This window comes from Cyrtonyx montezumae, unplaced genomic scaffold, assembly GCF_038088225.1.
Source record: "Cyrtonyx montezumae isolate F1298 unplaced genomic scaffold, pur_monq_1.0 scaffold_8, whole genome shotgun sequence".
In the NCBI taxonomy this organism is placed as follows: domain Eukaryota; kingdom Metazoa; phylum Chordata; class Aves; order Galliformes; family Odontophoridae; genus Cyrtonyx; species Cyrtonyx montezumae.
Genome location: NW_027072089.1, coordinates 7,843,910 through 8,108,015, shown reverse-complemented (window position 1 = coordinate 8,108,015; position 264,106 = coordinate 7,843,910). Strand labels below are relative to the sequence as shown.

The 264,106-nt window shown below is 37.5% G+C and overlaps 1 protein-coding gene across 1 annotated transcript; it reads right to left on the bottom strand.

Annotated features, from left to right (window-relative positions):
- Nucleotides 1–20,723: 20,723 nt before the first annotated feature.
- ADCY8 (adenylate cyclase 8) lies at nucleotides 20,724–143,613 on the bottom strand. Its single transcript, XM_065752391.1, has 18 exons — nucleotides 142,690–143,613; nucleotides 113,541–113,690; nucleotides 92,599–92,729; nucleotides 90,815–90,926; nucleotides 80,710–80,837; nucleotides 71,238–71,396; nucleotides 67,016–67,286; nucleotides 60,802–60,999; nucleotides 54,833–54,933; nucleotides 47,866–48,067; nucleotides 44,620–44,709; nucleotides 42,826–42,998; nucleotides 40,881–40,962; nucleotides 34,709–34,867; nucleotides 31,163–31,309; nucleotides 24,900–24,992; nucleotides 22,367–22,481; nucleotides 20,724–21,293 (listed from the first exon to the last, which is right to left on the bottom strand). The coding sequence occupies exons 1-18, from the start codon at nucleotides 143,611–143,613 to the stop codon at nucleotides 20,806–20,808; spliced, it is 3,723 nt and encodes a 1,240-aa protein (XP_065608463.1). The 3' UTR covers nucleotides 20,724–20,805.
- Between the last annotated feature and the right edge of the window lie 120,493 nt (nucleotides 143,614–264,106).

Sequence of the window (264,106 nt, the reverse complement as noted above, 5' to 3'; positions counted from 1 at the left end):
AACCCAACTGCACCATCAAGTATTGTGAAAGAATCTTTTGCTTCTTCTCACATCTCCTTGAAGCTGAAACCTGATCTGAGCCAGAATCAATGAAACATTCATTCTGATGAACAGTGTTGACTGAAAAACTTTGGATGATTGGGCAACTATGATAGCTCTGAAAATCTAAAGAAGAGTGCACAAAGGATGAAGGGAAACTGATGATGGTAATTGCTGTTCCTGTGAATAAAATGGTGGGAAAGTTTTCAAGTGGTGAAAATACTGTAATTGTGTGCAAAATTATGGGATGCATTTTGAGAAGTTGACATAAAAAAGAATAACACCATGAAGCCCTCTGCAGCTCTTCATAAGCACCAGGAGCAAAATGAAGGAAAGAAACACTCTGGGTTTTGAGGAGATACTTTGAAAAGAATCTGAAGTAATCTTACATAAGCATTAATTCAAAATGTTTTTTGCAGGCAAGTTGGCTAAATCTACTGAAACAGCAGCGTTTTTGAGGAAGTGGGTAATGGGTTACCATTAGAGCCAGTCTTGTTCAACTCCTGTGTTAATGGTTCAAGAAGGCTACTTGTTGATGGGATTCCCAAAGACTATTAAGTTGAAAGGAAATGTGAACACTATGGTGGTGGGATAAATAACAATAAAAGAACACAGAGCTCCTAGCAAGTTCAAAATGAGGTTCAATTTAGAGAAAAAGAAACAAAATAATTCAGAGAAAATTATTTTTAGCAGTGTTTATTAAAAGCTAAAAAAATAGTGGTATCGAATAAGATGTAGAGAGAGAAATATAATCCTATAGGTTGAGTTGATGGTGTTAGTGTCAGAAGAATGGCTCAGATATCCTTTTCTTCTAGGATTCTGAAACTTTTCCACAATCTGCTTCTGAATCTTTTGTTTGCAAAAACAAACTAAGCAAAGCAAAGTAATCCTTCAACTGAGGGATTTCAGACTCATATATGTATCTAGAGCATCACTGCATGTAGGGCAGTACTTTCAAACCAGTAAAATCTTAAGGAATAATAATTAAAGCATTTGGGAAACCGAGGGAGATAAATCAAAAGAAAAGAGTAGATGCCAAATGGCAATTCTGTCATCACAGGCTACTGTAACCCCATCCAACCACCAGCTGAGCAAAAGCAAGTCAGTTGATTAGAAACTTCCCAAACCTCCCAGGTCAATCTGAACTGGATAGATGAGGTACTTCTTGGGGTTTAATTGCTCTGCTGTGCTTTGAGCACTTCCAGCTCTCACTAGATCTTATTAATGATACACCAGCAGGATGTACATTAAGTAGTAGCTGATGGAGATTAGGATTCTTTCTTCTTCTGGGTCTTACAGTATCCCTTTCTAACCACCACAGGGCCTTTGAAAGACTTCCTTGGAGAATTCAGCTCTAAGACATGATCTGGACTCATGCTATGATGCAGAACATGAATCTCCTTGGAAAACTGCTGGACAGTGATGATGCTAGCTTAAAATACCAATAAAAGAATTCAGGAGCAAGGGGGAAACTGAGGTACTTGCAGCAGGGTGCATTAGGATATCCCACACTGAGGAGAGTTAGTTTACTGACATATTGTTCTTGAAACCTAGACACAATATGTCGTATATTGGGTCCCATTTGGAGATCTGGCATAGCCATGGAGAAGATATGGAGGGGATAAATGCCATGAATGGATTATTGTGAGACCTATGAAAGCAGATGCTATTGTGTTTGCCATTTGTTTTTCAGTCTGTGAGTCTGGGGACTAGGGTTATCCTACGTGCTGTGGAGAGCACATAGAGGCAGTAATTTACGAAGTTTTAAAGGTAAAAGGACCTTGCTCTCTCTCAGTGCTAAAGCAAAACAATAATAAACATGTTTTGAAAAACCCAAAATATATGGTTCCCTGTTCCCATGAGGAAAAAAATGAGAAGTTTTTGAAATATGAAATTGACAAGGAGAAAATCATAGTGATTTTTCCAGATGCAGCACAGTGGAATGTGATTATGCAGTTCATTAGATTTTGACAGATTTTGCTACCAGGGGAATTAAAAAGAAAGGGAGGAGTAAAGCAAAGAAAAGGCCTGGAAGTGAGGTACATTATTTTCCTCAGTGAATAAATGTACTATGAGTGTTCCAAGACAAAATAATGTGATGAATTCACAAAGTTTGAACAGGCAAGGCTGTCAGCACAGTTTGGCAAACAGGTCTCTTCTGTGTGTCCCTGAATTGCTGCAGAACTGAATTTGTTGTTCATTACTGAAATCCAGCAGGTCAGATAATAATTGGCATCACTTCCTTGTGATTTTAACTGTGCTTTGTGGGTGTTAAATGTTACTGCAGAGTCAATGAGTGGAAATTTGTGATGTAAAAAACTTCACCCACTTCGCCACATTCTGAATGAGGACACAAGAAAAATGTTTGCAAAAAATTGGACCTCAAGTTGTTGGTTTCTTTTCCATGCTCAGAGCATTTGTTTGGTCAGATTGTTTGTTCCTTAAATAAGACATGAGGAAAATTATGATTTATGAGCTAGAGTGTTTGCTGGTGTTAATTAATGTAGCATCACCGGTTGCAACAGAGCTATATCAGTTTGCATCAACAGATGTTTTACAGAATTTTCCATTGGCCTTGAACAGCATCCTAATTTCCTTTGCACAACTTCCCTGTATGTCAGCGTAATAGATATTTTTACTCTTCATGTTTGGACTGTTTGTTAATGAGATATATGACAGGCGATGTATGTGTTTATTGAAGTGACACTGATTTAAACAAAACAGTAATTACTGTAGTAGATTATTGATGGTAATTGCCTGGCCCTATTTTGAAACATAAGTTAGTTTAACTGCGTGCTTTTGCACAGAAAAAGAGAGGATAAAGAGAGCTCAGAGTTTACACGGAAAGCATTGCTGAATGGCCAGACTATTTAGCACACTGAATGGCATCCATCAATGTCAGAAAGGCACTCACAGCCAGTTATGCTAGGTATTACATGAACAAATAGAGTGTTTTCTGTTCTCAGAGAAAGCAAACATTATGCAGTGTGGTCAAGTAGGCAGAGTACTGGTCTGTAAGTCAAAGAATGGCATTGTTCATGCTTGCTCTGTGACCTTTGCCTCTCTGTGCCTTCTTTGTATCATCTGTAGAGTTGTGGCAGCAGTACTGATCCTTGTTGGAAAATATTTTGGGAGAAATTAACAAAAAGAATAGCCCAACAATGCCCACTTTATTTTCTCTAGTACTACCTAGCTAGAGTGTTTTGAATGTTATCACCAGTCTCATAGTAGATGAATCCATTCTATCTCAGCCCTCTGGAACTGAAGTCCCAGCACACAGTACTTACCACTTCTGACCACTTTTGCTTTTTGTTTCCTTCAAAACTAACAGAGAAAGTAGCTGCTCTATATTGTTCCAGCATCATAAATTAATTGCTTGATGATTAACTTTCTGACTTTATCTGACTCCCTTAGGATATGTGATCTCCTCTTTAAAACTTTTTAAAGAAATACAATGAATATGCACAAAGGATGCACTTTGTTTCTCTAAAGAACTGAAGAATCACAGATGCAAAACGTGTAGTTGCAGTGAACTTTGGAATCCAAATACATTAAAAGCTGAGATGCAGCATGGTCCAACAGAAACACCTCCAGGGTACTGATGTGGATTCTTGAAATCTTCCCCTCAGGTGAACTCACTATGTTTCTAAATGTCAAATTTTTATATAGAATCCTGAAGTTTCAGCTTACTTCTGCAATGACTTTGAAGTATTCCAAAGAATGTACTGGCTTCATGAGCATATCTTCTTGGAGATAAAAGTGATGACTAACCACAACAAATCTATCTCTGAGGATTGATATTTACTTTCCCCAAAGAGCCAACCTGCCATACCTGTATGTGCCATCACTGCTCAAAGAAGAGATGTATGAAAGGGGTCTGTGATGGACTTAATGAGAAGGGCTGCATTCCCTGCTTGTGCTAATGACCACTCCGACTCTGCTTTTGTTGTCAAGATAATGACAGATTATGCTCAGGGAAAGAGAGTCCTGGTGCATTATGAGGAAAACTCAGTGGAAGAGGTTACAACAAGAACTACCTAAGCATTAGAAAAATCAGCCCCTTCTAAAAGGCGTGCATGTATGCCTGCTTGCCATGGTATACCAACAAAGTCTGTCTTTCTAAAGAGATGCATTTTAACTAGAGGAAACAAGAGGCATTCAAAAGCTAAAATAACGTATTTAAAGTGCCCCAGTTGATGCTGTTTTGAGGCCAGGTCTCCCTGTGAGACTGTAGACACAGAACCCTGCAGCCCTACTGGCTTTTACAGCACTGTTTTACTGGGATAACATCAAGGCTTTCAGGCCTCACAGGTTTATGTCATGCAGTCTGTGGATATTTTCCTTGACAGTGAAGCAGGCTGGAGGCAGGTTTGGCTGCAGTGCATCCAGAGATGATTGCATTATCTGCTCTGGGCCACCCTGTATTGGATAATAACATTTGGTTAATCATAAACATTATTCAGTGGGAAATGTAGATGTTAATAAACTAGCACCATGAAAGAAATTTACAATGGCTATAAAATGCAAAATTCATGTCAGTTCTTATGATTTACCACCATGAAGTTATACTGTATGTTTATGATGTCACTGGCTGAAGGCATTCTTAAATTGCCTGTGGCCTTTTTCAGTCCTACAGACTTAACCTGTCTTTCTTAGACCTAGCTTATGTCTAATTCTGCTTTATTTGTTGGTGATTTTTTTGTTCTTTCTCTGTTTTGAAAAAGAAGACTGTCTGCATAGATAAACATACAATATCTTACTTGGAATATCTTGTGCAGCAGTGTGCTCACGGGGATGAAAGCCTTCTGTAACGTGAGATGCACGTGCACGTTTGTGCCACTGGGATCCTCAGAACTGCGGTGATACAAACATGCTTTCTTCAGCAGTTCTTTATTTAATGGAAGGCAAAAGGCAGCTGTTAATTTTGTTAGGATTTTTCTTCAAAGCCCATTTCAGAACCAGCCTCCTAAGAAGAGGATTTGCTTCATAGCTAATTGGATGGTTCTAAATGTCGTGGCAGTGAGAATGAGAATTTAGCTTGGGCTGCAGTAAATAAACTCATATGCATATTGCTCTTTATCTATGTATACATATGTGCAGAGGTATGTATATATTTGCATAATTCCTCCTTATATATTGGCATGTACATACAAGCATATATGTATATTTCTCCATTCAAGAAAAAATTCCTTCATGCTGTTTCATTTAACCTGAGTGATAATGTCTTACAACATGGCTATTTTATATTCTAGATGCTTTACTGTACAGACACTGGCAATTAAAGCAGGAAAAAAAAAGCAACAGATCTCATGAGGGAACGATATGAAATAAAACAAGCTAGTTTCACAAAGATCTACCCTCTAGGTGAATTCAGGTCAGCGCATATTTTGGTGAATGAAGCCTCTTATTTTTGTTCTGAATGGACGTTTTATCTCTTATCCCGCAAGAGGGCAGCAAAGGAAAATGGTTGCCAAACACGAGACAAAAACATTCAAGGACATTTAAGCATTTAGGCTTCCTGCTGTGCTTAATAAGACACTGAAAATACCATTGTGTGGGAACTAAGAGAGCTTGCTGAAAACCACCTGGTGAGAGAAAGAGAGATTTTTTTTTTCAATGCTCTCCAAGCTTCCCAATCCGTTGAGAGCTTAATTAAGTTACTTGCTATTACCTTCAGATATGCTCCCTGGTCATGTGATGCTGGCACAGCAGCTCCGCAAGGTTTCCTGGGCTTCAGCATCCTCATCTCTAGTGCTAAATTGTTTGATTCTTGCCAAATTTAAGTGCTTTCTCCCAGATCCCTTCCTCTCTTTCTAAGCCATTCTTTGCATCATGAAGCGCTGACACTAATAGCAAGGTCTGCGCTTCAAGTACTCTGGTGACAGCACAGCCATCCCACTTTTTGTTGTTTTATCTAAAGATAACACCTAAGTAATAAAGGAATTCTGATATAAAAAGGGATTTTGTCAACAGACAACCTTACCAGGAGCTGTTCAAGCAGGAGCCAGGGCATTTTAGCTGCTTCAAATTGGTGAGGGAGTGTCTGTGTGCAGCGGTGTCTGTGCTGAATGCAAATGGAGATTTAGTCAAAGAAGAGGTACTGTGCTGCATCCTGCGCTTTCATTTGTGCATTCTTCAGTCCTGCATCAGCATGTTAATTACCTTTAAAATATACAAGAGACTTTTTCTCATTTTGAATGTCTCAGCCTCTAAATAAATGAGAGACAGAAGGCAGAGACAAAAAGCTTGCACAGGAAAGTGGAGGCATTTTTCCAAGGACTGTTAGAGCTTGGATTTGAAGCCAGATCTCACTCATTCTGTAGCTTTGGGGTGGCTGTGTTTCCTGCTACCTCCACTGCCATATCTTACCTAACGTAAAAATGTGCTCTGAGTGACACAAGAGCACAAGAGGGACCACAATGTGTCAGCTTCATTTGTTTAAAGCTGGACCACACTCCATGCCAGGTGCTTCCAGTGAATATAGTAGGATAATGTGTGAAATGCAGCAAGAAAGAAGTGTATCCAGAAGTACTGCTATTTCAGTTTCATCTGAGGTAGAGGATAAACTATTGTTTCAAGGGATATCCATAAACTGTTGGGTTTATGTGCAGGACACAGGCATACCCATGCTTGGAGGCCTTCAAGGTCAGGCTGGAGCAGGATCTGAGTGACCTGCTCTAGCTGTAGTTGTCCCTGTTCATTGAAGGGGGAGGTTGGACTAGATGACGATTAATGATGCCTTCCAACTCAAGCTATTCTGATCCCTCCATCATGTACCTGATTGACAGAAAACAAACATGATAATCTGCCCCAGGGGAAGCATCACCATACTCCCACTTGTGGGTTTGATGGAGAAGTGGGCTGTGATCCTGTTGTTATCTGTGAGGTATATGCTGAAGCATGGAGCCAATAGCTTAAATCTTCCCTCCCTCCCTCCCTCCCTCCCTCCCTCCCTCCCTCCCTCCCTCCCTCCCTCCCTCCCTCCCTCCTTTCCTTTCCATAGAAGTGACAACCACTGGGCCTTGCTTGCCATCATGGAGTGATGTGGTCTCCTTCAGCCACTGGAGATTTACTCTTAATTTGACGCAGGGAGCAAAATCATGGGTCCTTTTGAGGATCCACTGGCTACTATGCAAGTTTCTTCAGTGCATATCCTTGCCACCAGCATTACTTTCTACATTGTCTCAAGCTAATTCTGTGACTTGTTTGGCATATGGCTGCCTTCCGTTCAGAGTTGGAAGAATCCTTGCAGAAAGGGCTCTGATCAAGATCTGGTTAAAACCAAAAGAGAAAGCAAGAATATAATGAGATACTCAGTGTTACGCTTTCAGACATGAGAAAAAGAAACATTTTCAGGGTTAGACTGAACATCTGAAACAGTAAGTGCTGTTCGACTCTCCAGAGCTCTCACAGGTACTTGAGGATGAACTGGGAGTGGTTTTTAAGCCCAGTGTGCATCTCTCCAAACAAAATGTCACTCTCTATTATTCTTAGCTGCAAAAATAATGAAAGAATCAATCAAATCCTCCAGTACTGACAGAAAACAGACAAAAATCCCTGTGAGTCTCTTCTGAGGCTCTAAGAGGATTAGACTTCTCAGGCAGGAATGCCTCTATAAAAGTTTATTTATGAGGGGAAAAAAAACCTTTGATAGATGTGTATGGTCAGTTCAAGAAAACAGCTCGTAAAAGCCTTGTAAGTTTTCTTAAGTGACACAGCACAGTTCTTTAGGTCTGTGTTAGGATCAAGAACCTGAAATGAAATTTTAATTCTGCCATGAACAGACCAAGCAGCATCAAGCAAATCCCTCTGGTGTTAGTTCTTCCTCTTTTCTTTCCCTCTTCATCAATTTTGTCTGCTTTGGTCACAGAATCCTCAAGGACTGTCACTAAGAGACATTCATTTGGATGTAGGTAGTAAAGTGATTTGTGCTAAGAACCTCTAAGTGCATACTGCTGAGACCCACCACACTGGATCCTGTCTGCAATGATGGATATGAGGAGCACCAAAGAAGCCCACCTCCCTTAAGCAGTGCCCTCCGTGGTACTGGCATCCCACAAGGGACTGTAGTCATGCAAAACTACTTCTGAACACATCCCTTCATCCACTGTGTCTGTTCTTAGCCATGTCTGATATTATTTCCTGAGGCACTGATAAAAATGGAGTGGAGTAAATAGGGGTTCTAACTTCAGATATACTGTTTAACATAACAACAAGTATCTGCAGTAGTGTAAAGGAAATGTAAGACGAGTTAGTCAGATGACTTGAATGTTGCTTTAGACTTCTGGAAGATAACGTTTTGGAGAATATAATGCATAGGGTGATGTTTTCAGGATTTTCTAGTGCAATAACTCCAGTGGAAATGTTTTAATATTAGCCTACTTTAGTGTCAGAAAGTGCTGGATTATGTGTTCTACGAAGTGAAACTGCTATGCAAGTTGTATTTCTCCCACAGTGCTGAGACAGCTTCCAAATGGCTGATGCCAATCCCAGACTTGCACTGTGTTCTCCTGATCAGAGACAGTGAAGATTCCAGGACCTCACAAGCTGCAAAATATCATGAAGGTTGTTTTAATCTGCAGTTGCCAGGGGCTAGCACCAGGTACCTTGTCAATGGAAATTGGTACCTCTACGAACAACAACAATTTGGCATTGCAGCAGAACTACTGTGATGGCTACCAAAGTGTTGTGTACAGAGATGTACATGCTTTTGACTGCAATCCTATGAAGTTCATGGCTTACTGAGGTTCAAAAGGAGATGTCCTGAGTATTCCTGTCATTATTTCTTTCCTTTAGGTTTTCCTGGCACATCTGGATGCTGTATAAGATGAAGATAGTGAAACAATCTGCACAGACTCAAGTGAAACACAGGAAATGCTGGAGCTTGCCAAGAGGCAATCAGGGTAGAAAAATCAATCTGTTTTCCCTGTCTCATTTTAATTCCTATCTCACTCAAGGCTTGATCATTTTGGATTAAAACCATATATGTCCAAATTGATACAGCCAAACTCTGTAGGTCAGTTTGGGCTCCACAGCTGACCTGAAAAATTCAGAAATGCTGTGTATCCTTCTGGAAAACTTATGTGATCACTGAGCAAAGTCGGATGATTTCCATGTGCTTTAATTTGCATTCAAAACTTTCTGCTCAGCTATAAATACATGAGCATTATATTTTTGGATATATCTGCCTTCCTTGTTCCAGGCAGAGTGTGTTGAGCTTGAGAAAAGCATCTGATGCTTATTTGTTGGAGGTCCACGTGAGTCAAGAGAGTCTTTTTAAAAATGATGTACTGTAGAGGACAAAAGCAGCTGACCTTTTTGCACATTAGCATTCTCTGCTGGTGAAAGAGTGAATGCTATTTAAGGGTACCACAGGAAAGAAAGGAAGAGGGAAAGTTGTTCCAAGCTACCTAAACAGTGATTACTGAGTGAATGGATCTCTCAGAAAATACTGGAAATGTTTCTAATGCTGGTTGCTTTTCTCTGCAAAGAATATGACAGATTTTCTGATGAATTTGACTGTGATCATGAGCAGATGCAATAGATTTCCAATCTTTTTTTCAAATATTGATTTTTTATTATTTTTTTTTTCATGCACCCTACCTCCAACAAGAGCTTGCATAATTTTCTTTCTCCCTCCCTCTCTTTCTTCCCCTTAAACATCCAGGGTCCTTCGATCTTTGTTTTCTAGGTTTCAGGACCTCATGTATCAAGATATTTATCTGGATACATATAAGCCTATGAGACTCAATGGGGTTCATTCGAGAGTATCAAAGAGATGGTAGATGTCAGAATGAGAATTCTTTCAGTTATTTTTCAATGATCTTGGGAAATCTGGAGAAGCCTCAGTCATCTGAAAGCTGGCAAATGTTGTCCCAGTTTTCAAGGAGGGTAAGAAAGAAGATCCTGATAATTACAGGCCTGTCAGTCTCACAGTGTCTGGTAAAATTATTGAGAGGATCATTCTGGGAGTTGTAGAAGAACACCTGAATGACAATGCATTCAATGGTCACAGCCAACATATGTTCTAGTCAGGAAAGCCTCATTTAACCAACTTAATCTCCTCTTATGACAAGGATACCCACCTAGCTGACCCTAGAGGGGTGCTAGCTGATGTAATCTTTTTGGATTTCAGCAAAGCTTTATGTTCCACTTGTCAGAGTATCCTTTTGGACAAAATGTCCCTTATACAGGTAGGCAAAATAGAATGTGATGGGTGAATAATTGGCTAATGAGTAGGGTTCAAAGGAATATAGTAAACAAGGTTACATCAGGCTGGTGAACAGTCAACACAGGAAGTCCTCAGGCCTCCATTTTAGGAGCCAGTTCTCTTCAATTTTATTATACATGGTATGGAAACAGTACTTGAATGTGGACTACGTAAGTTTGAGAACAACACTAAATTGAGAGAAACTGTTGACTTCCTCTAGGGTAGAGAAGCCCTGTGGTAGGATTTGCAAGGGTCTGGGCAATCACTAGTATCAATCAGTATGAGGTTTAACAAGAGCAAATGCCAGATTCTTCACCTGAGATAGGGCAACCCTGGCTATACATACAGACTAGGGGGGGTGAGAGGCTGGAGAGCAGCCCTCTGGAAAGGGATCTGGGAGTTCTTTTTGATGGCAAGTTGAATCTGAGTCAGCAGTGTGCCCTGCATCAACCATACCCTGTGGTGCAGCAGGTCCAGTACTGGTCACAGCCTGAAACACCTGAATTTTAAGAAATGTTTGGACAACACTCTCAGAAATGTGGTTTTCTTGTGGTCCTGTGAGGAGACAGGAGTCGGACTTGTTGATACTTGTGGGTTCCTTCCAATTCAGGGTATTTTTTAATTCTGTATTGAGGCCTGGGACTGTGTTTGTACATGAAAAAAATTTGTATGCAATCTTGAATCCTTTTTGTTTCTCTACCTGTGGATCTTTATAGCTTTCATTAATATGTTCCTGGAACCATATGTCTTACTGAAAAAAAAAGAAATGACTTGCACTGAATTCTGGGTTCAGGTGATGTCAAATTTGGTATGTTTCATCTGCTGTATTTGTTTTATGAGTGTATACACAAGTGTTTCAGTTCCAAACAACTAGATGAAATGAATCCAAGTGCTATCACAAGGGTCTGGAAAGGTATCTGTTACAAGCTGATTGCTTTGGAAAAGGATCTTCAAGTCTCTCGTGTCTTTTGGCAGCCATGGTAATGAGCACCATGCTATTGAGGTTTTGATTCCAGGAGGAATACAAGATTCAATGTAAAGAGTGCCAAGACTATTCCCTAGGCTGGCCTTTCAGTAGTGGTAGGAACATGATCATGAGGAAAAGTCAAGAGCAAATGTCAATATTTAGGAGGAAAATTCCCATGGGTGTGTGAGATGTGAAAGCTCAGTAGCCATTTTGTGCTGTTTGGCTTTGGAGGAAAATTCTCATTTGAGCTGTTTGGTGCTGCTGTAAAACTTCTGGATCATTTATTTGAATGGAGCCTGAATCCATCTCTCCAACACTGAGGTCTGCATCAACACAATGGAGTCTGAACTGAACAAGGAACTTTCAGACAGTAAGTTTCCATGAATGCTGAAAGAAATGCAATGCAGATAACATTGAGAAAATAATTTGCTGTCCCCCTTGTTAGGATGGAAATTGCAGGACTTAGCATGACAAGATCCTTGTCACAGACTAAAAGCAGCGGAGACCAGGATTAAATTTTAATTTTTTGCTGAACTGAAAAACTCATCTACTTAGATTATCCATACCTAAGTGCTATCAGCACAGGGGATTTAAAAACCTGGTTCATTCACATAACTTGCAGAATAGCACCAACAAGCAGTGTCCATGGCTTGATATACATAATTCCTGCATCTCCTTGTGGTGGCACTGTGAAAAGAACACTTACACAAAAGTAGGTTTTGGCAAGCTTGCAATAGGCAAGCAGGATTTATCCTGAAAAAAGCTTCTCCTATCTATAGGAGTCAAAATTAGTAACTCAATCAGCTGTGCATGCTTCATCTTTTTCATCTCTTGGGCCAAGAATTTGATCCTCCCTGCAGGTGCAAAAATATATTGCTGGGTTATTTATACTTGTTTCAAATTTAAAATACTTTTCTCTTTTTTTCAAATAGTAAAAAATGAGCTTCTGTTACAGAAAGAAATTCCTAAGTTTTCAGGTAATTCAATAGGACAGATTCACAATTCCTCTGTAAGCTCTCATACCCGAAACTTTAGGAGATTAGAGAGGTTACTTTTCAGGAAATATATTTACCTAGTTCAGGAGCAACCATAGAGATGGCTACTTTGGAGGGCACTGTGTAAATAATTTACTCTAGTCAGCTGCAGATCTCAAACTTATTAGGAAGCACCATCATTTTTCATAAGTTTTAGGAGGAAGTTATTCATTCAGAGGGTGGTGACACACTGGAACAAGTTGCCCAGAGAGGCTGTGGATGCCCCATCCCTGCAGACATTCAAGGCAAGGCTGGATGTGGCTCTGGGTAGCCTGGTCTAGTGGTTGGTGACACTGCCCACAGCAAGGGGTTTGAAACTAGGTGATCTTTGAGGTCTTTTCAACCCAGGCCATTCTATTATTCTGTGAAGTTACTTGGATACAGAAAAGACACCACAGACCATCCTCTGAGCTGTGGCTATTGGTGTTTCCCAGAGTCACAATGACTCCAGGACACCATTAATGATGTCCAACTTAGTATTTGCTGGTTGTCTTGGAGAAGCTGTCCTCCCTCAAAAACCATTAGGAAAGGCTTATATGTCTTATCTATGGGATAACTTACATGAAGACACCCAGCAAAAGGGAATTGGTGCATGACAATTCAGAAAAAAATTTACACACTTTTTTAATGGAACTTGAGAGGGTTAGGAGCGATAAACTATTCTTCCTCCATTTAACCTCATTTGAAAATGTATTCCCAAAATAAGCCACATTAAAGCCTTCTGTCATGCCACTAAGCAGGATGCTAAGTCTTTAAGAAGTCTGCCCTGCCCTTACATTATCACTGGTATCAAATACCTAGGTGGACTCAAAGCACTTTGAAAAGACTTGAAAAGCTCTGGAAAACTATATCCCTTTCTCCTGAGGCATGAGAACAGAGAATAATGTGGTTGATTTGTGTGCTAAGGTGACACTCTATTAATAAAAGAGCCTTTTATTCTACCTCGCTATTGTTTCTTTCCAGTACATTTTTTCTACCTCTGTCACTCGGTGGGAACTGCTAATCCAAGTGAAATGCTAGGACTCAATTGCTTCTAATAACAGTGACAGAATTAGTTAATGGTGCAGGTCAGGGAGGGAAGGGCAAAAATCTTGTCAGTCTTCCTGAAAAGTGTAGTAATTGCTTCATGCATTACAGGTTGCCAATACGTAATCTGGTTATTTGGAAGATCCTTCCTGAGCATTTTAAGTCTCCCTTCTTTCCCTCCGTACAACTTGAGTGTGAGCCTTTATTTCCTTTATTCTTTTGCTGCATCACATATTTTCTATTCAGAAGACTGTGGAACAAAAACCTCCAGACACCTTGTCAGGCTTGGTATCTTACTTATATAGCATCATACATGCATGTAAAAATGACAGGTATACATCATAACAAAGAAAACCAAATGCACCTGTATCAGACTATTCATCTGTTTATGTCAAGGCCACATTTTTAGTTATATGGGAATGTATTAGCACCTTCATTGAAGCCAGCTGAACTGACACAAAGATTTCTTGAGATGTCATCAATCAGAGAGACTCTTTCATTTAAGGAACAAATACTTTTCCTCAGCCCATCCTTAGAACAAATGCAGTGGGCAGCTACTGAGCACCAGGGCAAATAAGGAGAAAGAGCAGTATGAGAGGTGGCAAGGTGGGAATGGTGGAATGCATCTGGACAGCAGTTCAATTTCCTTTCTGACGCCTGACTATCAAGTTTTTGCTAAAATCAATGAAGCAGTTATATAAGTGATGGGGAAGCTGAGTGGTTTGTTACAGTGCCTGCCTGTGAGCTAAGCCCCTGATTTGCAACACGTCCAGTGCTTTCCACAAAAGGAGATGTGTTAAAAATGATTTTCTGTGTTCTGAATCAGTGCATGAAATGGAAAACTCAGTACCAGCAAGAGCTGTGAAACATTCCAAGTACAAGAGATTTTGCTTCTTTCTCTCTTGGTTGTTTAGCTCAGTGGTGATGAGACAAGATCTATGGTATTAAAAAGAATCTCGGAGTATCCACTCTGCCTTGTGGAGTTTCACACATTGTAGAAAGCCTCATTGTTCCCTTATCGTTAGACCCAGGCATTTGTATTTGGAAAGGAAAGCATAATTTACAGAAAGATCTCCATCATTTTGATTTGAATTCTTCAGGAGATAATAGATTCACTGTTCTTTGTGGTAGTTTGTTTCAGTGGCTCATCATGTTCGCTGTCAAAAGCATGTGCATTATTTCTAATTTGACCTTTTTTTTAACTTTTTGTTGTCATTTTTTGTTTTGCTTTTCTTTGCCAGCTTGGAGAGCTCTGCAGATACCACTGTTTTGGGCCCACTAAAGTATTCATATTTTGGGTATTAAGTCAATTAACTTCAGCAGAGGCCGAATAAGCCATACTGCTTGACTCAGTACTGCCCCTGAGCTCCAGCAGGATTCATTTTTCATCTATAACTGTTTCAGTATCACAAGATGGAACAATTAAAACTGTTACAAAACTGTGAATGAGGGCTGAAAGTGCATGACATCCAAAATGGATTTACAAAGTGATTAGGTTCTCAAACTTGAAAGTATGACCTTGAGCAAAAATAATCATGCTGATTGTATGTGAGGGCTCCCACCTTCCAGTGAGGAGGTGGGATATTATTGTCTGATCCAAAGATAGATTTTCTTTATCTTTTCCTTTTTCTCTTTCTTTCCTTCTCCTTAAACTGTAAATTACCCTTGGAAGATGAAACAAAACCAACTAATTTCTTACTGTGCAGATGCAGGTGCTGAGTGGCAATATTCCCCAACATTCACACAAAATATGCCAGCATGGTTATAAAAAAAGAGGGTGAATAGGTTGGAGCTGTAAGGATGCTTCTTGGATTCAAATCAAAGCATATGGATCTGGGTCTATCTAAATGTCTGAAAGAGAAGATAATAGTGCAGATGTCACCGTGAAATTTACTGACAAAAAACCAAAACATTACATGTTTGTTAGATGGTGTTCCAAAAGTGAGACTACAAAGGTGTGTGTTGCCATGTCCAGTCGAGTCTAGTAATAGTTAGACAATTTGCATGGTTGTAGAGATGAAATATGAAGGCAATGAAAAATGTGAGCATAAAGCCTGTGAAACTGTGTTCTAGGAATAATTGGTGATAGTGGTGTTCTTCATGTTCACTATGAGTTTAAAACTGAAAAATGACATCTTTGCTTTGAGCTATAAAGCTCAAAATAGTTTGGAACTGGTCTTATGGAGAATTTTTCTCCTTTCATATCACTCTCAGGCCTACGAAAGCTATTCTGTGCCAGCCTGATGGCTCTAAAAGTGATGGGATCAGAGGTGCAGTGAATTAGTGGTGGAGTTAGCATCCCTGGAGGTGTTCAAGAAACATGCAGATGTGGCACGTGGGGACATGGTTAGTGGGCATGGTGGTGATGGATTTTTCTGGCTGGAACAGATGATCTTAGTGGACTTTTACAACCTTAATGATTTTATGCTTCTATGACTTTTTTCCACTCTCATTCAGATGAGAAAAGTGTTAAGCTACAGCTCTTTGAATGCCCAGTTCCTTACCCTTGCCTTTCTTAGGAACAGGGACAAGGGAGAGGCCAATGAGGCTTAATCTTACACAGAAGTGCACTGATCCCAGAGATGAAGGTGGAGCTCCTGACTGCTGAACAGGGCTTTATATGGGCCTGCCAATCTAGGCCCATCCAGAAGAGGTCATCATGTGAATCAAAAATTACTCATGAGAAACGATATGAGTGATTTGTGAAAACAGAAATACTGTCACAATAGTCAATATGAGGAAGAGGTTGTTTTACTTTTATTACTTTAAATAACTGATGAGTTAAATAGAATGATGCTTAATATCCTGTTGTGGAAGTATCCCATAGCGTAACCCATGTGACTCCTGTTGGGAGTGGGTTTTGCAATCAGAAGTCATTTCACACATACATCATTTGTCTTAAAACCTTAGATTTTCAGCAAATCAGCTGACATTTCTTCTTTTACCTTTTAGTTTCCTTTCTGTTTTTATGTTGCAGTGGTGATGCTTATTTTATTTTAATATTGCAAAACTGAAGGATGCACTGATTTTGAGAAATTCAGAAAGTACATGCACTATGAAACAGAGGTCTTCAGCACATCAGTAACAACATATTTATCACAAAACAAAACAAAGCCAAATGAAACAAAACCACTTTGTGCTAAGGGAGATCCGGGTCAGGAGAACAGTGAGTGGCATTTCACAGGAGATGATGTCTAATCAGCTCTGCAAATTGCTGTCATTTCTACATGAAAGAGACGAATGAATCAGTTTTGGGATGGCTCTGTAACTCTGACAGCCACCATCTAAACAAAAGCTTAATGGAAAACAGACAGGAAAAAAAGAATTTTGGGGTTGAAAATTGAGCCTTGTCTATTAAACTTACCAATACCAAAAAAAATACTAGGGGAGCTAATGAGTCCATTCCTTAAATACTAATTCAGCTGCAGTTTCAAGCAGCTAGATATGTGGATATTAAATATTTACTCCTTCCCTCCCGTCTGCTGGCTGCCCACTCATATCTTCCCCTCCTCCAGACAAGTTCAGAGCTGGGGAAACTGCAAACACTTCGTCAAGTCATTGTTTTTGAGCTACAGAAAAGGGATTCATGAACAGGTTAATAAGTTGACTGTGCAATTATATCACTTAACACCGTGTACCATTGATAATGGCTATTGTGTTTATTTCCTGCCTCTCTGATCATTTCCCTGCATGTCATCAAGTCAGTGTGGAGCAGAGCTCTCTGCTGCCTGTGTAGCAGCAATGGCCACTTGGCCCTTAGCTACCATTGCTATGCTCTGTGTTTGCATAAACTCTTTGACTCCTGCAGCATTTAGGGAAAGGCAGATGAAGCTCTACTAATGAAGGAAGGATCAGGTAGGATTTATTTTTTTTCTGCTGTGCTTTTCAAAATGCATAAACTACTGTGAAGTCACCAGGAATGAGTCGAAGCTGAGGTCAGTGCACCAGGGCTTTTTCTTTGAACTGTTTTATTTTTTTTTTGTCAGCATACACTTATCAATGCTACCACAGCTAGGCTTTGTTCTCAGGAGAAATTAGCTCTTTTTTCTCTTGAGTCTTGTGAGCTAAGACTAGGTATAAGTAGTTAACTGACATTCTGAATAGATATTACAATTGACTAATGATACAAATTAATCAGTCTGTTTACTGTCCTGTGAATGCGTAATCTTGCAACATATATGATCCTTATTAGAACATCAGATTAACGATTGCAAATACACACCTAGAGCATTAAGTAAAGATTATTTCTGGGACAGAGCTATTCTCCAGGCAGTCAAAATTCTGCCTGCTTTAGTTAAAATACGAATACTTCAAAACTGGCATAAACTTCCCTTGGTGCAGTCGATTGTATGATTGCCCTTGCAGCCCAGAAAGCCAACCATATCCAGGGCTGCATCAAAAGAAGTGTGGCTATTAGGTTGATGGAGGTGATCCTGTCCCTCTGCTTTGTGCTGGTGAGACCTCACCTGGAGTTCTACATCCAGATGAGGAGTCCTCAGTACAGGAAATACATAGATCAGTTCGAGTGCATCCAGAGGAAGGACACAAAAATGATCCAAGAGATCGAATATCTCTCCTATGAGGGTAGGCTGAGAGAGCTGGGGCTGTTAAGCATGGAGAACAGAAGGCTCTGGGGAGACTTGAGAGCAGCCTTTCAGTATCTACAGGAGGATAAAGAATGGGATGGATTCTTCAGCAGGGTCTGTTGTCATAGCATAAGGCGAAATGGCTTCAAACTAAAAGAGGGGACATTTAGACTATGAACAGTTCTATCCTGTATGAACAAGAATCCCTGAAGATAGACTTGTGAGAGAAAGCTGAATACTGTACTGATGCCATGAAGAAATGGAGTAAAGCTAGAAGACAAGATGCGTAAATAATGGTTGCTGTTCCTCTGAAAACAAATGCTGCAATGAGAATTAACATGGCTAGGCCTTCAAGGCCATCAAACTAGCAGAAGGAACAAGATGTGTAATTGCTGGGATGACAAATATCAGCCTAATATAGACAAATAGTACTAAGCAGGCATTTACCTGTGGCAGACATGAGCAAAATTCCTCACTGAAGAATTACTCATGGCAGCGAGCTGATTTGGCACATTCTTTATCTGGTCAACACAGACTCAGGCTATTTTAGCAGACTATTTTTCTTGGGAACATAGTTATGCTAATAGGGATGTTGAGAAGGATAGCACAGAAAGTCATCAGAGTCTGTGATGAGAAGCAAGAGGTTTAAGCCTATGCAGAAACACAGTGAAGGTGTCCTAAAATATCCAGTCTCCCATCATATGTAGGTAACAACTTCCACTCTCTGCTAATTGTCATTACAGGGGTTGGCAGCAGTGGTGAGAATTAGAAAACTGGTTCAGCTGGGATAGGCATTTAGCGAATATTAAATGTTTAGAGATACCTAAGCACTGAGCCCATATCCAACAGAGAAAGAAGCTGAGGAGAGGACAGGTGCTTAATGAGCTGTTTAAATCAGCCAAACTTCCTTCTTTATGGCTTCCAATATCACTTTTAACATGAAATTTGTTTAGCTCCTTCAAATACTAAGTAGTCATTTTCTTCTTCTCCTACAGCATCAACACTGTTCTGGATGGTGTGAGGAGCTCTGCTTCCAGGATTCCTACACTGTGGAAAGACATGACATTTCTGGGATTTGAAATCAGTAACTGACCTGGAACGAGAGCTCAGTTACTGGCAGCTTCATTACTGGATATAATATTTCAGGCTGTTTCTTCTTTCTGTGCACAGACCTCATCCTTCAGTGATATAATTTACTCTGGAATCTATTTGGTCATTTTTATTATTTTCTATTTCTGAAAGCAGCATTCAACTGATTAAATTTTGTCCAACATAGCCATTCATCAGATTGTTTTACAGCGAAAAGCATTATTTTTGTCATACTACAATTAAACAGCTTTGTGTTTTGATGACTCTTGTTTTTAAACAATAGCGTCTCATAAAATGTGAGAATCAAGATTTCCTAGACATAATGGCCATTTTTATAAAAATGAGCCCAGTCCAGTGGTAAGGTTCTGAATCCATCCCACTTTTCATTAAGGACTGAGTAACAGCCTGCAGAAAAGCATGGCCTGTTTCCACAGAATACATATTTGGTGCTGATTGTGGAGGGTCTCGTCTGGGGATTGCTGTGTGATTGCAGGTTCTGCTGCTTCCATCTGTGATTTATACGAAAGATAATATTTACTGAGACAAGCACAGCTCCTTTGAGCACACAGACTTGATGAGAGGTTCTTTTGTGCACTTTACAGCTTGGTATGAATCATTGCACCAGTGCATATAGGAACCTGTGTTACATATTTACTATTTCCAGGGAAAATCTGATTGGCCATCCTAAAATGATATCCTTCACTTCTTTTGATGCAGCATTTGTAGCAGGTGGGTGTGCCAGTGTAGCATCCCAACAGGACTCTCTCTGTTCTGTAGCACAAATCATTTGGGGGTAACCTTAGACATGGTTAACCTCTAGAGTTACTGCAGTGGGGTAACCTCTCTCTTCCTCCTGAGGTACTTGAGTGGGAGTTGAACAGTGAGCTTTGTCTCCTGTGGTACTTCAGCATACACTCATTTTACAGCCTGAAAGAGCCCTTCTTCAGGCAAAAGTGTAACTGGAGATGGGGTTAAGAGCTCAGGTCTGGAAAGTGGCCCCAAAGAATTTGGTTAATTCTTCATCAGGACAATAGAATCAGTTATAGACTTCAGACAAGTCATCTAAGGTGGAGTTCTGTCATTCCTTCATAAGTTCCTTGAACCATTCAAGATATCTTAGGATATTTAAGCCCTCCAAACATAATTGACAGACAGGCATAGTGCCTAGAGGAGAGCCTTGACCTCCTGGAGCAGGTGCTAGATAGAGCTCAGGTGGTTAATGAATAAGATGTAAGACATGTCTACAAGTGCTCCTGTGTTTAGGCAAAACACTCCAGGCTCTTTTAACAGCCAATAGCCAGTCACTCAGTGGAATCTGTGGGCTTAGGTAAAATTGCTCTCACCTCTTTCCCACATCCTCACATTTGGGCAGATAACACACATTAAAATCCATTGGCTGTATTGACTGGCATTTCCGTGAATGTTATGGAGACCAGACAGCTAGATTAGGTGTGTGTCACCCTCCTTGAATACAATCAAAAGTGAGAAGAGTCTACCAGTATCTTTTTTGACACAGTATCTTTGTCTGCCTTTGCCTTCTATTCCGTGTGATTAACTGCCTACACAATTTATGTTCCTCCTTTTAGGGAGTTTATTCTTGACCCTTTTTGCGAGTAACTGGCACAGCAGAATGCTTATGGCTCCTTTGGTTAGATCTTCAGATGCGAATTATAGTGAGTGATTTTAATGAATGCTGTCATCATTTGTTAAAATAGAGTAAGTGGGATATCATAGAAGTAATCACACCAGAAAAGAATCACACTTATTCTAAAAAAAATTAAACCCTTTTTATTTGTATATTTATTTTTATATATAAAAGAAATACAAAAAAAAAGAACACAAACCAAATGTTGATTATGGCAATTCAGTTTTGTCAGCCCCCTCAGCCTGGGCTGCTGCCTCAGATCCACCGGGAGTGAGCAAAGTCCTGCGGTTATAATGTCCCTTTATGATTCCAGAGTTATTGTTCTCATTAAGGATTTGCTTCTGTTTTTGCCTGTTAAGAGACTGTACAAGTCCTAGTACAACAGCTGCTAATGAATACTGTCCAGTCAGTTTTCTTGGTTGTAAGATTAAAGGATTTGGTTGAACTCTTCCTAGAAGAAAATACGTTTTGATTTTTCCTTCCTGTTCACTGATGCCTTTAACGTAAATCTCTCCTCGGTAGTCAAAGGCAAATCCTCGGTCCTTCAGGATCAGATATGTTTCTTCAGGCACTTGTATTCTGTCACTAACTCCTGTGCTGTCCATTCGGCTTGCTAAATTAACTGTTTTGCCCCAGATATCATACTGTGGTTTCTTGGCACCGATAACTCCTGCTACAACAGAGCCATGACTGATCCCTATTAAAAATAAATAAATAAATAAAATAAAGAAGAGAAGAAGTAGCCAGCTAAGCAAGGATTACTGAAAACTGTATTTGCAGTTCAGAATCAGCTGAAACCTCAGTCGGATACACTTACCGTTAAGCTTAAGGAAAGGTTATATATAAAAAGAAAGAAAAAAGTCCAGGAAAGGTAAAAACATGAAACATTATATCCTCAGAGTTATTTTACAGGTTGTCCATCACAGTGGAATTTCAGTACTTACACAACACCTGAATTCTATTTGCTATTGCCAAAGTTTCTTCAAGCTATTTCTTAGCAGTAGGAAAAATCTTTCTGACTCTGCATTTCTTGAAGGCAACCCTATCAGTGCTGTGCAGTTAAGAAATGGCATTTGTATGTTCTATGAAGTGAAAATATTCATGTATTTCTGTGAAGTTATTGCAATAATGTATTTTGTGAAATTGTAACAATCAAATAGAAGGGTATTTTTTTATATATGATGGAATTTAAAAAATAAATCTAGTGATAGTGAAAAGCAACTCTGTAATAGGATCTTGCCATTTTTTAATTCTTTATTATTATTACTACTATTATTTATAGATTGGTTATAGAACTAATCTTTGAATATATCTGCATTCATGCCTGATAAATTCTTTGCAAGTGATAAGCACTTATCGGGCATAGGTGCATGTTCCCTGAAAGTTTTCCATGGTGCTAACCTGTTAAAATGCATTCTGAGATAGCACAGCTATCTATGCTGTGACTGATGAACATAATTCTGTTTCTTTAATGCTAAGCCTGTTTTATTTTTCTGAGCTCTTCTGCTTTTTGGTTTTGCCTATTGTTCTAGACAACATAAGAAGTCATCAGTTTTTGTTCCTGCCATGTGCCATACATTCAGGTAATATTTTCATGACCCATCCTATGGATTTCATCAACTTTCAGCAGTTCAGAGGTGCTGCCACTGGGATAGATCAGGTATGAACTGGAATTCAGCTTTTCTGTACAGCCGTAAGTACTGCACACAGAATTTAGAGTCAGCCACTATTTGAAACACATTTTAATTCTCATGCTTGAACAATGCTTACCAATGCGGAGCTCAAAGTTGTTAAATGAATGCTTGTTGATCTCCTGTATGCTTTCATTCAGTGCTATGGAGAAGTCAGCTAGAGCACACAAATGCCCCCATTTGTCTTCGCATTGCTGAGGAGTCATTAAAAACAACATGTGAGAAATGTTTGCATTTCCCTACCAAGGAACAAGTATCTAACAGAGTTGGAATCCAAAATGAGCAGTTTTACTGTGCTAGATCAAAGGGAGGTTGGATATTATTAATGGTAAAGTAATGCTTCCCATTTATATAACAACACTTGTATACTTAGATACAGAGATACTCTGAAGCACCAAATAAATTCATTTCCTACAACAAAATCCAAATATAATCACAGGGATTAACAACGTATATGAAATCTAAGGCTGATGTAGGAGGTATGGAGAGTGGGACTTGCCTAATGTTGTGATGTCACCTTATCTATTCTGAAGCCAAGTAATTATTTCATTAAAAAAATTTCCAATCCTTAGGCATGAAACATTGCAAGCACCATGAAGTGCAGCTCTTTGCCATTTCAATCATCCTTGGTATTTAAGCCTGATCATAAGAATCTCCCTTGTATCAAACTTTTCTGTTTACAATGTGCTCATTTGTTGTCCTCAGCCTCTTTCAGTTCAGAGTATGCCATCTTCCTTCAGCAACCCTCACCTCTTAGATGCTGATGTAGTGACATTTGTGTGAAATAAGTGTATGTTAAATATATGTTTAAATTTCATTAGACTATTACAGTTTTTAAAAAAGATTTATTAATCATTGTTGAAAATGCTGTACCGATTTTATCCCTTTGAATTTTTACCCATATCAAAAGTGAAAAGAATTGGTTAGGAGATGTGTAGCAGCAACCTGCTGTGTTTCTGATGTTTACTTCTTTGCTCATCTCTGCAGAGAAGCTATTTATGATGGAACAAACTGAAAAAATATCATGCATGTCTGGTTTGGTGAATTTCTGTCTATCAGCCTCACTTGTTACTCTGCATGTTGGAGATGCTCAACTAGTTACACTCCACATGCTTTATAATATACTGTAAACAATCCCTTTTCTTTTTTCTTTTTTTTCTTTTTCATTTAGTATTCTCTGGCTCCTGCTTTCCTGGTAGTTGTGTTCAATGTGGCAGATCTGATTCCCACAGTCCTCTTGATCTGGGGCAGCACACTCATGTGGTGTTGCTCTTCCCTGTGGTCTGGCACTGGTTGCCAAGCAAGATAGGTCTCAGCAACAAATTCTCACTGTAAGTATTCTAGAACCTCATCTCATTCTTCTGGAGATCCTGTTTTCAGGTATGCTCTTGAGTGTAATTATCAATAGATTTACATCATCTGGTTTATTTTAGGTTTGTGATCGGGACTGTGCATGTGTACTCTGTGGCTGATTTTGAGCTGAGGGTCCTGTTGGACAAAAAGCTGGATGCGATGCAGCAGTTTGCACTTGCAGCCTGGAAGGCCAGCAGTACCCTGGGCTGCATCAGAAGTGGGGTGGTCAGCAGGGAGAGAGAGGTGACTGTCCCTCTCTGCTCTGCCCTCATGAGGCCTGAGCTGGATTACTGTGTCCAGGCCTGCAACCCCCAACCCAGGAGGGATAAGGAGCTGTTGGAGCAGGTCCAGAGTAGGGTCATGAAGATGATCAGGGGGTTGGAGAACCTCTCTTATGAAGAAATATTGAAGGAGCTGAGCTTGTTTAACTTGGAGAAGGTTTTGGCAAATGTCTTTACTGCCTTCCAGTCCTTGAAGGGAGCTTATAAGTGGGAAGGAGACTGACTTTTTACACAGGCAAATAGCGACAGGACAAGAGGGGAAAGGTTTTGATTTGAAACAGGGGAGATTTGTGTTAGATATTAGGAAGAAATTCTTTACTCAGAGTGTGGTGAGGCACTGGCACAGGCTGCCAGGAGGTGCTGTGGATGCCCAGTCCCTGGAGGCATTCAAGTCCAGGTTGGATGGGGCCCTGGGCAGCCTGAGCCAGTTCGTGGCAATCAGCCCATGGAAGAGGGATGAAAGAGATGGTCTTTGAGGTTCCTTCCAATCTGAGACATTCTATGATTTTATGACTTTTTCCCTTACTTTGGTTTGCAATTCTGAAAGTGAGAGCCATGTGCAGATTTCTGTTTTTGTGAAGTTTTTCAGTTGAACTGACATGTCTGCTTTTGTTCTGATGTACAGTCTATCATCCTGTTTAAAAACAAACAGCTACATCATTGCAATAAATGTTTAAATGTGACCTTGCACTTGCATAAGTATACTGCTCTACATTTACATCAATGTGATTGAAAGGAGATATTTTTTTCTCTCTATCAAACTTGAATTTGAAGAAATAATCCATACGGTTCTTGTTCAGAGAACAAATGGCATTTCAATTCATCAAGAAGTGCAACTGTTTCTGCCAGAAGCCCCAAATGTCTGTTTTCTTTTAGACATTATAGCTTTATGAGCATTGAGAAATAAGACTAATATTCTCTAATATGTGTAATACAATCAAATCAAAATCTTTATGTTTTGGAGTAGACTCCTCTTACCTGTTTTTCAGGTGATAATCCTGACACAGCCATGTATGTGCTACCGATCGTTTTAATTTTTTCAATATCCTGGAATCTCTCTTCACCTAGTAACTAATAAGCATGTAAAAAATTTGTTATTACTTCTGTAATGTTTAATGAAAAATACTTGTATGGACATAGAAATTAGACTTTGTGTTTGTAATTTCTAGTCATCATACAAAATTTGTTTTAGGTTCTGGGAGACACTGAGCAGTGGCTCTTTGTAACATTGTCTACTAACAGAATGCATACATGATATATCTTTCCGTGCTCTGTAAAGACATTGGCATATTTTAGAATAGATAATATAAAACATGCATATTCCAGTCTAACTTAAATGAAGATGATCCCTGAAATTGCTGAAATATAATCATGGAAAATTAACTAAGACAAACTCTTGGTGTGTGTGTATATGAATACAAGAACACTTGATGACTACAAAATATTCCAAAATCTCTTTGAGAGGAATTAAGTTTGCTTAAATTAAGTTTGCTCTTATGGCAACATTTCTGGTGATTAGGCCAGTACTGGAGGCAATTCAATCTACTTAATAATTCAGCCATCTTACATATTCAGGGGATAGAGGCAAATGCTTCCAAAGAACTTTTGAAAGAGATCAAGTCCTCCTCCATGACATGCTTTTTTTACTACCATTCTTGACACTGGTACACTCATTGATCAGTCAGTCTGTGCTTTTGTTGTATATTTATCCCTTCTACAAGAAATGCAGGTGACCAGTAGGTATTAGTGCAGGTGATCAGTAAGTATTAGTAAGCACCACTATCTATGCTAAGTAGGTGTAAGAAAATAGATTGGGAATCTGCAAGAGGAAGAATAAATTTAGTCTACTGACTAGAGCAGTGAGTGGAGAAGGAATGACAATTTGGCCCCTACTCCAAGTCCATTTTCACAGTTTAGCATAGAACTTTGCATTAAATTTTGGCTAGAGCCTTACATTCCTTGAGAAACCTAATGAGACCTTGTGTTATGAACTCTACCACTGACAGCAGAGCTTTATGTGGGACCTGGGCACATATCATGGAATGACAGGGTTTAAAGTTATTAAAGGTAATACCTTAGGACACTTCAAGATAGGCAGTGTGCTATCGAATAAATTCAGGAATCACTATGGCTAACCAGTCCTAAACAACCATCCCTTTTTCCCCCTCAAAAATAACCCCACCTAGAACCTGTTCACAGGCAACATATTTCAAACTTCTAGTACTCAAGGTTCTGTATAGTTGAGATTTAAATGAAAAAATGTGTGCTGTGGTCAGTCAAAAAAATTTAATGAAGCTTTCCCTACTTCTTTTATATACTATCACATATTCTTTTTCCACCCTATGGGTTTGAGTTTCCTGTCAATTAAAAACTAAGATTATTATTTTGTCCAAAGGGAGAAACGTATCAAAAGAATAACATGAAATATCCCTGTCCATTGAACTAACCACAATGTAAGTCAGTCAGAGTGTCAGGGTCCTGGAAGCTTTGCTGTTGATGTGCAGATATGGCACCATCTGTCTCTAATGGGAGGCTGCACAGCATTGCACAGGGGACACAAAGCCATATGGTTAATGGCTCTCTTCCAAGTCAGGAAAGTCCAAAAATTTGACACATTTCTCATTTTCTTCAAACTGTCAGAAAAGCCCATTATCTGTATTTCTCTCCTGCATGGACAGTTCTTCTATCTGCTCCTTTAAAGAAAGAGAATGTTTCTCATTGCTCTGATTCTGTGAGCAGCAGGTGTGTAGGGGAAAAAAGGTCTTGGTTAAGAACATACTGTTTTCATTTCATATTCAAATGGATGCAAGAAACAATACCAAAGAGCACAATAACATGAAATGTATGATAAATATTTAAGAATTATTATTTTTAAGAATTAAAAACACCTATGGGCTATCAGGTAATTTTGAAGAAATAATCTCCAGTTATCTCCTTCTCATTCATTATTGTTTCCAAATCTCTATTTTTTCCTGCTTTATTCTGCTTTATTCTGCTTATTTCCTTTTTCAGATAGTGGTTTATTTACCCACTACTTTAGTCAAAGTATGACAGGATGATGAATATTGATTTTGAGGAAAGATATTCCCACTGTATTCATTGCAACACTTTAAATAGGGTCATGAATTTACCAAGAAAGTTCAGGAAGCATTTTCAATCACTATACTGTGGCTGATATCTGAAAAGAAATGATAGTTTGATGCTGCAATTCGTGTACAGCCAAATTATATAGAGGTCAGACCCTGTGGCATATGCACTTATGAGGTAGTAGAGAAGATAACATTTCAGGACATCCTGTGTAACTGCAATTCAATGTGTGAATTCTGAAAGCAGAATCTTGCATGGTACTGAAGCCTATATTTGTGACACCATAGTGTTTCAGAATCCATTGTAAAAAACACCATGTAAACCACTTCAGGATAAAGGAAAAAGAGGAGAAAAGAGCCCATGAACTAGAAAACTCTTATTAAAGCACAAATCCCAATTGTACTGTAGCTAAGATACATAAATGTTAGATTAAAATGGCTAGAAAGCATATTAAATTTCAGATAAAAACAATCCATCAGTACTCATAATCTTCAGGAAAAAACATTCCATTATATTTCCTTGGTACAGCATGCCTAAGAACAGGAGCTTTACTCTGTTATGTGTCATTTTAAAAGTGGTAATTATAAAAACAGATTTGCAATGTTCATGTCTGTTTGTTCATGTATAAAGTGTTCCTATTAGTAGCTCTGGAGTGAAAAAATAGGAAATTATATATAACTGTATTGTGTAGTTATGCTATACACCAAATAAAAGATCTTTTTTTTCAGTATAGAGTCCAGCACCTCCCATCCTGCCTCCGCCTATAACCCCATCACATTTTCCAAATCAAATCAGTTTGGAATTTTACTGCTGCTTTCATTCAGAACCATATTAGAATCACATAATCATGGAACAGCTTAAGTTGGAAGGCACCTCCAAGGTAATCAAGTTCCAACTAGATGAACACAACATCCCTAGTACTATTACCTGTATAAGGAAAGATGAGGTTTCATGGTATAGAAGCTGACTTGAAATTAGGAACTTAATTCAGGGGTCTAAACATTGAAGTCTAGTGTCATTTAGAGCATGCTTTCTGCTAAAACCTTGAACTGCTTGCTTCAGGACTGTATAACGTTTCTGATGGTGTACTGTGAGAGCAGCCAATCCCATGTGTTTGTCTCAAACCATGTCAGATATATCAAATAGCACTAAGCATCATTGTCCCAGACTCCTATCCTAAGACTTTTACATTTGTCTACCCCAGCGGAATTGTTCATGTGATGGTGAGAATCATTGTATTTCCATAACAAATATATCTGCTCTGCTTTGAAGGTGCACATCTGTGTTTTGCTTCCAGGTCTTCTTAAGATAATAGACAATCTCTGCAAGAAGTATAATGAAATGCAGGGCATAGTGGCATCTTTTAGTGTTAGTCAATGGTTGCATGGGAACATTACTGTCCCAGGTACAGTGGTTGCAAAAATGCCTTTGGATTCTTTTTCCATGCCTAGGATTACTCCCTTCTCAGCGGTTCTGTCCTGCATATCACCTTTCAGATTGCTTAGACAGAGAAAATTAATGGCATGACTATGCTGGAGGTAGGTTAGCAGTCATCAAGGGAGCACATAATTTAATGTATTACCCATACCAAGAACATATTTATTATGCAACTAAACCTGTCTGGGACATAATACAGTCCCTAATTAGGTCCTTTATTAGTTACAGAACAGGTGTCAGGGACCTGAATGCATTATCATGTTAGAGCTTTTGATGAAAACCTTGTCTTCAATAATCACCTCAGCAGCAATGAAATTCTGCTGTGAAGATTATATGAAAGCGCATGACAAGATATCTTAAATTAATTCATAGCAATAGACTTTGCATTAAGTTTGAGCCATAATCATTTTAATCAGATCTGGAAAGAAAAACAAAATTATTAATCAGAGCATGCTGACAGCTGTGCAAGATCTCAGAAATAAGAATGAAGTATTTATACCTATAGGGAAAGCAGATCAGAATTTTAGGAGGAGACAAGTTCTTCCTGTAGAATAGGAGTTGAGTTTCCTATTGAAGTGCACAAGGATGCATCCCATCTGTGAATTCTTCTATTTATTTCCTACTGGCAATTTTAGTAACTGTTCAATTGTAAAAATAAACCCTCTATTTCACTGAGTCCCACAGTTTGGTACACTTCATCCTCATCCAGTTTTCATGAGCTACCACTCTATGAACTCTTCTCATGAGGAGTTCCAGGATAAGGTTGAACGAAGGTGTAGTTAAGCCTCTAACCTGGGTTCATAATTAATTTCTATCTTCTGGCTTGATACAGATATCTTTATTTTTTGAAAAAATGCAGGAAAAACAATTATTCCTTTGTACCTTTGTCTTCCACTCATGAAATGAAGACAAAGAAGTAAGGTGAAATAAGTTCTTCAAAACTTCTGAGAGGCCTTAGATAGGAGCTTCTCAGAACTGAACAGTAATAAGAAAAAGTATTGATTTTTTTTCTCAGCATTATGCCTTCCACTTCCATCTCGTTCTTCAGCAGCTTTCTCTGAACCCCTTGGAGATACTATTCTTCAAAGCAAAATGAAACAGACCACTAACAAAAACATAAACGTTAGACTGGATCCTCAAGGAGAGATTGGTGATTAAGGTAGAACTGATGTACAACTAAAAAAAAAAAGAAGAAAAATAAAACAAGAAAAAGGACACCAATTCTCAAATTTTCATTGAACTGTTGATTTGTTGATGCTCAGAAAAAAGTCTGCATACTTAATCTATGGACAAAATCCTGATCCAGAATTCATATTCCAAAACTAAGCATCCTGTTTTCTCTCAAAAGCTCAGTCTCAATCAATTGCACTCTGATAGTGTCTTTTGAGTTGAGAACCAAAAAAATAAAATGAAACAAAGAAGGATGAAAGTATTCTCATTTTTCCAAAGCTAACCTAAGTAGATTTTTTCCCTGTTCTGTTTTTGAAAATTACTCCGTAGTTACATAGCTCATGTGAAATATGAAATCAAGATCAAAGCTCTTCCTAGGGAACAAATTCATTCCATCTGCTTTCTTGAAGTGTGTCTTAATATTAACCCTACAAAACACCTTTCATTTCTTCATTTCATACTCTATCAACATGAAGAAATCATCCTTGTGATAGAGATAAAACAGAACATCCTAGGATAGGATTTTTACTGTTTCTCAAATTCTGCTATCCAGGTGCTTGCTCCTTTTCAGTCCAGTTTAGTGACATTGGAACAGGTTGCCCAAAGAGGTTGTGAGTTCCTCCCTCCATGGAGGCATTCAAGTCTAGGCTGAGTGGGGCTTTGAGCAACCTGGTCTAGTAGGAAGTCCTTGCCTATAGCAGGGGGATTGGAACCAGATGATGTTAAATGTCCCTTCCAACACAAACCATTCTATGATCTTCAAGGCCTCTTCCATTCTTCACTTGGTGTAGGGAACCTGCTTTGGCTGGGGGGTGGGACTTCATGATCTCTTGAGGTCCCTTCCAACGCCTATGATTCTATGATTCTATGATTCTAACCCATGCTATGATTTTATGATTCTACACTTCCTCTGCTCTCTTTCTGATACTAACATTGGTTAGCTTTACAATGGTCAGGATACATATATAAACACACCTTTTTTTTTTTGTCATTTCTCATTTTTCCCCTCCAAAACTGAATTCCTTAGCAAAGCAAGCAGCTTAACCTCTGTATTACTTACCTGACTAGAGAAATGACATTTATAAAAATGCCATCACCTTTTGTTTTTTACTCAGTGTTTGATTCTGTCCTGATTTGACTCACCCATTGTCTTCAACATAATACCTTTAACAGTTTTGGATCATTACTTTTCAGATATCTTTATCCTTCCTTCTTCAGAATATAGATGTTCTACCACTAGATACACTGTTGTGGTTCTAATTATATGCGCACATATTCAAGTAACTATTGTTTTCAGTCTCTCTCTCACTAGGTTATTCAGACCAAAGTTTGGTAAGTCTACATCAAAAAGCAAAGTAGACAGTTGTAATAGTAAGGAGTAAAAACCAAGTAACCAAACAACAACAACAAAAAAAAAAAAACCACAAAAACCTGACCTAGAAAATTATTGAAAACAATTGGAAATTTGATAGTTTATGTTGACTGATTTGGTGTTAGGGGACTTATCTTTTAAACACTGTCAGATTATCTCCAATAGCTGGTCTTACCTCATCAAAGTCTGCAATGATTTCATTCAGCAAGCGTAGGCATTCTACTCCTTGGTTATTCATCTCTGTCTGGGAATAGAAGTCAGCAAATCCAGGAATAGAAGCAAACATCACACCAACAGCATCATAAGACTGTGAATATAATTCCTAAAAGAACAATGAAGAAAATCAAGTTGGAGTGGAGAGACAGATGAGAAAATCATTGTTGGTGCTTAACATCCGCATCTTACTTTTTCCATGCATGGTACCTTAATAACTGAATTTAGCATTAAGATATTGAGTAAGAGATTAGGTAGGTTCAACTGGAGGAGGCTGATGGGTCTCATATATTTATCTTGGATTTAATGAGGTTTTTCTCTTTCCTCTAAATCCTACTTTTCCTGTTTCTGAAGTCAGGTGTCATGAAATGTCTTAGAATGGAGGGGACCTTAGAGATCATCTAGTTTCAATTCAACACAGGCAAGGTTGGCAGCCACTAGATCAGGATTCCCAGGGCCCTATCCAAACTGGCCTTGAATGTTTCCAGAGATGGGACATCCTCTACCTCTCTGGGTAACAGAGAACACCTCACCACCTTCTGTGTAAAAAGTTTCCTCCTAACATCTCACCTAAATCTCCCCTTTTGATAAACACGTTCAACTCTTTCAGCATTTCTTCATAGGAGAGAAGTTCCAGCTCTTTGATCAGCTTTGTTGCCCTCCTCTGGACTTGTTCCAACAACTTCGCATCCCTCCTGTACTGGGGACACAGTACTCCAGAAGGGGCCTTACAAGCGCATAGTAGTTCATAACAATCACCTCTCTCTCCTTGCTAACCACTTCTCTTTTGATGCAGCCCAGGATTCTGCTGGTCTTCTGGACTGCAAGCACACACTGCTGGCTCATGTCTAGCTTTTTGGCCAATAGGACCTCCAAGTCCTCCTCTGAAGGGCTTCTCTCAATGAGTTCTTCTCCCAGTCTGTACTGAAATCTGGGGTTGCCTCAACTCAAGTGCAACACCTTGAATTTGTCCTTGTTTAACCTCAATAGATTCTCATGTGCCCACTTTTTGAGCTTGTTCAGGTCCCTGTGGTGCAGGACCATGTCAAAGACCACACACAAGTCCAGGTAGATGACACCAGTTCTCTTTCCTTGTCCATTGATGCCATCATTCCATCACAGAAAGCAACCAGGCTGGTCAGGCATAATCAGCCCTTGGTGAAGCTATGCTGGTTGTCTTGCATCTCTTCTACATCTTTCGTGTGTCTTAATGTCTCCTCCAGGAGGATCTGCTCCACAATCTTCCGAGGCAGACATGAGGCTCACTGGACTGAAGATACCCTGTTCACTGATAGATTTTAATTCTGAAAAAAATGCTTGGTTCCCATTCTGCCCTTATTCTTTCCTCCACTGATGTGCATCTACAGGGCCATGGTAACCATACAGTAAGGACATTTCTGTTTCCTTTCATAGAAATTAATACACAGGCTAGTCTGTTGAAGCTTACAAAAAAAAAAAAAAAGAAAATATGAACTTGAAGAACACATGCACTCAGACTTACACTATCCACAGATTTTGAAAATACAAAACGTCTAAGTCTTTGGTTTCCCAGTTTCTCTATTTTTTATAAGAAACATCAGTACTGAAAGACTGTATATATGAGAAAATGCTTACAGTACTGATTTGGGAATACATTTTTGTGAGTAGCATTAACTTAATGGTCAGAATTGAACTGCAGGACTGATTGTACTGAGCTCTGGTAGATCTTACAGCCTATAGACTCAAATCTGGGAAGCTGCCTTACAAAAATAAAAAATAAAAAAATGTGGTGACCAAATTTGGTAGCAAACTGTTGAAACATCAGCAGTGATCTGCAGGGCATGTTTGCTTCTGAAGATTATCAGACATATGAGCTTATGTGAAAAGGAATAATAATAAAAATGGACACATTCACTGAGAATCCATAATGCAGACATGAAACAACAACTTCATGTTTGGTATGGGCTTTGGCTCCACTTGAAACGAACTACTCTACCATGGTTGTTTTCACACATATATTTTCTCATGTGCAAAGCAGTGTTTTATGGGCGTTTGATATCTACAGGGTGCAAAATTCCTCAGTAGGCTGATTTCTAAAGTGCCTTTCCTTGTAGCTCCTAACTATGTCATCTTCCCCTAGGTGTTGTTGTTGGAAATCACATCTTCAGAACACGATTCCTCATTGTGTAGTCTAATTTGGCTGCTTATATCCATTTTCATTCTGAAGAATCAGAAAAGGGGAGCCTTGAATCTGTTTTACTGCACAATGAATTGATACATTACTATTGGCAACCTGAATCTTGAAGTGTTTGTCAGGTCTTCATTATGAAATGCAATTCTAAACTTTTATCATACAACAGCTTTTATTCACAGATGTTATAATATTGCATTTGCCTTATTTCAGATAAGGACTAAGTGTCTGAATGCTGCTTTCGAAAACAAATGCTTGGTTTTATCATATCCCATCAGCATACCCTCTCCAAACACTGCCTTAAGAATACCCACAGACTCCATCATCAGCAGAGTATTTTACTAAGTTTTCCTCCATCTGACTGACCTTCAGCACAGCTTAAACTAAGAATTTTTCTACATATACTGCAAACATTCTATAGAAACACAGCAACAGGTTATGATTCCAAAATGGATGTTCTATTAATTGTACAGAAGAGATGCAATACTAAATGGCAAAAGTACTCTCCTGTGTTTGGAGACGCAGAGAGGCTTGGGTCTGTTGCTGCCTGTTGCAGATGTTGGATCTGCAGATGCAGATATTGCTACCCCATAATGGCTGGCAGTGCTGCAATAATATTTCTGCAACACTAGACTACATTAAAGCTGCAGAGTTATTTTGTTAGATTTTTACAACTTTGTTAAAGGAATATTTTATTTTCACAGACACATACGTTGAGAGGGATTTTTGAAGAATCCCATTAGAAGCAAATACAACTGGGACAAGTCTGTCATGGCCTTTGCATAACTCCAAAGATGGAAATTTCCAATCCTCTGTGATCTCCTGATGCAGTATTAGACCAATTCCTGGAGGAAAATTTTTCCTTCAGCTGAATGGAATTTTTCTTGCTGCAACCTGTGTCTGTTGCCACTTGTTCCTCATCTGAGGAGATACTGTCTCTGTTTTCTCTATAACTACACTGCAAGTAGTTGGAAGCAACAATAAGATCCTCCATCCTCTTACTGTTAAGGTTGAATAAACCCAAATCTTTCAGCCTCTTCTCATACTCTGTGATGTCCTAATTACAGAGATCTTATGCTGGATTGCTTTAGTAGATACAGGTGTCTCATTCTGGGAAGCCAAAACTGGAAACACCACTAGAAATGCAGAAAACAGAGAATAATAATTTCCCTTGACTGTAAAAATTGATGTTTTTTTTTTTTTTAATATGGATTAGATAAAAATGGGCAATATTTGTGTAGTGAGTCCTACTGAGAATTGAGTACAAATAATTCTCAAATGTATCCGCTTTTGTTCTGCTAATTAGACAAAATAATCAGAAATAAAACTGGTACATACCTCGTTATCCCGATCTTTCTCCAAGAAGTGACGTGCAACATGACTGGGTAAAATATTCCGTAACATATTTTCATTGTGCTCCCTTAACTCCTTCATTTCATTGATTTCTTCTTTTGCTTGAACACGCCACAGAAAATCCAGCCTTGCTGTGTATTCAAGCTGTAGATTCAAAAAGGAAAGAAAGGAAAAAAATAAAGCCCAACAATATGAGTAGACATCCTGTTGTCACCCTGGAAAGCTGCTCTTCCCATGTAAGTGCTTTAATAATGCTGAAAAGGTTTTTGTCTCAGAAAGAATTTGATTTCATTGAGAGAATTTTTGTGCCTTGTGTTTGTTAAGTGAGAGAAATACTGGGAAAATTAACATTTGTCACGTTGCTTCTATAGTCAGTGCTAGAAAATTTCACAGTAGTTTTCCTTATGAATACCTCCCTGATATTTAAGTAAAAAATAACAACAGCAACAACAAAACCAACCAACCAAACAAACAAACAAAAAAAAAACAATCAGACAGGATATTAGGTATTGAAAGATATTAATATGATTTAATATATTCTGCTTTCCATATATGTTTTCAGATGAAATGGATTTCATGAGAAAATAACACAAGTGTGATTCCAAATTCTGATAGAGCTATGTAACTTACTTCTCAAGGATTAGCATCCTTCAGCTAAACTAAATATTAATAGTTCAACTCACTTTCAAGGAGGATTTTCAAGTCTTCAGCAACAAAATGAGATATTTCTACTGTTGAAAAATGCATTTCTTTTTAAGTCCTAAAATACAGTGAAAGATACACAGTCTGGTACTACTTTGAGTACTCTATCCCTGTTCCATGTACATGAACAAGACCAATGCTACCAGAACTTTTGTTTTGTGCATTGCACTAGAAGAAAGATTTCAGATTTTAAGGCAGATGCTATTTTAGCTTGTAAAAGGCCTGCACAGGGCCAACAAGGTACAACCTTATTGGAAGTGATGGAAATATATCTTTCCACACTGTAAACTGAAAGAGAAGATGTATCTGTGAGGCTTGAGATGTCCTGAATGGAGATAATAATTGTACACTCAGCAGAGGATCATACCGCATCAACAAATAAATGCACTGGGGCTTATATCAAATTGTTTGTCAAAAGCTGCCAGACTAAGGATGTTGTTGGGACATAACTCAAGTACCAAGCTGAAGTAAAGAGCTAGTCTGCAGTGGTGGGAATGACTAAGAGCAGTTTCAGGCATTCCCTAGTGGCAATTGGATCCACATTTTTTTGCATCAGCAGTGACTAATAGAAAAGCTCGCACCTCTTGAGAGCAACCCTGAGGAGAAGGATTTGGAGGTGTCAGTTGATGAAAGACTCAACATGAGCCAGCAATGTGCACTTGCAGCCCAGAATACCAACCGTATCTTGGGTTGCATTAAGAGAAGCATGACCAGCAGGTCCAGGGAGTTGATTCTGCTTTTCTACTTTGCTCTTGTGAGATCCCACCTGGAGTACTATGGAAAAAGACATAGTGTTTTTGCATGAGTAATAGAATGTTATACCAAAGGGACAAACCTCAGAATCCATAATACAATATAAGTTTCTGTATGTGGTTAAAGAATAGAGTATTCACATTCTTGAGAGATGTAAGGAGAGTCTGGCTGCCGTGTTTATTTGTATACTCTCTTCCCTTGGGAAGATTGCAGGGTGGGACTTGAGGAGTGACGAAAGGGAATTGTAAGACATATATCTGCACCCAGAACTATGCAAGAATAAACAAACTTATCTGGCAAGACATATAGCAGAAGATACTGACCTGGCAACTATTTTGTGGATTCTGCTTACTTTGAGAAACAAAGAGAGATAGATTTTGTCAACTACCTAGAGGATATATGCGTGAAGAATGTGAACCTGGCAGCAGGACTCAGCATGGAGATCTAAAGATATAACAGCTTGTTTTTCTCACAGCAGGCACTCCTGCTTGCAGAGCTCCCACCACTGCAATCACAGAATCACAGAATTGTAGGGGCCAGAAGGAACCTCTAGAAATCACCTAGTCCAGTTCCCCAGGTTGCACAAGTAGATGTCAAGGTGGGTACTGAACATCTATCTCCAGAGAAGGAGACTTCACAACCTCTCTGAGCAGCTTGTTCTAGTGCTCCGTCACCCTTACTATGAAGAAGTTCTTATGCACATTTTTGCTGAACTTCCTGTGCTTCAGTTTGTGACCATTTCCCCTTGTCCTATCAACGTGCTCTGCTGTAAAGAGTCTGGCCTCATCTCTTTGTCTCCCGTGACTTAGATATTTATATACATGAATCAGATCCCCCTGAGTCTTTTTTTTTTTCAAGGCTGAACAGACACAGGTCTCTCAGCCTTTCCTCACAGGGGAAATGCTCCAGGCTCTTTATCATCTTTGTGGACCTCTACTGGACACTTTCAAGGAGATCTCAGTGTTATTTGTAGAGAGGGAGGATCACATCCTTTGACCTGTTGGCGAAGTTTTTTTTAGTGCACCCCAAGATGCCATTGGTGTTCTTGGACATCAGGGCACACGGCTTGAATCACAAACTAAAACTTTTTCACGAGCGATCCAGTATCTGAAAAATCTTTTGAGGTATTTCTCACAATACTATGTCAATTTCTGGAGGAAAGACATGAAGCTATTGGAATGGTCCAGAGGAGGGCCAGGAAGGCTGAGGAGGAACTTCTCATAACAGCATGTAGCAACGGAATGAGGGAAAATGGATTTAATCTGGAAGAAGGTAGATTTAGACTAGATATTAGGAAGGAATTCTTTACTGTAAGGGTGGTGAGAAACTAGAACAAGCAGTCCACAGAGGCTGTGGATGTCCCTGCCTTGTAAGTATTCAAGGCCAGGCTAGATGGGGCTTTGAGCAACCTGGTCTAGAGGGAGGTGTCCTTGCCTATAGCAGGGGGTTGGAACTAGATGACAAAGGTTCCTTCTAACCCAAACCTTTCTATGATGCTTTGATAAACCTAGTTCAGAATATCAGCAGCTAACCTTTGTATTTTATATAAATTAATTGTTTTTTTTTTATAATCTCATTGCTAACAGGAATTTTTTTTTCATAGATCTTCACTGGATAACTGTGATTACATTGATAGTTTGTGCATATATGATTTGAAAATAGACAGCTTCTTAAGGCTGTCTATTTTCAAATCTACTTGCTAAAACTAAAAAAAATTGTAGGGTTAAATTTTTACTTTAGAAACAGAATGTTTGATTACAACATGAATCTTGAAATGTTCACCTTTACTCGCACTGCAGTATAACCCTTAATTAAGCACCTTTAATTTCAGTAGTGACTGAACAGACAAGAACAAATGTATTACAAAAATGGCCTATGGCCTCTATACAGCATACAACCCAATCTCTCTCCAGACAATTGCCGCATTAAAAGAAAGACAGAGTATTTTTCATCTAAGAAGGAAAAAGGAGAGGATTTACATCTCAAAGGTACATATTCAACCACTGAAAAGTGTCTAAGTAAGAAAATATCCTTTCCTCATTGAACTAAAATCTGTATATAGAAAGATTAATGAAGAGGCCTTTGGCATATCAGAATTAGATTTGTACCTTCATCACTTTTTCAACTGCAAAAATCTCCTCCCGTTTCCTCATGCCCCCTCGTTTTCCCAAGCATGAAGGTTAAGTGTGTCATGGTTTTAGCTAAATTGCAGAGTAGGGATGTTAGTCTTTCCTCCCTTCCTATAGGTCTTCGTAGAGCTAAACTACAGCCCTGACACCACTGTGATACAAAGCAGTCTGTGCCTGCCCTGCCAAAGTTTTAGCTGCCCCTTCTACTGAAGAGCCCCAGAAGAAGCTGAACAGTACTTTCCTGCAGCAGAGTACACATCTACAACCTAAAAGAAACCAGAGAGTATATTTGGCTTCTTTTTCATAAGGTCTCTTTTTATTTCTAATTGGGATGGAGGGAGAGGAGGAACTGAATCTACTGTAGGCAGTTTTGTTTTGTTAAATGGTTAAATTTGATTGTTAAGTTGTTAAAGCCTTTTTCTTAAAGCCATGGCAGTGGCATTCACATGATAGGTTATTTATGTTGTGTGTTCTCACTAGAAATGTGTTTACAGCAGGGAGGACTATGTGTGATATTGCATTTTGATAAGATTTCAAGGGTTTTTTATGTTCTACTTAAATCTTTAAAATACAAAACAGTAAATAAACACATTTTAGTATAGAATGACTCCAGCCTCAAAATTGTTCACGATACTTCTTTCATGTACTGTTTCTCAGGTTTATCTTACAGAACCACTGTTGAAAATGTTTTACTTGATAAAAATATGTCTCTAGATGAAATTGAATTTCTAATAGAGAATTAACCTATCTAGCTTAATGACATGTATCAGTTACAAAACTAACGCAATTACAGTTTTAGCACAAGAGTATATATTTATTTCATGACAGGAATACAAGTATGATTACAAGAAAAATCTGACTTTGATTAGACAGTCTCACATAACTTTCTTGATAAGAATTTGGCTTAAAATTCCATGGCGGGCATTAACTTTAATTTACATTGGCTGAAGAACAGTAGAGAATTATCTGCTCAGAAATGAAATGTCCACAAACTCTATCTTATAAAATATATATATATATTTTTTTTTTGTAAAACCACCTAGAATGAGAAATTTCTTAAGCTATTCCAGTTCAGAATACTTCCGCAGTTTTTGAGAAGTAAAGCTGTGATGGAGGGCAGCTTTTCAGAGTTAATGAACTCTCCATCAATTCAGATGACTGAAGACTTTTTTTTAAGGTGCTTTTAATTTTTTTTACTTCTTTGTATTTAAACAGACTGTTTTAGATCAACTCGGTAATAGGAAATAAAACAGGTTCAAGAAAATGTTTCTGAGTTCTACTGTTGAATATTCTTAAATTGATAGATTTGTCCTATGAATCATTTGGGAGAACATGCAGAAGTTAGCACATAACGGAGACCATTTCCAAGTACAGTGTGGGTGTAGCTATCTTATTTTATGGGGCAAGGAGGTTTAATAGATTGTATAAAGGAAGTGCTGAGCCCACAGGCCTCTGGGCTGGGGAGTAGTCTCAAATATCTTCCACCAAGTTTTGTAAAATACAGACATTTACACTTATTTGTGATCTTGACAAGCATTGCTTCAATTCTGTCTAATGTTTTCTGTAATGTTATCTCAGTGTTTTCTTTCTAAATCCTTACTCTAACTTTAGAGCAAGTACACTTACTCTCTAACCCTTAGAATTGTATCTTTACTTATGCTAAGAATTTCTTACCCTTCTAGTAACTGCCTCACTAAAAATAGGATCTACAAATGCTGGTATTAATCAGCCTAATCTTCTTCAAGAGAAAATATTTAAGCATATATTTAAGTTGAACATGCAGAAGTATGTCTAAAGGGAACTGTCACTGCTTCTTCCTTTAATGCAATGGTTCTTTTTGCCTTTATGTGAATAGAAAATGCCTAAAGTCAAAATGCTTGACACACAGCACTGTAGTGGCTGCCAGCCAGAAGTATTGCAGGGGAAGCATCCTGCTTTCAATGCCTTGTTCAATTTATTGGTTAGTTTTTATATTATTTTGAAATAGCAGTTCCTCATTTCCTTCTCAATATCAGTCCTAAAGCACTGAGACTCCTAAGTCCTTGTTATGATGTAGGACCTGGTGAGAGACTTCCTGAAAGTGGTCCATTACCCAAAGAAGTCAGTGCTGATGCTCATGCTTTGTAACTTCAAGTTTTCCTCTATTCCACAGATACGATGTTTTTCCCTTATGATCATACTGAGTCATTACATAGAAGTTTTATTATTCAGTGACTTGTTCCCATTCTTCATTTTGTTTTTATGTTGGCTCAAGTGCATTGAAGCAGTCAGATGCCCTTGGAATTGTACAAGTGCCTAAGATAAATGAGGTCTCATTTAGTCCTTAAACTTATATTAACAACTGCAGTATAACTTGTCTGTTGTTGAATACAATACTGCACATGTTCTTTAAGAATGCCAGACAGTGTAAGAACGTAGCTTTCTTTATTCAGATTCTGCATATGACTTATTGAATTGTTAAAGGTCATATTTTCAAGTGGATAAAAAGGCAGTTGGTATTCTGGAAGTAATTATTGTCACATCCTGCAATTGCAAAGGATATAGGGAATGGTTAAGGCAAATGTTTGCATTACCTGTTGACCATGATAAAATACAGCTAAAAGGAACATCGCCATCAGTAGTAAAGATGCCTCCTTTGTACCCAGGAAGTCTGTTCTGGATAAATAAGGAAAAATAAAATAAAACACAGTTATTGATTTGTCAGTGTTTGTTGTAATTATGCAGAAAGCTCATTCTGTAATGTACCCAGAACTTTTCCTTTTCTTTAAAAAATGCTCTTTATTTGGGACTTTAACTTTGAAATGCATTATTTCAAGAGCACAGGGGTGCTATTAGAGAAGCAGTCAGTAACCTCTCCCCATTAAGTGTCCATAAAATTACTTTGTATACCTTCAAGTCTTGCATAAAAGACATTCACTAAAATGTTAAAGAGAGCCAGTCCTAAAATGGAGTCCTGCATAACCCACTAGTGACAGGCCTCAAGCCTGTTTTAAGCCTATTTACTTCAGTGTTTTGGGCCTGACTCATCAGCTAATCATTCAGCCATTGCATGCTATTTTTACCTTGTTGTATGCTGGACATTTTGTTCATGAGGATATTGTGAGAACAGAATCAAAAGTTTTGCTCAAATTCAAGCGTGCCCATTTTGAAGTTGTGACAGATGACCTCTCAAAGATTTCATCCTGGAAGGACTCTAAGGGCAGTAGTCTCAAACATAGAAGTTATATATATCTATTATCGGATATCATAGCAATGTATTAATTGCAGAGACAGATGACTTTTGCATTGGGTTGGAATAATTTTTATTAAACTAATTAACATAGCTAAGAAAACAGAGAAATTCTGGAAACAGAACCTTCAAGCTTGTGTTCCCTTATATAAAAGGTGAAGCTCAAGTACTTGCTCTGAGTATGGAGCATCTCAGCTGCGTTCCCTTCCTCCTAAATTGCTGGCTGCTCTGAAGAATATTTCTGGTTCTTTCTTCCTCCCCTACACTAAAGTCATTAGAGACTTTAATTGCCATGGGGAATGCAAAATTTCGTAATTCTCTGAAATTTTCACAAAAGGGGAAACTTTGCCACATTTGACTAGAGAGAAGAAATTAAAGACAATGCTCATGATTTCTACATCTAGTCTAAGCTGTTGGCCAAAATATTGTTTTCGTACAGCAATCTGTCATATTTGTGGAGTTCTGTCATGAATATGCTATGCATATAGAGAAAATAATTACAACTCAAGTCATTAGCATCTTGGTACTGTAGGAAGCTGGCAAGAAAAGATATGCATGCAGAGCCTCACAGCATTAAAGATATATCCATTCTGAGAACCACTTTCACTGAAAATCCTTGTTTTTTCTTCTGCAAATTTTCAGATATTCAATTTTCTGGCATGCACTTAAGTACACAAAATATCAAATAATAAACACATGTTTTTCTGAACTAGAAAAATCACCATTGCTCTAAGTTTGGAGTTATTTAACAATTGGTACAGCCTTGTTCTGTCACTGGTTCAACTCCTCCTTCTGGGAAGGATGCCTGGGAGGAGGACCCTGACCTTCAAATTCCCTCCTGCAAAATGGGATCATTCCTATTTTCCTTATTTCTCTGGGAGCCATGTCTTAATTTTTGAGATTTATACAGGTAAAATCCTGATTCTTAAAAATCAAATGTTCACTCCTATTTTCCTATTAGGAGGTATAAATTTCAGTTAGTACTGCTGGAGTTTCTAGGACTAGAAACAAGTGATCTGTATGAAACATGAATGGACTATGAAAGACAGAAAACATAATCTCTGCTCACTATGTAATTATTCTTGTGAAATAAGCATGTAAATAAAAAGGCCTGAGAAAAAAAGTCATAAGTCTTGTTGGATTAGTCATTGTCTCTTGCAACCAATGGTATTCTTAACTATGATGCTACCTATTATGTGTGTACTTGCCCCTTTTTTTATTATTTTATTTTACATACATTTAATTTTAATAACAATAACCAGTTCATAAAGAAAGCTGTGAACACTTACTCTCCATTGTGATTGAAGTGGTCATATTGTAGGAAAAGCGAAGCGTAAATGGTCTCAGTCAGCAGAGCATAGATTGCAATCATGATTAGAAGTACTGCCAGCTTCAGGACAGAGTTGAGACGAAGAAAGACTGCACAGGTCACCATTGCCAGCACACCAGTGAAGACAAAATACTGAACACAAAAGAACAGTCATTACTTTTGATTATTAGTGATCATTGTTCGCTCCATAAGTGATCATTGTTCGCTCCATAAGTATATACATAAAGGATCAAATGATTTATAGTATCAAAAAAAGATTTGTCTCCAATTTGGTGCTCAGGTAGATCTTAAAGTGTTTGCTATAATTGAATGTTCAATTAAAAATTCTCTTATTTTGCATGGAGTCTTCATGTTAGCAAAACTCCTCATCTGTATTGCAGTTTCTCGTTATTAGAAAAGAATGGGCATCCTGTATCATGAAAAGAGGAAAGTGAGAGATGCTGTATGTAGTAACACGCTAGTTAATAGTCAACTGAGTGAGAATCATTTTTATTTCTTTAGATTCTGAATTTTCACAAGGGGTACATTAATCAGGATAGGACAACCATATTTCTGTTCAATCCTTCTTCTATTCTATCAAAACATAGGATAAAAACACAGGTATTTATCTATTTTTATTTTTAATATTGCAAGCCAAACTTAAAATGAATTGCCTGGAACTTTTATTCATATTTCATTTTCTAATCTCATCATTGTCTCATTTTTCTCAATGATTAGTCATTATCTCATTTTTCTCAATGATTAGTCATCTGCCATACACAATCCATACACCTGATACTGGATATGGAGAAACAATCATGTTCAGATTTGAAATAGAAATATAAACACCCACAGTTTAAATTAATTTGCATTGTAAAGCTTTAGGAGAGATTAAAGCATTCATTTTTCTTAGAACACATTTTTTTAGTACAATTCCTCTGTAGAAAAGTGTGTAGCTCTGCTACTTGCAGCATACAGGTGGCAATATCATGACATCGCCTTATGACTTTCTAAGTGACATATGCATGACCAACCCATTGATTTTGCTATCTGCTTTTTCATCACAGAGAAGGGGTTTTTTGCTTCAAATGGAAATTTATAATCACTACATTAGAATGACTTCCATTCTTGCAGGAAATATTAGTCTCTTCCACTAGCTTCATACAAATTAAATAGTGTATTTTATTGGTGGCGTATTCAACCATTGCTGGATGTTTTTATAATTATTTTAAAATATACAAGACAAGCAGCAAAAGCATAAATCCAGGTTAATCTGCTGCTCACAAAGACGTAAGCTGGATGAATTAGTTTGGTCAACCATTTGCTAATGGTCTTTCATGTCCTTGATTTCAGGGATGAATGAAAATATTACTAGCAAGTCAGGGCTTCTGTTTTCTGTAATGATTTTTAACGAGGAAACAAAATTTATCTAAACTTTTAATGAAATGTGGGTCTTGTCACATCTTAGCATTTCATGTCTACTCACATTTCAGCTGCATACTGAACATTGTCTATGTATTTCCATAGTTCCTGCCTAGAACGATAAAAAATACTGGGGTACATAACGGTTCTATTTGTAATGCTCTGTTAAATCATAAAATTGATTCCTTCTGTAACTCATATCTGTTTTTTTTCTACCCATGTTATGCTTCAGCTTCACAGAGCTACTAAGGCACCTGACTTCACCACCAGTACACAGGTCATTGATTCTAGGTAGTAGTTATATAAATTTTGTGCATCTGTGCCTCAGATTCAAAAGTACCCTCAGAAGTACCTCAGGACAGGAACAGATGTCTGAAAATGATGCAGATGAATTGAACGTCTGGTTCTTCAGAGGTACTGGTTTGTCAAAATCACACCATAGCTGTGAATAAAGAAGGAAAACAAACTCAGGGCTATATTGTGCACTGGCAACTACGAAGTTGGTGGCTGACCTCCAGAGATGGAACTGGCTGACCTACTGCTCTCTCTCCCAGCTTCCTAACTTCCACAAAAGACTAAACGGACAGCAAGAAGAAAAGTAGGGATGAAAGGGAAAAGGAAAAGCTATGCACACTACAATCAATCTTAGATAACCTTCCTTTGCTATCCTGTTCCCAAAGTGGAAAAATGAGTTCCTCCAGGACTTTTAGAGAACTGACATTGGACTCTCAAGAATTACTCCCTGAAAATGTATATACAGTGCTGTACTATAGAGAAAAAATATTAAAATGTGAACATAAAATCAGACTGCATGTGTACTATTTCTTCTAGTTAGAGTTTCCTGCTTATTTGCTATAGATGATATCCTTCCAGAGATGGGACAAAATCTCATGACACTGTGCAGAACTGGCGTGGGTCAAACTGTAATTGGGTCCCAGAACTGTAAGTGTAACATCTAGAATGTAAGTAAATGAAAAAATGGTTCATTATACAATGATTTTGAGAATTGTACTGGGGAAAATGTCAGAAAATATTGCTTTTTAGTTTTATGGCCTGCATTTATTTTTATGGTTTTTCAAACTAGCTATATTAAATATAAACAAAATTACTGTTTGAGTCATAATACATCGAGGACTAAGAGCATAGGAAAAAAAGTCATCAGTGGTTTCATACTTTGACAGTTAAAGCAGATGGAGTTTCCTGTCACATATATTAGTCCAATCTGGATGTTTATACTAGGTCATTTCATCAAGCTGTTAGGTGCAAACTAGTTCCCCTGGCCCTCCTACTAACACATTTTTATTTTTTTTAATGAAGTCCAACTACTTATAATTAAATTCTAATGAATTTTGAACTTGGATTTCTCTTGTTTGATCTTTCAGTAACTTCTTCATCTCTGCAGTGCAACAACATTTTCTAGATCATTGGTCCATCGGTCCTTGTGTGACAAATGGTAATGATACCTTACACAAGTTCTTAGGATTACAAGAATGTATTTGATGTAGTGAACTACAGAACCCATTTGCCCATCTGGTGAAACCAAAGACTTAAGACTTTTATTAGAAAGCATCCAAGTCTTACTCCCCTACAGTTGGATGAATTTTCAGTAGATACATATAGCTGCATAACTGAGCTACAGTACCAGCTCTTAAGTACATGTAGGTCCCAACAGAGTGTTGCAGTCCACCATATGGAAAACAGTGACTCTGTAATAGTCACTTTTTTAGTGATGTACAGAAAGTAGTTAAAAACAGATAAAAACAATTTCATAAAAGATAAAATTTCATAAAGATAAAAATAATTCCATTATTATAATAGAATTTTGTCATATGCAATAATGAAATTAGATAAATGCTTTGGTTTCATGTAGAGGTGAGAACTTTAAGATATTAAGCGTTACTGTTTCTTGTCTTGTAGATGCCCACTGGAATAAGAGTTAAAACAGTTACATTTCTTTGGCTATTTTTGAATTAGCCATCCCACAGATGACAGCAGAATCAGTCTGCAAAAATAATCAATGACAAGCCATGGAGAAAATCTTGTTATCAAAATATTTGTAACAAATTGAGTTTAGTCACCTTGTTCCAAGAGCAAAATTCATTATAACAATCTCTTGCCTGACAGATATTTGTCAAATATAATTTAAAATCCTCTAAATTGTACAGCACTCCTTAGAGATCTATACTATAATGTACCAGTGTCCTTATTGTTAGGAAGCTTTCAGACTTGTCATTTACTGTATTTATATTTATATTTTCTCAGTGGAGACATTCTTTCTCCAACTGTCTCTCTTATCAGTTACTATTACAAAGGAATGCAGATAAGTGCCAAGTCCTAGCATATTGGCAATCCGAATTCAATCAAGGAAGAATGACTGCAATATAAATAATACAACCTGATACTTGTTAGCAAAAGGTGATACAAATCAGTAAAGTGTAAGATTTCAATATAATTACTGCAGTTATATAATAATTATTACAGAATATTTATTGTTGCTCTTGTGTTATAGTTGCTACCGTTTTTATTGTTACTAAATGCTTTTTTAGTCTCATCTATGAGGAACAAAGTTCAAATGAAAAAGCATGGCTAAATCATAACCAAAATGTGGCATAGGAGATGCAATTGTGATGAAAATGTTATTTTTTATGTATTAGTGTGATATTTACTTCCTTCTTTGCTCAGGCTTCAACACCTGATGAATTGTGTGGTATGATTACTTGTCTAATTCATGCAAAGCTATCTCATATTTCTAAAGATATTCAGATAATCAGGGTATTTCATTGGCAATAAATCTAATCACAATTCCTAAGCAAAGATTCAATACATACCTTTCCTCAGTTACACTGACAAAATTTACTCTAGGTTTTCAATATCTGTGTCTTAGTGGAAACATGTACATTGGGACTCCAGTCAGACCAAAACCCCAGTAAGGATAGCAGAGAAAGGAAAATCTCTTTAATGGGAACAGTATGATCAAAAGATATCTTTGGAGATACCTTTTCTTCTGCACTGATTACAACAAGATCTGCAAGTGACCATGTCCATAGTTTGATGCTTTGGTGAATGTGAATCTGGGCTGAAAGAGTCTGTTAAAACCACTAAATGAGCAAATGGAAAGTTATTTTTAGAATTCAGGATTTTTAACTTCTCTCCTGCAATGATGTTACTGGCCTAACATCACCTGGTGTGTAGGTATGTTTTAGTTTTGTTGACCCTTCTCATTTTTAGCAGGATAAAGGATAGGAGAATGGTGAGTTGAGGAATTTAATATTTACAAACATTACTTGGGCTAATAGACCGTAAGAAAGCATAGGAGAGTGACAGAAAATGAATTATTCTTAAACTGTGGATATGCTGAACAGAAATTAGCAGAAGGGCTTTAAAAATAGATGATTCTCACGAGGAAAGATAATTAGGTATTTCAGAAATACATGGTTTAAGCAACAAACTGAATTTCCTGAAGCTGTCATACTTTGCCTTTTGTATTTAAATCATAGCTAGCTTATAAACACGTTAGTTAGCGAGTCCCTTAGCCAGCTTAATAATTCATAAATCATTTTTTCCGCTGTAATAATCCCTAGTTCCCTATGAAGCTTACAATATTTATGATGGCTCCAAGAAAATTAATCAGAATAGATGCAAATATAATGACATTCCTGGCCAAGTAGGTCTCATTAATCCAGCAGCAAGTTTTCCGGAGCATTAAGGGTAAACATTTGTAATCCTCTGCTGTGGTGATTAGCACGAGAGCGGAGTGCAACATAATCAGAATAGAAAATTGAATGACCATTGGTATCACCCTGGGAAGAAAAAAAAAGAGAATCCAGCATTAAAATTCATCACTATGCCACTGCTAACAAAAATTAATGTGCCAGCAGTTAACTCTAGGAAAAATCAGTTGTAATAAATTTGGGACAATTAGTTCAGGGAAATAAAGACAGAGAAAGAAGAGATTTATTCTTGTTCCAGTGTCTGCCATTGCTTCACACTGTTTCTTGCTGAGAAACTGCTTTTGAAGAAATAAGCCAAGGAAATCACTGCCAGTGCTTCAATCTGTCTAACCAGTGTCTGAGCAATCGGAATCTCCATTCTTTCAGGACACAGTTATCTCTTAAGTTACTTTTAGAGCAAACCTATTCACACTGTTGTTTTTTGTCTCCACTTGCATATAAACTGGTTCCCTCTCCACTAGGTTAGTAGGTTTGGAAAACTGACATTTTGTATACAGCTCACCACAAGTGTCTTAAAATTATTCTGTATTGCTGGTTGTAGATTGTAAACTCAGAAGTGACTAGTACAGTGATGCAGCCTTATTTCTGACATGTCAGGATATGGTAACTACAGAAATGCAAGATTTCCATAATTTTAATTAATATTGAGTCAAATTCAGCTAAAAGTAGAATATAATCAATATTCAAAAACAAAATAAAACTCTCAAGGTCTACTGTTTTCACAGAAGCCCTTCAAAATATAATCAGTCTATCTTTCCTTAATTTTTTCTAAATCTGATCTATTTTTTCTTTGCTTAGATCTGGGACATGAAGTCAATGAAGTAAATGACATGCTTGAAAAATGTGGAAAATTATTTTACTTCACTCAGAAAAAAAAAACTCAGCACTTCATAAACTAACTTTCTGTGTTCCCATTTGGACCAGTTATTCTCTTTTTGCTTCTTTCAAAATTTTTATTTGAATTAAACTCATGCAAATTAAAAGTAACTTTACTGCTCCTGAAAAATTTTCCTTTCTTAATTCTTCTTACATTTTTGGAGTGTGGAATAATTAAGTAATTAATATTTTCAGTATTGTAGTTCTATAAATGCAAGAACACTGTAACAATTTAATTGCAATGTGTCATTGAATAAAATCTTTGAAAGAGGACTACCAGGGCATCCCAGACAGATTTCTGCACTTCTAATTGGCTGAGTGTATGTATGATGTACTCTACTAATTATGCTTTTGGTAGGAATATGTTTTAACTTATAAAAGATATGAAGTTGGCTACATCTGCTGTCCCTCATCTTGTTGAGTAAGGCATAATGTTATTTGTATGCTTGGGCCCTATTGCAAGAAAAGGGTGTAAGGTGGAAACAGAAGTGAAAATGTCATCATAGTTTTCTTTATTAACTTTTCAGGAGGTTAAGGACTGTCATTTTCATTCCCTGTGTTTGAGTGGACTATATCTGAAATAATCTGAAGTTCTCAATTTCAGTATATCCAGATCTGCCATTAACAGAGCAAATTCTGAACTAACAAAGTTGTAAATTTAAAACTGTGTTTTGAGCCTATTAAGTAAGAAGTTTTCATTCTAGAAAGTTTCATTGTAAGCTAATAGGCATGGAACCAATGGAAAAAGGATACTAGCACAGAGGCATGACCAAAATATAAGATTTTTAAAAATGGCATGCATGAACATTTTACAGCAATGCAGCTATGACTTACAGGTGCAGTTCCTACTCTAAAAACCTCATAATCAATGAGACTTGGAATGTGGGTGTTCAGTACACTGAAAATGAGGCAGTAGTTACCAGAGCATTTTTCATAAGGAACGTCTTAACTAGTTTATGTAAGATATACGTGTGTGATGACAGTTTTCTTTGTAGCACTATTATGTTACAAAACATTTTTAAATGATATTTGAAAATTACAAAAATGGAAGTTCTGTGCTCTAATGAGCTGAAATAAGGTGAATTACGCATCTGTGTCCCTTGAAAGCTTCCATGTAGTAATAATATATTTGAAACTCTTCTGATGATGGTATTGGTACACAGCGTTATCTCATAGTTGATTCAGCGTTTCATTCCCATGAGATTTTCTGGAGGTATGTGTGTGACAAGTAGGAAAAACAGTAGAGCTTCCTCAAAAAGACCCAGCGAGGTCATCCAGAATTAAGTCTTGCTTTTGAAAGAAAAAAGAATGCAGCTAGTAAAAACACATTGCATTATGAAGGGAAGAATGAATAATGAAGAAACAAAGACTGGAGCAAGACCACAGATTTTGTGACATGCAATTAAAACGTCTGTAACAAGAGTCACAGAATTCACTGAAAGTTCCAAGGACACCAAATAGACTGCTGATAATGCCATGAGAGCAGCTTCTCTCTTTGAAAATACACAGGAAACCACTGATCCCTTCTATAAAATAGAATATGTTCATAGATACACTGAGGATACACTCATGAATAGAATCTCAGAAAAAGGATGTGAGTTTCAACTCAATCATCTGGGACATAGAAATCTTTTTTTGATGGAACTGGTAGGCACAGACACTGATATTCTATTTTCTCCTTCACTACCACGTATACAGAGCTCAGAAGTAATACACTGTCCATGACAGCAGACTATCCTGTGAAAAATGTACAAAAATTTAAGATAGTTGAGAGTAATATTGTCAAGGGAAATAAAATAAAGGAAGGGAAAAGTTGGACAATATGGTCATGGAGAATTAGTCAAGAGAGCTGTGTAGTTTAGGATAAGATTCAACTTACTACCAAGAAGTCTCATATTAATTCAACTGTACGGCACCTTCTGATCCACCGATTGACTAGTTTTTTGGCGGCTATGTTTTGAACCCAGAGTATAGACACTGGGATACAAAAATTATGTGAGATGAATTCCTTCAGTTTAATACGCTAGAATATTCTTCAATAACCTTCCTACTTTCCAAAGCCATATGACTGAAATCCTCTTTGTAACTGATAGTTTCTATCTATATCTTAGATATACATAGACAGTCTATTTATGCATATGTAGTCCACTGCTGCTACTGACCTAGCCTGACCCAGCTTTAAATGAAACCAGAGTAAAGGTTTAAAAAAGATTAGGGTCAAGTCTCAAGATGTCAGACCAGAGGAGAAAAAATGTGAGTCCTTATTTCAGTTTTCCACACTCTAAATTTAGGACAAAATGTTATTGCATTATAGTACTATACAGAGAGCATCTGTGAGCCTAAACATGGAATATAAATGCAAAAATGCAACACAACCTGCTTAGGTGCCTGGGAAACCAATGGCCTTTTTTTTGTTCATATTAAATATGTAAGGAATGACAGCTCTTCTGTAGTGCCTATACAGTTGAATGTTGATGTGTTCCTCTCTTGTTTAATTCTTCTTAAGACAAAAACAAAATTAAACTCTTCACATCTAAGACCTCCAAAAGATCAGTCCAGTATCTGTGTTAAAACTATGCTGACAGCATATTGATAGGATCAAGTTCAGCAGAAAACTCTGGGAGGTTAGAGGAATATAGTAATAACAGCAACATATGCTGCTGCTAAAGGAGTTCTCTCTGAAGTGCAACACCAGGATTAGACACCCTCTTTGCTGAAGAAGCAACTCAGGGCCAAATGTTTTTCAACCCAGAGGTTCCTTTAATGTCAAGATCAAATGAGGTTTGAAATTGAGCTTTTGCCTTCCCACTTTCTGATGCACAGTTGGAAATCAAGAGTTGTGAAGCCAGAAGGAAAATTTATGTGAAACAAAGCATGCAGATGTCTAAATGAACAATTTGACATCTGTTTTTCTCCCCTCACAAGAATAACCCTGGGAAAAACTGTCAGAAATAACTGAAGCACAGAAGTTTGCCCTAGCATAATCTATTGTCCATGTAGGCATATAGGAAGTTCATTGCAGGAAATTAATCAAACTCCCAGGACTTTCAGATGGAGAAGATGGATCACTGTAAGATGGGCAATATAACAATGGCTTCACAGAGGATAATTACAGCAGATATATGGCATTAATTTATGTCACATAATATCCTTGACTCAATATTTCAAAGCATGAAAACTACTGCTAATATTCTTAAATTCTGTGAGGCTCTTGTCAGGGAAAAATATGAATGGATCCAATATTTATCCTGTAGGAGACAGATAAAATACAGAAACACAGACAATGTAAATGTAGATGTAGTGATAAAAAGTAGATGTAGTAATAGAAAGATGATTCCCTTATTGAACAGACAGATCACAGCAAACTATCTGGAAAAGTCCCTGCAGAAGACTTATGATGGTTTAAATAATGTTTTCTTTCACTGTTTCAAAAAATTCCCATAAGACTCAGTTCAGAAAATATTCAAATTTTTTAAAGCAAATACATAATTCCATCCCTATTCAACAGAGCATTGAAACATTCATTGAAAGGCACTTAATTGTGTTCTTAGGAAATGGGTAAATTACCATGAGGAGTGCAAATTATACAGCTTGTAAACTATTCCTTATAAATTATGTCCATGTTCCTCCCATAGGGTAGTTTACTTCTCTGATATCTACTAAAGGAATAAATGTAAGTATATAGGGTTTTCAGTCTGAAGAGTAGGATAAGGGGAGACCTTATTGCTCTCTTTAAGTACCTAAAGGGAGATTGTAGTGAGCGGGGGGTTGGCTTCTTTTCTTGTCTAAGTAGTGACACGACTAGAGGGAACAGTTGCAAACTGTGTCAGGGAGATTCAGACTGTATGTTTAGGAAATGCTACTTCTCCAAAAGAGTGGTCAAGTGCTGGAATGGGCTGACCAGGGAGGTGGTGGAATCAACAACCCTGGAGGTGTTCAAGGAATGTTTAGATGTGTTGAGGGACATAGTTTAGTGAGAACTATTGGTGGTAGTTGGACAGTTGGACTGGATGATCTTATTGGTTTTTTCCAACCTCAGTGATTCTATAATTCTGAAAAATATCCTGCCTAACTTAGTGAAGTGATATTATCTTCTTGTTCTCATTCCTGGAATTTATTTTTGAACAGAAACTTCAGAAATCTGAACTTCCAGATTATTTTCTCATTCAGTAAATTTACTCAAAACCTATTTTAGTATTGCTCAGCTACTGACTACTCTTCGTTTAAAAGTGATGTTTTGTTAATACTGAAACAGATTTTGAAGCAGAATATAAAAAAATTGAAATCTGAAGACAAAAATATGTCTTCATAAATCTTTACAGCGGTATTAAGCTCCTGAAAGAACATAAGAACAGCCATGAAGTACCTGTACACGTATGCAAATCTTTCTTCAAAGAGATAATGGTAAATACTCTTTCCATGGATGTCTTCCCAGTTTCTAACAATCAACATTTAGGGGCATTCCATAGGCCAACATTCCAAAATTTTATTAAAAAACTCTGCTGTTCTTATAGGAAATATCTAAACTTCATTTGCACTTGCTTATAATTTAAAGCCCATTTAATTTTCAGTTAGAAAGGTCTGCAAAGGATCTGTGATATGCTACAGGAAACGTAACAGTACAGTGCAATATGGGAAACCAAAATGTGAGACAGCTGCAGGCATGGTGGCTGTATGACTCCTTCTCCATTAACTCCAGTAGCACCAGATACCCTCCTGTGAATTGAGGGAGATAAATCTATGCAGATAGAAGAAATAAGATGTGTTTTTGCTATTATTGCAGTGATTGATATAGCAGCAGAAATAATTTTGGAAAACAGGTGCCGTTAATAAGATCCATAAATCTTCCTGAATATACTGAAAAAATATAGACTAACAGCTACAAGGAGTGAAGAATTTTTAATGTACCTAGTGAGAAGGATTTCAGACAAGCAAACTTACTAGTATTAAAGCACTTTAGCACATAAAGATCAATGTAAGGTTGGATACTACTTTGTGTATGTTCTCTTCTAAGAACAGCTATGAAACATATTGTGTACAGGCGCTTGCATTTAACCACTATTTTGTTATTCTGAGACATAAACGTGGTGATCTTCCAGAGATAATCCAAGAGATACTGCTACATTAATGTAACATAAGCTTCTTATTTTATGTATAAGTACTGTATTTCAAAGTTATTCTCCAGGAACATGTAAACTAAGCTTCATCTGAATGGTAGAAATTACCTGAGAATTATGTTCCATTTTAGTACTATCTCTGCTAAAACCCAAATGGGATTAATGGGATATTTTGTTGAATAGTAGATAAAAGTGACAATTAGTGAGTATGACTATGTTACACACATTAGCATAGAAGTTACATCTATATCAGTTTCTTCACTTTGATACGAACATGTTGTTTGGTCAAACCCTGGTAGTGGCAGACATGGAAGAAGATCTATCAGATCACCCATTGCTGTTGCTTTATAAAGGCAGATAATTGCTTTCCTCATCTCGGTAGTTATGTATCATAATACAGTATAGCTGTACCATTTTATTAAGAAGCATGTAAGAAACAAAAACAGAACAATCACTGATTGACGAGATGATTATCAGTCAGTTAGCAAAGAAGCAAGATTTTAATTATGGATTATTAACACTGAACTGAAAGCAGCAAGCAATACTTTGCCAACCACTGTATACCAAAGTTCAAACTTATCTCAGTGGGAGTTCTTAAAAACTTAACAATACAATCCAAACATTACAATACTATCAGTAGATTCACATGAAAATGAGAAGCTTCAGATAATATGATATTAAAGTAGATAATAAGGGTAGGAGGGAAAGGTCAAAAATATTTTCAAAGAGTTTCAGGAACCAACAAGATTTATTTGCTCATTTCACATATAGAAATGTTATTCCTCAGTTTGATTTTCCCGAGTGTGCTTTCAGATATATAGCAATGTATCTCTGTATTTACCTGGAAGAAGGAAGTAAGCTTTGGATAGCAGTGATGAATACTAGAACAATAAATGCGCATACCAAGTTTGATTTGAATACTTCATCCCGCATTTGAGAATACTAGAATAATAATAATAAAAAAGGTAGATTAGTTGTTAATTCATATGGTGATTTTATAAAGATAATCAAGAGAAATCTCTAATTTTGATTTTCGCTATGAGGTTGCTTTACTGACTGCCTCTTTTTCCAATATATTTATGTGAAACCAAAAACAAAAACAAAAAAACACAGACATATATTAGAAGCTTGCATTCCTGTATAGAATATTAAATACCTAGTTGCTTCACCAACGGAACTATGTTTTCTTAAAAAACTTAAAAATAGAACAAAACAAAAACAAAAACAAAACCCAAAACCAACAAACCCAGTTTGGGACATTCTGTGGCTTGGATGTCATAATCTCTACATTTTAACATATCCAGAAGCTATACAGAAACATATCAATGTTACCATTCTCCGTGGAGAGAATGAGAGTATTTTTATGTAGAAGATCATTTGAAGCACTTTATTATTATCATTTATTTCAAAAGTATATGTATGACATATCAGACCATTGAATATCCTAGCAGGATTCATTTTTTGGGAGTTGCCATGAAATGGAGTAACAGATGCATCAGTGAAACACAGTGGGTCAGTTTAAGTGGAAATGTTGCCTGTATCCTCAGCTGGTATTAAACACTGCTAATTCAATGAAACTCTAATAATTTATAGTAGATGAAGGTTAGTCCTAAGATGTATTTATCCCAGAGTAATGATGCTAAATTTTCTCCAGTTAATAAAATCTCCTTCCACAGGGGCTTGCTCCATTCATTTTATTTTCTCTGAACAATAACTCTGTTCTATTTAATCTCCCTGTTTTGCAAGAGCTGACAGTTACATGTGCGAAAGAAAAGTCAAAGAAATACTGCCTGTGAGCACTTTTATTTGGGAATCAGGAAATAAGGCAAACTGTGGTTATAAATGCCCAGAAAAAGAGCTGTGTCAGGAATATGACATTTAAAGAGTTCAGCTATAGACATTTTACTACTAACAGCTCTTGTAAGATCCTGCCTAGATTTAGGCTATAAACATTATATCATAGAATCATGGAATCGTAGAATCATTTGAGTTGGAAGGGATATTTAAAGTTCATCTAGTCCACCTCCTCTGAAGTGAACAGGAGCATCTACATCTATATGGAGAGACTCAAGATTCTGAAATTAGGAAAAAGGCTTCTTTGTACCCTGCTCTCATTTGCTCTGAGTAAGAGATGTGTTTATTTGTCAGTGACTTTCATTCTGGATCTTCTGCTGCCATGATTATAGCCTGTGTACACTGTTGTCAGAAGCAGCAACACTTTGACATGATTTTTGATTGTGCTCACAGGCAACTCCATTGTACTGCACTGCTGGGAGTACAGAGGTACTGACCACTAATTAATTTGCAAGGAAGGAGAACTCCATCAGTCTGAGTGGCTTTTTTTGTTTGTTTTTTTCTTTCTTCATTTGTTTTTTTCTGGCATAAGAAAAATCAAAGGGAAAAAGAAAGACTTGTTTCTTAAAATGTATAAGGAAATTCCAGTTATTCCTTAGGGAAACAGAGACAATGAATTGAATGAAATACAAACATGGAATTGCCTACTGTGTGGAGCATTATGTCAAAAGAATAAATGCTGTGGTCTAATCAGTAAGAGTGCTGTGATGAGACAACAGTCAGTGTCTCTAAAGTAGTACAAACGTCAGCAGTAAGCTGCACTTTTCTAGCAGCCAATTGCTTAATGACTTGTAGAAGTCATTAAGGATAGATTAAATCTAAAGACTCTCCCAGAAGTATGGGGAGGGATGCAGTCAGATAGAGCCGGGTGAAGTGGCAGAAAGATCATAATAAGACCTGAAAAAATTACAGCTACATTGCCTCACAGACCTAACACAAAATGGCATGTCTGACCTTGTGGTCCAGACGAGACTCATCATGATTCTTTTGCGACCTAAGCTCTGAACTGTTGGGTAGCACTGTTAGCTATGCCCATCCAGATAGCTAAAATTTAGCTCAAATAAGGAAGGCCAAGGTTCCTCCACAGAGTAATGCTGCATATTCAAGACTTTTCAGTTTTTTCTAGGACTCCTTGGAAGGAGGTGGTGCTGGACATGCAATGCTCTTCATATGTTCACCTAGAGCTTTTGTGTACTGGAGAGAAAGATGGCTGGCATTAAGTCCACTGCTGATCTTCAAGATGAAAGGGAAGACAGTGGTTTTATTTTTATTTTTATCTCCAGAGCAATGGAAAATCTTCTGCAGCTTCTGCTGAATAGGGACAGAAGAAGATGGAAACTCAAGGCAGGAGAAGGGATAGATGAACTTCTGAGGAGACCAAAGAGTAGTACAGACCCCACTGATGATCAACAACAGAAAAGAAGATGAAAGAGGACCAGAATTTGCTAAGTGTTTCTTCCACAGACCCCTGGGAAGCAACTGTATGTATCTGGGTTGAAGGAAAAGGGTGTTGTAAATCTCTACAAGGATACAAAATATGATAAAGGAGAATTTTGTTTCCTAGTCATTGAACTTCTCAGCCACCTGAATTTCTCATAATGAGAAATTCAGATATTTAGGTACTCAGATATTTAAGTCTAATTTTTACATTTGAAAAACTGTACTGAGAAAGACTTTTTGGTGTTCTCTATGTGCTCATGTCACATAAAATACAGACTCTTCACCTGTAATCCCAGTCTGGTTTATGATAGTAATACAAATACACAGAAAGGCCTAGAATATGTTCATACAAATCTTTATGCTGGAAACTTGCCTTAACAAAAGCCCTGCCAGAATGCAAATCACCTTGTTCCATTAATATTACTTATCCTCTCTGAAAGTACATATTACTGATGTTTCCAAGTAGTTGCTATTAAGGTAGAACATCATAATGATATCTTTTAATTTTTGGAAATCATGTAAAGTGTTATCAGATTTTCCTTATGAGCCATTATGTGTTTCATGCTACCATTAGAAGTAGTCTCCAGTGATGTCTTTTTCACTTTGTCTGACTACATCCTATTTGTGAAAACAACCTCTAGCAAAACAGACTAAATTAGTCTCTAAACGAGACATCAAATGCTAATTAGTAAAATGCAGGCAGGTAATGACTAGTTCATTTAAGGAAAGGATCTGTGGAGTGTATCAGATGAAGATCTTGCACAAAACCTCTGAAAAACATATTCTTACAAAATTAATGTGGAAATACTCATACTGAAACAGGAAGTTAACCCAGTCAGTAATGTAACCATTGCTGCTTGCTCTGGAATCTATGTTTATGCCGTCACCAAAAATGACTTAAATGCAATGAGATAAGAGAGGAGTGAGAAGATGTACCACTGACTTAAACTGTTGTGCAAATGAAGCTGTTCTAGTTCCCATGCTAGTTTGGGCGTGCTGTTGGTGATATTTTTTACCCTATGAAACCTCAAAAATAGTAACTCAGCACTTTCAGTAATACTGTAAATCTTTTGACTGCCATCTCTTTACAATGAATTATTATAAAAACAACCAAACAAAAACCAAAACTTCAATACTACAGACAGTTGAAACAGCTAAAAGTCCAGCATTAATTATGGAATGTATTCATGCTACTCAAAAAGATTTATGACCACATTGCATGGTAGTCCTGTTACTAATGCAGATGGAATAAATACAGATTATTGTTCATATGGTCACTCACTTCTTTGTGGCTTCAGGTACAGAGCATTAACACAATTCTGATTGAACACTGTTCCTGTAACAATGCTTAGTAGTGAGATCAGATATGGGTACTGGTTGTTCTATGTACTGAAAAGCTGTGAAGTCTGTGGTGAGAGGCATTTGTAAGTAAAAGAAGTAAGTATCAGGCAAGTAACAGTACTGTGTGGAATTGTAGTGGCTGAATGTGATGATGCAATATTATACATAAGAGAAGTTCCTTAATTTCAAAGTTACCTCTGAATTATAGCTGCTACTGTGCCGAACTGAAAGTAATTGGCAGCAAATGGAAACAGAAGAGTGAAATGGGAACCAACAGACTTAATTCTGTCTATTTGCTCAGCAGCACTGCAGGGAACAGCTCAGGATGCTGATGTAGAAGGTCATGGTAAGCAGTTACAAAATGTCAGTGACTAGCAGAAGCATAATTCCAGACTGAAAGGTCAGATGTGGGGAGAAGAGGGGGAGAGTTAATAATCTGAGTTCTCTGTTTTGTTTCTTGAATGGGCAGGAGGAGAAAAGTGATAATAATATGACGCAACATGCAGTAAATAGCTACCTTCTGCAAGATAACATTTCTTCCAGTATTTTTTTTCATGATTACCAGCACATTATATTTTAATACTAAAACTAGGACTAAATGGTGAACTAAGTTTCACTGCTAAAGCATCTGTAATTAATGCCTGGACTAACTAGGAGGAAAGAGAAGGATGTTTTCCACATTGTTCCACGAGACAGTGTACCTGCCTATAATGAAGTGTATGTTGTAATTCATCATTCCTTAATCCACATAATCCCTTTTCTTTCTGCTGCTTTCCACATCCTTCTTTGAGCATGCCCATAGTGTCTTTGCACACACAGTACAAACAAGAAGGTTCCTGGCTGGCAACTCTCCAGCTCTTGGAGGTGGATAAATGAGAACAAATAGAAGTGTTGACATTTAAAAATAATATTCCCACACTGTGCTAAAAAACAATCAACTTTAGAGTGTTCTATCCACTTTACAGAAAGGAACTGTGTTTGTTTTCCTGGACTTCCTTTAGGTTTCAGGCATCTAAAGAAATACTGAATGAAAGCACCTTTTTTCAAACCTAGCAACATATGTTGGTGTCAGAAATGTTACACTGAGAAGAAAACTATCAAAACTGATAAAAAGGTTTATAGACTTTTCGTCATCCAGAAGTAAGTGTGAAGTTTGTCATTATTGACTTTTTTGTCCTGCTAAGAGGAGTGGGATTTCTGCTGCAACCTTTTATTTCACTTTGCATGAGATCTGGACTCCTGTCATCTTTGCATGATAACTCCACTAAAGGAAATATCTTCACAACCTGAGGACTAGTTTCATATATGTCAAGTAAAACAGTCTGTTTTCCAGTGGAAAATGATGATAATGAAGCAGGTCTCCAAATGTGCAATTAAATATTTTTCTTTTCTTTTTAGTCTTTAAGCACATCTTAACACAGACCTGACACTGCTGCATTTCAAAAACATCAAAATCAACAAAATCATCTGAGATATACATAACAACTTTCCCATACCAGTCTGTGTTAGCATTCTGCATTGAAAGTTCTCCCATTGCTTTGCCCTTTTTAACTTAATACTTATATAAGTGGATGGACTGAAAGAGAAATTAGTGTGATCACACTGCTGCTGAGAAGCAGCAAAACCTAGAACAATATTTACCTCTTTAAAGGAGATTTTAAAGAAGTGATGCTTGCCACAAGGAACTGACAGACTAATTTTGTCTTGAAATAAATGTAGCAGCTAACTAGTGAAGATCAGATGAATTCTACCAGTATTTGAAAGGTATATATCGATATAAATATATATACATAATGAATAGAATTGTAAATTTATTAATAAACTCAATCACTGTTTGTGCCAAAGAAGTTTGACATTTGATAGGAAAGTGCTTGTACTAGGCAGCAGTGAAACTCAGCAATGAAACTCTTTTTGTTATTTTCAAAAGAAGAGTTTGCTCAGTGGAGGCATTTCTCAATAACTAAATGTGTTCATTGTAGTGCTGTAACACCTGCATCATGACATTGCCCATTATGGCCTCTAGCTCAGCCCAACCTTCTGAAAACTGAAACAAAATAAAAAAAAGAACAAAACCAGGACAGAAACAATGCAAGCTAGAACCTAGATCTTCTCTACTTCAGTGTACATTTATTTCAATTTGAGTAGCAAATAATGCAGCTACCAAGACTCAGCTACCTTATGCTCCAGGCTGGAGTCTTTAAACATCAGTGAAAAAGGCTTGATATGCTCTCTTCTCAATTTATCGCCACTCCGTAAGTCGATGGTGTGCTCTATTCGCTTGTTAATTTCCTCAGGCCCAGACTGGACATGCAAAGCTTGTGCAAGATGGTTTGGAAGCAGATTTATTGAATTTCTTGTTAGGGCAGCCAGAGTCTAGGGGAAAGCACATGCAAACAGAATAAACCTGCTGGTCCCCTTGAGTTAAAAATGCAATGTTTTAGATCATGTCGCATTGCAAACCATTACAGCATTCCATGCAATTTATTCAATGAAATCTATAGAATTATAAAATAATAAGTCTGTTCCACTAAACACATGCAGTACATTATAGGGAGTGCTTTAATGTCCTGTTCCATACAGTCTAGCAGGTTTGCTGCTGTACTGAATGTTAGGAATACAATCTCCTTTCTACATTCTAATACATAATTATTAGAGCCTGAATGAGGGGAGTACACACCAAAATCACAACACAGTATCTATGCCAGTGGTGTGTTTTCACAGCTCAGAAACACAAGTCACAAATAAAATAATTACATTTTTCTTGTCTTAATCTTAGAGTTACTGGATGTGTACAGTTAAGGAACAGATCAACAAGGCAGGAGTAAAAAAGGTGGCATTTCTGAATACTTCAGCTTGGGTTTTCAGATGCTGTGCTCTTATTCACTACTGATATATTTCAGCCAGTCAAGGTTACAGTTAAGCTATATGTTTTGATGTAAATTTAATTAACTTTATTTTAAAAATATGATTCTGATTGCTTTATCACTTTGATATTTCATTGACAAATCAAAATCAAAATAAAAAATAATAATAAAAAGAGAAGTATCTTGCACAGCTTTGCAAACAAAAGCAGGTCAAGATAGTACAAAGGATATTTCACCTTCTGGGAAGAGCTAGAGTTTGCTTTCATAAGAATAATTCTATTTTTATGTTACAATTTCATGACACGAACCACATGCAAGAGCAGGCTAATGGGAAAACAAAGTCTATTACCTGTGATACTCCCAAGCGTTAAGAAATGTTAATGAATGTAAAGGGTATAAACCTTCATACATCACAGCATAAGACAGGAACTATGAACAAGAAATATACTTCTGCATTTTAGGGAAAGCAAGGAAAATTTTTAGGGAAAAGCAAGGAGAAATTTCTTTTACTAAACTTTGTCTTTTCATACTAATGTTTCAGATATATTAATCTTGGAGTTAAGCACTAAGGTTATAGCAAAATCTTGGGGAACAATCCATTGACTCAATACTATATTATTAAACATTAAGGAACTGTTTTAATTAAGGTATTTCTATCTCTTTCAAACTGGGCATTACAAGAAAGTTATTATCAGTTTGTGCAGATGAAATCTCAACTGAATTCAATGTTAAAGGACAAGATCACTTTAGATCCTGTCATATGCATTAATGCCTCAGAATTAACTGTTATCTCCATGGAAAGTGTGGTTGGAGAAGGTCCTTAATGTTTTAGTTGAGTGTTATGTTTTATTCAAACAAAGGGAGTGATCTCAATTCATTTTAGAAAGTGACTATGTTTTCTTCAAATTACATTTTAGAATTTGACTAATGTGAAGAACCATCTTTCTGCTGAATGTATGAACTGGTTTAAAATTTGCAATGGATAGACATGCCATAATGTCAAGAGTATTGCAACAGTCATTAGTATTGGTGTAAAAATGGTCTCTGAAATTGTATTTATTTTCAGAGAAAAACAAAATTTATATCTGAGTTTAGCAAGGTCTCTTCTATACACAAGAACACACATGCAAGACAGTTGATTCAGGACAAATTATTGGCCAAGTATATGTTCTAACCATATTTTTTCTTCATCACTTTGCATTAAGATTCTGATTTTCCTACATAAAGAAAGGTTGATTCAATGGTCTTTTGAGCCTTCCTGATACTATCAATAGCTATTAAATTCAATATGGGAACATATACAAGGATCTTTTAGGCAAAGGATCTTTTAGGCCTTGCTAAACTTGAAGCTAAGTATAAAAAATAGATAGAATTAAAAGCAAGCAAACAAACAGAAAAATCCACCCAACATTAGAAATATTTTACTGACATTTAAAAAAAGGTAGAAGGGAATTAGTTGCTTCCTTTGAATAAAGTTTTCATGTAACAAGTCCAATCACCTGATTTGAGCAAGAAGGGACATTTGTAATCAGTGATATTTATAAACCTCTTGGAAAGCTTTACATTTGTTTTTCTTCACATATCAAACACCAGATCTTCCAAGGAATTAGGGAAATACAAACTTAGATGTTTAAAAAGACAGGATACTAGTAGGATTTTGTTCAGGAAGGAGATGTGTAAAAGAAACATTTGTAGAATCACAAAAGAATCCTTGGAATTGGAAGGGACTTTTAAAGGTCATGTAGTCCAAATCCCCTGCAATGAACAGGGACATGCACAGCTAGATCAGGTTGGCCAGGGCCTGGTTCAGCCTCACTTTGAAAGTCTCCAGGTTTGGAGCATCTAACACATCACTGGGCAACCTATTCCAGTGTCTCACTACTCGTACTGTAAAATACTTTTTTATTATATCTAACCTAAATCGACCCTCTTTAAGCTTCAAATATTTTTTTCCTTGTTCTATTATCACAGACTTTGCTAAAGAGTCTGTCCCCTTCTTTGCTATAGCTCCTCATTAGATATTGAAAGATTGCTCTCAGGTCACTTCTGAGCTTTCTCTGCTCCAAGCAGCCCATGGCTTTCTGGGTTGTGAGGGCAAATTGCTGGCTTATGTCTAGCTTCCTACCTACCAGTATGCCCAGGTATTTTTTGGCAAGGCTGCACTTAATCCTTACATTCCCCAGCTTGTATGGGTGGTGAGGGTTGCCTCAGTCTTGGTGCACGGCTTTGCTTGCACTTGGATTTATTGAACCTCATGAGTTTCACCTGAGCCCACTGCTCAAGCCTGTCTAAGACTGGATAGCAACTCTGGTGTGTCAACTGCATCTCACAGGTGATAAGTGTTTCTGCCTCTATAACTATATACACAATACACTCTCTGGATACTTTCTGTTTGTCAATTATGTGCCACTAAGATGCTTTTGGGCATCCTGGAAAAGTATCTAGAGCCAAGAGATGTGATATAGGACTTACAGTAGCTCCATGCACTGTTGGACCAGTTGGAGCCCAACTGAGCTTTGCTAAGATTTCTCAAACTGAAGTAGATAGCTGCAGTTAAGAAACAGTATGAAGCTCCTTTTAATATGGTAAGGCCTAGAGAGCTATTGATATAGTCCACTAGTTGGATCATTCAGCTGTTTCAGCGTGAGTGATTCATAGTATATAAGACATCTTGGTTTTTGCAGATAGTCCAGATGACCACAAGTCTTTCATAGGTTTTAACAGGGCATATGGGCTTCTCAGGCATCCTGGAACATCACAAATAACATTAGACCTTTATATTTAGGAACTGAGATCTATGGGAGGTTAACACCTGAGAAAGTTAGTAGACACAAGCATAGGTGCCTTGGGTTTAAACCAAATTCCATCCTGCTGTTTATACCTGTTTGCTGTCTGGACACTTTGAAGTATAGTTTTTTTGATAACTGCTAAGTCATCACTATAATATGCTAAACAAAACACAGATACTTAAATTTCCTTTTGTCTAATTTGTATCATCGTATATCAGTCTCATTTTGGTCTCCAGAATGACATCTGGTCACCATATTTTGCTATTAGCTACTTCCTCTGTAAGGTGCAGAAGATCCAAATTCACACTCCTAAAATAGAACATCTCTCTGACTTGCTTTGCTTTAGAATAGAAACCCAGACACCTGTCTCAATAACAGAAAGCTCCATCCATGTTAAACATAAGTTGAATTTCAGAGATAGGATACACTCATTTCCCTACCTTATCTCAAAACCAGAGCTAAGGTGTATGGTTATAACTGTTTCTTAGACTCTTACCGTTTTTATTAATATGTATAATTCTGTTCATAAAAAGTGGTTATTCTGTTCCTCACTCACACCTTCAATTCACTGACTTAGCCTGCCCATGCAAATTAGATTTGAGGTAAAGAGTACCATTACAATGAATTTGAGTTTGGGCAAGAGTACTCCAAAGAGAGTCTGCTATAGCATATTCTTCCATGATAACTACAACTAAAGCTGCAAGTGAGTAGGGTTACTCAGATTTTGTTGTAACTGATAGCAGGTTAAGAATTCTTCTAGGTTCTGTCAGTAAGTATTCAGACAAATGGAGTGATACTATGATGTTGCTATTACTTAGATTCTCAACATCTGCTTCTACCAGTGACTTTTATTAAAGACTTATTTCTGTCTATTTAAAGCTGACCTGACATATCTCTGGAAAAGTAGTTATTTTATCCCAGTATAATTTAAACATATTTGATTTGAAATACATTATTTGTGATCAATAATGCCTATCCTCTCAACTTTAAAATTGTAAATTACAAAACAATTGAAATACACGTGACATAGAAGATTATTTCTAGTTCTTTGTGTCCACTCAACAGCTAATGGGATACTGTGAAATACAAAATAATAGCTACTTCAAGTACAAACTAAATTCAATTCCATTCTATTCTTTAAAAATAAAAATAAAAAATTGAGAAATAATTCTAAAAATAGATCATTTGCTGCCAGAAGACAAGTATTTGGTGTAAGACAACAGTTTTGCCAATTTCAATAATTTTCATGAGCTTATGAATAGTTCATTAACTGAGAGTTGCTCTACAATACAATAAAAACAGTAGTCCTGTATTTTATTCCTCTTTCTTGTTAGTAGCAAGGTCAGATCTAGCTGAAAAAATGAGCAATGAAATGATAGCCTACTCTCCATAGTACAGAAATTAAAATGTCTTAAAGGAAAAGAAGAACAACGAGAGAGACATCAAAAGTTAGGCACAGCAGCACACTCATATATCCATTCCTAATGAAATGGGAATATATAGAAAGAGATACAGATAATACTAAAAGGTAGTGTACATACAGATAGACAGATGTAACGTATTAAAAAAAACAAGTGTTTTATATCACAGCAAACTATACCATGCTCCTGTACAATTTGAAGAGATGAATACAATATTACAATGATGGACTGACTGATTGTGAAAAAGTTTTCATTTCAGAGCAGATTTGCAAGTAGAAAATAGTTGAGAAAGAAAGACCTCCACACAACAGCACTTGAATTTTAACAGACAATGAAGACAGGTAGGACTAAGGATGTGCAGCAGAAGAAAGAATGTATCATGTCATTACAGATCACTCAGAAAAATGGAATATAGCTGCAGCTGACCTTGTTTCATAAAGACTCATTAGTCTTTCAAGTGCGGTGTAAAGAGAGGTGTCTGAGGGCATTTTAACCTTTCCATTTCCTCTAAGTAAGCAGACTTCACAAATAAATTCTCTGACTGTATAGGTATTGCTGTTTCCCAATGTTCTAGTAGTGCAGTGCTTTTGGGAAAGATCTGATGAGGAAGAGTTTTAAATGTTTCATATTTATGAAGCTATTACTGACTTTAGGGTCTAATAAATTTGCTACTGAACCTTTGTTATGCCTTAAAATCAGCATTTTAAGTTGTTTTTTTTTTTTTTTCAATAAGCGGAGAGGAGAAGAGGGGAGTGGAATGGAGAGGAATGGAGAAGAGAGGAGAGAAGAGGAAGAAAGAACAGACAAATTATTTTGGCAAGGATTTTTTCTTTTTTTAAATCATTACTATTATTATTATTATTATTATTTGTACTCTTTTCTTTCCCTTATATATGAAAAACTTAAACTGTGTTGTTTCCTCTGGCAGAATGTCCATTCACATCTTTTGCTTTGGTGGTAGTGCACTGAAACTGTGCAATGAGATATACACTTCAACTGGAATGATCCAGCTAGTTTACTTACATTAAAATTGCATTTAACTTATTTCTTTAAAGACTATTTCAATTAAAACTAAACTGTGTAGTACTCAATTTGATTGGGAAATAATGAGAAGAAAATGCTTGGGTCCTTGGCATTTTCCCAGTTTGGACTCATGATTTATTTCTGCCCTGAAAAGACTTGTTTAATCATTTGCTTTTACAGTATGTATTAGAGAAAAGGTTAAAGATGAATTTGTTTTCTCTGAGTATTCCATTATTGAAATGCACTCAAGCATGCATTCATACCACATGACATTAAAGGAAGTTTGACTTACGTTCTGTTTTCCCACTATGTTATCGAATGGAAGTTCAGGGCTCCATGATCCTTCAGTAAATGTTGCCCCACTGTTTCTCCTGTCGGCAGAACTGACAGCCTCTTTCACAATATCTTCAGGCAAAGTCAACAGACTCTCCTCAGGTTGTTTAATTAAATAAGTCTCAATGTTATGTTTCCTCAAGAATTCATTGCGTTCTTTGCCATGTCCTTCTTCAACTTTATAATCCCCATTGAGGCAGTCCAGTGTGGCTTTGGAGATGTGGATTCTCCTGCATAAGTGAAATAAGTAGTAGCAAATACTGATTGTGCTTTAGTATAAATTGGTAGCAAGGAGTTTTATGAACTCTGTACCATGTTAACATGATAGATGAATAGAAGTATTTCTGTTGTATATAATGATTTATATAATGAAAATGATACTGTGTATTCAACAAACATGATTTGGGGGCAAGTGCTGCCTTGTTTTCACCAACAGGATCTCAGGAATGCATGAAGTCCTGTCACAGGAAAAACTCTTGCATGTTTATATCTGATGCCTTTGTTCACAGTAATATTTTAATGAGAGATCTTTCTGATAAAAGTGAATCCGGACTGACACTTGAGGTAGATATGGTCAAGAAACAATATGGTGTGTATTAGAGCAGTTTGTGTGAAGGTTCTTTAATTTAATTCAGTTACCTGAGATAGCTTAGACTATTTAAATTAGTAATCTGATTATATCAGACATGAATTAGGGAATAGTTACTCAAACTAGCCCAGTGCCAGACAACTAGGATGATAATTTCTAACAAGAGTTAGTGATGTTAAAAAGCTTTTACAAAATTACATGTAACAAATCAAAGAGATGACATAAGAAGAACTCAAATTTTGCCAATGTATGAATGTAGATTTTAAGATGTTTTCCAACCAAACTTGGAGATGCTTGCTATTTGGAATTTTTTTTGGCCATAGTTATGATGACTTGAGGACAGAAATTCAGTTAAAAAAAATGGAAAGGAGAAGATTTCTTTTTTAAGAAATCTTCAAACATCCTACATGTAAGATAAACTGCACATACCTCTGAAACACATCCAAGTGTTTAGCCATGCAACAACTTACAAAACAAAATTATAAATGAGATATGAATGTTCATTAGACATCTATCTATGCCAAAAAATAAATGCACTATGTCTTTAAAATTGGCTTATATAAAAAATAAATAAATAAAAATGGACACATGGCACTTTCAGAAAGTCAGGAATACAGATTCCTAAAATTCAGACTTTGCTAAAATTCATCATTTATTTTTGACACAAACTTAGGAGTTCTTCTTAAGCACTAGAAATTTTTTTTGTGTCAACTGAAAGAAATAATCCTAGCACAATACTGGGGAACTTTCTTCTGGAACTTGAAAACTGCATTTAAAAATCAGTTTGCACAAAATATTTATGGAGTGTAAAGGCTATAAGCACCTGTATGATGTGAAGGTATTGCTACAAGAATCAATTGCTGATTATCTTTAATCATTGTGAAATGCCCAAGATAATCAGTCAGGGTCCTTGTGAAGTACTAAGTATCAGTCTGCAATTAAAAGATAAAAATTTGGGGATCAATCTTCTTTTTTTTTTTTTTTTAACCTATCTCAGCTTCTCACTGAAGATTCTGTACAACTGTCACTGGCTAAAGTCATGCTGTTATGATGTTCAAAGAGATAAGCACTCTATTGTAAACGAATCTCAGTAAAATAAAAGTTGAAAAAAAGAAGAGTAAAATGATTTCCCAAATATAAGCAAGATTAACCTGTAATTTAAAAACAGATCATATGATATATTAGACAATGCATTTCCTAGTCCTTAGAAAATTGAATTGGTTGAATTTGTTGAAGTAAAGTACCCATTAAAAAAAAAGGAAGAAAAATGTGGGAGAGAAAAGAAAGGAAGAATGAAAAAGAGAATGATACATTAGTTGCTAGGGTGACTATCTTTGTACTGAAATTCAACCTAATGTAATTTCAGAAGATTGTATTACTAAACCTGAAAATACGGATTCTATAATGGGAATGATAACTGGACTGTGGAGCTTGTTATTGCTGTAATACCCTATAGTGGATCAAATATTAATAAATTATTGGTAGATTAAAATATATATTTTGGATTTCACCTTTTGCACTGATTAAAATAAAATGAATTAAAACATATAGAGTCCCTTAACTTCCTTAATTTCATACAAATATGTCAGTAATATGAGCATTGAAGACAAAAAGTATAACCTACTCTACTTCCGAAGAAAAGCCAAAACCTTTGAGTAAAACCTGTCAATGATGCATCCCAGAAAATTTATTATTAGCTAAGTTTTCTGCCAGTTCAATAGAGTAGATTAACACCTAGATGAATCAACAGAAAATTACATGATGGGAAGCTGGCAGAAGAGTGTTTCTTAAATAATAATCCATGATTTTAGATGGGGAGAAGTGAGGAGAGGCTGAAAAGACCTTAAGTGCTCTAGGAAATCTGCTTTGAGCACCAGGAAAGTCTGATGTAAATCATTATTTTGAAAGACTTAGTGAACTGCTGTCACATGCAGGCTTTGCTCTGTTAGCAAATGGATATATGAGAGTGGAAATTACTCTGCTCCAATAGAATACAGCTTAGTCAGGTGTTTTATTGATACCAGGAAGGTGGTACCTTCTCTAGGTTATTCATTAATAGCTGTATTACTTTCATGAATTAACAGCAATAAACTGCACTTTTTTCTGGTTCAGATAATTGTTTTCCCCGTGCTAAGTAAGCAGCATATGACATTTCTTAGTTATCTGAGGCTATCACGGGATAAGCAGCAGTGAAAGTCATTTTCTTTTTCTGAAGTTTTATACACAGATGACATATGCACAGTATAGAATTTATTTTCAGAGCATGTAATGTTTCATTTTCTGCTCATCCTAAGAATATGGATTACCTTAAGGGCCCACTATAGAGAGGAGTGGAGAGAGTCCACATTTACAAACGCAGCATAAACCAAATAATTTTATAACTTCCTCGGAACATGACAGTTCAGACATATCCTGATGTAGGTTTAGAGAGCATTGCACATGACTCAGATTTGATGACTTAAATCCTCTGTCACTCAGAACCTCTCAAGATGACAGCATCACTTAAACTTTTTCTGTTTAACAGTGGCCATTGCTCTTGCTTCTATGTTCCATTGCCAAAAGTTGCATCATTGTATTGTGATCTCTTTTACTTCTTTCAGCAATGGGAAAGGGAAATGAAAGTGTATAGAAGACTCCTGCAATCAGTATTGTTACTTCAAACTTAGGGCAAGCAACTTCTGAACTGCAGAGAGGTGCATGTTGTGTCAGGTAGAAATAACATCTTATCCCCCAGGTGCATTTGCCACCACAGATAAAGAGGAACCAAACAGGTAAATGGAAAGTGATATATTTTCATATATTGACTGGCTGGCAAAAAAAAAAAGTCTCAAAACATCTGAAAAAACATTAAATATCTAGAAGAGTTCCTTGGGACTCAAGGGAATGACATAGAGTTATGTCTGGGGAAAGTCAGGTTGGTTATTAGGAAAAAGTTCTTCATTAAAGGATGGTGGGCACAGAGTAGGCTCACCAGGGCATTGAATCAAGCTGCAAGAATTCAAGAAGTTTTTTGGAAAGCACTCTAATTAAAATGGTTTGATGTTAGAGTGGTCCTGTGTGGAGCCAGGAATCGGACTCGCTAATCTTTGTGGGTCCCTTAAAAATTGGGATATTCTACGATTATATATAAGCCTACTATTCATAGCTCCTTGCTATTAGCATAGTGCCCTATGAAGATATATCACTTCACATACATTATGAAATAAAATAAATAACACTGCCAGATCTCATGGCAGCAGAATGAAGCATGGAGAAACTCAGGAACTGTCAACAGCTAGCTGGGAAATTTGGGCTATCTCTGTGTACCATAAAGTCTGAATACAACCACTGACCATCTTCATGAAATTTTAGATGGCAAATAAATATTTTTGTCATTTCCAATGCCTCTGCACGTAGACCATTTTTACAGTGTTTCTGGTTGTAACCTCACATATTCTTGCCAATCATAAAACAGAAGAAAAAGCAAACAAAGCCGACTAAACAACAAACCCCCCAAAATTATAGTTTGTGAAATAATGGAAAGAACTGGAAAGATTAACAGTGTGTTGAGCTGACAGTGTTATCTGACTGTGGGAAATACACGTTGCCTTACCCAGGAATTCCACCAGACTCGAGTTTGTTTGCAATATCCACATCCCATGACCAGACATCAAACTGCCACTTTCGCAGGCCCAGAACTCCACACAGAACTGATCCTGAATGTATGCCTATTCTCATGTCAATGTCATGCTTTGTTCTTGACCTAACATATCTGTTTAACAAAGCAAAAACAAAACAAAAAAGACCAGGCTCATGAAATTATATATCACATTTTTTCATATATTTAGGAAATAATAGAATGCAAAATACAATGTCAGTTTTGTGTAAGTAACTACTTGATCTCCAAAATGAAGAGATGCCTTTCTAGGTAGTAAAGTCCAGGTAGTAATTAAAGAACTATAAAAAACAGATTATCTTTAAGCACTTAGCTGCATGCATGGTTCAGTGGCACAGATATTAATCCTACCAGGCAGAAAGAAAAAGAGATAGGAAGAGAAACACATGTATGAATGAAAAGATTAATTGAAGTCACTGAGTTCATCAGCTTAGAATTTTTAAAGAACAACCAAAAACATGATTGAAATTACTACCATCAAACCTGCATATACTTTTTATTGCTTTTTTTAACTAACTTCAAAACTTCAAAAATGCTTTTTTTTTTTTTTTTTGAAAGAGATTTAACAGTTAATTTTTGTCCAAAGGTGAATTATTTACAGGAGGTTTGGTCAGATTAAATTGTTCCAATTCAGTGTAACAGCAAAGACCATTACACAGTACAGAAGTAAACACACAGAAAGGCTTTTATTAACAGTCTCAGAAAAGGGACTTTACTCCAACACTGTTTTCAGTTAATATATTTGTGGAACATAAATGGTATTTCATTATGTTAAAACAGTATCTCCTTTTTATGATATGAGAAAATGTATCATTTGCAGCTACAGTCACTTAAACCCAGCAATACTTTTTCCAAGTTAGGGTTGAGAATGTCAGACATATCATCATAGGAAACTCACAGTTGTGATAATTGGTCTATATCCATTGAGATGACAAAGAGAGAACTTTTCATGCCTTTCCTTATGACAACACAACAATTATTTGCACCAAGAATACTGTTAGAGCTAGTGTTCATTCATATTTGAATAGCTTGCTCAAGATAGGAAAAGTGTGTTACTACTGTTGGTCTAGGAACAAGATTGCTATATCTCTGTCAAGAGTTCAATTTCTGTGATCACCGAAGTGAACAGTAGGGCAAGATCACAGAGTAGGAAAGGTATAACAGCCCTATTTCACAATTTTGAAGCAAAATCATTGTTTCTGATGCCTCAGTTGTCACCTTGACTGACCCTCCCTAGAGGAAAAAAATACTTACTGCATTCATTGCGTGGCCTTTTGTTATTGCCTCAGGGGCACTGATTCATTGTGTGAAAAAATAATATAAAGAAATAGTTTCAAAATTGAGATAAATTAATCATAAAAATTAGTGAGGAATTGAAAATAAGCAATTAGTCTTTATATTCCCAAATCCTGGAGAAAAGTGTGTACATGATGTCACAGTGCAGTTGCTTCTCTATTAGGAAAGACCTTTACATCATATAATGAAGCTAACAAATTTCAGGTTTTCAAAACAGAAATGTTTATGATTAACACAGAGTTAATCATAACCTAATAAAAAAAAAAGAATGAACTTTAAGAGGAGATTTATTTCTGTTTAAATAATTCATAGTTTTCATCTTCAAATTTCTTTATTGTTTCATATTGAAATATGAAAATTTAATAAACATATAATCACCTGACTCTGGAAAGATGGGACTTGAAAACAAATCTTCGACACTTAAGACATTCTTTATGTATTGTGAGAGATTAAGAGAAGAACACTACAGTTTGTAATTTATTATGAAGAGTCTTTATAGGTATGCTACAAAAATATCAAAACACTCGTAATTCTCAGAGGAATTGTCAGACAACTCCCTGCAAAATTCTTTCTCCAGTCTGTCTTTTTCTTTTTCTCAGACCCAGGCAATTATTTCTCATTTTATGCCTAAGTTCTTTATCTTGAAATAGAATGCTAATTAGATTCAGATGAATAATTGAGCAAAAAGATTTTAACTGAAATATGCACACAATAAGAAGAACTTACATTTATTAAAATAGATTAATTGTGTGTGTCTCTATACATACATATATACTCTCTATTAGATCATGTTGAATTGTAAATGCTAGTAAATACTATCACTTAAGTATTGTAAATTATAACCCTGTATTTGTACATGGATCTCATTGTAGAGAACACGTACAAATGATGTTGCAACTAAGTTAAATTTCCTTCTATTTCCATAACCTTCTCTAGGAGTTGCTGGATTTCAACAATATTGTCCTAAAATACAGTCATGTGCTGAGAAAACTTTGATCATAGCACTTTTACATTTATTCAGAAGAGCACGCAGCTCTGATACCACACCACCGTCTACATGACACTAGAGACTCTATACAAGACCATACTCCTTCTTGCCTCATCTTTCACAACCTCCCATAAACTTTTCCACGTGTGCTGCTGAAGTGATACTTGATCTCAGCTCTTCATCTGTGGTCATCTGGGATTTGGACACCTGCCTGCATCTTTTCAATTAGAGCTGTTCTGTTTTTCTGTCAGATTTGGTGCTGGTACACCTGCAGGGCCCTATCATCACACTCTTCTTTTACTTGCCCTTCACAGCAATATGTTCTTACGTTGATAGATAGGAGATTAGTTATATTGAAGGACCTGATTGAATTGAGCACAGGCACTCTGGGATATATTTAAACAGAATCTGTCCAGAATATGAATCAAAAGCATGATGGTGATCTGGTCCTTCCTCCATTGCTTTGTTATTTGCAATGCAAAACTGAGCACAGAACTGTTAAGAATGTGTTTGTCAAAACTTTGGATTTTGCCAAACTTTTGTTACAAGTTTTTAAATTGAATAATAAATAGTTGTCACTGATAAATGAAATGATTGATTGGTGTATAAAAAGTCACAGAATTATTTAAAAGCTGAATTGTGCAGTAAGGCATCTCAGAATTATACAGAGAAAGTGACTTCACCATAGAAGTCTACATGGTCATATTCAATTCATTAACAGACATGGTGCTGGTTACTTCACAAGGTCTTGCTTTTATACTGTTGTAAGATAGAAACTATTAAAAACTCTGAAACTACAAAACCTGAGTCACTGTAGTCTTAGGAAGAGATAGTTCTCATTCATTCAGAAAAAAAAAAAAGATACTTTCAAAATCATGTAGTGTACTAGATACTGGAAAAAACAAATACTTCTCTTTCCATATGTTCATGTTCTGCATTCTCTAGTTCTTCTATCTCTTAAATTTATTCAACTAGGAATTAATTTTCTTCAACTATGAATGAATTTTCTTCAACTGTTTTAGGCTTTCTGGAAATTCTTTGGACAACCACATAAATTAAGTTGAATTATTGATGATCTATAATGCAACCCAGTTTACCTCAAAAACTCCCTCATGAAATGAAATTGTGACTGTTCCTATTCTTGCCATATCTCATTTCAATCAAGTCAGTAATGAACATTTCATAGGTTTTAATTGTGTCTTGGCACTTCCATCTGGCCAGCATCCTTTGATGGCTATTTGATTTTTTTATGCTACTAGCTTGAGGCATTTTATTTGCATGTTGAATGTGAACCAAAAGTCTGAAATCTGCTTTTCAACATTTTCTGTAGCTGCCAGAAAATGGAATGCCCTGGAACTCATATGCTGTATGTTCAGGCAGTGACAGATCAGCTCTATCTGTTCTAATCAATGTCACTTTGCAATACTTTGTCTACCAACTGAGATAATTAAAATATCTCCAGCATGTTTTTGTTGTGTTTCTTTGTTTTTTTCCCTAGGTTATATCTCCTAAAGTTTCAGGAGTTTGTTCTGTGAGACTTGTTGAGACATATCCATTGATGTTTTCATGCACTTGTAACAAGAATGGGAATCCTGTGTTCTCTAAACTACATAAGAGCTACAGCTGGTCCTTTGAGCAGGATGTGCAACTAGTGACCAGCCTCCTGAGATCCCAGCTGATCTGTCCTATGATTCTAAGACATTTACACAGAAAACTTTTCAGTAGAGCCTAACAGATTTGTAGAGCCTTAAAAGAACTCAAACACATTTTTGCACTGACGTAAGGAGGTACTGGATGAACTGAGGTGCCTGTTCTCTTTTGTATGATTCTGGGAGCTGTGTCATCCTTGCACAAGAAAGCCAGGTAACAGAGTGCACTAAACTACTGAAAGCTTCAAGGAGTACAGCTACATGACTCACAGGATATAAAATTTTTGAGACAGACTTCACAAAGCCCTGAATTTACAATGTAAGGCAAATAATATTCCAAGAAGCCACTTAAAAATAGCTTCAGAGTGGGTCTCCCTTGGAATGATCCCAGAGTCAACAGCAATTGTTACTTCTAGAGAAGTTTCATCTCATCATTTATCATTAATATAACCAACTTGCTCTGTGCTCAGCCTGACGCTAGAGCAATATGGACAATCAAATTACTTCTGCATTCCTATTTTTTAATTTTTGTCTGGCCTAACAGGCAGAAAAGAACCACAGAGCATTACACAACATATTGTCAGACATTTGATTTTTTCATTTGAAAACAATCTATTTTCACGTTCCTATGCTATCTTGACAATGTAACTTTGATAGCATTTGGAGGCACTTTCAAAGAAAAGAAATCTTAGAGGTGCACAAGCTGATTAATCATTACATAGTTAAATTTATTTAGGCGCTCAGCAGAAAAACAGGGAAGCAAAAGCAGACTGTCCTGTTGCTCTGTTCCTTCACTGTCAATGGCTGTAATGGAAATGTGAATGTGATGATACAGCTCATTTCTGAACAGCTCTGAAGTTGTGAACTAAGAAATTTTGAAATGAAGGAAAGTAATAATTTTTTGGTTTTGTGAAGCATTGTTCTGTCTCTCAGGAGTCAAAGCTCACTCCGGCATAGCCTGAGCCATGCATATTGTGCAAGAAAAAATCTGTTGAAGGAATCCAGAAATGCATCAGTTATAATAAATAATGGAATATGAAAGCAGTTCCTGGCTTCTTCAGTGTGTAAGTAACTTATTTAATGGTCATTGATCACAAACATGATTTTATTTTAATACTCAATTACGTTACAAGATTTTTTATTTTCATGTGAAAAGCAGAAAACCTAACACATCAGTCACTGAGATAATCTAAAATATGTTTTATTCATGAATTGCTGTTAATATTAGCAACTTACTATAGATAGTTTCTGGAGTTTCTGGCACTGATTTTTCTGTCAAAATAGTTACCCTTTCATCTGGTATTTTAGTGGGAAATAATCCAACAAACCATTTGCAAATCCATGATTTACCAAATAAATATACCAGCACAAACATTTGTTTCAACTTTCATCATTTATGCGAACTATCGTTGGATTTCCATCACTATGTTATTCAAGTGAGTCCTTGAGTATCCAAGCCTTATGCAGTCTCTGAGTTTTAGGATTAATGCCATTTGAAAAGGTGGTGATGAAGGAAGCAATCTTTAACCCTTGGAATCATGTCCTATCACCTACACTGCCACCATGTCCAAAACTAAAGAGCAGAAGTGACAGTTACATTGTTTGACTTGACATCCTGTGAAACATAGTCTGGTACATTTTAGCCACTTGAATTTATTTTTCAGTAACTTGCATTTGATGGGAATCTTTCTTCCAGGAAGAAGCTGCCACTTCTCATGGTAATATTGTTACCTATTTTTAAATCCAGTATTGTCTGTCTGTATTAATAAGCTCCTACAAAACAACTTCTCAGTTATGTTATATAGATATTTTTAAATATAATCTAAACAGATAAGCCTAAATAATTCTCTTATTTTAAAGGTACTATTGCTTCACAGATTATTTTTATGGCTTTTCCCTGCACCCTTATAAAAATATCTAACAAGCTCTTTAAAAGGATGACAAATCAAGATTCATTATTTTCATCTCAGTCTTGATATTGACATATCATTGTCTAAAATTTCCATTTCAAAAGTACAAATTCCTTTATGGTTATTTCCTTTACTTCTCTTAACAGTTCTTCCTTCACTCCCTCTTCCTTTCAGGATTCCCCTCCTTTTTCCTTTACCTCACTTATTCCCTGAATTTTCCTTGGTGCTCTCACTCTGCTTTATGTAGCAATTCCTCTTCCAGCAGCTCCATATGGAGAATTGAAAAGTTCAGTGAACAATCACACTAATCTCTATCTGGAGCATAATGCAATTTAGAAATTTAGTTCAGAATTACTTTTGTGTTCTGCATCTTCCTCTTACCTATTTTACATCCATTTTAATATATTTTTAATATATTTGAAGAACAGATCATATCACCAAATCCAACCTCATTTTACTATTGAGTTTTGAGTTCATGTTCTACACTTGACTGTCAGCAAGTAGGCTTTCCTGCACTGAATTTTATCACACAACTCATTAATAATCCCATCCATCTGACAATCCAACACAGCCCTGGAATTTCACTAACATACAATGCAAATGCTGATGACTGCTTTTCTTCACGCAGATTTTCTTCTCCCCATGTATCACTGAAGATAAAATTGAGGCTTTTTTTTTTTTTAATAGATAAATGTAATTACAGGTTTAGTTTCCCTCGGAGTTATCTCTGACATTGCTTTAACTTAGCTCAATGGTATTAAAATGAAATATAATCATCTAATGACTAAACATTCCTCTACTATCTTATTTTTATCATCTGTCAGAAGAGATAGGTGTCAATACAATATATTTAAGGCAGGAGGATTTGTACAGCTTAAAAAAATGGTGAGAACCATCTGAATAAATGGACCCATTATAAAGAACGTATTATTTTTATTTAGCTTGCACTTCCAATTTAATCTAAAGGCAGTTTAAAGAAGGTTAGGGCGAGATAGTCATAGTTAGAAATTTTTCTCATATGATAGGGCAGATCTCCCTTTCTTCACAGTAATAATAAGATTTTGTGGAACTTTCCCATGGATCAAAGTCACATTTTTATTGTGCTCAATGATTAAGGAAGCAAAGTACAAGGTAGACTGAAATAAATACAAGCTTTTCTTGTATAAACTTTGTAATAAGAACAGCAATGCATAAAATATTACAGAGAAAACTACAGTCCTGGATTGTTTGAGCCCTGAACAACTCTTTACAACTTCAAAAATAGAAATGGAAAAGCAAATCTCAAGCTTAGAGCCCTTAAGTGTGAAGTTTAGAACCTTTTAGATCACGATGCAGAACTTCAATTAATAATAAATTAACACTTTAACTGCATGGTATATGAGGCATTTTAAAACACTGAAATCTGTTGAGAGTCTATCTGTCCGAGACAACTTGTTTCACAAATGGATTTTGCATTCTTGATATGTTCCTACTGACAAAACAATTATCAAGAAGACTAGGTACTGATCCTTGCACGAACTACATACTGTCAGTAGGGGAATGAGATATTAAAGGACATAAAGTTGAAAATCTGGTCTAAATGAATTAAACATTCCTTCTGTCCTAATTACAGAAAGATCTTAAACTGCTATAAGAATACAAATTTCCCAGAAGTGTACAGATTTCTCTCTGTGATTTAAGTGCCTAAATCCTAATTTATCTGGGATGCTGTCAGGTAAATCTTGTTTTGAGGATTATTTTTGTATGTTTTCTTCTGTTTTTCTTTTATTTCTGTTTTGATGTCTATATCTTAAGCTAGGCTGAGTGCTTCAGATAAATCATAAATGAGATTTAAGAGCTAAGATAGAGCTTTGCATGTCACGTTCATCAATTTCCTATCACCATTATCATAATCTTTAAATGTTTGGATGTTTCTTGTAATCGTTATCTGTTTCACAAGAAGCTTTGAATTCCTGTATAATAATTTGAATATAATTGTGAGGGCAATTCATCTCTTGAGTCATCCTTCTTTTGTTTTGAACCTATCAAATTTTTGTTTCATGAGAACTTTAGAGGCAGGTAAAATATAATATTCTAAATCATTTTTAGCAGGTTTTAGATAAAATCTCCAATCCTTAGTAGAAATTTAGATTTTCAAAAAGTGGAGTTTTTTTCATTTTAACTGTGAGAGTTCTATCAATTTCAGTTCCGTTTAAGAGACAGTAGAAATTTCCAAGTACTCTCAGGCACATGAACTGAGTAATTTGTAATATCCAGTAGGAAGATGGATCCTCTTTGGAAAGTATATAGGTGCACATTAAGATGAGTAAAATAATACTCCAATAACAGGAACAGAAAAGCTTGGTAAAAATCTCATCAGATGGCCAAAAATTCAAATGTTGTATTTATTGAACAAGTGGGAGGCAATATGAACTGAACTGGCCTGAGATGAACAAAATCCTAATGGACTTTGATTTCACAACTCCTTCAGGACTCGCCTATTACTTAAAATATTAAAATTAGACTACCACTTCTTCTAGAGTACCGTCTTTGAAACTTTGTTCATAAGAGGACAGTTGAGTTTTGTAGACTTACACATAAGTAATGAAGATCAGAGAAACTTAGAAAAAAAAAAAAGACTTACAATAAGTTCATTGCATATGCTATTACCAAACAAATGCAAACAATATCATGCCTGTCTCCAAGTACTTTTAACTATGTTTTTCCATCAGTGTATTTTCTCTAATTCTACTTCTAATTTAGTTCACTTTCACTAGGTGGATTCCAGAAGCAAAATATTGATTACTCCGTGCAACATTTATTCCGTGATAACTAAACCAATGTTCTTAAAGATCCTTTTTGCACGATCATTTTCCAGTTACATTTTCCATTAGTTTATTTTTGTTAAATTATCTATAATGTAGTTGCAGTACACCATAACACTTTAATGTACATAATGAAACATAGTCAGATTAAAGGAAGAGAGTAGTCTGGAAATAAGCAGGAAGATAAACTGCATGGCAAAACAGCCAAGGAAGAGGAGAGCACTGTGTAAAGGAAGACAGCAACTGAAGAAGGACTCCAAAAAGAGTCAGAAGAACTGATGAACAAAAAGACGGAAAATATCTTGTGGAGGTTTTCTATGTGTTGTCCATTGTCATGGAAATATTTGAATCAGCTGCTGCAGAGCATGTAACAACTAGCTCTGTGTGCATTGAAGTGCTATGCTTCATGGATCTTAGCAGTTCTCACTTAAGACTGCTGTTATTTTTAAGAGGAGGTTGAGGAAGAGGAATCTGAATTGTTTTGTGTAATACCTTTAATAAAATAAACAATAATAACACCACTAAATATATAACAATGACAATACTTTAATTTGGAAACTTGCAGATAGGCAAACTAGCATTTAGTATCTCATCCCATATATACAGTTATTTACATGGATTGGAGAAAATGTGGTTCACATAGTGATGATCCTGAGGTCACTGAACCACCCTAAGAATTACTTGGCTGGTAATAACAGTCATAATAGGCAGTACAGGGCATTGTCAGAAGCAATAAAACAAGAAGAAAGAAAATAATATTACCTGATAGTCTTAATCATACTGAGCCCCATTTCAACACAGCAGTGTGCATGGTCCTGACGAGGTTCTGGGAGCCCAGACACGCAGTAGTAACAATCTCCCAGGATCTTTATTCTAAGACAATGATGTTCCTAAAGGAAAGTATTAATGGAGAAAGAAAAGTTCTCATAAATTCAAAATGAATATGAAACTGTTTAGAAAAAGTACTGAAAAAAAAGGTAATGGAGTTTTCCTCCCTGTAATTATTATGAAGGCTGTTCTGAATGTAGTGCCTCCTACCCTATTATATTGGCCTGCAACATCATAGGTGGATGCTGGTGGTATGGCAGTAGAGGTGGAACCTTCCCACCAATATTCTGTTACATTTTGTTGCTATGTGACAGATGGCAGCAGAGGGGTGGTCTGTCAAAATATATGGTGTGTCTGACATGGAAGTGCAGATGAAAAAGTGTCACTGAATTCCTCTATGAGGAAAAAAAGGCCCTCACTGACACTCATCAACACTTGCTGAGGGAGAGCAAATAATGGATGTAAGCACAATAAGGCTAGGGGTGGTGTATTTCAACAGTGGCAATGGTGAAAGTGGATCACCTTTGCTGGTGCAGATTTTTATGAAAGGCACGCAGGCTCTTGTCCATCACTGGTAAAAATGTGTACGTGATGATGGTGGTTATGTTGAAAAATAGTGTTTTGTAGCTGAGAATTTACTCAGTCAAATAATGCTATTGTGCCAATTTTATCTGATGTAGTTTCAATGGAAATGTATAACACGCATTACTTTTGGAGTGACCTAATGTGATCTTGATTTATTTCCATTTAGAAATAAGGTATCTTTACATCTGTAGTAAAAAAAGATTGATAGCAATTTTTGTGATATGTTACAAAGAGGTGTCCTTGCTGATGTTGAGAAAGGTTTCATCTGAGTTAGGCTGGAATATAGGCCAAGGATTCAGAAATGCCAGCTTAGATAGTGAATAATGCAGCTTAGGCTATATTCTTACAGGTCATTCTTTCTGCTGCTTTTTATACTGGACATACATGAAAAAAAAAAAAAAAAACAACACCTTTTTTTTCCCAATGATAATTTTTTCCCACCTAAGGTCTCCACTGCCACTTTCAGACATTTCCAACAGCTATAGGAGCTGACCAAGTATCTGAACTCTGAGAACATCAAAGTTATACTGTGTTAGGCTTTTTCTATGGAGAAACTATTATTACTTGGCATCCAGGTAGAATCACCTTTTACCCTAAGAACAAGTACTGAATTTCACTTATTAACAGTATCCTTATAGATTGAAAAAACACACTACAGAATGGTTGGGAAATTATTTTAAAAGATCTTTTTGGTGAACAAAAATACCTGGATCGCCAAAACTTTTGCACTTCCCAGACAAGCAGAGCAAGTAAGCCTACCATCAGATGTAAACATGCCTGAAGTATTCTGCTGGCTTGGCACCCACGGGTAACAATCAGTGCAAAAGAACATAACAATTTGAAACATAACTGCTAGTGCAGCAGGTACTATAAGTTAAGTCAAGGAACCATTTCCATGATTGGCAAATCTTTGAATGCAAGATTAGCTCTAAGGTTCCAATCAGAGGACATTAAAATGAAGACCAGTCATTATCAGGAAGAAGGATAACAATTTCTAAAACGACTTCATTAGATGACAGTAAAATACAGTCTGTGGTATTTAGTACAATTTTTATTTCCATTTCTCTCTGACAACCTGTGGTGAAGGCTGCATTAATCCAGAGAGAGTGGAGGTGTGCTAGTCCCACTGGGGATGAAACAACTTTAAGATGGACACAGGAGCAAATGTGAATGCCAACAATGCCTCAGGGACTGAGGCAGTGAAAGGGAGTCCGGGTTCTAATTCAAGATTTTGCCTAGGAAGCATGAAGCTTTGTACTGAATATCAGATAAGGCTTTAAAAACCTCAAAATTGTGAAAGAAATCTGAACACTTTGAATTATAGAGTCAGAATATTTCAAGTTGGAAGGGATCCACAAGAATCATCAAGTCCAACTCCTGGCTCCATGCAGGACTGCCAAATACTAAAAGCATATTTGTGAGAGTGTTGTACAAACACCCCTTAAACTCCAGCAGCTTGGAGCTGCACCCACTGCCCTGGGCAGCCCATTCGATGCCCATCACCCTCTATTTCAGACCCTGTTCCTAACCCTCAGCTGCCCGTCGCCATTGCCTCGGGCCCTGTCACTGTCACAGAGAGCACAATTCAGTGCTGCACCTCCACTCCCTGTGAGGAGCTGCAGCCTCTTCTCAGCTCCTCTGCTCTGAGCTGCACAAACCCAGGGACCTCAGCTGCTCTTCACACGTCTTGCCCTCCAGACCCTCCACCATCTTTGTAGTCCTCCTATGAACACTCTAATAGTTTTATATCCTTCACATATTGTAGCCCCAAAATTTCATGCAGATCTTGAGCTGAGACTGTACCAATGCAGAGCACAATTTTACTCAAAGCTTTTGTACTTAAAAGCTTTTGGACAGAAGGCACTGAGTGCAACCTCAGTAAGTTCGCAGATGACACTGTGTTGGCTGGAAGTGTTGATCTGCCTGGGGGATCTGGACAGGATGGCCCACTGTGCTGAAGCCAATAGGATGAGGTTCAACAAGACCAAGTGCTGGGTCCTGTACGTTGGCCACAACAACCCTAGGCAATGGTACAGGCTTGGGGCATTGTGGCTGGAAGACCGTATAGAGCAAATGGACATGGATGTTTTGTTGACACTCAGCTGACCATGAGCCAGCAGTGTGCCCAGGTGGCCAAGAAAGTCAATGGCATCCTGGATTCTATCAGAAATAGTGTTGCCAGTAGGAGCAGCAAAGTAATTGTCCTCCTGTACTCAGTACTGGTGAGACTGCACCTCGAGTGCTGTGTTCACTTTTGGTCCTCTCACTGCAAGAAGGACATCGAGGCCCTGGAGCATGTTCAGAGAAGGGCAATGAAGCTGGTGAGGGGTGTGGAGCACAGGTACTATGAGGAACGGTTGAGGGAGCTGGGATTGTTCGGTCTGGAGAAGAGGAGACTCAGCAGAGATCTTATTTCTCTCAATAATTACCTGAAGGGAGGTTGTAGTAAACTGGGGTTCAGCCTCTTGTGTAGTTCGCGATAGGACTAAAGGGAATGGCTTTAAGTTACACCAGAGAAGATTCATACTAAGTTTTTTGAAATACTGCTTCTCTTCAACCCATCTACAGGCTCACTTTAATGAACATCAGATTATGTTTCATAAGGTTTCAACTGAAATCTCACATGGTAAAATCTGTTCCTCACTTAGAAAATAGCAAAGAGATAAAAATATTATAAAGCATGGATTTTATTATTGTCTTTGCTAATAGTGTTATTCAATGGACTCATATCAAATTACCATTGGCTTTTACATCTACAAAATATAAGGAGCATTTATCAATTTGATTGAAGTGCAGTAAAGTAAAAAGGCATTACTGCAAAGCTATTCAAATACACCACACTTAGACTGCAAGTGATAATTCTACACTATGAATAGAAATAAAAGGGAAATAATTATAAACTATTAGAAGTATATAATTTCTAGGAAAGTAATATGTGTCTGAACATATTTTGGTATAATAATTACATTTCCACAAACAACATTGACCAGGCAATCTCTCCTGTGGTATGTGACCAATGAGATGTGGGAAACCCCTATTAAGTGAGTATCTAATTCAATACAGCTAGAAAACTTCATCTGCAGCAGGGAAAAAATAACAATTTAAAAACAAAAACAAAAACGAACCCTTGGTCTTAGGGCTTTATTTAAAATTACTGAACCCCTGATTTCACTAAAGTCATAGAGACCTCTGTCATGGCTGCATGTCTCCTCATTTACTAAAATCCAGAATAAGGCTGACCACCTCAAAAAGATGTGATTTTGATAAAAAATAAGAAAAAAGCACTCATAATGACCATCAGGATCTGCTAAAGAGGCAGACGTGTAATGTAGGCAAATGTGTCTGCATGTGACAGGAAATCATTTCTGCTGCACACAAATGCATATTTTTTCTTGTCCTGATGTATCATCTCTATGCTTATTTGCCAAAGCTCAGGAAGATAGCAACTACAGAAAGAAATATTCAAAAAGAGATGACTATATATAGGTGTCCATATGTCATCCAGCAGCCAAGGCTGCCATCATAGTCAAAGAGAGCCAGGCATTGCAGTCAGTGAAGCCTGGAGTGATTCAGCTCGCAGCTAAAGCAACTATCTGGGTTTCAATTCACTTGTTTAGTGAATAACATAAGCTTAAAGCACGTTGGAAAGACCACTGGGCATGTGAGGCACCTATGCACTGCTAACAGACATGACACAAGCCATATGACCCTCTGAGGTGGTGCAAGAACCGTGTAGAGTGGCTCTATTGGCAATGAACATGTAAATTACTCTTTGTCTTCTTGATTTTTCTAGTTGAATTGCTTTGACTGATAAATGTTTTCGTGCATTTATATCTTCTTTACCACTATTAAAAATTCCTTATTATTCTCATTATCAATTTTGCATGTCAGCTGTGGATTTTGTATCACTGGAAACATTTCTGTTAGCAAAAGATACTTCAGAAAAATCTGCCTGGAAGGACAGAGAGCTGATGTTATCTGCTTTGTCAAAAGAGGAGTGCATGGTCTCTTGAGATCCCATCTGCTCACTCTGTAGTTGAATTGCATCTACAGCTTAAACTAGATGCTTTACCAGGGTGATGTGTAGATGATAGGCTAATGTGTGTCTGAGAAGCCATACTGCATTTGTAAACTGGAGACAGTTTTGTGTCAACCTACCTTTCAGTGGTATAAAAACACTAACAACAACATTCAGAACCAACCATCTACGCACTTTAAAGCTCTAACTCAACTCTTAGCAACATCTCAATGCAACACTATCAAAGAGTTGCCCACTGCTATTAAAAAAATGAAAGGAAAATAGAATAAATGTATGAAGTAACTGTAAAATAAATAGATGACTTAAAAGAAAATGTCTGTACAGGAATTTTGATGTGATAGATACTATACTACAATGTTAAATCCTTACACTACTCTGAAGTTGTTATGAACTTCATTTATATTTTATCCTTCATTTATATTTTATTTATTTATTTACATAATTATATATATTTTTATTTATTTCACTTTATTTATATTTTATTCTACTTCCCTTCACCTTCCCACAAGTATTTTTGGAAGTTCTACTTTGACATATACAAAACAGATGACATTGTACAGACATTCACATCAGTATCCAGTCTTACACTCTTCCCCATTCCCGGCCAGTAGTGACATTTGCTGATGTTAAAAGTTAATTTATAAACATGTCACAAATAGAGACTCGTTTTTCTAAGTATCTGGAGATTCTCATTTGATACATGTGAAATATTAAAGGGCCTGATTCTGACAAGATCAATTGAAATCAGTAGAAATTTTGCCTGGGGATGTTGAGCAGGCTCAAACACTCAGACATTAATAGTAGTAATTCTAGATGAATTCAGAGGCAATTGATAAAAAAATCTTTTTCCAAATCACCTTAATCCAGAGAAAAGAAAATACGCAGTTCTTTCACAGACAATTGCCTCATGCACTTGAATGAATTATATTTAAGCTTATTAAAAACACCCTCAAAGACTGGAAAGTGAGCAAAGTAAATTGGCATAAAATGGAGCTGAAGAAACGAGTTGCTCAAATATCAAGCTACTGAAAGATGCATTCAGAAAGTTCATTAATATTTCTTGCTTCCTTGGGCTAAATTTCTGATGAGAGGGAGCAGTGATTTACACTGCATTTTCAGTTCTGCCTGTGGTGATCTAATCACTTCACCTACTTTTCAATAGAATCCCATAGGCTAGTGAGCAGCCCATACGGAAGTTCTCATTAGCAATTTTTCTAATTTTAAGCTAAAATTTAGAGCACTGCAGATAAGAAAGTACTGAGTCTGAACTGAAGTATGAAGAGATTATACTTGTAAATCTTTTCAAAAGTGGACAGAGATTAGCCCTAATATGCAGTAGCTCAGCTTCTGAAACATTTACTGAAGGTAAAGGATACCTAGATATAAGGCCTTTCTCAGCATGAATGGGATCTATGCCAAGGCTCTTAATCAGTAGCGGGCTAGTTTGGATGGGCTGGAGAAAAAGGTCCATCCAAATTCTTTCAATTGCAGGTCAACTGCTTTTTGAAACAGCTGAGACCTTGACAAAGTCAGCTGGTAGGAAATTGTCTAGTCCTCCAGAAAAGAGGATAATAATGTGGTTAATGGTTGCCAGCATTTGTTATTGTTATATAAGTGAAGGATAATATGTGGCAAGGCACGATCTTGCATCTTCTGGACCAAGGAATACCTAAATATTTTTATACTAGATATCAGCTTAACAGATCATGTAAGGAATAGCTTCTTTGGGGGAAGAAATTATAGCTACATGATTAGGACTTCTGTTGTCTGAGAGGAAGTATGGGTTTGGGGTTTCTCATGCTGTGGAAGTAAATGAAGCACACTGCTGCTTGAGTTGTCTGAACATCTGGAAGCACATCTGTGCTGTGCTGTGAAGGAGCACTGGCAGAGGTTGCTCTGAAAGACTGTGGGGTCTTCTCCTTGTTGACCTCAAAAAGCCACCTGGACATGATCCTGAGCCCTCTGCTTTGAATGCCCCTTCTTGAGCAGGGGTTGGATCACAAGGACTCAGAGGTCCTTGCCAACCTCACCTGGTCTTGGATTTTATGCATTTCTGCATCAAAATGGGCATGGCTCCTAGGAATTTCAAAGATTGCAGATACATAAAGTGTGAGGTGGATATTTCTCAAGAATATACTGACGAATCCTGAATTTCATACAAATCTCAATCTAGTCAACAAAGTAAATTGTCATTGTTTAGATTTGGAATGTAGTAAATTAGTTTCTAAAGTTTCAAGCATATCTGCAGTGATTCATTTATATAATCAGTCACTGCCACTTGAATTTTCTATATTATTTCTAATATAGACTAATTACAGTGAAAATCATTTCTAAAGCTATTTTGCAAACTGCTGTTTCATTTGACAGTGTAGGTCTTTTGAGTAATTCACTTTGGTCTTAAGTATCTGAAATACTAGAACTTCAGTAAGAAATTTGTTTATCAATGTTGTTTATTCACAAGTATTAGGCAATTAATTATAGTCACTATTGAGGTGGAAAAAAACTTAAACACTGAAAAAGAACAGACACTTCCTTTGTTACTATGAATTTGTACAATGTTATTATAATTAATTAAATGTCATATTTATATGCTCTTAATCCAGTTAACTCTGTTTATTAAAACAGTATCCCAAACACATAAGAATGGAAGGAATCATGTTTATTAGCCTATACATTTAAACACAGCTTTGTTTAGGAATTCTGGAGTTCTGTGGGTTGTATGCTTTAAGATCATTCCACAAAAGAACAAACCACTGCCACTTCAGAACTCAGTGTGGCTGGGAACAGTAAAAGACTGCAACATGAGTGTTCTTTATGGAGAAGACAAAGAAGCCTTTGATGTCCTCCACTCTTCCCTGTTTGCAATGAGTTCATACACCTGACATACTGGGGTACATCAGAGCAGATCATCCAGTCCAACCATCAATTCATTATTACCATGCCCACTAAACCATGTCCCTCAGTGTCACATCTACACATTTCTTGAACACAAGTGATGGTGAATCTACCCCTTCTCTGAGAAGCATGTTTCAGTGCCTGACCACACTTTCAGAGAAGAAGTTTTTCCTAATATCTTACCTGAAACTCCCTTGATGTAACTTGAGGCTATTCTCTTTTGTTCTATCACTAGTTATACTGGGAGAAGAGGCTAACTCCTCACCTTGCCCCAGCCTCATTTCAAGGAGTTGTAGAGAGTGGTAAGGGCTCCACTGAGCCTCCTCTTCTCCAGACTAATCAATCTTAGTTCCCTCAGCCATTCCTCAGAAGACTTGCACCCCAGTCCCTTCTCCTGTTTTGTTGCCCTTCTCTGGTCATGCTCCAAGGTTTTGATGCCTTTCTTGTAGTGAGGGGTCCAAAACTACTCTCATTACTCAAGGTGTGGCCTCAGCAGAGCTGAGTACAGGAGGATGATCACCTTTCTGCTCCTACTGGCTGCACTATTACAAAAAATTCTGCCTAAGGAAAGCATTAATATTAATTGAATTAAGCCTAATCAATGTTAATTAAGCTTGAGCTTTACAGTAGATTATAGATAAACAGATAAATCTTTACTTCATCTCTGTTTTACGTCAGAAATGCCATAGAGAAATTAAAGGGGGAATTAGCTGTATATAAGACAACAATACATTTATTTTTTATGAGAAATCATTAGCTGAGTTCTAATTTTTATTTGAAGTGTTCTTTCATAATGAAGCAAATATTGATATTAATTATATGTATAAACCTATGCCATAGCACGTGATGTAGCTGGCAAATGATTTCAAAAATATCAGAGATTTCATTGCTTAATGCAATGCTAAATTACATTGATCAGTACGGTAAGCTGAGAAATATTGTCTTCTTTAATATTATATAATTTATATAAGAAGATATATCAGAACAAACATTCTAAATACAGAATTATAGAATAATATATTTAATTAAGAGTAAATAAGTATTTATAAGGATTTCCCTTAAATTACAAAAAAATTACCTCAAGCTTTCTACAAACTTTGTAGTTTGTAGTCAAAAAAAGACCTCTGCTTTGATTGTAATTCTTAGCAAAACAGAATGGTTTTGAGTAACAGTACCTATTTTAAAGAGTTATGTTGACTCTGCCTAGGCCGATAAAGAACTAATCAAGAGTTAGATCTGCAGTCTAGGTATGAATGTGTAATCCTCCTTAGGGGAAGATCTGTCTAGGGTGGTTTTGAAAGGATCACTTTACAAAAGGGCTGTGAAGTATTTGTAGACAAGTATGAAAACATTGCTAATAATAATAATTTGGGGGAGGAAAAAGACTGATGGGACAATGAAACACCATACAGTCATGACTGTCACAAGACATCAAGACCATAAAAAATGCAAGAGTGAGTTTCAGTATAATAGTGTGGTTGCTATATCCAGAAACTTGTGTTCTTTAAACAGTGATCAAGAAAAGAGACGAGAGGGAATAGCAAGGATCTGCTTTGAAGTTAGTCTAGAAACAATGCATTCAGTGCTGGTACTTTAAGGAGATTCTGAAAAGAAAAAAATTGTGGCAGAGCAGAAAAGTTATTTGAGGAATAAATCCTTCAGAGGAAAAAAGCCTCACAATGAGCTTGGTCTGTTTCTTTTATCAAAATATAACCTGACATGTGACTTGATCAAAGAATACAAATGTATACCTGAGACCTTCTGAAAGAAATGTTTTTGCCAGGTTTGAAAAGTTCAAGGACTGATCCACCATTGGCCACAGTAGCAGCCTAGTTAGCTGACCTATTGTTGATACCTAAAGATATTTGCAATGAAACTAATCTTTGACTAAAATTATAAAGGAAGAAAAGAAAAAGCAAGCCTAGATAAACTGAGCATAGGTTATAGTCTGCTGTATGTCTGTGCTTAGCTCTTTGCTCTTTTTAAGTAGTATAAATTAAGTAGCGAACGATTTGCTTAATGCAATAAATTCCACTACTGTGTTTAATTTAATTTCACTGTGGAGTCAGATAGAAGTCAACTGAAAAAAATGTAAAATCTCCTACTAGCCTTTTCAAAGACTGATTGATGATTACATATCACTTTAATGGATTAGTATTTTACGCTCTTTGGTTCTTAGAAGAATAAATAAAGCTATGATCTTAAAAAAACATCATTTTCCAGCAAGGACCACAAAAAGAAAACTTTCCTTGAAACAGTTGCATATGATCTGCACTCATGTCATTCTTGGTCCAGTATTACAAGAGTCCAAAATTCTAATGACTATCTGAGCTCTCACTTGCCATCAGAATATATATCTTCTGTAAAAACTTAGGTCTGTCTTCCAGCCTCAGTGACTGTATAAAGTACCAGTGTGGAAAATACAAATTAATGCTGTTAAATGTGGTCACGGGTTCTTCCCTAACCTTCCAAATACAGTTGGCTTCATGTCCCTCTGCAAATAAGCTCTGCTTAACTCACATGTGCAAGTCGGTCAAATCTGGCAAAGAGTTCATTCAGCATTCGGACCAGTTCCTGTGCTGACAGAGTTGTAGATAGGTTTGTGAATCCTTTAACATCTGCAAAAAGAATGCTGGAAAAAAAAAAAGAAAAAAAAAAAAGAGAGAGAGAAAAAAAAGACATATTATTAATGCAGTACTTCTGTAACTGCATGCGATTAATTCCGGCCTAATACACTGTATGTGATTTGCATGCTGTATGTTTAAGAGATGACTGGCAGAGGTGTGTTCTGAGAACAGGGAGTCATTTACAAGTGAGGGACTATTTTAAATTCATGGTATCTTTGCCCTAGACTTCTGGAGATTCTGGAGTATCAAATAAAAATACTGAAGGGATTAAGGTGCAGTCACCGAGCATGAGAGAGGGTTATAAAATTTTGGAATTTCAGATCATTCAGGAAGGTACTTTTAAGTCCCAATAAGCACTGTTGTCTCCATTTATTGATGAGAACATTGTGGCACAGTGAAGTGATAGACTTGACACCCAGCTGCCTGTTAATAGACATCTGTTCATATGGGTGAGTTTATGTACAACTGTTTGATTGTTTGTCTGTTTGTTTATTTTACAGTGTGTTTGACTTCAAATATTTCCATTCTCCTAGTGTGATCTTCAGGTTTTGCTCAGGTATATGCCATAAAGGATTCAAATCCTAAGACAACAGATTCATGACAGACTTCACACACTTCATACTAAAGTTATCTTTATTGTATCTAACTGTAGGGAGATGATTTAAGTATCTGAGTTAGAAGTACAGTATACTCTTTTTAAGATATAAACTGTAATTTGGGTAGTGATTCCGTGTTCTTTCAATTGATTTTATAGGAAGTTCAGTGTGACCATACTTCGAATATAGGTACAACAAAATTGGTTATTAATGTTAAGACAGGATCTTAGTCAACAAATTTGTTCTGAACAAAGTTCAGCAGTCTTTGAATTTTCTAGAAGTGCAGCTTTGGCTGTTAACTTTCTACAATGACATCTCATAAATAAAAATATTTTATATATATTTGCAAAATGTCTATTGTGTGTGAGGCATCATCCAGACCAAGACATGTAATAGCATAGTACTTAACTGACGAAAAGAATAAACAAAATATAGGCTACTTTAAAAATTAAGAATTAAAATAACAACAACAAAAACATTTATCATGCTGATATAAACTGGAACCCAGGTAAGTATCATTAGCACTCGAAAGTCAATTAATAACTGATGTTACAATCAGAGCAACTGAAGCTCTTTCATCTGTTTTGAACGAGATTGTAATTTGGCAGTGTCCAGGAACCACTACTGTAACCAATAATAAGCATATGAATTATCAGGTGCACAATAAAGCATGCAAAATGGTAATTCAACTCATCTTCAGATGTATGGGCTGGTAAGAGTTTGTGTGTAGATTAAATAAAAAGTGAATTTAATGAAAGACTATGTCTGAGCTACTGCAAAATCACAGAAGAAGCAGATACTATTCCATAGTAGTTCAATGTTGAGATTATTGAATTGTTCCAGATAAAGTTATATTCAGATTTCAACAAAAGACAAAGTTCATGATTTTCTGTCAAATCACATTCAAAGTTTCTTATGTTCCACCTGTTTCAGTGGTAGCTATATATGCTCAGGCTCTAAACAAACATGCAGCAATTTTCTGATTAATGAATGGATAAAACAACAGAATGGAAACTCTCAAACAAGACATACATAGCAGCAGTCAAGTAGTTAAATATTAAAAATAGGCTCCTTCACCCACCTGACATTCTCATAGCGATGAATGTAGATCTTATGAAACTGGTGTTGTAAATGTTCATCTTCTACATTGGTCATATCATTTATCATTTCCAGAACTACAAACCGTGGCAAGACAGAGAGCACCAGCCGTTCCTAAAGCAAAGAGGAAACTTAAGTGTTAGACTCATTAGTATCAACTGAATTAATACTTCAGAGGAAATGACTGAGCTGTGTTATTAGAGCAGCTGGGTAACTGGAAATTTAAAATGCATTTCTCCCCTCTAAGCATCTGTGATAATTCACATTACCAAATTGAGTCTAGAACAAGGACTCTTCTATCTCTTCTCTTTTCCCAAAAATTCTTCTCTTGAATGTTTTAATCTTATCCACTGGCTATTTAAATATTTATTCTAATTATTACAATTATTACAAGCTTCTCAAATTAAAAAAAAAACATATCTGTTACAAATACATCAATCACTTTATTTTAGGCAGTGGTAGCTTGATTAACAGATACTGTCTAAAGGAATCTGTTGTCTTCAACAGCAAGTAAGATCAGATTATCACGTAGTTTATGTACCAAAGCATCCAAACAGAGTGTTTAGCAATTACAAACAGTGTAAAAAAGCTGGAGAACAAGCTGTAGCAAGATATATGTAGTGGGACCTGACAACTGTTCACCTAATGAAAAGAACTGTATTAACACAAAGCTTTATTCTATTGTTAGAGGTGAAAGATAGGGATACTATAAACTAACACACACATTAAAAATATTCTATGGGATAGATTCAGTAGACCTATGTTGCCTGGGTTGCAATAATAAAAAGGGAACTAAACAGCCACAACAGTCACCTTCAACAATGTAGCACTGAGCACATGTCAAACTAAGATATGCTCAGTGGCTAGAGCATCTGCAGAAGCATTGAGTGCTCTCAGCAGAATCTGGTTTATATTAAGGACCCATCCGTTTCATCAGAGAAATCTTCATTCAATATAGAGGGATCACAGACACTAGCTCTTATGTGGGACTTCATTCTGATATTTGCTCACAAAGCAACACTGCCAGGCACACACAGTCTTGGAGGTTCGTGCAATGTGTTGAAGATAATCATAGAATCATTAAGGATGGAAAAGATCTCCTAAGATCATGTAGTCCAACTATCTACTTACCACCAATGCTGCCCACTAATTCATGTTCCTTAGTATCACATCTACATGTTTCTTGAATACCACCACTTTCCTGGGCAGCATGTTTCAGTACCTGACCACTTTTTCAAAGAAGATTTTACTAATATCTAACCTGAATCTCCTCTGTCTGGTGCAACTTGAGGCCATTCCCTCTTGTTCTATCACTAGTTATATGGGAGAAGAGACTGACTGCCCTCCGCACTGTAGCCTTCTTTCATGATGTTGTAAAGATTGATAAGAGCTTCTCTGAGCCTCCTGTTCTCCAGACTGAACAATCCTAGTTCCTTCAGCCATTCTTTATAAGACTTGTGCCTTGATAATCTTTCCAGCTTCGTTGCCTTCTCTGGACATGCTCCAAGGCCTTGATGACTTTCTTGTAGTGAGGGGTATAAAACTGAACACCATACTCAAGATGTGGCCTCAATGCTGATAGAATCCAGGATGCCATTGGCCTTCTTGTCTACCTGGGCACACTATTAGCTCATGTTTAGCAAAGCATCAACAAATATCTCGAGGTCCTTTTCCCCAGCATAGTCTTCCAGTCTCTCTGCCCTTAGCCAGCTGTGTTGCCAGGGGCTGTTGTGGCCAAAGTAGACAACAGAGCATGTGGTCTTGTTGAACTTCATCCCAATGGCCTCAGTACAGCAATCCAGCCTGTCCAGATCAAATGTACTGATGCAGGAGGCAGAGGAGTCAATGAGTTCTTACAAATAAGGAAGGACTAGTTGGGATGTGAAGGTAGGGGGTAACCTTGGATGTAGAATCATATGATAGCAGAGTTCAAGATCTTACATGGAAAAAAAAAGTAAGTAGGATTGCAACACTAGCCTTCAGAATATCCAACTTTTATCTGTTCAAGGAGGTATCTCATGGATTACAGCATTAGTAAGTAAGGGGGCACAAGAGTATTGGTTGGCATTCAAGCATAATTTCTTCCAAACTCATTATCAGTGCATTCTGAAGAGTAAGAAATCAGGAAATGTGGCAGAAGATTTGCATGGATGAGCAGGAGCTCATGGAAAAACTCAAATGGAAAAAGAAATTCTACAGAATATGGAAAAGGGATCTGACCACCTGGGAAGAACATAAAAACAGTCAGGCTTGTAGCTAGTGGTGTTACAAGGGGCTGATACAGACTCCAGTCTTGTTCAACATTTTCACCAGTGACCTGGATGAAGGGATCGAATGCATTACAGCAAGTTTACTGATGGCATGAAGCTGAGAGGAGTGGCTGGCACACTAGGTGTCTGTGCTGACGTTCACTGAAACCTGGACAGGCTGGAGAGTAGGGTGGAGAGGAACCTGATGAGGTTCAATAAGGGCAAATGTAGAGTCCTCACCAGGGGAGGAATAACCACATGTATCAGCACAGGTTAGGGGATGATCTACAGGAGAGGAGCTCTGCAGAGGAGGATGCAGGACCACGAGAAGAGGCCACAAGCCAGCCAATTTTATCCTGGGGTATGTTAAAAGCAGAGCAGTCAGAAGATCGAGGGAGGTGATCTTCCTCTCTACTTTGCCCTGATGAGGCCACATTTGGAGTACTTTGTCCAGTTCTGGGCTCCTCAGTTTATGAAAGACAGGAACCTTCTAGAAAGAGACAAGTGGAAGGCCACAAAAATGATCAGATGCATGGAGCATCTCCTGTATGAAGAAAGGCTGAGAGACCTGACACTGTTCAGCCTGAAGAAGACAGAGGGAATCTTATTAAAAATTATAAACATCAGATGGGTGGGAGCCAAGTGAATAGGGTCAGACTCTTTTCAGTGGTGTCCAGTGTCAAAAAAGTGTTACTTCTTTGAAATTCCCACTTCCTGTGACAGTCTATCCATCAGTATTCAATTGTGCAGATTCAGTTGTTCACCTGATTTCAGATTGTTTTAAAGCTAGTCCATTAGCTCCAAACAGTTAATTGTCTTATCCAAACAGATGATGTATGAAGGGAGCTGGTAGACCACTCAGTGGATTATTCTTTTAAGTCTAAATGGTTATCAAATGTCTCTGGTACTAGACCACAGTTATGAAAATCATGTTTTTTAATTATACTAGTAACTGGAGTTCCTTAACTTTTTCCACGTTAACATAAATAGTCTATTAGTGTATATCAGTTTATTATTAATATTTGTATACAGTATATCAGTGTGTATTAATGCACATATACATTTATTTTTAGTGTTTATACATACAAAAATGCTGCACACCCACCACAACCATAATGTAAATATTAACCATAGCTAGGCAGGAGCAGAAAAGCCTTCAAAAGACTATTGAGTTATTTCATTAAAGCATTAAATCATCCCCAGAGAGATTTCTCAATGTTCTTGTTTCAGTGGCTCACCAGTTTGAAAGTTCTGGAAAATTTTTCAAGTATTTTACCCAAATCTGCTTCTCTGCAAATGAAGCTGATCCCTTTTTATCCTTTTAATGTGGGCGTGGATAACCACTGATTGCCTTCTTCCCTGCAACAACTTTTCTGTGATAAAATACTATTATTGCATCCCTTGCCCTCAGTCTTTATTTTCTAGATTAACTAGATTTGTCCAGTACTGGAATATATCACTCTAAATCACTCTGGGGCAAAGCTAGCTGCTTATCACTGTACTGGCTCCAGATTATTAACCATATTTTTCTTTACAAGACTGCAATGAGTGGAATCTTACTGAATGAAATCACAGTTTTGTAAGCTTCTTATCACCAAATTTCGGATGACATTTTGGGCAATAGGGTAGAAAAAAAAACAACAGAAAATTTAATGTGAATTTTCAAATCAGGCACATACAGAAACAGTAAAGAGGTGGAAGACACTAGTGAATTAACATCTCCCAGTGAATGCCCTTGAGAAAAATACAGTGCTTTGTGAATCTCTTCTTGCCTTGCAGTATAGTGATATTACTGTAGAGAAAGTATTTGTACGGTGCCATATGGGGGACAGATGTGGTTTCCAGAACAACTCTTCCTTTTCATAAGTAATAATGAGAAGAGTGCTACTTCTATTAACCCTTTCTCCATCCCACTCAACTCATTCACCACGTTTTTTAAGTTTGGGAATTGAGATCAGCAATTTTAGAACATCTTTACTGAAAGTACGAATGTGAAATAAACTAAATAAAATAATGCCATATAAATATTTAATGAGAAAAGTTTGATTCTTAGCAATCATAAGTTCTAAGGTATTGAGAATTCTAATAGATTGCAGCACTGTTGGGCTAATCTTAAACTCTTAAACTGTGTTGAAATAAACATTTCATTACCACAATTATCAAAAAATTCTTAACTGGGAAGGAGCTATACATTAGGACATAATCTCAATTACATAGGAGTCCTGATACAGGAAATCTGATCACTGCTTTAAAGCCGAAGTATCACAACCATGATAAGTAAATGTGTTTTGTTTATAGAATCATAGAATCACAAGTTTGGAAAGGACCTACAAGATCATCTAGTCCAACTGTCCACCCATTACCATTGCTACAACAAGCTACTAAACCATATCTCATAGCTCCTCATCCAGATGCCAGGGACTGCCAGGGACAGTGACTCCACCACCTCCCTGGGCAGGCCATTCCAGCGTCTGACCACTTCCTGAGAGAAAAAGTTTTTCCTTATGTCAGACCTGGTACAACTTGTAGCCATTTCCTTGGGTCCTGTTTGCTGCCTGGGAGAAAAGACCAAACCCCTCCTCATCACAACCTCCCTTCAGGAAGTTGTAGAGCGCAATGAGATCTCCCCTGAGCCTCCTCTTCTCCAGACTGAACAATCCCAGCTCCCTCAGCTGCTCCTCATAATACCTGTGCTCCAAACCCCTCACCAGTTTCATTGCCCTTCTTTGGACATGTTCCAGGGCCTCAATCTTTCTTGTAGTGAGGTGCCTAAAAGTGAACATAGTACTCGAGGTGCAGCCTCATCAGTACTGAGTACAGGGGAATGATCACCTCCCTGCTCCTGCTGGCTACTCTATTTCTAGTACAGGCCAGGATGCTGTTGGCCCTCTTGGTCACCTGGGCACACTGTCGGTACATGTTCAGCCAAGCATCAACCAACACCCCCAGGTCCCTTTCCTCTCCACAGTCATCCAGCCACTCATCCCCAAGTCTATAGCTTTGCATGGGATTACTGTGGCCCGGCACTTGGCCATGCTGAACTTCACCTAATTCGCCTCAGCATGATGATCCGGCTTAGATCTAGATCCATCTGACGGGCCTCCCTATCCTCAGGAGATTGACATCACCTCCCAACCTGATGTCATCTGCAAACTTACTGAGGGTACACTCAATCCCCTCATCCAGGTCATCAATAAAGATATTAAACAAGGTGAGCCCCAGTACCTACCCCTGGTGGACACCACTTGTAATGGGTCACCAGCTGGACTAAACTCCATTAACCATAAAATTTTCTGTGCTTTTTATTACATTAATTTGGGCCAAAGGGCTTAAATTATACAGCATTCAATAAAAAATCCGTAAATATTGATTTATTGACATTGAAATTACTATTTTTCTAGTATTTTCTATGCATATATTTTACTTACTCTTTGTGTTAGGAGCAATCTTTTGTTCTGTTTGTAACTCATCTCTTGGAATTCAGATTAATTTTGGTCTCCTAGAGGTCTGCTTTGGTCAGTCTCTGGAGAAATTTGAGGGTAAATGGAAATTTTGAATTGGTTCGGAATTAAGTAGTTAATTCTCCAAACAGCTCTGAGCAGAAAGCCATCTTTATTGAGTACTGTAGGTTACAAGTGAAAATACACTTCACAGACAGCGCAATGCTTTTTGATTTTTGACATCCTAAATCTTACAGAAAACATATTTCTTCTCAGTCTGAGCTTTCAGTCTCTCCTATTACAAAGATAGCATCTTGGCATTTAGCTGGGCAGATTTTAGCTAAACTGACTGCATTTTCTTGTCCCCATGATTGTCTTAGCAGACTCCAGTGAGATCAAGTGGAAACTGGGCCGCTTTGCAAACACCAGGCCAGCACACAGGAGTCTGGGCTTCAGTTCCTCACAGCATTACCATTTCTCTTGTGGAAGTTCAAATGCTTTATGCCAGAGAAACCAGTGTTATGAAACACTGTGAGGCAAATTGATATTAGGAAGATATAACCCAAACTCTGTGAGGGTGTGAGGCACATCTCTTTTTGCAGGACAAGAATCTTTGGAGAGAATAAAATAGAACTTAGAAGGACTGTAGGTGGAATGAGGGTGAAAGACAAAATACTCATGAAGAGGTTCTTTTTGGTACCAGCAGGAATAGATGCCATAAATGGAATATTTTATCATTAGACCAAACATGTTAAAAAAATTGAGCATTTTTAGGAGGCTGTATAGCTTCTTGACCTTTATCTTCTGCATTGAAAATCATGAAGAATTTCCGCTCTGTGTAGTTGTAGTAGTTAGTAAAGAAGTCCTTAGCCAAAACGAAAGCACAGTGCACATAAACACCTTCATTTGCCTGGATCACAGCCCCAGCTGAAAGGAATTGTATGTTTACTTAAGAAGGCAAAGTACACACTACTAATAGCTTATGCTGCAGCAGAAATGCATCATGTGCCACTCAGAGGCAGCAGCTTTCTCCTGGGCACCTGTGTGCATAGTGTACTAATACACAAGATGAGAGAATGAGAACTCTGCAAGCCTTAAGCTTCCTGTTCCAAAAAAACTTTACTGAATCAGGGCTGCTTTCAGGAAGGAGGAAAAAAAAAAAGGTGATGAGCTAACATGCACTGAGCTCACCTTTTATTGTGGCAAACACCTTTTTTTCTGGTAAAAAGCACAACTCTGACCCTCCATTTCTCCATATGCCTGTACAGATTGTGCTAATTTTAGCACAACTACATTGTTTTGACTCTTTCTGCCCTTCACAACTGGGAATTCTGCTATCTTCCCCTCTACTTCTGATGTGTAAGAACTGTATGTGTTCCTTGTGACAGCAAAAGTAAACCAATCCCCCTTGAGGTCCTTCCCATTCCTGTAAGGCTAGGTTTTAACAGAAATGTCTGGCCCCCCTCCAATCCCAGCAAATATCCCATCCTTATACTCTTAAGATGGTATGTTGGGAACAGCTGCTGATTGATCTAAGAAGCAGAAATATTTCGGATGTTTTTTAGCTGTCCTATAACAGAAAGTACTTATGCTATATATTCTCCTGTTCCTTCACTATTATGATACATTGCTCGATATGGCCATCTAATAAATCTACAGTTTGAATAAATCTAATCAGTCTTCCAGGGAGCCACATGATTAAGGTATTCAATGAGTTCCTCTGTAGATACTTTCATAATAGCACAAAATATTGCCAATGTAAAAAGAAATATGTTATTTTCTACCTTATTCTTGTAGGGAGACAAATAGGAATACAAATTCAAAATGAAAAGAAGATTAAAGTAAGAAAGCAAAAGAAAATCTTGTTATTATTGAACTGTTCATGAAATTTATACTAACAGAACATTAAAAAAAGACAATTTCTTCACAGATATAGGGCTGAAAATGAGGAACAAGTTTCCTTTCACATCAAGAAAAGATTATATTCCTTGTTTGCATTCACATAAGAGTGTTATCGATCTATAGCTCTATAAAATTTATTTAAATGAGTATTCACTTGACACACATTCTCTAAGCCAAGAAAAATACATCTAGCACATTTGATACCTTAACCTTCACACAACTCATTAAGGTAAGTTAAATGGTTTTGGCTGCACATAAGATTTGGCAGTGACCCATAAAAACAGAGGTTAATTAGTGTGCCTCTGTTTCTGTCCTTCTCTATTAATACTGAAACATATGAAGAGCTCTTGTCAGGATGTCAATTGAAGGCATACATACACCTCATGTCACTGTTTTATGTTACCTGTGTCACACTGGAAAAATTCTGATAACACAGAAGTGGTTCTGTGCACATGTATTATTTATACATAAAACTTTATGAATCAGTCCAACCATAAGTCAAGTCTTGGGTATTGAAAGTGAATAATGAAAAGAAAGTGAATTCTTTCCTCTTCAGGCATCAAGCATCCTTTGCTGTTCTAAGGCGTTACTGTTATACAATACCAGACTGGTATACTGATGGGGATACTGAATCAGCTGCCTTCCAAAAACCAGGCAGAAATAAAGAGAAATTCTACAGTAGATCTTGTCTATCCTTCCTTATCATACAGCTAGTGCTAATGTTCTAAGGAGTACACTGTGTCCTTGACTGGCTTCTCACATCCCTTTTCTTCAATCTAGCAGTTAAAAAGATCTTAAGTTATCCTTGAATATGTCTGTCAAGTCACAATCCCCTTCATATATTGATCTTTGTGATATAATTCCTGTTCAAAATAGTTAATTTTGCACATACTCTGAGGGAGAATAATTCAAATGTGTGGAAGCTATATGCAAAATAACAAAAGAAAAGGTTGCAGATCAGAGAGAAGAAAACTGCAACAAATTTAATAGTTTTCTGTACCATACTACTTGTATGATTTAAAAGTCTAGTCTAGTCCAGTATCTCCTAGGAGACATGTTCAAAGAGGGAAACAAACAAACAAACAAACAAACAAAAATTCTCTTCTCTGATTCAGATAAAGTCCTAATAAGGAATTAGGACGAAGAGAACCGCATTATTCACCACTGCTGAAAGCTGCCTAGTTGAGCAATTGGTTAAGTGGAGACAACTGAGAGATGAGCAGCAGTAGTGGTAAGTGGTTTGAAAAAGAACAGACATTTATTTGTTCAAGGGAAAAGACATCATAAAATAAGATAGTGAAAAAGTATGTTATAAAAAGACTGGTGATCTATTACCCTATTAACCATTCATGGCAATAATCAACTCTAGTACCTAAAATGAAGCAGCTAGATTTTAGTGAATAAATGAAACTAAGAAACAAAACAAAACAAACAAAAAAACCCTTAACCCAAAGAGTAACAAAGCAAAAAAGGCATGTTGACAGAAGCCATTAAATATAACAAATGCTAGAATTCACATCTGCATTCAAACACCTGAATATGGGTGACTACAATGTAGGCATGTCTAAACTTCCACTGTAATAGTCATTCACTGTTGAAAAACATCCATGTGGTCTGTGTAGAGTGATACCTGTGTCCTTTTTCAGAAAGTATGCCTTCATTCTTTCAACCACATAAGTGTAGCTGGGCACATAAACAGCTAAGTGGAACAGGTTCCTGATCAGTAAATAACCACTGTAGGATTTTTTAAAATTTTTTTTAAATTTTTTTATAAAAGTCCATTAGCCATTACAGGTCTTATGTCTTGTCAATAAAAACTGAAATGGAGAACTTGCAACTGAAGCTGATCAAATGGAACAAAATACCAGCAAGCACTAAACAACAACAGACCAGTAAGAGGTTGCCAAGAGGAGGATCAAACTCCTTAATGTTTGTGTATGTCAGCCCTGCAGTCTGTTATCTGAATAATCTCCCTGTACCTGCTACACCTAAACAGTACAAGGCAAAGGTCAAAATTGCACCTATGCTGTGATTTTCCTTCGTTTTTAACATTTTTATCAGTGTTGTCTTCACTCAGGGATGAAAAGTACTCCTTGACTGTTAGTTATGTTACATCTTGTTCTTCCTCCTCTACTCATACTATCAGATGAGTGAACCCACAAATAACTTGTGGGCAGATGTGCTTGACTTGTGTATGGCTATTCCCAAGAGAGTTCAGTAAGAACTGAGTGGATATACACACAAAATGTTAAATACGACAGTGATTCTAGAGAAGTTCCACACTTCACATATTAAGGAAACATTTTGCTTGATCTTTCAAACTGGGCTTTAACAGTATTTGCTATTAATAATGTGGAATCATTATTGTTTTAAGCACTGAGTATAACAGCATGAGGAAAGGGCTGTTCAGAGCAATATTTGTAGCCTTTCTGGAATACAAGCCATTGTTGCATTTAAGGAAAGCAGATAAACATGGTATTGTTTTCTATTGAAAAGTGACACTGTTCAGAATATATGTAATTATTGTAAATGCCACTCTAGAAAATAGGAATTAGCACCTTTCCTTATGATGAAAAATTCTAAAGAGAAATTTGTTCATTCTTAGTACACAGCAGACAGTTCTATTTGCAGTCATTCTTGAGTGTTATCAAGACAATAGCAAGTAATTAAAAATGTGGAAGGAACTGCAGTATCTAATATATTCAGACTCGTGTGGTTATGAGGTTGCCTATTATCCTTTGCTATTTACTGAGCACTATAACTTTCTTTTATCTAAATTCAGGCAGTTCCCATTGCCACTTTTCCCATTCTCAGCTGAAGGGAAATATACCAAGATATTGTTGTTTCTTTTCTCTGTTCCGATTACAAATGGTTGAAAGACACAAGTACCTGAAGCCACATTACAAAATCCTGGCAGGGCTTGATGATTGAGTCTGTTGCCAAGTTATCAGAGAATGCAACTTCTCTCATCAGCCAGTTTGCCATGTAAGAAAACTGCAGTCTTTATGCTTGCTTGCCCTGTGCAACCTGAGCCACATAAGATTGATTCTAGTACTGACAATTTGCATTTTTATGCCTTCCCTGTGTCATTATGGCCTCCTAAAATCTTAGCGCATCCTGTACCATGTAGGGAAGTGGTGGAACAGCCTTTCCCATTAAGGATACATTTTGGCATGGTACCTGTTACTTATGCTGTATCTCTTAGCTGAAAAATTGTATTCCTTCACAGAGCATTTAGAAAAATACTTATGAAATTATTTAAAATGTTAAATTATTATTTTATTTTAAATATTCATTACATTCATTATATTTTAATAATAGTTTAAAATATTTATTATTTTAAATTATTATTTTATATTATTTTAAAAGCTTGAATATTTAAATTAAGTGCAGCCAATGTTTACTCTGTGAGGCAATGGCACAATCAATTCACCGTAATGTCACACACGCAGCAATGTCTTTCATGGGAGCGGATGGAAGCATGGAGTTATTTCATAGGTTCATAGGTTCATAGGTACATTAGGTTGGAAAGGACCTACAAGATCATCTAGTCCAACCATCTTCCTAACACCATTCCTACCCACTAAACCACTAAATCAAATCCCTTAGCACCTCATCTAAACACTTGAACAGCGCTAGGGATGGTGCCTCAACCACCTCCCTAGGCAGGCCATTCCAGTGCCTGACCACTCTTCCAGAGAAAAAATGTTTCCTCAAATCTAGTCTAAATCTTCCCCGGCGCAATTTGCAGAAGGCAAATCTGCACTCTTTAAAACCAGCAGCCACTTATTGGAGCCACTTGGATACATCACAGAACAGTCTCCTGGCACTGCTTTGTCATACACTGTCTATAAAATTATGCCATAGAATGTATTCAAATGCAGTACACCTACATGCAGTGTTTAACAAAACCAAATCCTCTGGATTCTAGCACACATATCTAGACAAAGAGCCTGTTAGAGTTATATTCCAGAGTGAAGATCAACCATGTAATGAAGATACTGTGAAAATCAAGAGTTACAAATCAGTACGTCTTACTGATCTATCTTGTTGAAATAAACATTTCTACTTATTAGATTACTGCTCAGCCCTACAGTAATCCTGTGACATTTTACTTTTCCCTCATTTAACTGGAGATTTGACAAATACCTCAACAAAAAAGTATTGTACTGTCTTCTAGCATATTGGCTTCCATAAATTTATATTATTTTATACATCAAGGACTGTCATATCTGGTCATACCTGGACTGTCATACCTTTACCTGGTGTAGGGAACCTGCTTTGGCAGGGAGTTGGACTCGATGATCTCTTGAGGTCCCTTCCAACCCCTATGATCCAATGATTCTATGACTGTCATATATTAATAACAGAAGAAAAACAGACACACATACAGCATATCAATTCCATGATGGCATAATCTTAAGATATTCCTTGTTTTATCATAAATAAAGAGGCAGAGTAAAACTGCTGCTACATGTCAGTTTTGTTCTGAAAGATGGCTCCATGTGACTTTAGGGTCTGTATTTCTATGCTCTAGTGCACTTTCACTTTTATAAGTCTTCTTTGAATCTGCTGCTGTTGAATCATCATGCAATAGTTCTGAACTATTTGTACATTCTATGTATGTGTATATATATATATTTCCATTTTGTTACTTCCACTTCAGAAATAACTAGACCACTTTCACAGATTTATGTGAAATCTGTGAAACCAATTCAACAACATATATGTTTCTCATCAGATACTGCAGCTAATGATGAGTGAAGTGTCAACTTCACAGCAAGCTCACATACAATTAAATTGCTTTCAGCTTTGTGTGACGAAAACAATGGAGAACAATGAGACTGAAAAGAGTTAGGAGGTTATCTATCCTGGTAGAACAAGTAACCCACCTTGCAAGAGACAAAACTTCAAACTTAATCAGCACAAGCTAGATAGAACTTCCCCTGGGAGGTCTCAGAAGGTGGAGCAATGGTCACTTTATCTAAATCAGATCACTTAGAATTTTTATTTTACCTTAAATGATCTTAGCAATGGCATCAGCTAATGGCTCTGTTTAGCTTAGAATTCATATTGTTAATGGTCATACAATTTAAAACTATTATCTGGACTTCCGAATCTCTGTTAATTGCAATATTTATAATGATTTTTGAAAGAATCCTTCACTCATTTCAAGGTATTGAGGAGTGTTAGTACAAAATTCTGATCCTGAACAAGAAAGAAAATCAAACTTAAAACAGGTAAGTCTATTTAGAACTCAAGAAATGTGCTAGCCTGATGAGTTTGGAGCCTGTAGTTCTTTATTTTAAGCAGAGATGGTTTCACTGCAGACCAGCTGGAAGTAGTAGTTTGTCACTGTAAAGAGCATAAACTATTTCATTATCCTTACTAATTTCATCTTTGCATCTTTGCCTCACATCTGTGAAGTAATCAGCATCAGTTGTGAGCCAGTAGCATTTGGGGTAACGTGTTTTTTTTGTTGTTGTTGTTGTTTTGTTTTTTTATTGTTATTTTATTTTTGTTTATTATAAGCCTCTCCCTTCAGCAAAGAATGGAGAATGTGGAAGTAGGAGTCAACCAAATACTAATCAATGTGCAATCAGTCAAGTTTGCTATTGACCAGCACAACATTAATTATAGTAGAGATGCAAAAGAGTTTGGGAAAGTAACTTTTGCACTAGTCAATCCAAAAGCCCTCTACTAGTTATGGGAAGCATTTCTAGTCCTTATCAATATCTTCCAGGGAAAATTCCCATGTACAAAGCCCTGACAGTCTTTAGAGTGTTTTTCTCTCAGTATAGAGGTCAATTCAGGGTATGATTCTCTAGTACTGGCTGTAAATCTCATTTCCCCACTTGAGTCCAAGTGACTATTTTAGGTTTACAAGGAGTGGGATAGATGCTAGGGGATGATTTTACCTTGAGTTTACCTTGAATTTCTACTTGAAAGCTAAATCTGTGGCTTATACTCTGAGGATCAGAAATGAACAGAAGCAAATTTCTCAAGTGTGGATAAGCAGAATGTGAAAGAACAGCACTTAAAATCTGACATGAAATTTGTTTTTTACTAGAAGTGGATGTGAGCAGATGGGACATTTTGAGACCAGAAAATGCAGAGAATGGATGTGTTGGTTCTATGATTTTTCCCCAGGTACCTACTGAAACAAAAGTGCATGAAAAGATCTATCAAGGTCAGATTTATTTAGAGAAAAGCTCTACTATGTAAGAAATTCTGGAAAACTGGAAAACCATTCTGACCATCTCAGATTCAACAAGCTGAGCTTCCTATAGAGAAGAAAGCTGACTAAAATGGAATCTGTAACCAGGTTATTGTCTACCAACTGAAAATAGTCTCAATTATAGTGATACAATTTTTACTTATGAAGCATTAAAAAAACTAGTTTTGCAATGAAAAAGATGGCACGTGTTCTCTAAACTTCAGATTACTGTTTTTTTCAAACTAAATCTGAACTTCATCCTCATACCAGGTTAGACAGATTTTCATATTCTTAGTAAAGTATCAAATAAGATGACTTTATAGTATTTAACCCTCTTAAAGCGTCCTTTCCAATCCCAGCCCAATCTGTTCTTACTTTAAAGGTTGCAAAGTACTGAATGTTGATTAAAATCTATATCTGTAAGAGCTTGATAAAACCTACACAACATGTAAGCTTCTTTAAAAAAACAAATACAGAATTCATCAGTTTGCCCAGAGCTTCTTTAAGCTTTAGAAAAAGGAAGCTGTTGCAGAGGAAAGCGTGAAAAAATCATCTGAAAGTAGAGGTAGGAGGGAAACAAATGCTCAGACAGAACAGTTTTCTAGTGGAGAAGAGATTAAGACAAGATTACTGTTCTGCAGATATCAGACAGGAGGATAAATCATATAGGCCAGCAGATGACTGTTCTGAAGACCAAGGAGTGTATTCTACAAAACTAAGAGCCACACTGGAAAAATATGAAGTAAGCTTGTACCCTGAAACCAACCCTAGGCTCAACTACTAAGATGGTCCTTTCAAGTGGTTGAGTTCAAATCCTTTGTGGAAATCAAATGAAAAAATAACACTGTTTTAACTTTCAAAATGAAATTTGAGTTTGTGGAATACTGTATTAGAGAGAAATCAGCTGGGATGTAAGTGGCCTGTAAGCCAGTGGCATGATTTGCTGTGATGAGATGTCTGCAAGGGTGTTCTATGGGACTCTTCTCAGATCATTTAATGAAGAGATTTTTTTCTTATTCACCACAAATTTGACAAAACTGAGGATAATAACTGTAGATCCCTGTCTTCACTCTAGCCCAACAGATAGATTTTCCAGAATATTAGTGGGTCAAGCACAATGACAGTCTGGACTTCCTTCCTTTGGAAGTCTTGCAGAGAAGAGGCAGACAGTGTTTGTTTCCCCAGAAACTCTGTCTTAATTGCTCCTTGTTCCTGCCTTCAGGTCAGTCTTTTCTGGCAACATGTCAGATACTCAAGAATCCACAAATAATGATCTGGAAGACACTGAGAAGGAATTCTATTTCTACATAAGACGACTTTCTTTTAATGCAATTTGAGATGATGTTAGCAGACAAAAGGATCTACTTCCTAAACACTGTATTGCAGAGGACTATAAAAAATACTGCTAAAGAAGCTACTGCATTATTTCTTTAGTATCTAGATAACTCAGTTGGAGGCACCAATATAGTGTTTAATTACAACAATAATTTTTGTGTATATATTACTTCTCAGATCTAAAATATTGAGTGATTTCTTTCTGATTCAAGTCTTCATCACCATTACTAGCTTAGCATAGCTTTGGCAGTGCATGTTGCTGGTGAGTTCTCCATGCACCAAGTAGGGAATTTTGTTTTTCATGAATCATACAGAAACTGCGCAGTGGGAGCAAGAACAAACACCTCAGCAGAGGATGAAAGTGGGCGTCACACAGATTTAGATGGATTTCACCAGTCATCTCAAACAACTGCAAGGAAAATCCTTCTTTTGTAAGATACTGTGATGTGCTCAAAATCAAACAGAAATTCTAAAAATAAAATATTTCAGAGAGATTTTTTTTACTTAGTTATTGTTTTAAGACACAAATCCAATTCACATTCATATTAGAAGAATATGGTTTAACAAATTATTTTTAATGAAGCATCCCATTCACATTTCACCATTCTTTTGACTCAGAACATCTTAATTAGTCTCAGTGTGTTTAAAGGGGTGTTGGAGAATAAAACTTTAGACATTACATAGAAGAAATCTCTTAACAATTAACTTTTCTATGAGTAGCATTCTTGTAATGTTGAGATCATATTACAAAACTCCTAGTGTTAGAGATATGTTCTGGACTGTCTCCTCAGCTGGGAGGAACGGCTGACACACTGGAAATCAGTCCAGTGAGACCTGGACAGGCTGGAGAGTTGGGCAGAAAGGAACTGGATGAGGTTTAACAAGAGCAAGTGTAGAGTCTAGAGTACCGAGGGAGCAATAACTGCATGTACAGGCTGGGGGATGACCTGCTGGAGAGGAGCTCCGAGGAGAGGGTCCTGGGTGTCCTGGTGATGACAGGCTGGCCATGAGCCAGCAGTGTGCCCTGGTGGCCAAGAAGGCCAATGGGATCCTGGGGTGCATTAAAAAGAGCGTGGCCAGCAGGTCAAGGGAGGTGATCCTCCCTCTCTACTCTGCCCTGGTCAGGCCTCACCTGGAGTACTGTGTCCAGTTCTGGGCTCCCCAGTACAAAAAAGACAGGGATCTCCTCGAAAGAGTCCAGTGGAGGACTACAAAGATGATACCTGTGCAACCTGGTCTAGGGAGCTGCTTTGGCAGGGGGGTTGGACTCGATGATCTCTAGATGTCCCTTCCAACCCCTACAATTCCGTGATTCTGTGACTTTTAAAATGACTTAGTAAGCTAACTTCTATGTTGTTCATTTAGTAGTTGTTTTAAGCTTCCATTTCCACTTTTAGTGAGAGGAAATTTTAAGTCAAAATATTCATTACCTTCCATAATAAGTACTTTCTGATATTCATTGCTTGATATACATATGCACTGTGGAGGAAGAGGCAGACTGACAATTATCTGAGATATTCTTCATAATTAAATGTTAATATTTGAAGGTCTAAAATGTTAGACAAATTTCAAGCAAAGATGAATTGCCTGGTAAGGACACCAGAGGTGATTATAAATTCAGATATTCATAGAGACATCATTTCAATGTATGCGTGTATTCAATATGTCATTCATGTGAAGCTAGGGATTTTGCTTTGAAGAGAAATAAAATTAGAAATGAAAGTAAAATGCAATACAGGTTCCTGCTCTTCACTGAGGTCAATTTCATAGTATACTGACAATGAAGAAAATAAATTACTTTTTATTTTTTGAAAGTTTTGCAGTAGCTAATTAAGAAAATATACTTTCTTTTTTCATTGCTTATGTATAGTGAAAGCAGAATTACCTGCTGTGCTTTTATAATAAAATCAAGGTAAAAAGGAAGACCGTGTTTTTGAATTGGTTGTTAACAAAGTGCAGTACCAAGTATAAATGTTTTTGAAATGCAGAGATACCAAATAAAACTATGAAATCAAAACTTCAGACAGGTAATGGTAATGGATGATGTTAATGAAAATAAAAGTGATTCAGAAAAATTGAGAACCTCGTTTTCTTCGTTTATATATAATTACCATATGGTGAAAACAAAATTGGAGGAAATTTTATGGCTGCCATTTTTTGCTGCTTATATAAGTACCTATCTTAAACATAAGCAATTGACTACTATTATCTACCACACTCTTTAAAATAGTGATTAGATTAAGTAAAGATATTGTTTTGGAAAATGAATTAAAATAAATATGTATATAGTATTATCAGATCCTTCATGAATTAGTTACTTTTGAAAATAAGTCTGAAATTCTGATCTTTCAGAAATACTGCTGAAATTTTTACTCAAAAGACATGTAAAAAGTAAATGGTGATAGGAAAGGAAGGATGAAACAAAAAAGTTCTAGAGCTTTAATTGTGTGGAGGTTTTGAAACATGAAAACAGGAATTTAAGTCATTTAAAAACTGAAAAACTTCAGTCAGGTTCCTTAAAATTCTTCCCTTCATACAGGACTGCACTTCTTCATCTTCTCCTGGGCAGTAGTTGAATGTACTGCAATCTGCCTGAAAGTTAAACATGCACCTGTGGATATTTTCTATGGAGAATGAACTAATGGACTTCGACAGATGAACTGTAAACAAACAAACAAACAAGCAAACAGAAATAACAACAAACGGCCATACTGAAACAGAAACAGGGGTCTTTAAATCCTGAAACTCCTGCAAAAGAAAGAGATCACAAACTGCTGGAAAATGATGGTATCCTCCAAATAGCACACACAAAAACATCATTCCCCCATAGTGGGCCGAACTACGATTTTGGTGGTCTTAACATCCATTTTCATTACACTGTACAAAAAGGATGATGACAGATCAATGAATGAGATTATTTTCATTAAAAACATTTGTCTTGTCAAGATGAATCTAATCAGGAATGTTCTCTTGATCTATTGCTTTCCACCGCAAGTCAGAAGCCGATGTAGAAACTTTGCATTTGTTCATGAAAATCTGCAAGTACTCACTGGGGAATTCTTCAAAATCTTTAAAGCTCAGATTCCTTATTTATAATTTTTATTATTTCGTTTTGCAACAACATATGTCTGATACCTCTTTATTGTCTCTAAATCATAGATTTAGTTTGTTTCACAATTGGTGAATTTTCATTACATGGTCTCTTAGGTATTATGCATTGCTCAGTAATGATAACAGTAGCATTTAGCTATTAGAATGATGGATGATTAAACGTGATCTATATAAAGTATATTGAGAAATTGGAGGGATTATTCTGAGAGCACAGAAATTATGTATTAGTGCTAATGGTGAACAGAAATGAACAGAAATACAAGAATCTATTTAGTTATTATATTTCTAACTTCCACTCTGTAAATGCTTATGAGAAAGGAGCATTCCTTTCTTCAATTTTTAACTCATATGTTTTTTTCCTACTTTTACAGTCTTCTGATTTAAACCAAGTCAGTCCAAAATCAGACCATCTGGGACCTATCTGTCAATCTGTCATACTTCACATGACATGCGTTATCTAAGACATGTTATAATGTTCACTATTATTTTCAGTCCTTGGATTTCTGCCTGCAGATAGTAAGTGGACATGACAGAATGGACCTGACAAAGCTACACAGAAAAAGCACCCACTCAACATGTGACATTTGCAATCATCTCAATGGAAGCACATTTAGAAATTGCTCACATGAGCCATTATTTTGGAAAACAAAGGGAAGAACAGAAGACTCAGGAAAAGACAGTCTCTATTCCTTAAGGCATTCCAGTACTGGAATATTTCATCATTGTTTTTGTCCCAAGTAGAGATGGAGTCATTTTGTATATAATATATAAATATGTTTTTAGATTATATGTAAGATGTATATATGTGTATAAATTTTGTACACTATATGCATGTATATAATACAGGTATGAAATGTGTTACAAGTATATGTGTATAAAATCATACATATAATATAGATTTTCATTTGCTCTGGTTTACAAGCCAAAATATATATTATAGAATATTTAATAGAAATACATTATAATAATAATTTTATATTACATTGATATATGTAAAAAAATATAGGTATATATGTAATATAAGAATTCAAATGTTGCAACCAAGTTAATTAGAATTATACCCAAATGTTTTGTTCCTAATCAGAGAATCATTTAGGTTGGAAAAGACCTTCAAGTTCATCAAGTCCAATGTTGAAATTTGGGGCTAGCTTAGCATTAAGTTGTTTTAAAATAACTCTTTCATTAAGTGATCAGATACTTGTATTTTTTCTAGGGCATTGTCCTTGGATAGAATACCTTTTTTTCTACACATTTCCAGTGATATTATGCCTATGACAGCACTTTGTTTGGTTATAGGTGAGACTCATTCACAGGAGGCCAACTCTCCAGGTCTGTCCTCACAGAACAATACAGCCCCAAAACCTTGCAAGGCACTGAGCCAAAACAAAACGCACCATTCAACATATATTAGAAACAAATCTTTCAGATGCAAGCCCTACTTTTATCTGAGCTGAAAAAAATCTGTGTTTTTGCTGTTTGTTTGTTTGTTTGTTTTTTAATCCTATGAAATAGAAGCACTTTGTCTTCATTTTCCTAATAGGAAATAAAATTTCAGTAAAATTGAATTTCTCAAGAAAAAAAATGTTTTCTTCATAGAAATCTCATTTTCCATGAGAAAATAAAACAATTACAATGGAAAATCCTCATAATTATTTGAAGCAGGGAAACTTTCTGTTAGCATTTTCTAAAGAAGTTTTCACTGAACTCTAGGGAACAATAGTGAATGTAAAAGCTTACAAGTTACTTGTCTACAAAAGAATTGACAAGAAAAGAGCATCTTATAAAAAATAAATAAAAAAAATAAATTAAAGAAAGGAGCCAGGTCACAAAAAGTGAAAATGTACTCCTACAGTCATAATGAAAAGAGAGCATCCTAGAGAGAATCCAGCTTTCCCTCAAGGACCTCAAGTCAGCAATGGCTGGAGAGACATAGGTTGTATTTTGATCTCTATGCAACTTTTAAAATAAGAGTTGAACCTTCTGATATTTCAATGGAAAAGCAGAATATGCTTAACAGTACATCTTATTACTACTGCCTAGGTAGAAATGAATAAGCAGAGAACTTTTTATTGAATGCCTCTTAGTTATGGACTGGAAATGATGATGTACATAAGAACAACTATACAAGTTTGGACCAGAGTTTCACCTAGTCCAATATACTATGTCTCACAGTAATCAAAAGGAGATTTTCAGAGAAGAGTTTAGGATTAGAGAAATTTGTTTCAGTAGCATTCCAGCTCTGAAGAATCATCTGCAAGGCAAAGGCAACATTTTAGTATTTTCTCTATCTAGATGAAGTTTCTTCCATGAACTTGCTTAGTTCAGCTAATATAAGCTTTCTGTATTCAAAACATGCTGAAACAACTTTCCCAGTTTAACCTCACTTGTGTAAACAACTATTTCAAAAAAGCTGTGAGATAGTGCTTAACACACTGACCCCTTGTTCTTGCATGGGAAAAGACAGCAATATTCATCTGGTTTCCCTAAGAAAATCTTTAAGTTGTCATATCAGATCGATACACAACAGCAAAATGACCACAATCATCTCACTTACCCTGCAGAAATCAGATGGCATCACACTCAAGTCACTGAGGCTACAAATGAGCCAACAGCCTGGGCTGTTCAATTATCAATTCCAGTTAATATAAAAATAGGAGTGTTTCTTGAATACCTGTCGCTGGTTTTCTGTCTCTAGCCTCAGCCTGGCTTCTACACATCTTCTGGTCTCCAGGAAGGCTTGACGTTGTGCTCTGTCTGATAGGTAGCTGATGAAGATTCCTGCAGTGTTCATACACATAAATAACACTGCCTGAGCCGCTATCTGCAACAAATAACAGACAAGATTTGATCAGGCAACAGAAGCAAAAATATCCGTTTAAAAATAGGAAGAGGGAACAATACAGATAGGTCTGCATTCATATAGGCTGTAAAACTAAAAGGTTAGCAAAGTTGGCATAGAAGAATAATTTGGATCATAATTAAAGGCATCAAACATAGATATTCTGCCTTGAGAAAGAAATATAAAGTATTTGGGGACATTAAACTCTAGTTGAACCGCAGATGATGTTTCCAAAAAACTAACTCACAGGACTATAGTCAGGGATGATTACAAACATAATTAATAATCTGTTTTTGCACTGTCTCTTCTGTAGAAGCAACTTCTTGACTTGTTTTATGGCTAGTTTGAGAGCAAAACTGTATTAAACAAAGAGTGCCAGCCAGCTAAGAATTAGTATAAATGATAATAGTTATTCTGCTATTGTTGTTCAAATTAAATAAATTCATTTTCAGCTCGTGCCAAAGCACAAGTTTGCATGCTCTGAATCCTGAAGTATCCAACAAGAGAAGCTGAATGCATAACCAAATACTTGCACAGCCTGTGCCTGTGTACACAAGCCCTTCATTCAATGATGCTTACGTAAGAGCTGCACTCTTTCCTTGTAGAAGGTGCGTCACAACTTCTTCCATTGAGACGTGAACTTAAAAGAGCCAAAGTGGGATTGGGTTCTTGAACAGTGTAAATTCCAATGGCTTGTTTGCTTGTCATTGATACCTCTGTATTTTTGTAAGGCAGAGTGTATCAACAAGTGAGGATTTTTAGGAAACACAGTAAGAAATGCCTAATGTTTGCAGGCATTATGGACAGAAAAGAGCCCTGCAAATTCAGTAGCTTTATCCAACACCTCATTGCTTATGTATGTTACACATTTATGTGAAATCCTCTCAGCTCTTTCTTCATCCTGTCTTTTGTTTTTTTTTTTTTAATACTTTGTAAGAAGGGAAAGAGTGAAAAATAAATCTGAATGACATTTATATCCCTCAAAAATTTAGAATCAATATGCTCTGACCACTGTATTAACTAAAAAATCTTTAGGGCACAGTAAGCTTCTCTCAGGTCTGTAAACTGTAGATACCCTTCTCTCTGCCATGGTGCATTCAGAGCCACTGTGCTAATGAGGTGACACTGATTGTGCCCCATTTTTTTGGGATGGCCCCACAATCCTGGTGGCAAAGCAGCCATGGGCAACATTACCCTGTGTGTGAGCATCTCCTGCCAGTAGAAATGTCCAGTCTCTGATATTTATGGACCACAACAGTGAGAGTCATACTTACAGGATCATAACAACATCAGAACTGCCGTGTAAGGATGGACAAAAAGCTCACCACTCTGAATCCTGTCCCTGATAGCGAATTACAGAGAGCACTTCGGTAGGAGTGCAAGGATAAGTCAAATGTCCTGCAATGGTTTTCCTAAACTGTCCAGAACACTCCATCAGTCTGTGGCTGAATGACATCATTGGCTAACAGTTCTATTTTTGTAGTGTTATCTGATAATCGGTTGCCCTAAAAATCCAACTTTTGCTTCTAGTAGGAGAAAACTGAAGATAAATCCTATCTGTCACAGACTGCTAGTAAGCTGTGCTACAAAGATGGTGAAGGCTCTGGAGGGCAAAACGTGTGAAGAGGTCCTCTGGTTTGTTCAGCCCAGAGCAGAGGAGCTGAGAAGAGGCCTCATGGTGGCTGCAGCTCCTCAAAGGGAGAGGAGGAGCGATGCTAAGCTCTGCACTCTGTGACAAGGGCAGGGATGGAGGGAACAGCATGGAGCTGTGTCAGGGGAGGGGCAGCTGGGGGTTAGGTACAGGCTCTGCACCAGAGGGCAGTGCGCATGGAACAGATTCTACAGGGAGGGCAGAATCTGTCAGAGTGCAAAAAGTATCTGGACAATACTCTCAGACATGATCTGATTTTTTCTCTTCCAACTTGAGATATTCTGTGATTTCAAGATTCTATGATGACATGAGATAAGAACAGTTTTGATACAGCTCAACAGCGGAAGTCAGCTGTGGGTGGCTGGAGGAGTCAGCATTTTGTATCATTTTGACTGACCTGAGGATAATCTATGTTCAAATGCTAGAAAATTTATGGTTTAGGGTGAAAAAAGAGAAAAGTTTTTAAAAACATATGAATTGTATATTTCAGTGGTGAGAGCAGTGGCAGAATATTGTCATTTGCTTGCAAATTCAATTATAACATCCACATGTGCCCAGTCCAGTCACATGTCTCTGCTAATACTGAGGATAAGTGCCACTCACTTCAGCAGATTGGCTTTGAGCAAATGCAGTAGAATTTGGTCTTCAATTAGATTTCATGAGCCCATAATTTGATTTGGATAAAGAGAATTATGGAAAACATGCTACAGGTAAAACTGCAGCTTACTCAGAGAGACAATTTGCTTTTCTTATATATAGTAGTCTGCTTTAAACCAGTAAGAAGAAGAAAACAGTATGCCTTACAAGAATACTAATCTGTGGTTATTGTTAATAAAAAGAAGAACAAAAGACATGAAATACTTGAGTCTCTCATTGTCACTGCTTTCACCTGCAGTTCGCAGTGACCAATTTCAGAAGTCTTCTGTTCCATGTCAGGGACACAAACCAGGACAGAGTGATTTTGTAAGATGTAATCAATTTTAGATCAACTGGAAGATAATCAGCACCCACACTGTAGGAAAGCCGAGGGTTGAAAAGAAAAAATAATTTAAAGACATTTATAAGCCTTTTAGTCTATTTTTACCTTGCACAGCACTCAAATAAGCAACTGTAGTAGAGATAGCAAGTTATCTTAAAAGCATGAGTGATATGTTTTGAAGTTAAATAGGTCTCTTGGGAGGCCTGCTTCTTAAATATTTAGAAAATGCAAACAAAAAGGTACTCATCACTGTGATGCTTGGGAACATCTGCAACAGGACCCAAGCTGCCCTTAATGAGTTTGCATTTGCACATGATCATCCCTCTGTACTCAGCCCTGGTGAGGTCACACCTCAAGTACTGTGCAGAGTTTTTGGCCCCTCATTACAAGAATAACATTGTGGCCATGAATTCTGTCCAGAGAAGGGCAGCTTGTGAAGGATCTGGAGCACAGGTTTTATGGCAAGTGGCTCTGGAAACTGGGGTTGTTCTGTCTGGAGAAGAGGAATGTTAGGGAAGACCTTTATCACACTCTACAACTCCCTGAAAGGAGACTATGGTGAGGTGGAGGTTGGCTTCTTCTTCCACGTAACATCAATACAATAAGAGGTAATGGCCTTAAGTTCTACCAGGGGAAGTTCAAGCTAAATATTAAAAAAATTTCCTCTCAGAAATAGTGGTGGAACAAGCTGGTCAGGGAGGTGAGGGGTGTCACTGTCCCTGGAGGAGTTAAAGGAAGGGTAGAAGTGGCATCAAGAGACAAAGTGGGTATGGGAATGGCAGTAATGGATGTGGATCACTGTGGTCTTTTTCAATCTTAATGATTCTATAATTCTATGATCATGTAGCAGGATTAATACAGCTAAAGAATGTTACTTGACAAGATGATGCAAATGGTTACAAGCAGATGTTAAAATTTTTAATCCAAAACAACTTTCTATCTTTCTCATAGGAGGTAATTGAGAGTTTAGTTAACAGAGAAATGAAGTGTAAAATATTTAAATTTACCAATACAGATGCCTCAGGGCTCCTCACAAAGTCAATGTGAAAGAAAAGAAGTCAATGGAAGGAGAAGGGGCAGGTCAGACTAGATTAAGTTTAACACTGACAGCGTATACAGATCATTTGAAAAGGGCTTTGCCAAGGGAACTGAAAAAGATAACATTGAGTGGATTTGGGAACCAGTAGATCTCAGACAAAGAAATAATCTAAAAGGCACTGGACTCAAATGGTTGGGTGGAAGTGTTACTTGAAGTTGGTACAGTATAATATAGTATAGTATATATAATATAGTATAATATAAGATAGTATAGTATATATAATATAGTTAGTATAGTAAAATAAGGAACAGCTAAAGTAAAACACTAAAAAGTTTCTAAAATGTCTGTTGCAAAGTGAAATGTGAATCTTAGCCACAGAAAAATTACCAGGACAGAACAGAATGTAGCTCAAGAAAAGGAAATTTAGTAGGGCATAGGTGAAGGCATGTGAGCTGTTGAGAGCACAGTTGGATTATGTGTAACAACAATGATTTGGGGGGTCATTTCTCCTACTACAAGCAACTTGTCTTGATTTGGAATTTATTCTGATTTCTGTGAGTTTATGAAAAACAAAGACTGAGTTAAAGAGTTTGCAGATGTCAAGTTTTAGATATTCAAAAATCATATATTTGCAATGTGTTTAAATTCCACTATGTTTTCTCTTTGAAACAGCACAATTGTATGTCAGGGAATATAAATCCATAAGGACAGCAGTATAATCTCCTAATTCAGTGCTTTCTGAAGCCTGCCAGTTATAGTCATTTATGCAGGTGTGATACCTGAGTTCAGAAGAACTAAATAGCCCATAACCTGAGGTGAAATGAAAACTTCACAAAATTTAACAAATCCAACAAATTGGAAATATGTTGGGTGCCAGAAAAACCTAAAAGAAAGTTACTACCACAGAATATCTTCATCATGATTAGTACAGTCAATGGTCACATGGAAAGTGCAGTGGAGATGAAGAAAAGAAAGCTGAAAAAGTCCAGAAAAAAAAATTGAAATGTGGGAGAATGCTAAACATCTGTTTTACCATCTCAAGTGCAAACCTAAAAGGAGAACTTGTGCTCTTCAGCAGTGATTAATTAATCCTTTTGTATAGAAGCAGCACAGTTTGGGGCTAATCTCACCATAACACATCTGAAAAATAAATAAATGGTTTTCTACATAATCTCCAGCTGAATATTCCCAAAGAAGATTAATATTAAAGACAGGAATGTCATTAATTCCTGAAATAAGCCTGTAGGAAATTTAGTTCTTTTTTTATTTGGCTTTCTAATTTACAGTTTGCTTCAATGACAGATTGGAGTAGTTCTTGGTTGATTTGGGAAAACTGGGAAAGTAAAGGTGCTGTTCTTCTTTAAGTGCGTTTTCAACATGTGCCACATAAAGAACTCATTGCTATGGTAATTATTATTGGTTAATTGGGTTTAGAGAACAATTAATAATCAGTTGCTTAACTAAAAATAGCAGCTTGCCACGAGGTTGAGTTTGGTACGTAAAATGTCTCAGAAACCTGATTCCTCACCCTCCTTTCTCTATACTCACCTTGCTTAGCTTACTTAGAGGGAAAATAACTTATGCTCTTATAAGAATGGATCACCAGAAATGAGCTGAGGGTTTGCATGAGAAGTGTGGGATCTGAAATCAAAATGCTGTACTCTGTATAGAATAGGAACATCTGGCAGCACAGACTCCAGCACTTGCTCACTGCTGAGCTGCAGCAAGCCTCTATTTCCAGCTGAGATCATGGTTTTATGAATCAAAGCTCCTGACAGCAAAACCAATAAGTACCTGTATCTCTGTTCTGCCTCTTGCCCACCTTGATCCCTCGGCACAGCTTCCCCTTCATCAAGCCAGGTCATTTATCTGTGGGACCCTACTGTGAACTGTATCAGGGAAATGGGCCAACTTAAAAAACAAACACTTGGCATTGGCAGTAATTTTCCTATCTAGAGCAGTTGTCCAATTGAGTTCACATCAGAGCCTCCACAGGGAGAGGAAGCACAGGAGTATTCATAGTTGTTACTGCTGCCAACTCATTAAACTGAAACCTTTGCTGCTTTACTGTTAAGCCACCTTGTGAGGAGTATTTTTATTCCCCAGGTTCACTTCATCTGACTTCTCCTGGGATTCTGCTAAATACTACTGGCCATGATAGATTTTTCTGTATGCACTTCACACTACCAGTACTTATAATGTACTGGAGCCCCGCCTGCCACACAAAGGTGCCTAAATTGCTGCTGTGGCCTTACAGAAAGCTCATCTGTTCCTGATCCTTTATACTGTCCAATTGCACAACAGCTGTTGTTGTGCTCATAGCTGGAGTGAGTGCTAAAGACTTTTCTCTGATCCAAATCTCTGTAGTTTACTGACAGGTGGGAATATAATATTTACCTGAGAAAACAGGGAGGGAGAGACAAATGTGGCTTATTCGTAGTAAATTTAGACACGCAGATTGTGATGGTTAAGATGAATGCTTCACCCCACCTACCTATGGTTTGCTAAATGTGAAAACAGTCATTTGTATACATACAGTCTCCTAGGTGTAAAGCTTTTACATTTTGAGCTGAGTTATATGATTCTGTTATACAAAGCTCTCACAGGAACATCCTTTCTTCAAAAACTCAGAACTTGTTTAGGCCATCAGGACAAACAAATTCCTTTAAGAAGTTTGCTATTGTTGCTTCTGGAGCAGACACTAGAGGATTTAATTATATACTTAGGATTACACTTTGGCCATTAAGGTGCATGAAATCTATAGACTCCAAGACTTGCTGGCCTTGTCTACCAGAACACAGAATGTAAACCAAGAAATGATTATAAAATCATAGACTATCCTGAGTTGGAAAAGACCTGCAAGGATCATTGAGCCCAACTCCCTGCAAAAAAACAGAAACCATCTCTGGTTTTATTGTACAGTATCTTAACACACCTGTTGCTCCTGTGCTGCTACTGATTTGGAAAACAAAGACCATTTTTTCTCCCTCTGAGCAATGACATGTTTGTATAAAATCAATTGTCCTAGTTCAAGACACAATTCAGTAACACATGTCTCTAATAGTCAGAATAAGAGATTTAATTTGCTGTTAGAAAAATAGCTATTTCCTCCTCGCTCATTCCATCTGATTGAATCCATTAGAAATGTAGAAAATTGAATGTCTGAGTAAATTGTTCAAAGGTAGCTCAAACCATACAATTTGGTGATCAGCTATCAACCACGTTTTGAAATACAGTGTGGAATGAGAGATCTTCCAGGAAATTCATGTCATATCAGACTCATAAAAGCTGACGTAACTTGTGTGATGTACAGAGGCAATAGAGAGAACACACAACCCTGCTACTGTCATTGAACAGCCCAAAATGTGAAATCATTTCACATCACATTAATCTCCCTTTGAGTTTGTGTAAAATTTAGGATTTAGATGTAACTTTAGCAACAACAACAAAAATCCATTCTGTGACTTTTGGTAACCTTATTTTGCTGTTTTTCTTTCTATAGATATTAAATTGGCTGGACACTGGGATAATGTCTGTACTAGGATCACAGTTCATGCATACAGGTGAATGAGCAGAAATGGTTAAGTGATATTAATTAGAAACAGTTTTCCTTGGCTGCAGGAGGATCTGATGGATTCTCTCTCTGATACTAGGAACTAGAGAACTAGGAACTGATCAGCTGATCTTGAACTAAGCAATGAAGTCTGGTGATCTCATCTCATGTTCATAGCACTCTTTCATCATTTTGCACACAAGATGCTGTTACAGATAGCTGAAATGTTCCTAATTAGAACAATCAGTCTTACCCTCTGAGATGAATCCCCGATTCAGTGTTCTATCTACTCGGTTGGTACCTTCTCCCTCTACTCTCAGTAAGATGCATTACAGAATAATTAAAAGAAAAGAAATCCAAAGGTAAAACTTCCAGATGTCTTCATTTTATTGTCCAGAAAAGTCACCTCCTTTAGTGTGCTTAAATGTAAAAGGAGAAAATGAGAATCTCTATTTTCTTTCCAAAATACATAGGTTGGTCTGAAAGTAATGCTTCCTATTTATATCCATAACAGTTAAAATAAGAGCATAAAATAACGCTATTTTATAGAGAAAATTCTCAGCTACTAAACACTATTTTTTCATCACAGTCACCACTACTATGTACACATTTTTCCCACTGAACAAGAGCCTGCATTCTGTGATTGTAAAAATCTGCACCAGTTTAGGTGACCCATTGCTACTGTCACCACTGCTGGAACATATCACCCACTGCCTCACTGTGACTACATCTACTGTTTGGTCTCCTTAAATATTCAGCAAGCATCAATGACTGTCAATGGAATATCGACAGAAAGTTTCAACTTCTACTGCTATACCACCAACATCCAGCTCTGACACTGAGGGCCAAAATGGGAGGCATTACTTTCAGAGCAGCCCTAGTATATGTAGATTTGAAACCATAGTACACTGTAGAATTACTTTAAATTACTTGAGGTATGTAAGCAAGTGCAGCTGCTGTTAGAGCCTGAAGAAACACTGATAAAAAGCAAGGCACAGTACTACACAAAAACTCACTTTAGTAGCCCATGGCAACCAGAGTGGGTCAGGAAGCTGCTGAAGTGAAGGCTTTTGCCTGCTCGTTGCTCAGAAGGGAGTGCAAAGTAGCTATGGACTTCCCCTTTCTACACATATGTATTTCAGACTCGTGAAGATTCAGACTGTTTGACTTTTCCCTACACTTATTTTTTTATTCAGAGGTTGATCTCCCTTGCAAGCTGTATATTTAATATTCAAAACATACCAAAAATTACATTTAATAAAAGCCAATTCCCATTTATAGCCAAGAGAGAAATCAATTTTTTACCCTTGCATTCCACAGATGAATATTTCCCACTTTAAATGAATCTGTATTTGGGAACCACACATCAGACCTCACAGCTAACTTCTCAGTGAGAAAAGCTTCCAGCTGATACCCAGTGCCTGAGATCATCAACAGGCATAAAGGTGAGCCTGGACAATCTAAAACAGGGATTTTCTAAAGTAACTTGTGGAAAATTTTCCAATTTTTTCTCAATACTTCTTTCTAATCTAATACAAGATAGCAAAGGCAGAATAACTTCTAGTACTTCCTGTAATAGATTATCGACCTGACCAGGATGCATGGTGGAAAAAATATCACCAAAGCAGCTTTGCAACACTGAGAACAGTTTAACTGTATTTTAAGTACAACAGAATTAGGTAGTCTGTACTTCTGCTAAATGGGTTTGTGATGGTGCTCTGCGCAGCCGTTTTTATTGCTCTGGATAATGGCTCTTATGCAAAGTAGGATGTCAAAACTGAGTAGATGATAATTATGTTTGGATGGCTAACAGCAGTTCATCTTTTCTGACACACTTTGTTGCTGTTTTCATCTGATCAAATGTATGCGGATCCCAGAAATTACCCGCAGTATGTACTCTGCATCTCTTCCTGATGGAACTGGCAATTTCTGTGATCTGCATACAGGTGACCCTAATTCAGTGCACTCTGCAGAATTATAACAGCCTGCACCAGAGAAGCTTTCTTTCCTATTTACGTTGGGTCAGGTTCTGCCTGTTTTCCTTTGAATTACTAAGCTCTGTCTATAGGCAAAGGAAAGATTTTACAATTTTTTTTTTTTTTGCAAGGCGTAATAATCCTAATTTCCTTTTGGATCCTTTAGCAAGAAATACTGTCTTATCAAAGGCACAGAAGTCGGTGCAAGTGAGACTAGTAAGAACTTTTTGAATAGTGAAGTGGATGAAGTAAAGCTGTAAAGGAAATACTTTTAGCAAGAAATAAATTACAGTGTCATAATCTTCACTATCGTCTTCCAAATCATACGTGTTCTTCAGCACTGCCTTCTACCCTGATGGGAAGTTCCTCTGTTCAGATGTTTGTGTTAATCAGTTATACCTACTGGCAAACAAACAAACAGCTCCCCACAGATGTTCCTTTGTAAAACTGTTAGCATGAAAAAAAAAACCTGAAACAGACATGGAAACAAAAGCTCTTCACACTTCACTGCCAGTATTTCTAGTATAAGTTCAAGTTTTCCCCACAGCTATTCCTGTAGCTGGCTGTCATTTTGCAAAGGCACCAGCAGTGATGGAGATGGCCCAGTGAATCTACAGATGATTTTTGTGTGAGATCTCAGCTTGCAGACTCCACACCAGGTTGTAGGCCCACAACCCTAGAAATAATAATGCAAATAATTCGCAATAATAATAATCATAATAATGCAATAATGCAAATCTCTTCCGTTTTTTATCATGACTGCTTTGCTTATATTTATATATATATATACTTGTAAAATTGACTGAAAAACAAGAAATGCAGTTAACAGTCAGTATACTTGTGATTTCTCTCATGATTTCCTTTTGTTGTTATCTATGGGAATCATGAAAACCAAAGAAAGACAGTACTCAGCAGTATCCTAGCAAAACACTAAAAAAAACAATTGAGATTTGACTCTACCTGATATTTTTGGACTGTAATCGTGGCAGAAACTAGCACCTAAGTCCTGCTCTGACTTTGAAGAAACCTCAAATAGCATAAATGAGGTGGATTGTATTCTGACATGCCACTCTGTTCTTACTAGACTTAGGAGTATGCAGAAGTTCAGGTATCCTTAGATGCACTAATAGCTAATGCTGATGTGAACTCAGGGAGACCTTGGATAAACTACAGGAAATTGAATCATAGAATCATTAAAGTTGGAAAAGACTTTTAAGATCAAGCCTAATCTTCAACCCATCCCCTACAATGCACACCAAACTGTGTCCCTCAGCGCCACATCTCCACGTTTCTTGAACACCTCCAGCTACAGTGACTCCACCACCATCCTGGGCAGCATGTTCTTGTGCCTGCTGGATCTCTCTCTGCCTCTCCTTTCAGATGAGGTGGAGCTTGCTGTGCTTGGATCAACTTAGTTCATGTGTCTTAGGCTCTGATATGATGTTAGGATGTTTTTGAGTAATCTGTGAATATATGCATGAGCTTGCATGGAATATTTTAGGATAGTGTACCATGGGGTAATAAGGTCCAGGAGTTTTTGTCTTCTATAGCCAAGCTGAACACAGTCTAGGCACAGCAGGAGGCCTGAATCGTTAAGCTTTTTCAAGATTTATATTCAAAGAATCATAGAATGGCTTGGGTTGGAAGGGACCTAAAAGAGAAGTGATATAGGAACAAACGGAAATATACCAGACAAAAGCCACGAAAGCATGCAGCATTGCAGACCACAGAATTAAAATTTTATCTCACAGAGTTCAACGAGGACAAACACTTTCCTTTGTGAAACCTGTGGGTGTTGTTTTACTATTAGTCATGGTGAATGCTTCAGTGTGGTGAGCTGGAAGTCAGACTGACATCAGAAGTACAAAGAGTGCTGTGGGAAAAAGTTGACTCAGTCCTTTGCACTGCAAAGTACGTCGCAGACAAATAATAAAGGATTAAGTTCCTTCTGCCACTTTGCTACCACAGAGATGTATAATGCAAGATTCATCCTGAATTGACACTGATGTGACTAGGTAGGACTAATTCCTTTGAAAGCAGTGGTTTATTCTAGATTAACATTATGTCCTGATACTTGCAGCGGGCCAAATTCTCCTTGCCTGACAATACAAGACATGCTTTTGTTTTTACTACTTGTGTAAGCGTGAGAAGTAGAAACTACGTTGTTCATGGAATATTAAATAAATGATACAAGACAAAGCAAACACTGTCTCTGATCTTTAATAATGAGACCTGCTGAAACCAATGAGAGCTTCAGGAGAATATTAAAATATGGACAAAACTAACAAGAGATGCCTCCCTGAGAATGCAAGGTTTGATCCAGTGTTTGGCTATGAATGTTGCCCACAGTTTTGTAGTTCAAACTTTGTTTAAAAACACCCACTCAGGAGCAAGGTCAGTCTTAATCTGCTCACAAGAGAGCTTATTAGTTTCAAAGGAGTATTTACTTGGGCAAAGCAGTGTTTGATGTTGGTGAGCATTTAGCTCATGTATCTTCTATATAAATCAATGCAGCAGCAGTCATGATACATAAACATTGCTCTCCTAGGAGAGCTCAAAAAAACAATTGCTTGGAATCTTGGTCATGCAGGGTAGGAACATCAAAGCTGACAATGACGTGCTTGTGTTTCGTGACACAAAAATCACTCCAGCAATTAAGTCAAGAATTAGTTGAAAAGAGGATTTTTTTACTGGAATTTCAGGAAGAGTACATGTTCTGAGACTTTGAAAAGGGAAACAAAACAGTTTTTTTTTAGAAAGTATTCACCTCCATTGATTGATATAATTTGGAAAGCAGACAATATCGGTAGTCAAATCCATAAAAATACTCAAAGAGAAAGGATGGAGTTAATGTATGAGTAAGTTTTATTTTTTGTTTTAGTTCTTGGCAAAAAAGCCTCATCTGATGATGGAAGTAAGCCTACTGGCTCTGATGTGTTTTTAAGTAGTTTCTTCCAACTATCTTGGTTTGTCAACTATCCAAACACAAGTGAAACAAAGCATTCAGATATCCTAGGGAATCACTAATGTCTCCTTGAAATCAGTTCTTAGGGTGTATATCAATTAAAAATACAATCGCCAGGTATTCCCTTCCCAAGGGACATACAAATGTTTCGAACTGCAAAAAAATTTCTCTTAAAAATAAGATCAGACCCACTCAGGCCCACTGATTAAATTCTTTTCTCCTACTGCAGTCCTGAAAGCAGTTAAAATCACCTATAAACAACACTACAAACACATTGGCTGTTGATCTTAAGTGGCCCTCTGATTTATCTGATTGACACTGCAAAAGTAACATATACATTAAAATTTTATTCAGTTCTGTTTAAAAACAAGAACTTCCTTAGGTGCCTTCATCGCATTGTTCTCCTCAGGAAAACCTGTATTTGTTTATTAATTCAGTTCAGTTCATTATGTGAGTATAAAACTAACATATTCTTGCAGTAAACAGAGAACATGGTTTCATCATGAATGAATTTTGTTAGGCATTTTGAACTTCTTATTTGCTTTCTGACATACAAAAAAAAAAAAACCAAAAACTTCTAAATCATGTCAAGTATTTCTCTTAAGGAGAAAGATACTAAACAAACAAACAAACAAACAAAAAATAGAACCACCCAAACTTTATACCTCATCCAAAATGTTATTAAGTATTATACACTTTGTGAAGTGTTTTTATAAAAAAAGAGAACTTTCATACAAATCAAATAAATGGTGCATGCACATGTCTTAAAATTTTCAGTTCTTGACAAATTATTAAAAAAAAACACCCAAATTTATTTTTCTTTTTTTGAGTTAGTAGCGAAGAAGCTCAACTACTGCAATTCTGCACAAGTCCGGCTTGTTGGTGTTCAATTGTCTTTTTTAGACTGATACAAATCTACAGGAGAAAATGTGGTTACATAGAGATATTTAAGACACAGACAGCATTCAGGCAGCATCTGAGCAAGGTTTATAGAACTAGAGCGTGCTCCTTTTGAGCATATTTAAATGCCACTTTAAACTGAAGTCTTGCTTGTAAGTCAGAACTAGGACTCCAAACCCATTTGGGACCTTTATACAGAACCTTTGACTGCGTCAGCCAAATGGCCCTTCATGCTGTATGGCACAACCTGCTCATGAAGCATGGCTGTGATCTACAGCAGAGTGTGATGGAGGTATCATCAAGCTAGCAAAGATCAAAGAGGAGATTATAAAAAGGAAGACCACATTTTTAAACAGGAAGAGAGTGATAGCACAAGGAGGAGTGACTTTAACCTAGAAGAGTGGGGATTTAGTTGAGATGTTAAGAAGTTCTTTACTCAGAAGGTGCTGATGCACTGGCACAAACTGCCCATAGAAGATGTGTATGCCCCATCCCTGGAGGGATTCAGTGCCATACAAATGGGGCCCTGGGCAACCTGGTCTGATAGGTGGCAACTCCGCCTACAGCAGGGGGTTGGAACTGGATAATCTCAGAGGTCCCTTCCAAAACAAGCCATTCTGTGATTCTATGATTCTACGACTTTATGGTTAGATGATCTGTTCATTAGCAAACAACTCGTCTCAATCCAAGTATACTGGGCATGTTCACTCTGCACTGTATCCATCCAAGCCTAACTGACACAGTTTTGAAGGTTACTGAAACATGGGATCTCAGAGCCCTCTCTCTGAAACTGAAATGGAAGGTTCTGCCAACATGCAAAATTATCCACTACACAAAACATGTCCTTGGAGACATTCTATGAAGCCATCACTCTGCATAGATTTTCTTTCACAGGCTCCCAAGGAAAGATTTCAAAAAGGAGTTTTGTTGACCAGTTCACCTGTGCTTTATTGAAATATTTCTTTCCTTGAAGAAATTCCACTGAACAAGACAATAACTGGCTTAAAGCTCCAGTGCTCCTGACAAGGAGTTGGGAATATCATAGAGGATCGAAGTCCCCAGACAGGCATAATGTGTTTTTGAGTTATATGTAATAAAAGCAGTTCAGTGATGGATGAAAAATGTGCTTACGGTAACTCTCAACTTCCAGCATCTACCAAGTTCAAATGGAAACTGAAATGGAAGAATCATTACTGCTGAGGTTTGAAAATTCTCTCTTCTAGTAGTTGGGCATCCTGCTGATCTCAGCATTCAATAAAAAGTCATTGCTGGATACAAAGGCAGACACTGTAGTTCTGAAAGTCTTGCAATAAGCAAAGGCGGTAACTCATGAGCTTACCTTGTCCAGAGCTTGCTGGAACTCAGCAATACCTCTGGATTTAGTTAGGATCATCTAGATATTTTCAAATAGTGCACCCTTAGCAACAAACTGTTGATGCGTCTCTCTTCAAAATGATGATAAGAATTGAAAACTATACCAGGATGACCTACCTGTGCCCTATTACCCTATTTTCACTGAGAAAAACAGGAATATCTGTATTCTACGTGTGTGTTTTAGGCCATTCTCTACCCTGAACTGAAAATCCAACATGGAATTCATCATCATCACTAAGGGATTCCCGTATCAGGCAGAATTAGAAACAGAATATTAAAAATATTTTATTAAAAGTTTCTTTATAGTTGCTCAGAACTACTGATACAGATTTTGTAGCCTGGCAATAAAGACATTTTGCTGAATGAGTGTATTGCCCTTCACAGTGTGAAAAACAAACAAAACAAAACAAAAAAACCTCACCACTGTTATCTTGGCAAGGTTAGAGTTTATTGCCCTTGAAGAGAACATAAACCACCATGTTCCCTGAATTACAGTTGTCTGATGCTTGGAATGCTTTTCTTTTTGAAGAAGGAAGAGAGCATTTTGTGTAAAAAGTAGAAGCTGAGTTATCTGCTCTTTGGCAGGGATGGGGTGTTCAGCCCTAGGAAAGTTGCAATGCTACTCCAGTAGCATAATGCAGCCTCTAGTCTATTGGACCCATCTGGAGTATTACATTCAGAGAGACCTTGCAAGAGACCTATTAGCCCATGAGGCTTCTTGATGTCCAGCATGAATTTGTATGTAAACATAGCTAGGCTCCTTCAAAATCCTAATAATGTTCCAGCTACTCATTAGGCATGAAGTAATTACTGTGTTTATTTATGGCACTGTATGTCCATACTTTTCCCATTATTTTCATGTGCATCATATATCTGCAAATAGTTCTGAAGTCATCTGTAGTCCTAGAGTTTTAAGTGATTATATCTTCAAACATCTGGTGGTGCTTGTGTGCTTTGCTTAGAGCGGAAGTATCCAGGAGAAATCCTAATATTTCTAATTAAATGGCATATGCCTCACAAATGTACATAATAAACAGAATAAACAAAATGATGATGATCTGGTTATATACTAATATGTATCTATAAATAAAATCAATCTGAACATGTATATGACATGAGTAAAACTGAATGACAGTTACAATAAGTCGATGATGACCTGAGATGTATTTCTGACTGCAAGAATGGCCTCTCATTCTCTAGATTCATTCACTGGAGTTGCTTTCCTTTCAATTGAACTTTATTGACAATATAGTCCTTTTATCAGTCAATAGCCCCTAGGAAGAGATTATTAGATTTTATTATTTTCTTCCATATTCAGCAATATTATTGATTTATTTTGGATTGATAGTTGATTAACAATGAAAAAAAAGGAAAAAAAAACCATAAATAATGGCACTGTGAAATTTCAGGGTTGTTCAAACTAATCTGTCAGCTGCAGTGAAGGGACCATCAAAAATACAAAATTGTTGGAAAGTAGAAAGTAAGAACACCTGGTGTCAGAGTGACAATTATGAGCCAGTATCATTTAATTATAGAAGATAGGGCATGAAGGGACCTTGACAGGTCATTTAAGTCATGCTCCAGATCCTAAAGAACTTCTAGCACAATTCTTCCCTAAACTGATTAATCATTCTTCAGGATGAAACCTCCTGGGCAAATCCTAGTTACCTACTTATCTATCTTGTCACAAGATCTCTGCTTCTATCTAATGTAGATCTTCCTTTTAGTAACTTAAGCCCACCATCTCTCCTGCTAGCTATAGGAAAAACAAAGAACATCTTATTCTATGTGACAACTCCATCTGTATTTGAAGGCTGTCACAGTCTCTATTCTGAAATCAATATGGATACAAATCTTCAGTGTTTTCCTGGGAGAAGTTCAGTTTCTACCTTTTCAACAGCGAGATAGCATCAGTTGATCAAATCTGGTCCTTGCATTGGTAGACTGCCTAAGGATCTCATGCCTGCCTCTAGTATACTTTGGTAGCTAAGGTTGTTGAGAAAGCTGCAGTGAGATCTCAGTTCATGGACAGGTTTCTCTAACATTTATGTAACAATTCAACCAGATGGAGAAACTGAATTGTTGGTAGCTGAATGGTAGATGATGATGGGCAGAAAAGACGTGCTTACTGATATTCTTCAAACCCTCCTTCCTGCAGTATTGCTCATACTACAGAGATCTAGAGGAAGGAAGCAGAATCATTCCCAAAAAGAAGCACTGAGTGTGTATGTACCTGATGTTTGCTATGAACTAGTGCTCCAGGGCTGCTTGATACCTTCAGGTGGAGATGGTGATAAGCCCACAGATCATCTTCCATGAAGAAATGATGTACCATGCCACATGGTGACCCTGACAAAAGTCTGCATTTAAATCATACTGCAGGATTTCAGGCTGGAATGGACCAAAATGGGTGCAGAAGACATTGTATATGTCCTAAAACAAATCTCACATTGTGAGCACAGGAGTTGTGCTGCTTCAGGCTGGATTCAGAAATGTTGGTTCTGTCCTTCATATCCTTAAAAGAACCTTGGAGCCGTCTTCCAGAAACAATAACTTATCACTATAATATGTAGATTGCTCTGAAAGTAATGCCTAATATTAATTTTTGTGAAAACTATAACAGATACAGAGAGTACAGTGGCATTATTTGATAGAGCAAGTTCTTAGCTGCACAGCACTAGTTTTTAATGCAGTCAGTAGCATTAGCTGTGCATTTTTGACAGCAATGACCAAGAGGCTGCATGTCGTGCTCATAAATATCTTCACCAACGGTAGTGATGCATTGTCTCTGTTGACACTGCTAAAACACACCAGCCACCACCTCACTGTGCTCACATCCACTGGTGTCTCCATACACATTCTACAAGTGTTGATGAATGTCAGGAGGTGCCATTTTTTACTCATGGAAGAAGACAATGGCACACCTTTGCTTCATCTGCACTTCCATGTCAAATGACATTTGGTGAGATTGTCCATCTACTGCTATCTGTCACATAGCAACAGTATGTAATGAAATATTGGTGGGAAGGTTCAACCTCTGCTGCCATACTACTAAAATACACTTCTGACATCTCAGACCAACATAATAAATTAGGAGTCATAAATTTTAGAGTTGCCAGTCCTTAAAGACGTAAAGAATAAATGAAGCTGGTCGGCAGTTCTAGTGATCATATAGTCAAATACCCATGTTCAAGGTAGGGCCACCTGCAGTAGATTTCCTAAGGGTTTGTCCAGTCAGATTTTACCATTACAGTAAGCACAGACAAACAAAACAAACCCACACAAGACCAGTTGTTTTCTGTTTGGTAATTTGATTCAGTGCTTATTGGAGCTTCTAGTTTGTGGCCATTACTTTCTTATCCTGGCATTGGGCTCCAGTGAAAAGAGCCTGGCTCTATCTCTATCATTGAAATCTCTATTCAGGTATTTATAGACATTGATAAGATTCCCCCTGAAATTTCTCCAGTCTGCCAAAATCCTAGCACTCTCAGTTTCACTTCACTGGTCAGATGTCTCTGTTCTTTAAACATTTTAGAATAATAAAATCATAGAATCATTTAGGTTGGAGAAGACCTTTAATATCACCAAGACCAGTCATCAGCTAACACTACCATGCCCGCCACTAAAGCACTGCCTCCACTGACACATCCATGTGTCTCTTACATACCCTCAGCATATAAGATTCTACTTTTTATTGTTTGTTTTTTTTAAATTCTCATCATTTTCACTATGTGGTAAAGGGTTCTAAGTTCTGGCTAGTGAGCTTGGAAGTTCTTCCCAAATCTGCCACTGCTGAATATTAGACAAAAGAAGACAATTTGATTTCCAGATTATAGTTCAAGTTTTAAATGATAGTAATTATTTCCATTTTTAAATTGCTCTTATAAACTCCCTTTAGATATGCACAAACTTTAGGAACATAGCAAATAACATTTTGACTTACAAATGTAATTACTGAACCTGAAAGCAAGTTAAAAATAAAAAAAGAAATTCCCCATGATTGTCTTTGCTGAGTATTTGCATCCATCTAATACTATCTAATATGAATATATGCAAGGCTATGAAGTGTTTTGGAACTTTAGAAATATTAATATAACATATTATCAATTTTTTAGTAGATGGATTGTTTAGCTTGGTTTTGAAAAATCAAAGTTTAACTACAACATTCCTGTGTTATAAAAGCAAAGCAGAAGTATTCTCAAGTAATTCTCATACACCATAAAAAGAGTTAAGAGATGACAGTTGAATAAGTTGAATATAGTATTTGTAAATTCAATAAGGAAGTTAAGGTGACCTGGTGCCATAAAAAACAATCTGGCCAGCAAAATCTTTTTAGTTGTTTGAAGAGGAAATAACAGCTACCTTCACAATTCCTGCACTATGTTTCTAGGCCTCAGGCCATCAAACAACTTAAACTTTAAAATAACAGGCATAATGTCAAGATACATTCTTTTAACCATTGTTCCCTCTCTTTGACAATGAGGTATTTTACTATGGCGGAATTGCAAAAGTGGCTGTTGTCAGATACTGTAAATAAATATCACTTATGAATAACAGACAAGTAGACTCTTATGGGAAAGAAAGTGATAAGCCATTGGAAAAATCATTTCTAAGCATGAAGAATCATTGAGATTATAAAAGATTATTACAGACCCTATCGTTGCTGTCATATAGGAAATGGGAACACTTTATGTGCATTTCCTGTAGCTTCTCAGATGACTAATGAAAATGCAAGAAAGGTAATTGTATTAAAACAAATGAAAGATAGATAGTAAATTCTTCTTTTCTTCCCATTATTGCAAAAAAACTTCTATTACTCTATGGATTGGAGTGAACAAGGAAGCTATCACAGCATCAGTAAGAGTGGCATTAAGCATGATTCTAGAAATGCCATTTTTTTAATAATAATATGTTTGGGCAACATTTATAATATCTATGTTCTGACCAGAGTCCTACAAGCTCTAACCAATTTCATACAGTGCCCAGGATGGGGAGAATTGCTAACTGCCCAACATCTAACAATATTTACACAAGGACCAAAATGTGATCTATTTTTTTCCCTCATTTCTACATGAGGGAGTTTGAATCTATGGATTCCAGTTTTAGTAAAGATCCCTATAAGAGTAACAAAATAATCCATTCCACTTATTGACACTGATCCACTGCTTGGATGTAAAAGCAAGAAACATGAAGTCAAGAAAAAAGAAGGACATCTGAGGTGGAAGCTGGCTCCATAGCCTAGTCATAAACAAGCATGCATAGCCTTGAATAAACCATATCCTATCTTTTGCATGAACTAATGTAAAGAGACCATGGAATCACTTATATTCGATAGAAGAGAATAGAATCAAGACTTTTAAAAAAGAGCAAAGTTATATGCAACAGTTCTCACTACATTTAATTAACTTTTTTTTTTTCAACAAAACCTGAGCATAGCTAGTCAAGAATATAGTATTCTTCTATTTACACCACAGAGGGTGATGGACATGTTTTGCACAAAAATCTCCAAGCAGTTGGGCATGTTAGTCACCTATTACAGCAACTGAGAAAGGCAAATTTTCAAATCAACAGAAGCACAGAAACATAAAGTGATGTGTGGGGGTCAGCAAAGCTCACTGATAAATTCAGTGATAAAATGAGAATGATCCTCATTCTCGGTTTCTTGCTGAAATCAGTGGTGAATACAATTCCTTTCTCTAAAAGAATATGAATGGCACATTAAATTCAAACCACACTGAGCATGAATAATTTCCATGTCAATTGTAACTCTATCTATTACGCCTAGGAAAAATATTAATAGAAATAAACATTAGATATACTTTCACACATTGCAGAGAATCATAAGATAAAAGAATGTGCATATCTAGACCTTGTTCCATTGAGTAATTTTCATAAGATCTAGTTCATTTCTTCAACTAAGGTGCTTACTTCAGTCATAAAACTTCTGGTGTACAGTACAGTACCATGTAGTCTTTTCTGTGCTGATTGATTTTCCTGTTATTATTTCTTATTTGCATTGTGATGACACTTCTGGATTTAGAGATGACGATTCTACTGTGGTAGATCCAAAGCAAGTAGCACAGAACAGATAGCATCATCCCTGAGTAGCTCCCACATAAACAAAGCAGCAGAGTTTGAGCAAAGCAGAAATAGTAAAATGCCTGGGGATAAGATCCAAAGAAATAAGCCATTCCTTCCTAATGAGAATTCTGCCTGTCGAAAGCTTTCACTGATTTCAGTAAAGACAGATTTCTGTTTTTTATTTTAAGATAGAAACAAAAATGAAGAGATTAGAAAAAATAAATCCAAAATGGTGATGATCAAGTCAAAATTGAAAACCAAAATTAGTAAGTAGAAAAATCAACACATTCAACTCATTCCAGGTGCAACTCATTTTTAGATTAAGGTTAAAAGCATCTTATAAAATGATATAACAATATTAAACTACTTGGAAGAAGTAAAAGTATTTGCTGGGGTGATGGAAAAAAATGGCTTGGGTTCATTTTCTTTATGCTGATATGATTTAGTCACTTCTCAGGCTGCAGCAATTATTAATTAGAGAACTCAGCAACTTTCTCTTCTAAGGTTTAATGTATGAAAGCTTGCAGCAGAAGAAGTTGACAAATGAAGTAGCAACACGTCTTAAAATAGTTGCTTATAAGCCAAAGATTTCTGCATGCAGAAATATTATTGTCAGACAATGGCTCCCTGGCTTTGCACTTCACCGTGTGTACATTTCCTGATAGCTTTTGTTCTAGGTTAGGCAGTACCATACCCATATCTCTGTCTGCAGAAGAGTGTGTTTGGAGAGATAAGAGTGACAGAACTCCAAGAGATTCCTGGAGGACTTGGATGTCCATGTTTGTGTTTTCCTTCAGAAAAAAATACAGATTCAGAGCAATGTTTTTCCTAAACAGGGATCTGAGAAATTATCTTAGTTCACCTAAGGTTTTAAATGTCTTTGGGATTCCTTATATTATATTCTGTGTGCACTAAATCAGATCCCTAAATTGAGCTGTTCTGAGTTTCTGAGTCAGTCATGCCCTAATAGTATCTCTTACTAAGATCCTTAGTTACAAGAAATGCTACATTAAGAACTCTGTATCTTCTGAGATTGATCCCTTCTGGCTAGTCAGATCTCTTTTATCAGTGGTTTGAATGAGTGAGGCTAGCACCAGAATGCTCAAAATTCACTGCACCAGTAACAGCAATTAGCATTCATGTCCCTCCTTGGACCAGATTGCTACTCCACAGTCTCCCGTGCTGGAGCTGGGTACAAATTGCACTGCACCAAGAATAGAACAGTTGAAACAGAGTTTTTCTCTGATGGGGAGGTTAGAGACGAAAAAAAAAGAAGACTCAGAAGACACAATGGGGGATCATCCTACATCAAATTTAGTAGTATATGACTACAAGAGTTTAAACTAGAATCATATGCTGTTACACCACACTCTTGCAAGTATATACAAGAGCTTATAAAAATAATCTAATTTCTGAGTTTCAGTATAAATAGCAAAATGATGAACAGGAGGAGAGCTACCTAGGAAGGAACTGTGAAGAAGACAAGGAGCACATCTTAAACCTATTGTTTCTCCAGGATTTAGTTTCACTGTGTGATTTTTCCTTTACTTTTGGGATTTTCAGTCCTATGTCCCCTTCCCCACTCCTCGCTTCCAAGGACACTGCCTATATCTGTGCAGGACCAAGTACTGACTTTTAAAATGGCTATAAATCTTCTGTATAGCAGCTCAGTGATTCGAGGCTTGCCCCCTCATTCTGTGTCTCCTGTCTACATAAGAACTGCTCTCTCAGTAGGTTGAATGTGCTTTTGAGGAGCAGGAGGAGCAGCAGATAAGGAAGGAAATTCTGTGGAGAATCTTCACCGCTTTAAAAAAGAGATTCAAGATTCATCAGGTCAGAAAGAGGGAACCAGAGACTACAGTTTGCTGCTTGGGACATGTGCTTGAGGAAATGGCTTAATAGCATTATATAAAACACTAACATGTTCAGCAAGGACACCACCAAAAATGAATTCCTTATTCAGTTGGCTACAGTCAAGACTGTTCTTTCTCTTTTTTTTTTTTTTTTTTTTTGTTTCTAATTTTATTTTTTTCCCACTTATAAGTTCATAAGTTCATAAGTTCATAAGGTTGGAAAGGACCTATAAGATCATCTAGTCCAACCATCCTCCTATCACTATCTCTACCCAACTGCTAAATTAAATCCTTTAGCACCTCATCTAAACGCTTCTTGAACAGTGCTAGGGATGGTGCCTCAACCACCTCCCTAGGCAGGCCATTCCAGTGCCTGACCACTCTTTCAGAAAAGAAATGCTTCCTCAGGTCTAATCTAAATCTTCCCCGGCGCAACTTGTGGCCATTCCCTCTCGTCCTATCGTTATTTATCAGGGTTTAAATATAATCAGGGTATAAATAACGATATCAGGGTTTAAATATTATCAGGGTATAAATAATGATATCCTATCGTTATTTATCAGTTATTTATACCCACTAAATCTTGAGCTTTTTTCTTCACAGAAGAACCAAGGAGTGGGAGAAAGTTTACATTGGAAACTCTCTAGTGATGTGAGGAGAGGTGGATTTGAATTCCCTCTGGAGAAAGGGATTTAAACTTTGGTCATCCTCCTCATGGGAACTGCATTTGTTCCATAAAGAAATAATACAAACCCCTTCTTATCTGTCTCTAAGACACAAGACAAGCACTTAAAACCATAAAATATGTTTCCACTGAAACAGTAGTTGACTTGGCTGAAAAGTAACTTTAACACTGAGTTGCTGAGACACCCTCAAAGGATGCTCAGAATGAGCAGTGTTGATAAGTGCAAGAATACTGTGCTTAAAGAAATATGATGTTAGCAGGGTTCCTTCTAACACCCCAGGGGTGCGGTGCCTGGCACCAGCTTTGTAAGGGTTTTCAGGTTCGGAGTTTTCATCACCTTAAGCATAATTTCAAAACCCTAATCCCTTTCTGTTTACTAAAATTCACAATTTACATGGAATACTCTAGCTTTTCTCATGCTTATTCACATGTTCTGGAAATAAGGGAAATGGAGGAAGAGATCCTCATGTTCCCTCCCTGCCTTCTCTCCCATTTAGAAGAATCCATTAAATAGTCCTCGCTTTGCCCCTTTCCATTTCCCATTCACATCAAATCATTGACAGGATTGAGAAATAGAGTAAGAGGATGGACTAGAGATGTTTATCCCCTAGAGACTTCTGTACGGGCTAATAAGGATCATTCCAGCATCATCTGTTAAGTGTCGGTTGCAACTGCACTGCTCCAGAATGTGATAATTTTGCATTAGATGCTGTTCTTCCCAGACCATGAGAAGCAACAAATAATGAATAAAACCTTAAAAACAATCCAGAAATGTTCTGATAGCAGAAAAAATGTCACACAAAATCCAGCAAGGTAACTTTTTATTCAGAAAGTACACTAACTACACTGTAGGCTGAAATTCACTGATAAGAGCAGGTTTCATTCATGTTTCCACCTGAGATCCTCCATTTTGGAATGAACTCTCTGAAGGCAATTAATCATCAAATTGTAAATATAACTAATGGATTTGCCCTACTTAGCACAACAATGATGTAGCTGCTTCAGAGAGAGGTGTATTCAATTCTAATCTAATTATGCTGTGACCCACTGATACTGGTCAGGTGATGTTACGCGATATAAAAAGAAACCAGATCATAATCCAGTCTAAAATCATACCATCAGGTTATAAGTCACCCACAACTGACTATGGCAGAAAAATGAATTGTAGACAATGAGTAAATGAGTATGAAAGCAACCATAGGGATAAGATATAGTAATTCTAATTCCTAAATGGTAGACAACTTTAAAATAAACTTATACTTTACTGATTCAAAAGATATTCCACAAGCATTTGACAGAAATTATGAAGAGGTCTGTGTGTTCCGTACTTACTCATATCTATGATCAGATTTTGGAAATCATGTAGCTGAAACACACATATGAAAGCTGACAGATACCATTGGATAATTATACAGGTTTATCACTATTGAACTTTTTGTTGATTCATGAATTCTGCCTCCTAAATTTTCTTGTTAATAAGCAACCCTGAGACAAAGTTTTCAGAAAAAGAAAAGGGGAGAAAATAGAAGAGGCAAAAAAGAGAAGATATAAAAGGGGAAGGGAAGGGAAGGGAAGGGAAGGGAAGGGAAGGGAAGGGAAGGGAAGGGAAGGGAAGGGAAGGGAAGGGAAGGGAAGGGAAGGGAAGGGAAGGGAAGGGAAGGGAAGGGAAGGGAAGGGAAGGGAAGGGAAGGGAAGGGAAGGGAAGGGAAGGGAAGGGAAGGGAAGGGAAGGGAAGGGAAGGGAAGGGAAGGGAAGGGAAGGGAAGGGAAGGAAGAAAAAAAGAAAAGAAAAGAAAAGAAAAGAAAAGAAAAGAAAAGAAAAGAAAAGAAAAGAAAAGAAAAGAAAAGAAAAGAAAAGAAAAGAAAAGAAAAGAAAAGAAAAGAAAAGAAAAGAAAAGAAAAGAAAAGAAAAGAAAAGAAAAGAAAAGAAAAGAAAAGAAAAGAAAAGAAAAGAAAAGAAAAGAAAAGAAAAGAAAAGAAAAGAAAAGAAAAGAAAAGAAAAGAAAAGAAAAGAAAGAAAAGAAAAAAAGAAAAGAAAGGTGCTATCAAGTGGAAGAGAATGAATTTCCTCAGTCTTGGTATTACCTATTTTGAGGTTATTTCTGTATGTATTTTAAAGTTTGCTTTAATGTTCATAATTTCATACTTGAACATTCAAAGCACTGATTACACAAATTACTTACTGAAGCATGTTTACTGACTGCAGAGGAATTCTGCCACATGAATCAAGGGTGTATGGGCAGAGGATTAAAATCCAGTGTATGTTTGTAGCTTACATAATTCCAAGCCTGTCAAAACCCATGTCTATATTATCAGTTGCCTATGTTATATAACAATAAGGAGCTTTGAGTTGCTTTTTCCTTGTCATATGCCTGGAATACATATATATGCCCTTAGAAATTTTGGATCTTATATCACATTATTGTCAAGAGAATAATAAGAGAGAACATGATAGAAATGAACATTACTTCTGAGAGAGTGTTCAAAATAAACACCATCCCCAGCTACATATCTAATCAGGCACACAAATCAATGCACTTGTTTAACAGTAAGATCTTGTATTTCTCATTTCTTTCGGCACAGAATCTCTAGTCAAGTCAGTATTAGCATTGCCTTTATCAAAATCATGGCATCAGGACCCTTTTTCCATGTTCTCTGAGAAGCATCCCATTGGATCAACTTGGTTTCAGTGTACTCACATCTCCCCCAGAACATGAAACATCTGCCAGAATAGAAACTACCTGATCTATTTTTAGTTTGAAAAAATAATAATAATAATAATAAAACACATACATAATCTAATTTCAAGACAGTCATTCTTCCACCTGTACCTAGAATGCTGGTTCAAATCAATTTTGGAAACACGAAAAGAAAAATCAGATCTTCTTTTAAGAATCACTGCAAGAGAAAATGGCGTACTTGGGCAATATTTGCATTCATGATCATGCATACTTAGTTAAATTCAACAAAAAGCTGATCAGGCAGTACTGCTTGCTTGAGTTCAGCATTACAAATGATTTAAATTTCTTGTGACTGTATTTATCAGTGCAAACTAATATTAATTAAAAGATTAACGTAAAATTGATCCTAGTACTTTATTTTCTTTTTTTATGTACTCTTCCAACTTTATCAGTTTAGATAGACTTGTAACAAATTTATACTCATATTCACTGAGAAGAGGATCTGCACCATTTTCCCCATGAATTATTACTGAGTGCAGTAATAAACTGACTTCAGGGTAGACAAGGTTTCATGTTCAGAGCTGAGTTTGGTCCTCTGCATGAAAACCTGATCTCATCAAAAACAGAAGAAAATCCATTATTTGGACTTCAATCAGAATTCTACCCTCTGTTTTGCCTTTTGCTGTACACTTCAATTCCTGGAACTTGTCTACTGTAAGCAACTGTCTACATTCTGAAGCATAGCAAGATGGTCACAGGAATTGCTACGTAATCTAATAGGTTATTTAGATTTGTAAGATTTCTCTGAAGGGAAGAGACAATGTTTTACTTGGAAAAATAAGCCTTATGATAAAAGAGAGTATTCTGCCTCTAAGATCAAGAAATGTGTGTATTACCAAATATTTGCTATATAGCTTTGAAGACACAGTCTGTATTTACCTGTAAAGTAATAGTTATACACCTTTCATCAGCAGTAAAACCTCTTAAAAACTGATGCCTGAACGTGCAGTGCAGTTCCCTGAGACGAACAAACAAAACGCTGCAATGCTGTAAAGTAAACTAAGCAAACCCAGGGGTGGCCCCCGCTCACCCGCTGCCTCTCAATACACCTTCCGAGCAGAAGGGAGCAAAGGGTGCGCGGTTCACTGCGCGGGACCCGGCGCGGTAGAGGCAGCCAGGGCCGCTGGAGGGAGCCCCCGGGCCGCGCTTCAGCACCGCGCTGGTGGACAGCGACAGTGAAACCGCCATCCGCGTTATCTACTGCGTATCTTCCGCAATGGGTTAGTGAGAAGGAGCGCGTTCCCTCCCAGCATTGGGGAAGAGAATATGCCACGAGGTAAGGAAGGATCCAAGCTCTCCTACAGAGCAGACAAGGGCAACAGGCAAAGCAGCATGTAATTTGGTGACATCAAGTGGGCTTTGAGAAGGCAGGAGCCGGTGTGAATCAACACCAGTGCATGGTAATCTGTGTTGATCCTGTTAATGAGATGTATATATCTAGTTCGTGAAGGCAATCAACTGGCTGGTAATCCCTCATTGTGCCCCACTCAAAGGTGGTTCGTTCACACAGCTGGCTGTTGAATGGAGATATTTGTATATCCCAGGAAATGTCTTTGTTAGGAGTGTCTGTGGGAAGCGTGTGCGTGCTGGGGATTAGCTAAACAGCTGTGATACCTGTGCATGATGAGATAGCAGTGCTTTATTCACAGATTCAGGATAGGACAGTAGGACTTGGAAGTATCTCAAGATGACAGCATAACTCACACAGCTTTTGGTCCAGCACTAATAGCACCAGCAGTGAGTGCATGGGAGTAGGACATAGCATACAGCTGCAGTTCATTCATCAGCACGTTACCAGGAGCCAAGCAACAACTCTGCACAGTAATTGTCTTACGCTGATAGAACTCATTCAGGCACAACACACTGTGTCAGACTCTCCCAGCACTGTGTGAGCCTGTTCACCGGGAAGTGAGGTCAAGCAGCCCTGCAGCTCACTTATGTGTGGAGGAAGGGAATAGACAGGGGTGGACAAGGATTACAGGATGGCCAAGCTCTGAGTGAGGCAGATGTGACCCAAGGACCATCATCATTAAAACTTACAGGTGCAATATCACTTCCCAGCTGTGCATCCCGGCAGTCATGTAAACAACATTCAATCGGCAACACATTCCTCTACATCCTCCCTCCTTTGGGAATTCTATGCCAGTACCTACACCTACTTCTTACTGACTCCCCAGGGCTAGCCAAATGGAGACAATAAGCTGCTTTGAAATATTGGTAGCACAGAGCTGTGACAGTTTGGGAAAAGATGGGGGGAAGGGAAGCAGCAAGAATCCCCAGGATTAATTTGCCCTAGAAAGGCAGCTTTTTCTTGCTTTGAAGGGATGTTGAGAGCTCACTGCATCCTCTCTTTCAAAAGGAAGAAGCTGGGTGAGTGCAAAATTAGGTTAGTCCCAATTTTAACTTCTCAGACATATACCTTTCCCAGTGCCTCCCAGCTGTTTGTATGGCATCATCACTCCCCACTGTAACCACTTCTTTGTACTAGACATCACTTTTAAACACAAAAATGTTTGTTTCACGACCACAAGCATGACAGGTTTGTTAGTACCCTCTGAAGACAGCCTAGGAATTCACACTGAACCTCCAAGGAGAGCCTTCCCCTGATTTTGTTGGGGGAATTGCTTTGCATTCATTGGAAAAGAGCAACATGCCTTCCTCCCCTTTTCTCATAGCCCAGATCAGGCTGTTCAATACACACGAAAGCACAAGTCACACCAGCAGGTCCAGTGTTAAAAGGCATGAGCAAGTAAATGAGAAATGAGCAGTGGGGAAGCTTAGCCAGGACAGAGTTATCTTTCCCATCTCATCTCATGGGCCATTGCTGGAAATAAGGAAAGGAAGTGACAAACCCGTCCCCCTGACTTGTGCCAAGATAATTGTTCCAAGGAACAACTGTGAAATGAGTGTATAAGGATGGAGAACAGGGTAGCCAGGAAGTGACCCCCTACTCGTCTTGGGTTGAAATCTCAATCCACTGCTTCTTTTGCAGAACCAGGAAGGGATAGGCAATGTGGAGTGAGAGGGAGGGGGAGAAGGTGTCATTTTGCCTCTGGTCTCCCCCAAGGTACAGAACTTCTGAGCACCTTGTTAAAGGGAAAAGGATTCTTGGGACACCCCACACCTCCTCTTACTCAGGATGATGGAGAAAGAGGAGGGCTCCCACCCTTTCCTCAGCACGGTACCTGGTTGAGGGAAGTCACGGCCAATCTAGGGATAACCAGCTGCATGACGAGCTGCAGGACGGAGGTGACCAACCCAGCCAGGATGGCCCAGGTGAGCGGCAGCGGAAGCATGCTGTAGGTTGCAAAAAGTGTGAAGAGCACATAGCCAATGCCATCCCCAAGGAGGCCACAGCCCAGGCCAGCCGCCAGGATCTGTGTGGCCATGGCCACCCAAGTGACCACACCGCTGTACTGCAGGTAGGTGTACGAGGTCGTGTCCTTCCTGACCACCACTAAGGCACAGATCACCACCTCAATGCCAGTGAAGAAGCCCAAGAGAATGCCCTTAATGGGGTCCATGGGAGCGGAGGCCAGGGTCAGGTGGAGGAACAGCAGGGTCAGTTTGGTCAGCACGTCCAGGATGTTCATGACCACTTCTGATTTGCGCCGCTGGCCCAAGAAATAGCGCTGGTAAAGGCGCTCCAGGTCCCGGGACTTGAAGGAGTTGCGGAGCGTGGGGAAGATCACCCCACGGTAGGTGTAGCCCCAGTTGAGGAAGAAGTCGGAGTTGCTGGGGGCACAGTCTAAGGGCAGAAAGCCCAGGTCCCCATTGCTGCTCGTGCGCTCCGGGAAGACTTTGGTGCCTCCGTAGTTGTGACGCTCGCTGCCTAAACTCCGGCCGGCCGACTGTCTCCGGAGGTGGTGGTGGTGGTGGTGCGGGTGGTGGTTGGGGCAGCAGGTCTCCTCCGAGCTGAAGCCCTTGCCCCCAGCGCTGCTGCTGCCGCCGCTGCTGCTGCTGTGCTCCTGGATGAAGCGCTGCTCGGTGATGTGGCGCACGGCCGTCTGCCAAAGCAGTCGCTGGGGTCTGCTGCTGCCCGGGGGGGTCCTATTGATGGTGTAAAGTTCATCGCTGTCGCTCAAGCACCGCACCTCCGAGAGCTCCATGGCGGCGACTGGCGGGGGGCAGAGCACCGGTGGCGGGGCGAGGCGGGGAGTGGGGGGCACCGGCTTCGGGGAGGGGAACGGAGGGAGGGATGGAGCCGCGGGTAAGGAGGGAGGGGATGGAGAAGGGCGGGTGGCGACGGCGGGGTGCTGCCGAGGGGATCACATTTATAGGCAGGGCGCTGGCTCCGGCTGCTCGGCAGGCGGCGGGGCTGCTTCGCCGCTGAGGTCCTGCGGCGGCTCAGCGCAGGCGGCCGTCGCCCCGTGCCCGAACCCGCTTCCGCGGGTCCTCGCGGAGCTTCATCCCGCGGAGTCCGGCTGCAGTGCAGCCCCGGAGCCCCGGCGGGCCGAGTGCGCTCCCTCCTCGGGGCGGTGAGCAGGGAAGGAGAGCAGCCGCGGGTCCGGAGAGGAGGACGGAGGAGCGGAGCATCTACGGGCGCACCCCCGCTACCCGGCGAGCGATCCTTGGCCCCATCCGGAGGCTGAAGGCGCGGGGGGATGGGAAAAGTCGCCTCGCAGGGAAACGTTCACAGAGGGCAGCTCTTCGCGCCGGGGATCCCGGGGCTCCTCTTCGAGCTCTGGTACCCGGGAGCTGCTGTAATCCCCGCGATTGCGGTCAGGGGAGAGGCGGTCGGGTCGCGGGCATCCTCGGTCACGGCGCCGGAGCCGCGGGCCGGGGGCTGCCCGCCCGCATCCCTCCGGCGGCGGGGCATGCCCTGCGGGGCGGGCAGCCTGCCTCAGAGCGAGAGTCTGCCCGAGAGCAGCTCGGGGCTGCCATCCATCGCAGGAGATCGAGAAAAGAAAAAAATAAATAAAAAGGAAAAAAAAAAGCAAAAAACAAAAAAGGAGGGAAAATATAAAAGTAAAATGAATGAAAAAAAAAAAAAAGAGAGAGAGAGAAAGAGCGAGGAAACGAAAAGCCCGCCCCAAACTCAGAGCTCTGGGAAGACCGCTGGGAGAATCCCAACTTCTCGGCGGAGCAGGGCAAGGAGGGCTTCGGGCTCTGGGGCTTCCCCCTGGCAGCAGGGAGGAGGAGAACGAAAGCTCGAGGGAGTGCTGTGGCTTTCGGGCGGAGGGATGCGTTGTGCTGCCCCAGGAGCCACGAGGACCGGAGCGGCGGAATCGGCAGCCGCTGCCGGACTGATGCTGCTGCTGGAGGGTGGCCCAGGAGGAGGCAGAGCCCAGCGCGGTCAGCTGATGCCCGCGACGTCGGCTGGGCTGCCCGCACCCCCCCCGGCCCCGTTAAAGCAGCCGCAGCCTCCGCGTAGGGAGTAGGGTGCGGGATGGAGAGCTGCAGGACGCCGGGGTAGTTGTGCTTCTTGGAGGAGGCTCCGTCTGTCCCACAGAGCCTAGAGGATCTGTCCATCTGTCATGCTAGTGAGACTTGATGCTGGAATCGAGCATCGCTCTGTACAGGCACTCAAGTGACACTGCCTCAGGCCTTGCTTGAATGTTACCGCTCTTGCCCAGGGTTGGGGGAACCTTAGGAGCCAGCATCTCTGCCTGGATGAGCTCAGCCTCCCAAGAAAGGCGCTGTCACTGCCAGGGCTGTGGCTGTAAGCAGCCTGGGCCGAGGGAGTGTGCTTGTGTGTCTGACAGTGACAGTTCTCAGAAATTATATTAAAGCTACCAGATAGAGCATGGAAACCATCCCATGCACAGGGGCTGCAGTCAGAGCCTCTCCTCACTCCTCCGTGTTGGCAGATGATACTGTCCTGCTCCTCTCTCAGCTCTAAACCTGAATGATTTATGCACAGTGTCGCAGACTGGAGAAGTGAGGTGGGGGAATCGGTCTCCACCATTCCCACATCTACTGTGCCCAAAGTGAGTCTCATGCTCGAGAGTAGTTGGAGCTGACGTGGAGCTGCAGTCCTACTTGTAGAAACGGCTGAAACAGAAATAGTCTACACAAAACACTGTTGCAAATATATTAGGAGCATTTTCTTTATACTTCAAAAGACAAAAATGACTTCTGCTGAATTCCACCAGATAAACATGCAGCAGTGAGGGTTTCTGTGGACAGACAGAATCTGGAAGTCCAGAGTAGCACTTCAAAAGTGAAACCTAAGATTCACTTCCCCTCCACATTTGTATATATTTTTAGTGACTTGCTGTGAGCAGTTTCAAGTGCGGCATGGTGAGTTTGGATTGCTTTATCCGTACCACGGGCACTGCAGATCCCTATTTTTGTGACACTGCCAAGTCAGTTAGTTCGATTAAAAAGGTGGGAAGTTCATAAGTTCATAAGTTCATAAGTTCATAAGGTTGGAAAGGACCTATAAGATCATCTAGTCCAACCATCAAAGTAGCACTGCTGCCCTGCTTGGAGCCCTGGGTTTTAGTGGGAGTCCAGGTGTGTAACCAGTCCGCATAGGTCTCCCTGACTCCCTACAAACAATCTTCCCATCCTTGTTTAACTCACATTTAATTGTTATTACCCTAAGAAAGGCATGGAGATTTAGGAAGGATTTTACTGATTGTTTCTGCATTTGCACTACAATGGATTTGAGGGCTCCAGCCAAGCCTGTGTCCCATGCGCGAGGCAGGTTTTGGACAGACATAAACAGAGGAAATTCTTGTTCTAGAGAGCTCAGATAAGGAATGAGTGGTGCTTTTGTGATCAGGAATGGGTCTTTCCTGCAGGTCAGCATGCCCCTCTGGCATGCTGATAGCCTGGAAAGGGTTAATATTAGTTTTGCAGTAATGAAGGGGACACGCATCCCTGCTCATAGATAAATCCCAGGGAAATTGCAGCACTACTTGGAGACTAAAATGTGACTGTAAGTGGGGAACTCATAACACTGTAAAAGAAATTATAGTTACTAGTGGTATTACCACAGAGTACAGCAAAATCTTGCTTTTTACAGTTGCTCAGCACAAACAATGCTAGGTCAAAGGAAAAGGAGACAAATACGTAATGCAGCTTAAGGGGACACCCATTCCAAATATATATAAGATGAAGCCAATGTAGGTAGCTCTCAGCCTACCAGTTCTGCTACACATCACTGAATTGCAGTGCTGCAGAGATCACTGGGCCTCATGGAAGGCTGAGCTCTCCTTCCCCATCATTTCCATGATGGAGGCTCTGCACCTCCCCAGGCAATCTATTATTTCTATGCTTCTCCATCCTTTTCATAATATCTAACCTGAATATTCTTTCAGCATTCACTAAGCACGTCACTTCCTGTCCTGTCCACACAGACAGGCAGAACACATTATCCTGGCAGCAGTCTGGGCATGTTTAATGAATGCCTCTTCCAAACCTTCCCTCTCCCCTTTCTCTTAGGCATCCAATCATTCTTCTTTGTTTCTGTACATTTCATTGAATCATAGAATCATTTGAGTTGAAAAGGACCCTTACAGGTCATCTGGTCCAACTCCCTTGCAGTGAACAAGAATGCCCAACTTGCTTAGATCATGTTGAACACTAAACCTGCCATCCTCCATGCCAGCAGTTCACTCCAGCTCTGCACCATCTGTGGGATTATCAAGCCCACTCTTTCTTCAGTGGTGATAGCAAAGTGGTGCAGTGTGTTTAGGTAACAGCCATTGTGTGTATTTCTTGCCCATATTTCTGAACCTTAAAAGTTGGCCCCTTGGTGCAAGGCTGCCAGTGGGAGATAAGATCCTTCTGAGCTACAGGGTTGGTGCACTGGGGTGAGACAAGAGAATTTCACACATCCTCCCTGAGTCCTGTGAGTGCTGACAGGGGCTTTGGGCTCTGATTAGTGCAGTGCATTATTCAGCCTTTGCTGCTATTGAATTTTTTTCACTTTTTTAATAGAGCTAAATGACTTGGCAGTGTCACAAAATCTCTAAAAGCCATTTAAAAATAATACTGTCAGTAGAAGGCTTTTGAAGGATGAAATCAGACAGAATCCATTCCTCTTCTGTCACCTGAAAGCTTATGTCACACTCCTCTCCTTCTTCCCCCTCTCTACCCACAGCAGTAACATTTATGTGCAGCTTAATGTTATGGTATTTAATCATGCAAATAGTGATCTCATCAAGTTTAGAGGGACTGCTTATGTCCTCAGGACCACAAGACGGGAGTAAAACATTCTGTAAAACACTCAGGGGTTGCACAACAAAGGTATCCTCAATATATAGCATTCTATGAGGGAACACTTGCATGACTATATACCTTATTTTAATACAGATTCCACAGAATAAGTAAAAAAAAAAAAGGAAAAATGATCAATAGAGACATAGCCTATCCATCCCATCATGCACACACTGATAAAAGAAATTTCAGTCATGGTGGAAATGACAGAATATGAGCATATATTTTGAATTTCCTTCTTACCTTTTCTTTTAACCCTTTTTATTTTTATCATGTTCCTTTTCTCCTTCAAAACAATTAAGAAATTATAACAATGTAAGGAAAAGGAAAAGAACTCACTGTATTGATTGAGTCTCTTCTTAAAACCTGCCTAACATTCTTTCTCAAATGGAAGCGTATATCAGTATGCTGTCCGTATTGAAGCAAGAAGTGGGCATAAAGGAATGGATCAAAAACATAACTTTAGCTAGTAAAGGCAGTCAGACTGATTAACAAAAGAGCCAGAGGAAGAAAAACAAGGGCTTGTAAACTGAAAGGTCAGAGAGAAACAGGACGAGAACACACAGATAACCGGAAACAATCAGCATTTTGTGGGGTTTGCAGGTTTTTCTCAGCACAGTGAAAATATCAATTAAATGTTTTAAAATTTTCAGGCAACGAAGCTAAATTATTGCATACCTCGATGGTGCCATATGGCAGGAAAATAAAAATAAAAAGAGAGAGGAAGAGCTAGAGAGTTAAGAGGTAGAAATAGATGTCAATTTTAATGCCTTTAAAGAATATATTTTTAGTTGTAGGTTTTTATGGTGTTGGTTTTTTTTTTTGTTTTCCTTTTCTAAGCATGGTACTGCTTCTCCATGTTATGAAACAACAGCTCTATTGCATGCAAAAACCTTTTCCTCCCTCTGTCTCTCAGCTGATACTCTTACCCACACAAGGTCTAAGCACATGGATTTTATGGAGGGCAAGGGACTGGAGCTGGTACTTTGCCTTTGGAGCAGTGGGTAGAGCTGTGGTGTTTTCCCTCTTTCCCAAATCAGCTTCCTTATTCACCAAGCTATTACCACAGATTTTAGAATGGATTAGCATCTGTAACCATTGCAGATCATTTAGTTATTCCTTCATGACTACTAGTGCTGATTAGGAATATCTTTGCTGCTTTCTACTGAAATCTATCAATTTGTCTATTCAAATAATTGTTGGACTTTCTCTGAAAATTAACCTTCAGAAAGGCATTAACATGATGGAAAGTTTCAGGTCTTAGTTTTTCATTTTTAAATGGGTCTTTCAAATTTTGTTGGTAGATATAACCTTTTATTTTCAGAATCAGACCTGGCAAGTGACAGTGTCCTTAAATCAAACAAGACTGAATAGAGAAGAGGACAATTTTTCTCCTCAGAGAAAGGAGGGTGTTTATTCAAATTCAAAACCAAGTGAAATTTCAGTAATCTGAGGGGAAAAAAACAACGACTTTCCCAAATAGAACTGTCTGCTGTCCTCTGCATTGCCCAGGGGGCCACCCAAAAGCTTCCCTTCACCCTTACACCCCCTTCTAACCACGTCTTGGAAAAGGACTGTTCCCTAGCTTGTTTGTCTCCTCCACACTCACAACAGCTCTCACGTAATGCTAAGTCTGGTGAATCCCCAGGGCACCCGGGTTGCTGAATGAATAATACTTTTACAATGTAGTATACAGTTCTTGATGCTTCATGGGATTCCTTTGAAGAACGTTCTTTCTTTTAATACAAAAGACCTTTGACTTGCTTGTTAATTGCAACAGAAGTTAAAAGGAAATGAACTGTTAAATTCACCTCTCAATGCACTACAAGCAAAATCTTTGTATCAATGGCAGTCAGACCACTTGCAAGCATTTTGTTCCTGATTTGTTATCGGAAGCAGCAAGTGGTAGGAGTGGAAGCCTGATGGGAAAAGCTATAATTGAAATTAATAGAATAAAGGAGACACAAATTTGAGACATTAAAAATAAACTAAAACCTAAAAAAAGAAGACATAAAACCATTTTCTATAACTTTTCCACTTGGGAGAGTAATTCTTAGCTGTATGTAGAGGCTTTCACAAGCAGATCTCAAAATGTTTTTCTCCTTACAGGATGGAGATATTTCCTGTGGATGTATACAGTAAGTAATTAGGCTGCAAATAGGGAGCTGTTATATTGTACGAGATTTTAAGTCCATTAAGATCAGTATCCTGCAGTTACTGCAGTATAAGACATATCCTAAGAGGAAATCCCTCTGTCAGCCAGATCAAAGTGGGGAAAGTCTGGTAGGGTTTTGTATGCATGCACTTATGTGCATGTATTAAGCTTTGGAACGGGAACAAAACCTAGAAATGTTGATGTTTCCAATTGAAAGGAAATTCCTTTCTGTTTCTTCTCCTTCTTTTTCTATCTGGGGGAAAATTATCTTGTTCAATTTTTAAATAAAAAATGAAGCCAAGTTTTCAGCTCCTAGGAACTCCTTGCTTTCAAACTTATTCCTTTCACCAATCAAGAGACATGCTTGCTCTGGTCCAGTGGCTCAGTCTGGACTTCCCATACTTTCAAGGCTGATGGAATTTGAAGGATGGTAAAAAACAGAAATGCTGTGAGTCTGGGCTGAAAAAAGCCTGTCAGTCTGTCATCTTAGCTGCAAAGTCTCCAAGTTGAGCTTTGCAGCAGCTCCTCACTGAACTGGCAGGATTCCACACAGGTTTCTGAAAGAACCTGGTTTCTATTTCTGAATGTTGCTTCATCAGATACTTTGCATATGCAAATGTTTAGGACTGTTTTGCTGGCCTGCAGATAAGCACATGGTCTAATTTAGATGAGTTCCTAGGCAGCACTTTTCCCCAGTAACATAACCCTTACCCAGCTCCCTCATTTTGAATATGGAGATTTCCTGCACTACAAAATGGAGAGGATGTAAAATAACACTTTGAGGTACTTGCCATAACACAGAGAAAGCACTGGTGCCTGTTGTGCCTGATATTAACAGGGATTTATTTCAAACTGAGTACCCATCATAATGAAAACATGTTAATCTGCTCATTGCCAGTCAATTTGGGGATGGTAGGTGTTCTTAGACAAAATGTTTAGGAGGAATTGTTGACTCATGGCATTCTTTATTCATTCTCTGAAATGATACTACTTATGTGTATGGGATAAGCACAGCACTTTTTTCTCTTTTCTGATTGTGTTTTTACTTTTAGTAACATCTCCCTTGGCATAGGGGGAGGATAAAAAATTGATATTTGAGTAATTGATTTGATTTGTATTACATTTCTTTCAATCACCAAGCCCTATCATTTTCTAGAGTTGCAGGACTTGCTGTAGCAGATCAAATCCAGTCTCCTTTTAGTAGCAATGGTAAGCTCTTGGTGCTTCAGAGGAAAACAAAAAACTGTCCTGTAGATGGTCTGCTTTACACAAGAGATTAATTTGATCTTCTCTTACCTGATTAGAATTGGCAATGTCAGTCTTAAAGCCTGCATGTATTCTGTTTTCAATGTTGTGATGTTGCTAAAAGACAAGGAAATTATCACTCACTGCCAGGTAACACATGAATCTACAGAACTTCCAAAGTATTTTCTGTGAAACTGGAAAGAATATTGCCAATAGTGCTCAAAAAACTAAACTAAATGTTTTCATTTGAGAGTAAAATCACAGATCTTGTTACTGTGTTTAAAAACATTTATAATGGGAACATAAGTAATATATTTCACACAGAGGATGGTTGAGGTAGCTCTCAGTGTTATGGGGAAGTGAAGAAGATTAATTCACTCTGGAATTTTACTAGGAGACAAAATTCTTAAATTCTGATGTTTTGTTCGGAGGAACCTCCGCATTATACTACAGCCTGTTGCAAGGTTTCTGGCATCTCTCTAATCAAGACATTTTCTGTGGATATTTTCAGCCTGCGGCAGCTCAGACATTTTGTTTTAGCAGAATCAGAATGCTGTAGTACTACAGTCTCTCGATCCCAAGTGTTGATTCCAATAGGTTTCACATCATACTATACTAGTGATGCCTCTGATATGAAATCCCACTCTGCTTCTTTGGATAGCTCTACATTTGAGTATATCTTTTTCTTTTTTTTTTTTTCTTTCAACTGAAGTAACATCTTAAGGCCACGATGCCATGATACAGGCTTTTTATGAATATATAACAAAATACTTGTAATTCCAGAGGACTTTCAGCACATGCTGGGAAACAACACTTAGGCATAGTAATGAACCATATGGAATTTTAGAAAATGAGGAAGTATGTGTGGGAGTAGTTGTGACCACTACAGTAAGCAATGGCCTTTATATAGCTGATGGCCTCTTTTAAGATTTCTGCAGGAATTAAAGCAGAGAAGAGTTTAAATATTTAGTGGGCAAGTTGATGGCTTTCTGAGTTTTACAGAAGCTGACAGAATATTATCAAAATAATGACAAACTAGTAAAGCTTTAGTGCCAAAAATTCGGAAAAGAAAAATTAAAGTTTTTCTCTGGATTTGCTTTGAACATTGTCCCAGCATTCCAGCATACTCCCAGTCATTCAGCTCTGTGTATTTTTTTCCAGAAAAAATGGGGAAATCTTAGGAAGCATATCTTGGATGACCACTTTTTTTCTGTGATCATAGGTCACTGACTTTTTTTCAACTTCAAGGACATTGTATTATTTATGTTTTAAAATATATACGAGAGATAAAAGCCTGGATGATGGAATAAGTGTTGTCGTTACTAAACACCAGGAGTATCAGTAGTTGAAGGGCACAAACAGATTTAAAAATAATTTTTGCTAATTCAAGATAAAATCTAGAAAAACAAAAACAAAGAAAAGAACAGAAGATACAGTTCATTGGGAGTAAATGGAAAGTTTTGTATACAGGCAGAAGTAATCAGTTACATTAGCACACAATGGGAAACAGCTGCTTAAATAGCAGTTCTGCAAGAAATGATCCGGGGGTTATTGAAACTGAGCCAACAATGTCATGCCGCAGTAGGAAAAACAAATACTGTGGTATATAAGCAGAATGGTAGTCTTTTAAGGCTAGTGAAATAATCCTTCACCTTCCAGAGGAGGGCCACAGAAATGATCTGAAAGATGGAACATGTTCCCTGGGAAGACAGGCGAAGAGAGCTGGGACTGTTCAGCCTGGAGGAGAGAAGGCTCCAGGGAGACCTTTCTGTGGCCTTTCAGTATCTAAAGGGAGGGAGGCTATATGAAAAAAGGAGAAAGACTTTTTAGCAGGATCTGTTGTGATATGACAAAAAAAGAGAAGGATATCTAACTGGATATAAGGAAAAAGTTTTTACAATAATGATGGTGAAGCACTGACACAGATTGCCCAGAGAGTCAATGGATGCCCTGTCCTTGGAGACATTCAGGGTCAGGCAGGATGGGGCTCTGAGCAACCTGATCTACCTGTAGGTGTTCCTGTTTATTGCAGGGGAGTTGGACTAATGACCTTTAAAGGTCTCTTCCAACTCAAACACTTCTATGATTCGATGATTCAATTACTCAGTTCAATACCAGTAAGGTCATTGCTTCACTCTGTCCAGTTGTTAATGCAATACAGAAATACCTCAGTAAACATGGAATAAGGGAGACCAGGGGGCAACCAGAGCCAGCCACAGCACAGGTCAATGGGCACCTCCATGGGAATGGGGATGGGCTCAAGCTGGCACTTCAAGAGGAGACAGATAATGGTAACTTATAGCATCAGTGGGGCAGGGACTAATGTCCCTGGGGTACGCTGAGGTGGGTGTCTGAGACATGGGATTGGGTAGAAGAGGTGGATTGGGGCCAGTAAATAATCGTTGATTCCTTCTAAGTTTGGACATTAGTTATGGGGACTGCATACCAAGAAATACTGGACCTTCCAGAAACAGTTAAGAGAAATATGAGATTTACAAAAGAAAACAAGAAAACTTGAAAAGATTGCTTGTTTGAGTTTGTTTAGGTGTTGAGATCAAATGTTGCCTTCTAAGAAAATAAATAACAATATCATAAGAATTAAAGCAACACAAAGCAAGTAATGATGTTTTATAACTGCAGAAGATATTGTCGTTTAGCCATGTCTATTTGACTTATTTAACTAAAGAATGAAGGCAGTCATTAGTAATTTCTTTAAGAGTGCAGCAGATGATATTTAGATGTGATGACATTTGTCATCACCAGTTGTAAACTTTGTGCATAACATATTCTTGACTCATATTCACCTTTACATTTCAGAACTTTATTTAGTCATTGTTATTTTAAATTCCTATATTGTACAGCAGTATTTGAACAGAACAAGTTAATAATTTATCTTTAAAGAAACATGGTCAGCCAGCAGCTCAGTTTTAACAATTTCTGCAACTTGTGGAGGAATTCTTTTTTTTAAACTTGATGGACTATTAACCACTGAAATGTAGCTATTCGTCTTTCATTATTTCAGTAGCTCACAGTCATAGATGTTTGTATGCTTACTCTCACCTTTGCGTTTTTGCAGAACTCGGTATTTTACATAAGCTGAACACACAAGGCCACATTCTTATTCCATTGAGACTTCCTTGACTCAGCAAAGAGGGAAGATGGTGAAAGTCCAACCACTTCTCTCCATTTCTGCATTTGGCATTAGGCCAGATCCAACGTGGTCACCCATCCTAGAAAGCAGACTACTCCTCAGAAGGCAAGATTCACCCCTCATAGTGCAGTATGTGCTTACATGCATTTTATTTCCTACTGTATCTTAGGAAAGGGCCCCTTGAGCCAAGAAGTATAAAGGCTGCTGAATGGTTATATTTTAGCTCTTCTGAACTCCTTTGCTCACAAGACAGCCCCACAGACAATAACAGTTCAGGTCTTTTCAGTATAGAAATGCTTGTAAACCTCCTGCTTTGCTGCACTCTCCTGGGAAGCAGTATTTTCACCCAAGAAGTAAATCTATTCTACCTTGCTAGCTTGTTTCCAATTTATTTTTATATAGCCATGGGGTATCTGTGCCATCTTGTCTCCAGATGCTCGAAGCTGTAAATATCTGACACTGCCATCATTGAATGATTGATAAAATTACTGACAATCTGTGCACTGAATCTTCTACTCAGACAGTGTGGAATGGAGCTTCCATGCAGGCAGTGTCTGCAACCAAACAAAAGGTTTTTTTCTTCAGAGAGAGGTCATTGTATTTTTTCACATATCCTAAAGAGTGGCATTCACAGAGGTAATTCTTAATTTAGGATAGAATTTTCTTTTTGCCTCACGTTTTTTGATGTCAAATGATGTCTTCCACTGAGGATGTATACTGAAGAAATGCATTCCCAATAAACAAGTCCTATCTCACCCCAGGTACATAGCAAATAGTGATGACTTTGTTGAAAGACAGTGTTTTGTATATGAGAATTTGCTCTATCAAATGGTGTTACTGTGCTCTTTGGAAATAAATTGGAAAAAGTATTTCCAGAGTGACCTACATGTTTTATTTGAAATTGCTTCACTCTCTGAATCCTTTGGATGTTTGAAAACCTGCTGGGTACCCTCACAAATTTTCCATTTATATTAAAGTCACCGCCTCCACAAAAACAGAATGACTTTTTTTTCATGGAAAGTACAATGCATACAGAAGGATGCTGGATGAGATGGAGATAGGACAGCTTGTATGGCTTATGCCATTAAACTTGGTTAAAAACACAGGGATATTATCTACTTAAATGCCCTCTCTAAAATATACATTTACTCATAAAGGTTGTTCACTCTCCCAAAAGCATTTTTGAAAGCTGAATATGTATTATATGAGGTTTTTGATTTCACTGCAATAAAAATGGTGAAGTGCAAATGAATATTTCTGATGCAGAATAATAATCACTTTGGTTGGATGAACAGTAAACACTCAGAATGATATAGTCTGAAAAAAAAAGGTGGTTTCAGCAGAACTCCAGGATCCTAAAAGCACTAGGCAAAATCTAAACCCAGCATACTTAAAAAAGATCATTATCCATGTCACAGTTGAATTCTCCCACTTATTTCAGTAGGGCTGATGGCCAGGATCCCCATTGCCAAAACACAGAAAGCACTCAAGAGACTTTTTGGCTAAATGAGATCTGTACTTATACAGGTCCTCTACAACTTGATGAGACTGAGGTGAAATCTAAACTTCCATGCTGGGAAATGGGCTATGCAGACTAATCTACTGTACAGGGAGAATGGAGTGAGTTTCTTGTATTTCACTACCATACTTTTAAAGACAGAAAAAGGGTAATGTTTCTTTATACAGAGAAATGAGGCTAACAATAGGGTAAAGAGGCCCTTGTGAAGAGGAACAATTAGAGGAGGAAGGTTTCCTGCTCTTATGAAAGCCTAGGGAAACAGAGGAAGAATAGAAGGTGTTTGGCTGAAGAACTGCTGCACAAGGAAGGCAGAAGAAAGGAGATATCTTGGCTGACTGCTTCATGACATGTAGTTAGTAAGAGAATATTTTTCTTCTTAATGGATGCTTTCATGCTTTTCTCTCTCCTGGAGTCTGTCACCACTGCTTTGAGTTGTGTTTGTGAATGAGCTGATTGGTCTGGAACTTCCTCCAATTGACTCTGCCTTCTTCAGTGTGTCTTGCCTAAGAAAGCTAATGTGCAGTGACAGGTTGGTGTGCCATCCACCATGGTCGAATCATCTTCAGGTCCTCCCTCAAGGCAGATTCCAATTCCCCTTCCAAGCCTGAAATAGTATCTCACATGTACAACAGTCAGACCATTTTGGGACAGGGACAGAGATACCCAGAGAAAACATAGCAATTAAGCAATCATAAAATCCATTACTCTGAAAGATTAAGTAAATCATAATGATTGAATTTTAAGTGTCAGAAACACTAGCTCAGCCCAAACTATTCAAGCATTTCTCTGAAGCTGCTGATTGGAAGCTACTCATTTTTCTTTAGCAAGTAATGATGTGTAGTCTGAATTACAGGTATATGTCCTAAAATCGATTGTGTTATTAGCCTCCATGACTAAAATGGGAAATAGAGTCCTACAAGAATATCTAAGGATGAAAGTGTGGCAAGGCTGTGCTGGATTTGTCACCTTGCTTTTACAAGTTGTGTCAGGAGTTACTGTAGTGCCTTTAACAGATCTGTTTTGACTGAGATATTGAGGCTTTTCTGATTCAGCTGCAATCAAGAAATCATCCTTGCTCTTTATTTCCTCTCTTAGAATAAAAGGGTTTCTGTTTCCAGTTGCAAAATACAAAATTAATCCCACACAATTCCTTCTGAAGACAATGAAACTTACTGTGTATTGTTCTACACCTTCTCTCCTGCGTCTGTCATACGTTCAAGTCAGAGATAAGAGTGAAGGGAAAGTTCTGATATTTGGTAACCTCTCTCTCTGTGCTTATCCACAGATTCTTATCCACAAATCTTGTGATTCTGCTCTGCTTTGTCCAGTTTTAAATGACTAAGATGAGCTATTGCCTACCACGAGCATATTTCTCTCTGACTAATAGGCATTACAGTTAGGCTATTTCCTAGAGGTCAATCTATAGCTGCTTTTGCTGTATACCCCACTATACCTTCTATTTCTCTTCTTCTCCCATAAAATAGATATTTTTCTTACACCTCCAGAATAAAACAGCAAATGTCATACTTTTATCTCATGTGTATTTAGCCATAACTGATAAAGCAATAAGTAACCTCCTAACCTCTTTCTTTTTTCTCCTTCTTTTCTTTTTTTGGTTGCTGTCTTGTCATTGTTTTTTTCTTTTTCTTTTTTTGTTTTGTTTTGTTTTGCTTTGCTTTTAATGTAACACCCCAAGTTTTTGTTGCATAACTTGCTTCAGTAAGAATTTGAATACATAAGATTGATTTTATTATTTCCCTGTCAGGGCTACCAAAAAGACCCTCCATTCCACCATTTTAGAGCAGCTGTCTTCTAAACAGTTTCCACAATGAGCAGTAGAGCAGGTGGGATAAGTGCAGCTTGTGCGTACACAGTATTATATGCATAATTACCTTGCCTCCAAAATGGAGCTTTGTTGGGACTTCTATACTTAATATAGTTGCCGAGGATAAGGATGAAAGCTAAATAAAACTGATGAGAATCTATAATGTTTTGAACTGTAACTCCCCTCTCAGGCATTTTGACAGCATCTAAAAAAGATATAAGTCAATTGTTAAAAGACCTGTACAAAAAAAAAAAAAAAAGTAAAAATAAAAAAGGACTAAATATTTACCCTATTGCTATGGTTTTATTTCTTTGTTTTTCTGAAATGACTATAATTTCAAACTTTGATCTCTCTGGGGATGTTAGGAACCCTATCGCTGCACTAAGTGCCAGTGCTTTAGAACACTCTGTGGCCCATTCAATATGTAGAAGTCATTGTGCCATAGTTTTCTTACATATTTTCTGCTTCTGTCTAACATATGATTTTAGAAATGCTAGAACAGAATTAGTTGTTTGTTTTGCTTCCCAGAAGGTAATGGTTTCTCAGTATTGGAAGACTCAGCTCATGCATGTCAGGAAAAGAAAACTGATGACTTCTCATAGTTGCGTTGTATTTTAATAACAGCTTAACTTTCCTCGTTTCCTCCTGACAGATAGTTTACCAAAGCCCACCTTTGTTCCCATGCTGTAATACTTAAATTAACCTTGGTGTGCTATCATGTTGTGAAAGTTTTTTTTCCCTCTCATGTCATGTGAACAGTAGAATAGCAAATGTTGGCACCCAGTGGCTAAGAAGATATGTAGGCCTAACAAGTGGTAAACCATTTTCTTTCTTCAGACATATTGAAGGTATATATCCAGGTATTTTGTATTCTCAAAAAGATTATTTTCTTGCCTGATATTTTGAAAGGTTTTAGTGCAAGCTTCCAGAAACTTTGAAGAACAGTTACAGAGCTTCTCACACTCTTTCTGAGCTTTCTTAAAGTTACTTCATGGGAGATCTTCATTTGTGTTTGCAATACAACTCCATACTGATTTTTATAAATATTTTCTCAGATCCAGCATCTGCTATGAGAAGAAGGACCCCTATAACACGAATCAAATGCTGTACGCTACTAGAAATGAGAACCAATTGTTCCCTAAGGGAGAGAGAGACCTGTAGCTGGGGGTGCTCTTGGCACAGGCAGTGCCATCACTGCTGATACTGTACACAAAGTGGAAACACGGGCAGGGCTGTGTGCTGTTAACATTCCTATGGGCAGCCCCAGACATAGCAAGTGATGAACCCAAATCTGAGTCCATGCAGAGGTTTCAGCCATAAAGAGAAGGTGATGGAAACAAGAAACAGGACTAGAGGCTGGGCTTGAACAAGACTCCCAAATTTATCCACGAGAGATTGAGAGAACTGAAGTCAGTGTTAGAGACTTAAATTACAATCACCATGGGCCATTACGGCAGCTTTTTGGAACCAAGCAAAGCATTTGCAGTTGTGCTCCATTTCCAGTAAAAAGTCAGAATGTTCTACAGAATTCAGACACTGTATAAACAGTAATTTCCTTGGTAACCCAAATTTTATTCTAGCACTTACTAAGTTGGCTACATGTAAATTTTTCTCCTGGTACTTAGACTAATCTCCTGCTAAAGAGATCGTCCTTTCAAAATTTAACATCAAGAAAAATTTAAAGATAGGATTAAATTACAAAAAAAACCCTATTAAAATATAGTCTAGTCATTGGGAAAACTGTTACGATATTGTGAAATACTTGAAAAAGCCCTGCAAAGGTATAATTTGATATTCTTTTTATGTAAGACCATTTGATTTTCCCCTTATGCAAGCTTATGTAGAGCATGTCTTATTTTGGTCCCTCTTTGTTAAAGTATATTTGAGATAAAGGGAAAAAGAAAAAAAACTAGTTTTGAACTGCCAACTTTGTTCCAAGAAAGCAGTGCATTGAGTAGTCAACTGTGATAGTGAATCCTGGAATTCAAGAATCTCTTACAGAAAAAAAACCAGCTAGAAAGTTGTATATGAAAGAAAAGTTTATTGGAAGCATGTAATATAAATTGTTAGCTTTGGCAGAACAAGGCTGGAAAATGTCAGGAAGCAGTTAAAGCAGTTTGTAGCACTGGGAAAGTGATAAAAATTGATCACAGATTTTGGGACTTGCTTTAGAAGAAGCTATGCTCTTAGCTCATCATGTCTGATGCAATGTGCTCAAAACACATAGGGAAATCCAAACAAACTGCATTTACATTATTCATTCCTTAAGCCATGCACTGCCACAGCCAACTTTTCACCAAAATGTCTGCCTGCCAAAGGGCAGGCAAAATCCTCTGTAATTTCTGCCACTATGCATCTAATATGAAATAGAGGCAACTTTAGTTCAGATTTCTGGTCATTAGTTTGAATGGTCTTTTCAGTTAAAATACTACAAGATAAAAATTGGTCTTGGTAGAGCCTCTGATATTTATTTAGGAAATGCAAGGAACAGTGGACTAACTGGACTGAAACAGCTGCATGACAGTACACAGATGCTTTGATGTGATAGCTCCAGTCCCAAATGTTCAGAGCTATCCCTCAGAAGCGCCTCATAAGAGGTTGATGCTTTGATCCTGCTACACAGCCAACATCTACAGCAAAGCACAAAGCCTGGTAGCAGTTAGCATTGAAATTAGCTAATCTGGTGCAAGGTGGCGGTGCTTCTTCATTATTTCTCCTGCTTTTGCTATGATCTACCTGTGGTAACACTGGTGCTGTTTTTTTCTTGATTTTTCTTACAAATGGACAGTTAAAATTATTAGTTTTGTACATATTATTTCCATCCTCCACCTTCCTCCCTGAATTTCTATTCTTAATCTTAACCTCTCCAGCTGCAGAATGAAAGAAACTGTCAGACTCCTACTCACCTTTTACCACTCAGAAATATATGTCAGATTGTTTTCCCTTGTTAGTGTCTTAAAGCAGTCTGGAAATAGGAAACATTGCAATAAGAAATTGTGACTCTTCTCCCAGAGGAGTTTAAAGGGAGTGCTAATGTAGTTGAATCAAATTTTAATTAATCGCAATTGAATTGCTACCTGAGGTTGCAAAATGCAGTGAGCAGATGAGGTAGGCATGTTCCTGGAGTGCTCTCCTCCTGTCTCCATGAGGGAAATGGACCAGCCTCTTTCCAGCCCTTCAGATGACTTCTAGCTGATCTGACGGCAAAACTCTCCCATATGGCACACTAATTGCACAATAAAAGTGATTTAATCTGAAACAATGGTTTTGTTTTCCAAGTATCAAGATTAATTCAGCCCAGAGACAGCTTTTGTAAGAGTGTATAGATGATGGAGGTGTCTGTTTTGACTGTTGTGTATATCCTTCAATTTACCTACTTGGTACTCTTTATCTTGCTACACAGAATTAAAGGCAAAGGGCTGTTGGGAAGAGCAGTCAGAAATGAAAGAAGGAGAGAGATAAAACATCTTCAAAGAAAATATGAGGAGACCTTAAAGGAATAGAGGAGGTTCAGGGGAAGTGCTTATTCATCGCGCTGAACCAAGTACACCTGTAAGTTTTTTCCAGGATTGTTGGGGATAAAAAACAAGTCAACTTTTACAAAGCATTTCAATATACAATTTGTAAGTGAGAGCTAGTGTATGGGAGTAGGTGATGCAGTAAAAAAAAAGAAAGATGTAGGAGTGAGACCAAGGGAAACAGAGGACCGAGAAGCTCAAGGCAACAAACACGAGCATCCTAAATTAGTGAGGAGATAGTGAACTTTAGTTAGACTTAATACAGTTTGGCTTGTGGACCAACCATCTACTCAGAAAGCATCATTCATTTTAACTAATCTATTTTACATCGTTCTTCCTCGGAATCTGGTCAAAAGCTTCCTAGAGGAGATTCTCAGGGGTACAAGTGTGACTGGAAGACCAAATTCCCAAGCAGAAGTACCTTGAGAGAAATGAAAGAAACAGTGTTGATTGCCTGGCAGTAGTGTCTGAAAATGACTAAAAGGGTGTGATGCAAAGTTTGGTTTGATTCATGATGGAGGTTTTATTTTGGGACAGCTTAATTCCAAGAGTTATTCCAAAAATATCTCTAGCAAACAGCTTACTCCTTTTAGATCCAACTGTAAAATAATCTGAAGCAGGCCATTCTGCTGTTGAAACAAGCACTCAGGCTGTCTTTGGGATCACTTTAATGATCCAGGTGTGACTCCACATTAGCAGGTGCTCTTATGCACCTTTCACCTGCAGTTCAGGTTGCGGCCATCTCTCTGCATTTGTGTTGTCACTCAGTCGCCCCACATCCAGGATTTTATATCACTTCAGAGGCATAATCTCATGCACTCAATTATCCCAGTGTAATGCAAATTGTTAAGGTCATTCTGCTGTTAATTAAATGGTTGTACCACATTTAAATAGACTCCCTGAAGTCCTCTGCATTACACGTTAATGTGAGCTTCTTCACAGACCCAGCAGTTTGAAGTCCCACCAGTAATATAAATGACACTGATGTACTGGGTTGATAGTCATTCTTTGTATTATAGAAGGGAAAGATTTCAATAACATTTCAGCTGTATTTGGATGTTTGTTGGAAATACTCTCCCTGAAATATCAGATGAAATCTATATTCCACGAAGAGGATAAGTAAAAAAGTGGAGATTATTTAGCTGTGTCTGAAGAGCCTGTGTGAGCTTACACCATTAGCAGACAGATAATGAGTGTCAATAACATTACAGCTTTTTAAAAACAGAACTGAGGGTCTCATAAGGCACCTGTGGGGAACCACTAAATGCCTGGCCTCTCTAAGCAACTGACCACACTGTTTTTAATAATCTCTCAATGTAAACTTGGGGAAGTTTATTCAAAAACAACATTGTAATTTCCATGGGCAGCTAATCATTGCTATTGTATTCATGCCTAGCTGCAGCTGACTGCAGCTAAAAATGGAATGCAGGAATTTTTTCCCTCTAGTTTGTTTTGATAATTAAGATTCTGATAACCGGAGCATCATTGTGAGAGTGAGAAGCATGAAAGCTTTGCAATGCTTACCTTGTGAGATTTTCATCTGAAAAATTTGGCTCAGGGCCTATTGATGAGCAGGATTGTTCCCCTAGTCCTCCACTGCTATCATTCTTCTTCTGACAGCCCTTTTAGGATCTCCTAGTGTTTATACAAATGGCTGCTTACCTTGGCAAGAAGCACTTAAAGACTTTTCCTTCCACAATATTTACCTGATTTCTTTAATTAGCCTATTCTCATGAACCCCTCCTGTCTCTTTTACCATTGGGAATCTTTATCTTTCAGTTATGATATAAGGAGCATGAAAACATTAAAAAAAAAAAGAAAATAATCACCATGAAAGTAATTAGGTGCTGGAAGAAGGGTACACAGAGCTGTGGAGCTCTGCTCTTGGGGATATTCAGACTGACAGATCAAGGCCCAGAGCAGCCTCATGAAAATGTGAAGTTGTTCTTACTTGGAGCAGGCAGTAAAATTAGAAATTTCTAGGAGACTCTTCCAACTTAAGTTTCTTTCTGAATGTGCTGGTAGTGCCATTATTCAAAGTTAGTTGGTAGGGTTTCTTTTGTTGTTTTTGGACTTTTTTTCTCATTAAGTGCTCAAAAAAATGTCATTCGGTCTTTTAATCTGAACCCTTGAAGACCTACGTCTGTGAAAGCTAGGAATTTCCAAACTGAGACCAAGAATCAACTCAGGCCTGAAATGCCTCTGTGCATTCAAAGGTTGCCTTATGAGGCCTATCTTCTTGTGCATATATCTGTGGGCTGTTCCAGAATTAATGTCTCCTATTTTATTACGTTGATCCATGATGTCAGAGGTGACTATTGGTTGTATGGTAACCTTCCTACCATGTGAAAATGGCAGCAGAGGGGCAGTCTGACAGAACTGTCTGATGTGGAAGCGCAGATGAAGGAAAGAAGTGACTCTGAATTCCTCCGTGAGGAAAAAATGGCACCCACTGACATATATCGATTCGTGCCAGATGTGAGCACAGTGACATGGTGGCTGGTGAGTTTCAGTAGTGGTGACAGTGACAGTGAGTTACTTCCACAAGTACAGTATGCAGGCTCTTGTTCACTGCTGGTAGAAATTCATAGATGATGGTGGTGACTATGTTGAAAAATAGTGTTTTGTTGCTGAGAATTTGCTCTATCAAATAGTGTTGTTGCACTCTTTGTATCTGTTGTGTTTTCATGGAAATAAAGGAGAAAATAGGAGACATTACTTTCAGAGTGAACTAACTATAACGCTTCTATAAATTGCATGGAAAATTTTACCAGACCACATAGAAGAAGTCTTAGATCCATATAATCAATAACCATATGCAGGGGATTTTTCTGTCTAAAACTGGGGGTGGCAGAGAAGCTGTTAAATTCCCTCATATTTTTGGAAATTTCGAATCACTTTTTACGTTATAGTAAAAAAAAAAAAGAAAAGTAAAAATTGAATTAAGGTTGTGAAATCTTTAAGTTCATGGACCAAGTGAAATCTTTGGGCACATTTCCAATCCAATTGGGACTCTCAGAATAGGATTCTTCTCAACTTTCATTCCCTAATGGACCGACAGTGCAGCCCATTATAGTATTCTTTGATCTGCTTTGTGTTGAAGTCTAATGATTGGAGGATTTGGCACAGAACTGAGGAATTTCAGCTTATACTTTCATTTCTACCTTCAGAGTTGTTAGAACGTCTATCTAGTCTGCAGACTTTGCACACCCTCCCTGTCCTTCCAAAGAAGGGCCCTGTAGACAAGAAAAAAAAACATACAGGAGGATATAACTGTGGTACTGTGGTTCCAGAACACAGCTAACAAGACAAAAGAACTTGCTTCTGCTTCTAATTCCCAAATCTACATGTGTGTTTTATTACCTGTGTCTGTATGGACAATTATTAAGCAAAACACAGTGAGGTCCATTAGAGTAGTATGAATATTTTGCAATTCAGAATGCTAATAACACAGATTATTATAATTTGTGTACTTTGTAGGTTGCTTGAGAGGCCTAAATTGAAAGCTATCTGAAGGCTTGCGATAAGACATTAAGATTTTCTCCATTTCTTCTCCAGATTTTGTTAAAAATTACTTGAAACATGTGAAAATCAGTCTCAAATTTAATTTTCATATGAAATGAAGTCTGCTTGGGATGTTGTGATATTTGACCTGCTCACTACAAAAGCAACAAAAAAACATGGATTATGGAAAGAAAAAAACCAAACTGTCTTTATTGTAAATTCTACTGATATTCTTGGGAAAAAACAAAGAAACTCTGAAGTAAAGAAGGCATCTTCAGAACTGTAGACAGTTACAGCTACAAAAACATTGTTCATAATAAAACACCATATAAAGTTGTAATTGTAATATCTTGAAAAGGTCTACTGATAATTTTGAGGAAAAACAAATCAAAGGGTTGTTAAACTATCTAATTTTCTCATTATCAAAAAAAAAGCCACCACAGTTTTAATTGTTGTTATGCTTTGAAGTATCAGAGAAACATTTTTTTTTGTTTTGTTTTGTTTGTTTGTTTAAAGATATGGTTCTACCAAACATTACTTAAGAGAAAGTCCAAACAAATCCAGAAATCTGAATATAACATAGAGACACCAATTATGACTAAGGAAAAGAGATAATATCTCTATTAGGGAGCATCCAAAATGGTATTTGCTAATATACATCTATATTTTATGCGGCATAATTGAACAAAAAGTAAAACCATTATTTTCAAAAGTGATCTGCCATTTTGGACATGTGTGTTTCAAGTGATTGCTAATTAAGATATAGATAGAAATTTCAGAGTGAAAGACCCTAACTTCCTAGCTAATGTGAGTGGGAACTCCAGTCTGGAATAGTCAGGGAGTTGGTTCTTTTATATCTAAGAAGAGAATCACAGGAACTGTGACATCAGAACATCTGACCTATTATCCTTTTTAAGAGTTCCTAAAATTCCAGCATTTTCACAGCCTTGTTCTCTCTGAGCAGGGTGGCTGAATTTGATTTAATTTATATTCATAGATTGATTTGTATAAAGCACAGGGATACAACAGAATTTCATTTGTATTTTATAGTGTTTGTGAACTGAGATCTACTTACTCTGAACGTGTTCATTATGGAAAAGTTGAACATATACATTACAAAAAAAAAAAAGAAAGAAAGAAAAGAGTGAGATGGAGACATTTAATTTCATTCATTGTTAGTTTACATTTTCTATTCTGTGGAATCATCAGAATCCCTTGGAAAACTGATGCTACTCAGATGATAATGATGCATCAGTAATACTATTCTCTGAAAAACAGAACAGGGCATTCCTCAGTATTTTCATTTCTATTTCAAACACTCCATAAAGCATCAAGCTCTGCTTTCCAATGTAGACTTCTATTTGATTAAAAGCAAATGATTCTTTGAGTCAGGTTTGTCAGGTTGAGAGCTATTTCCTATGCCCAAGCAAACAGGTCTGTCGAAATGTGACCTTTCCTCATCTCTGACATGTTTATGTTGGCAAGGTCACAGAGAGAGAAAGAAATTATTTGAACTGAATACAAACAATCAGAATATTTAAATCACAAGCAGACTGTAACCCGGTGACATGGCAATGGAAATATCTCAAAGATCTGCCCACATTTTTCAAATGAGATGCTGTTACGGCTCTTTATGGGTAGTAGTACTTCAGCAATCCTGGAAACAACTGCATCTGGCATTGGTTAGGTGATCTCTGGAGGCAGCTGAGACTGAGCCAAGCCCCAGAGTACTCAGTACAGATATGTCTAGCCTAGTAAAGTACCTACGTCTGAAATAATCCTTAGGGACCCCATTTTACTTACACAGATCGGCCCTTGTTCATCCTATTAACTTCTCTTTTTCTCTAAAGAGTAACCATGTACAGACAAGTTGCTGAGACTACATTCTGCATTTTGTTAGATCCTAGAGAAATTGTTGGATGTCCCAGTTCAATACCCTGCTAGTTTGAACAATTCAGCACTACATAATGGTCTGAGTATAGTACACTTTGACATTCTCTCATATTATTTTATTTATTAGGACAGTAGTTATAGCCTTAAAATGTTTCTTTATGCATCCATCAAATTCCTCTTTCTTTGTTCCAAATTCTTTACAGTTAGTATGCACTCAACTGATTGATTTCATGTGACACTGGAGCTGAAATGGTCTCATTTTTCCTTTTTTTGAGATATGGGATCTATCACATCTAAGACAGTTTTAGGAAATCTTGCTTCAGTGTATTTTGAGTGAGCAGAAAGTGTTTTAAGTAGGTGTGTTTAGTGAAAGTATTTACCAGTCAATATCTCTACTATCAGACTCAGTTTTAAGGTATATATCTTCAGTATAAAAATAAGATGCAAACTCAGATTGGTAGCAAGGTAAATTCAGTGCTTGCACAAAGTTCTGACTTGCTGATTGGGTTTCTTATCAGCATTGCATGAAAGACAAGGGAAAAGCTTAAAGGTAAATTTTACTTTTATATGACCCTTGCTACAAAGGTAAAATTTCTAGTAAATCCCAAGATTCATATTAAAGGCTACACTCAAATGGCCCATTTTTAAGGAGGCTAAAGCAACAGTTAAGTGCAATCAGAGACACTTAGATATTCTTTCTATGCCATCGTTTCAAGCATTGCAACAGGCTTTCCAAAGAAGACATGGAGTCACCATTTCTGGAGTTGTTCAGGAAATGTGCAGATGTGGCACTGAGGGACATGGTTTAGTGGGCATGGTAGTGATGGGTTGACGGTTGAACTAAATGATCTTAGTGGCCTTTTCCAACCTTAATGATTCTGTGATCATCAACAGAAAATGGTGAGCATTCACATCACTAGACCACAAAGATCAAATATCTTAATGCCACTGCTTTAATCTGACCTAACATTTTTTTTCCTGCATTTTATGAACATGAATAATAGCAAAAAGCTGCATCACAGCTAACAGTAATAGTTTGACTTTTAATTTACTTTTCCAAATTTTAGCAATCTTGATCCTTCTGGATCAAGTGGTCTATGTGTTTTAGGTCAAAAAACTGATGGATAGGAGACAAATCTGTCTAATAGTCTATAATAAAAATACCAACAAAACCACTGCTCATGCTGGAGTTACCTGCTTTCATCTTCTAGGTGGGTGAAGAGATACAGGGCAAGGCTAAGTGCTTTTTCCAATGAGAAAAGTGTCTTAACCGTGAGTCCCCTGTTAGCTGCAGATAGGAAGGAAACAAAATTAAATCTTTTCAATCCTCTGCTCCCAAAGTTACTTTTATTTAGAGAAAAAAGCAAGGAGCAGAATAAAGTAATGCCTGATACTTTGCCTTGGAGTAGAGAAGTGGGGAGGTATGGGGCAAGCACTAGTGCTAGTCATGTTCTCACCGGTAAGTATATTCTGTTGCAGGAGGTTACTCTCTTTTTATTCGTGTCTTACAGACACTCTGTGTGATGGCTCATTCCTTTCTTGTCTTACTTCCTGGCATGCAGGGGTCAGGAGAAACACTCTGAAAATATAGAACAGTTTTGAGCAGTAAGGCATTTTGAAATTGGATGAAAAATAATATTGACATTTTAATTCATCTTCTGGTCTTGTGACTTTACAACACCCTCCTATATTCAGAAGGTTCCTTTTATCGTAAGAAATGAGAGAAGAATAATTATAGGAATTAGAGCTTCAGGAGATGCAATATATTGTGGGGCTGACTATCAATCACTGTGGCTGACAATTTTGGGTTCACGTTGCAGGTATAGTCACTTGTCCTGTACGAAGAAAAGCACCCATGACTCAGACATGGACACTAAAGTAGGCAGATACAAATCTCCTGAGCTTGTGCCTCTTTTTCATTTGTGGAGCCTAAGATTGGCACATTTGCAGTGAAAACTGGGGATGAAGTCTCTCATACCCTTTAATCCTCTTATTGAGTTTAAAGTCTTCTAGGATTTCAGACTTCAGTTTTCTTCAGTGAGTAATCAAATATGATATCCCTCCATAAAGCCTGGCTGGTGTGGTTCTGTGTCTTTTGAAGCCTTCAAACTGAGATTCTCCACTTGCAATATTGGGCAATTTTCTTTCAGGGTTTTTGGCAAATCTCTTTTAATAACAAGCAACATGAAAACTCTAAACATCTAGCCTGGCTATCATGAAATTATTACTGCAAACACAAGTCGTAGTCTATTACTATATAACCACTGGATAGAAAAAATATTATTACATGAATTCCAGCACCTTCTATACTTTACAAAAACATTCCCATTTAATTTCAGTATCAATACCAGTATTCTCATTGATCTTTTTCTTTAGAGAGTTTGGAAAAAAAAAAAAACTTCTTCTCTTGCCATTCTTTCTCTTTCACATGGGACTTCCTTTGTGCCAGACTTTTTCTCATATTTGAAACACACTCCTCTGGCTGACACACTGCCTTAAACCTCCCTAATGCTTGCTTTGCATCTAACATTCCCATGATATTCGCTCTCCATAGAAAATTTGATGCCAAAAGGGCCAGAGATCTGGGATACACAAGAAAAATAAAACAAAATGCAGCAAAACAAAACCCAAACTCTAAAGGTACAAATTACTGAACCTTTATTTCAGCTTTATTCTTTGTCCTGATGTTTTTATGTAATAGGAGAGTTCTCTGAGAGAAGGATTCATGCAGGAACAGCCATTTCCAGCACAATACCTGGGAGCTTTGCCCCAGGGAATGTTCCTTTCATTCAGTCCAAAAAGGACAATTCTAAACAAAAAACTATCTTAAAAAAAAGTAAAAAAAAAATCAGAGAGAAAATAATTAAAAGATAATAACATGCCAAAAAAAATTATATCTTTGATTCATCAAAATAATGCAATAATTATGATTAAAAATATTGCACTTTTTTTTCTTTTTTATTCATGTTTTTCCTCCAGAAAAAGTTAGTTCCACTTTGACTTGAAAGGTCATCACCAAACAAAACTAGTCAAATGCTGTGTTTTGAAAAATTAGTAGATTCAGATGCATCAGCTGTTTCATTTTTATGCTCACTGGTTTCCCTCAGTTAATGTTACTTGGCAGAATTTGGGTTGAATCTGTGAATGATTGCATTCGCTACAGCCTTGCATTTTTTGATGAAGTATCCAATTAAGCCTGTCTCTGAGGAGGAACATCTTTCACGTCCATCATGGATGGATGGGTTGACTTGCTCAGTAAAATTGAAAAGTTGCATGTCATGGCCTCAGGGATATACCAAATGCAGCTTATTTAGACAGATGTACCTAAGACACCTTTAAAATACCAGTAGAGACTGGACAGCCATTGTGACTAACTCACATCTTCAGCTCTTTCAGACTACTTGATCTGGGTTCCCTGATGCTGTTATTCCAGTGCTAAGAATCTCCTGTATCTGCAGAGGGAGACTTCACTGTGGCCTTCCAGTATTTAAAGGGAGCTTAAACATGGAGGAAATCAACTTTTTATGAGGGTAGATAGTGATAGGATGAGGGGAATGATTTTAAACTAAAGGAGAGGAGATTTAGATTAGATGTCAGGTGGAAGTTATTCACCAAGAGAGTGCTCAGGTGGTGGAATAGGTTGCCCAGAGAGGTTGTGGATGACCTGATCTTGGAGGTGTTTGAGGCCAGGCAAGATAGGGCCCTGCGCAATCTGAACTAGTACTTGATCTAGCAGTTGGAAACCTTGCTTGTGGTAAGGAGCATGGAACTTGATGGTACTTAAGTTCCTTTCCAACCCAAGCCATTCTATGATGGTGTGATTCTATGATCTGAATAGGGATCATACCTTCCTGTGTGCCAGCAAAAGGCAATGCTCATCTACTTTGCACTACTCTATTTGAGAAATAAATCTTGTTTTGAAACATTCTGTAGTTATTTGATTTAATTCTTGATTGTAAAGCAAATGTACACAAAGCCAAGTCTTAGTATTTGGAGTGTTTACTCACTCTCCTGAAGTCCTAATTGCTTGTTAGTCACCACCTAATTGATTACTGTGGAATATTGATTAGGAAGGCTCTGATAATAGCTTCAGGTGGGATGTACACTTAAAAGCCTGAGTAATATCAGACATCCATGCAAAACCTTATCTAATCAGTATTAGCTATGTCAGGGCCAAACTGGTAGAAGGAGTGTTGTGGAGCTGGACCTTACACAGGTTGTGTATATGTATGAAATGACTGACAGACCCCAGACTAATGGAGAACCTTCACTGGCACACTGACTTTGTGTAAAACATCCTTAAAGAACTCTACCAACCCCTTTTATTTTTATGACACTGCCTGTATCACTGACAGAATTTGACTGTGTCACTTATCAAAGACACAAAAAGAAAGAAGTGTCCCTGTTCACCTAGAGAGTCTGGGGATTTCTGTGTTGGCTTAGCAAAAGAAGAGAGAAGATAAATTCTGCAGACACCACTGCAGAAATATGGCCATGTCATACTGAGAGACAGCTCAAACAGTTCATCCTCTGCAAATACAGGTGCTGTAGTTTGGAATTGGACTATGTGCATACGACAGATGTTTTTGCTTACAGAGGTCTCTGTCTTGGTGAGCTGCTCTACTTTCCTACTGTGTACCCATGGTTTATCTTAACTCATGAGCTTTCTGTTTCATATCTTCTTCCCACTATCCTTCTGAGTAAGACGAATGAGAGAATGGCACATTGGTGTTAAACAAATTGCTCTGAGGAGCAGAGGCCATTTTTCCTCAGCATAGATGTACCTCAGTCAGTCTGTGTCACTGTGCTGAGTGCTGGTGCCCGGTGCTGGCTGGGCACAGCTGAACCCAGCAACAAAGTAGTTGAACCTGAGGAAGAAGAAATTTCAGCATGGGCACAGCAAGAGCAGGCCAAGGAGTAGGACCCGAACAAGAGATAAGCAGCAGGAGTGGGATGCCCAAGGAGGGCCATCCCTCCCATCCCATCCCATCCCATCCCATCCCATCCCATCCCATCCCATCCCATCCCATCCCATCCCATCCCATCCCATCCTTCTGCTGCTTGGGGGAGAAAGGCCGGGATGAGTAAGTTAAGCTGGTCACTGGAAAAGGGGGTTGTGAGAAGGTGTCATTTTAATCTTTGTCTTTATTTCAGATTACTGGGTAATGGATTACACGGTTTAGAGGGAAATATTGGTGGTAGGTGGATGATTTGACTAGATCATCCTAGAGGCTTTTTCCAATTTTAATGATTCTATGATTCTCACTAGACAAATCTCTTTTACTTCACCGTACCTCAATTTTCTCCAAGCCAAGTCTCATTTGCCCTTGATTGGTAACTGCTAAGTGATCTCACTGTACTTATCTTGACCCATGAACTTTTCATAGAATAACTGAACCATTAAGGTAGGAAAAGATCTCTAAGATGTACAAGTCCAACTGTCCACCAACCATCAACATTGCTCGTTAAACCCTGTCCTGCAGAGGCACATCTACACATTTCTTGCATGTCTCCAGTGATGCTGACTCCACCACTTCCCTATGTAGTGTGTTCCAATGCCCAGCCACTCTTTTGGAGTAGTTTTTCCTGATATCCAACCTGAACCTGCTCTGCCCCCTTTATTCTGTTCAGAATATGGATGGAGTACACAGCTGGGTGGGTGGCCGTTTGCTGGCCAAGTCAAACACATTGCAACCCCTATCATGTTATGTGGAAGTGACTCTGTAGGAGAAGCTCAATCTATATGAGCCTCGTGTCTCTTCAGTATGTCTCTTCAGATAGATAGCCTTTATTTTGAGCATGACAAAGAATACTGCATCTTTTATTAAATTAACAAGTAAAACTGAAAAAGAAAACAAAAAACAAGAAAAACTGCCCATGCAATTTTGTTGCTACACCAACTTTTCTTCATTTGAAGTGTCTGTGCACCTATAAGCTTGTTCTCTTATTCTAACAGTGTCTAAAACTCAAACAAAAGAAAGCAATGATCATCTACAAACCTTGAATCACTGTATGACATTAACATTTTCTCTCCTCCTTACCTGTGGTAGAAAGCTGTCTCTGATGGGTGACCCAAACCCATCTTTCTTTGGAGTGGGGTTTTATAGTAGGGATTAGTTATTGTTTGTTGTTTTTTTTTTTACTTCATTTTTTCATACAACTACAAAGGAAAAATTGACAAACTTGACATCTGTATTTAGGTTTTAGATGACTGAACTTAGGGGTGATGTGTTCCACCCTTATGTTGCACCATAATCAATAATTATAGTAGGGTAGACATTTTGACTGGGATAGAGGGCAGTACTCACTGTATACTCATCTGCCTGTTTCAGATACTTTGCAATGTTAGCAATCTTATGTATAGCCAGTAAATAGATATAAGTGCCTACAAGTGTCACCTTCAAAGCCTTAAGTTAGCTTCCAGGTAGATATGCCCCATAGGTATCAGCTCTCAATATCAGCTATCAATTGCATCTATTTTTAAAGCAGGACTTTCCTGCTGGATTCTGGAATGTTTAGCTGCCTTAAAGAAGTGAAAAAAAAACCCAAATCATCTAAATCCAGGTGAGAATGTAAATCTCATGGAACTTAGAGAAGAAACTCATTTGTTACTTGTAATAGCTGTCCCTTGTCACCTCTCTATCTTTGGATGTACCATCATAAATCTGGTGGTTTACAACCACACAGGGAGTTAGGTGTGAGAGTCCTTCACCAGCAGCTAAGAATAGAGTGCATCTATATCTTCTCATCCACCTTTAAATTGCTGTTTGCTTCATCCATTTCTGCTTGAGAGAGGAGTCATTTCTCTTGTCCTTGTACAAGTTCTAGCACAAAAATTGTCTGTGGAATGTGATACTTCTATAGCAAATGGCAGCCTGAGCAGGCTGAGAATGTTTCCATTCCCTGCATCCAGTGACACAAAAGAGGAGTATGAGTTCCCCAGCCTGATTGACTAGAAGCCTGTCTACAGCTGGGAAAACCAAATATTCATGAACATACATGCTGTTGCCAGTAGCTATTGCTTTGCTCTTGATATGCAAGTGTGTTAAATTATCAATACTGAGTAGTTAATTCCTGGCTACAGACAACAGATTCTGAGGCAGTCTCCATTCCCTTGAAGCCCAGTTTTCTGTGCTGTGAAAAGAGTGAGTCTTTTAAGGTAAAAACTTTCAGAGGGCACGGTGTAAGAGAAAGGTCACTTTCCAGTGAGTGCTCAGCTTCTGCCAATGCAACATGTTTTCCTCAGGCCTTCCTATGTTATTATTATTATTATTATATATATATATATTTTTGGTTGCTGGTTTTTGTTTTGGTGGTGTTTTATTTTGTCTCGTTTGCTTTGACTTGTCTTGGACATCATTTTAACATCCACCTGCTCAGAATCAGAAGATGTTTTATTAGACTCTGATGAACACATCTTCATTACATTCCACCATGCCAAACAGCAGTGCATCTCACAAAGGCAGAAGCAGAGGTTTGAAGTAGGGGCCCAGGGAAAGCCGTGGTGATTACTTATGAAGCTTTGCAATATGAGTTTTAGCTTGGCCACCATTTCTAAACCTCAGGATTAGGCACAGTGATGTCTTCATCTGGGCAAAACTTTTCTGTTTCCTAGAAGGAAAAAGAAAAAAAAAAGCTCTTTTTTTGCCTGTTCAAGTTTGTCTCACAGGCTCCTGTATCCAGACTTTCCCTGGAAACCATTTTGCAGTCTGCAGGTCACAGCAGCACAGGGAAAGCACTCAGTGGAGCCTATCCTCTGTCCATTTTGCCAAAAAACAGTCTGGCTGCACCAGTTGAAAGGATTTGGCTATGTGTGTGCTGCCACCTCACCCTTGGCAGCCTGTAGACATTTTTCTATTTTGGGCAACATGCTCCAGCTGTTCCCTTCCAGCTCTCTTGCACCTTTAACCCAGTACTGAGCTCAAGGTCCAGAAAGGACTAGCAAAGTCTGCTGACAATGAGGGCTGCAGTTGGATACCTTTGTTTTTCAGGAGTGTTATGTAAGAGCTCAGTGACATCACCTGTGTGCCTCTTCATAACAGTAATTTTCTTAGTCCTTGTTTCTGTGTAGTTTGAGAATACTTAAATCTGATCTTTTCCCTTCAGTCTTTCCCCTTTGTGTGTAGGCACTGAATTCACAGCTTTGATTTGTGTCACCATGGTTGATCACTGTAGGAAGCTGAGTCCTCTGATAGAATCCAGGTTTGCAAGTTTGATGGTTAGACTAGGATACCTTAGATTTGTTTTCCAATCTTAATGATTCTTTGATTCTATGATACAGCTACTGATACTCGATGAAATCCCTCAGAGCCACAAGTTTCACTCGTTTGTACAGCTACTTAGCTATGAATTAAAGAGTGGAACAAATGAGCATCACATCCTACCCTCAGCTGGCAGGCAGAAGTTGAGTGCAACTGAAATTAGTTCAGTTAATTAATAAAATCGGCAGAGGGCTAGGCTGGGTGAACCATTAGGATGACAGTGTTTTTCACTATTTCCAGTATTCTATTTCAGTTCTAAATTAAAACAGCAAAACTTTGGGACACTAAGTGGAGAAGAACTGTCAGGTTAAAATGTATTGACTGCTGCATTTTGGTAACTGAATAGGAGCTAATCTGAAACAGACACTATGACTGGTTTTACTGTAAATTCTGGTATCCTCAAGTGCATGGAGCTCTACTTCAGTGTGGGAGATGAGAGGAACCACGTTATGGAAGAAACATTGTCTAAAAAACAGGTAGATCTGTAGTCCCTGATACTTGATCAATGATGCAGGAAGAGGTTGGCTGTTCATTTTCCTTAGGCAGAAAAAAAAAGTAAAGTAGAACTTTTAATGTCAAGGCTGATTAGGCAGCTGTGAGTAATTGAAGGAAGTGCTATTGTGTTTAAGATCCTGGGAAAGTATACATGAATAAAGGAAGGAAAAAATCATCCTCGGCTGTAGAGAAAAAGGGTTATTCATGTTAGAGCACCCAAAGGCTTCATAAATGGTCCCGGATGAGTGTTAGGAGGTGTCAGCTGCTGTTCTCGTGACATCTTTATGGGTGAGGACTGAAGCTCTGAAGTGGTCAGTGAGAGTGGCTCTCTCCTGCAATTGCATAGGAGATGCCAGCACAGGTGTGCTCACAGTCCCACTCTTCAATCTCATGTGTGACAGCAGTTCCAGATCTCCTCACAGTGATGAGCCTCCTCTTGATTAATATTTGTCATTATGGTTCCAGCTGCATTTCCAAATTACTAAAAACTGCCTTGTCCTAAGAGGACTCTCTCTATTCACAGATTCAGGAGTTTCCTTCATTTGTAGCTTGGATGCTATAAATTCCATAAACAAATATTTATATTTATACTTTTAAATTCTCTTGGTAGGAGCCATAGACCCTTTTGTTCAACTCTTCTATAAGAATCGACATCCTTGATCTCTGTGGAGTGAAAGAGAAGATAGCAAAAGGGAACTGGGAGCTCTGTGTCCCATGTGAGCAACAAATGTTTGCTATATTAACATTTCAGAGACGTGAGGGATATTAGAAGTTGCAAAACATTCCCACGAGACTTCTTCATGGGTAGCTGTTGTCAGGGTATACTTTTCCCCAGTGAAATCTAATCCACTCCCTTGCTTTTCATGTTTCTTCGTTGTGATAAGCAGGAGACAGTAAGTCAGAATTTCTGAATTCTGTTCCTATCTATATGATTTATCTACCACATATCCTAGAAAAGTTCCTGCCTTTTCCAAACTATTTAATATTTCTTTATGACTTCATTATGACTGTTATCTCAGAGGTGACATTTAGTACATTCTTTGTCAGAGATTTTTACATGATTTTGCTTGTTTTTCTGATCAATTTCAGCTCAAAGTATTTTTCAGCAGCTGTGAGCTGCTGAATTAGCCTTGGAGTCTGCAGTTCAGTACCTTCTCACTGTAAGATGGGCTCAGAAACAATGACTTATGAGGTGGTCATGTACAGCAAGCCATGATATCTACAGCAGAGGGAGGGGAAGATGTCCATTTCTTTAGTTCAACTTGTCATTTTATTAATATTGCCTTTTCATTACAACAGCAAAAGATGTCCTTGCTGTAAATACAGCAAATACCTAAGCTATATGATTTCAATTCAATCCAAGGACAAAGTGGCAAAATAATACCTGATCAGGTATATGATATTGTAATACATATGCACAAATTGTCATTCTCAGGTACCTATTGATTCTGAAGTTTCCTTATTTCTGATTGCTTTATGTAGTACCCTCAAGTATTAAGCAGTCTACATGAGCCCATTCTTCCTGTTCATACTTACAACAGAATGAATTATCCAAGTTTTATTCTGTCTTGAGAACTACAAGTATAAGCTATATTAAGGGCAAATTTATACCTACAAGAAAAAGACTGTGGGTAGTTTAGGGAATAGACTTCTCAGGTTTAGAGTTTCCATGTTTCACATCATGTATGGACCTTAACACTCATGCAACATGAACTTCAGCAGTGAAGAAGGCTGCACTGATATATATATATATATGATTTTGTTTCCATTTGCAATCTAGAAACACGAATGTTTAAAAGCCTTTGGGCCATGTTTCCAGTTTTATTTTTCAATCTGCTTGTCCCACAACCATAAGTTTCTGATAATACACAGTTATATACTTCTGAGAGGATGCTACTTTACAAAAGTCAAGCTTTAAGGAATGTGCATAGGGCTGCAGCAATATAGAAAAAAAATGAAAATAGCACAGCTTCACCTTTGTAGGGTTCTAAATTTCAGGAAGTTTGAGACAGATTATTTAAGTGCATTACTTTCTGCAAAATGCCAATGAATGCTGCAACACATCTGCGAAAGTGGCTTATCATCCTGGATTGAAGACAGGTACAATTAAACGCTGTCTTACTGATTCCATTAATGTGGTGCCAAAGACAAAGAATCATTAACAGAGCCAGGAAATGTGTTGTATATCAATAGTATTAGTTAAGCTTGCTCAGGTCTAGCCTCTGTGCCAACAAACTGCACAAACCCTCAAGACAACAAGAGAATGCTTGTGACCAAGTTGCTGAATATCCAGGAGAGATACCCCAAACTCAGCTCTGGAGCACTAGTAGCCTTATGAATGTGAAATTAACAGGTCATTACAGGTGCATTTCTCATGCTGTACTGTATGCTCAGATCAAGAGGTATTATGAGGAATTTAGTTTCCTCCTTCTCACATACAATACATTCTTTGACAGGAAGCAGAGAGAAAAATTCAGAGAGAGAAGAGGCCAAATCCACCTCACTACAACGTCCTTTCAGATGTAGGGAGCAAAAAGTTCTCCCGTGAGCCTCATTGTCTTCAGACCACCTGGTGAGTATTCCATCTCTGATAATGCTGTTTAAGGAGTAAAATAGTATTGGCCCAGTGTCACACTCTGAAGAACGTTATTTGTGAGTGGAGGCTCATAGGAACTTTCCCAGTCCTATGTGATCATCCTCTGATTAGTTTCCAGTAATGACACTGTATTTAGCTTCAGGGATCATCCAAGTTCCTTCTTCAGGGGAGTAAATTACACTAGCTAAAGTGAAATTTCCCAAGTCGTAATCACTGTTTGGAGACTAATCATCTGATTCTGTGACATTTTCTTCATTATAAGTTCCTTAATGAAAACTGTAATAAAATCTGTGAAATGTAATAGCAATGTACAGAAAGGATATGATTTCCAATCTGATAGAAACTGGTTACATTTTACTGCTGGCAGCAAATATTAAGAAAAAGAAAAAAAGAAGTAGGAAAATGTGATTGTATGTGTATACATCAGACCTATAATCCATATCATATGTCTAACTACTTTTTATTATGCTTCTCCATTGTAGGGCAAATAAATTCTGCTGTGTCTTTGCAAAACTCTTGATCAAAGTGCATCAATTTTTCCTACCAAAATGGCACTAGCATTGTAAGAATTAAACAATAAAGTAATAAAAAATTGTAAGTCTGTGTATACAGTGGCTTATTGCAGACATAAACTCTGTATTTGTTAAGAAAATATGAATTGAATAGACCATTGACCTGTCCTTAGAGAATAAAATTGTCCAGAGAGAAGATTTTATTCAAAACTTGTTATTTTATAACAAATGTTATCTTGAACCTAAGCAATACACTTTTGTTCCCCAAACCTTCTCACATCTATATCTTCTGCTTACATCTTTATCACAGAACAGAATTTACCACTAAAATGCTTTTAATGGATTTTTTCCAGCAGAGGTAATACTACACAACATTCAGGCTTGTGTCTCAGTGATTTAACAATGATGTGTACAGCAATGGCCAGTGGCAGTCTGGAACCTAAGTAGATGAGGCTGTCAGAACAAAAGAAATGAAACTTGCAGCATATTTTTTTCTTTTTTTTTTTAAATGACTATTTATTTTCTGCTTTAGGTAAGAAAATTGCAAGAGAGAAAATGTACTTTGGAAAACAATTACTGCTGCAGGCTAGAAAGTATCACCGCAATATGCATGTACTGCAGATTTCTTTCCCTGCCTGAATTTTGATCTGTTTCCAGTATTTCCTATTCCTCCAGACCACACATTAGAAAAGAGAGAGAAGAAACAGGCAAGCAAACAAAAAAATCCCCACACCAGTTGGAAAAAAATACCTCATCTTCAGAGAGGGCACTGCTAACCTCCTTGTGAATATCCATATTTTTGGTTTTTGGTTTGATATTTATCTTGATCTTTATCTGCAGAAATAGAAATTTGAATGCTTCATAATACCTAAAACTAAGTAGAATTTAATATTTTTAACATCTGGAATTAATATCCCTGTAAAATTTCAGTATTCTTATAAATTGGGATACTTCTACAGGGGAATACTTCATTTGAAACTCTCACCTCTAGAAACAGACATACCATCAAACTATAAGCATCTGTATGTGCAAAAGTTGACTCACTGGTTGTGAATACATATGCTTTAAGCTCAGGCAGTGCTTCACCTGTTGAAATAGTTTACTTTTCTGTTTGCGTGCTGAGAGAGAAAATGGGGAGCTGTGCATCCTAGTGTGGACTACTGAATTTGGTGTCTGTGGTAAGGGGATGTGAATAGTTATGAATAGGGCTCATTAGACCATCTACAAAGAAATGTACTTGGCCTGGTCATCTCTACTGCTTGCATACCTCATCAAAAATAGATGTCTGAAAGTAAACAGAGAAATTTTTCTGCTGAAGTGCTCTGTTTCTTCAGTCACTACATCAGGATTTTAAGTTATTTTAGAGACAGACTTTTTATGATGTGGACCTCTTCATCCTGTATATCTGGCATTAAACTCCTCAGTTAATTCTTAGCAATTTTTTGTTAGCTAGTTTACAGACAGACTGATCTAATCAGAAACATGACTCCCAAGACAGTTATTTATCAGATATGATATTTTCAATATTTAATGATCTGTGATGAACAACATTGGTTAAGCTCTTCTACTTCCATGGTTAGAACAAGATTTTGAAACTGCACATCCATTAGCAGCTCAGTGATTAATATATACTAGACTTGTATTAGATAATTATATATAATCTGAAAAAAAGACAGCATAATTTCTAAAATAATTATATGAGACCTTCATTCATCTATTCAAACAAAAAGCTAATATTAACTAATGTAAGCCGTAGATTTATTTAAAGTAAAATTTATCAAATTTGGATCCCAAAATGGGAGCATAACATTCATATTCAGAAAACTGAATGATTTGTTTAAGTGCTTAGAAAATTAGAAAATCTGCTTTCCAGACTGGCTGCTGCATACCCAATAGATTGTGCAGTGTCTGAAAATTCTCCTGTGTTGGGAAACTGACTTTACCCATGGAAGCAACAGCAAACAGAGAAGGATTTTCAGGTAGGTCATGGAAATTGCATCCATCTCTGTAGATCCCTTCGTAAGCAAACAAGTCAGAAAACTTTAACCTCAGCCATTGGAGTAATGCACTTAATGCCTTAATGTAAGGCACTTTGGAGCTCTCTGTGGTCTGTTACAGTAATGGAGACTGCTGGTAACATTTAATATCTTCCGTAAAACATTCAGTCTCTATGGAACTGTAATTGTGCATAAAAGGCTAGAGAATGAACAAACACAGTGCATACATCAGGCAAGTGAGATCAACTTAAGTTTGTTAGAGGTAATGGAAAAAAAGGACAAAAGTAGAGCAATGTGCTGCACTTTGCTTCCAGGAGTACCTTGCTTACCTGTGTTATCTCTCACCAAAAAGGGAGAGTCCTGAAACATTTTGCCAAAGGGAAAATTTTGTATGTAAATAGCACTACTGCAATCATTGCTTCATTCTACACAGTCATATTATGATGTAATTTAGACTTAAGAATTACAAGGAAAATATTATCACTGCAGTCTTTTCTGTGGTTACTGGTAAAAGCCTTCCGGCATTAACTATTTTTTAAATAAATGGAGCTTTATATCCTTTTTCATAACATTTGATTTATGCTTGTGGAGTATTTGCATTAAATTTACTAATCCAGTTCACTGGTAAAATAGAAGCAAAATCTCCTTTATTTCTGGGGTTACTCAGATATTTCATCCCTCACTATCTCTTTGGTCCATTTCTCCCACTGCCTGACTTCTTACAACTTCAAGTTTTTCTTTTTACATTGTTCTCCTCTGATTCTTATCTTCAACACGTATGTCATGTTACCTCACAGTATCATTGCTCAGTACCAGTGAGTCTCCTGTTTTCTTTCACCATTCTTTTGAACAGTTTTCTCAGCATCTTTACCCAAATTTGTCGTTCCCCCCCCCCCTTTTTTTTTTTTTTGGCTTCAGTTTATATCCTCTACCATTAGACTCTTCATCAGTATTATTCTGGAAGATGATTACTCATGAAAGAGTGTGGTATGAGATTAATATTCTCTTTGCAAGACTGACAGGACTTGGTCAGTCATCCCCATTTGTGTATGAGATTTTTAAAAAATCAATATGTCAATTTTTAAGGAGAGATGTTGATCTGAATTTCACATCATTTTTCTTGTCAGATATCCTCACTGACCAGATGATCACTGAAAGGTTTACCTGGCATTTCTGCATATCAGATCAGGGAGTACTTCCCAAGTATCTCTACAAAGACTTCTCTGAAAGTAATGCCTCCTATTTTATTATCTTGGCCCACAGGATCAGAGGTGGACGCTCATGGTATGGGGATAGAGATTGCACTTTCCCATCAATATTCCATTACATTTTTTGCTGTGTGACAGATGGCAGCAGAGGGGCGGTTTGACAGAATGGCATCTGACATGCAAGTGTGTATGGAGCAAAGTTCACTTTCTCCATGCAGAAAACAATGCACCCACAGACTTTCATCGATGCTTGTTGAATTCTTATGGAGACCAAACTGTGGATGTCATCACAGTGAAGCAGTGTGTGGTGCATTTCAGCAGTGGGTCACCTCTGCTGGTGTAGATTCTTACACAGAGGCTCTTGTTCATTGCTGTCAGAAGTGCATAGCTAATGGCAGTGACTACGTTGAAAATGCATGTTTTGTAGCTGAGAATTTGCTCTATCAAATAGTGTTATTGTGCTCCTTGCATCTATTGTAGTTTTTTGGGAAACAAATAGGAGGCACTACTTTCAGAGCAACCTAAGTATATGAGTAAATCAATAAGTATCAGGGAACAAAAATGCTGAGATAATGTTCCCTGTATTCATAAGCTATCATTGTTGGCTGCAGCAAAGTGTTTTCTTGTGCCACCTTGTATTTTCTCAGTGTCTGTGAGGTTTGGGTAGATCATGAATCACTCCCAGTCAGAAATTTGGATACAAACCTTCTCCAGGATCAATAAGTTTAGGTGTACAGATGGAAAAAAAATAATAATAACAATCTGATGTGTCACTGCCAGGGAAGAGCCATGGTTCATTTAATTCAATGATACAGAAGTAAACCTACAATCTGAAGAACAGCGAGGTCTGTGCCACCTCAGAAAAGGCCTTCAGAATGCAGAAGAGAAAACATGAGAATTATAAGTTGTGGTCTTGATATTGTGCTATGAAAGCCATACATCTGTGAGGAAGCTGCCCAAAGATGTTGTGGTGTCCCTCTCCCTGGTTACACGCAAAAGGCATCTGGATATCATAATGGCAACCTTCTCTGGGTGTCCAGATCTAGTATCAAGGACACCAGCTGACTGCCAGACATCCTGTCCAGCCTACACACTTCTGTCTTTCATTCCGTGAAGTCTTCTGTGTTTGCTGGTTGAGTTTCTTCCATTTCGCTTAGCTGGAGGTATCATGTTTTTGTTGCTTAAGGAGACTTTTTGATAGATTTCAGAGAGCTTTGATTTATCTGCATAAAAGTCCACCAGTGTTTCTACCTCAGCTCCTCAGAAGTATGCCTTAGTTGCAACTTTTACTAATAATTCAACTCAGGTTTATTCTGTTTGTTTGTTTTCCATATAAATATCCATAGAAAAAGGAAACATATTAGGGTTAGAAAGCCCTTCCCAACACTTGTGCTTCTCCCAGTCTTTCAATTATGTGCTACCTCAGCTGTAAATGTGAGTACAACTATAATTGATTAATAAAAAAAAAATACAACTAACAACAATTTAAACAGAAACACACCACCAACTAAAAAACAAACTCAAATCTTGTCTGTAGACTATTTGTTAAAGCAATGAATTTCTGTAGAAGAACAGTCTTGACAATCAGACTCAGTCAAAAATCATTAACCTGGCCAAATAAAAGTCAAATAACAAAATCATGACTGGCCACTGGATAAGGTAGTGTCCTTCTGCTCATCTTTTTCTGTTCTTGTTCAAGAATATCTCAATCTCACATCTTGTTATAATTTCAAAAGACTTTAATTTTTCTAGGTCTTCTATGCCTAAGGCAGTTAAACGAATTGTTTAGTTTAAGATTAAGTCTGTATTTGTACTGCTCTTTAGATGAAACATCTCCAAATACCATTCAAACTGTATGTTATTTCAAGATTTGCAATAGGCGAGTTCACACTGAAAATAATTAATTACCATTCAGTGCAAAGCTAGTGAATATGAATTGTTTTTGAAGTCTCAGGACTGGCATCTGCACTAATCTACTATTATTTTACCATTTTATTTATACAATGTTATTACCTCTCCAGTGCAACTCCTTTTCAGGATATGAAAGTTTAGTTTGTTAAACCTAACTAATTATAAAATTTTATTACCTTTCTAATGCAGCTCCTTTCCAGGAAATGAAACTTTAGATTCTTCTTTTTTTTTTCTCCTTCTTTTTTCATTGAAACTATTCTTTTTGTTTCTGCTTGTCACCCATTTTTTTTATTTCTTGCAAGTGTTAAAAACAATGCTTCATCAGATTAATATTACTTACTTAGGAAGATGAATATGCCTGACATGACTAAAGATGCTTTAACCTTTCCATTGCTACCATTTATTAATGTGCTATACCTTGCAAGTCAGTCAGAGCAGTAGCTGTGCTGTTTCCCAGGGGTATTTAGAAGTCCCTAAATGAAATGATGGATAAGCAAAGAGAGTTCATTGTATTCTGGACACAGTTGAATACACATCCTACAGCAATCATAGAATAGATGTGACATTCATGAGTGCAGAACATGTATGGTTTAGCCAGTCCTCAATGGTAACTAGTCAGACCCACTAGTCATGGGATACAATTCAGATTTCACCAGAGGAAATGAAGGAACCTTAAATATTCACTCTGGCTTTAGAAAATCACAACCATGATGGCAGTGAGTGGTATACAGCCTCACTCTTCCTCTCTAAATCATGGTGTGAAGACTGTTCCTCCTATAAAAATATTTACTAAAGATCTTTCAAAATATTAAGAGTTAATTCTTAGTGTATAAATTGCTATAGTAATAGTTCCTTTGTCTGCTACATGAATGATATACATAAAAAGTCCAAAGGATTGAGGTGATGCGGTTTTCTTCTATTCAGGTCAAGGTGGATAGGCTCTTCCTCAAGATACCCTGCAGATATTTTTATTCTGGCTGCACTTACTTACATATGACATTTACTGGTTTCTTTTGTTTTGGAAGAGCAACTATTTTAAAGATGGACTGCACATTTTTTTCATAGACTTCTTTCCATTTTTGAGAAAAATGCATAAGGTCTGTCCCCTCTGTTTATGGCCTGGTGTCTCAGCCAAAAATGTATCTTCTCCAATGATTTAAGCCACAACTGCCCATTGGACTATGATCTTCATCTCTGTAGAATGGACTACGAAAGCATTCTACAGAGATGAGGCAGGTAGGTACATGATGACATTTTACAGAGTACAGGAGGTTCTCTTTCAAATTTCTCCCATAATGGCATTTGAGTTGTTTCCCATGTACTACAACAAAAATCCAGAAGCCTGAAGATGCCACTTGTGTATCTGAACATCCCATACCTACTTCTGTTAGCCCATGTTTCTAACACACTCTCTATCTGCTGGCCCAACAGTTTGTAGCTGTACTGACACAGTATGCACTTCAACAACCAAGTACATCTCCTTATACCAAGTCACAGTTAGATTTGGGGTATAATAGAAAATTCCATATCCCCAGAAAAACAAACAAACAAACAAAAAAAAGTTCTGCCCTCATGAGTCACTTAAGTAGTACACTGCTCACTAAGGATCAGTGATGATATTGCTGTTTCCATTCACTGAATTCTTAAAACTACTGTTCTTTCAGTTCTTTCTTGGACGTAAAGAAGTTAATGAACTTTTTCCATTCAGTTCTGAAAAAGGAAAATGTGTGGTGATAGATTCTCCTAATGGTTACTCAGGATGACATGTTTGCTTACAGTTATTTGTGCAAATTTGAAACACATTTTTCTTGATGGGGAATGAAATTATTTGCAGTGTTGACACATTTCACTGTACAGCTGAAATAAATGGTCACTTCACATTTCCGGGAATCATGACGAAGGCTGCATGCAAACTTATCTGTTATTACTTACAGAGAGTTGTGAGCCAGTGTCATGCAAGGTGAAAGCTTTGGGGTATAGTAACTGTGTTTGCCTGTACCACTAGAAAGCTAATGTGAGTTGCTGCAGAGAAGGCTAACCTTCAGGTAATGGAACAATTCGCGTCAACTCAGGCATGGAGAGAGCACATTCCAACCTCACCTCCATCACTGTGTATTTGCCCTATGCAGTAATTTTGCCTGCTGTGTGTAGAACATTGTTTCATTTCACTGTTACAAAACTCCTGACTCACCCACTCCTCCTTTTCAGTTTAATTTTACTTTCCAGTCCCACCTCATTTATCTCCGAATGCATGTTTCATTACCATATGTGGAAAATATTCTCAGTTGATTATGTCATTTGTAGAACAGAAGATAAAAGTTAGTAATGTGTGGAACTATATTATTATAAACCCAAAATGTGTCTAGAGTTGTTAATTTTCAGTCCTTGGTTTTGTATTATTTTTATACAGAATTTTCAAATACAGGTGGTAAATATATTTTGTCAAGTAATGCAAACAGGAATGTATTTTAGAGTTAACAATTCTGTTTCACAGTTTTGTCTGCATGCAGACAGTGTATAATGGTCTTAGCTATTTCTAAACATACTTCAAAATCTTGTTTTTCTAAATTGGAACAACAAAATGAAGGAACTGTAAAATGTGTGACTTCCATATATTTCCAGTGATGCAGCTGTTATATTTTTTATACTACATATTATTAGCTTTTTATTTTTATTTTATATCTTGAATAAAAATGTCTAATATCAACAGAAATAAAAGAAGAAAAACTACAACCCAAAACCATGTGCTAGTATGCTAATTCTAATAATGAAATATGAGCATTACTATAATTGTCCACTTTCCATGGAAAAGCATCAATAGCTCAGACTGAATATATTCACCATATTAGAAAAGCTATTATAAATTATGCATAGTGTAAGTATAATTAAAACATTCCCCAGAGGCTTTTTATCATTACTTTCAGACTCATCTGCTCAAAGTCTCTGCCCTTCCCATATAATTTCACATCTGCTCAGGTAACAGGTACTTGGACTCCTGATAGGATTTCAGGAGATATTCAGCACTACCTCCCATCATCATGAGTCTTAACTGAGTGTCACTACTAATGTTGTCATTGCCATAATGTGGGCCCTAGGATAAGAAATGTAAAATAATGGAGTACTTAAATTGCACATTTCTCCTTCTTCAGCTAAAATAAAGGTGTTGTGGGTTTTTTTTTGTTAGTTAGTTTGCTTGTTTTGTGTGTGTATGAGTGTGTGTTTTTTTGTTTGTTTGTTTAAAATTGTTGTTGCTTATTTTCATTGCTACTGTTGATTGTCCATGGTTGGCATAAGGCATGAATCATGGAATCATAGAATGGCTTAGGTTGGAAGGACTCTTAAACCCTACCCAGTTACCATCCCCTGCGGTGGGCAGGGTTGCCACATTAGATCAGGCTGCTTTCTCTTCTCCAGGCTGAACAAGCCCAACTCTATCAACCTGTCTTCATAGAGGAGGTGCTCCAGCTCTCATAGCATTCTCATGACCTCCTCTGAAGCTGCTCCAACAGCTCCATGTCCTTCTTGTGCTGGGGATCCCAGGCCTGGATGCAGTACTCCAGATGGGGCCTCACAAGAGTAGAGCAGTGGGGATGTGAGCACACCTCAGTTTTGTATGGTTCTGTTGTGCCCTACAGAAGCCAGTGATGGTACTGGACACAATGGGGAGAAGGGGATATGTTTTGTTCCCACTTTACTCACCCAGAAGCTTAAGGCTCATTGCAGGAGCCTTTCTCTGAAACTCTGGGGCCTGTACTATGCAGATGCTCGTCGTTGCTTATTAAAAGGTTTTTAAAATGAGCAAATCTATTGTGTACCTTACTCTAGGCAACTTTACTCTAGGGAACCTTACTCCAGCTTTAACAGGGATGTCAGATTAGATGATCTCTAGAGGTCCCTTCTAACCCCTCAATTGTGTGTCTATGTGAAAGAAAAGGTTTGTAAAATTTCCTTTTTCCTGATACATAGTTACAAAGACGATACACAGAAATAATTTATTCTTTAAGAACTTTTTACTCCCACATCTTGTGAACTGCTGTTTGCTATACTAAAAATTGTATTAATCCTTATCTTACTCAGGGGAACAGATATGAAATTCTCAGGGGAAATGAGGGAGACCTTCCCATGTATCTTATCCAATAAAACTTACCCTTTTTACCTTCTGCAGTGTTATGGATCCTGCCCTCCCAGTCCCCTGTGCCTATAACAGAGTTTGTAAAGCACAGCCTCCCCTTCAGAACCAGTGTACATTGCACCAAGGACACTGTTGCAGGCACTTCACCATGGGGTGCTGACTGGGAGCATGGAAGATGGAGGTAGATGTATAGGTAATAGCAGGAAGATGTGGATGTACACACAGCTATGTCCACAGCATGCCAGATTCAGAAGGGGAAATCTGTGACATCTTTATAAGGGAACCATAGTGGAACTTTGTGCCCACAAGAGGAACATAATTAAGAGCTGTGATTATGAGGACTGCTCTGAGTGGCTAAACTCCTGTCTTTTGCTCAGACCACTGCTGTGAAAATAATAAAAGCAAAATTAAAATATTTCGATAGTGTTCATCAGTCCTTCTCACATTTCATCTTGATTCAATTTAATTTCCATAACACAATTGTTAAAAGCACATAAAGAAAATGTTCATATTCTAATTTTAAATGAAATATATATATATATATTATCATCACTCAGGGGAAGATATTCCACTTGCGCTGATACTCCACTTGTGTAATTTGACAGAAAAATGAAGACAATTGCTGGAGAATTTGTGGGTATGTCGTACCCTGATAATGAAAGCACAGGCAGGAGAGCCTTGAATCTGTAGCTAGTGCAGATGGAATCACTGAGAATTTACTTCCAGACCTCATGTGTTTCAAAGAACTGCTTTTGGCAGCCAGTATTTTTTATTTTGTATCTAACTAGCCTCTTATCTACCTTCATACCTTCCATCCATTTGTACATCTAGCACTACATATTCTGAGGAACATCTGGTAAATATCAAGTGCCACAAAACATACGAGGAGGTTGCTGATATGTCGATAATGAAAACATCTTGTAGACTAGAAATAAAACAGAGGGCTTTGGAGCAGGCCTACACGGTAACTTGGCTGCTCATACATCGTGTTTCTGAGCACACTACACTATAGCAGTGGAAGGTGAACTGGGACTGCAGTCATTACAGTTCTCCCATTCCTATTCTTGGTGAAAAAGTATATAAAATTGTGTATACTAAAATTTTCACTATTAAAATAAAATATTTCTTTGCTGGATTGATCTATTCAAAAAATCAGCCATCATGAGCTGAGATTACAGAGGCATATAGTTTTAGTTCAAGTCTGGGGAAAGAAATAATTAAATTCAATTGAATTTTGACAACTCTTCCAAAGTCCTTCCAACACCAAACTGAAAGTGAAATGATAAGAGTAATTCATAGAGCTATAGAAACCATCTTGAATTCAATGTACAATTTCTTAGTCTTTCATTTTGCTCTAGAAATGTTTGTAGCTCCATGTATCTTGTTGGAAAACAGTAATAAGGGTGAGGAAATCAAAGAACAGCAGCTTCTCACTTAGCTCAAGGCCACAAAACAACTAAGTGATAGAATAAGACAAAAACAAGCAACAAGAAAGGAAATCCAGATCTTGTCTCTCCATCCTGTGTGGTAACCACTAGTATATGCCCTAAACTTCCTCATGTCTCTACTTTCCAAGGAAAGACACTTCAATGCTCCTACAGGTAATTTCCAACCATTTTATTTTACTTTTTTGTGCTGTTCAGCCCTTGGATCTTTTTGAAATTCATTTGTACAATAAGAAAATTATATTTGCATAGGAAGATCGGACAGCAGGAGGAAACATTCCCTCAGAATTAAAGCAGTGCTTGTTGTACCAGTGTGTCCTCTGTTGTGCCACACAGTGTAGAAGTGTATTTGTAACAAAATCTTTTCTATTAGCAAATGACCATTCTTTCTGATCAAACTGAGTGCTTTTTAGTCTTTATAAGAAGTGTGAAAAAGAAGTGTTCAAATTTCTTTTTAGAGAATTGGAAATTAGCAAAAGACTTGTTGATGATGAAGATCTGAAAAATCATATAACAGTAAAAAAAAAAAGCTGGCATATTACAACATGAATTTCAGGAGAAAATCCAGTGTAGGAAGAGTGGAAAAATAGTAAAATAAATAAATAAATAAACAAAAACACTGAAATAAAATTAAAGGATAGAAAAAGCCCAGAAAGCATTATCAAGAAAAACAAAACAAAACAAAACAAACAAACAACAACAACAACAAAGAAAAACAAAAAACAGAAGTTTGTAAAAAAAGTAAGGGGGATAAAGAACCTTTGTTATGAAAAATGATTTGCAGAAGCTCAGGTGTAGAAAGTAGCTGAAATAAGTTAATATTTTCCAATAAAAGGCATTTTTCTTGGCTGAAAAGTGGGTCATAATTGCAGGATAACTCAATGCAGGTGCTATTTTCTATCATGCATCTCACCTGTGTCTTTGAAAATCTGCCTCAGCAGAAATGAGATGATGAAATCAAAATTTTTCATGTTTTCAGTAAATAAATCTACCAAGTAGCCTGGATCATACCCAAACTCAATTTATTCAAGATTTGTTACAGTTTGCCATTTTGTTCTTAGGCAAAACAAACAAACAAACAAACAAAACCAGAAATGCATAGTTCCAGAAGCTTGGCATAGCAGTATAGGTGTGATATATCAATAATTTACAGTATAGCTTCTTTGCAATGATTTGTCAGAGCATAATCTGGCAGACTGTATCAAGCCCTGCCGGCTTCCCTGCTTGTGAAACATAAAATTTACCACAATGTCAGAAATAACGTTTGTCATCTCATTTATCCAGTCATGGACTATGGCTAGTGACAAATACTTCAGAATAAGATGAAAGAAATCTCACAGGAGACAGCAGTATGATAACCTGCCCGAGTAATGTTCTTAGTCTAAATCTGAATAGTTACTGTTTGTCTCAAGCTTTTCTATCTTGAGGTTTCATCTGCCTTTCTTCATCTTATCTCTTTTCATTTCCTTAGCTTTTCTGTGTCTGATTATCTATAACACGCTCTCCCTCTTTATCTCTGGCTAAATTACTGGTCTTGGCCACTTCCAGTGGCTTCAAACTAAAAGAGGAGAGATTTAGGTTAGACATTAGACAGAAGTTCTTTACTCAGAGGGTGGTGAGGCACTAGCACAGGCTACCCAGGTCAGCTGTGGATGCCCCATCCCATGTTTCAAGGCCAGGTCGGACAGGGCCCCAGGCAGCCAGTTCTGGTGGGTGATAACTTTCCATGGCAGGAGCTTGAAACTATATGATCTTTAAGGTCTCTTCTAACTCAATCCATTCTATGATTCGATAATTCTATGAAACAGGTTGCATGCTAAAATATCTTATTGTGGGGAAGAAAAGGGGAAATAATCTTACTACTTTTTGCCCCAATACCTTTTAAGTGAGGCATTGGATGGTCTCCACTTGTCTTGTGCACATAGCTGACCCTTGATGAAGATGAGTGAGAGCTCGACTCCATGTTGTTTCCATCCCAAACAAAGTATTTTTCTTACAGACATCTGAAATTTAAGGAACCTGATAAACTTTGTAGCTTAGCAACTCCCTTTGTATAAAGACCTGCATTTAAAGATCCAAGCCATATCCAGCTTTGCACAAAATTTGTAAAACAGCTTATTGTCTTCTCAGTCAAGATGCAAGCAGAACTGTGGAAGATAATGCAGCAGACAAATGTTATGATCTAAGAAGTTTGGCAAAACACCTAATTTGCATCACAGATGACCTTTTATTTTATCAACTCGACTGTCATATTTAACATTTTAGTGTGGGATTTTGTAAGGAGTAATTAATTGAATACAAAATGGATGTTAAAGGATATGGGATAAGCAATTTAACATTGCTGTTAAGTGAAAAGAAAGACAGAAGAGGGAAAGTAATACCCTCAGCTGAGGTGGAGGTGCACTGGAGTTTTTCCATGTCCTGCTTCTGCTTCATCACAACAACCTCTGCATTCCCCAGCTCTGTTGTCCAGGACACTAAGAACTCCTAATCCTCCACCTGATATTCTGGTTCCCATCTTGGAAGAGGGTACATGCAAGGACAGAGGGGAGGAAATAACCCCACTGGATCATTAGCCCTCTTTCCCCTCATAGTCCAATTAAATTTCTGTGCCTCTTAGCTGCGAATGTGATGCTCTAGAAGGTAATTGATCAGCTTAAGCTGGATCTTTACATCTTTTCACCAAGGATTGTAATGAGTCCCTAATTCAAACATTCATCTCACTTCAACAATGTGAACAAAATAATTGCTTGATGGAAGTTTTTTTTTAACCTCCTCACTGTGGCTTACTGCCACAAACTCGTTTGACGTTCTCTGCAATGACAGCTGATCTCTGATTCTCTCCCAAATGACTGTAGGCACATAGAAGAAAACACTGGTTTTTATTTTCCCCATGGAAAACAGAAAGGTTGATCCATGTGCTTAAAGGAACACAGTTACCAATTAAAAATGATTATTTTTTTTAGAAATAGAATTTTTTAGAATAGAATTCATTCTCACAAGCACAGCAGTTCTATTCCTTAATTTCAGTGGTGTCATGTAAGTGTAACAGAGCTGAAAACAAGGCCTTGTACATTGAACTTGGTGTAACAGCTCACAGGGGAATTATTTAAGCATAGTCTGATGATATGACTAATGTTCCATTCTGACAGCCTGCTCTTGACTTTGCTTCCAGTCTTGGAGCTTATGAAGCACAATATCATGCTATGCAATGATCAATTCCCAAAAATAAGCTCAATCTCTGGGTTAGACCACTTCACCTTTCTGTGACTTTGTTTTATGACCCTTTGCTTTTTCCAACATTAGAGTAATTTGTTTTTGTTGTTTTGACTATAAACATTAAAATACTGAGAAGAGGACAGAACCCTGAAACATTTCAGTTTGGAAACACAGTAGTTCTCAGTTGACATATCTTAGATGTTTGCATACCTCCTCTCTGAATGCTTACGGGTTATTTTATGTGTAGGACGATGCATAGGACCTTTAACAAAAATTAGGACAGCATATCCTAGGTGTTCACAGTTTCGGTGAATTATTAAGATGTGGTTTGGCAGAGGAGGGTGACATGATGCAAGCAGTACCCTGACAACGCAACTGCAACATTCTGAGCCTTCCTATGCTGCTTCACACAAGCTACATCTCTAGTCTCAGCTGCTGCTCTATAAATAACCACACAGCCCTAATAAGAATGATAGGTCCACAGAAATGCACTGCCAGTTCTGGAGGCAGCCACACTTGCTGCTGATTCTCCATGGACAGAGGGATGCAGCTGCCTTGTCTGAGTGTATATGTAATCCAGAGACAGAAAATTTGCAAATTCAGTCATATTTAAGTCTCTGAATGACTGTTTTGCTGAATATGTTAGGATCTTACAGCTCATTTCTACATACCAGGGTGGTAGATTACTCTTTTGGAACTCAGGGAATAAGGCAGTTAAGAGCCGTTTTAACATATATTTTGCGTGCATGCCCGAATACTTTAGATAATGATGGAGCCTGGCCTTAAGGAGTGCAAATTCAGAGAATAAATAGTGGATAAGAACGGACCAGGAGCCTTTCCAATAATGTCTGCCACGCAGAGCTGGTCCGTCTAATAGTTCAAGGCCCTCATGTCAATCCACAATAATAACAAATATCATTTTGGGATGTGCCTGTGGTTGTGACATTGCTATCAGATACTTTATTGAGACTATCAGCCATTTAAATGCCATGATAATTAAGAAAATAACAAACCTAAAGCCTTTGTATTTAGAATAGTGTCAAAATCTGAGCCTTTTCCTCCTCTTTTGAATTAATATTGTTTTTTTGCTTCTTGAATGAACAGTTACTGTGTTTCTGTGCCATGCTGTCACTTGCATGGATGGCTCTGAATTTAAAAAAGTGAAATGTTTGTAAGCTAAGGATCAGCTGCTATGAAAAGAATAACGATGTCATTAATAGTACAAGCTCTGCAAGGTCACATGTGGCTCTGAAACTGTGGAAAGTTTTTCAAGAAATGAAAATGGAAGTTAAAAATGTAGGTCTGAAATCATACACTGTCAATGTGCTTTATACTGTGCCTGTATATTGAAGCAAGTAGGTACTCTGCTTGGATGAGGACTCTGTAGATTCATGGAATCATTAAGGTTGGAAAAGACCACTAAGATCATCTAGTCCAAACCATCAATCCATCTCCACTATGCCCACTAAACCATGTTCCTTAGTGACACATTTTGTCTACATTTCATAAACGCCTCCAGGGGCAGTGACTCTATCACTTCCCTGGGCAGTGTGTTCCAGTGCCTCTTGTAATTCCAATAAAACTTCTTGCTTGTTTCTTACATTTTCCTGTTCAACCTTTTACTTGATGAGCTTAGTAGGGTGTGATTGTTAAAAGATCTCATTGGATATATTTTTAACTGAAGTTTTGTTTTCACTGCAGCATCAGCTGGCTACTTTCAAGCTCTTTAAGCAAAGCCTGTCAGGGTGTACTCCTGGGCAGAGCTGTTTTGTAAGAAAAAACCATAAACTCAGTATGAGTTTATCTTAAAACAAACAAACAAACACCTGAATAACTGATTTGAATACACTAATTCATTTGGGCTTGTGCTGTTGTGCGCAGTTAAATCTTTTTTTTGTTTTGCTGCAATTTCAAATGTACACATAATCTATTGAATGATCTATAATAATAACCAAAACTACATGTAGTATAAGACTAAAAGGTAGGAGTAGCATTATCCCTTGTATTTTAGTCATACTTTTTATCTACCCACCTGTGCACCTGTCAGAGAAAAGCCTTACAAAAATCTTTCATTCAAAATGTTGTCCAATCTTGATTCGGGGATATCAGAATTTGAAATCATGGCTCTATCTTTGCCACAAATGAGGAAGGACTGATGGTGAAGAAAGACATAGGAAACACTCATAGATGTCTGTGCTGGCTTAACCATTATGCTACGCGTTAGACGACCAACAGAAAAGTATAGCTGAGAATAGAAAGAAGATTACTTTGATAATTTGAAAGCTGGTAACTTTGAACTCCTACTACTGTGCCAGTAATAGGTTCCAAGGTAATAACTGTTCTCAGAATTTCACAGGTATTAGTCTTTGCCTACAGTGTCTCTGTATGGTGAGCACACAGAAGGTCAGAGCAGGCTCTGTTTGTGTGTGGTTGCCCACCATGTCATTGGCAGGTTGCATATTGTCTGCCACCCAATCTGAGTTAATGTCTGTCAACAGGAAGGTTTCAGTACACTGCACTGGAAGTGTTGTGGATCACTACCAAGTGCTCTGCTGTGGATGACACTGGCTGGCCTGGCTAAGTTCATGGTAACAGTCATCTACAACTGAGACTCTCGCCATGCCAAGTAGCCTGAATGTTTAATGGCTTGAGATCCATGGGGTCATTGTTGTACCCTGGATGCCTGGCAGTTCATCCTTCCATGGGCCTGTTGACTTGGTTTTTACTGCTATGTTCAAAGTCAAACTCTTGTCTCATGATGCAGGTTGCCAATCTGACCCATTTCCTTACTGCAGTCACATTTGCATGATATTTTCTGCACAACATTTGCAAGATAAAAAGGAAGCAGATGACAACATGGTGGCTCTAGGAAAAATGGTGGAACCACTCATACCTTCTCACCAGCTGTAGTTCATTTAATTACCCACAGGAATAGGGCAACCAGTAGTGAAGGAAGCCCTAGCTATTTTTTTTATGGAAAATCTTCAAAGCTATTATCTGTAATTTGAAATTGTACATAGTCAAGCTTCAAGAAATAAAGCTTCTATTTCCTTGATATAATTCAGTGCTCCCCTCCATTGTCCTTTTCTTTTGGAGCTGCAGGTTCTGGCATCCCAGCATGTTGAGATTCTGCCTGCAGAAATCTTGACACTTAGTGACACCTCTATCATTTCATAAGCAGCTCTACCTCTGGCTGACATCAAAACATTGTCAACTCTTTTCTGTCCAGGGTTTTAATATATCAAGGGAAACTCAGTAATTTTGTGCTGTTACAGTTACAATAAATGAATCCATAGGAGATGCTGAATTCTTGGAAATGAAAGCATCCAAAGGAGAACCAGCATAAGAGCTTCCCATTTTGGAACATGGATAACATTTATTGTCCCTACCATATGAGCCAAGGATGGCAAAGCACATAGAATCTGGCTGAGTGCCCAGAAATGGGTAAGAATCAAAAAGCGATAGATAAAAACAAAAAAATAAAAAATCCTGGGTGTCATTCATGTGGATCAAGCCAGTGCAGTCCTTATTGGTGATAAATCATGTAATCTTTTTGGTGGTCTGTTTTTTCGTGGAGATCTAGATAATTCTTTCTTAAATAACAATCTTGCCTCAAAAAAAAAAAAAAAAAAAGAAACATCCAGGTTCAATGTCCTTTTTTTCATTATGGGTAGGTTCACTGTAGTGTTGGTTTGACACTACCTACAGCACCACAGGTTCATTAATATTGTCTCTCTTGGAGACTGTCTTCACAACACATGGCACAGGCTTAAATGTCAATGGGAAGAAATGGAGTTATGGATACAGACTGCTCATGATATGGGGATTGGAACTAGATGATCTTTAAGGTCCCTTCCAACTCAAGTCATTCTGTGATTCTATGATTTTATAAATGTCCACAGCACTGCCCTGCAGCTCAGATAGCAATGAATTTTCCAAGCCATGGCTTTGCTTTCGCAAGAAAAGCTTAAACCAAAAGTCTGATGCAAAGCTAGAATCTTATAGAACATTTGTTATGGGAAATAAGCTGAATTGGAAGGTCCAAAGACCAAAAAGAATATTAACTAAACTCCTTGTTTGAAGAGAACTCTCAAGTACAGAACTCCAAATGTGTGTTTTAAGCAATTCTAATGACTTTCCTGGGACAGGGACGTTAGCAGTAATGAACAGAGAGAGATTAAGAAAGCAGTGGGGTGGACAGACACTAGAATAGATTGAAACAAGCAGAGTGATTATGTGCTGACTCAGTGTCCACGTAATGGCTCTGGTGTTTTCATGTGCCACTGGTACCCCTACATATTTAGTGCATCATCCAGCCATAACCAACAAGTGCAGAACCTCCTTTGGGAGTTTTAAGTTTTTGGCTAATTTACCTCACTGTTAAGAAAAATGTGCCAAATTTCCAATTTCATTTTGTGTGGGTGAAGCTTGTAGTCATTAATTCTTGTTATGCTTCTTTCCACTGGGTGAAAGATCTCTATTTACTCCTCATTATCACATGTTATCAATTCAACTCTCCATCATCTCTCTGATAAGCAGAACAGATTCAGTTCTTCAGGTCTCCCATAGGAATGTATGTACTTCAGGACTCTGTCTATTTTTATAACATTTTTTTCTGTTTGTTGCTGTTTTTCCCAGACTAGCTAATCTATCTGGATATAGTGTTCCTCTCTTGGTCTTAAATATGAGGTATATAGAAATTACAAATAAACAAACAAATAAGTGATCTCTCTTTCTCCTCTATCATTAGATGATTTAAAATCCAGATAATATACTATCTATGCCATTCATTTTGGAGATCCTTCTGAATAACTTCTGCATTACAATGCCTAAATCCTTTTCTTCATGTTGTCTCTTTCTCTTATTCTTTGGTTTTCACCCCACTTCCTAGGTTGACGTTTGAATGAAATGAGTTTTCTTTTGACTTGTTTGGATGGGTGCAAGTTGGCCACGGATACAGATTGTTCCGTATGATAGCCTCAGTCTCACAGTTATATATCATTCAGGCAAAGATTTAGGGCACCTGCAAACTATATATTGATTTTAAATGACAGAATTAACAATAGCAAGAGAAATTGTGCAGGTGCAAGAGCAAGTGTAAGGGCAAGGTAACATATAGTTCCCTCTTTCTGCTTCATTAGAGGGTGTGCATCTGTGCTTGACAGGGAGTTGTGAAAGACTAAAGCAAAGCAGTCAGCTCAGGCTTCTCCACAGTTGTACCCAGATCAGTGCTAACATCCATTCAGGAAGCATTCTTATGCCTCTTTTCCCCTCTCCAATCTTTTATCATGTCTTGGAAAAGTCCGGTAATTATCACACAAATAAGGTCCTATGTTAGTCACAATAAGTTTATTGGTGTCATTAACAGGAAACGAAAAAAAATCGAAGATTAAACTAGAATTTTTTAATGTACTATAGGAAAGGAAAATCCTTGACAGAGTCAGGTTTTGAAGTGACAGGACAAGGTATTCATTAGGAAGGTTATAAGGCTCTGATAAGTTGCATCTTTATGAGGATATGTGAGTCAAAACAATGTCTTAACCCAGTAGCTCAATGTAAAATAAAAAAATAGAGAAAAAACAAAGGTAATTTATGTCATATTGGGAACTAATTCATTTTCATGTTCTTATTATTTCTGGGAAGAAATCCTGGTGATTATTGCTGTCTTTTCATGCTGTCACAATTGTATTCTAATGGCTGCACTGCGGTATGAGTTTTCCTGCCTACGTGTGCTCAGCAGCAAAGACAGAACAGCCCCCATCCACAGCCAAAACACTCTCCCAACCAACATGATGCATGTATTTACAGCAGAATTTCATTCAAAGCAAAGAAGCAAGTTCATAACACTGAATCTCATTTTCTCATATCTCTTGGAGAGCATTATGCTCCAGTGCCCCCAGTTTGAGGAAAACACATTTCAAAGATTTTCCAGAAGATATCAACTGACATGTCTAAATGTACCATTGAATAATGGAGTAGTTATGTCAGTTCAGCTGCAAACAAATAAGTAATAAGCTTTGGAGACAGACACTAGGCTTATGGAATTGCATTAACAAATACAAATTGTTTTCTATGTAGACCAAAGTTTCCTTGCATGGATTTATGTCAGGTCTTAAATGCTTCTTTAGGACTCCTTGCTTTCAAGGGAGAGGAAAGAAAAGAGAAAATCTCTTTGACACTTCTGGGTTCTGCATGCACTTAGCATGTACTTCCAATTTTTTTCTTTACTTTAGTGTCACTTATATCAACTCCAGCTGGTCCAGGGTACCATGGAGAGAATAATTTTTGCTTATAAGACCTCTTGCTCTCACCAGCCTGTAACATAAAACACCACAGTACAGTGTCAATAATTAACCATGTCCATGTAGTATCCTTAGGCAGGTATGACTGTGATGATACTGCCATAATGACATGGAAGTTGCTGACATAACGTGAAGAGCTGACATGAACAAGGACTGTGAACCTCAACGGTTGTTTTGTGTGTGATTTTTGTTTTCTGACTGTACTTGCTGGGCAGTGAAAGACACCATGCTTTGCTAAAAACCTTGGCTTTCTTATAGCTATCTACTCTGCTATGAAAGAACGTTATCATAATTACTTTGTAGAGAATTTGTTCCCTTATTTGAATATGTGTGATTGTTGCCAGTATTTCATCCATTTGAGAGAACAGCTCACTGCTAGACTAATTTCAAACCAGCTATAGGATGTCTTGAAAGGCATAACTGACTACAGATTATAATTAGGTTTGTCTAAAAGTTGCTAATAAGATGTGTTTAATGTGTGCTAAAATCACTAGTGAATTGCACAGAATTTAATAAACTCAAAAATAATTTACTTGAAAGCATGTCTAGTTAGGTTTAATACTGTCTGTTAAAATTCTCTTTAATTTCCCTCACAGCTTTCTACTCACAGTAAATGTTTTTGCAATTTTTATACAGCAAAATTTGGATTTTTCTTATTTGCACCTAGTAGGCAGACAGAGGAAATAGAAAAAAGTGTTAAGAATGATAATTGAGACAGCATTTCTGAAATAACTCAAGCTATTGACCTGCAGTATTGAAAAAATTAGAGGAGAGAAATGCTTTGTTTGTATTTCAGAGTTAAAACAGGGCTAAGAATTATTTTTGCATTAAATCTTTGATTTTGCTTCACACTGTCTACATGACCTTGAAAAATTGCTGCAAGATGCAGAAGTTGAATGGACAATGATAATCTTGTCTTGTTCCAGCATCAGTGAGACTGGTCTCCATTTTCTGAGATGACGTGTCACAGGAGAACTCAGCTGAGGTCCTTGAACTCTCTAGAGACTACTGGGAGAAAGATCCTTGTTCTATTAGGAGGTATTGCTTACTTGCTGTGTGAATGAAGCGCAGGTTGCTTTTTCAGCAATAGATCAGCCAGACAATGATCAAAGAACAAGTCATCCAGAAATAATATCGCCCTCCAGTAAATAACATCTAACACTGCAGAATAAATGTCCATAAACAAATTTGCATACCTACAGCTGTCAGGTGCTGCAAGGTCTGTGAAACATTCAGAAGTGGTGAGTAAGATGATGTACCTTGAATACCATTTAATACAGCATTCCTGATAATAATACTAACACTCTCACTTCATGACTAAGTTCTTATCATCTTAGACCTAGTTATAATAAACAGTAATTGCTTTAGAAGTCATGTATAGATCTCAGTTTGCTTTTATATGTACTTTTTTAATACCTCTGAGCATGATGTCCATTGGAGATACAATTTAAGGGCATCCTAGTCTTTTAGTTGGGGCAGAAAGACTGTACCAATCTTTCAGATTCTTTAAGATGAGTAATCCTTGTATTATGAATTTGGAAAGTATCAATAAATGAAAGAATAATAATATTATTTGATGTAGAGAACCATTTATGTCCAGAAGCATCTGAGAGTTTCCAGATAGCCTCTGACATTTCCAAGAGCTATTATTTTCTATTAGTGAGAGCACATTCTCTGTTGCACTGTAGAGGGTATCACACCCTTCTGTTCATCATCCAGAAAGTCTATTTAAGTTTAATTCAACCATACTGAAATTGTAGGAGGGTTCTAAAGAAATTATTTGGGAGCACTTTTTCACCTCCCTTTTATTCTCATATTCCTTGTGGCATTTTTTCCAAATAAAAGATCACCTGCTGCAAGGATCTGCCAATTCCCAGGGAGATTGTACTATGGTTTAAACTGGCAGGTGGCTCACCACCACACAATCATTTGCTCACACTCCTGCCCCTTGCCAGTAGAACTGGGGAGAGAGTCAGAAAAATTAGAATTAGTGGGTTGAGATCAAACTATTTACTAAGGTAGAGAAAAGGATAATAACAAGTGACACACAAGCAATGGCTCACCACGCCCTGACTGATGCCCAGCTAGCCACTCAAGCAGTGGAAGAGAAGAGTGATGAACTCCCACCTCCATCAAAATCTTTCCACATGCTGTTATATGATATGGAATGTTTATTTGGCCAGTTTAAGTCAGCTATCCTAATTCTGTTCCCTTCCAGCTCTTTCACTGTGAGTGACATTGGCTATGTATAACACTGCTTAGCAGCAAGTGAAAACATCAGTGCGTTACAACATCCTTTTTCTCCTAAAACCAAAACATCGCATCATATGCAGCACTGAAGAAAACAACTCTGTTCCAGCTGAAACTGAGATGGGTTGAAGAAGGATTAGCAGTCAGGGGAAATAAAGGCTCTACAAAAGTTATATCTGCAATGTTTGTATGCTTGGCTATTTTCTGCTCAGTGCTTATTTTCATGGCTACTCCTCTCATTCAGTAAGAAGAGAAAAGAATATGATGGATTTCTTTTAATAACATGATTGGCACATGCATGGACTTCTCAGATTTTTGAATGTTGTTTTCAATAGTGAGAAATTTGTTTTAAGATAATAAATGTTTTCTGCAAAGTTAAGCAGAAAAGAAGGCAGTTAGTTAGAACCACTGGCTGAATCTTAATATTTTGATCTGAATCCTTTCCATGTGAGTAATGAATAAAAATGCAAACAAGAGGTATGGATGTTGGCAACAAATGCCCCAATGCATCTGCAGTATTCAGGCTGTCAACAGAGCACAACTTTTTCTAATCGAGTGCATCTGTGAAAAGAAATTTTCTTCCCAACAGAAAACAAAGAAAGGTTTAGAATTAACTTGTGTAAGTTGTGAAAACAGGGGGTGGGAGCCAAGTCTTAAAGCGTGCATGCGTCCAAGGAAAAATGTAATCTGAGAATTCTCTCATCTCAGGTGAAATCCTTCTGCTGTTTTCTCACTACCCTCGTCAGTAACTGGAGTGACCTGATCCCATTTCTGCTTGTTTCCAGCTGATCTAGTGCAGGAGCACTGACTGTCTGCACAGAGTGCAATCATAGGGACCAGCAATCACAGGCAAATATAAGAGCTGCTCTGTATACAATGATCCACCAGATTTAACATGTTCATTTATGCAGTCTGTGAGCTACACAACACTATATGGTCTATTAAAATAAATATAAGAACAGGAATAAAAAAAATGGCCCAGAGTCTTCAAAATATCAAAAGGTGAAGAAGAAAGCCAATAAAGGGCATGGCTGCATTTACACAGCTCTGATTCTACTGGAAATCACCTTTTCCCCATCTTGCATGTCACTACATGACTTAATTTCCTTTACAACTCCTTTAACATCTTACTTCTGATCACAGAAGCAGACCTATTAGTTATGACTCTCCAAGTCTGAAATTATTTTCAGCTGACAGGATTTCCTGAATCTAACATGGTTTTCCACTTAGGAATACTTTATAGATCTCTCATCCAGCCTTCTCCAGTTCTCTTGATTTTGGCATAGAGTTTGACAAATTGATTACCTGCAACATAGAGGACTTCCCTTCATTTATCTTGAGTAGAGTTCTTATAATTTCAATTAAAATTAAATTCTGCTTGTTGTCCCCATTCAAAAAGCTCCTAGGCATATCTGCAGACTGTCTTTCTCTCTCTTTTTTTTCCTTTTTTTTTTTTTTTTTTTCTGGAGGATGGTCATAGTGAGAAAGATTTCTCTCTTCAATGCTAGTAAACAGCCAAAATACTGAAATAATATATTGAACTAATGTGAAGTAATAGGGTGGAAAAATTGAATTGCTGCATGAAAAGTTTCTTTCTCTCACCGCCAGTGAGGAATGCAACTGTGCAGTGGGATGGTCATTTCTTACAGCTTCCTAATTACCAGGTCTGATTCAGAGCAGCTTGAAACTGCTTGAAGAGCCTTTTATCTGATTCATCTGCTACACAGCAGCTTGAAAAAAGAATATTTTAACTAAATTATTTGCTCCTGAAACCCAAGCAAGAACATCAGCCCAAGGTTGAACTGAGGGTGTTACGTAAAACCACCAGCACATATCTTAATATAACATGGTGCTGTCTTTCACTCTGTTAAACTCTGGAGGGGCTGTTAAGGAATCTTAAAAATTAAAGAAAGACTAGAAGGAAAGACAACAAAACTCAGGCCTGAATACTTCATCCATGGGACACCACAGCAAAAATTCCTGATATTTTCTCCATGTTGAAAGCAGATCCAATTTTCTATCAACAGCACCATCTCTCTTATTGGATGTATGAAATGGTGAAATATTGGAAATCTTCTAAACAAAACTGTGATATTTCAAGGTTAGAAGGGGGTGACTACTGGAAAAACCTCATCATTAAGATATTTACACACTGAAAAAACATCTGCCTATGACGAGCTACAATTATGTAACTGATTACTCAGATGTAAACTGAGACCAGGGGACATTGTGAGATAAGAATGCCATCATACCAGGAACTCTGCTAGCAGCAGTGTGCTCTATGCCAAAACCAATGAAAAGGAAAAAGGGAAAATAAAGGCATCCCAAAGTGACATATCTTCCCTATAGCTGTAGTAAACATACTGGCATCACAGTTCTCTTATTGCTTCCTAATACTTTCTCTGCTTTGAATGAATTGACTTTGCATTTGCTTTCAATTCTTTTCCACCAACTTTATTATTAATTTATTAACATTTATCAATATGTAAGTTTATTAATTATTGATGTTTTTTAATTGTATTTTCTCAGTGGAAAATTACAGTGGGTTAACATTCCAGTTGAGCACATGCCAAATAAATTCTGTGAAAGGAATGCCAAGCCCAAAGAAGGGAATGTTTGAAAACAACAGCTAAAAAGGTATTTAGCATTAGAATCATAAAATGCATAAATTGTTCATTTGTTACAGAATTCACTCATAAAAAGCAATTCCTTTGATCAAATTTTGACTTTGATGGAGTCCACATAGTAATCCCAATGCTTTTCATGTAGTAATCAAACACAGTTCAAATGTCCAATCCTGTAATAAGCTACTTGTGAACAACTTACTAAGTAGTTCCTTTGCAAGATTGTATACATTCTTCTGAGAGAAAAAAAAGAAAAGCAGGACATTTCCTAGTTTACAGATTTTAAATCATTTTCTTAGTTGTGTTCTAAAGGCTCTAAAACACAAGCCATATTGATAACTGCACTTTTTCCTTTCATATTTTTACTTCAGTTGTATGCATCCTTCAGCTTTATTCTTTAAATTCTTGAGTTGTGACAGTATTACCCCATATCAGCTCCAGACATTGACAGTCATTTTGTGTGAATGTATGTAGACTTTTTCCTGACAAAGTAATATGACTAAGTGCAACATGGAAGCTTAGCTTCAAGCTCCCTGAATAGTCAGCAAGAGATGAGAAGGAACAAAATTCATTTTTCAGTGCTTTTTCCTAAATATCTTTGTCAACTCTTCCAAGGAGTACAATATATAATGTGAAAGAATTACATTATGGTCAATGGGAGATGAGTAAATGTTACCAGTTACTTCAGTCCTAAATGGTTCCTATTTTCTGCCAGTGTGGGTTAAACTGGATCCATGGACTTCTTCTTTTCTCAGTGATGGTAAGTGTAAGTGAAGCAGATGTGGTAGGATGCTCTACAGATTGGATTCTCTGAAGAGTTAATCAATGTAGCCCATTTCAGGAAAATATTTAAGCAACAAAATGTTTTGTATGCCTACTTGCATAGAAACTGGCAGAACTGAAACCCATATCCTAATAATGTTTCTACTTATTCCCCTCTGTAGGCAACCTTTTAAAGAAAATAAAAGATTCAAAGCAACCTCAAGATATGTGCACAGACATCCTCTCTCCCCTTCTCCCTAGTGAATCAATTTATTTTTTAAACTATAGTAAACTGAAAATCATAGTGAGCAGTCAGTACAAGGAAAAGAAGGTGAACAGAGCCAGGAGACCCTTCAAGACAGCCTCAAGAAACATGTGATTAGAAATCTGAGCAAGAGACAGGACTTGCCTAGACAAATCTTTAGTCTTTGAAGTTGTGACCCTATGACATTCCTATGCCTCTCAATCATGTCCATTTTCTTTTAAATTCTGGTTTGTGCTCCCTTTTCCTTTCCTACTCCCTACTTCTCTGAAAAAAAAACCCTGCAATTGAATTTTTATAACTATATAGAGAGTAATCAATAGTTTCTGAAATTTAATACAGCACTTTGTTAAGTTTGTACATGGAACATAAATTCCATGGGGCCAAATGCTGGGCCCAGGGCTCCTTGGCTCCTTCAGAAATGAGTGGTGGAAATTTTCCTTTCATACTAATGTGTTATGTAGAAAAGGGGGTCAGTTGTCATAGGCTTAATGTTGATTAGCAATTAAAGACACGTTGGAACGTATTATTAGTTGGGGCATTTTAACCCTACCAAGAAGTGAGGAAATTAGAATACCTATGTACTGGATGGCTTTCACTAGAGATGCACTAATGCCTGGAAGAGGCACATCATTCCTAGTCCCAGCAATGCTTTAAAATGCACTCATTTATATTTAATTCTACAGAATAAATGCCCTATTGCCACTGCCCACCTCAGCCAAGCCCCAGCTGCCCAAAGGGCTGTGTGAGAGGCTTGATCACCTCTCCCACTCTCCAGAAGTTCTTATCACAAAGCACTTTACTGCAAACACCCTGTCTCTATCCCACAAGAAGCAGCAGGGCGAGCCTCAGTGATAGTGAACAGGAGGTTGTAGAAGATATGGACTGACAGGTAACTGGAGAAGAGGTGCTGGCAGGAGTAAAGATGGCACACTGGTTGAAGGAGACACTGAATGAGAAGAATAAAAGTGGCAGATCTGAAGCAAGCTTGTTCATGATTTATGTTGAAAGTGTCTCACATGGGGAAGCACCCAGACCTTCTCGTGCATGCGATGCTCCTTCCTTGCCTGCTCTGTTTAGCAATGAAGCCACTGACCTTCTGTTGTCCTCAAGATGCTTCTAAGGAATGAACATAGGTTGTGCTGTTTCCAACTCCCGAAATGCTGGCTGTTATCTTGATATTAACTATTTTGGTTTCATTTGATTTTAAAAGTTCATCTCTGGAGTCAAGGAATCAATGAAAGACAATCAAATATATCAGAAGTTGCAATTATAAGGCTAGTCTGAAACAGCAAGAACTGAAAATCCAGTATAAGCAATAAGGAAAAGGTCAAAAGGAAAATATCTTTTCCTCATTCACAGCCTGATCTGTGATAGTGGATAGTGGCTTTCTGACACCTAATGGTTTATTCTGCACAGTTTACACCATTTTGGAACTCCTTGTGCTCTTATACTTCAACTGCTGAAGACAGAGTCCACAAGATCAGTTTAATAAGTTCCCAGATCCTGCTGTTTTTGTTTTTTTTTTTAATTATTATTTTTTTTTCTGATTTTTAGCTTTGGATTTGTTCGTGGGGAGTCATGAAGAACATAGAATGGATTTCTCAGACATTTTAAGCAAAATATTATGGAGGCAAACAATGTCTATGATTAAAATATATTATCCCTGTGAGCTGAGGGAATATAGGACAACAATCATAACAAAATTAAGTTCTTAACATGCTACAGAGCTCTCACGTAAATGTAAAAAAAAAGAAACTTTTTTCCATTATGTAAGCTAGAGCTAACAAAAATGCCACAGAATGGATGTCCCCAGCAGAAATCCAATTTTGTTTTCATCGTTGCTTGTTCACCAGGAGGTGGGGCTGTTAAGCATCGAATTTATTTTTTACTTTACTAAAAAGCTGATGGTAACGTGAAAAATGTCTTTCTCTGTCCCTCCAAAACTCATGGTGAAAGTGTGAGTAAAACATAGGATCTTTCTGGATATTTTATGAACTGATTTCGTTTCCTTTTACAAAAATGGAAATAACTTTAAGATGATTGAGCAATGGTTTAAATGAACTGCCTGGAGTGAATTAAGTACCAATAGCTATTTAAAACATACATTAATTCAGGAAACTCAGGAGGTTTGCAATTATTACTATTCTCAAGTTTCTATTGAATCTATTGCTAGGAAAGCTGTGCAAATCTGTTGCAAGAATGAAGTCACAAAAAAACTCACAGGCCCCTGCAAAGTGGCTAACCGCATAATAAAAAAGATAACTACACTTTAAGGTCACTTGATTCCAATTCTAACAAACTGCCACGAGGGGTGAAAGCAGCATTTCTGCTGCTGAATAAAGTGCTTATTTCTGGTGCTTCCTTGGTTTCTGCTTTCAGTATCTGTTGGGGAAATACTGTGTACCCCATGGGGTGGGAAGTTGCAGCCAAAGGAAGGGAATGTGTGGCATAGCAGGGAAATAGGTGGAAACATGAACCCTTGCCTTCTGCATTTGCTGTTGAGAGGAGGTGCTACAGTATCAGTTCCATGTGCCTCTTTACAATGTCAGAATTATATTGTAAGCTTTGAAAACTCACTCTTCTATTTCATAAAAAATGTATGATGGGCTTATAATTACTGGTCTCAGACTTGAAGCTGGAAGTATTTGAGAGGATTCTAGTTCCCATCATGCTATGTCGCAAGTCAATATGGCAACAAACACATATGGTTATCACACTGTGTTTATCTGAATCTAAACCTGAATAGAAAGGATTTCTGGTTGAAATCATCAGAGATTGTCAGTCCTTTTCACATCTACATAAATTTCCTGGGTACAGCAAGCTGAAGTCCATCCAGTGAATTTTAACTTTTCCATTTAAGCATTGGAGTAACTCTTTCCTGGCTGCAGGACTTAAGTGGATCTCTTTAAACCAGCCACATTATCAATGACCCTGACCTGATCACAGTTCCAAAGTCGTGGTCAGGAGTTAACTAGCTGAAAGGAGATCATCAAGACATCCACATTTACCAGGGAGGGCACAGCCACTAGGCAAGGAAAGTCAAGAATTATTTCTGGCCACTGTTGATATTGAGTTCAGGAGTAATGACTGATCATTGCGTCCTGCGGCAGTCACAGCTCCTGCCAGCTCATCCAAATGCTTCCTCCCACTCACAACAGAGCACTTTCCTCCTAAATGACTCATGCTGTGTTCACTTCCAACCAAAGCCCAGTGGCTGCTAGGAACTAGGAATACAGAGTAACTAAAATTGGTCTTTGGTGTCATTGCGAGTTGTAACCATGACATATGGAGACCAATGAAGCCCCTAATGTTTCTTGGTCTCCCCTGTGGCTTCATCTAGGTACTGTGTGAAGTGGAAAATCATGAGTAAGAGGGCTTTTGCTGTTGCCAGATGCTTTATGCTATCTGTTACCTGAAAACAAGAATCAAAGTTATGAATCTAATGACTTTGAAGGTTTTTGTAGTATGCTTGTAATCTGAAGGTTCAGAAATAGATTAGGTATTAAAACAAGTGAGAGTCTGAGATGTCCTTATGTCAAAGGGCTCCAAGAGGTGCACTTCCACAGAGGGATGGAACATGAATTCAAGTCCTCTCAGGTATAAGATACTTGGTGGAAATGCTTTAAGCACAGAATCATTAATTAGTAGATAAAATACCTTGACATTTCCACATTCTGCTTTCTGATTAGATTTTGAAATGATTCAACATTCCAGGAGATTTTAAAGTAATAGCAGCTTTTGAGGTGTATATTTTGGACTTATGCCTTTCGCTGAAGACTTTAAATTGTTGATAGCTCAATAACATGAAAGATATCTTGGCAGACCTTGACAAGAAAAATATAAAGCCATCTTTTCAGAGATATTCGATTCTTACTGTAAATCACTTGGACCAGTAGGAACATAAATTCATAAGGTATTTTGAGGAGGAAACTTACTGTAGTGCAATACAAAAGTGTAGATGGGATCTTACAGTGGATACAGTGAAGCCAAAATTTCATCCTGCATCTCTACTTACATTAGATTTCTTGCATATAGCACGTACTAAAGGAAATATTTTGGGCTTTTCTACTCCTATTTGAAACACAGCAAAATGACGCAGCCATGTATGATGATTTTCATTTGACTGTTTTTTCTCTTTGTTTTTTGCTCATGGTCAAAGAAGAAACAGCCAATGTCTCCAGTTTTCACTTCCAGAACCTGTTTTACTTTCCATAATAATGCTTTTTTTTTTTTTTTTTTTTTTCACTTTTCTTAGCTAGCAGCAACTTTCTAGTCCTGAATCTTTGCTTTACCTCTGGCTGAAATTTCACACTCATTTAATATTAACATTTGAACTGGGAACATTAAAGCTGAACTGTCAGGTAGTTTGAGGCTACAATTTAACATACGATTAAGCAGACTCATTCTGGTAGGTAATGTCTTGCAGTATTTCTACTGTCAGTACTCAATATACTCTTCTGTTACTTAAAAGTTACTTGCTGTTTAAATAATTCACTACAGTTTATGCAAGATGTTCCTATATTCTGTTTTATTTTTTTTTCCCACACAGATATAGCTGAACTGGTTGGAGAATCTTGGGGACAGAATTGCTCTTTCCTCTGCATTTCACGTGACTGAGGAAATTAACAGGCAAAACAATATTTCAGTTAATCACATTCAAGCAAGAGAGCTTGTATTAGTAAGACAAAAACTATTATTTGCATTCCTACTCTAATTTGAATTCATCATAAAAAAAGAAGAAACCACAGTTTTTCATATTATGAACCCTCATCTGATTTCCCTGATCCCTTTCTGTATCCTGTAAAAGGTAGTCTGAGAAGATGAGAAGGGAATACAGAGATAAAATCCACAGTACAACATTTGTATTTTTGTTTATATTATTGCTGTTGATCTTTAAATTTCTACTACATATAAAGATTTATGATCTTTTATCATCACTGAGTTTGGTCCCCACAGTGAGGGGTTATAATATTGTAAATTGTAACACCTTTGTCTCACTAATGAAATGTGTCAGTTTACATCCATAAATTCCCAGCTCTGATGGTTCTATTGTGTTTCCTTTCACGTAGCAACATTTTCAAGCAGATGTCATGAAACTGGGGGACAAGTTTTGATCAGGATGGCGTTGTATTCTTTGTGACAAAAAGTATCTACCTCTTTCAATCAAATTATGTTCTTAGAAATTGATTATAAAGAAAATTCTCATTAAATTAAATTAAAAAAAATCAAACAACTCAGCTATTAGTTATGCTGTTTGCAGAAAGCTGTAATAGAAGGGTGACAATCTTAGCCAAGACTAAGAATGTGCCAGACTGTTATTGCAGAACTATACACTTTGTGATGACAGAATTTATATTTGAAATATTCCATAGCTGTTCCCAGTATGGGGAATTTTCACATAACTGGAATCTCCTTCTTGCAGAAGATCATGGAATCATAAAGTGACTTGGTTTGGAAGGGACTTCAAAGATCATTTCCAACCACCCTGCTGTGGGCAGGATTGCTGACCACTAGATCAAGTGCTAGATCATAGATGAGAACATCTCCTTAGGTGGGAAAATTTTTGGCTTGTTTGACGATGAAATGTCCATCTCAGAATCTTCACTGAGCTGAAATGATCATTGAAACAAGTTTGCTTATATGAAGAAGAAATTAAGAAATGACATTTTTTTACAACTGTTGCATGGTTTTGTGTTGGTATCAGCAGACTTACCTTGCTCTTGGTATAGTTCTACACAGAGAGAACATAAAAGTATAGTAATATACATCTATATATATGTTCTTGATAGTCTTGTTCTTCCTTTAGAGGATGATTAATTTTTAAGTGGTTGATGGGTGTGTGTTGAAATCTTATTAGAACATGACCCATATAACATTGGAGATGTTTATACAGTGTCAGCTGTGTGTTTATCTCTGCCTTTAGCTTTCCCAGGGCACAACAATTTACGAAGTTATCTGTTCAACTTTAAGCCTTCAAAATGTATTTGCAAGCTGTAGAAATGAAGCTGCTTTAGTTCACCTGCTGTTATAGGCTGTCTCATTTACGCTGATGCAACTGAGGAGTCATGCCATTTTCCTCTTTAGAGTTTTATTAGATTTACATAAATAAAAACACGAATTTGGCCCTAGATAGGACTGGATACAAAGCACGCTTATTACCAAATACATAAAAGCAGCTTTCAGTTTAGTTTTTCTCAGTTAAGCAAACAAAAAAGGAACTTTGCTTTCTATTTTCTGCAAACTTTGGTGTATTTCTCCATTTAAACAAGGAGCATTTTTCTAACTTTTTTACATTTTTTTTTCTGTTCAGGAGTGGCAGAAACCTTCAATTCTTTTGAAAGAGCTAGAGACCATTAAAAACTGCTGAAAAAAGAAACAAAATCCAATACAAAAACCTCAAAACCTGGGAGGGGGTTGGAGAAAGCTATTCCCACATTATACAATATGGACTTGGGGCTTATAGATAAAAGAGCCTTTCAAAAAGGCAAACATGTTGGGGAGGAAACAGTAGGAATCTTACTTGGGCATCTTGCACTACAAAGCACAGCTCTGTGGTTGTTCAGCCTTGTCCAGCCAAAAAAGACAATCTGTAAAATAATCCATGGTCCCTGCTCTCTCTCCAGCCCTATTGATTCTGTTTCATCCACCCCTGGTCAACAGAAGAGCAAGCACAAACACAAACTGTTTCATAACAGCAGCACACTTTATTGTCATAGAGGACAGGAGAAACAAATCAGATGAAGAGAGCTCAGGGGAAAACAATTAAGAGACCAGGAAACAGTACTCTACTGAGCTGTCTTTGTACAGTTCTGGTTTGTAACAGAACATCAGAATTTGTCCAACAGGTTCATTTCTGCTGCTGAGCTATCTGATTTACTTAAAATCCTCCCCACCCTATTGCTTCTGTAATTTGGTTTTGCTGAATTTAATTTTTCTACTCTCATGTCATTCCCAGACCTGATACTTCTCTTACAATATCGTCCTTTTGCATTTCCCTGACTATAAAAGAGACTTAAGACACACTGTGTATTTAAGGAACCCTGCACTGTCAGGGTGGCGGTAAAGGAGCTTAATGATTCTGAAAATCTACTTCCATAAATACCTCGGATTTAATTTACTCTTTGTGAGACCTCTGGCATTCACATGTTGCTGTTGTCTGTAGGAGAAAATAGCGTTATCAGTGAAAGAGTTTCTAGCAGAGCCTGAAGTCATATGGCAGGTGAGATGGCTGCCCCAGTGCTTTCACACCTGGTCAGCTGCACTGAGGTTTGAATGGGATCAGACTCCCAAACCACATGGAGCACACGTGTGAGCACAGCTGCTCTGAGCAACTAAGATGTCTGAATGCGTAGCTGGGCTTTCAATGGTTTAGAAAGGAATAATGTGAGATCAGCATTCATGATTTTAGAAGATAAAAATATTTTACTCACATATGACAGTCGTGAGCAGAACTTGCGAGACAGAACTTGTAAACTCTGTTGTAAGCTCAATCTGGATGAGGAATTTCTCTGTTCTCTACACAGCAGTAGTGGCAGGTGTCAAATAGTGTGACCACTTGGTATGTGCATTAATCTGTGCATCTAGCACTACAAAGACTGTTGAGTAAATTCTTGTGTTTTGGATCATGAAGTTACTGTCTTTCCACGAGGAACAGAGACTGATGTTGCACTTAGGGGCAGATTGAGATTGTAGGAATTCCCTGTTCATTTCTGCTTCTCAGACCATGTGACTGTGCTATTCTGATACTGCAGTGAAACCATTTCATAAGACAGGCTTTTTCCTTCAGCTTTATTTTGTTTCTGATTTTTTAATCTATTTTTATTTTTTTCTATGCCCTCATGCAGTATTTTAGAAACCTCTAAGTAGAATAAGATATGCTTTGTCATTCCTCAACAATGCTACTTTCCTTGTTACTTCCTCAAAGGAAATTCCTTCTTTCTTTTTTTTTTTTTTCCTCATGGGGATTTACTGTTCTATATTTTGCTGTACAAGAAGAAAATGATTTTTTCTTCCTTTTTTTTCTGGTAAAGATAGAGAATACAGGAAATTAAAACAGAGCAGTAAAACATATGCTCTCAACACTGTGTTGATATGGACAGTAGAAGTACTTTACTGCCAACAGCATAGCAGCAGATCTTCCATGGTATGGATACATGATATGGATACAGCCCTACTTTTCTGTTCTGTACTATTAAAGGAAAATAATTCACAAGGAAGGAATAAATTTGTGTGAATTTTTCTGTATGTGTTTAGATTTGTTTACTTCTTGATATTACCTAGAAAAGCAAAATAGCTGAAAGATATCCACACAGATATTATGTTTTTATGAAAATAAAGTGTAAAGAATTTTACTTAGCAACATAATCATGCAATATATGTAAATAAAATTCATGCAGACATGACATAAAAAGTTCCTGTGGGTGCTGCTGTGCCCTATAAGAAATGTGTACAAAAGCATGCAGATGTTGAAAAGAAATTTCTAAGAGGGAAATATTTTAGTGCAGAAACAGCTGAGTTTTGAAAATTATGTGACAAGGACAGAACAACTTATTTCTGGTTCCCAAACCATCTTTTATTTCTGCAATCAATACTACAAGATATTTTAATCTATAAAAATGCAGTTGGATATGATTGCACTGTTTTCTTGCAACCTAAATAAAGCAAAGATTATGTTTATGTCTGCTTGGTGATTAAGAGGTTTCTTCTAACTTTTTGCCCAACAAAACCCTCAACTCAGCTTTTTCTCATGCATCTAATGTCTGCTCATAGAAGTTCCTCTTAGCCTAAGTAATCGACCTCTACTGCCTGAGGTGTTTTTCCTGCATGCTCGTCTCATACTTTTCCATTTCTGTCTAATCTGATTATGATATGGTTTCCCAAACTGTTAAATATAATAGTATTGCTTACCATTTGACCTTAATTCTTTCAATATTGCTGGAAACACATAAGACCCTCCAGTGACACAATGTTTTCAGTGAGTAATGACATTGCAAAGAACCACACCAACATACCAATTTTAGCTAAAACTTTTCATATCAATCTCTAAATCATCTCATTGATTATACACAGGGTCAATTTACCCCATTTAGAGTTCCCAAGACTTAAAAAACTATCATAAATTTTAACATTTTAACTTCAGTAATAAACTGAAAAATTACTGTCAGAGTGATAAGGATTCTTCCAAGACATCAGGTGTTGTGGGATCATGACTGCCCCATCTTGTCTGTGTGGCTGATCAGAGCTGAGCTTTGCTAAATCTGAACAGAAAAGAGGTGATACAGAGGCAAAGTAGTAAATAGTTCTAATCTATATAAATATAAGGTAAATACTGGGTTGTGTTATTTGGAGTTACGTTGTTTCTACCAAAGGCTACTCTCATGAACTTCTGTCAGATGATATATATCACAATCAGGATTATGAAGATGTGTTTTGTGTGCTCCAGAAAGAGTAATTATTGGCATGGCTTGTCTTGCTAATGGACATGCTTCATGCTCTTGGTTCAAAGTGCACCATTCTTACAAAAGCTCTGAGCAAAATATAAGATAATAATATAATATAAGCAAAATATAAGTTCTTCCTCATGTTGTCTAATCTCTTTGTGTTTATTACTCTTCATAAAAAGTTTGGAGATTTTCTCCATTTTACATCTCAGTCTATGAGATTGCCAACATGTTCTGGTCGAAACCCATTATAATTGGAACCATTTATGTTGTGTGGCTTGAAGAAGAATTGCTTCATTCTGGTTACAGCATTTCAAGATCTTTCCATTTTAGATGAATTGATCGTGCAGAAGATTTAGTCTTCAGTACTATGAAGCTCAGTATTAACTGTCCTTAGAAGCTATTGAATCATCTACATTTGAAAATTTCTAGTCAATCATTTTCCATCAGCCGTTGACAGACCTCTTGATCATAAAAAATCATAAAGAAAATCTACATTTAGAACTGGAGACAGTAATACCTCTCCTGAAAAATTACAGGAACTCAGAGCATGTGAGTGGAAAAACCCACTTAAAATCATCCAGTTATAGCTCTTATTTAGTTAGCTATTAAATAGAATCATAGAATGGCTTGGGCTGGAAGATACTTTAAAGATCACCTTGTTCCAGCCCCACTGCCTTGAGCAGGACTGTCACCCATCTGATCAGGCTGCCCCACCATCCTGGCCTTTAACATCTCCAGGAATGGGATATCCAAAGCTTCTCTGGGCAGCCTGTGCTATGCCTAACCCTCTTAACAGTGAAGAATTTCTTCCTGATCAAAACCTACCCTTTTTCATTTTAAACTCTTACTTCTTGTCCTGTCATTACATTTCATGATAGAGTTCCTCTCCAACTTTTCTGTAGGCCCCTTTTAGATGCTGGAAAGCCACAATAAGATCTTCCTAAAGCCATATTCTCTGTAGGTTAAACAAGCCCAGCTTCTTTAAAGCTTTACAGGAGAAGTGCTTCAGCCCTCTGATCACCTTCATGGTCCTCCTGTGGACACATTCACAGCAGGAGGATTTTAGGGATTTCAAATTTGCTTGAGTGGGAAAAATCTCAAAACAAGCCTTCTCACCAGAGTTAGAGGAAAAATTAATAAAGAACTGAATTTCCTCAATAAATCCTAGGAAAGCATTGTGTATTTCAGGATAGCCTTCTCTATTCTTCGTTGAGCACTGGTGCTGCTCTAACACATAGTCAGAGCTTTAAGAATCTAAAATTCCCTCTGGCAATCAGTCTGTAGGAAACTCTATCCCTAGTGTCTCCTCTTTCCTTTGGAGACTCTTACTATCCCTGGATGATCTTATCATCTCCGTGACCTCTGAGAGAAGAGGCAGCAATCCTTTTCAGGTGCTAAATGAAAAGTAGTCTAGGTACAAAGCTTCTCTGAGCCATACTTATATTCTCTGCTTCCTAAGTCACGTCCCCAGAATCACAGTCTGATTGAAATCATTACATATACTCATAGGAAAATCTTAAAAGACCATTATATATCTTTCTTTATTGGCATCTTGAAATGTCAGTTTATATTAGGATAGGAGAAATAGCAAAATATGGCAGAGATTTTTTTAATTGAAACCTGCTTTTGTTTTCATCTTAATGCAAAGAGAAAAAGATGAAATTGTACCAATATTTTCATAATGACATGCAATTGAGATAGTTAAAACATTTTCCAGAATAATAAAGCAGATTGGAAAGAGATGATTTTAGTGGGGAAAGACCATGATTTAGATATAGTTTCACTACTACTGCATGTACCTGATGATAGGATGCTAATCTTTCAAGCTTCAGGAATGTCCATTTCAGTCCCCTCATGCCTGGTGATACATATTTCCCCATGAATACCACAGAAATCAGCTGTCCTAGTAAGAAAGGCACTCCATGTTTTCTGTCATGAACCAGCCAGGCATCTTCAAAGTTCACTAGATCACTTTTTAATAAAGGTGCTGTCTGCCACATTAAAAATTAAACTTCACGTGTTTTATATACTCTTTTATAATCCCCTACATATGAAGCAGAACCACATTTTGTCTATTAGTTCTACACAGTCATTCTGTAGTACTTATAGGTACTTATGCACCCTTATATACTGATGGATAAGGTAGGTGAGGAATCTGTCAATTTCAGAGCTGGTGGTAAGTCTGACTCTTGGTGTCTTCTTTTAAGCACCAGACTGTGAACCCTTCTATTGCCAGGGAAGGTTTAAGGGGTAAATACCTCGCAGATTCATTTTCCTACCATGTTCCCTACTTAAATGCTATGTATGCACAGCTATGGCAACAATCTTCATAATATTTATCTTCTGCACCTTGAAACTGGGATTTTCAGTCACTGTGATATACCTTGTAGAAGCACATCCATATTCAACCTACTCTGTTGCTTTGTGACTTAATTAAATATACAATACCTGCAAAAACATGGGCATCCACTTCTGTCTGTTACCCATGACTGGAACTGTTATGTGTGTGAGAAATTTTGGAGACAGTGCACAGCACAGACTGCCAGCCTGCAAGAAAAATATGCTAGATTGGAAAACTCAGTCAGAGGCTTCAAGGTTGATTAGATGCCTGACATTTATTGATTGATTGATTTTCATTGGAAGATTCAGAAATATAAATTTAGCTTGTTTAAAGCAAGGAAGTTAGCAGCAGATTTAATCAAAGCCAAGAAGCACCCACTGAGGGTGGGTATTTCTGATGCTACTACTCTCCTTAATCCAGAAAAGAAAAACTAATAAAATCCATGCTTAGAATCCTCCAGACAGTAAAATTTTAGACACAAGCCTTGTTAGTCCACAGCAGGAAATGAATTAAAAAAAAAAAAAAAGAAAGAAAAAATGTATTCTTTTCTTGTTAAGTCTCCAGATGCATTCTTGATTTGAACAATGATAGATTAGATACAGAAATTCTACGATGAAAATCTATTGCTTGTTTTGGCCAGGAGCTCAGATTGAATCAATATTTTCTCTTTAAAGTTCACAGATGAATGAAACGAAACTTGAACCCTTTCATATAAACACAGAGAAATGGAGAAATCCAGTTCAGGAAACGTAGGTTGAATGTAGAGGATGCCATCCAGAGAGACTTTGATAAACTTGAAAAGTTGGTCCATGTGAACTTAATGAGGTTCAACAAAGCACAGTGCAAAGTTTTGCACTTTTGTCAGGACAATCCCGGATGTGGATACAGACTGGGAGAAGAAATCCTTGAGAGTAGCCCTTCTGAGAAGGACATAGGGGGGTCCTGATAGATGAAAAACTTAAAATGAGCTGGCAGTGTGCACTTTCAGACTGTAAGCCAAATGATATCCTGGTTTCCATTAGAAACGGGGTGGACAGCAAGTAGAGGGAGGTGGTTGTTCCCTCTACTGTGCCTTTGTGAGGCTCAATCTGGAGTACTATTTCCAGGTCTGGGGCCCTCAGCACAAGCAAGACATGAAGCTGTCGGAGCAGGACCAGAGAAGGGCCACAGAGATGATAAGTTGGTGCACCTCTCCAGTGGGGACAGGGTGAAGGAACTGGGTTTGTTCATTCTGGAGAAGAGAAGACTTCAGGAGAACTCATTGCGATCTTCCAGTATTTAAAAGGAGATTATAAATATGAGGGAAATCAACTTTTGAAACTGGTAGATAATGATAGGGAGAATGCTTTTAAACAATAGGAGGGAAGATTTAGATCAGATATCAGGGGGAAGCTATTCACTGAGAGAGTGGTGAGGTGTTTGACCAGGCTGCTCAGAGAGACATTGGATCCCACAACCCTGGAGGTGTTCAAGACCAGGTTGGATAAGGCCCTGGGCAATCTGATCTTGTACTTGATCTAGCAGCTGAAAACCATGTCTGTGGCAGGGAGACTTGAACTTGATCCTTGAGGTCCCTTCCAAATCACATCAGTCTACAATTCTGTGAAATGGAGAGGGAGTGATTTAACCATGTCAAAACCATGCCTAGAAAAATAAAAAATAAAAACAGGTTTTCCAATTCTTAGTGTGTTCCTATGTCAACTTGTCCATGGAAGTTACTATTATAGTAACCATAACTTGTCAGATAGGAGCTATCTCCTTTTTAAAAAATATATATTTATATTCATTTTTTTAGAAATAGAAAAAAACTGAAGACTGTTTCAAAAGACCTGACTGATATTCAAATATTTGCAGACTGAACATAGTGCCCTCAGGGATTTTATTTATTATTTTTATTTTGGATTGGGGTAGCCAATTTGTTCTTTGTGATTTTTTTTCCAATTCTTATTGAGCTAATTCAATATGTAAGAGAAGTCTCACAGCCAGCAGTACCGTATGGAAGATACGTGTGGGTCAGTAAGCCTGGGTATAAAAAGAAAACAGAGGAAGGAAAAGAAATAAACAGCAACAGTGGGAAGACACATGGCAAGGTTTTAATAAAAAAATTTTGGCTTCCACCCAGTGATATTCAGTGTTCTGAGTAAATACATTTTTTAATCATCATTTCTTTTAAAAAAAGAATTTTTTTTTTTTCCCCACAGAGGGAAGATACTTAAAAATGTAAAAAAAGGGATCAAAAATTCCTTTCCTCTAGTTTCAACAGAAAATTCAATCTACTGTTCTAATGACAGTATCAAAAAGCCCAAATGTTTATCTGAGAGCTGTCTGAGTTTTTGATGGGCATATTCTCATTGCACAAACTTGCTAAAGTAATTTTTATTCTTGAACATTACTATTTGCTTTGAAAATGTTCCTTTCCTTTGAATTTGTATCTGCCATCATATAACCAAGATAAGGATGAACAGAAATAGGTAATTAAAATGAACTTGTATTAACTTATTTAATATAATTTTATTTTAAGAATTTGACTTCTTAATGTAAATTGAATTGCTTCAAACCAAGCTATCAATGTGGGCAAACTCTTGCCAAGAGCTTATATCATGATATAAAATTATGAATTATTTTTGCATAAAATGTATATTAAAAATTTATGGATACATAGTATACAGTATGCATGCAATTATTTTGCAAATAGTACATACTTATTAGCATGTATTGTAATTCTCTGATAATTATCTATTTAGATATTATGTATTTTTTCCTATATTGTGTTTATTAATTGATATATACATGACATTAGCAGACCACCAGGCCTCTTATGAAAAATATATTCATAAACTTCCTTGTTATAAGGATAAGTAATAAGTATAGCTATAACATTATACTTTTGTTATAGTATAATATTCTACTATAATATTATACATATTATAAGAATACTTATAATAAGTATAAGTAATTTGAAACTTTATTCAATTTGGTATGACATTACATTCAAATTCTTGTTTGAAGAAAGTTGTTACTGGCTGAATTGATTTGAGTTTCCAAGACAACATATTACTGTGAAGGATTAGGTGGAATTTTAGAGTGAATTGGTTGTAAGAATTGCATTCATCATGACTTAAGACTGAAGTAGCATTAGGAGTGGGCCTGAACCTACATAGGAATTAGTAGCAAGGTGCAACCCTTCTGCTTCAGTAGAACATACACAAACAGTTCTACTTACTAGGCATAGACAGTGTGCAGCCATTTCTTTTTCCATCTGGTATGAATGCTTTGCAGCATTCTGCAACAGAAATGTTTGATTACAACTGGGGGGTTGTGCTAATATAGTTGAAACCAGAAGTGAAATCTTCCTGGAGAGACAGTCTTACTGGTTAAGGGACATTATAAGCTGGGTGTTGGGTCCAGTCTCTTTCAATATCTTTGATGACCATGATGAGGGGATAGTGTCAATTCTCACCCAGTACGTCTATGATGCAAATGCTGTGTTGCCATTCAGCAGGACCTGGACAGGTTGGAGAGCTTGTCAGTAAGAAGTCAGATGAAGTTTAACAAAAGGAAATCTAGAGTCTTGCACCTATGATGGAATAACTTCATCTATCAGTACAGGTTGGGGTTGACCCGATAAAGAGGAGTTCTGCAGAGAAGGACCTGGGGGTCCTGGTGGGTCACAGGTTGGCCATGAGCCAGAACTGTGCTCTGGTGGTCAAGAAGACCGATGAGATCCTGGGGTGCATTAAAAGGGTCATGGCCAGCAGGTTAAGGGAGGTAATCCTCCCTCTCTACTCTGCCCTGGTGAGGCCTCATCTGGAACACTGTATCCAGTTCTGGACTTGTTCATAAAGAAAAAATACAGGGATCTCCTGGAGAGAGGCCAGCAGAGGGCCACAAAGATGATAGAGGGCCTGGAGCATCTCCCCTATGAGGAAAGGCTGAGTGACCTGGCTCTTCTGAGTCTTGAGAAAAGAATACTCAGAGGTCATCTTATTAATGTTTATAAATATATTTAGTGTGGGAGACAAAGGGACATGTCCAACCTCTTTTTAGTGGTCTGTGGGAACAGGACAAGAGGAAATAGCCATAAACTTGACCATATGAAGTTTCATACCAGTATGTGAAAAAACTTTACTGTGAGGGTGATGGAGAACTGGGACAAGCTGACCAGATTGTCCTTCTTTGGAGATTTTCAATACCTGTCTGGTTGCCTACCTCTGCAGCCTCCTGTAGGGAGCCTGCTTTGGCAGGGGAGTTGGTCTCAATGTTCTCTGGAGGACCCCTCTGACTCCTATAATTCTGTGATTCTGTGATTATCTTCCTTTCTGGTAACATTTCACACTAAATGCTCTTTAGTTTACAATCTGATGTTGCGGGGTTTGAACATTTTAACTCCATGAAGACACAAAGAGGTTCCTTCCAACACCTGCAGTTCTGTGATCCTAGAATTCTGAGAAAGGATGCTAAACTGCAAAGGAATGCAATAATCTATGGAAATAATTAATTTCATTTAGATCCTTTACATCACCTTTGATATCCTGACTATTTATTAGATCAGTTGCAGTTTTTAGTCTTTGTTTTCTTTCAAAAATATTCTTTGCCTTCTGAAACATCATTCTTCCATACTATATTGCTTTGTCAGTGTTCTATAGGCAGATATGTGTCTTCATAGAGGGGAGAATAATAATGCTGAAAAAACAATTGTACAGAGAATAATTGCTAGAAGATAGAAGATTTGATTGTCCAGGTTGCATATTCCGAATCTACGAAAAGCAGTCGTTTTTTTATATGACCAGAAATCCAATTAGTCCACCTTCCTATTTCTATGATACTTCCTCTCTCATATCTTTTTTCTCTCTTATCTTCTTTGTTCTCTATACTTTAGGGATAAAGTTTCCAAAGACTCCCACAGACAGCCATATTTGAAATGGGGAATGAGAAGCTATAAAAATACTGAGGCTGAGCTCAATTACTGTTATTCAGGAACATGCACATCCTAAAACGGTGCTAGACAAAGTAGTCCAGATCAAAGGGCAGATAACCTTCCTACTTTATTGGATTTCCGTCTGATGTGTATAATTTGTCTGCACTGCATCCATTGCAGTGAGTCTCCATCTCTTGACTGAGGCTGGAAAACTCTTATCTTTATAATATCAGAGTGTAATATTTGTGGCCTTCTGGGTTTATTGAGGATACTATTACCTTTGCAAACTAATTTGTGAAAGTTCATTTAAACTTTTACCCAAAGATTTCAGGTTTCTGCAGTGTAAATCTAAAAATTTACTTTTTTGTAAAGTTTCTATTCAGAGAAAAACTTGGAGTAGCAATTGTCATGGAGATTTAATTTCTTAATCATGAAAAAATTGAAATTGATGTAATTTATTCAACAAACGGTCATATTCACCAAATGCCCATTCATGTAAGAAATATGTTTTTATCCAAGAACTATTCTTGTATTAAAGTTTTTTTTATGTATTATTCACTTTGACAGCTCAGGCCTGTGGGATTCTTTCTTACCTGATATTTAGCCATTATGACAGTTTAGTGGTCTGGAAGAGAGAACAAGTTAAGGTGTCTTTTATGCAGCGGTGTATCTCCACAGTAATACCTTTTGGTACCAATCTAGTCTTGCACATTAATTAAATCACTGGTTTGGGAAATTGGAAGTTGAAGAAAAAGTTTTTAAAGATTGTGAATCTTTTCTCTGGGAAGAACTCATTTTACCTGAGTTCATTTATCTAACAGTCCAGCCTCCTCAAAAATCTGTGGAGAGGAGATAAAGGAGCTAAAGAAGAGAAACATCAAAGAACAATTCACCTTACATTCCTCAAACCCATGGAATTACTCAGTTTTTAGAATTTAGCTGTCAGCATACAAATAATATAATCAAAATGAATAATTTAGATTTTTAAGTTAGACATACACAATCCGTAACATGTTTTTTCACCTACTTGGACATTCCTATATGATAAATACATGGAGTTGTGAAATTACCATTTATTTGCTAAGCAGGCTATGTGCTAGCATACAGGAAAAAGATAATGAACCAGTAGTTAAATTAGAACTTATTTAAAAGTGTATTACTGTAGCAGCTTTTTACACTTCTGTAGTATATGTTATTCACAGGATCTACTGTCATTTTTTTTCTTCCAATTATGAGACAAAGCTAAACAATGAGCAGTGAATAAGAGGAGAAATTACTGTTTTATGCCAATTGATTCTTAAAGTAGCCAATGAGCTGAAACATCTAAGAATAAAGTCTCACACAGATGAAGTTCATAGTTTTTCATTAAAAGCGTGAATTTTGGATTTTTTTCTCTCTGAAGTACTCTAATTACTATAAAAATGAAACAATAAAATAATCTAATTACCAATCCTATCTTGTCTAATTTTTTTTCACAACAAAAATAGTACATGAATTTTCATGTATAAGAAGATCAATGGAATTGTTATAAAGCAAATTGAATAATGTAGATTTGAACAATATACTTGAAGTACAAAAGCTCTAGAGAACTGGAAGATGTGTAATATGAAGCCAGCGGATTTTCCAAAGGAGATTCCTGGAACTGCAGAGTAATAATCTGATGTCCAGTAAAAGCTGTAATAAAAGATGAAATTACTGAACAACATGGAAAAATAGTGTGGGTGTGCCAACATAGCCTTTTGAAAAGAATTCATACCTTTTCACATACTGGGATTCTTTGATGAATCAACAAGTTTACAGATACATTAAAATGTTAATTTGTTTGTTTTGGACTTCTAAAAGGTATTCATTAAAAAGCAAAAGACAGGCACTGAAGAAATAAAGCAAATCTTACCAAAGTTGGGCTGTTGTGGTGAAAAATGGCAGTTTCTTCTGTGGTGAAATAATTTGTTAAAGGATAGGAAAGGAGAAATGTAGTAAGCAATCAGACTTGCAGTACAGTGAGGTCAGTAGCAGAGTTCCCCATCTGTCCTGAGGCATGTGTATTTCTACATATTCGTATATGAATGGGAAAGGATGTAAATAATACTAAACCAATCTTTCTGGCGATACAAAATATTTACATTTGGAAAGATGAGGTAGCTGAGGACTTCAGAAGAATATTACAAAATAATAACAAGGCAATAGATCAACAGATGACATTCAGTAAGGCAATACTCAACAGAAACAGTCTTTACACAGAAAATAATTTGGTTTGGTTTTGAGTGGACAGCTGTCACCCAGGAACAAGACCTGGGATTACAATATATAGTTATGGGAAAATATTAGCTTTATGATAAGCAGTGTCAACAAGGCAAATTGAATATTAAGGAATACATAAAAAATAAGATAAAGAAATAAAATAATCTACCATTGTATGACTACATTATTCTCATCTTCTCTTAAACATAAAAAAATAAATAAAAAGTAGAAATACAGAGAGTCACAGAGTTTCAGACAAGAGCAAGAAACATGATTGCTGTGTAGGCATATATCTTTTCCTTCAAAAATTATCAACATCTATGGATATTTTGAGGGTGATAAATCCTAAATCTGTCTTTAGAGTACTTTCTTCCCATTCACAAAAGAATTACTGGAAACAATGAGACCTGAAAAGGGTTTCTCTGGTGTTCTGTGATGTGAATAAGGTTTGGTGCATCACTACGTGCTAGCTATGCTTCAGCAGTTATTTGTAAGTGCCCAGTTCAGCAGACTGAATGTCAGCACACAATACTTTTTGAAATAACCCCCTGCTGTATCTGAGGTATCCTCAAGGATCTGCCAGATATACAGCAGGATTTAAGGAATACTCTTCTGGAGGAGGAGATGGAAATTAGAAAAATACTAATGCATAGCAAAAGGCTACACAAGAAAATGTGAACCTGCACGTAAGTCATCCCTTGTGAGATAATGTGACTTAAAACATCAGTGAAACAGCTTTATCTCCCTTCTTACTTCATGAATGAGTTGAATTAAGAGTGTGCATATGGGTTGTCACTTGTGTTATGCTTCCTCTATATTGTCTAAGCTGACACATTAACCATGTGTCCATATCAGAAAATCACAAAATGAAGTCTAGGTCTATTGTCTCTTATGAAAAAATATCATCACTTCTCCTTTTTCATTCTTTTTCTAAATACCATCTGATTCTGTTTCTTCAATGTGATAAAGTGTGCACAATCCATTCATAAGGCAAAATGGTTATTTTTCTGTATCAATTCTTTAACAAAGCACACAGGCACAAATGTTAGTTTTTATTTGCTATTAGATACACATCTCAGTAAAATATTGGCTTTAAAGAATCAAACAATAATGAAAACTTGTCTTTAATTAAGTGATGCACCAAATGGAATAGGAGGAAGAAGAATCTTAGGGAGACATTATTAAGTATAATGAGACTGATCAACTGAACTCTACCCCACTCAGACAGCAATAACAAGATGCAACTGTGCCAGTGCCAGCAATGAAAGTGTAAAAAATAATCATTATTCATCTGAAGTGAAGAAAAAAAAATATTTATTTATTTATTCAACTTCCTTCATCAAACACTGACAGGATACATGCTAACATGTTAAAAACATACATACATTACAGGGCCTGTCACAAAAGTGACACACTTTCCCTTGACAAGAAAGAACTTTCTGAAAAAAAACTTTCCTCCTTCAGAGAGGAAATCTTGAGGAGCCAGCTCTCTTACCTTTCTTTCTCCCAGATACCACATGCTTTAATTGTTCCAGTAGAAAGATGACAGAAATCAATCATCAACTGCACTGTCAACATGGGGAGGTTTTTCTCTTTTTCCTAAAACTGTGACTAGTCACTGAGTGAGGTTACCAGCCACTTCAGAAGACACACCATTTTTTCAGCCAACATATTAACTATAGCTGCAGATCAGTACCTTCCCAACGAGATAACATAAAAACTGAAACTAACATTTATATTCACGTATTCAACTGCAGTGGCATTTTTCTAATGAAATTCTCATACTGCATCCAAAGGAGATGGCACATCTAACAACTGACTTGAGAGAGGTCAGTTAGGTAGCACTGGAAAAAATCCTCTCTGTCCTTGTGTGTTCACTTCTCTCTGAGAAAAGTGGACATTAAAAGTCACAAGCTGTTTTCAGTTGCTGTGCAGGACTTTGTATGGTAAAAATAATAGAATATCTACTGTGACATTTAAATGTGACTCGAAGAGCATACTTAGAAATAGGTTGAGGTTAGATAAAGTTCTGTATTATTCTCCAGTAACTTTCATATGCATTAGAGTACAGCGATAGTGCATTCACTGTCCTACTTTCTTAATCCTCTTGCTTGTGTAGCTGTGGTGTGGGTGGATATCAAGATTAAAAGATAGAAGCCAAGATAACTGTGCATAGCTAAGCCCTGAAAATATTAATTTTTAGCTTTGAACTATACTAGTCATGGTAGGGAGTAAATGAAAGAAGGATTAGAAACACAAGATATTTATACAAGATGTGATACAGGGCCAAATTGAAGAGCCCTATTCCCTGTTAATTAAACCACACAGCTCATATTGTTCAGAAATACCAATCTGAGGAGCAGAACTGCAAATTAGAAAACATTTTGATCTGCTTATGTTTAATTTTAATTAACTTGAGATGTACTAATTTGACAAGTGTTTCACAGAACTTCTAAAGGGAGAGTTGAAGGTTACGCTTCATTTGTAAACTATTTTAAGTACAACTACATTTAAAAAAAATCTTAGATACAGTCTAATCTTACAACACAAGACATTTAAAACTACTGTAGGCTTTTCCTTAAACAAATGTTTATCCTCGTCATAAAATTATTGGTTAAACATTTGTGAACTTCCCTGCTCTATACTTCAACAAGCAGAAGTGATTATTTCATTTTCTTTCAGCCTAAATACTAGAAACAACAAACACAGAATGGAATACAGCTGACCTATCATCGTCATTAAAGATGAGGTTCATCTTATTCTAAGCTACAAATCTATCTACAGTTAAGTATTTGGATGTGACTGTCTCACTTCACTGATGACAAAAGCCTAAGTGATCAACTTAAGATTTAAGGACTCCATTTTATTTAGCAATAGGAATTTAGGAAAGTGAATTCCACTTTTTAGGTTACTGATAAAAATTTTGTTCAGATAAGTAACTTCCTACATCATATTTACTTGCTGAACAATCAAAGGAGAAGTGATTCATTTCATTCTAGATTTTCTGCAGAACCCAGTATTTTCAGTCTCCTTGTCACTGGCTGTAGAGATATTTCTGTTTTGAAAATTCAAATACTTTTTTTTTTTATTGTATTTGTGGCTTTCAAGTATTAAATAAACATTGCACACAAGGATGTAACATTGGAGATGAGGTATGGAACCACTTGCATAGTTAAGTGTGATGCTTTGATATCTTCTCTTTCATTTGTTTTGCTTGCACTGTATATATCCATGGCCTTCCTTTCCTTCAAAAACTACTTAAAATCATGAATTATTTCCTATTTTGTGTTTCCCAGGATGATTGCTCTTCTCTGGAGAAGTAGATATTTTTCCATACTGAAAACATACTTCATTAAGACTTTAAAGAAATCCTTAGGAATAGTTGACACACTTGCTTCCCCTCCCCTCCCCTCCCCTCCCCTCCCCTCCCCTCCCCTCCCCTCCCCTCCCCTCCCCTCCCCTCCCCTCCCCTCCCCTCCCCTCCCCTCCCTTCCCCTCCCCTCCCCTCCCCTCCCCTCCACAAAACTTCACTAAAAGATGTCAAATCTTCTTGGAGAAGGATTCTTAAATGTAAAGTTTGAGGTACAACTAAAGATTTGATGAAGGTCTGGTAATTTATAAGAGAGAAATTCCTTTTTGATAATCTTTTGAAGTTGGATATCTTGATCAAGGCAGACTGTGAAGCCAGGGGGCTGGAAAAGGCTTTTCTTTTGACAAAAGACCAGAAATGGGAAAGGGAAAATAGAGTAGGAGGTTTGGAAGCTGAGAAGAGCTGCACAGGAACTGTGAAAGCAAAAGGAGCAGACATAACAGCTCGCTCAAATCTCAGTGGGAACTATTCCTCTGCTAATAGGAACGACAGAGTTTCATGTTTCCCTTGAGGAAAAGATCTTCCCATGCAGAAGCTTGAAGAATCAGCTTGTTTTCAAGTGGGACATGACTCTCAGGAATTCTGAACTGTGAAAATTACTTTTAGTTAGGACTGTAAAATGGGTGGAGCAGCATCAGGGATACGTGATGAATGGGCATTTCCTCCAGATTCTGAAGACCACAGTTTCCCAGAGGGTATCTGATAGCACTCTAGGGTTTTGTGGACCTTCTTCAGAAAATATCCCAGTCTAGTTTTTTGTATGCTGAATTGGTGGAAGAATGTTATGATGAGACAATTACAGACATAAAAAGTACAGGGTTTCTCTATGTTTTATTTTGGAAAAAAAAGAAATTAAGAAAAGGAAAACATCAAGATCCATTCCATACTTGAATATGATATATTAAATTTTCTAATTACATCAGTATATGCATATTTTTATTTTGAAACGAGATTCTTTTTTTCTCACTGAATTATACAAGAGAAACTATCTGCTATTGAAAACCGTGCAATCATGACATCATGAATTCATGAGTCGTCCAGTCTTATTCAGAGTAAAAGGAACTTTTGCTGCTGACAGTGAAATATTAATATTCCAATTTGATCCTGTGCTTTCTATTCCTGATGTAGAAAAAGGAGAACTGTGCTATTTACAGCTCTGTCATAAAATTTCTTCTTTTAAAATGCTATTATTTAGTCAAGTTTGGATTTAATGCAGAATAAGCCACATTCCTTATCAATTCTATGATATTTCCATATAGAAGAACAAAAGAAATACTAATTAAGAGTACAAACTGTAGTTGGACTACCTAGTGCTCAGTGCAGTTTGCTTGTACCTCCTTTAGACTAATATTTCTTTACAGGAAGTAGTAGTCACATTTGGGATCTAAAGCCAGTTGTAAATTTTCAGTTTGGCAGCTAGTGCGAGTGCCTTGTAGAAAGGAATTACAGATGAATAATGCAGATGTATGCCACAGAATAGTTTCAGATTGGAACTGGACCCTCAAATGAGTAAGAGTCACGATTTTGAATAGTGAAAGTTAAAGAAGAGTGCATTAGGCTTTCTGATATGTGAACTAGGTGGTGCAAAGCCATGGAGATTAAGAATGTAACTGACTTCTGGTAGCAGTTCCACCACTTTTCACCTTTGCTGTAACTGCCTCGTACTTTCCAGCGAGGTTTGAGAAAAGAGAAATTTAAGTCCACACGTGAGACACTGCACAACACACTGCAATTGAAAAGAACTTTTAGCACATATTTTCAGTGTTATGTTTAAATCCCCAGGTAAAATGGAGAGAAAAAAAGGGAAAAGGTATTTTGTTCATTGTAACGAGCAGTATCATACACATAGAGGCTTTCAGAGCAGTGTAAATGTTTAAGCAGATGAAATAGAAAAATTCTTATATTATCTGAGAATGAAAGCATATTTCTGGAATCAGGTATCTTCGATTCCCTCTGACTAGAATAAAACTTGAGCTTTTCCATTCTAACTCTCTTCAAGACAGACTTTCATCCACTCATCATCCCTCCCTACTCCTTAACCAACCATTTCCACAACTCCTCACAGAGAAGATTGCTAGTGGGCAGTTTGAGTTATTAAAAATGAATTTCCTCCTTTGATACACTAAATGTTAACTAAAACAGCGATTTGAACATATCAGATGTTAGGACAATACTCATTAAGGGCTTTTTAGATAGCAATGCTCTTACTATGGTTGAGTTTATCCCAGGAATTTGCATTGTGTTCTATCACTGAATTTCTGTGAACAAATTCCAGTCACTTCTTGCTTCTGTGTCTCATTTTCCAATTTTAAGTAACTAAAATATCCTCATTATTCTCATGTATGTTCCCTGCTTTATCATTATTTAATACCAAGACAGGAGGACCAGAGGATACTACTCATTTGTACACGTAAAAAATAATTATTTCAATGTCTGTACAATAAAGAAACATTATTTCATTATACTTTGTATTTTTTCACTCCCCCATTTATCTTTAATTTCTCTTTATTCCTGTTATCTCTGCTTTTTGAGGAAGATGTTGCCACCTACTTACCTGAATATTGTCTTCTGTCAGTAGTAATTCAAAGGAACTTAATACAAATAAATAAATAAATTGAATAGTCCACCAGCAAAGGAACTTAATTCTGCTCTGGAATGGTACTATGAGATACATTAGGATTCAATCAAACATTTAAAAAAAAATAATGGATAAAATCCTGTAAAGGAACAAGCATTCTTGCCCCAGAAGCATTTCATGGTTTAACTACACCATTGCCACCTGGAGGTGAGTGGTATGAGATGGGAGAAATATTACTCCACTAAAGTATAAACCCTGGATAAACCCACTGCAGCAACTTTTAACAGGACCTTGCTGTCCAGCAGTCAGCTCTGTTTTGAGCAGCTGTGCCCACTGTAGTGTGTCCCTGTTCGGCAAAGGAACGAATAAACATGTCGCATTTGTGTGCACATGCAATTGTGTTTCACCAGAATCCTTACATCCAAACTGTTGGGACCAAGGACTGCCTATACTCTGACCCAGCACGTACAACAGCTTCTTCTCCTTGCTGTGAACATGGACACAGGCTCTGGAAATGTGCTATATATCCCAGGATGTAGACAGGATATCTTCAGTGTACAAACTAGGATCTCTGGAGTCAAACAAGGCCATAATGCTCTTGTAGCATAAAGAGCATCCTTCTTGACAGAGGTAACTGTGGTGATGGCCACAGCTAAATCCTAGAAGATAATCATTAAATGAATTAGATTAAATGATTTGTTCATAAGCTGGCTTTTCCTACTCAAGGAGCTGTCCAAGAATGTCTGTCCTCAGAAAGACTCTTTCCAGGTGTTGTAGACTGAATACTTTCCATTTATTTATTTGTTTAGCTTTTCTTGTCGCTTACCAAGAATTTTCTTCTACTCTGATATGTCTCAGAGGTCTTTGGCAAGCCTGGCTAGGTTTAGCCAATGCACGTTCTGCCTGATGCTTTGATTACTCTTGTCACAGGGCATCAGATGGAATCATTGCATTCAGCCAGGTTTTTTAATTATGGATCTGTGCTCTGAAGATTTACATACAGTGTTTTTGGACTCAGCTTGCAGCACATTCTGCCAGGCTAGGAGTTGTTTTTCAGTACTTTCAATACAGTTACAGATTCATGAAGTCAGTATTTCTGGATATGCTCTGATATTCTCATGGAACAGTATTTAAAAAACTCTGATGTTGGAGAAGGAGAAATGGAAAGCACAAATAATCTTTCTGTTATCTTTCTGCCTTTGTTGAATCTTAAATATGACGTCAGCATTACAAAAAAGTCAGAAGGTAGGAGTTCCAAAAAAATTCCTGAAGACAGCAAATAAACAATTAATTTCCCCCAGCATGATCAAAACATTAATTACAGCTTCTTAGCAAATTCTCTCTCTGACCACACTGAAATGAATCTTGTAAAAGTCACATCTTATTTTAATTGCAGTGGTAAAATTATAAAATTACTACCAGTCCTGATAAAAGAATAACTGAACTATGGTCCAGAATATTATTCATCTTAACAGAGAAAGGCATTGTTATACTTAAATCTTGCTAATATATTAGAAATTTTCAAAATTCGCCGTTCCACAAAGCATCACATCAATATCAAATACTAAATCTGAGAGGACTGAAAAAAAAAAAAGATTATCAATATATCACCAGTTTTCAAACTGTTTAGTAGAAAGAAGAAAAGTTTTGAGTACAAATGCTTAATTTAGAACCACATTTTCTGAAATCCATCTTTGTTTGCAGAAGAAAGAATAGAGCTCATTGTTAAAACGGGGCGGGCACAGTTTATTTTCCCTGTCAGAAGAGAACCACTGGATCACAGAATGGGAAAGGTTGTTAAGGACCTCTGGAGATCATTGAGTCCAACCTCCTGCTAAACCAGGCTTCCTACAGCAGGTAACACAGGAAGGCAGAGAAGGAGACTCCACAACCAGCCTGTTATGGGCAGCCTCTTCCAGAGGTCTATCAGATGCTTTCTCATGTTCAGATGCAACTTCCTGTGCTTCAGTTTGTGCTCATTGCCTCTTTTACTGTCAGATGACACTGCTGAAGAAAGCCTGGCCCCAGTCACTTGACTCCCACATTTCAGATATTTATAATCATTAATAAGATCCCTCTCAGTCTTTTCTTCTCCCAGCTGAACTGCCCCAGGTCTCTCAGCTTTCCTCATACAGGAGATGCTCCAGGACCCTCATCGTCTGTGGCCCTCTGCTAAAAACTGAAATGAAGCTTACTGACAGCAGCAGTAGAAACCCAAAGGAGCAGCAAAACACAGAAGGTTTGAAGAACAGTGAAGGAAAAAATCACATGTGTGCCAATCATAAAATATGTTTTGCAATTTTTATTGTTAATGAATGATTAGAAAGCATGTTACATGAGGAGAGCAAACAGCAATTATAAAGAAATTATTTACACAAATGTGGATGATATTAGTGTATAAAGGAGTAATAGAAATAGCCACCTAGCTTTGCGCAGTTTACACCATTAGATACAAAGAGAGACATCAGGAATAACTCAGAGTTAGAGATGTGAGCTGTGACACCAGAGCAAAGAATATCTCAGCTGCGTGTCAGAAGAGGAATATATCAATCAAGTGGAATAATACTAGTATTTTATCATGAACAATCATGAAATTACTTTGGTAATATCAAAGAAAAGACAAAAGTTAAATTTTCTTCTTCATCGTTAATAATCAAACATTCAATTTCTAAAAAACTTGTGAATGGCACCAATGTATCATCACTGATATTTCTATTTCTCTGGCAGAAATAGAAAAGTGACAGAAAAAGGAAAAACACCAAGTTCAAAGAAAGCATTATGAAATTTTTGCAGTATTGCTGCTAACTGGCTACAAGGTGTAGCAAGGGCCTGAAAAAAAACAGTGCAAAGTGCAAACTGCAACCACTTCTGTGCAAACAGACAAGGCACATTACATGGCGATGGAGTGAGGGACTCTGGGCCACGACCAATAGCTTTCCTGCCAGGTCCACTCTCACTGGCAGGTAGAAGGTGTTGTCCACATGGAATGTGTCCTGTCAGTGAGAAGTTTAGCTAGAATAATCACATGCAAAACTCCAATGTACTCCATATGGGGAGATTTTCCCGTTACATGTTCTTGACAGTGCCATATCATCTGTTTATAGCAAAGTGCAAAAACTACAAGCTGATAGGAGAGGACTGAAAAGGTATAAAGATTCTTTCCAAAGCAATGAGAAGGATGCAAATTTTAAGTCTGTGCATTCTTTCTCTATCTCCTCCAGTAATTTTCATGGTCATTTTCAGCACTGATGAAAGCTGTGAAAAGCAGGCTAAAACAAAAGAAAGAGATAATATACAGGCACTATGCACCCAGTAGACCTCATAACCAAGCAGAAACAAATATTTTGACTAATCACTTCTCTCACTGCCTCAATATTGCATACAGCCATTACTTCAGCTTCCACAAAGCAAGCAGTTTGTCCGACAGTGTCAAATCATCCATCAAAGACAAAGCAGTGAGGCATTTCCAACAGTCCTGATGTCCCTACCTGTTTTGTTTCAGGTGCCAAACTGCAGCTTACTGGTTAGCAGCTTGTATCATTTACCACCAATGAGAATTCACTCACAGCACAGAACTGTTCCACAGCCAGGCAAATGCCAACACTGAATTCACAGCTGTAATGACTGAGACTCTGCTAAAGAAAGCTGCAAGCATCTAAGAAAATCTATGACATGCTACCCCTTACTGTAGAAACACTGTCACAAGAAGTATTCATTAACAACAGCTTTGTATAATATCTGATGTCAAGATGCTGTAATATGTTGGTGCTTTCAACTGCAACAGTAACAGAAATGAGAACAGAAGTGCAGAACAAAAGATGCATAGTGACAAGCTAAAGACCTTTCAGATGTGCACTCTGGAGGACCTCAAGAGCAGACTGTTATCTCAGAATAAAATGATCTCAGACCGTGAAGGGGCAATTAATCCACTCATATCCTCACTATCCCAAATAACACTGAAAAAACAGGTGTGGAGATGGTACAATATGTTCTCCATTAAACTTCAGTTAACAAGCATGAGTGAACCCCTAAGTAGTTGATTATGGATATGAGAAGGCACTTGAAATATTTAGTTTACAACAGGCCCAAAAGCAAGTCTCCTTGGAGATGGCAAAGTTCTTCCTAACACCATTATCAAAGTGCCTCTACTATTTAGAAAAGGCCTGGGATATGAAAGGACTTCCCTAGATTCCAAGGAAGTTGAAAGCTAGATAATGAAAATAAAAGTTAGTGCTAGTGGTTGGTAAGATACACATACACACCGTGAACTTTTATTATCTGAAATACATATGAGAAGCAGTTCACTGGGAAGCAGTTTCCCAAAACAGTAGAGAAAAAATAAACCAACTGCTATTACAGAGAAGGCTGCAGAGTAGTGCTCATTATATTAGGACAATATTTTGAGAGGAAAGGCTGAATGCTGTACTGTCTTGGCACTCCTTTCTTCCCTCTCTGCTTGAATCCCAAGCAGGTGGAATGAAAAATATTTCAATTAGTGGCAGCTACCATTAAAGTATGTGTACTTTATGTAGTATGTACTTTAATGCACGAAACACTTTGGGAAAAAAATCAGTATTTTTACAATGACTATAAATACTAACAGTTCTTTGAGGCTCATTTTTAAAACAGTTTCTTCTTATGCCTTTTAATCTGAGATTATAAAGAATATGAATTACAGTGTGGTTGGCCAGCCAGATTCCCAACGAGGCAATTGATATGTCTGTCACTAGTCCAGCTTGACTGAAGCCATGTCAGGCAACTCTGAGACACATACAGAAGCAATCAAAAGCGACAGAGTAACTGACAGCTCTCACAAGTGACTGTAGAATTAACTGCACTGTACTTTGCTGTAGGAAAATGACCTAAACCTTACAGTTAATTCTAAACACCCCTGAGCAGCATATGTTCTTCCACAGAGAATAATATTGTCAAAATGGTTAGCAGAAAGTAGAGTTACTACCAACACTTGACTGAGTTGTTTGTTGTTTATACCATGTCCGAGGATGTAGAGTTCAGAGCCAGTGGTCACTCTACTGAGCTGCAGCCAGCTTTCTCCACTCTGTTCATGAAATGTTTATCTCCATTCAATTTATTGCTGACGTTTTCTCTGAAGTTGGGATCAAAAAAATACCTCCTTTTATGTTCCCTCTATGAATGAACTCAGACAGAAAATCTGTGCATCAACAGGCAAGAAAAAGGAAAGCCTTGCATATGAGAAAGGTGCATAAGCATTAGTAAAAATCTCAGCTCAGGTGAAAAGTGCAGTTTTAAGGTTTTCCTCTTTTTCTGTTTTTATATCTAAAGCTTATATAAGACTGTAAGGGTGTTTGCTTATATATGGAGGTGCGTTAACTTCATGATATGCTCTTTCCAAAGAAATCACCTATATTTGATATCTGGAACATTTGATTTTACGTTCTTCATCTCTACTTGCTTTTTCGTTTGCAATGTTTCCAAAGGGAAGTTTTCAGTGGCATCACTAAGCTTCAATTTAGGCTATTAAATCATATTTTGCCCTGCAATCTATCTACTGACATTTTATTCTTTCTATGGAGATAAAACCTCTGTTATTGTTGAGTGGATCTGAAAGCATTTTCTGCCTTAAGGTTTTTTTGTTGTTGTTGTTATACAAGGGAAGAGATAGGAAGAAACAAAGATGCTCTTATGGACAGAGACATTTGATCTGTTAAAAAAAATAACTAAATGCAAGTACTAAGCTCTTGTTTTATAACGTTATCCTTAGAATTAAAACATCCAGCTTACACAGGGCTCCACTGTTTCATACCTAAGAGGAAAAGAGGCTTGGACTGAGGTCTGCTTTCTGGGTGCCTTGCTGAAGAAGGGGAGTGAGAGAGTGGATGGAGGGATCTTGCCCCTAGCCAAGGTTAAACCGCCTTAGTCAGACTGGAGAATTCTCATGAAGATTTCCTGAAACAAACTTTGCAATCTAACATGCAGAAAACCCCCTGTTTACATAGGCTACATTTTTTAAAGAGCAGATCTGTTTTTGCCCACAGAGGCTTTCCTGCCCTCTTTTTACTGCAGAAGTTTAAAATTATAAATCAAATGAAATCAGAAAAATCTCCTGGATATCAGTGTCCACTGAGAGAAATATTCCTTGCCATTGCCTTTCTAATTCCCCAAATAGCTTGAGTGTTTTAAAAGAATGCTCTCTAGATTACCAATATGATAGATACAAGAGTTGGTTAATTTCCAGTAGCATCCCAATTTTAGTCAATTACAGTGACCCTGAAAATCGCTCTTAACTCAAGCAAGAAAAGAGTTAAAGGATACATTTACTATGTCAAAAACAGACACATCTGCAAAGCTTTACTGATGTGAAAAGAAGAAAGAACCTCAAGCATAGTGATAACCTCTAAACATTTCCCTTGTTTGTTTGCCTTGGCTGATACGCTGAAAGACTTCCTTCTCCTTCGGTGGCAGAAAGTTTCAGCAGTCACCAACAGCTGAACTCTAAGACTGCACAAAGCAAATCCAGACATTTAGGGCACACCTCTTATCTTAAATGTTCTGACCCATCTGCTGGTATCATTTGTTTTTCCTATACCATGTCTTTGACCCAAGCAAAAAGAATAACTGGCTACTCTTCATCACACTTGTTTGAACATGCTGATACCTGTGAGTCTGGTATGAGCAGCCTTACCTGCATTGCCAGATGGCTAATTGCAAGCACTGTGCTTTGATAAACTTCTAACAGTGAAGCATGGTACCCTTTTCAAAAGGCGAGAAGTTTCACTCCTCAGACTAATGGTTTTTCCAGAGTCAGCTCCAGTATTTCACATAGCACTTGTAGACTAACATTTTAGTATAGAGACAGATGTATGAGATCATTAATGGCATTTCTGTGTGACCAAATATTGAGGATTTTGGGACATTAAAGTTTGTAAATTTTGAATGATAGCATGACAGCCTGCCAGAACAGTCTCCATACATGGAGAGAGAGCAAAAGAAAAAGGCAGGACACAGTAAACTCATGACTGTTGCACATAGAATCAGCAGCCCTTGCTTTTCTCATAAAACTACACTTGAAAACATTAAGATACTCAGGTTGCAGTCAGAAAGTGATACTAAACCATTTCTAACAGCAATGGGACTGACCAGGTATTGCTGCCAGTCTGGTGGTTAAAGCACAGCCTGTTGTGTTACCGCAGTGATCACAACATTTGCCTTCACCACAGCATCTGTTCAGAATGACGTATTCCCAGGCTGTATATACTATTAATATATTATTTAACAAACATTTGAAAGGGTGTGATGGTGTCAGGAACATTTTGGATAGCAACTCTTATTCCTCCCACTCTGCTGTCACTTCATTTGTTTCCCACAAAGATTCTTCTCAACTCTGTATTTGATCCCTGTTATCCATGAAATGAAAGAAAATAAGCATTAGAAGTACACTTTTTTCCTCTTGTTTGCTTCAAATTAGCAATAATTAAATGATTCAAATTCAGTAAGTAAATCTTCAAATTCAAAGAGCTTTTCTTTGTTTCTAGTCATTTTAATTCTAGTGACAGCTCAAACCATGAACTTATTTTTTTTAATAACTTCATTAAAAATCAACATGAAGAACTTTACTGACTTTACTTTTCATTCCCCTAAGCCACTGCATAATGCATTGTCACTACAACACAAACTAAACCAACCTTGCTCAGCAAACCGTGAAATCAAAACTCATAGAATCATAGATTCATCAAGGTGGGAAAAGACCTACAAAAACATTCAGTCCAACCATCCACCTATCACCAGTACTTTTCTCTAAACCATGATTCAACACAATGTCTAAACGTTTTTTGAATATCTCCAGGGTTGGTGACTCCACTACCTCCCTGGACAGCCCATTTCAGTGCCTGACCACTCTTTCAGAGTAGAATTTCCTAGCATTCAGTCTGAATTTCCCCTGGCACAACTTGAAGCCATTCCCTCTTGCTCTGTAATGACTTACAAGAGTGAAGAGGCCAACTCCCAGCTCACTACAACCTCCCTTCTGGTAACTGTAGAGAGTAGTAAGGTCTCCCCTAAGTCTCCTCTTCTCCAGACTGAACAATCCCAACTCTCTTAGTAGTTCCTTGTAAGGCCCGTGCTCCAGACCTCTCACCAGCTTCATACTCTAGCTGTCCACTTAAGCTTAAGCTAGCATAAAAGGGCACTTCCAAAGGATTACTTGCCCCTTTTTCACCTCACCAGCTAACTCTTTTAGGATTGGTCAACCTTTTTCAGAAATAACCTCTCTCTGTTTACTAATGAAGAAGATGAAGATGGATGCCCAATGATTCTCACTGATCTAAACTGCGAAAAAATATGTGAAGGGAACTGCATGTTCATCACTTGTAAATTGGTTTAATATTCAATAGTTCTTTCTTGTCCACCTGTGGTATCATCCTTTACCACTTCCTTTTTTTCAGGAAGCATTCCCTAAAATGGCTTATAGTCTCTGTCCTTAAATACTTAATGTCAAAACCACTATTTGTAGGGTTGACTGATGAGTATTGTTGGAGAGGCTTAAAGCCCACAGAAAACATTGGAGAATAAACATTGAAGAATATGGTTAGAAAGAATTGGAATGAGAAAGGTAGAGGATTTGGAGAAATTATGAATATCCATTTTGTTTCTAGAGGAAGACAGAATGAGATAAAGACTAAGAAAATCTGGAAAAAGTTATCAAGAGAAAAGAACCACAGAATCATGGAATGGCTTAGGTTGGAAGAGACTTTAAGTATTATCCAGTTCCAATCTCCCTGAGGTTCACCCACACAGTAGAAGAAACACCAGAGAAAGGAGACCAAGGGGTATAAAACACTGCTTATCCTGAGTTGGAGAGCAATTCCTTGGTAGGAGAGAAGTAGCAAGCTTATAAGCATGTCACCTTTTTCACACTTCATTTCATTCTGATCCCAGATGAAATGCAGCTATGACAGCTTATTTACTGCACTTGAGACACTGTAAGTTCTTTTAACTTTTCCCTTCAGAGACTTTAGCTTAAAGTTGCAGAACGATAGAGAAAATCCTTCCGTTAAATTTTTTTTTTCTGTTCTTTAACTTCTTTAAAAAAATAGTTAAAATAACTTTAAATTCCTTTGCTTTTTCTTTATTTTTCTTTTCATCTCAGCCCTTGTCTTAACATTATTTTATTGAGTTCTGTGCTCCTGTAAGTTCTTCCTTTTTTTTTTTTTTTCTGCTATGGATAACCTATCAGTATTCTTCTTATTATTTATTATCATTTACTTCGCCACTATTCTGAGAATCACTTGGCTTTCCTTATATCTGATTTACACCAGACCTGGCATCTGTCTTATTTGGACAAGATCTGTCTTATACTGTGTTATTTACACAAGATTCCCATATGTTTTTTAAGGCAGCTTCTTCAGCCTTAGAAACTGTGCTCATTTTTCTGCTTAATGATATAGGCTTCCTTTTTCTCTTTTAGTATTCGTTGTCTCTGGAATTGTTCCTTACACACTTTCTATGTCAAATTTGTAGAGAGTAAGGTGTTCATTTTGTATTACATTCTTCAGCATGCTGTTAACCTTTTCTATCAGCGTTTAGAGTTTGCCCTTTCACAGTTCGTTGTCACAACATTTGTCTTCTGGGAGATACTCTTAGCTATAATATCAAATCTAATTTTGTCCTGATGCCCATTGGAACCCATGTAACCTTTGTAGATATGTATAATAAATATAATTTGGTGAGAACTGAATGCAGGGAATTAAACTCCACGTTTTACAGCCATTGCTATTACTGGCAAATGCTCCTTCCAGTCTGCTTTTGTTTTTTTTTTTTAGTTAAGATGATGAGTTACGGAGCTTTGGCCCTATCTTGGAAGTGACTTCTACATTCATGCAATACTGTCATGTGAATTCTGATATACAAAACTCAAGTTTGCATTAGTTTGAATAGAGCTACTTTGTTCAAAAAAGTACAAGAAAGCAGCAGACTGTATACATGAGTTGCTCCAAAAGTAATGCCTCTTACTTATCTGTGTGGAAACTGCAACAGGTTTAAGGAGCATAATAACACTATTTGATAGAGAAAATTCTCAGCTGCAAGACACTAACTTCCAACATAGTCAGCAACACTAGCTATGCATTTTCAACAGCAGTGAACAATAGCCTGCATGCTGCACTTGTATAAATCAGTACCAGCAGAGATGATCCACTGTTGCTACTGTTGAAATGCAGTGATCACCCTCCACCTTACCATCCATAGTTTGGTTTCCATCAGCATTCAGATAGCACTGATGAATGTCAGTGAGTATATTTTTTAACGTGTGGAAGAATTCAGTTCCAAATCTTTGCTTCATATTCACTCCCATATGAGACAGTGCTTTGCCAAACTGCCTGTTGGACAAAGTTTTTGAGAAGAGGAAAAGCCCCGTAGATTATTGACGGTGAGGTCATAAAGAGAAAAGTGTTTATTTCAAGGAACTTAATCTTCAAATAAAATGAGAGATGACAAGGTTGGTAGAAGAAGCTCATGGAAAAGAAATGAGGATTACAAATAAGAGAGGTTATTAGGGAAGCTATGTAAGCACTTACACATGCCTTCATGTTTCCTTCTGATAGAAATGTGAGAGTTCATCTGCTTTGTCCTTCTCAAGGTCTGGACACTTGCAAATAACTGTGTGAATATTGCCTCAAGAATGTCTAAACTACCAGACAACTCATAAACCTGAGTTACTACAGAGATGGCATGACACAGATTTATAAATGTGAATATTACCAGAGTTCTTAATTTAGTAGACATTTTCTAGGTTCTGACGAATATAATATTAGGGCATGAAAATAATATCTACTTAGAATAAACTAGTCCATGTTAAATATTAGGTTCTGTAGCCCAATTTATTGGCTTATTAAAAATCATGGTGGATTGGCTGTATGTACTCTATTGTTTGTTAAACATTTTAAGGGCTTCAATAAATCAAGGAAGCATGAAAATTTGTGTTAAGTAAGCAGAATCACCGACGTCTTCCACACTGTTCTGACCTTGGAATCTCTTATCATTCAACTAGCATTTTTTCCACTGAACTTGTCTTTACTTCTAGTCTGAACTTTTTTTCCTCAGGAATTCCCTCACAGAAACACAGTAAGCTCTAAAAGAGTGAAACTCAGTAGAAGCCTAGGGAAAAAAAGATAAGCATGGATCATCTCACATTGGCCTCATCTACTGAGTCTTAAATGCTGGCCGAAGAACCTTAGATTGCCTGAAATATCCATATCACAGCAGGCAGAGAAGGCAGACACTTTGCTATATTCTGCATACACTTATGAACATTTTCCTTCACAGTAATAGTAAGAGCCAGAAAGGTTATTAAAAGATACCAGAGAATGTGAATTCAATTACAGTGTGTTACAAAATCTACAGACATTAAGGGGATTTACAAGAAACAGATACATATTTAGTCCAAGTAATAATGTTGAATATAATTGCTGTATATTATATAGTATGAATGGAAAAAAAAAGATTAAATTGTTTGGGTCTTTTTATTTGTTTTTGTGCATTTGGTGTTCAAAATCAGAAAGTACTGAGCATGACTGAGAGAAGAACTCACTGAAATTCACATAAAATAATTTTTTAATGAGAAATTGTACTTCAATCCCTACTCATTTTAGTATTTGAATGATTCTGAAAAGTCAATGAATAAAAAGGTACAATTAAAAAAGTTATATAAAAATATATATTATTTAAACAGCTACTAGCTGGAATCACAAGGAATAGAGACCATACATATCTTACCTGTTCTTCTAGCATCAAGAGCAGCTCTGCTGTTTGGTTTCCTTTTCTCAGTAATAGGAAAGAAATCTGTCTCTTGGACTTAAACAGTAATTTTCACCCCCAGATACCTTAGACAGAGGGATGAGAACTTAATAAACAGCAGAGTTCTCCCTAACCTTTCCAAGGTTACATTTTTTAAAACAATAAATCAGCCCAAGCCATGTGACTCACCAGACTCACCAAATCAGTACTAACTGTTAAAAAACTTTACCTACTCGGTTCTTATTAGTGCTATAGCATCACAGCAGCATTAAACATTATGTTCCTCTTTCATTGGAAGAACTTCACAGTCAAGATATCTTCATAACCTTTGATAATTTTTAAACTTTCTTCTGTTCATGCAAACAGAAAACCCACGAGCCTATTAACATGCAGAAAGAGAATATTTGGTCAGATACTGACCTGAGTCTTGCCTGGGTCCACAGGGGATGAATGCAGACTCACCTGCAGAGTTTAGATATAGATGAAATATGTAGACTCATTTGGATGAACTTAGGAACCTAAATCCCATTGAACTGAAGTCTTTACATAACCTAAACCAGCTCATGTTGAGTAAAATGTTACCTACTTGTAAAATGCAAATACATATATTTCTCCACTTCACAATGCATGTTTTATCTTTTCTTGTGCTGATTTTAAGTGCTTTGCACTGGACTGAAAAAAAGGTAGTAACAGTCCTTGCACAGCACAGGAATGGTCTGAGCTACCATTTTCCTGCACGTGCTCATTCACAGTCACAGAGACACATTAAGATTCAAGTGTGGTTTCAGCAAACTACAAGGCCTCTGTCTGGGGTTTGTCAGTCTTATCTAGTCTATGTTCCATCTTTGGTTAATATTTCAGCAACTCCTGGGGAGCAGGTAACCGTTGTCTAATTTGTCTTCGCTTTGCTTTACTTTGTGGAACTGCAGTGTAAAGGATATTCCAAAAATAATTTTGCTGTATTTTCTTTATGTGATGGGCAATTTTAACAAATTCATGATGTCTTCCTGAATGAACTACCCATGACCCTTGGATAATGATGCAGTACAGAGGGGTGCAAGTGTTAAGAGAACATGGGTTTTGAAAGTACAAGCAATGTGTAACACCAGAGGCCCTACAGTTATAAACAGCTCAGCTATGTTCGGTTACTGACTGCTAAAGGAATGCTACTTCAGGAACTAAAAAGTTTTTAGAAATAAGGAGTTTCTAAAGATCAAATATCTAATATGCATTAAAACATGTGATATAAAGTAAGTTCAGTGGTAATGTGGAATTGTTGACCAGTGAAGGAAGGCAGTATGCAGACCATGTTAGAAGTATAAAAATTTCCATAACTGGACATAAGGATGAGATGACAAATTCCCAGCACTCTTATCACAGTCCTTCTGCAAACAACTCTGTGTTGAAGACTTGGTGCAACCCACTCCAGTTCCATTTTTCTCACAGAAAAATTCTGCTGTTGCCTTTGGGACCATGAGACCAATGGAAGTTTGATCACGACTTCACAGAAAGGTGGGAAGCAATAAAAAAATATACAATGATTTTATTGATATTATATTTAGACTTTCCTGGATTAATTAGATAATCTGGTCTGTGACTGTCAGTATCACTAGACCAATAACAAGTGTTTGCTCTGCTTTTATTAAATTGCAAATTTTTAATTAAACAAGTAATGAATTCTCAACATTGCCTGTTAAATATGCTTCTTTCCCTTTACAAGTTTTCTAATATAGAACAGAAGTTCACACAGCAACTTTTATGTGAGTATGAAGCGCAACTGAAATAAGACAGTTTTTCCTTTGCTTTCCAAGATTTACACATGAACTAAGTACCATACTCAACAAAAACAGACCACAGTAAATACAATGATTGGTTAGGATAGCTAAAGAGCAGATACAGAAGACACACACTGCTTCTGACTGGGAACTGTATGTTTAATAAACCCAGATACAAGTGAATAATCATTATTGTTTAAAATGTGTTGGCTTCTTTCTTTTAAGAAAAATAAAGAAATAAACAGGAGCACAAGAGGTGTGCTTAAACTTTACCAAGGGAAAAAAGATCCATAAAATGATGAGCCCTGACTTAGAAGTACAGCATTTATTTGATAATGGTTTCTCTTGCCAGCACTTCCAAATTTCACAAAAATTTCAGAGAGAAAATGTGTACTGTGAGAAAATCTACAAGTGAAAATCTGAGATCTTGATAAAAGCCTACAGCTGGCTATGAATCCATGCAAAGACACACAATGTAAAGGCAGTAATAGTTACTTATGATTAACAAAATCTTTGACTGCATCTTGGTTTTGTAATTTGTTTGAAATAATTGTTGTTCCAATTATAAAATTGAATGACAGTTCAGATATCAGCATTGAAGTTGAGCTGGGATTTTTACTATGCAGACATCAGTCTTCTAAATCAATGAAAAATGTTAAATAAAGTACAGATGGTCTAGTAAATACTGCCAAGTAAATGAATTCTAATACTAATGAATAAAAAACTGAAGTTCTGAAAGTGAACTTAATCACCAATAGTTACATCCGTCTGGCAAATTAAGTCTTAAAAAATGTTAATATTTTTAAATCCTGGAGCCATGCCATTGGAACACAGGTGATTGCAGCCTGTGAGACCTAAAAAGCAACCTCTGTTTTTAGCACATTGGTAATTGCAGCTTTGGATTTCATCTTCTGCTCCTAACAGGCAGCCTGTAGGCAAATAGAACTTTTTTTTGCAGGTGTGTTAACATACTATGCATCCATGGGAACATACCATCAGGTGGGCCTGAAATTATATCTGTAAGTTTGAGGGGCTCAATAGATAAATCTCATCCTGAAGATAGAACAATAAGGAAGAGCTTACTGAGAATTTCTTACTCAGATATTTAATAACACAAGAAAGATAAAGACAATTGTAGTCTCTTTGGGGAATAAGATTCATCACCAATGCAAGTTATTTTAGTGTATTTTGGTGTCTTTTCTGTCAAGGACAGAAAGTTCTCTCTACATGGGCAATGGTCAGCTAAAGAATGGTTAAATCATGACCTTTAAAATAAGAAAATTAACTCTGTTAATGGTCGAGTACCATTGGAAAGATTATGGCATGCAGAAAACCCTCTGGAGGCACCTCTGAAGTCCCTCTCTAACAGGAGAACTAATTACTGAATTCCATAAATTGTCCATGAACACAAATGACTGTTGGCACAGCCAGGATGTTGGATAACCGGTTAATTGGCAGGTTAATTGCAATGGGTTTCACTCAATTGGTTTTTTTTAACAAATAGCAAAAGAAGATGGATAATACAACTGATGAGAGGCAGCCTATTTCTTTGTTTTCTGGAGAAGTACCTGAGTCATGCTCATCTTTAAAAGGAGAAATTAAGGAGCACACTCTGCAACCATTTTCCTCATATTTCCTTTCATCTGCAAATACCATGAGTTCAGCTGCTTCCTCACATTCCTGCCTAGTTCCTAATGGGCTGGAAAGAGGAAGAAATGTTGACTATTCCCTTTGCCAGCTTTTCCCTGTCATTTTTTTACTGGAAATAACAGAGTCAATTACTGGCTGTACACAAGGCTAGACTAGCTCCTAGTGAATGAAGGATCTCTTCCCAGATGGTACCACTTAGGAAGTGGGATTAGGAGGTGATTAGTGCTGGCAACCAAATATCATTCTTGTTTTACCTCTGCATTGTAAGTCAAAGCTTTTCAATCATAAATCTCTTCTCTCCTTGCATCTCTGCAACACCCATTAGTAGTGTGTCAAGTAAGCAGAAACATTCCTCAGAAACAACTCCTCATATACAGTCTATATTTTAATGTCAGCAGAATGCTCAATATAGCACCTGTGATGTTTCTCACTTTGTGAAGCTTTAGTAGCTTACTGGAGTTAAATGCTCCAAGGAACCTGCTCCATTGATCATGCTAACACTAAAATTAGGAATATTTGCTTTATATAGCTTTGAAAACAGCTTCTCCTAGAAAACTTCTCTTCCAGAAAACTGTCAGATAATTCTTCAGCTCTGTCAGTGGAAGTCCATCAGTTTGAATGTGGATATCCTATCCACTAGAAAAGAAATAGATCATTCAGTACACTGATTTCAGACTGAGATACATTGATTCTTGCACTCAGTGAAGAAAGCGGTGCATAGAGATTTTCCCCTGATCCCAAAAGAAAGACTTGTTTCAGTCTGTCATGAGTTTATTTTTTAAAAATTCCATCACTATGGAATGTCTATGTATAGTAGTTACATACTTAATATTCTTTACAGTATTTATTTCTGCTGTTGATTACCAGGGAAAGTCAAAGGAATGATCTAGTGAAATGACTCTAGTGAAAAATCAGAAGTAAGCACTCATTTACTATTCATTCCTGTAATGAAACTATTTTTTGTTAGTTTGCTTGTTATTTAGGAGCTTTAGTAGCTATGGAATTCAGTGCATGCAGCCTCTGTCAGATCAAAGTTTACTAATCCTGTAAGAGACTGCCATAATAAGAAGAATTTTCAAAGAAATTGGTATACTTTACACTAGTTTTCAAGGTAGTCAGTCTTGAGGTAGTTTAAACTAGAGTTTAAGTTTTTGTCATCAGCAGGAGGTCAGAATTTATTTTATTTTTAATGATGAGATTTCTATTAAATTAAAAACAAAAAAAATCATATTTTCCAAGTGTATCAATGCAGTATTAACATTTCCTCTTCCTTTTCTCCACCTTTTCTTTCTTGTTACCTGTTAATAGACAATATACAATATTTTGTTCTGAATTAAACCCTGTAAAATCACAATCTTCATTGTTTTTTCTAGTCGCACACTGTTCTTCCTTGAGAAAGATATAAAACAGGATTTCAGACTTCATCATTTTCTTTGTATCCACAAACACCAGAAGTCTAATTTAGGAGATTTGGAAGATATCACACAAACCTTTCACTTCACATTTGCCCTAGAAGAATGTCTCACAGTGTAGACTAAATTATCTACAAGGATAGTACTCAAAAATAGTATGAAAGATGGGATATTTCTGTAGGTCTATATAGATGGTACACAAATAGTAAGCAAAAAGAAGATGGATCACCTTTAGGATGATAAAGGCTTGCTGTGAACTCCACACAGGAGGGATCTCCAAGAAGAGATCCTTCTCCGGTGGTGGTCAGCCCTTAAATAGGGTTTGGGAGAGGTGGAGCCAGGCTCCACCCCTTCCAATCACACAGGTATATCACCTTCACCCGTAGCCCTGTGGCTGACTCGGTGTTCACTTCAGGTGACCAATCAGTGGTTCAGGCTGTGATTCAACAGTTCCCATACACACAGCAAAAGCCCAAGTTGCTTTCTGTAGTGATTTTTAGCATCAATAATTAATTAAATAAATGAATAAATAATAATAATAAATCACTGTCAGATGAAACCATCAACAAATTTTAGTATTATTATTAATGCATATGATCATGCATGGAAAGATTTAAAATAGAACCTAACAAGTTATGGACTCCAAAACAATTAAATAGTCATTTATACATACCATTACTTAATTTCATAGACAATCTCATGTTATTTGCTCCAGTTTGATCTATGGAGGCACATTTTGCTTTCAATTTTACCTTCTACAATTTTTTTGAAAACAAATTGATTAAATAGACTTAAAACAAGAATAGCATTTGCATTAAAATATAAGAAGACTGCAGATAGATATATGTCTTATAATTTGTTTTCAAGCAATAGATGCTCCTATTTGGTTTTGTACTTTTCTGCTTTGCATAAGAAAGATTTTTGGAAAGTATAAATGGAAATTGCAGTTCACATTTCAAACTACTCCAGCTCTAAGGGCACATAGGTCTCATGTCATTGGATTGACTCTCTCATCTATAAACATAACTAGGATTGGCAGCATCTAGCAGGTAGTTGAAAGATAAACAAAACATAACATAAATTGAAGTTTAAAGTATTTCAGATAAGGTGAAAAAAAGTGATTGAACTTTCTATAGTCTAAGCTGAAGTGCATAAATGAAATTTACTATACTTTTGAGTATATAGAAATAAACTGAAGCACAAAAAATATTTCACCATTGCAACTTTTAGCTAATATTTAGAAGCAAAAATTATTTTACAATAATAAAGGAAGAATTATATGGGACAATATTAATGAAATTGGAGTCATTTTGACTGGGCTGGAGAGTGATTCATAATATTGAATTCAACTATTTAACTTTGGAATTTGTGTTGGTGCACTTCTTTTTTATACTGAACTTTGAAGTACAGAAGAGAGATGTAGAGAAGAAATATTGCATTATCAGATTTCATGTCCTAAACTGAGTGAGACTTTCTGTCCTATTTAAATGTTCTAATGGATACATTTTAGCTCTTTGAGAATCACAAGTAGAAATCATATTTCAAAGTTAGACAAAATTCAAAAATAACTTATTTTGTTATAATCATCAGTATATGACTACTTCTTCCTTTATTAACATTTCATAAGTTTTGGTTCAATACTGGGTCCCTGCCAGACAAGTTGCCAATATTCCTTATTTTGTTAGTTTCAATTTGCACAGCTGCTGTATCTTCATGGTCTTATGAAATTTGAACATCAGCTGGAATGTGTCAAAACAAATCATATTTTCATTTCCATTTTACTGGAATTTTCCTAAAAAAGGAACATTATGTTGTCATGAAAACACTTTCAAGTTGGAAAAAAATACAGTATTGTCAGTAACATTATTTCCAAAGGTATGTTAAAATGCTTCTAGGAGTAAACTTAATAAAGAACGTTATGAGACTTAGCTAATACATGAGCGCAAAAATACATCCTTTCTAAAATGATCCTCCCAACTGATCTGTATTCTTATGGGGAAATAATTGATTTACTGAAATAGTGTTTCTTTTTCTTTATGAATAATTTGAATAAGTCTGGTGTTGCAGAATATATGTACATAATATTGTGTTATTAAATCAAAAAACAGTTCTGGTAGCAGTGATATGCTGAACCGCTCTCTATCATCAGCTTTGAGAAGTCCTGGAGAATAACCAATGTTACTCTGGTCTTAAAAAAGGTCAAGAAGGAGGATCCAGGGAACTACAGGCCAGTCAGCCACACCTCTGTCCCCGGAAAGGTGATGGAACAACTTAACTTGGTCTGGATGCTATCTCCAGGCAGTTGGAAGAGAAGAGAGTTATCAGGAGTAGTCAGTATGGGTTCACCAGGGAGAGGTCATGCTCGACCAATCTGGTGGCCTTCTGTGATGTCGTTACTGGCTGGGTGGATGGAGGAAGAGCAGTGGATGTAGTCTACCTTGATTTCAGCAAGGTATTTGACACTGTCTCCCACAGCATCCTTATAGCAAAGCTGAGCAGATGTGGAATAGATGAGTGGATGGTGAAGTGGGGGGAGAACTGGCTGACTGGCAGAGCTCAGAAGGTTGTGATCAGTGGTGCAGAGTCCAGTTGGAGGCCTTTACTTAGCTGTGTTCCTCAGGGGTCAGGCCTCCTGTCCTGTTCAACATCTTCATCAATGGCCTTGATGAGGGGATGGAGTCGACACTCAGCAAGTTTGCTGACAATACAAAGCTAGGAGGAAAAGCTGACACACTGGAAGGCTGTGCTGCCATTCAGTGAGACCTGGACAGGCTGGAGAGTTGGGCAGAGAGGAACCAGATGAGGTTTAACAAGAGCAAGTGTAGAGTATTGCAGCTAGGGAGGAATAACGGTGTGCACTGGTACAGGTTGTGGGATGACCTGCTGGAGAGGAGCTCTGAGGAGAGGGACCTGGGTATCCTGGTTAATGACAGGCTGGCCATGAGCCAGCAGTGTGCCCTGGTGGCCAAGAAGGCCAAGAAAACCAATGGTATCCTGGGGTGCATTAAAAAGAGCATGGCCAGCAGGTCGAGAGAGGTGATCTCCCCCCTCTACTCTGCCTTGCTCAGGCCTCACCAGGAGTATTGTGTCCAGTTATGGGCTCCTTGGTAAAAGAAAGACGGGAATCTCTTGGAAAGAGTCCAGCGGAGGGACACAAAGATGATATAGGTCATGGAACACCTCCCTTATGACGAGAGGTTGAGAGACCTGGGTCTGTTCAGTCTTGAGAAGACTCAGAGAGGATCTGATCCATGTCTATAAATACCTAAGGTGCAGGAGGCAAAGAGATGAGACTGAACTCTTCTCAGCAGTGTGTGGTGACAGGACAAGGGGAAATGGCCACAAACAGAGTCATGGGAATTTCCACACACATGTGTGTGGGAACTTCTTCACTGTGAGGGTGACAGAGCACTGGCACAGCTGCACAGAGAGGTGGTGGAGTCTCCTCTGGAGACGTTCCAGACCCGCCTGGACACCTACATGTGTAACCTGGGCTAGGGAGCTGCTTTGGCAGGGGGTTGGACTCGATGATCTCAGAGGTCCCTTTCAACCCCTACAATTCTGTGATTCTGTAGTTCTGTAATTAATCCATTCTGGTATTGCAGATATTCAGATTTTTGTTGCAGAAGAAGAATCTCCTCTAGCACTGACAAGGAATTGTAAAGAGGATGAAGGGAGTTATATCTAAGAAAATATTCTGGGTATCCTGAGAAAATAGATGGGAGGAGCTTTTGTTGTTGTGGTGATGGTGTTTTATCTCTTATCCTGTCAAATACAAAGTTCAGAAACAAAGCTAAGCAAATAAAGAAAGGAAGGCTTGGTCACTCCCACTTTAAAACAACATCTTGAGCTCCCATCTTCTGAGAGAATTAGACTCATCATTCTTATCCAACTGCCAGTTTTCATAGAATTGGTGAACATCAGCAGATACAAATTGGTTGGTGATGATGAGGTTATTTTTTGTTTCTCAGTCACTCTTTAGTTGACAGCTACATATTTTACTTATCCTGAATGTCAGCCTGGGGTGCTAGATTTTGAACTGGTGTGTAAACCTTGCAAATCTTACTCACATGTGACAATTTATTTTTATTTTCCAATTAGCTATACTGCCTTCAGTAGAGTGGGAGAAATGTCTCTTTTAAAATTTAAGTTTTTTATTTTTATTTTTAAGATCGTTTTTAAAAGATTCAGAGTGATTCTTAGTAAATATCTTGTTGATATTTACTAAGTGCCTTGTTGATTTTATATATAGTTTCTTTCTTAGAAATATATAAATTAAAAATAACAACAACAAAGCCTATATACTTAAGCTGCATGGATATATGATTTCTGGGGAGTAATGAAACACTTTCACCATATGGGTCTACCTGACATGACACAATGACATTCAATGGCAGGGGAGCAGACACAAGCTGATAGTTTGAAGTCTGAGGAGAAAGTACAATCTGAGTGGAGAAGTACAGTTACTTAGGAGGTAGATTCATAACTGATTCATTGTCACACGACATGCTTGTGATTTTTGTCATCATCACTGTTTCAATTACCGAACACTTGAAATATTAGATGGCAAGAATAACAACTGAATTGAAAACAACATACCACAGTTTGTATTGTGTTCTGGGTTAAGAATGAGGTGAATAGAGCCTCTTAAAGTGAAATCTTACTGCAGAATACTTACATATCCAGTCAGCTCAGATTCAACAGCCAGGAGCAAAATGTATGGAAAAAACAGTGATTCTCCTATGACTTTCTTTGTTAAACTCAATAAATGCTATGTTCCTGGAAGGAATGCTAAAAAAAATGCTGGTATTTTCCTCACAGGTTCCATCTACTCCTCTTTTAACTGCAGTCAACCATTAGACATGTTACACACCTCTACAGGAAATACATGTGCATTTAAAACATAAGTCATTCTTACATTTATTACAAGGTTGCTGTAGGGTGTCCCTGTTCAGTGCAAGGGAGTTGTACTAGATGATCTGCAAGACAGTCTGAATCAGGTGTTATAGATATGACATTCTGGAAAGCTGAGGAATGCTTTGAGAATGTTCAGCATCTTGATTAAAGCCAAGAATATCTTGAAAACCTGAGACCTTCAATTGCAAGGTTCACATTGATGGTTTATGTTTCCCTGCTCTAAAAATATTCTTGAAAGATGGTGTTCATCTTTCTCAGAAAAGTTGAATAGGTGTGTCCAGGACTAGTGGCCATAAGAGTAAACAGTGGCTCAATCTTCCTGTTCAAAAGAACTGGGCCTATGATCTAATGAGCTTTTCTTCTTAATCCCTACAAAATATATGAGTGCTGTGTAATGTCAATATTATTTTCTGACTTGTATTTGTACTCTCAAGTAATTGTCCACTTGAGTTTCAGAGCATTAGAATACAAACAACTACAGAAGGCTGTGAGACTGAAACATGTTTGAGACAACATTTTACTTATTCTGACACCTTTATCAATCCTTGATTTATTTTAATTGACAGGAGTGGTGATTTTCCTTCTACTGTGTGTTTTCTGGTTTCTGATTCAAGAAAAATTGGAGTAAATATTGATAAAATCACTCTTCTAAATTGTACTTGACTGCACATATATTTTATTAAAAATACACTTCTACTTTAACAAGTAAACTAAAGAGAAACTGAAGTGCTTCCATTTTCATCTCACCACCCGAACTAAAGTTTTATAAAGACACAGCTCAATTACACCCTCAGTGATTTTCTTAGTAATCTTATGCAGTATTAAACTAATTCAAAAGCAGACATTATTCTGCTGTCCTGTTCAATACATTGATCATTTATATGCTGAATAACTTTTTGTCAGCAGAAGAATACTAAGGTGGTGCCATAATTCCATTGAGGTCTTGCAAAATACAATCTGTTGCAAAAAACAATGCTGTTTTGAAATAGTTTGTTTCCAATTAAGCTGCTTTCAGATTTGCAAATGATAGTAAGGAGGTCTTTTCAATGAAACAGATCTTATTCTGATTTTCTTTTGTCTCATCACATAACCATTTGCTGTTGCCATCCATTCTGTCTTCTAATCACAGAATTCTAATTAGGGCTGGGGAAGCTATATCCCTGATAAGATTTATAGATTGCAGTATCAATTTGATCAGACACAAACCCAGCTGACATTTTAAAATTCACACTCATTCACATCTCAAAATTAAGTGGAAAGCTTTTTTATTAGCCAACACCTGAAGGCAGAGCCATTTGTATATATGTATTCGTGTAAACTGTGAAGCATGAAGTGTTAGTTTTCAGATAATCATAGTGAAAGCAACATCACTTCAAGAAAAATAAACAACTAAATAATCTGCACTTCGACTTCGAAGTATCTCAATTTCTCTGCTGATAATGTCAAGTGGCACAAATCTTAGTGCCTTTGATGCCTTTATTTTAGTTGTGCAGAGCTAAATGAATTAGTTTGGTTGTACTCTCTGTGGTTTTTATTTTGTTTTGTTTTTTGTGAATGGACAGAAGTGCATCTGTTTAGGAACTGATGTTTCGTGATTTCAGAACTATGTGAAGAGAATCTCAGAATGATAGAATTGTTTGAGTTGGAAAGAACCTTTACAGATCATCTAGTCCAACTCCGTTGCACTGAACAGGCACACCTACAGCTAGATTTCATTGCTTGAGTGACTCCAGAACAGGACAACCACCACCACTCTGGACAACATGAGACAGTTCTTCGCTACCCTTACTAAAGTGAATGATTCACTATGCAGCCATGAATTTCTTCATAAATAGTTACTTAATGAGGACTATAATTTTATTTTCAGCTGAATCACATTCATTGCCATTTCTCAGTCTGTTTCTATACCTGCATCAGCCTAAAGCTCATCCTGCTACTCATCACTTCTGCTCTCAACCTCTGTTGTCACCAATGCTTATTATATGGCCTTCTGTCTGTGCAGAGATGTATTTTCACAAAGACAAGTGCAGAGAATAATAGTGAAGTTGCCTGGAGGAGAAAAAGTTGTTCCATTCTCAAGCCCCCAGTATTGTATATCTTGATATAAGACAACTGGAGTCTGTCTAGAGTTTTGGGTTGATGACTTTGACAATGACTTGGACAATGACTTTGTCATTGGTCCATTTTCCATGTTCTCATACCTGCAACTAACCTGATCTGTCTCTTTCCACAGCTTCTTTATGGGCAAAATTAAACAAACATACATGTACATACATACATTCTCCTCCCTTTGTAACTCTTCTGAACATCATTCATCCTTGCCATCTTTGAAAACACATTTACCACCGGCATCTCTTTTCCTACAGTTTGCCACTAGATGCTATTACTTCTTTTTCTCATTCACTTTCATCTCTATTTCATGGAAAAATATTTATCTTTCTTGTTCCTTGAGGAGCAGTCATCCTTCTACACAAGATTTCCTGACAAAATATGTCTCTATGATTTTCTTATTCTGCACCCATCTACTAGTTTTTCTCTTATTTTCAAAATCATCTTTAAACTCACTTCTGCTAGATTGACATGTTTTAATTGGTCACAGAAATGAGTGCATTAGAAAGGCTCATTAATAAGTACTCAAACACCTTCAGAGCATTAGACATTGGAAGATCTGTATGGTATTTTTAGTTTGTAGTCCAATAAACCCATTCTGATTTTGTGGAGAAAAGAAATGGCTATACTGAAACAATGAATGTAATGCACCTTGGATATGGCTGTTACAGTTCTTTGATCTTCTTTGCAGAACAAAGAGAACAATCCCAAAAAACTAGACCTCCTCTTGATGAAAGATGTGAACATATCAAATGCCTGCAAATTTCAACTTGCTCGAAATTGTATGGAACATTTTGAGTTTTGTGGGCTAAAAGCAATTTATTTATTTATTTGTTTGTTTTTTGAGAAAAATACATTAAAAATAGGATAGTGCTAGAGTGAGGTTGACAAACACCTCAGAATACATACATATATATATATATGTGTGTGTATTTACGTTTTAACCTGGCAGGCAGCTGAGCACCACACTGCCATTTGCTCACTCCCCCACAGTGGGATGGGGTAGAATATCAAAGAAGATAAAAAGTGAGAGAACTCACAGGCTGAGATAAGGACAGTTTATTAAGAAAAAGAAAGAAATATCACAATAAAAAATAAAGTAATTGATTGCTCACTACCAGCTGCCTGATGCTGAGTCAGTCCCGAGACAACAGAGTCCCCAGACAACTCTCCTAGTTTTATTGCTAAACATGACACCATATGGTATGAGATATCCCTTAGATCAGCTGGGGTCAGTTGTCCTGGTTCTGTCTCTTCCCATCTCCTCATGTACCCTCAGCCTACTCCCCAGCAGGGCAGCATGAGGAGCATGGAAGTCCTTGACACTGCATGCACCACTCAGCAACAACTAAAATATTGGTATATTTTCACTGTTATTTCCATCCTAAACCCAAAACCCAGCACAATATCAGCTGCTATGAAGAAAATTATCTGCATTCCAGGCAAAATCAGGACAATATGTTTTACATGTACATCTTTGTGGTGAGATGAAAAAGATGAAGTAGATTAACTACGAGGTGATAAAGTACACCATCGTCTGCCTTGGAGACTTATGAATTGAGAGTTATAATCCCCTGCCCTCTGTAAAACTGGAAGCCTCAAATTTAGTTGAGCTTTTCTTCCCTTACTGGTCTCTACACTCATTTCAAAATATGTCTCTCATGGCTGAGGACCACAGGCCATGCACACTGCATGCTTCAGGCTTGGCACAGGTACCATCTAAATTATACACACATGGGTCTGCAAGAAATCCTTTCTAGCACAGCTAGTAAATGAGTCTTTTGTTTTTACTTTGGCTTGTTGTTACAAAGAACAGTGTTAAGTACTCCTTAAATACATAGCATGGTTTGGTACATCTGTCTTCATGAAGACATTAGTTTTGCTCCTGAGAGTCCACAGGAACCCAAGGTGAGAGCAGGCAGGGGTATCTGCACACAGCTACTGAGGGCAGAGTTGTTCCTTGTTTTTAATGTCATTTCAAAATTAATAGAAAGAACTGTAGAGCCCAACCTGCTGTGTGTATTTAATTTACCATGAGGATAATGCTTTCTGATAAGCTAATAGAGTCTAGATTGCATGTGTTTCCACTTGAATTGGAACTACAATATTTCTATTGTGCATTCAAAGTATTATTTTTACAAAATACTCCCTTCTGATTTTAATTGTCTTCTTCACCGTGCACATACTATTAATTTAGCTTGTTTGTATTCCACCTACTGTTATGTGAAATTATTTCATGGATGGAGTGAATTCCCAACAAAATGTGCATGAAATTAACTACCCTCTTTCTCTGATTAACTGTAATAGCACTTATAGCAAATGATTCCCCATCCAGTAAGATTATAACAACGACAATAAAAATACCTAACCTGATTTTATTAAGAGGTTCTATCTTTACAATTTTTGTAGAACTGATGTATGAGTATCTGAATAAATGGCTTTCCATCTATGTGTTTGTTCATATGACTACTCACTCTAGCATGCTGATTTGATTTACTAATTGCAATCATTTCACTATTTCTTTATTCATAGTAAATTGCCCTTCAGAAAGAGACTGCCAGTTGCTTCTTTTGTGTTTCTTATGATACAAAATGGTTTCAAGATAGCCAAACCTGAACAGTCTAAAACAAAACAGTTTAATACTCCACTTTACTCCAAATTTATGTTAATGTACTTGAGAAAGTTCAAAAGATGAAAATATTTTATAAAAATTCTCATTACTGTGGCAGACTAAGCTTTGCATTTAGACTAAAACATGTTTGAGATTTTGAGAAATTCAGATCTAAGTGCTAGGTGTAGCAGCTGTGGTTATGGAGGATTTAGTTTAAATGTGTTTCTCCTTACTTAATTTTATATAATAATAGAATTGTTTGGATTGGAAAAGACCATTAAAGATCATCCAGTCCAAATCCCCTGCAATGAACAGGGAAATCTACAGCTAGATCAGGTTGCTTAGGGCCCTGTCCAGTCTGACCTGGAGTGAATCCAAGGGCAGGACATCCACCACATCTCTGCTCAATCTGTGCTATTGCTTCACCACCCTTATTGCAAAAACTTTTTCTTTACATCCAATCTAAATCTCCCCAGTTCTAGTTTGAAACCATTTCCCCCTTGTCCTATCACAATAGATCCTGCTGAAGAGTCTAACTCATTCTTTCTTGTAGACTGCACTTTAAACATTGGAAGGCCACCCTCAGATTGCCCTGGAGCCTTCTCTTCTCCTGGTTGAACTGCCCTAGCTCTCTCAGCCTGTCCTTGTTGGGAATGTGTTCCATCCTTTGGATTGTTTTTGTGGCATGCTCACATCTCTTCTGTACTGAGGATTCCAAATCTGGATGCAGTGCTCCAGATGAGATCTCATAGAGCAGCATAGATTGGCAGGATAACATCCCTTGACCTACTGACCAGTCTTCTTTTGACACAGTCCAGAACACATTTGGCTTTCTTTACCACCAGAAGGACAAATAATTTGGACTGATCTGTGCCAGGCATAGCTTGAACCATTACTATTCCCTAGAGAGGCCTGTATCAAATAGGCTCCTTGGAGGCAAGTAAAGCAGGAGAGGTGGTGTTCACCTGCTAGAGTCCAGAAGGAGCCTGGAGTTATTCATCTTGGCTTTGCTCTTAATAATATTAACTGTGCTACCACAGAGTCTACAAGATTTGTTCTGTGCTCTGGAGTCTCTTGAGCAACAGATTGCTGAAGTACAGATCCCAAATATGACATTCCTAAATAATGTGCGAGAAAAGCAGAGCAGACTCAATCAATAGGGAGACAAATTAGCAAATAGTGGATTATGTGATTTACCATTGGTCACCAGCTTGAAGCAGATGGATTTAATGGCACTTGGCTCTGTGGAACAGCAGCTACCATGTATTTGAACATATACGATTACATAGACATTAGACCATCCCACAGTGGTCCTTTCAGAATTTAAATAGATGGCAATTGAAAGATGGTACACCTCAAGACAGAATATTTATTAATTGAACCAGTTTAGTAAAGTTATTTTTCAAAATACTTATTAGTGTCGAGCTTTAAAATACTAGTTTTCCTGATGTTATTAGGTCACAAATACATTCATGGATGAGTCATTAGTATGGTGTAGAACAAAAGCTTCAGCATCTCTAAGAAATCCCTTAACTCAGGTCTTTATTGCATGCAGGTACCAAACTTTTACAAACAGCCTCAGATATGGTACTGGGAAAAATGTTATCAGTTTGGTTTTATTTCATTGGAAGGCAGCAGAATGTTGTGTTTGTAAGAATACATTGGTCGGAAAAAGCAGTCCTTGGTTTGCTTCTAGCACTGCTCAGTGTCCTGCTGCAGCATCAGATATTCCTGGTGGCATTATCACGAGCTTTTATCTTGACCCAACATGGTATCAGTTCACTATTTTCATTTTAAGTAGTGCTGAAGTTCCTCATCTTTGAGTTGTGAGTATTTTTAGGTTTCTGAGGCTCTGTGCATTCATGTTTGGAACCGAAGTACTATGAGCAGCTCTAGAGCTGCTTTCCTTCTCTTCTGATCCCATGTGTAAAGTCCTGAAGCAGTATTTTCCCTTGACAACAAAGTGTCTACTTTGCACTGAATTTTGGGGAAACAAGATGACTGCTTTTGTATCATGCTGGCTGGCTGGGTATATACGTATGAAACAACACTCCACTAGGATATACTGAGACACTGCCTTAACATTGGGTTCACTGACCAAACAACTTGTAATCCTAATTCTCCAGATACAGTGAGATTCCTTCTTAATAGAAAGCAAAATCTTTCCTGAAAGAACAATTGATTATATTGTATCAGTATCTTTATGTTAAGCAGTAAAAATAAGAAATCTGGTGAAGCCTCAACCTGCAAGGGCATGTGTTATGTCCATAGCTGCTGTTGATGTTATCCATTCTTTCTGATGTCAGTACTCAAAGTTCTTTCTGGGTCATTAATGCTAGGAATGAATTTTACTTTACAATTACCTCATCTTAGCTATATTGTGCATAGTAATGTGAAGCTCATGAGCATTTTGTGTTTCTCTGTTGTATACCATCCTTATCATATCACACAATATCCCATATATTTCTGTGCTATAACACCGTAACATCTTTTATTCAAGTGAACTCATTTAATTAAAAGAGATTGTTTAAGAGATTATTAATCATTAATACAGTCAGCAAAATAAAACAAATTGGCTACAGAAAGTGCTCTTTGGGAAAGAAAATGAGCTCAGTGCCTCTCCATTAACTGTTTTTCACAGCCAGTAGATGGCTAAGTGCCCATTTGTCCTTGGAAATAAGTGTGACAAAAGAGGTTAGAAAACAGTAATTCTTCTTTGGGGAAGTTTTTGCCTAATGAGAATGCTTAATGAGAAAAAAATATAGTAAATGAATCCATTTGAGACAGCGGTTACCAATGGGAAGCAATATGGCATCCTATAAAAATGTAACACTTTAACATTTCAAGTTCTTGAAAATAGGTACCTGTGGTTTCTCTAGAAGCAGTTTTCCTGGAGTTCTTCCAGACCTCCCTTTGCCTTTCTCCTTTTTCACTAAGTCTATGTTAAAGAAATAATATCCTAAAACAGTACTTTTTATATAGTAAGATTAGTTATGGAAGTATGAATCTTGTGCAACACATGAAATTTTACAGATTTGTTAAATGTAAATAGGATGGTAAATGCCCCTCCCCTGCAAAAACAGCAACAGAAATGATTTCTCTTTTTCTTTCATTGCCTGTACAAATGTGGCTGAGTTCTGAATGGTGGCTGTGTGTCTTAACATATGGAAATAAGAAATGTGTATGTAAGAAAAATATGTCAAATAACTGGTACTATGTAGAAATGCTGGTGGGAGATCTCATTTACTTGGCTAGTTGTTTGATTATTCTCTTAGTTTTGGATAGGTGTGTGGTCTGTTTCATTTGTTTGTTTTCCAAAAACAACTAAATATAACGGGACAGAAAATTACTGCCAGAGCTGGAGCTATTAGAAATATCATCCCAACACATAAGTATGCACAGGAATCTTGACTGCAAGAATGAGCTGTATTTGTACAGTGTACTTCAAGGTGCAAACCTTTGCTTTCTGCTCACCCTCTTGAAATAGTCCTGACAAATAAAATGTCACTTACAAACAAGAAAATCAACAGGAAAATGTTGAGTTAGACATTTTGTTCTAGATAAGCCGTGAATCCTCCATCTCTGGAGGCATTTGAGGTACCAGGTCCAGTGGGGGCAACCTTGCCCAGAATAGGGGGTTGGAAATGGATGGGTCTCTTCCAACCCAATCCATCCTGTGATTCTATAAGTTGGAGAGCTTTGACATAAGCAAACTTTCCTTACACTACTAATCCTCTACCGCTATGAAGCCAGGTGGAATCACAGTAAAAGACTAGAATATTCTGTAAATCTGAAGTTAATCCTTAGTTAATGCTGAGTGTTCAATTGTTTACAAGTAGATTTTAAGCAAACTAGAACATTGCGGTTTATGTGTTAGGAAATCTCTTGAAAGTAGACAATTTATCAACCTAGAAACTGATTAATCTAGGTTGTGACAGAGTCTTCCTCTATCTCTCATCCTTAACATTTTGTTATTTCTTAACACAGTCACATTGTGGTGTTACAGATCTGGCAGTGTGATTAAGAAGTAGGAGTGCATACCTCGTAGCTAATATTTTATTATAGTTCTTTGATTTAAGCTCTTAATTAAATTGTAAGACTGACTCAACAGCTTTCCAAATATATCTTCTATATAGAGGAATGTGGGCTGTTTCTGTAGCTTAATGAGGAGAATGCAGTGTGTGACAGCTTTACTGCTCCTTTTATTTCAGTTTTTCCAAGGAGAGATATCATCTGTGTAGATATCTTATGTTTTATAGGGAGCATTGGCTCTATTTCCCAATCAGTGAAAGATCAAGTACAGACCAATGAAAAAGTGATTACTGTCTGTGTTTCATCACAATTATGCTCTGGTATGGAACAAATTTTAGAAATGCTTGATTTTTTCTTGGACATTCTGACAAACTTGAGGTATGAGATTCCTTCTGGTTGACTGGGCAGACTAAATTATATCAGAGAGTGTTGTCAATTCCTTTATGAGCATGCAGCCAGCATTGTCAGTGGAAGTAAGGAAACGATCAATCTGATCATTTACTGTTATCTACTTTAAGTTTTAATACATCGATTTAAAAAATAGAAAACCTACCATAGGAGGAGGTTTCAAGTTCAATCAATCCAGAGAAGCCAATAAGAAACATCTGTTACCTCTCTCATTTCTTCCATATACTCACCTTCTCTAATCCACAACCGGCCAATAAAACTCTTCCCTTGGGAAGATTCATTCTGGAAACAAGAACGAACTGTCAAAAGACATAACATGAATCAATTGAAGAAAGCATGGTTACACTTAACATTCTCCCAGAAACACACACACAGTCATTCTCAAATATAAAATCTCTCAAAAATTCACTCTTTATAACAATATTAAAAGAATAAATCTGGCTGGAACACCTTCCCAACAAGGACAGACTGAAAGATCTGGGGCTTTTTAGCCTAGATAAGAGAAGGCTCTGGAGAGACCCTAGAGTGGCCTTTCAGTACTTGAGAGGAGCCTACAGGAAAGCTGGGGAGGCACAAAGAGAAATGGTTTAAAACTGCAAGAGGCTAGTTTTAGACTAGATACCAGGAAAAAATTCTTTATTGTGAGAGTAGTGAGACACTTGAACAGGTTCCCCAGTGAGGCTGTGACTGCCTCCTCCCTGGAAACATTCAAGGCCAGGCTGGATGGGGCTTTGAGCAACCTGGTCTAGAGGGAGGTGCCCCTGCCAAAAGCAGGGGTGTTCGAGCTAGATGATCTGAGATGTCCCTTCCAACTCAAACCATTCTGTGATTATATGATGATTGTATGAAATACAGATTCTATTGTCTGTTCTTTTGTGTTATTATTATATAATACCTAGAGGTGAAATATCAAGCTAAAGAATGTAGTGTAATGACCATACTTCTTTCCAAACTTAAAAATCCATTACCTCCAGAAGGGAAGTAGATGCTCTCTTTTCAATCTGACCTTTTGAGGTCGATTTATAATGATAATCAAATGCACGTAGCAAATGCATACAAAGACTGCATTTGCTTGGTGATCAAGATCAAGATGTGTGTATCTTTCTAAACCTTTGTACATCCTCATGATGTTTCGTTCAGACTGTTGCCTGTAATTCCCTGGATGCCACTTCAACAAACAATATTTCCTATGTTCACAAAGGACAAAAACTGTTCTGAGATGCATAAATGCCTATTAAAAGGTATACCTTTGGCTCTGTATTTCTTAAGTAATCTGTTGATCTGAGGTAGAGAAACATAAGGCGAAAGGGTACTGATGTATGGTGATTTTTCCTCATTACTCTCTCTTCAAAAAAGTTATCTTGAATTATATGCAAGCAGAGTGAACAATGTACTGACAGCACATTTCATGTTATCCAACCCTTCCAGACTGGTTAAAATCAGAAGATTAAGTTTAAGTAGTTTAAGTAGTTGCACATTCCTTTTCAGCCTCATCTGAGCTAACATAAACTATTATATACATATATCTATGTGTGTGTGTACATTGAAGATCATTCAATTAAAATATGCTTTGGAAATGTCAAAGCGTGTTGTTCCATCATGACCCAACACTCGTTAGCTGACAGCTGGAGTCCCTCACAGGAGTTTTGCTTTGAGTGCTTCAGGCTCTTAATCTCTTCTGCGGCTTTGACTTTGCAGATGGACAACAAATCCAGGATACACCATGATCTTATCGCTCCAGGGTTCAAACAAAACAGGTCAGTGTATTGTAGCATACTGGGAATGTGATTCAGGCCAAGAACCTTACCTGTAATACTTAGTATAAGAGTCAGTGACCTTCATCTTCCATGGAGGTAAATGTTAAGAGTGCTGCAGATACTGAATTGACACAGAAAATTTCTGCTCGGTGTGACAAGACAAATGTTTCAGTTCAGACTGATGTAACCCAGAAAAGTAACAAGGTAGAAACACCAAACTTTACATTTTCAAGGGAGTTGACTAGTAAAAACTGCCATAGTATTTCCCATCATTACATTTTACAAAAACAAGAGTTCCTCAGACATTATTCTTTCAGATTTTCAATCCCATGATGTCTGGACAGCTGGCAAGAAAAGGCTGTGAACAGTTTCTCTCAGTGAGTCTTTCAAACTTCAAATCAGTCTTATGGCAGCAGGAGCATTTAACTTCCTAGATGTGAGAAGTTATATATTTTCCTGATCTTCTTCTCTTTTCCTGGCTTCCTTACTTTCTCTCATTCACACACACATTCACAGACGTATGCTCTCAGCTTTTCATTTTGCTGATCTGCTTCTGCAATTTCCAGACTCATCCTTTATTCATTCATTCATTTATTTATTTATAGCACAGATTCACACACATAAATACACACATATAATCCTCTTCACTGAGGAAAGCTTTCCTTGCTCTCTTTTTCTCATAATGGCACCTAAATCCTGTCACATGGAAGATGCTCTATCTGGGAATAACTGAACTGTGCAATAATGTGTGCAGCTCACATACTTATCGGCTTTTTTATGGAGAAGGTTAAGATGGTAGCAACAATATCATCTACACTGAAAGCAATAGAAGATACAAAGACTTTATATTTTATTTTATTTTATTTTATTTTATTTTATTTTATTTTATTTTATTTTATTTTATTTTATTTTATTTTATTTTATTTTATTTTATTTTATTATTTTTCTAATGTGGTTTCCCAGGATTGATCCCAATTCAAATGCGGTCACATCTGAAGCATTCTGGTCATTATTTTCCACTTCTTCTTACCTTCGGTGCCAACTTGTAGGGCTGATGTCCCTTTTTTTTGTGTGTGTCCTGTTTCCATTATGTTTCATACAGTCATGCTTACCAGTGTCAAGTGAACACAATGTATATTCTACTCAGTCAAACCCATCCTCTGTTGTTTCTATGCTTCTGAGCAAGCAAACAAAGGTGATGTCCTCCCTGCCTGCTCCCAGAGATGCTTTTGCAGCGTCCTGGCCACTGTCTAAAGTATGCCTAGCTCAACATGAGCTCTCCAAGGCTCTCACTGATGGGTGGCAAGAAGTGACATACACTTGCTGGTCTTCCAAATCTTGCCTGTAAAAGCGAAGCCAATATGGTTGTGTCTATATGCCACCCCTGGGATCATCTAAACTCTCGTGACAGACAGGATTTAATCCTACGTCTTTGTATGACAGCACTGGCCTGTTTCTGAGGAGGACTGCCCATCTCTACCATCCAAAGCATGGCACTGTGTTCCCTCTATGGCATATCTGCTTAAAACATTTATAGCATGCAATAAATGCTGTCCTGACCAGGTCTACCATATCTACAGTCTGCTTTACCATTGCAGTTGCGATGGCAAGAGCAATCTTATCTACGTAAATGAAATCTGGGAGTTAAAGGTAAGAGTTCTGGAGCTCTTTCAAAAAATCAATATTTTCTCTTTTTGCTATAATACACATACATAAAATGATTTAAACAAACTGTTAAATTTGCTGGCTCATTATTTAGTCTTGCTTTTGACTTCCAAACTAAACAAATCTTGTTTCTTCCCAGTTTTCCATTGTTTACAGCCCTGTAAATTGCTTTACAAAAAAAGAAATAACCATAATGCAGTGATGTTCAGAGGTTTATTAGCAACACATAAATATTTATATATAGTCTGTTCTGAAGACTTTCCATTGAGTTCAAATACATGTATAATGCAGACATTTCTATATTTTCATATGAAAGGTCCAATAGAGATTAGATGGTTTCATGCTGTCTTTCATTTAATACACAGAGCTTGAAGGTCAATGCTTTTTTATTTTGCCTTTGAAGATTTGTATTTGTGTTTGCTTTTTGTCTCTGTGTTCAGGGCTCGGTCATGAAGAAGCTTTACAACAGCAGCCCTTTACCTCAGGATGTGGGGTTTAAATCCTAATCTGGCTCAAACACCGAGAGGTTAGTGGTCTTGTCATGCTCCCTAGTGGCTGCTGCTTTGCTGAGTAGTTGCCATGCTGCAGGGAAAGCCAGCCCTGGCCTACAACCACTGACACAAACATAACGGCCTGAAGCACAGA

Bases quoted from the DNA above. Each gene is read 5' to 3' on its own strand.
- ADCY8 (XM_065752391.1), bottom strand. From the start codon at position 143,613: ATGGAGCTCTCGGAGGTGCGGTGCTTGAGCGACAGCGATGAACTTTAC. The intron at 67,287-71,237 runs GTAAGGCAACGT...TCACTTATGCAG, and splicing joins GAGTCTGGTGGAATTCCTGG to GAGAATCCACATCTCCAAAG. The intron at 22,482-24,899 runs GTAAGAGGAGTC...ATGACTCCTCAG, and splicing joins GATTATCACCTGAAAAACAG to CAATGCGAAGACAAATGGGG.